At 36.9% G+C, this 235,880-nt stretch overlaps 10 protein-coding genes across 18 annotated transcripts; 6 read left to right on the forward strand and 4 right to left on the reverse strand.

Annotated features, from left to right (window-relative positions):
* Positions 1-1,602: 1,602 nt before the first annotated feature.
* On the reverse strand, positions 1,603-39,005 carry itpkb (inositol-trisphosphate 3-kinase B). Of its 2 annotated transcripts, none has more exons than XM_067417904.1 (8): positions 38,749-39,005; positions 35,411-36,669; positions 12,668-12,767; positions 12,023-12,236; positions 10,519-10,723; positions 7,694-7,795; positions 6,001-6,072; positions 1,603-5,429 (listed from the first exon to the last, which is right to left on the reverse strand). In XM_067417904.1, the coding sequence occupies exons 2-8, from the start codon at positions 36,479-36,481 to the stop codon at positions 5,217-5,219; spliced, it is 1,977 nt and encodes a 658-aa protein (XP_067274005.1). In that variant the 5' UTR covers positions 36,482-36,669; positions 38,749-39,005; the 3' UTR covers positions 1,603-5,216. The 2 variants fall into 2 exon arrangements, with proteins under 2 accessions (XP_067274005.1, XP_067274006.1); XM_067417905.1 differs by lacking the exon at positions 38,749-39,005 and adding an exon at positions 37,660-37,773.
* Positions 39,006-44,526: 5,521 nt separating this feature from the next.
* coq8aa (coenzyme Q8A, genome duplicate a) lies at positions 44,527-84,605 on the forward strand. Its single transcript, XM_067417906.1, has 15 exons — positions 44,527-44,684; positions 50,256-50,438; positions 55,143-55,481; positions 58,149-58,215; positions 64,878-64,952; positions 67,601-67,726; positions 72,984-73,069; positions 73,178-73,318; positions 74,730-74,811; positions 77,383-77,476; positions 79,872-80,013; positions 81,209-81,316; positions 82,991-83,056; positions 83,287-83,373; positions 83,457-84,605. The coding sequence occupies exons 2-15, from the start codon at positions 50,274-50,276 to the stop codon at positions 83,748-83,750; spliced, it is 1,872 nt and encodes a 623-aa protein (XP_067274007.1). The 5' UTR covers positions 44,527-44,684; positions 50,256-50,273; the 3' UTR covers positions 83,751-84,605.
* si:ch211-245h14.1 (uncharacterized protein LOC563420 homolog) lies at positions 84,076-92,296 on the reverse strand. The gene is made up of 7 exons (XM_067417907.1): positions 92,205-92,296; positions 91,988-92,045; positions 91,723-91,847; positions 89,843-89,909; positions 89,512-89,736; positions 86,906-87,079; positions 84,076-84,921 (listed from the first exon to the last, which is right to left on the reverse strand). The coding sequence occupies exons 1-7, from the start codon at positions 92,283-92,285 to the stop codon at positions 84,707-84,709; spliced, it is 945 nt and encodes a 314-aa protein (XP_067274008.1). The 5' UTR covers positions 92,286-92,296; the 3' UTR covers positions 84,076-84,706.
* A 196-nt stretch (positions 92,297-92,492) lies between these two features.
* znf512 (zinc finger protein 512) lies at positions 92,493-100,856 on the forward strand. 3 transcript variants are annotated; one of them, XM_067418663.1, is made up of 16 exons: positions 92,493-92,561; positions 93,035-93,117; positions 93,954-94,009; positions 95,654-95,703; positions 95,810-95,994; positions 96,474-96,554; positions 96,638-96,751; positions 96,844-96,968; positions 97,050-97,136; positions 97,254-97,352; positions 98,226-98,393; positions 98,523-98,717; positions 98,859-98,960; positions 99,147-99,209; positions 100,007-100,105; positions 100,270-100,856. In XM_067418663.1, the coding sequence occupies exons 2-16, from the start codon at positions 93,036-93,038 to the stop codon at positions 100,681-100,683; spliced, it is 1,920 nt and encodes a 639-aa protein (XP_067274764.1). In that variant the 5' UTR covers positions 92,493-92,561; position 93,035; the 3' UTR covers positions 100,684-100,856. The 3 variants fall into 3 exon arrangements, with proteins under 3 accessions (XP_067274764.1, XP_067274765.1, XP_067274763.1); XM_067418664.1 differs by lacking the exon at positions 92,493-92,561 and adding an exon at positions 92,562-92,603; XM_067418662.1 differs by lacking the exon at positions 92,493-92,561 and adding an exon at positions 92,568-92,820.
* Positions 100,857-103,242: 2,386 nt separating this feature from the next.
* On the forward strand, positions 103,243-135,288 carry gtf3c2 (general transcription factor IIIC, polypeptide 2, beta). Of its 2 annotated transcripts, XR_010898112.1 has the most exons (20): positions 103,243-103,418; positions 104,051-104,221; positions 104,394-104,604; positions 105,218-105,494; positions 105,598-105,674; positions 105,790-105,867; positions 105,950-106,048; positions 109,102-109,329; positions 109,440-109,551; positions 110,938-111,049; positions 119,606-119,637; positions 120,558-120,687; positions 120,795-120,939; positions 125,680-125,841; positions 125,940-126,027; positions 126,107-126,226; positions 126,300-126,464; positions 129,355-129,462; positions 131,187-134,724; positions 134,824-135,288. XR_010898112.1 is itself a non-coding variant. In XM_067417908.1 (19 exons), exons 2-19 carry the CDS (start codon positions 104,080-104,082, stop codon positions 131,406-131,408), a joined length of 2,508 nt encoding a protein of 835 aa, XP_067274009.1. In that variant the 5' UTR covers positions 103,243-103,418; positions 104,051-104,079; the 3' UTR covers positions 131,409-135,288. The 2 variants fall into 2 exon arrangements, 1 of the variants encoding a protein (XP_067274009.1); XM_067417908.1 differs by having other exon boundaries at positions 131,187-135,288.
* Positions 135,289-138,723: 3,435 nt separating this feature from the next.
* slc30a2 (solute carrier family 30 member 2) lies at positions 138,724-150,650 on the reverse strand. The gene is made up of 8 exons (XM_067417911.1): positions 150,256-150,650; positions 146,357-146,565; positions 143,401-143,547; positions 142,986-143,139; positions 142,195-142,414; positions 141,092-141,197; positions 140,676-140,810; positions 138,724-138,880 (listed from the first exon to the last, which is right to left on the reverse strand). The coding sequence occupies exons 1-8, from the start codon at positions 150,333-150,335 to the stop codon at positions 138,735-138,737; spliced, it is 1,197 nt and encodes a 398-aa protein (XP_067274012.1). The 5' UTR covers positions 150,336-150,650; the 3' UTR covers positions 138,724-138,734.
* Positions 150,651-152,358: 1,708 nt separating this feature from the next.
* On the forward strand, positions 152,359-176,896 carry si:ch211-243j20.2 (uridine-cytidine kinase-like 1). 2 transcript variants are annotated; one of them, XM_067417910.1, is made up of 15 exons: positions 152,359-152,494; positions 154,444-154,646; positions 157,864-157,970; positions 158,668-158,838; positions 160,406-160,477; positions 163,270-163,459; positions 163,796-163,857; positions 166,491-166,507; positions 169,768-169,866; positions 170,891-170,984; positions 171,197-171,259; positions 172,578-172,700; positions 173,711-173,818; positions 174,872-175,028; positions 175,109-176,896. In XM_067417910.1, exons 1-15 carry the CDS (start codon positions 152,382-152,384, stop codon positions 175,183-175,185), a joined length of 1,656 nt encoding a protein of 551 aa, XP_067274011.1. In that variant the 5' UTR covers positions 152,359-152,381; the 3' UTR covers positions 175,186-176,896. The 2 variants fall into 2 exon arrangements, with proteins under 2 accessions (XP_067274011.1, XP_067274010.1); XM_067417909.1 differs by lacking the exon at positions 166,491-166,507 and adding an exon at positions 167,349-167,368.
* A 280-nt stretch (positions 176,897-177,176) lies between these two features.
* On the forward strand, positions 177,177-201,750 carry mpv17 (mitochondrial inner membrane protein MPV17). Of its 3 annotated transcripts, none has more exons than XM_067417915.1 (8): positions 177,177-177,436; positions 178,253-178,335; positions 189,974-190,089; positions 191,737-191,829; positions 194,542-194,637; positions 200,610-200,642; positions 200,724-200,776; positions 201,163-201,750. In XM_067417915.1, the coding sequence occupies exons 2-8, from the start codon at positions 178,263-178,265 to the stop codon at positions 201,191-201,193; spliced, it is 495 nt and encodes a 164-aa protein (XP_067274016.1). In that variant the 5' UTR covers positions 177,177-177,436; positions 178,253-178,262; the 3' UTR covers positions 201,194-201,750. The 3 variants fall into 3 exon arrangements, with proteins under 3 accessions (XP_067274016.1, XP_067274015.1, XP_067274013.1); XM_067417914.1 differs by having other exon boundaries at positions 201,189-201,750; XM_067417912.1 differs by lacking the exon at positions 201,163-201,750 and adding an exon at positions 200,857-201,156.
* Positions 201,751-203,226: 1,476 nt separating this feature from the next.
* On the forward strand, positions 203,227-206,179 carry uts1 (urotensin 1). The gene is made up of 2 exons (XM_067418665.1): positions 203,227-203,543; positions 204,361-206,179. Exon 2 carries the CDS (start codon positions 204,385-204,387, stop codon positions 204,820-204,822), a length of 438 nt encoding a protein of 145 aa, XP_067274766.1. The 5' UTR covers positions 203,227-203,543; positions 204,361-204,384; the 3' UTR covers positions 204,823-206,179.
* Positions 206,180-206,369: 190 nt separating this feature from the next.
* trim54 (tripartite motif containing 54) lies at positions 206,370-232,657 on the reverse strand. 2 transcript variants are annotated; one of them, XM_067418667.1, is made up of 9 exons: positions 232,342-232,657; positions 229,823-229,995; positions 226,485-226,659; positions 222,577-222,672; positions 220,726-220,959; positions 217,667-217,689; positions 213,419-213,543; positions 213,189-213,292; positions 206,370-206,652 (listed from the first exon to the last, which is right to left on the reverse strand). In XM_067418667.1, exons 1-8 carry the CDS (start codon positions 232,507-232,509, stop codon positions 213,207-213,209), a joined length of 1,080 nt encoding a protein of 359 aa, XP_067274768.1. In that variant the 5' UTR covers positions 232,510-232,657; the 3' UTR covers positions 206,370-206,652; positions 213,189-213,206. The 2 variants fall into 2 exon arrangements, 1 of the variants encoding a protein (XP_067274768.1); XR_010898193.1 differs by lacking the exons at positions 206,370-206,652; positions 217,667-217,689.
* Between the last annotated feature and the right edge of the window lie 3,223 nt (positions 232,658-235,880).

Genomic DNA, 235,880 nt, shown 5'->3' on the forward strand with positions numbered 1-235,880 from the left:
AGTATTTATAATGTGCAATAATTTGGATGTATATGCCACTTAAAGGGTTAGTTCACCCAAAAATGAAAAATTTGTCATGAATTACTTACTCTAATGTCGTTCGACACCCATTAGACCTCCGTTTATCTTCGGAACACAAATGAAGATATTTTTGTTGAAATCTGATGGCTCAGAAAGGCCATCATTGACACTAATGTCATTTCCTCTCTCAAGACCCATTAAAGGCGCTAAAGACGTCATTAAAAAGTCCATCTCACTACAGTGGCTCTATTTTCGTGACTTTGCCGATCTGAATCATGAATCCAGCCGAACAATCAGAGCACATTTCAGAACTAAACAGTGTTACGAACAAGCATTAAAACCTATGTAAGCGATGTAAGTCAGTGGGTCCCGTCAACTTTTTGGTCGTGACATTCTTCAAAATATCTTCTTAAAAAGAAATTCATATAGGTTTGGAAAAACTTAAGTAAATAATGACATATTGTTATGTTTGTTTGTTTGTTTTTTGGGGGGGGGGGGTGAACTATCCCTTTAAGTGTCATGTTTATTTTTTACAAATTGTTCATTTTCTCCAGTAAAATTGTACAACCAAGCATAATTATTTAATGGCTGCATTGACATAGCAAACATAGAGCACGGTAGAGGTGCAAGATCTAAATCACAGATATAGGTCCTCGACCACAGCACATATATTTAGATCACATTTGGTGTTGTGGTAAATGTTCCATGTGTCAAGTCCTTAAACAACATAAATGCAACAGGGTCAAAGTCACTGGTTTAAGAGATTTATTTTCTTAAAGAGACAGAGCACACTCTGAAGATGTTTGCACATTTTTTTTTTACACAGGAATGAGCTTAGCTTATATTACAGTGAACCACTACGTCACCAAGATATGGGAGGTAAAGCCAAACAAACGAGAAGAAAAAACAAAATGCAGCCACATTTAGTGTTCTTGTGCAAAATGTAACAAAACATTAAATATAAATATGAGTATGCTTATGACACCACTAGAAAATTCATACAATTTGTGACCTCACAAATATGGCATGAACATAAAATGTCAAGGGCAGGAATGAAGAAAGACTTGGTCAGTTTTGTTTGTTCTCTGTAATACAGCACCATAAACAGCAGGGGAAGCCCTACTTCCATGTTTTCGGGAGAAAGTATATGTGGCTTTAAGAGGCGAATAGACCTGATTAAAGCTGCTGTAAGCATTTCTTCAACGCCATCAAATCAAATGCAAAACTTATTTTAGTTTCTGAACAAGTCACCTTTTCTTTCATTTTTTTCAGGTTAGTTTTTATTTTCACTACACTATTCACTTATGATGGAAAGAAGAACGTTCCTGGACAGCATTTCAAACATAGCTGTGTATTCAAAAATTCTTAGCAATATATATATATATATATATATATATATATATATATATATATATATATATATATATATATATATATATATATATATATATATATATATATATATAGTACCAGTCAAAAGTTCGGAAATATTACGTAGCTCAAAAAAAAAAAACGGTAATATTGTGAAATATTACAATTTATATATATTATTTATATATATTATATATGAAATATTTTAAAATATAATTAATTTCTGAATTTTCATAAGCCATCACTCCAGTCTTCAGCATCACATGATCCTTCAGAAATTATTATAATATGCTGATTTATTATCAATGTTGGAAACAGTTGTGCTGCTTAATATATATATATTTTTTATAACCTGTGATACTTTCTTTCAGGATTATTTGATTAATAAAAACCTTTACAAGAATAGCATTTATTTAAAATAGAAATCTTTTGTAACTATATTCACTACTGTTCAAAAGTTTGGGGTCAGTATTGTTTTTTCTTCTTCTTTATTTGAAAGAAATGAATATTGTTATTTAGCAAAGATGAGTTAAATTTATCAGATGTGACAGTAAAGATTTATATTCATAGGAATACATTACATTTTAAAGTATAAACAATTATTTTATATTGTATAATATTACACAATATTACTGTTTTTTGATGAACATAAGAGACTTCTTTCAAAAATATTAAAAGTATAAAACTTTTATATAATATTTCTCTCTCTTGGCTAACTAGCCATTTATGCTCTTTACAGAACCAGAAGAGTAAAAAAAAAAAAATCGGACACCTATTTCACTGATATCTGACTGTCAGGTATAGTGAAGACCTGTAGCCCTTTTAGAAAATGACTTACAGCAGCTGTTTTGACCTTTTTCATTTTTCCTACCCATTTTGAGCGTGTTTAGGCAGGGATTGAAGAAGTTTCCACACTACTTTTAGTCCTCTCTGTTCTTTTCGCATTCGCATTTCGCATTCAAAGGTCATTTATTTAACAACAGCAAAATCTCGTCACAAATATATGACGGGTGACATTTGGTGGAGGCCTCTCAATAACCCATCTGCCTTTACTGTGCGACTGGAGTGCGTGGCGTTGACGTCCCGACCTGTAGGTCTGCCCTATAGGTGTTCCTGGCCCCGGGCTAAATCAACAATGACTAATCACTGCTTGCGTTTATTCTGGGGTCAGCACATGGTTTCCATACTGACCAACAAATTAGTTTTTATCTCCAGCGATATTTCGCTTTGAGCATTATCTCATTGTTTGGGGGTATGCAGGGATGGTTCGTTTGCATGGCAAATAGTCATGCAAACAACAATCACCTCTCTCAAACACGATGCGCTCCGAAAAGAGGCGAGTCAGCATTCAGAGGCACCGCATCAAGCAGCGCCCTCAGGCACTTTCAAAGGAAGAACAACATTTCTTAAGGCTCTCGTGACAATCTGCAATGTTTGAACTTGCATGGAATGCTTGACATTTTTGGTCAACAGATGTGTAGATTAAGATCACAGTCTGTAATTAAACCTTTTAAAAACATTGTAGCTCTTACGAAAGCTCTTATTTTACTCTTATTACAGTGACTCCAAGGACAGTTGCTGTTTACGGCCCTTTTTTTTCAAATACAAAAAGCATTGCAGACTGTGTGTTAACAGGGAACTTGAAAACATACCACAAGCCGGTATTGACAGATTAAGGCCCAGTTTCACAAACAGGGTTTAGATTAAGCCTTAGTTCAATAAGGACATTTAAGACATTTTTATAAATGTGCCATTAAAAAAACACATTACTGGTGTGACAAAACAATGGCACTGGATATGATTTCCCAGTGCAAGTTGCGTTCAGTTAAAACAGCTCAAACATCAGTTTTAGTCTAGAACTAGATTAAACCTTGAGTGTGAACCCATGTCATAATAGTCTCCTTGAACTGAGCCAATTCCTGAGAAAAACTTTGACACTCAATTCATTCTTTTGGGCATTCGGGCATAGGGCTGGGTAAAAATGTTGATTTTCCAATTAATTACGATCTTAAATTTAAGCAGTTTTGATGTGGATACCTAATGTCCCAACATATCGGTTAATAAACGCATTTGTTCAGTGGCTGTGTAGTAAAGTATTTGCACCGTGCTTCCCATCCTACAAATGGCACTGTGTTCGCTAAAAGTAGCTACTCACTCTAAATCAACTCCCTGCAGCTGTATCTTCTGACACAGAAAAATGAAAGAAAAAAAATCACATTCGTAGTTCAGGTAGTTTCAATATCGTAGTTGCTGTTAAGTTCTTACGGGTCAGTTCTTTCAGCCAACCAAAAACATAGTGTGACCAGTATAGTGCGATTTAGAGCTCTGTATTCACAGGGTACCTGGCATGTGGGACTCTAAAATTTCCAAAGAAATCCTGGAAAGTTTCTGTTTGGTCTGGAAAGTTCTAAAAAAGCAGGAGCGGAGCAGAATCTTGTTGGAAAAAGTTTATCCCGTGCAGATCTCTAGCCTCATTCATAAAACAAATGACTCAAGTCGATTCATTATAATAGACGGAATCAAACACACATATGTGACCCTGGACCCCAAAACCAGTCATAAGTCACACGGGTATATTTGTGGCAATAGCCAACAGTACATTGTATGGGTCAAAATTATATTTAAAAAAAAATCATGTTCCATGAAGATATTTAGTAACTTTTCTACCATATCACAAATGTGTTATTAGTAATGCATTGCTAAGGTCATCATTTGAACTTTAAAGGAGTTTTTTTTAATATTTTGATTTATTTTGCACCCTCAGATTCCTGGTTTTCAAATAGGTGTATCTCTGCCAAATATTAACCTATTCTAATTTCCCAAAACATGAACCTTTTGCCTGGGTTTGTGGTCCAGGGTCACATATCGCGAACACCAGTATAGCCTGATTCGTGAAACAAATCATTCTAATTATTTTTGAGAATAGATTAAAAGACGAGTTCTAGTTTCAATTAGTCTAAAACATCCTTGCATCATTTAAAGCATTAGCCGAAAGATACTGAAATGCATAGGCCTTGCCAAATGCATCAGAATCTGAATAAATCGGATTGAAGTCTGGACTGAATTGAGAGTTAAGTAACCGAATTGGAAAATCTGTATCAATACCCAGCCCTACTCAGGCACAAAAATGGCGATTGAATTTAAGGAATGTCAATATGAAGAATTTAAGTTTAAAAGCACAGCATAAGACCATCCACCAAATGGGATAAATTCATTTGTTCTACCATAAGCACTCGGTATAAATGACATATTTAACACTACTTATATTAGGGTAAAAAACTAATTAATATTAGAAGAATCCTACAAATATAAATATATCTAAAAAAAATCTGATTGTTAGGCTTTAACATTATATATATATCATTTGTTTCAAATAAGAAATGGTGCCTGGGTAAGAATAAAATAAAATAAAAATCTTTCTGCAGCATCTAAAAACACAATATTAAGACGATCATGAGTAAAACACAGCTGCAAGTGCTTTACACTTTTCCGTAACACAAGCATTTTTGAAAAGAATGCACATAAAGGGAGTGTGTCTTTAAGATTCACCTGTTTGTTAAAGCGCTAACTGCAAAGATCCTATTCACACATATTCGGAAACACTAAAACACTGGCATTTACACTATATGTACAGCATCTACAAGTTTACAAACATACACACTCGTTTAAAGGCCATTGCGGCTGGTATTCTGGTTTACAGTTTTCTTTTTTTGGTGAGACAGGGAGATCGGTTAGGATAGTTTTAAAGGGGGAACCCGGTGAGGTCTTGAGCTGTAGTGCGGGCGGCCCGCCCGAGGGCAGGGAGAAGACCGAGTCTTCTTACTCTAGTGGGGTTTAGAAGCTAGCATATGGGTAATAATGTCTATGAGGTGGTCTAGGCCGTAGAGGTAGCCATCTTCCCTGTTACCCTCCATCCAGGTGGCCCTGTGGCTCAGCTCCTGCCCCTCCGGCAAAGGTGTGGTCTTCCCAAAGTCTATCATCCACACTTTTGCCTGCTCCCGTTTGTCATGGACGAATAATAGAGAACTGCCAATCACCTGAGCACGAGAGAGGGGAAGAGTTACACATGCACGACACTGGTACGCGATCAATATCAGTCTGTTCCTTGCGTGCCACGACCTTTAAATGTTTCATCACAAATACATTGGTAAACATGCCAAAACAGACACAAATATCCTGTCTCCATTATATTTGTGCAGCAAACATACGCTCGCTTATTGATCAGATGTACAAAATGTGTTTTTCCATCTAATAATGTGAATAAACAAGGCTCAGCATTTGCATAGCCTGTTCTACCTCTTTTTATTAAAACAAAGTTCTGACACTGGCGCTGCATGAAGTGTCTATTTGTCTTTAAAGTCGATTAAAAGAGGTTGTGTAATGCTTTGCATACAACCAAGCTCCTCTTCTGGCTTCAAGCATCCAGTGTAATCAGATCATTACTTCAGAGCTGGTCTTTACATAGATGCTATTGTGTATTATACATTTTGCACATTTCCACATGCCCCTATCACATGGGTGCGTAAAAGGTCGCATTTATTAATTCCTCTATGGTCGTAAGTGTAGCTAATGTGTCTTAAGATGATGAACAAAAGAGCGTCTGTTTACCTCGTGCGTTTTAAAAAACGGTGAAGTTTCCAAAGTGTCCCTGATCTCTTTCAGCCGGTTCAGATAGGAATGCTTTGGGAAAAGAGACAAAATGTAAGTAACAATAAATCTATCTACCCACAAATGTAGCATCACAAATACTTATTCAGTATATTGTTTGCATATATATAAAAAAAAAGCTATAATGTAATGAGAAAATACGCCTTTTCTCTTTAAATCGGTATATCATTTCCATCACTTTAAAGTTATGTAGTTTATTTTGTAAAAAAAAAAAAAAAATAGATGAATTAAGACATCTAGATATGTTTAATCCTATTTTTAAAGTTATTTAAATATGGCAACTCTTTACAATAATGTTCTATATTAACATTAATTAATTGCTATAGAGTTATATTGAAAATACATTTCCAGTATTTATTAATAATGGTTAATGTTCTATACATTCTAATACATTTTTAATAATACAATTTTTTAAATGAGTATTATTTAATGTAAGCAACAGACATTGGTTAAGAAAGAGCAATATTATTTATAAATTAACATGAACATAGAATAATAAATTGCAATAAAATGATGTTGTTCATTTATATTATACCTTAATCAAGTCTGGAAACATGACTATTTTAATGTTTTTGTAAAGAACATGCAAGGCAACCCTACATTTATTTGATAAAAAATATAATAATAAAAAGATTTATTTCTGTGATAAAGCTGCATTTTCATCAGCCATTGCTCCAGTCTTCAGTGTCAAAGAAAGAAAAAAAAATGACTGACCCCAAACATTTGTATGGTATTGCATATTAATACTAATGATTTCTATTTAAAATAAATACAATATGCAATCAATTGAGAAAAAAAAAAATACATTTAAAGGGTGAATTTTTTTATATCCCTGATTTCTTCAAGTATATATTTGGATACTAAACAGAGATTTAAACCAGCATTTTAAATGTCTCCTGAGTCAACATTTATTAGAATTATAGTGTCCTATAATCAGATCATACAGTACCACGCCCTGTTCTATTTCATATCAAAATAATTACATTCATTCAGCATTTAAATGGGGTTGTTAATTATACATTCAGTGTAGAAATAAGAGCACATTTATCGGACCATTCTCAGTACATTTATCAGATGAATCACATAGCATATTTGAATCAATATGCACATCAACTTTGAACGCTGTGGACAAACAAGGGTTCATTAATGGCTCCACAAGAAGCCAAGTTCTTTGGAACTGTTTGTTTATAAGGCTTAACTTCAAGGAAACACCCCTGTTACAACATGGGAATCCTGCCATGCATTATAACTTATTTGTTGTAGGTGCAAACATCCTATTAATATTTAAACCAGTGATGAATTTACAGTACAGATTACACAGTTGTGTGTCAACAACTGCATTATGCAAAGTGCTGTGTATTTGCAGGTGTATTTCTCTGTAATATAATCAAGCTTGTGTGCATCATAAAGAGTGGTTTTCCCCGACAGCAGGTGAGCTTTCGCTGGTTTCAAACATCTATATCTCTGAAGGAGCTGCACCACACAAAGGAAACCCTAAGGTTCATAAACCACCCTGGGGGATAAATGAGAGAGTTAAGCTCCAACTGTCACTCGCTTCCCCTCTGTGTGCCACAGGAGACTTTAAAACTGGCTTATGGCCCTAAAGCACATAAACACATGAGCACAGACTTACCAGGATGTTCTCGTTTCCTTTGACGAAGTCCTGGAAGGCCTCAGTCACTTGTTCTCGCGTCTTAGTCTTTTTAAAGTCCCTGTTTACTGTTCCGTCCTCATTCTGTCGAAGGGGAAGGGAAAATAAATTCATTGCGCCGGTTAAAAACACAGAAATATAAAATCACAAAGTCAATGCTGTTTCTACATTAGGACACGTTTCACCACGTTGATACATTTGTGCCAAAATTGACAAACTTTTTTGCAAAACAATATTTTAAAGTTTAAGTCCTGTTTTTGTCATGTACAATTGTGGTCTATACATGAAGAAAACATATCATGACCATATATGGAAACACAACAGAGTCAGTTCTTCATAATAGATTTTTACATTTTTGAAAAAAATAGCTTGTGCCTGTGCAAAACTCACCGCCACAATGACAGATTGTTCTAAATGGTTTGCTACTGCATTGCTATCCAGTTCCTAAGGTCCTCTGGGTGATTTTAAGTGTGTTGCTAGGGTGTTTTAGACAGTTGCTGGGGTATTACAGTGCAATTGCTAAGGTGTTCTGAGCGGTTTGTAGGGGGAGAACCTGCCCTTTGTGCTAATGGAAAGTGCCAAAGGAGAACCTATCCTTCCCCATTCATGCAGGACATCTGCAGAGCGCTCATTAACGAAGATTTGTTTTGGAAAATCATGACAGAGACCAAACATAAGCTTTCTAATCTCCTCGCGCTTGTCTTAATGCAATCACGGCTGCCTGGTTCGGCTTATTAGCTGACGGTTTTCAACTCTTTTGGACATTTTCCGTGAGGGTGTATTTACATTATTAGGACCGAGTGCTGTAGGCCGGAATTACAGAACTGAAATCATGTTGTGAGAGCTGCAGCCTGTCACTGACTGATGTTGAGCTCAAAGAACGTGCCACAAACAGGCTGTGTGTGTGACAGAAACATTCAGTCACAATCAACCTCTTGAAAAAGGCCAACCCTACCCCCTCACTGAGTATGAAGTTCGGCATAATTAAAACACGTGGGTTCAAGGCCACATGATTTCCCAGATAAAACAACAATGTGCTTCCAGGAATCCATTTTTATCAACTCATGATTAAAGTTAAGCTCAATCGACAGCTTTGTTGTGGCAAAATTTCATCTTGTCCCTATTTTTATATATATTTAAAAAATGCAAATATCAAGGTTGCAGTGAGAAACTAATGAATGGGGCCAGTTTTTGAAGGATTTCTAAGGAGAAATGGAAAGCTTATCATTTTATAAAAATACATATTTCAGTAATTCTCGTGTGAAAGCTTTTTGTATTATTTAACCTGTAAATTTGTTTAAATAATCAGTTTTACAGTAATTTTAGGAATTATAATGTTTCATTAATAAAGTAAAATATTATATAACTACATAAAGGTTAGTAAGCGATAATAATTCATGTGTGGAAGCTTGTGTATTATTTGAGCTGTAAAGTTGCTTTTTTCAGAAATTTTAAAGTCATTTTATGATGTATTGTTTTCAATGCAAATAAGTAAATAGCATGTCTATTATGTCTCTTGGCTATACTTTTAAACAGTGAGTATTTTAGCATTGTATCCTTTACTCACATTGTAACTGCCTCCCTCTAACCCAGATTTGTGCTTCTTCTTCCATTATGCTTTTTTGAATATTCCCTTTCATGTAATGTAGCTGTCTGTGAATTTAAAGGATCTGCAAAGTTGTAAAGCCGAAGTGCATGATAAATAAAGTTATTGTCTCTAAAAAGAAAGAATTGCCTCTGAACCGCCTAAAACAAATTGTCAGATATTCTAATCCCACTTTGTTGTGGCTACAATTCACTGGGTAACACATTTGCATAATGGGTCTAAATGGGATTTACAAAAAGCTTATCCCTTAAAAATGGGACAGTACCCAATTTCTATGGACCAACTTGCTACTCAGAATCATAACCTGTAAGTATGATTAATTGTTGATGCATATTTTTAATTGTCTAGCTATCCCCAGACCAATCTCAAATTAAAATTGAACATTGGTCTTGGGTGTCTGCTCTGTATTTTCTACTGCACAAGAGGTGTGATAAATGAGAAAATAACCAAAATAAATCTGTATGCAATTGGATAGTCCTTCAACCAATCAGACCACAAGAGGTGTGATCAACAAGCAACGACCCATTGTTTCTCTATCCGTCATCGCGTTTAACCCGCCAACAGCGTGCCAGGTGGATAAGTTTGCGATTGGTTGCGAAAAGTGTAACAGAAGCAGTAGAAATTAATGTGCAGGTTTTCAGACTGAGTTCACAACAATTTAACTTCAACCTTTCAGTTGATTGTGTGATGATGAAAACATGTCAAAGTTCCTTCAAAGCAACCTGCCCTTAGAGATTAGAATGGCTAATACCCTGACAGCGTTTAAGTCTCTGTTAAAAACTTTCCTCTTTTCACAAGCTTTCTGACTACTTTGACTGTTTTGCACTGTCTGTGGTGTTATGTTATCCCTTAACTTGACACTTTTAATTTATCACATCCCCCTTATTATCTGATACTGAGTTTGTTACTCTTTGTCTGGTTGCTGTATTATGTTACTGCCTAATTTGCTCTGCATTTATCTCTTTAGTTTGCTATTGTTCTGCCTATGATACTTTTCTAATTATTATTATTATTATTTTCATTTAACTGTTAATGCTATTTGATTTTATTACTGCTTCTGTCTTTATATTTTATTTGTAATTTTTGTTTAGTTTTCTTTGGATTTTTATCTGGCTTTTTGTAAAGCACTTTGGTTATTCGAGTGGCTGTTGTAAACGTGCTATATAAATAAATTGACTTATTGACCTCAAAGCTTTCTCACCTTTATGCCCTCGATACGGAAGCCTAACGTGGCGGTGGAACTGATAGTTTCCCTCCACTGCATGTAACGCGGCTTAGTGACCGCTTTCTGTTCGTTTTCCTTTTCTGTGGGAGCATTGGGATCCACCTCGATCATCTTCTGGTACATGTCAGCCCTCAAGCTAGGCTTCTTCCTGGCTTTCGTCAACTCCTCTTCCAGATACGTCCTGTAAGAGAGGGGGAAAAAAAATGACCCACTGGCTCAGTTTCTGTCATTTCACTTGTTGCTTGTGTTGCATCATCAATTCTATTCTGTTGAAATTTGTAGTGCATACTAAAGTGTACTTTATCTTATTAGCTAAAGGCATGATAGCTAAATATTTACTCTGACTTAATTCTCCAGCTTGACTTTTCTTGGAAAACACTTCTGTAGAAACTGAGAAGTGCATGAATGTGCGTGAATCTGAAAGTATTGCATTGTTTTGTTTGGACAGGCCAGCAAGGGTTCTGTTAATATCCTGACCATCTGGTTATCTCTATATTTGTCCATGGCCGCTGCCGTGATTCAGTCAGGCTTGCAACAGTCCCGGGGACAACAGAGATGAGAAAGTCGAGATGTGAGCGTAAGAAAAAAAGTGATGAGCGATGGCCGATGTGTATCAAGGTCTCCCTGCACCAGCCGCAAACAAGCACAGCTATCTTTCACTGGATTAGATGACACGGAGCTTCTGCGCTGCTTAATCTCTAGGGAGTGAGGTCCTTGAGTTCTCTGATGCTTGGAATGTATAACATCTGTACAAATAATGGGTCAATGGAACTATTCGTTTTAAAATAACATGCAAGATATTCAGCAGCGGACATGCTGTTGCATAAGTGGAAGATAAGAAAAGATGAAGATTCAGTTTTTGCAAGGAGGGCGTACTTTTTTTATTAGTGAATTATAGATGAATCTCTCTCTCTCTCTCTCTATTTCTTTTATATTATACACAAGAGACAAGAAATGTTTTTGATTTGAACTCTTTCAAACATAATAGAGGAATGTAAAAAAAACAATAGAGTAGCTTCTAAGCACAGTAAAGTATTATTTATTTATATACTATTATAAACTGGGCTCGTGTGTTTATATATACGCTTTTTTAATGTTCAGTTTTCATTTTTCAGTAATTATTAGTTTTATACATTTTAGTTTGTTTGAATCATTTTGTACTTATTTCAGTAAGTTACCAACGCAGCATTCAAATTTTCATGCAAGTTTTTGAAGTTTTTTATAATAGCTTTAGTTATAATTCAATATACTGTCTCTAAACTTACTTTTTATAGTTTAGATAAAATAAACAAAATTTGAATCACTTAAGTTTCAAGGTTATACAGTCAAAGAGCATTTCTGAGTGGTTGCTAAGACGTTGCTGGGCAGTTGCCAAGGTGTTCTGGGGAGGTGCTAAAGGTGTTGGGTAGATTTGTTTTTGTAAAGTAAAAGGTCAGATGAGGCAATGTAGCAGCATAGTGGTCAAATCTCAGAAACTGACCTGACGCCCATCTTGCAGTCCATGACACAGGGTAGGTCAAAGTCTGCCAGCAAGTCCTCCATCTGATTGTACCTCTCTCCATCCTTCTCTACATCTCCATGGTAGGCAGGAACATAGGGCTTAAGCACATCTCTCATTAGCCTATCGAGACATTGCTGCTCACACTCGCAGTGTTTCTTCAGGATGCGACCATTAGCTCCAGCCTTGAAATTGCCTGAGAGCAGAGAGAGACAAATGGCATAGCATTTCATTCTCAGCATTACCACAAGGGATATGTAGCGAGCATTAGCATGAACTGTTTTTCTTTTGTCGAAATCAAAGCAATTCACTATTTCAAATAAAATACGATTTCCCTCAATTTAAACCCTCAAGTTGTTCCAAACCTGTTTCTTTTTTTTTCAGCTGAATGCAAAGGAAATATTTTGAGGAATGTTGGAAACCAGAAAGTTGACTAGCCATTGACTTCCGTAGTATTTTTTTTTTTCCTGTCTGGTTACCAACACTCTTCAAAATATTTCCTTTGCGTTCAACAGAACAGTGTTCATGAAAGAAACTCGTACAGATTTGAAGGTTAAGAAAATGATGACAGAATTTTCATTTTTGGGTGAATTATCCCTTCAACTGGCTTTGATCTTTGAGACCTACCTGCATGGCCAGCCAGCTGGATCCAAGGGTACTTCTTCTTGAAGGACATCACAAATGGTGACCAGTGAACCATGTTCTTGATCTTCTTCCATGATTTATGCTGTTCAATGACAAAAAGAGAGCAAGATAAGTCCACATTTAAAGTCACCATACAAATCTAAATTGGCATTCTTGTTTTTTTTAATGGAATATTGCAGTATTTATTCTAAATAATTTATTTGTGCACTAAATGAATGTGCTCTCTTAATCTTTAATCAAAATAACTCTTCCTTCTTGGAATGACATCTCTTCCCTGATGACATGTTTACTAGCATGAGGCCGGGGAAACCTGTCACTCAAATGACATAGCAATAGCAAACCAAAATTATCCAAATCTTTCTCTATGGAAAAAGTCCCATCCTGCATTTTTTATTTATATTTTTTCTTGTTCAAGAAGCTTTATCACTCGGATACACCTCACAACAGGGAAGAAAAGACTATTAACCTCCCGTTTCATGTTGACTTTGTTTTAAAACTAAAACAGGATATTTTAAACAACATTTTCAGGCTCTTTTATAATTATAATATATTTTCAGTTTTAACAGAATTGTGTTTTTTGAGAGTGTAACAAAAAAGTTGGGACAATGTACAAACTGTGAATAAAAAGGAATGCAATAATTTACAAATCTCATAAACTTATTCACAATAGAATATAGATAACATATTAAATGTTGAAAGTGAGACATTTTGAAATGTCATGCCAAATATTGGTTCATTTTGGATTTCATGAGAGCTACACATTCCAAAAAAGTTGGGACAGGTAGCAATAAGAGACCAGAAATGTTAAGTGCACATATGGAACAGCTGGAGGACCAATTGGCAATGTATTAGGTCAATTGGCAACATGATTGGGTATAAAAAGAGCCTCTCAGAGTGCCAGTGTCTCTCAGAGGTCAAGATGGGCAGAGGATCACCAATTCCCCCAATGCTGCAGCGAAAAATAGTGGAGCAATATCAGAAAGGAGTTTCTCAGAGAAAAACTGCAAAGAGTTTGACGTTATCATCATCTACAGTGCATATTATCATCCAAAGATTCAGAGAATCTGGTACAATCTCTTTGCATAAGGGTCAAGGCCGGAAAACCATACTGGATGCCCGTGATCTTCAGGCCCTTAGACGGCACTGCATCACATACAGGAATGCTACTGTAATGGAAATCACAACATGGGCTTGAATACTTCCAGAAAACATTCTTGGGGAACACAATCCACCGTGCCATTCACCGTTTCTGGCTGAAACTCTATAAGTCAAAAAATAAGCCCTATCTAAACATGACCCAGAAGTACAGGCTTTTTTGGGGGGGCCAAGGCTCATTTAAAATGGACCGTGGCAACGTTGGAAACTGTTCTGTGGTCAGACAAATCAAAATTTGTAGTTCTTTTTGCGAAAATGGGACACCAAGTCATCTGGACTAAAGAGCACAAGGACAGTTGTTATCAACGTTCAGTTCAGAAGCTTGCATCTCTGATGGTATGGGGTTGCATGAGTGTGTGTGGCATGGGCAGCTTACACATCTGGAAAGGCACCATCAATGCTGAAAGGTATATCCAAGTTCTAGAACAACATATGCTCCCATCCAGATGTCGTCTCTTTCAGGGAAGACCTTGCATTTTCCAACATGACAATGCCAGACCACATACTTCATCAATAACAACATCATGGTAACAACAACGAAATGGCCAGCCTGCAGTCCAGCTCTTTCACCAGTAGAAAACATTTGGTGCATCATTAAGAGGAAGATGCAACAAAGAAGACTTTAGACCGTTGAGCAACTAGAAGCCTGTATTAGACAAGAATGGGACAATATTCCTATTCCTAAACTTGAGCAACTTGTCTCCTCAGTCCCCAGACGTTTGCAGACTGTTATAAAAAGAAGAGGGGATCCCACACAGTGGTAAACATGGCCTCGTCCCAACTTTTTTTAAATTGTGTTGAAATTTAAAATCTTAACAAATTTTTCCCTTAAAATTATACATTTTCTCAATTTTAACGTTTGATGTCATCTATGTTGTATTCTGAATAAAATATTGAAATTTGAAACTTCCACATAATTGCATTCTGTTTTTATTCACAATTTGTACAGTGAATCTTTTGATAATATTGTTAATATAGTTAATATTGTTAAAATTCTGAAATAAAACATGCCTGGAGGAATATGAGTAATTACTTGTATAATGAGATTTGGCAGGTGGGGCTCATTTCCCTACAACAAAACCCAGACTAGAACAATATGCAGGAAAATAAACAAACAGGTACTTTGCATGTATTTACATATACGTTTGCTGGCACTCCTACAGTGGTAAGTGCTGATATCATTGTTTACACAGCATAGCAAATTGCTTTTTGTAAAGGATTTATATATAAACATACATTCGGATATTGCACATAAATGGATAAGAAATGTGACTTTTTTTCAAGGTGAACCATTTCACCTGGAACCATTTCAAAATGTTCTTGCTCTATTTGGACATACTCACTCCCTGCAAAAGAGTCTTTTGAGAAGAGCTGCTCTGCTGAGCCATTACACTGTTATTCCACTTCACTACATGTCCTTGAGTGAGAACTCTTTAACTCTCCATGTTGGCATGGTAAACACATTCTTTATTCCGCTCTCAATGATAGATGAGGGGTTTCCTCGGGTGACCAGGGAAGCCTCTCTCCCCCCCAGCCCATTTTGAGCCAGCTCTCCCAGGACAAGCAGTTCATTGCTGGACGCACTATGACCACAAATCAGGCCCTTCCAAATCTAGAGAACCTGTCCAGCCAACAAACACAAGCCACAGAGTGCATTCAGAATCTGTTGAGAGGTGCTTTGTCATGCATTGAACGAGAAAAATGGGGTAAACTGTCAATAGATTCAACCATAAAATATCCCTTATTAAACCAAGGGTTATAAATCAGAATTACATTACAGTGATTTGGCAGTTGAGTTGAGTTGCTATGACATTATTAAAGGAAAACAAATCTGTTATTATTTATTCAGCTACATGTGGTTTCAAACCTTTATGACAGAGCATGGAATTCTTATATCCTGGCCTTTTTCTCAGTATAATGAAAGTGAATGTGCAGGTTGTAAAGCTCTAAAATGACAACAACAAAAAACACACTTATCTTTGAAAACCAAGTTATCCAAATATCTGCATTATATTTTTGGTCTTCTAAAGCCATATGATACCTTTATGATTCAAATTTAAAATGCCTCTATTATGGTATTTTAAAGGCTCCTAAATTTGTTTTGGAGGTCTCCTTCATCAGGTTTACATGCATCAAATGTCAAAAAACGCTTTCTCATTATATACATTGCACACCAACATCACGTTTTTCAGTTTTTCTCAAACGACTCGATGAACCAGTCTCTCTAAATCTCTTCTTTCCACAAGCCTACTGTGCTCTGATTGGCTAGATGGCCCAGTCTGTTTTGATTGGTCTACCGCATAAATCACATGTCAGAAACGAAACACCTATTGCCATGATTGAACTTCAGCTCCGGAGGCTTCCTCAATCCTCAGCAATTGTACACACTGTAAAGACAGTAACGATGGCGCTGATTTTACCATATCAATCCAAGCGTGAGTCAGATGATAAAACTTTGGAATAACTAGTTATTCAACCCAAACCTCCATCTCAAGGACGTCTTAAGCAGGACGTTTCTCCGTAAAACACTACTCAGTTTGAGGTACATTATGAGATGTTGCAACTGTAATTCCTCACCATCAGCATTAACAAGTGTATGTCCATCAACAAACCAATGTGTATATTTCTCATTTATTGTGGTCCGTGTGCACATAACTATTTTAATGACAGTGCATACGCTAGCCCAGCACTAACGTGAATGAGTGATGTAACATTAAAATTTTTCAAACAAATCTGGCTCCATGCTTTATCTTTACTCAAAGTAGTAAGAACGACAGACAATCTGCATGAATAGACACAGTTTGAGGTAATAGTGGGCACACATCTCCTTAGCTGAAGTATTTCAGTAAGACAGGGATAACATGAGTTAGCCAATTTTTAAGTTTGCCAAAGTTTAGGCAGGTTAGAGTCAATTCTTTTGGAAGACAATAACTTTATTTACCATACACTTTCGACTTAACAACTTTTCACATTTGACATTACACACTGCATGAAAGGGAATAGTTGAAAAACCATAATAGGGGCACTTTAAGCCATTTTTTACTGAAAATCTTCAGTATTACCTACAGTATAACTGCTGTGGATTAGACTGATTTTTTTTTAATTAAATAATTTAGATCAGTTTTGTGACGTGAATCAAATAATTAATTGAAAAGATTTGACTAAAGGAATGTTGAATGATTTGTTTACAAAGTGAATGTCAAGATTTTTATGGGTCCTGCACACTAGTCAAGGAGCGCTAAAAACGTATGTACGTAAGAACTCATCAGGTGTTTTATATCATCAATGAATGACGCGTTTGGTGGCGGTAAGCTGCATCACATGCAGAACTAAAATGGTGGCTACATAGAAATCTCTAGCTCTCGTCATAGTTTGTCTTGAAAAACCGAGATATTTGACGATCGTCGTAGGAAAAGTCACACTGCAGGATTGTGCACCAAATCTTCTGACACTGCCAGAATTTCGTCTTAGGTCAAATTTTATCGCAGCGGTCATTAATCGGCTGCCGGTGAACATGTCAAACTAACGATCAAAGACGTCAGATTTTAGCCTAGGATCAGAGGAATCTTTTAGGATTTGCTTAATTTGTCTCAGACGGCCAAATCGTGGGAATAATCGCAGTGTGCACCCGGCTTTAGTGAATACATTTTAATCTGTTGGCCTCATAAGGCTTTTATGATACTTTTATGGGGATTTTTCTCATTTTGGATTGGACACCTTAAGCCAAATTCACACTGCCCGATTTTAGCCCAGACAGATTTTGACTTGCCGATAGGTTTTGCGAAATGCAAAGGCAAATCGGTGCTTGTGCGCGTGAGTGACAATCACGCAGTGTGAATGATCAAAGACGCGATCATAGAGAATCGCAGACGAGTCTAACTGTGAAATGAGTTCTGACTGAAAATTACACCGGCGATGACCGACAGCCAATGAAAGAGTGAGTTTGCGCACCGGAGAGATAGTTGCCGGCGATTATTCCTCCTGTATTGTCATGCAGTGTGAACCCCTCTGTCGCCGATCCATCGTGCAGTGTGAACACAGCAGTGACCTGACGAGTTTGAAAATCGTGCAGTCTGAACCAGGCCTAAAGGGTTAGCTTGCCCAAAAATAAAATTTATGTCATTAATGACTCACCCTAATGTTGTTCCTTACCCGTAAGACCTCAGTTCATCTTCAGAACACAGTTTAAGATATTTTATATTTAGTCTGAGAGCGTATGCAAGTGTAGTCATACTATAGTGTCCATATACAGAAAGGGAATTAAAAACATCATCACAGTAGTCCATCTGTGACATCAATTAGTTCATTAGAATCTCTTGAAGCTACGGAAATACATTTTGGTCCAAAAATAACAAAAGCTATGACTTTATTCAGCATTGTCTTCTCTTCCGCGTTTATTTTCAAACCTCAAATAAAGATTCAAACGGTCATGAATCAGCTTATTAATTCATGATTTGTAAATATATATATATATATATATATATATATATATATATATATATATATATATATATATATATATATATATATATATATAAAATATCTTTGTGTTCCGAAGAAGTCTTACGGGTGTGGAACGACATTAGGGTGACATCAATTTCATTTGTGGGCATATGCACAAGAGTATGGCCAGTATGAAACAACATGAGGGTAAGTAAATGAAGACAGAATTTTCATTTTTGCATGAGCTAATTCTGTAAGCTTGACATTTCTCCCTGTAAGCCTATGCCAAAAAGGTCTGATTTCATTTAGTCTAAAAAGAGGCCCATAAAAGGTATAAACCATCATCTGACAACAGCGAGAGTTTTATCTGTCACATGAAGGTTGTCCTGTTCTGCTCCAATGGAGGAAAACCGTTCCTCCCGCCCTTAAGATGCTGTTAGAGAGGGGCCGGTGGCGTGTGTTTCATATGTCCCCGCCATGTCCCTTATCCTCCCTCTACTAGGGTCACCCCTAGAGACAACTCTGGAAACTCAGTGATCCAGGGGTCGACTCCATTGCTTGAGAAAGTAGAGGACTGATGTTAATAATATTGTAGCTATAAGTGTGTGAAGGTTCCCTATGGGCCATTTCATAAATGGCAAAAAAGCGAAAACAATAATTGACTTGCCATATTTGAATATTGTGCTTTGATACAAACATTTTAAACTTTCTATTATTACTATAATATATTATAATATATTCTTAATATGATTATTACTATCATTATTTTTATATTTTTTCCTCCAATTTAGAGTGGGTTTTTTTGTAAAATCTGGAATTGCTTATTGTTCTGCTGACTAGAAGGAACATTGTGCAACAGTGGAATGGATATTGATGTAGAGGCTATGCATGCCATAGATGCAACAATATTGCAGGTGTCATGTTACTTTTTTTTAACCACATGGATATGGATGTAGAGAAAATGCATGCAATGAATGCAGTCGCTATAAAGAATATTACATTAAAAAAATTAAAAAATTAAATTAAATGCACTTCAATATATACATTATTAAATATTTTAGTATTTACAGCTTTTAGGTTTAAGTAAACATTTAATAAAAAGTCTAAATTCATTTCTGTCATTAAGCATTTTTTTCAGTATTCTGAATCAGCTAAATCTTTGATTCATTTAATTCCGGCGCATAGTTTTGCATTCAGAAAACACCAAAAATGGACACCATAAATATTATTTTTCAAAATGTTCTTTTGTGTATGAGATTTTAATAATCATTTAATCATTAATAATCAATCACTAGTTATTATTATTAAATCATAGAACCAAATAGCTATCGTATGCATAGGTTCTGGGTAATATTGAAGCATTCGACGTTAAACAGATGCTGCCGGTGTGCTGTGTATGGTTTGGGCCACTGCAGAAAGCACTTAAAAACCCAAGGATTGAAGGACAGGTCATGTTTTCCAGACATTAAGATCTGAAGACCACAGGGTCCTACCTCCCGATGACTACCCAAATGTAAGTTCAGTGGAAAGGCAAAGTGGATCTGAGAGAAATTTCTAAAGTGAGAAAAATATTCAGGATGTGGGAAAACAAAACAAGTGGAAAACTTGCAGGAAGAGATGGGAGCTGTAGACTGAATGCCCACTGTGTAAAACAACAGCTCTAGATCATACAGACTGACACAGTTGTTTACTTTCACAGCTTATTTGCTTCCATGAACAATTGTGATATTTCTGGTTGTAAAAACATCTAAATCTCATGTGGCTTCAAGCCAGTAAGCAGGGTGTTTTAAACATTATCTGCTGTGATTATTGGGGGAAATATGCTAAAATGTCTAAAACTGAGCTAAGAGTACTCCACTCTTATTTCTAGATGAAAGCATAGTCAAAAAAATATTTATTAACTGAACACTCAAAGGGCCAGAATGTGATTTTAAAGCCCAACTAAGGAGAAATTGAAGCAAACCAGAATCTATTACCTGTAAAGCTTTGACCACCAGGATGATTGACGTGGCAAAAAAACCCAACACGGGGGCGATAAAATTCCAGATGTGCGTGATAAAAGATGACATGGTAAAAATCGGTAAAATCATGCACTAGTGTGCTGCGTGCAATCACAACGTAAGCTGGAATTTGAGTGAAGGAAAGTGCCTGGCAATGTGAATTTCTCATTTGTTTCCATACAAAGCATTCAAAAGCACAATTGGCCCATGCAAATATGCTGGTAGGCCAAGCTCAATGTGCAGAGACCACATTAAAACTCTATGGCATGCCTGCGAGAGCCATGTGCAATGCAAATGTTCATTGTTCTTCAAACTCTGTAATTCTAAGAGTTTGGTACAGCAGAGGAATAGCTTATATAACACCTGCCGCCTATGAGTTTGGTCCAAATATTATATCTGAAACCCTTTGTCACATCGGCACTGTAACATTTTGTACAGAACTAAAAAGTTTTAGTTGTTAAAAAAGGGTGCAGTTTAATTATTTTAAGTCAATAGCCCCTTTCACACAGCAATATAGGTAAATTACCGTAAAATTACAAGAATTACTTTACGGTAAAAACTCGAATATGCTGTTCACACAAGCAACAGCATTTTGGCTTTTAACCGGTAAGAGACCATTCACACATCAACAGCAAAATACGGGTACATTTTGTGATGTCAGTCAATGGAAATTATCTTTAAGCGCTGCGCCATTGTCTTTATTCTCCCGCATGAGAAGAAGCGCTTTCATTTGACTATCTGTTCAATTTGACAGCATCATTTTGATGTCTGAGTGACAAGCATAACGGATAATCAAACAGAACACATGTTTGCTCTTAAAAACACAACACTCGTGTATCAAACTGAAGTGCCGCGGCACTGATGAATGGCGCAACAGTCAAAGATGATCATCTAGCACATGTTTAAATTGAAAAACTATTCAAAAACCTTACTGTAAACAGAGTCATCACGATATCTTTATAAGTCTCTATGATTGGCCCAAAGCAGACTACGTCAATGCGTTCTGACGTGACTATACCGGTAATAATTACACGTTGACAAAGAGCACATAACCGGTAGTGTTACAACTTCTCTTACTGGTAAATTGCCGGAACCAATTTACCGTTTTTTCATGATCATGATCTGTTACTGGTAAATTACCAATAATTTTCCAGTAAAGACAGTATGTGAGAAAGGTGCTTATGTTTTAAGTAAAAACCACTTTATGCAGTAACTGTGTTTTTTCTTTCTACTGTATGCCACTAGTAAATCGGTTTCATGTGTAGGTGTTTATAATGGGTCTGTTATAATGGATCTGAATGTTCAAATAATCTTTAAATAACTTAAGGACATTGTCAGCAGTGTTTTAAGACTGGGATGAGGTCAGAAGCGTGTTTTGACATCACTAAGGTGATTTGTGAGAAACTGACTTCCTTTTCCCGAAACATGATGATGAATTAAATATTTTTGTAACTGTTGCAGAACGAAGAATGAGAAAGATTTTCGAAGCATGCCTTTGATTACAGGTAAGTCTTTACAGGAAATGACAGAAATCTATTCATAATTTTAAAGGAATAGTTCCCCCAAACAGTACTGTCATTTACTCACCTCTGACATTTTAAACGTATATAACTTTCAATCAACAGTGATATATATATATATATATATATATATATATATATATATATATATATATATATATATATATATATATATATATATCATTAAACAGTAGGTTTAAAATGTAGTATCATTATTACATAAGGGATTAGATCATCACAATGTATTTTAGGAGCTAAATGTTACCGCTTGGAGTTATTTGTTTCTAGATTATGAATTGTGCTATAGTTGGATGCAAAATATGAATCTACGAATCCGGTAAACAAGCCACTCTAGACAGGGTAGCTTGCATTCAGATTAGACAGGGTCTGATATTTGCATGCAGAAACACATTTGCATGGTTTGGTTTGTGGTTGGAGAAATACTTGAAGGGTTAGTTCAACCCAAAAAAATAAAAATTATCTCATTTACTAATCCCTTTTCCATGCAATTACAATGAATGACTGAAACCTTTGAATATCGAAAAGGATGCAAAAACATGGCCAGCATAAATGTGGTCCATATGATGTGTGTTATATTAAAATGCTTTTTTGATAGTAGTGAATACGTTATTTATCTTTCCCTTGAATCAATTACTTCAATAAAACTCTTTAAACTAAATCAGTCTGATAGCTGAAAGAATATTTCAGACCAGTTTTGTGAACTATATGACCTGATTCACTGAAATAATCAGATTCAAAAGAATGATTTATTAATAAATTGGACATTGCTGCTTCCCACATGATGACTGCAGAGAGATAGAAGTCTAGATTTGCAGTGAAAACTATTTACATTTCACACAAAGCTATTGTACCATCATACGGCTTCAGAAGATTTGGAATATACTTCAGTTTTATGATATTTTTATGGTGCTTTTTATGGTCAAATCAAGAACAAAAGTCATGAGGGTGAGTAAATGATGGCAGAGTTATCCTTTTTGGGTGAACGGTTCTGTTCTTGTTTCTGTAAGAATGTTAAAATCAACTCCAGGTGTAATGAACAGATGTGAAATTTATAGCACTATGGGGGGAAAAAATGAGGTTAAAATTCAGGTGTACTTTTGTACGCACATTCTTTAGAGCATAATACATTACAATATTTGTTTTCCAATGGAAAGTATTAGGCTGCAATTAAACAAACCCTTGTATGTTATTTATATCAGTTTGCAGTGAATTTAACAGTTTTTGAAGTGCATTTAAATTCAACTAAATTTTATATTACATTCATAAGTGTGTAAAATAAAATCCTGAATATTTCAATGAGTTAAACTATTTTAAGTTTGTGCGATGAGAGCATATCATATTTAATAGTTTTTGATGGCATGCACAACAGGGTCAAAAGGAGAACTAAAGGTGAGCGACCTCCCCTCTGATGATAAGTGCAACATCATCTCAAAACCACAAAAGTTTCCGACAGCAATGCACTATGGGAAACACCAGACACCTATGAGTTCAAATAGATGCTTGCATGCACTGCAGCACCAGAAGACTATCAAGTTGTGCTTATTTTGCTGAAGACCACAAATTGTTACTCTGTAAACATCAACCCGCAATAACAATCAAAGCAAAGCCTCGGAGCAAAGAAGACATAATACTGTGTAATCTCACAGTGAGCCTAATAAGAGTTTTGCAGTATTGCCTTTGGAATACCAGAAAAATAAACTGTCCCGTTGAGGACATAAATGCGACTGCAGCTCTCCATTACTCATTCAGGGCCCCCCTCCCATCTCCAACTCTTCTCCTTTTGCTATTGTATAAAACCACTATCAATAGTTCAGGGTTTTGTTAATTTGGGCAGCGGAAGCGTCAGCGCCGTATCACGAGGGGAGCACTCCGTGGCGCTGGGTCGTGCCATTGTTCTGATAAGGGCAGGGAGAGCTATATCAGGCACAAGGAAAGGGATGCCGCTCTTTACAGCGTCTCCTTGACCTCACGGGTGTTGTTAAAGTTTCCACTGAGCACTGAGGGAGGAAGTGGCTTTTAACCCCTCGAGAGGAACCTCTCTACAAGACAGGAAAGCGCAAAGGGCTCTGAGACAGTATTTTCCACATCTGCTAGCAATACTGCTAGAAACATGGCCAAAGACTGGGGTGTTATTTTCTGGAGGCTAGGCGGCCACCATTTAGCCCCTTACCACAAGCTTTAACACGTTTTCTGCGTGGAAAGACCCAAACAAGGCAAATTATTATTGAATTATGTATATAGAAATAAATAAATATATATTGGATAATGATATATATATATATATATATATATATATTTATATATATATATATATATATATAAAATTATTTAGAATGTCTTTTTGAGAAACATTACAATATACATGCATGCATAAATGCTTTTATATATATTTTCTTTCATATTTACATATACACTATATTGCCAAAGGTTTTGGGATGCCTGTTTTTACATGCACATGATTTAGAGACATCCCATTCTTAATCCGTAGGGTTTAATATGGAGTTGGCCCACCCTTTGCAGCTATAACAGCTTCAACTCTTCTGGGAAGGCTTTCCACAACGTTTTAGAGTGTATTTATGGGAATATTTGGCCATTCTTCTAGAAGTGCATTTGTTAGGTTAGGCACTGATGTTGGACGAGAAGGCCTGGCTCGCAGTCTTTGCTCTAATTAATTCCAAAAGTGATCTATATCGGGTTGAGGTCAGGACTCTGTGCAGGCCAGTCAAGTCCCTCCACACCAGACTCGCTCATCCATGTCTTTATGGACCTTGCTTTGTGCACTGCAGTCATGTTGGAACAGGAAGGGGCCATCCCAAAACTGTTACCACAAAGTTGGGAGCATATAATTGTCCGAAATGTCTTGGTATGCTGAATAATTAAGAGTACCTGTCACTCCTGAAAAACAACCCCACACCCTAATCCCCCCCACCATTCAATTATACACTTGGCACAATGCAGCCAGGCAAGTACAATTTTCCTGGCAACCATCAAACTCAGTTGTCCATTGGATTGCCAGACAGAGGAGTGTGATTGGTCACTCCAGAGAACATGTCTCCACTGCTCTAGAGTCCAGTGGTGGCGTGTTTTACACTGCATCCGACACTTTGCATTGCACTTAGTGATGTAAGGCTTGGATGCAGCTGCTCGGCCATGGAAACCCATTCCATGAAGCTCTCTACACACTGTTCTTGAGCTAATCTGAAGGACACACAAAGTTGTCAGGTCTGTAGCTATTGACTCTGCAGAAAGTTGATGACTTCTGCGCACTGTGCACCTCAGCATGCGCTGAACTTGCTCTGTAATTTTACATGACCTACCACCTCGTGAGTGAGTTGCTGTTGTACCCAATTGCTTCCACTTTGTTATAATAGCACTAACAGTTGACCATGGAAAATGTAGTAGTGAGGACATTTCACAAATGGACCTATTGCACAGGTGGCAACCTATTACAGTGCCATGCCTGAATTCACTGAGCTCCTGAGAGTGACCCATTCTTTCACAAATGTTTGTAGAAGCAGTCTGTATGCCTAGGTGCTTGATTTTATACACCTGTGGCCATGGAAGTGATGGAAACACTGAATTCAATGAATTGGAAGGATGTCCCAGTACTTTTGGCAATATAGTGTATGTGTGGATGTGCAGTGTAGGAGTAAAGCATTACAAGTAACTCCAGTTACATAATCAGATTACTTTTTTTAAAGTACTGCATTAATTTTACAATTACAACAAAATATCTATTGTTTTTTCAAATAAGTAACGCACGTTTTTTTGTTTTCCCATGTACTGAATGACAGCAATTCTGTCACCATGTTAAGAAAACTGAGAGTAAATGCTATGCAACATTGTGTGCACTGTGTGAACATGACGGTTATTGTAGCTCTAGACTAAATGTGAATATGCATTTATTTACTAATCTTACTTGCACACAAAAGATTTATTTAAATGTAAATAAGTTGTGAAAAGATTTAAAAGAGTTTCAAATTTTGTTTGCTCAATTGAACAATTAAATAATATTTTCACAATGAAATTCCAATGAGAATTAGTTTTGTGACCTTGAGCCTGACAAATACGTAAAGTTGGTTATTTTGCTTTAGGCTAGACAAATTATCTTCTAGTATGTATTGTTCATTTATATTTGAGTGTCACATGTCAGCTAGAGTAAATGGCACTTGAATTGGTGACATGATAAAGCGTAGTGCTTTCTTACGGGAAAAGGTATGACATTTAAGATCAGCATCAATATCCTGAAATTCCTGAGCTACAAGTTTCCATTGGCAAGTCAGTTACATGTCTAAATTCCAGCCAGCCATGTCTGTTCAGAAAAACATGCATTAGAAATAGGTCAAAAAACTGGGTACAGCTAGACTCTCTAGTACTTTCAGAGGATATTAGGAGGATATGCAGCTCAACAGATGTGAGAGTATCATTTAGCATAAATTCCTCTTTGACAGTTAAGAACAAGACCGTCACTTTCCTTGACACTCCCGCCCTTTCAAACTATGTCATAGCTGTTCCTGCTTGTCCTAAAACCGGTCTTTTCCCATCAATGACAGGAGAGTTCTTTTACAGAAGCGAGACCTCCCATTAAACTGCCGTTTTACTGCACCCTAATGTACACAAAGGTGCAAAGCTGCTGTAAGACGCTAAGCAGAAAGTAGTATCCCTGTAGGATTTACTGAAATAAAATACACCCTCTCTTAATATATTTCCTTGTTTGATAATGACGTAAAATGAACTAGGGGTTGGTCTACTGTGCAAGGGAAAATGTGCAAACATAGGCTACTACATAATAGCTCTGCTACAAAACATAGTGAGCTGTCTACTGCCTACATGGGGAGCTACCTAAATAGGCAGCGTCATAATTGTCATGAATCATGAAACATTCTACATATGCTGCAACCACACAAACAGACTTGAATGTTGCTGAGCTTATATTGTGATTCCCTAATAATCTTAAAAACACATCATTTGAATTTGACATTATTAGAATAATTCATTTTTTACAGGAAGAGCTTAGACTAAGCCAGGCTTATGCCTTAGTTCAACATTAGGACATTTAAGTATAGCTTTTATAAATGTGCCTTAGGAAAAAAAAAAAAAACATTATTGGTGCACTGTAAAAAAATTATTTAGAAAAAAAGTTACCTAGGGTGCCTTAATTTTGAGTTCATTGAAATTTAATTTTTGAGTTTTGAGTCTCATTTTTTGAGATTTGACAACCTTTATTAAAATATTATTAAAAGATTTTGGAGGAAGAAGGGCAATTTTGTGTTTTATTTCTGATAACGCAGTGAAACATGCCAAATTGTCCTATATTCATGATTTATCAAAAATTGTATGTGGTTTAGATACATTCATATGTTGAGTTTCTATTTATTAAACAAATGTCCTTCATTGTATCAACTCAAATTTTAAATTTCAATAAACTCTAAATTTTAAGGCAACCAGGTTACTTACTTTTTAGTCTAACCAACAAAGTTAAACCAACAAAAACCAACTATATTTTTTACAGTGTGAATCCTGAGACAAAACAATGACACTTAGATGTTTTAAGATATGTCAGTGCAAGTTGCGTTCCGTTAATCAAACATGCATCTTCATCTGAGACTAGCTTAAACCTTATCTGTGAAACCGGGGTTTTTTCTGAGCCACTTCTAAATATAGTTTTTAATCGGATACATATTCGACATCTGACCTATGTCTAAACACGTATATCTGATTCCCCCTGGAATTCCAAGCCACTACAAGGCAAGTATGACATGTTTGCCCACAAAGATAGCTTATTTATTTTTTTGTCGTATTATGAAGCAAATGTTCCTGTATGCAGTTTTCAACATCTGCCTGTGAATTGTATACATTTTTCTGCTTAATATGAATTGTAAATAATTTTAATAGCACGGCCATTCAAAACCCAAAGGTCAGCATGCTGCATAGTAAAGAGATCAACAGAATCATTCTGGTCTGGGATTAATGTAAACAGATATTGGATACCATTTTAAATTGAATGTAGACGGGACAAGAAATCGGATATGGTCAAGAGATTAGATCTGCATTAAGACTTGCAGTGTAAACACAGCAATGAGTCGGCTGTCAGTTATTCAGTTTATTGGCGCAAAATGCCACGACTGACCAATTGGAAGCAGGTATTCCACTGAGCCATGCAATAAGGATAGGCATGCCGGTTTTAACGAGTGGAGGGAGTTTCAGGCCATGGGTTACGCCTGTGAATCAAAGTCACCACTTCAAGAGACTCTAGCGAAGTGCAGGGGGCATCAAAGAAGTAGCTCACTGCTCATTTCCAGGAGTAAACCATTACACACATCTGTTTTTCAGAAAGGCAGTCACAGAAACATTCTTTATCTCAGCCAGCTGTGAAAAGAATGGCTTGTGTCATTCTGCCTCTCTTTTTGTTTTTGCTAAATTAGTAGAGGTAAATGGTAAACCATGCAAAAAAAAAAAAAAAAAAATACTTCAAAACAAGCTTTTTCCTTCCATATTAAGTGTATACAACCACACATTAATAGTAGTAGGGTAGGGTGGTTTCCCCAAATCGTGTTCTACGTTGCATACAAATTAGGCCTACTACGTTTTAAAAAGTGGCCAGCACAAAAAAGGCCGGTGCACTTCCTCTCTGTTGCATATGAAACGGCTCCCTCCAGCAGCACTGCTGCAGCAAAGAACCCCAGCTGTTTGAACCAGGCATGCCTTGACGTCAGCTGGTCGCCAGGCAACCGTCAACCACAGGGGTGTTACATTTTCCATTGCTCGTAGCCTTCAGATCCTCCAGTGTATCATGCTACATCACTTGTATGCTCACAGTTGGGGCGATAGAATCAACCTCACACAAAAACTGTTTGTGCTGGGTTGGCTCACACAGCGTTGCAGGAGTGTAAGAGTTCAGTGCAAAGCCACGCTAAGACTGAACAAATACTCTGTGCTTGGTTTGTCAGTCTATAGCTGGTTGCTGAACATTTATACAATCCACACATTAAAAAAAGTTTGTTTTTCACTTAAAACACTTTCTCCTGTCCTTGTTTCATTGTTCAAACATGTCAGCTTTTGGCTCAACCAGTGGCATGAGTTTGGGGGCGGGACCTGTTAGTTTGACTAATGAAAGATTGGGGCAAGGTAAAAAAGTTTTTGGGAAACCTGTTAGAAACTTTTTTTTTTTTTTTGCAGTTCCATGTGGTCCCACTAGTTTGTATCAACACGTAGAAGACAATACACACAACAGCATAAAAAGAAGTCAATCTATGTAATTTTTTAGTGTTTTAGTTCAAATAGTTTCAAATTTTTGAATTCACATTCGTTTATTTTACATTAACTAGGTTTTAAAATGTACAACTGCACGTATGCTGCTGCTAAACATTTGGTCCAATTTTCATATTGGTCTGAAGAAAAATAGCAGACGGGGTGAATGAAAATGCAAATGACAATAGGTGGTGCATATGGAAAAGTAGAAAAACAGTGGTTATGTTACAACAATTATGGCTGCAACAAGTACTTAAAAGTCAATGATATGTGATGAAAAAATGAAATGTGTTATAAGGAATTTATAAAAGCATACAGTTTAACATGGCTTTTGTTATACATTAAATGTACAATTCATGCATTTATTTCTTATATGAGGGCAGTGACAGTAAAAGGACTATGGTAATGGAGTATAAATATTGTGTTGCAATGCTGATGTTACAAGTTAACATCGGTACTAAAATATATTTATATTTAATATGATTTTATGGTCCTAAATTATATTTATGGGATAGTTATGATCCATTTATTAAACCACTTTTTGAGCATAGTGAAATGAAATTACATTTCCAACTTAAACAACTTAACTTACGCAATTTCCAACTGTTGCACATCTTGAATGCTTTGAAGCAGAGACTTAAGTTGTCTCTTTTTAAAGACACAAAGTTGAAAAAAAGTTATTTTTTAAATGTATATGAAATATTTATTTTCCAAAACAAGTTGTGCAAATCAAAGGTTGATTTCTCAAAAAAATAGCTTGCAGTAAAATGTGTTTGGGTGCAGTACCAAACGTTTTCACTAGATGAAATTCGCTTCCCATTAATTTCCAATGTTGTTGTTTTTTTTCCTTTTTTGGAGGGCCCTGAAAAATATATGACTATTTTTAGGACCATTTAACCTTTTTGAATACCTATTGAGTAATAGTTTTTGCAAAGACTCCCTTTCAGTTTATAATGCTCCCTTTTCACTATCCAGTCAATTCACCATCTCTCAAATGGTAACTTATTAGAAATAAATAAATGATTTAATGCAATCTATGATACTGCTTTAAGAATAACAACATTTCCCAACAAAGCGGCACTCATGCAAGTGTGTTCATTCAGTTTTAGCACAGCATGACATGAACATGTGTGTGCCACACACACACATACTATCTCTAGAAAGCTGTCCGCCCACATTCTGTTGCCTGCCACCTACAGCAATCCACGGGCCTAGACATGTTTCATCATATCTTATTCAAATGATCACATAAACTTTAAAACCTGTTGGGCTTAGAGTTAAAACAACCATTACATGCCAGATCTTATTAAACTGCCAATCATTTAAATGTAACGTAACATCATTCCAATATTTACCTAATACAGTCAACATCAAGGCAGAACAAACAGCACACAATTTTTGAGCTTGACATAGATCAAATAAATAATACTCTCTCTCTCTCTCTCTCTCTCTCTCTCTCTCTCTCTCTCTCTCTCTCTCTCTCTCTCTCTCTCTCTTTATTTTACATTGTTCTTTCACCTTCTGACTCTATTAGAACAGACCTGTGAGTAACATTGCACTGTAAACTAACCGGATTTATGCAATATAATGCAGCTCCATGCTTTGGTAAATAAACAAAGAAAGTGCAATGTAAATGTTCACAGCTTCGCTCACAGCCAGGCTTGGTTAGGCTACACTTGCTGTTGGGTTTGCTAGAGCAAGTAACCACAAGCCTCTGTGCAGAGACAGACAGACAAACACACACATGCACAAGGGTTCTTCCCTCATCTGATTGACACAGGAAAAGGAGACACCATATCAGGGGAGCTACTGAGCATGCAGAAAAGTGAACCACACTTCTGACTTGCACTGGGACAGTGTTCTCTTGCATATCTTCCTTATTAATAGAACTTGCCGGAAAATCAACAACAGTGCTTTGAGACCACAAGTTAAAGCAGAAGGAAGAATATGTTTAAAACATTTTTCAAAGATTTTTAAATGATAATTATTCTTAACAGTGAGAATTTTTTTTGCAAATGGTGCTTTTTTTACACACTTAAACAACCAGTCCAGGTGCATTCCCCAAAGCTCCTGGTGATACACCTTTAACCTGGTTGCAAGGAGGAAGTGCACATACAATTTCATCTTGAGAAACTCGTCTGTGGTATAGTTTCACTTTCTGTGCTATTCGAAAACATTTGGGGATCCAAAAAATGTATGAGTTTGCAGACTCGCTAAAATGAAATGTGCAACAGCTGTCAAAGGAACTGTGCTTGAGGGATCCCCTCTGCTGAACACATGGGACGTAATTAGCAGCACTAAACCACAACACACCGCTATTAGCGCTTAAAAGGCAAGCCCACTGGAAACTTTTCTGGGTCCCTTGTTTGACTAAAAGCAGTGATAACAAGTTTGTGGTTTTTATCACTGTTCAATTTTTCCGAAGGCCCAGTGCAGCCCACAAAACAAAAACCACGCTGCAAATGTTTGTAGAGTAAAATGAACACAGATATATGTTTATTGCTCATGAATTTCACCCCAGACCGTGTTACTGTGAGTGGTGAGAGGCTAAGCAGAACCATGAAATGTGAGATAAACCTGTTTTGGAAGAAAGAATGAGATCATTAAAAGCATCTGTCTTGCCATTTTAAGGAGTGATAACCCTTTGGAAAATGTTCTTGTGATACACTTGTGATCCCTCAGAGCCTGGAAACAACCGAGTGAATAACAACTTAAAACCACCATGGAATATTTCAACAGTCTAAGAACACAGTGTGTGCCAAAGGGCTTTCCTACAAGGTTGTCTAAAGAAAATAAATGAGCCCCTAAAGTAAAGAACACAGGGGTCTGAGCCAAGCCAATTTGTGTGTGTGTGTGTGTGTGTGTGTGTGTGTGTGTGTGTGTGTGTGTGTGTGTGTGTGTGTGTGTGTGTGTGTGTGTGCGTGCGTGCGTGCGTGCGTGCGTGCGTGCGTGCGTGCGTGCGTGCGTGCGTGCGTGCGTGCGTGCGTGCGTGCGTGCGTGCGTGCGTGCGTGCGTGCGTGCGTGCGTGCGTGCGTGCGTGCGTGCGTGTATATATATATATATCTTAAAAAAATGTTTTAAACCTGACCAATGTTGTCAGTGCCATAAGCTTTGGGCAGCACATAGCGCTGTACGGCTCAGGCAATCCAGTCCTGGCTTATAGTCTTTTCCTGCCCTTTCTCTCTTCACCAATTGTTTGCTATCTATCTCTATAGTGTCCCATAAAATAATTTTAAAAATATCAAAAAATAATAACATCACTAATCAAGTAAACTAGAAGACTTTTTAGCAGCAATGCTTTAATTAGCATTCTGACATAATGCTTATCGACTAGTCAATTAGTCAACAAGTGTGACCCATCCATCCCTAATGTAAGCTGGCCAGGACTCCCTTGAAAAAGATATTTTGAATCTCAATGGGATTACTTCCTGGTAAAATAAAGGATAATAAATAAATAAATAAAGGTAAATATGAAGCTCAAATCCTTATGCTCCATTTTTCATGACCCCCTGTTGTGAGTTTTTAATGTTGTTTGTATGTCTGTGTGTGTGGTGTTTTTAATATGCCTTCAGTCAAACCATGTGCTAATTCACAAGTCAACTGAACTCAACACCATTGCTGAATATTTTCTCTTAAAACTGACAGTCTCAAATACGCGGTTTGAAATTGCTGATGTTTCTTACATCACAAACTGCCTTGTATCCAAAAATGTCAACGTGCGGGCGGGCTTTAGCATATCATTATATATTCTCTGAAACAGGGGAGCCTCAAGAAGAAAAGCCACGAGTTTGCTTAAAATTATTACATTATGAATATGTTATTATAATAATTATGTAATACTTTTAATATAATAGCATTACATCTACATGTGCAATTATTACATTATTGGGTGCTACAATATGTTTGTGTAACATTAGCAACACAATATTAGCTCTTTGATAACGTAGTCAAGCAAAAGGCTAATCATATTAATTACTGTTATGTGTCCGAAGTTATAAAGAGTGATATCTTTGTGCAGCGTTTACTACAGTAACTTGAGTAAAAGTTGACAGAGTGGGTCTCTGAGCTGGTGCAAGTGTGTGGAGGCGGGGCTCATTTGCATATTTAGGAATCTGCATATAGTAAATGAAGCAAGGGTGTAGAGTTACAGTCATGCTATTTTAAAGATACACTGTGTAACTTTTTTAGTTTATTCTTAGCTAAAAACACTTAGTTCTTTCAAAAATAGATGTGCTCATTAATGTATATTTACTTATTTCAAGTAATAAAGTATTTTCGCTAGTTTATAATATGCCATTGTAAATACATACGGGTGAGGGGTTTGAATGCCGGTCGCCATGTTGCCCCACCATCTTGACAGTACATTAGCCAAAGAGGGACATACCCGTAAATTCAAGCTTCGCTTTTTGCGTTTTAACACTCGATGACAGTCATGAACGAAGTCGAACTGGAAACCATGTTAATCTTGGACTAAATCGGCCACCGTAGGAGTTAAAACGAAATCGGAATTGAGAGGAACAGAAACTAATATTCACTGGATGGTCATATACCTTTACACCGCTAGATGGGGAAAAATATCACACAGTGTAGATTTAAGGCATAAACAAAAAAATTATAGGGGGAAAAAAACATTTTAATATGTTATTTTGGTGATCAAAGTATACAGGGGGACTTTTAAAAAGCTCATTTTAACTGACTGCTCTTTTAATCCCAACCACAACCCCGAAAACCAAAACCATTCCATTTTAAATGCACATGTCTGGAAACAGCAAAGATTTCATCACAGAAGTTCAAGGTTATCAAGTAATCTCACCCTTGTGATCACTGTGAATAGTTAAACAATCTTTTATGAGTGCTATCATTCCTCCAGATGGTACAATAGAATGTTTGCTCTTCTCCACTGTGTGTTTACAAGAAATAGACGTCACATAAAAGGGACCTACGGCATAGATCCTGTGTGGCGAGAAGAACCACATTATTCTCCAACTTAGTGTGAGGCTGGAGGACTGTGAGACATCCATGTCTAAACAATGAGCTTCTCTGTAACAGCATGCTAGCTGAAGGGTCTCTTGATGCGCCTGTGAATGTGACATGCCTAAATAGGCGGGACCACACATTCTCATGAGGGCAAACATGTCGCAGAGACAAGCGGAAACCCTAGAGAATGCGTCACACATCATGTCTACGGGACATGATCGTATAAGCCAATGAGTTTTCTATAGCTGCTAATGCAATTTATTATCAGGGCTCCATGTCTCAATAACTTATAATGATTGTTTTTGCTTAAAAGGCTAATAAAAATCCCTAACATACTGGTAAAGTATTTATTCCCATGAAACCACTTAATTTAATGATAAATCATGAATAAAATGAAGTTTTGAAACGGTGGAATAGTTAACTTTATACACCACTATTTGTTCTTTGCTCTGTTTTTGTACTTTGTTTAAAGGGCGGCCAACTAAAGTCAGAGAAAAAAGTCCATCTGACAGCAGGACACAGAAGTACCTTTGTATGTGAGAATGTCAACAGTTACTCTGGGTGAATACAGACGAGCACTGAGCAGGAAAACGCAAGGACAGTGTAAATGCACTGGAGGAAGTCGAGAATACACAAGATGAATTGTGGGACTGACCCGTATGTGTATCTCCTCAAGGTAAAATCTATGTCCCTGAAATCAGTTCTGCCAAAGTAACTGAATGAATCTGACCATAGCAATTATGCCACATTTCATTCCATTCGTGTAGCTCTAACAGTAAAGCAATGCACTACAACACCAAGGTCATGGGCTCGATTCCCAGGAAAAGCTTGAACGGATTAAATGTATACCTTGACTGCAATGTAAGTCACATTCCAGTGTCTTTTAAATACATAAAAGTAAGCTATATTTGCTGCCTCAAATTGAAAACCCATCAAACCACTATCTTACAGGATCAGACTGCTTGTATTAAAAGTGGTATTGGTGTGTTACTCGAGACGTAAAGAACTGTTGTGATCATGTGGAACTGGGTTCAAGTCCCGGTCCACTCTGACTTCTTTTCTGACCTCCTAGACTCCCACAAAAAAGTTCATAAAAATGTACTTTTAGGGGTACAAAAAAAGGACAGTCCCCTAAAAGGACTATAGTAGTACTTTAAGGATACATATTACTACTCTAAGGTACTAATATCCACCATATAAGATACAAAGTTCTCTCTTTAAAGATACTAGGTTTGATGAACACTTAAAGGTTTAATTTATTTAAAAACTTTGACAATGTACTTTTCTGTCCATCATCCACTAACCTGTCTACTAAAGCCAACAAATTAAATAAAAGAGGACATAACAGGTTGACTTACCGCTTTCTGTTGTGTCTGTAGGAAAGCTGGGGAACGCTCTGTGTCACTGGAGATGTCGTCCTCTGATTCCTCCCAGGATGAGGAGAATCCCGTAGAGGAGGCAGAAGAAGAGGAAAGCTTCCTCACGGCTCTGCAAGGTTGAGGACTAACCTGTGGCTCCGTGCCCTCCCCACTGACCTCCATGCCGTGGTCCGTAATAATGACCGCGGGGATGGAGCCCAGCTCTGAACTGACCGCGTCAGACTGCGCCTGGGTTTCTGTTGGCTCAGCCCCCGGCTTTGTCAAACATGTCTCGGTCCAAGATGCTGAGCACTCGTTGGCCTGTGGTGAAGTCCTGGAGTGATTGTCGGTAGGGCTGTCGGCTTTGCTCTTAATTCCTGCTGATGTGCTCTCAAGTGGGCCGCCCTCTTCTTTATTTGGATCAGCACTGTCCTTCTCTTTACTGCTGACCTGCAGCCCCTCCTCCATGCAGGAGAAGCGCTTTCCATTTTGCAGTTCTTTGGGGATCCCTGTTAAGTGATCCTTGTTCTGTGTCGCAAGTGTTTCCTCTGGATTCAAACAGAGGTTGGAAAGTTGGACAGGGACAAAGTTCGGGGAAGTTTTCCTGGATATCCGTGGGCTTCGTTGAGCTTCTAGGCTGTGAGCCTGAGCAGATATTTGGGCCTCAAACAGATCCACCTTCTTGTTCACCTCCACGTTCTGCAGTTCCTTGTGCCGCTCAAGTTGCTGAGCGGCACGTCGCTCTTCGTTCTCCTGTTCTTCATCTAGGCCTGACCCGCTGAGTCTGCGCACACGACTTCCAACATGTATGCCCAGTGATTCTGGCCGCCGACATGGAGAAAGTGCCCTTTGATAACTGGAACCGGTACCTGTTGGGAAGACAAAGGTTTTGCCTGCAGACCCAGGGCTCAGGCTGCCTGGACAATAGGAACCTCCACTGCCCCCCGGCACCGGGCTAAATGTAGAGCGACTGGGCACTGGGAGCACAGGCCTTCCTGTTCGAGGGCTGCTCTTATTGGTCAGGTTGTTGGGGTTCATCATTATAAGGCTGTTCAGAGCATAAGCTGCCATAGTGGCAGGCTGACTCTGTCCTTTTTTGCTCCCATTTAGGTCTATTCATCCAAGGTCCACTGGCCTTTGGAGCCAACCATCACTAGGAGGGACCGAATGAAAAGATGACACGTAGAAAAAAAAACAATCCTTGATTCCTTTCCTCATTCATATATTATGTCCACTAATGGTTCATCCTTAGCAGAGCGCTGAAAAGAAGCACAAGTTTTTTTAATTTGCAAATATCAAGTGGTAATGTTTACTACGCAAAAATACTGGTTGTAATGGCTGATTTAACAAACAAGACTGCCTGAATAAATTCAATAAATATGTGAGCATTTAAACAAATAAAAAAGTGCCTTAGGCAGATTATTGTGGTCACTCTCTTCATATTCATTTGCATTAAACACTTCTGCTGAAATACAGATAAAACAAATGTGTCTCGTCTAAATACTTTATGTACAAAGATTTTTATAATTGTGTTGGTTTTGATTGCTATCAAGATGTTTCCGTTGGCCTCTGTGGTGAGACATTGGCATATTTTTTGCAGGTTTTGCTTGTCTCTTGTACTTATTTGTCAGAGTAATCTTTACTAAATCACACTGCTTATTCAGTTAAATGAGTCTGCGTATTATGAATATGAACCACAGTTCTTAGTGTGTAACGTATTTCCATTTGTAGAAATATACTAAAATAATACGGTCAACATAACCTTTTATGTCTTCGTCTGGAAAAATGTATGAGTGAGGGTGTAATATAATACAACGTCATGTAAAAATAATATTCCACATATCAGATTTAGTTTGTCCAGCATTATGAAAATACCAAAAAAGTACCTGTCTTTTCTAACAGCGATGGTTGTGAGGCCTCAACCCTGCTGATGTTAAACATACAAAAATCTTAAGGAAAGACAGTCTGTGAGGTATGAATTAGCTGCTTCCATTTATAGCAAAAGCTACAACATGGGAAACAAGTTTTGTTTAACTGGTTGCAGTGAAATTCAATTAACTCAAAGGCTGAAGCAAATTAATTTATAATGAACCAGAACAATTTCCTGCAAGTTTTCCAAGTGAGACTAATTATTTTTGCAGTTGAGGCATGTGATCCGAGGATCAACACACCCAAGAAAGAAGCTAAATATATTTGTATAGAAGCGGTTTGGTTGATCATTTTCCTAAATATTCTGTCAAGATGCTTACCGTCCAACAACTGTATGCGAATTAAAACATCCATGATCCACCTCTTCGGTATGAATTCGGTTGGTCGATTAAATGGCTATGTCTTTCGCAGAGTCAAGATTAATATGATTTGACTAAGAAGTTAGGTGTAGGATGGACAAGATTGTGCTCTGCATTTTAACTCAAGGGGAGAGGTCAAGGTTGGAATGCACCTCCTCTCTCTGAACCCAACCACCACCCTTTTAAATGATTTTAACGGTCCATTATTGCTCTGACATTTCAAATGCGTCTTGAGGCATCCCACGTCACTGGTGAAACACTACCACCACAGTGTGTTTCAAAGCAAGTGTAATGTCTAAAATCATCACAGAGGATCATAAAGCAGCAGAGGGCTAATATGAACTAAAATGACTCAAAGAAAATGACTCTCTTTGATCGGTTTAAAGCGTCTCAATAAAAGCCCTTCACTGAACTGCCCACTCTTTGGCATTCACTGAATTTGAATGAGCTGGAAAACACGTGGTGACTCTTATGAACCCAGTAGAAGCATTTGCCACATTCTTATTCCAAGCAATATATAGCCTATATATATATATATATATATATATATATATATATATATATATATATATATATATATATATATATATATATTCCATTGGGATTATATAGGCTACTAGTGTATATCACAGGAATAATAGAAAAATTAATCGGGGGCTGCTTCTCTGGGATACGAATAAAACGTAATCAAGTTTCTTGTAGAGGTGGAACACATTCGTATACATTCACGCCTTGCATTGAATGTATTCTGGCCGATTTTCCTATATTTCCATAGTATTTAAATGTCAGAACAGCGGTGCCGATAACATAAACTTTCTATTGTCATCACTACTTGAGCTCAGCAACCCCTTGTTAATGAACTCTGAATAGAAAACGCTTACATTAGCCTATTACAGTGCTATAAACTGAACTAAACATATCTCTGCTGCTCTATCTATTCACTTTGTGAAGTCAGATAGTTGAGTTTAGCTGTTTAAGTCTCCTTCGTGTAGCTATTTCGAAATAAAAAGTGAACTTTTGCAGCATGCCACACCAAAGTCGGATGCTTACCTACAAGTCTCCTTGTTGCAGACGCTGTTGTTTCAATTGTCGGAGAAGCGCGTATTGGCGAATTCGGGACACGTAGCAGAATAATAACTTGAGCTGCTCCGCTGCTGCTGCTACATTCCAGGAGTTCTTTCGCCAGTTTAAATCAATGTAACTGTGTTACTGTGTATCGCATGAGCTGTTCGACACCTCGCGTCAGAGCCGTATGTTTGTTTAATGTACAAAAGGCAGGAAGGAAGTTAAAATGACAGTGAGTCTGAATTCAACGGAACAGGCAGAGCCTCCCTGAGCTCGTTCACACATTGAGCACAAGGGGAAGAACAAGGCTTGATGTCTAAGACTTCAGCTCAGAGGAGAATAACTTTTTTGATTTATTGCTTTATTTATTGGGCTGCTGGACATATGAACTTCTGTGTGTGTGTGTGTGTGTGTGTGTGTGTGTGTGTGTGTGTGTGTGTGTGTGTGTGTGTGTGTGTGTGTGTGTGTGTGTGTGTGTGTGTGTGTTTGTTTGGTTTCTTGCTTTGTATACACGTATTTTACAAATATGCCAGTTCATAGTTTGGAACCACTTCACTGACTGTATGTTTTTAAGTCGTGGCGATTTAAAGGTTATACGCACACACACAGACACACACGCGCGCGCGCGCACACACGTCTGGTTCACTATCTTTGTGCGGACTCCATAGTAGACGTAATGGTTTTTATACCATACAAACCGTATTTTCTACCCTCTACACTGCCCCTGCTCCTAAACCTACCCATCACAGGAAAGATTCTGCATTTTTACTTTCTCAAAAAAAAAAAAAAAAAAAAAACTCATCCTGTATGATTTATAAGCCTTTTGAAATCTCAGGTAATCTCAGGTTTTACTATCCTTATGGGGACATTTGGTCCCCATAATGTAATATAAACAAGGGCACACATACACATACACACACACACACACACACACACTTGCTGAATTCAATTTTTCATTTAATAAATTATATTTATACTAACAATCCTACAACATAACAAAATATTTGGAATAGCAGTTGACTGTTAAGGTTTTTACAATATTTGATTCTTTATTTAGCCTATTTCATTTAGTCATCCGTCCATGATATACTTCCATCCTTGATGTTAAGCATTATATTATAGGGTGACATTTTATTTTACAGTGTTCTTGTTTCACGTGTTGTAGTTACTGTAATAATAATTAGATGATGCATAATTACATGCAATTGACCCTAAACCAACCCCTATTCTTAATCCTAACCCTATAGTAAGTCCTAGACACTTAATATAACTCAGACCATAATTACACAATAACACTGACACATATTGTAGTTATATGTACTGATACCTTAAAGAATATTGGGTTACACTTTATTTTACGGTGTCATTGTTACAGTGTAATTATAGATTTAAGTACTGGGTAATATTAACTACACTTACTATGTAGTTAATTAATGTTATGTAGGGTAGTTAATGTAGGGTTATCGTAGGATTTGGGTTTGGCATAATTTACTGTTATTACTATGGCAAATTCATTTAACATATATGTAACAAGGACACTGTAGAATAACGTGTGACAGAATATTGTTATTAAGTAGTTTGAATGACTCACCATTAAGTAGAAAAGAGGTCTTAGTAGCTCAGTGGGAATTTCTTCTCTGATGTATGGTTATGAAAACCATAAAAAACAGGCCTAGACGCTGTCAAAGGTCAAAAAGGAAGATTTGAAGTATAAGTTCATCAACCGGGCAGACCTGCTAATATAAAATTCACCCACCGCAACAATTCCTGTTACTGCTCACAATGTACAGTATGATGATAACATGGCTCTGATTTTCTTTCTTTCTCTCTTATGCACTAATGACCAGCCCCATCAAACAAAGGAAAGTGTGTCATATGCACAAGTAAAATGGATGGAAAATATAATGCTTCAGTGGTCACTCTGATTTGAATGAGACGGGCTTGCTGATAGGTGGTATGAAAATTAATTTTCCGTCCTCTATAATGGAGACATGGTTCATGACCATGTTCAGCAATACGATTAATTTCTTCAAAGTATATAGCTGTCTCTGAGATCTTTCGAAGTTTCAGGATATGTGAGCCCTCAAGCCAACCAAGTTCATTTCCACCAACATTTCCCTATCAACTGCAGCGACTGTAAAGTCATGTCCATGCAATCGTAGAGCTCATATATATGCATTTCAAATGAGTTAGGGAGAAATCAGATACCCACATTAAACTAAATAACCATTAGGACAAAGTTGCACAATGATGCTCTTGCATTAAAATGTTTTTTAAAATTGAGAATCTTTAAGTATTGCATGGGTTGATGATTGCAGAAGCAGAAGTTGAGAAATTCTCTATAAAGCTTCACATAGGCTACTATGAATGTTGTTGCACCGATGCAAACCTTTTGCTCTGTTTATGTGTTTTTCATCATTTGTATGCTTACCGAATGTGTCAAGTTATAGCTTACTGTACATCAACATCATGCACATCATGTTTGAGTATGTTTGTTTGATTAATTTTAGTGTCCAGCTTTATCCAATAAAGCAAGGCTTCTTTAATACGCAGGCCAGTCAGCCACAATAAGCAACATGGAACACTAGACTAAACTGGGGAAAGTAGTTTTAGTTTTAACATGTTAAACATGTTTAAATTGTCTTAATTCAATTTAATAAGGAAACAAATGAAAGTTAATGATTATCATCTAATAGTGAGGTCATTACTCTCAATCACAGAATCCCAGTGTATAAGACACGTATTCCACCTAGTGGTACAAAACAGGAAATGCACCAATATTTTCTTTTTTTAAATATATATTAAATTCATATAATATAAACATATAATATCATATAATTCATATAATAATTTGTTAGTTATATTATAAACCTGAATAAGTTGGTAAAACACAATCCATTGCCTGAAACTGTAATAATAAATGTAAAGTTTAAGCAGAACTTGCATATTTTTATCATTCAAGAAACTCTTCTCAACTAGCATAACACAACATTAAACACTACTAAACCTCACACTTAACATTAACCTTGCACAAAAAAAGAAAAAGAACAACAAAAACATATAACACCTAATTTTGGTATTTACTCTATTTTGAGTGTCATGGCAAAGCATGCTGGGAAATAGAAATCTCAGCCCAGTTTCGGTTACATTTGAATTAGTCTAAATTAGATGAAACAAGTTCATAAAACTCAAAACAACGAAACAATTCAGATCACTTAAAATGTGTCCGTTTTGAGAACTCAAACGAAAAAATAAAGTTCTAAATACTCATAAAAGCTCATTTGTTTGAACTAATTTGTGTAATTTGAGTTGGCTCTACTCAAACCGATTAGTTATTTTTAGCATAGGGTTATCATACAGTGTATAGCTACTTTAGAGAGAGAAACGTTTTAAATATCACAAATACTCTGCATTGCAGGTTGGGTTATATAGTCCTCTGTCAGCCAGTATAAATAAAAGCAAAATGCATTCAGTTACTGTGAATAGTTTTTGGATCAATCGCTGGTTTTGGGACACCGTACAATGGACCTTAATCACATCAGCGCCATATTTGTAACGGTAATGAAAGCGAGGCTGTGAGTGATAGACATGTCTTTTCTTCAGTGGGTCACTGTCGAAACTACCTTTCTAAGAAATGTAAGTAGACACAAAAACAAAAAAACACAGACAACATGAGCTAATTATAAGTAATCGGGGAGCTTTATACAGCGGATGACATGGAAAGCATGGCAAGTCTATCCCTCGGCTCACAGCCTCACTTTCATACCTGTCATCTCGCTGCTATGAATAATGACTTTAGAAGATTCCTCTAATATTAACCAACTGCAGTTGCTGGGGATTTTGAACCACTAGAGGGCAGTAAAGGCTCAAGCATGGGCATGATGTTGTTTTGAAATTGAATTATGCGTAATTTCAATATTATGATTTGTTAAAACTGCAGTAGGAATCAGTTTAATACTTGTTTTACAACTGCTCATCAATAAATAATAAGACTGATTAATTAATTAATTGCACTGCCGTTCAAAAGTTTTTTATTTTATTATCATTATTTTAAAATATTTGTTATAGCCTAAGTATCTTATGCTCACCAAGGCTTCATTAATTTTATTAAAAATACATTAAAAACAGTAATATTGTTAAATATTATTAAAATATATTATTTTAATATATTTTAAAATGTAGGCTAATTTATTGTCTGTGATGCAAAGCTGAATTTTCATGAAAATTCAAGCCAGTTTAAGAAATTAAAGTCTTCAGTTACACATGATCCTTCAGAAATCATTCTAATATGATGATACGTTGCTTAAAAACATTTATGAATATACATATTTTCATGATTTATTAGATTTATGATCAAAAAGACATCTTATGATTTATGACAAAAAATATAGAATCTTTTGTAACATAAAAATGTATTTATTGTCAGTTTTGATCAATTTAATGCATCCTTGCTAAATAAATGTATTAATGTAGGCTACACTGTAAAAAAAAAAAATGTTGGTTTTTGTTGGTTTAACTTAAAAAAGTAAGTAACCTGGTTGCCTTAAAATTATGAGTTCATTTAAATTAAAAACTTGAGTTGATACAATGAAGGAAATTTGTTTAATATATATAAACTCAAAATTTTATTGTATCTGAAATGCATAAAACATTTGATAAATCATGAAAATAGCACTATTTAGCACGTTTCACTGCGTTACCAGAAATAAAACAGACACAATTACCCAATATGCTTACAAAATCTTTTAATAATATTTTAATAAAGGTTGTCGAATCTCTAAAAATGTTCATTGTATTAACTCAAAATGTTAATTTCAATTAAAATTTTCAACTCAAAATTTTAAGGCAACCAGGTAACTTTTTTTCTAAATAATTTTTTACAGTTCTTTCCCCAAAAAATAAAAATAACAAAAATTCTTACTTTTGAACGCTAGTAGCCTACAATTTTGCAAAAACATATTTTTGCAAAATATTTCATATACGGTTCTTTAGAACTTTCTATTCATCAAAGATGTTTTCAACATTGATAATAATAATAATGCATGTTTCTTGAGCAGCAAATCAGCATATTATAATGATTTCTGAAGGATCATGCGACACTTAAAACTGGAGTAATGATGATTTCTTTGCATCACAGAAATTACATTTTAAAATATAGGCCTATTCAAATAGAATTAGAATTAGAATTTTGTTTTTGTTTTTAATAAAATAAAATGTAATAAAAATAAATGCAGTCTTTGTGAGCATAAGAGACTTTTTCTAAAAACATTACAAATCTTACTGATCAAAAACGTTTGAATGTCTTTAAGAGCATTACACACTAATTTAGTATTGCATAATATTACGGTTAAAAATGTAAGATGTTCTTTGTAATTTAGAAGTTTATATCAAATGTTTGTCTTTTATCAGAATATAAACATAGCCTACACTGTAAAAACAATTCAGGCCTCTCTAATTGAACATTTTCTAGTAATTGGTCACATCTAAATTTTACAATCTAAATTGATACAAATTAATTTAATTTAATTAAATGAATTCACAGAAATTCAATCCAACTAAAAAAAATTAGATGTGACCAGTCACTAGAAAATGTTCAATTGTAGACCTGTTTTGTTGGTTTGTTTGTTTTGTTTTTTCGTATATATTTTTTTTTTTACAGTGTAGCATATAAAGCATAGATATCCATGATATAAAGGGTCAACTTTCGTTGACGGCAGAACAAAAGAGCCAATAAAATCGCACATAAAGTTTCCGGCGTCGCTTCTCCTGAAGTAACCAATAGCAGCCGACTGGAGGCGGAGCCAAACGGCTCTGACAAACACACTTGAGAAGGGTAAACAGCTATCACCTCATGGAAGCAGATCCAGCGTACACAGAGACCTGGAGCATTGAAAACAGCTACGTATTTGCCAATTCTGGAGGTAAGTACTAACACATCCTATTTCTTATGCTGCATAAACTTATAGATTTGCATTGGAGTCATTGAATGAAAATCTGGAATGTAAACCGCGCAGATTGTTTTTAAGCAACGTGGACTTCAAATTGCTTCCTAGCAGACGTGCAGAACACACGTGTCGTGTGTTGCATGGTACCATATTTGATCTGAATTCGCATAGTGTTTAATACTTCATATTTCTGTGCTTCTAGATTGGGAAGGTTACACGTATACATTGCGCATGTTTTTTATACTGTACACGTGTTCCTGGGAACATGTATGTAGTGCTATTGTAATATCCCCTTTACCAAAGAAATATACGTAATATGCTTAGTCCATATGCTGTTCATTGGATTGCAAAACTCTGTCAAAGCACAAGGCCTGTGTACATTACACTTTAACTCCTCTAGGATTGCTGGTGTTGTTATGTGCCAGAAACCTTGCAAAACAGTAAGGGTTGGCACTTGGCACACACAGGTAGATAAATGGTATGCATGTAGAAAAAAAATGCATGTAGTTTTAATCGGTTATTGCCTTGTATTCATGTAAGGTCATCTCTAAAACATGCTGCATTTAATAAAAAAAAACAATAGCATATACATCTTGAATTAAGTTTATTTGAAATGTATTTTAGCTAGCCAGTATTATTTTTTATTTTTTTTGCATATTTCCCAGTGTTTATTTTCACGAAATAAACAATATGCATTAATATGTATTTGAACTTGAATGACCCGACTCAAGGGCACAACTAATATGCCTTGTTTTGATTTTGCTTGATTGCTTCACTGCAAATGTAAGTGATGCACCCGTCAGATGCCAGTTAAATCATAAAATACACATTTGGGAAAATATGCTTTTTTGGGGGAAAAGGTTCTTTATGTATGTTTTTTTTTTTACATAGATTTTTTTGAGTCTTTCACTCATAAAAAATGCTTCTCAAGTACATTTATCTAATTTTAAGGATGTTTCGATGTTTTTAAAGGAAAACCAGATCGTAATACGGATTGAAATAAATGACTTATTTAGCAGGCCAATTTGTACAGTTAGACATAGCAAACTCAGAGATGTGTTAATGTGTTAAGTGAGTGAAATAAAGGCAGCTGTTGTGAAGATCACCTCTGTAAGCCTTAAGCCAAATATAACTTAATAATCTTTTTTTTTTTTTCAGAGCTGCTTCGACGCTAAATTCCAGCATCGGCCTAGACTCTGGGTGCGTCCCAGTTTGCGCATTTATGCACTATTCTACACCGTTTTAGTACAAGTAGTGTGTTCGCACTGAAAACTTCAAAAGAAAAAATGCACTCAAAATACCGGCATGATGCGCTTAATTAAAGGGATAATTCACCCAAAAATAAATTCTGTTATTAATAACTCACCCTCATGTTGTTCCAAATCCCCTCGCATTGATCAGCAAACGTAAACAGATGCTCAACTCAATATGCTTGACGGACAACAGGGGGAGTAAATGACAGAATTTTTTTTTATTTAACTGAAAAAAGGTGTAGAATGGACACTTAATGCACTTTACTGTCGCAGCGTTAATTGCGTAGAGGAGGGGGAGGGGCTATCAGACGGTTCAATGACAAAATAACCTTATAGAATTTATACACTACACGGTTGAGTAGTAGATGCATATGTAAATAGTGTAGAAGTGTATAGTGTGTCATTTGAGGCACAAATTTTAACTCGGATGACCTGACTTAAAGGTGAACTATGTATTTTTGCAGAATAAAATTTAGTATTTTTGCAGTAAAATATCCGAAAAACACTAGGCCAGTGTTATTTGTTCAGTTGAGTTCTTACAATATCCCAAATAATTGCAACTATTTGTAAATTTTGAGAAAATTGCTATTTTAACCAAGGAGCCGAGACGTCTGAGGGAGCCGCCTGCCAATTGCGTCATATCTGTGTTATCCTCGGTTTTATTTGGCAGAAACGCTTTATTCTTAGCAGTGTGAACAAGTGTCACATCAGCCGTTGAGCGAACGCACAGAGTAACGTCATAACATCATTGTAAACACACTTTAATGTATCTAATATGTTAAACAGAGCTGCGTTACCTCATACTCATGACCAGGAAAAGCGGAAATAGCGGCAACGACTGTGTCCCGTCATAATAAAAGTCCCAGTGCTCACGAGGCATGTTGCTCAACAATCGCTCCAGCGGCCTTGCTCAGCTCCACAATACTCTGTCCTGCTCTGCTTTATACTACAGTAACGTTAATAATCGCATCCATGACCAATATTTCTGCCAGACTCCTATCCTGCTTCTTTTCCACTTGCTTTGAGGTGAAGACCAAACTACCATCAAACTAGTCCATTGTTTTGAATAGGCGCCTTCTAGCAGACGGGAAAATTACATAGTGCAGATTTAAGGGCACAATTAATGTGGTTTGTTTTGATTTTGCATTATTGGTTCACTGAACTCTGACGCATCAGTCAGTTGCCAGTTAAATCACGAAAATAAAATTTTGGGAAAATTCCATTACCTTATTTATGTTCATTTTAATGTATATATTAATGCAGTATTTTAAATGTGCTTATTGGTGCATTTTAGTATATAATATACATATTTTTAATATGGTTATTGATGTATTTATAGATGCAATGTAAGTCATACATTTATGTATCATTACCAGCCATGATTGAGTCAACAATCCTGTTAGCATATTAAACAAGAACCATGCGCCACAGTTTTTCATTCAGCAACTCATGACCTGACCTCCTGCAAACAGAAAGAAATGGGTGTTTTCCCTAACTAACTCTCTGATTGGATGTGATTTTTATTTTGTTTGGGTTTCACTTACTAGCGTGGCCTCTTTCCTGACTTATTTCCTGCCACAAGGTCTGCGTCACAAAGCATATTTCTCAGACTGTCATCACACAAGTTTCCTTTCTATATGGCATATCAGCTGCGATTGCCTGGCAATGCACCGTGCCTTCAGAAGGGTTGTCCTAAAATGGCAGACGTTTGTTGCTTGTTTTGTGGTTATCTGTCTGACACCTCAGTGTGTGTGGCGTATTAGGAGATCTGTCCTGTTTTCTGGGAGGAGTAGTCATTGTTTTAGCTGTAAAGGAAATGAGAGGGCATTTAAAAAAAAGAGAGAGAGAGATTGTCTGATGTTTTCTTTGAAGAACTTTATGCATAGTCATCTATGTTTGTACAAGTCCAATTTTTTATGCCTACATTTTATTCTTACTACAAAACCATATCAGTATGCATGATACATTTCAGTCATTTGTGTCGTCTTCCTAACATGGTAATATCATTTTTTGGAGACTCCTACAAAAAACAAAAAAAATTATTATTAGAATTGTGTCTGCTATTATATGTGCACTTTTGAAAGGATTTAATACTTTTACTCTGCAAGAATGCATTAAATTGATCAAAAGTGAGAATTATAACGCTACTAAAGGTCTGTAACGTTATTCATCAAAGACCCCTTAAAGACCACAAAAATATTAGGCTGCACAACTGTTTTCAACTGATGATGATAATAATCATAAATGTTTCTTGTGCACTGAGTTGGTACATTGGAATGATTTCTGAAGGTGCATGTGACACTAAAGACTAGAGTAATTCACATGAAAATAGAACATTTTAAAATAGAAAATTATTTTAAATCATCTTACAATATTATGCATTAATAAGACTTGTCTTTGCATAAGCAACACGTTCTTCTGTTAACCAACCGAGCGTTTATTGTTCGCAATAAGAGTAGTCAGTTTGACATGCTAAATGTCTCAGTAGCAAATATGCAGATATGTCCGGGCATGTGCGACCTTACTCAGGTGTAACAGTACAGACAGACTCCAGTTAGAATGCTTTTGTATATCCAGACCACACCTTTCACTAGATTAGGATAAAAAAAATTGGATCACCACATATGTTTGTAGTATGTTAATTTATGCTGAGGGCCAAAATCAGTGAGACTGATTGTAACTAAATGAAAAGTCACTTAGAATGTATTGTTTATAATGACTGTTGCTGTATATTGCTGTTGTTAATCATAAACGGCTTCCAAAGGAAACATCTGGTTAGTTGCTGTAGCGATGCAAGACGACGACTGAATTTTTGAGGTGTGTTTATATCCTGACGGGTTGCTCAAGGTCTATTTGAGAGCTTTTTCCTTGTAGACAAAGCTTTACCTTAGGAAAGAGGCCAAGTTTAAAGCCCATTTATTTACAGGATAGTCAGGCTCTCATTCAGCTCCTCCCCTCAGTTAAGCTCATTTGTGCCTGTGCTCTGAAGAGTTTACTGGTGCAAAACCGCCTGTTTTCCACCTTGCTGTGTGAGTAAAGAGCCTTTTATAAATGACATGTTCATCATGAAGTTTTACAGTAGTGCTTGCCTTGTGCTGAATCGCACGTTCACAGCTCCTCATATGCTTCTTGTGTTGTGATTGACTCAGTGTCTGCAGCAACTAAGACAGTTAGTCATTGGCTAAAGGATTTTGAGACTTGTCATCGTAAAAATGTTTAACCTTTGATAGAGCTGCCAAGAATGGTGATAACAGCTGTTTTCTTGGTGCCCCATGACACTTTGTGTTGATTTTTAAAGACCTTGTTTACCTATTAACCCCCCCCCACACACACACTTACACACACACACACACACACACACACACACACACACACACACACACACACACATCTTGTCAACCACCTATGTTGCTTTGATGAAATGTACACACACACACACATCTTGTCAACCATCTATGTTGCTTTGATGTCTCTGTACTAACAATAAATATTAGGGGTGTAACGATACCCTCCCAATTTGATGCATATCACGATACTGAACTCATGATACGATATTATTGCGATACACCAAGAATTATGGTAAACGGTTAACAAAAATGTACTGTTGAATAAAATGCTAAATATGTTATTACATTGGGGTGGAAAATTAATAGGCGTGGACTTGGTTCTGGTAACCCAACGCACAGGAAAATGGTGACGACAGAATAAAATATTCATGATTCTGAAGCTGAAAATACACAAATATTTTAGACGTATATGCTTGCACTCTGTCGCTGATTAGATACATTTAAAATAATGTGGGCCAATTTTTACTGGTAACAAGATAATTCCCCTCAAATAGACTTCCACTCAAAGGTTGAGTGGAAGTCTATTATTATTATTTTTTTTAATTAATGAGGGGTGTAACAATATATTGTAATTATTTTTTTAAGAATTCTTTAATGCATACCAAGGCTGCCTTTATTTGATTAAACTGTAATATTGTGAAATCATTTAAATGTAAAATGTAATTTATTCCTGTGATGTCAAAGCTGAATGTTGTCAGCGTCACATGATTTTTCAGAAATCATTCTAATATGCTAGTTTACTTCTCAATAAATATTTCTTCTCAATGTTTATATTAATCATTCCGTAACATGGCCAGTGATATATTTGTAGAGTTTTATTTTTCTTTCTTGAATTTTATTTTCAACTACATAAACCAAATTGGTGTGACTGATTTCCACAATCATTGTTGGCTTAAAACGGTTAAGGTTGAGGCTATTGAATCACTTCCTTCTCTTTGGTACATTAGGTGTAAAGAGGAACCATCATGGCAGGCGACATGTTGTTGCTGATGAGGGGCTTAGCCAAGCTAAGCCAGGCCGTGATCGAGACCCAGGCCAGCCCTCTGCGCATTGGAGGGGTACAAGCTGTGAGTCGCAGCATACAAATGACGGCTGAAGAGGGCATGAGCGTGGCCATGCAGAAAATCCAGGTGGGTTTCCACTATGAAAGCTTTTAGTTTAAATTATAAAATGGATAGTTCTGGCTATGATTTTAGATTGGATGAGCCATGTTTGATGCCATTGTAAAATAGGCAATGTACCTGCTCCTGTGACCATGCATCAGTAACGATTCTATTTAGATTATTATGCAATTAAGGCAAGTTGCTGCAGACCATTGCAAATGTAAACAGTCTACTACTACTTATGAAGTTTTTTAATAATATAAATAATAAAGTAATATAAATTATTTACACTACCATTCAAAAGTTAGGGGTCAAAATTGAATTTGCAAACTAGCCCCGCCTCTACTCACTCACATGTCAAGGCTTGAAATCATAAACAGGCATCGATTATTGTTTTGATTATTTTATAGTAATAAACGTAATTTAGTTCAGTTAGAGAACAGACACTACAATTAAAAACTGAACTCAGCACAGAGGCAGGAGTCCGATTTCATTTAAATCACGAGTGAGAAGCTGACAATACCTCGGTGGAAGATTCCGTTTCAAAGCGGTAAATGTAAAAGCGGCCATTTAAACGAGCTTGTCATTGTACTGTTCTGTTATTATGTTTTTCATTAAGAATAGTATTGATGTTAATACTAAACACAACATTCAAGCTAGCCTGACAAGCCAGACCCACATCAAGATGTTTGGTCTGGAAACTCACCATTGACAGGGCTCAATCCGAGGGGCGGGATAAACGGTTGTCTTTTTAAACTCCCTCTGCACGGCGTGCACGCAATTGGATAGCGCTACAACCAACCAGAGCAACAAAGGTGAAGCAGAGCTCATTGACAGATAAAACTTTCGCCGTATCCGATCGGCAAAACTCAGAACACATCTTCCCGTCTTCAGTGGCGTTCTTTTCTCAGAGAAAAGCTTAACTCCAAGTCTTTCAGAGTCGCGGTCAAAGCTGATTCGAAAGATCGCCGTTCGCCAGTTTCTGTGTTTACATGAAGCACGTGAACGCTCAAGTCGCGCGTCATTATATTAAGCCCCGACTCTAGACACGATGTGATTGGCCCGACCAGAGTTTGGCGTTTACAGCTCAAAAGTGAATTGAGCGTTGCTAGACGACACTTGCGGCAAATTAGATTTGCTGCCGCTAGGGTGCGTCTACATTTCTTGGCTACATTCAAGCAACTTTGCTCCCAAATTGGTACTCCTTCTAAAGTGAAAGTACAATCCGTGCGGGAATTCATAACTGTGCGCATTATGAATGTAGCCTCCATTCTTTGTGAAAGATAAAGATAGAAATGCGCACAGAAACAAAAACCTTGCAAAAATTATATACGATCCACCTAATCCTGGCTAAGTCACAGAGATGCCGATTCGCACAGGACTACTATATCACAGGACCTCGGTGTTCGGCGAAATATGGTAGGTAATTTGCGGGGGAATTTTTACTTTACAAATTACAGACATGGCCGATTCGCACGGGATTAAGATCGCAGACATTCTCTGCAATTATTGCAAATCACCAGAGGTCCCTAGATAATACTAGTCTACACGTTCCTAGATAATACTACACGTTCGTATGACGCTGCTCATTATGCTCAACAGAAGCTCTTACTCTATTCATGTCGATGTCGTGTTTGCTGTTAGCTGTGGTGAAAGCATTTTGTGAGAGAAATAACGTTGCAAAGTTCACTCGTGTTTATTCGGAGCTCTGAGATACAAACAAAATAAACTTGCGCTCTCAAAAACTCTGTACAAAAAACACTTCCTCAACAATCCTTCCCCAGCTCTGTTTCTCTCCGTCTCTCTCTCGACTGGCAGCGCTGCAGCTGCTCTGCTCGCCTGACTAAACCACGCCCCCATCCCCAAGTTATCTAATTTTAAATGCAAAAATGTCAGCCAATCACAACAGTGGGTGTTTTCACTGAAGACTCACAGCAGACACGCCTCTTGAAACAGAGCATTCTAAACAGAGGGCTAATATCAGTATAGAAAAAATGCCTTTTATTTCTAAATTATGAAATTTTTTTGATGTAAAAACCATACTATCAATATAAGTACACCCCAGGAAACATTATAAAACAATAAAACAACCCATGCCATGGGACCTTTAGCAGTTCTGCTGTTGTTGTTCATATATACCAGTAGGGATGTTGTACAATGAGAATGTTGTCATGTCGCAGGAAATAGTCACGGTGTCCCAATGTGGTGAGCCAGGGTCCTTACCAGTGCCTGAAATTCATGTATACCGTATACTGATTCACAACCTAGGAAGCTAGGGAGCTGATTGAGGTGCACCCTTTATATTAAATACTGGGTCAATAACGAAATTATAATTTTAAGTAAAAAAAAAAGTGTATAGATAGTAGGGGTGTCAACAATAATTGATTCGGCAATGCATCGCGATGCGGGGCATGAACGATTCAGCATCGATGCAGCAAAGTGCCATAATCGATTATGTCACTGTTTATTTTCTGGCGGACGATAAAGTTGTGAAGTTTCAAATACTTCCGGTTCAGGGAGAATAACAACAACAACAAGGAAGATGGCTGAGGCGGAGTGAGATGACTGCGATAGACGGGTTATTAAAAACGCGCTAACGACCCGAGGTGTGTAGGATTGTACGTATAAATTTTTTGCACAATAATAAATTAATCTATAATGACGAAATACGGCGCAATTCACCTTTATTCCACAAGGTGGCAATGTCTGATACCCAATGATGAAGTGACGTTTCACTCATAGTTAACGTTACCTCTGACAGAAAACGAAACAATAATTATAATCTGCAAAACTTGAAATGGGTTAGTGATTTACTTCAGAGAGCAAGTACTAAACACAATCATATGTTAGTGTCACTGTCTCTTGATGATGGATGTGGTCAAGAAGCTGTCAGTGATCAAAATATTGATTTTGAAGACGTTGAAAATGAGTTTGGAGAATATGCTGGAGATCGCGAATATGAGGCAGATGCTGAATATACTGGTAAACGAGCTCTGACGAGGTCATATGATGGTATTAAACATCTGCTCAAACTGAATCCTTCCAAGCTCCAAAAGGTAACGAAATAGGTTTTATTTTATTCTTCTGTAGCTGTTACTCTAAAATCAGGAGTTTTATATATTATCACGACAGGTAGAGGTCTATCCATGTTAAATATAGATCTGGGTCGCTAACGACCTGAATATGTAAGAATGTTTGGTGAAACAGTCATGCATATAAGTCATGCATTCAGTCATGCATTTTATTTAATTTTATTTAATTACATTTTATTTTATTTAATAACTTTTATGTCAAAGATATTGGAGACACATAGCAGCCAATACAATCTGTTGTTTAATATCTGCTTGTATTGCCTCATGACTGATGAAAAATTTGCTTTGTGTGCAGTAGAATTTTGATGCATCACAATGCATCGTAGAATCGAATTGAATCGAATCGTTACCTGGTCAATCGTAATCGAATCGTGAAGGCAGTGCCAATGCACACCCCTAATAGATAGGCCTATATTAAAATAAAAAGTGACATGCAATATATGAAATTCATGTATACGATATACTAATTCACAACCTAGGAAGCTAGGGAGCTGATTGAGATGCACCCTTTATATTATATATATATATATATATATATATATATATATATATATATATATATATATATATATATATATATATATATATATATATATATATATATATATAATATCACTACTTCAGACCTTTGTGCCCTTCAGAAAAGTCACAAAGTCACTTTCACTGACCTTTACCTTGACTTTTCCAAGCTGGTGGAATGGCCTGCCTATCTCAACCTGAGCTGTTGAGTTTTTAGCCATTTTCAAGCAACGTTTTCTTAATACACTTACTATTCCATACATCAATTTACAAAAAAACCGTGCTATGTGTACGGTGCTTGACTAACTGGGACTAGTCCCAGCACATGCATATGTGTTGCCCTATTGTTGGCTTCATTGCTTCTATTGTTCTCCTCATTTAAAAAGTCACTTTGGATAAATGATAAATGTAAATTCTCCTCTTTTGAGCTTTTCTATTTATCAAAGAGTACTGAAAGGACTATATCAAAGTTTGTACTAAATATTTAGTAGCATAACTGTTTTCAATATTGATAACAAGAAATGTTTCTTGAGCATCGAGTCTGCATATTAGAATGACACTAAAGACTGCAGTAATGATGCTGAAAATGTATAATTGTAATAATTAATTTTGCTGTAAATTAATTTAGTTTTTACCAAAGCTTATCATGGCTCGATGTAATAGAGACGTGTATGAGTTATTTCCTAATTGTAGTATGGCTTTGTGTATTTCAAAGCGTTTTGATAATGGTGTTTGGTTGCACCTCTGTTGTTCTCGGGTTTATATTCTCCGCAACACATCTAGGGTATAATGACCCAACAATACTGTTATGCAAATTAAATTTAGGCCTACCTGGAGATTGGATTACCACCTTGGTTTCTAGAGCATAGGAGCGTGGTGTGTGCTGCCAAGCTATTTGTGCTATCAAAGTCTCTGGTACTGATTGTGCATATCATATTGTTTTGAAAGTTCCTTATCAGACATACTTATTATCGCTTATTATAAAATGCATTACATTGTATCTAACAACACCCTTTTATCATGACTATTCACAATAAAGCTTTAATTATAACATTTATTTATTTCCGCTGTGGGACAGCGCATGAAATCCACTAATGATGTTCATCTACTTTATTTTTAGGAATTCACAGGAGGCCAGCAGAGCGTTTCTGATTTCAGTGCAGACGTGGACTCCAAGTATGACTTCACCGCTTCAGAGGAGAACTTTGAGAGTGCTGCCCATGGTGGTTTGGACAATGATTCAGTTTTCAGGGACGCTAACACAGGTGCTGCGCACACATACCACCCGGCTTCAGGGAAGTCAAAGCTGTTCGAAGGCTACAAGGACCCTACCAGCCAGTTCACCGGACAGACGCGGTCATATCACCAGGATCACTCTTCTGTGGGAGGCATCACAGCTGAGGACATTGAGAAAGCCAGGCAGGCAAAAAGAGACGGCTCCAAACCACATAAACAAATGGTACAGGCAACCTTTTCCAATCCCTCATCACCCATGAGTAACTAGCCATTTGACCCCCCTGTATATGTCGTGCATTACAGAGGATAATAATAGTTACTATGCAACTTGTTTGTTCCTCTAAAGTTAGTAGTTGGTTGCAGATAAAGACCCCTAAGCCATAAAATAAATAACTTCATTGGATTCTGTTGAAGACTCCATGAAATGTTTTGATTAGTGCAGTTTGCTGCAAAAAGAACAAAAACTGATTGACTGGACAGTGGATATCAGTGGACTTTTTCATTCCTACATATTTTCTTACAATCAATTGCTTGATTGGGAAAGAAAGCTAACAAACATCTAGTAAAATCCACAAAATGCCATTTTGAAACATTTTGAGTTAAAGGCACAATATGTATGATTTTTTAAATTTAAAATATCCAAAGACCACTAAAACAATGTTATATTTTGTTGACTTGTGTACCAAGAATGTCCAGAGAAATAAGCTATTTTATCCAGGACGTGGACTATGTTTGTGCATCGCCTATCAATGACATCATGCTCACTTTACCCTCAATTTCTGGTTTTATTTTGTGGAAACCCTGCAAACGCCAAAGACACTTTAATATATTAGGGGCGGCAGTGGCTCAGTGGTTCATGTAGGTTGTCTACAAACCAGAAGGTTGGTGGTTCAATCCCCGGTTCCACCTGACCAAGTGTCCATGAGCAAGACACCTAACCCCAGCTGCTCCCGACGAGCTGGATGGCGCCTTACATGGCTGACATCGCCGTCGGTGTATGAATGGGTAAATGTGAGGCAAAAATGTAAAGCGCTTTGGATAAAAGCGCTATATAAATGCAGTCCATTCATATTAAGTGTTTTATTAGACAGATGAGCAAATGTTTGAATACATACGTTGACAAAAAACGAATCATTATTATGTAGCTTAACACAGTTAGTCTTATTGTTTAAATCTTGTTTTCTTAATTTGATGCGAGTACCATGTTTTACCATGCCTAATATCGAGCTAGCTTACTGCATTGTGCAGTAAGTATTGTGCAGTATTGTTCTCAAGTGTCTCATAATAGCCGCCGAGCGAACCCACAGAGTAGCATTATAACTTAACTTTCAACACACTTTAATGTATCTAATATGATAAAACAGCGCTGCGTTTATGGAGTTACTGTTCTGCCACAATTCTGCGCGCAAGATCATATTTTGAGCGCGCAAAAGGTATTTTGCACCCAAACGTTATTTATACCCAAAAGGACAATATTTCCTTGGCTGCTGTAATGCAGGGAGTTTTGTGATAGGTTGTTAAGCCAGCTGATCAGAATTTAGCAGTCTCATCTGTGATTTGGCTGTATTTGGACCAATTGGAACAACGTTGAGTTGTGTTGAGCAAGCGAACCGCCGAGCAGTCAGAGCGGGTTCAGAGCGCAAGAAACCGAGAAATTGCACATGCGAAAGAGGACGTCAGCGCACATCTAAATAAACGTATTTTAAATGCAAAGAATTTGATTTTCCTTGGCTCGAAATACTTTATTTGCAAGACAAACATTCCTCAGCAAAACTCAGGTCACACATGTGCGAAATGCCCTTTTGCTCGCTCAAAATATGAGCTTGCGCGTGCATAATTGTGGCAGAATCGTAATCCCATATGTGTTACCCCACATATGCATGAGCGGAAAAAGCGGCTGAGGCATTATATAAGCTCCGCGCAATCAAGGTGTCATCAAGCTACGCCATTGTTTTGAATAAGTGACCTTTAGAAAACTACATATTGTGGCTTTTATGAACCACAAACAGAACAAAACAATTTAGCTGGACATATCAGTTGGCCTGTCGAAACTGTCACGTCACTTGCCCAATCAGGCAAATGGCATTGTCACAAAGGTTTGTCATTTGCACATGTTTTTAATAAGCCATCCCAATTTAAATGATAATAAATAATAATAGATTTGATTTATAACACACTTATAAGAATCTCAAAGTGCAACAAAGGGCAAAAAATTATATTCAATCACAAGACACAAAAGAGTCTTGAATGGACGTATTCTCACAGAATTACATTAAAATGCCCATATTGGCAAGTATCCTCTTAATAAGCGCAGACGGTTATGTCTTAAGTGAACTAAACAGTTCAGTAAAACAAATAAAATGCATGTTACACTATATTGGATCTAGGCATTCATTCTTAAAGTGACAGCAGTCTAATATCCCTGCTGTTGTCTGTGGGACGATGAAAAAAAATCACTTACTGATCTTGAACTTCTGCAACTTTAATAAGAATATTCTAGATTTGATTTATTCCCCCCTTCTAAATGTAAAGCACTTTGAGGACCCAAAGACATGTAACAAAGTAATATTATTTAATTTATACAGTGAAGACTGTGCAGTGTTGTTTTACATTTGATTACTGCAGAAAACTGCTGTTAGACCAACCTGAAAAAACATTGAAAAAGCAAATGTTTATGTTTGATCTATTGTGTTTATTTGAGCTGTTGCAATAATGCAATAACTAGGCCTATTTTATTTAATAAATTTTTTGTGGTGCCCGATCAGGCTAATAGTAAAAATACTTAGCATTGAGCCCTGAAATTTAGTCTAGTAGTTTTAAAAAGGACATTTTGAACTGGAAGCACATAACACAGTGACACAATCTAAATGCTTGCTCTTTCCTGCTGTAGCTTAGTGAAAGAGCGAGAGAGCGGAAGGTACCGGTCACACGGCTGGGGAGACTTGCAAATTTTGGAGGTAAGGTTATTGATATTATGATGTATGTATGTGTATGTACACTACCTTTCAAAACTTTTCAATACTTTAAAAAAAAAATCTGTTTAAAATGATGTACTAATGATGTAACCTATTATCAGTAGCCTATAAAATGGCTTTTTATTATACGTGATTGCCTTGTGGGCAGACCTATTATAGCCAGCTGAATATTTTACACTTGGTAATTCTCCTGTTACTGGACTCTTTCCTTGAAGGAATAAATGAAGCATGGATGACAGCAATTAGGGCATTTCTACAATGCCCATGGTAACTGAAAACCTTCGCTTTTGCACGGTACATCCAAACCAGAGCGTGAATAGCACTTCAGATATACTGTTTGCACAGAGACTATTGAATATATTTAGTATATAGTCTAAGTCATCATTACGTTAGTTATGGATTCTGAAAGGCATTTTTTGGACCGGCATATTTGGCTTTCCAGGTTGCTGTCTTTTCTGGTTATTCGTGCTCTGATCTAGGGCATGTTTAAGTTAGCTGCTTCTCTATCCTCATACAACATGTCAGAGCCAGATTGAAGGCTCAAGGTTAATCTGCATTTTGACCAGTAATATCGAAGACTGCGGCTGCCGCTGATTTGGATTATGGGACAGAGCTTAACCAGTCTGGGAATGCGCATCACCTGTTCCTCCTGAGATAGAGCTTCCCATTCTGCTCTGGTGGTGTGTAACTGTACCCGCTTTTGTTCTTTAAATGGCACTGCATTGGTTATTTCTCAGAGGACTAGTGCTGAATACAGTTACAGGGAGTGAATGGCTGGATGTAGACGAGGGTTTGAGCGAAAAGTGCTGTCACATGGGAAAATTAAACGCTAGCGGTCACAGTAGCTCTCTTTCACAGGTTCACTGTATGCTAGTTTTCCACTGACGTACACTATTGAAAATGTATATCTACTCTCATCTGCTGTTGGTGCGTGTGTATGCTGGGTGATATGCTCCAATGTCAGATTGAACTCTTATCCACCACCATTACAAGAAAACATCTTTGGGCACCTGTTTACTACAAGCCATTTGCATATACTGGGAGTGACCTATGCTACTTGGATTCAACATTCTCTGAACCACCAAAGCATCATGGGATGTTGTGAATTTATAAGGGGAATGTGTTGACAAGTCTTTATGTCCTCTATAAGGATCAAAGCTACCGAGTCTGTTCAAGATGACTTTGGAGTTTCGTGTTGCATCCAGTTTGCAAGACTGCATGCATGGGTATATTATTATCATATAGTTTGTAAGCAAATAATTGTTGAATTATTATTTGTATTATTAGTATTATTATTAATATCAATATTATCATTAGCAGTAATGTAGTAATAATAGTCTATCTGTTGTTATCATCATTTGTTATTTTTATTATTAAATTCATTTCAAAACTGATTTGTAAAAGTGTCTCAGGCCGAGTACCAAAACAAACTTGTAGCCAATCATCAGTTAGGGGCGTGTCTACTAATGATGGTGAGAAGAGAGCACTCGGTGTATGTCATTATTCAAAAGACTCGACACACAGGACGGATATTAGCCGAGCGATGACAGAAATAGAGAGATGGCAGATAAAAATCAAATGTGGAAAATGTCTATTAAACAAAGGAAGGCTTGCATTCAGGAAAGAAGTATCAGCTTTCCAGTGCTGGAGAGAACTCAGTGAGCACTAAGGCCTGCAATCTGACACAGAGGTTGCTTTATTTCTTCTCGATAGGCGAGTAACATTGGTTTGGTTTTGTTTCACAGAACTAATATATGCTGGCTTTTGCTTGAATATGCTCGTGTGTCATGTTCGCTTGTTTGTCCATTTGCAGTCGTAACGTCGTTCATTTCAGCGATGGTAAAGACCCAATCGTTTCCACATCTTATAAACCACTGTCTGTTTCAAGCGTCAGCTAGCAGTGTGTCTGAAAAGTAATAAACTCCTAATATATGTTTGTTTCCTTTGGTTCCTATTTTAGTGATCCAAATAACCCTCTAATCTTGTCACAACCGCAATATGTTCGTTAGTTGGACTATCATGCTTGTGCTATTGAGTTGTTCATGAGAATGAACACTGGAAACACAGTGTGTGTTTGTGGAATGTAAGGGATGTACATTTGACCTGGATTACCATAGTAAAACAAATTGCTTTCATTTATTGATGACATCGTACCCCTCGGCCAGCTGGTGCAGCAGATTCCGCCATAGTCGTTGCCTGCGTTGCATATGTATCAGTGATGCGCAGGTCAATGTATAAACAACCCGCACCGACCAACATTTTCAACTAACCCGCCCGTATATATACACTCACCTAAAGGATTATTAGGAACACCTGTTCATTTTCTCATTATTGCAATATTCTAATCAAACAATCACGTGGCAGTTGCTTCAATGCAATTAGGGGTATGGTCCTGGTCAAGACAATCTCCTGAACTCCAAACTGAATGTCAGAATGGGAAAGAAAGGTGTTTTAAGCAATTTTGAGCATGGCATGGTTGCTGGTGCCAGACGGGCCGGTCTGAGTATTTCACAATCTGCTCAGTTACTGGGATCTTCACGCACAACCATTTCTAGGGTTTACAAAGAATAGTGTGAAAAGGGGAAAAAATGCCTTGTTGATGCTAGAGATCAGAGGAGAATGGCCCGACTGATTCAAGCTGATAGAAGAGCAACTTTGACTGAAATAACCACTCGTTACAACCGAGGTATGGAGCAAAGCATTTGTGAGGCCACAACACGCACAACCTTGAGGCGGGTGAGCTACAACAGCAGAATACCCCACCGGGTACCACTCATCTCCACTACAAATAGGAAAAAGAAGCTACAATTTGCACAAGCTCACCAAAATTGGACAGTTGAAGACTGAAAAAATGTTGCCTGGTCTGATGAGTCTCGATTTCTGTTGAGACATTCAGATGGTAGAGTCAGAATTTGGCGTAAACAGAATGAGAACATGGATCCATCATTACCACTGTGCAGGCTGGTGGTGGTGGTGTAATAGTGTGGGGGATGTTTTCTTGGCACACTTTAGGCCCCTTAGTGCCCATTTGTCATCTTTTAAATGCCAAAGCCTACCTGAGCATTGTTTTTGACCATGTCCATCCCTTTATGACCACCATGTACCTATCCTCTGATGGCTACTTCCAGAAGGATAATGCACCATGTCACAAAACTCGAATCATTTCAAATTGGTTTCTTGAACATGACAATGAGTTGACTGTACTAAAATGGCCCCCACAGTCACCAGATCTCAACCCAATAGAGCATCTTTGGGATGTGGTGGAACGGGAGCTTCGTGCCCACAAATCCCAAATCCCACAAATCTCCATCAACTGCAAGATGCCATCCTATCAATATGGGCCAACATTTCTAAAGAATGCTTTCAGCACCTTGTTGAATTAATACCACGTAGAAATAAGGCAGTTCTGAAGGCGAAAGGGGGTCAAACACAGTAATAGTATGGTGTTCCTAATAATCCTGTGTGTGTGTGTGTGTGTGTGTGTGTGTGTGTGTGTGTGTGTGTGTGTGTGTGTGTGTGTGTGTGTGTGTGTGTGTGTGTGTGTGTGTGTGTGTGTGTGTGTGTGTGTGTGTGTGTGTGTGTGTGTGAGAGACCCTTCACCTACTTCTGGGGTGTATGTATGTATGTATTATTAGATATTCTGATACAGTTGTTGTTGTTAATAATAATAAACAACAATAGATAGATTATTATTATAATGTTTTATGTTTGTAGTATTGTGAATGAAATGTTGGTGTACATTGTTCTAAATAATATTAATAAATAAACAATTAGTTTGGTCCTTAATAGATATTTGGTTTCCCCTAAAAGTGTCATATATTACATTACAGAATTTAATTTAATTTTGTTACTCATACTGAAATTAGATCACTTAGAGAAAACATTGTTTGTATGTTTGAATGTGGTTTGTCATGTAGTTGTCACTGTTAAAGTAGTTTTATGTGATGTGTGTCTGACCTCTGTCCTCACCTTGACCTCGCTCCTGGACATGAGCTATCCAGTTCAACCATTCTCTGGCTCTCTTCCTCTAGCTCTCGTTGGATAGTTAAAGATAGTGATTAGTTGCATCTAAGAATAGCATCCGTTACTTTGGCAGGCGTCCGTGTGGTTCTTGATCTCAATTTTAGTGACTGTAGGTGGCCCTTAAATCAGTGCTCTAACAACTATTTTTAAGCAGCATGCATGTTAATATTGTTTTCCTTGTGTTTATGTTCAGAAACATATCTCTGTTTTTGTAACATGAGATTGGGACCCGTTGTGTCCTTGGTCATGCTATCAGGCAATCTGAGAGCGATCTAAACCACTCTGTGCCATCATGCAAAAGAATGTGCGTTGGACAATATGTGCAAATATTACTCTGATGTTTATGAATTTCAAATAAGTAGCAAATACACTACTGTTCAAAAGTTTTGGGGTGGGTGTGTTTTTTTTAAAGTTTTTTTTTTAAAGAAGTCTCGTATGCTCACCGAGGCTGTAATATTGTGAAATATTATCACAATTTCAAAGAGCTATTTTAAAGCTTCATTAATAATTTTCATCAGCATCATTACTCCAGTTTTGAGTCACATGATCCTTCAGAAATCATTCTCATAATGCTGATTTAATGCTCAAGAAGCATTTATGATTACTTTCAGTATTGTGTTTTTGTGGAAACCATGATGCATTTAAAAATAAAGAAATTTATGTTACATTATGCATCTCCTCCTTTCTGTCACTTTTCATCAATTATATGCATCCTTTCTGAATAAAAAAAAAAATCTGCCCCAAACTTAGATGATTTTTTACCCTGTACATTTATTTTCCCTGAATTGTGTAGCCACATGGATTAGTCTGTATGTGCACAACAGAATGCATGTTAAGTGTTTCAAAAGAGCAAATGCAGTACACTGCATCAGATGTTGCATGTTTGAATACCCTGGCGTGGCCCCTTGTGTTTTACTCAAGTCTTTAAACTCCTGCAGGCATAAAGAGACATAAAAACAGGAACCTGCTTAATCATCAGCCTAGAACTTCCCCAGCAGGCTTGGTAAAAAAAAAATACAAAATAAACTTTACCAGGATAAGAGTCAGCATCAAAATGTGTGTTGATATACATTAGAATTAAAAAAATTATTGACAGCTTACACTGATGTTTTTGGTTTCACTGCTTGATTTACAACCGACTCGAGACCCCTCCTAAATTTCTCAAAAGCGAGATGATTGCATAATCAGAAAGTTACATAACTATTGAAGAAGGCTGCACCAAAACTCGGCATTGATTCTCAGCTCTACCACAGAAAATGTGCTGACCACAGTGGTTTGGCGCTGCTATTTTTGACGTTTCGTTTTTGTCAGGTTTACATTATGCAGCATCAGTGTTGTTGTGGGTATTTTTTTGAAGCAATTCAAAAGGCAGATGTAAATACAGCTCTTTTTTGTTTTCAGGGTGGAAGTGCTGTTTGAGGTGTGAGATAAAGATGGTTTCACTATATTTAACTTCTGTTCATTTATGAACATTTCCTATTTTCATTTTTTTTAATAAATTGTGTTTGGGGTTTTTTAGACTAATTGCTTGGTCGGCATGAAACGGAAGTTGTCAGTCTCTTCCCTATTGTGATGTATGTCTGAGTTAAGCTAGCCTGGATGTCAGCCGAACTTAGCCCTGCCCCCACAACATTTTTAGGTCGGGCAGTTCGGTCTGGCCAGAAACTGTTCGGACCAATAAAATCATCAAGTGCGGGCTTTAGACGATGACGGACAGATGATAAACAGTAACGTAATCATGCACGTCATCAAAGGGGCTTGGATTATATTTGTTTGAATCCTAACTAATCCTAAGCTTGTTTGTATATGCATTCACCATCACAATTTCTCTCAGAAATGATGATCATGTTGGGTAAGTACTCTGTGTATCATTAAATTATTTTACAACACTGGCAAAGATCGTGTATTCCAGCGCGCGTGCAGACAGGGTTGCCAAGTTTTTACAACAAAACGCGGCAACTACTAGGGGGGTTCTCCGGTGAAAAAATGGTGTTTGGGGGGTAAAATGTGTGTTATTTTGGCAAGGTTACCTGCTAAAATTCGCACTCCAGGGTCTATATATCACATAATAGTCGCTTCAACCCGCAGACATAGAAAAGAACCCACGGAAGAAACGCGGACTTGGCATCAAAGTGCAGTTGAGCTCTGTTGACATTTGACAAGTAACGTTATGCGTCCCTTCGTTGCTCTGATTGGTTGTAGGTCTGTCCAATTGATGTCTTTCCTAGTTCGGTTGAAACACGCCTCATAATCACAGCCCAATGGAGCAGTTTCAGACTCATATTCTGACTAGAATTGAGTATGACCACGTCAGGCTAGAGTTAAGCAGCTTTTTGATCAAAAACAAATGATTTTGTCCATTGGGAATTGATTGGATGCTTGTGGTTTGATGTTGCTGTGATGTCATGCGAGTGACAGGTTGTCCTGCCCTGGTGCCAGTAAACATAACATCAGAGAAAAGAGGAGATGTTGCTGCAAGAGGAAGGGGAAGTTATTTTGATTAAAGATTACACAGGCTCATGAATGTGACTGGATAGATCATTTAGAATATTGCAATAGTCCATTAAAAAAAACAAAATAGTAATTTTTGATTTCATGGTGACCTTAATAATCTCTTGCAGGTCTTGCTGTGGGTTTGGGAATTGGAGCTTTGGCAGAAGTGGCAAAGAAAACCCTAAGATCAGAGGAGAAGAATGGTAAGACAATTGTATTATCTACTAGGTTTAAATCACTACACTATTAGTCAGTCCATTTTATTGAAAGTTACTGACTAATCAGACATGGCATGATTACAAGTGATAAATAACATGGTCAGAGTTTTTTTGCTTTGTTTGTTTTTGGACTTTAAACCATTTCATTAACAGCAAGATAGTGAGTGAGGAGACTCTGAATAGGAAGGAGATTGTGGGTATTTAAAGTCACACACACACATAAACACTTATGCACTACTCACCAGGGCCCACACCAACCTAGATCATAATCAATGTGCATCATTTGTAGCAGTGAATAGATCTTTCCCTCTTTCGTCCGTCATTTCAATACAACCAGCCCTGAAAATCGAGCATGCGTATGGAATTATTTAGACAGGTGAGCGCTATTGCTCTTGACTGTCTGTGTTTGCTTTAACTAGACCGCATGTATAATAATATACGCACATAATAAAATTAATAGAGTTGTCTGTTCTAAAGTGCTCCTAAATTAGTCTGAGAGGCAGTTTAAATGTATAGACAAGCTGTTTTTACAGCACCGACCATAAAATATTTATATGTATCTGTGTAATTGGAATGAAAAGAATGCCAGTATATTATTGAAATGTATACTGCTCTTAAGTTTGTCCTTCATTATTGTAATGTTTAACTTCTTTCACCGCTGATGCATGTAAATATGTGCACCCCTCCCATCATCAAGGATCTCTCAGCTCAACTTCAAATCTTCTTACGCCACAGAAAGAGCTTTAGTCAGACACACACATTGCCACTGTTGTGTTTGCCATGTTTAAAGACAACCTGAAACAGAATTCGCCACGCGACATCATTGTGAATGTGTAGAGCGTTATTACATTTAATGAAAGACTTATTATACATTTATGCATCTGCCAGGCACTTTTATCCAGAGTGACTTGCATTAAATTCAAGGTATATATTTTATCAGAGGAATATTCTCTTTCAATGCAGTACATTTCTTATGCTCTAAATTAACCACTGTTTAGTTTTTATTTATTATTAAAGTAAAAAAATCAGAGTCTTCAATATTACTGTTTTCAGATTAGTAGATCAGTGCAAGTTTGATTCCTTTAGTTGTACCCTAATCTTGACAATTGGGTTACAACATTAAAACATTTTGGTGTTTGGATCTACACGCTCATCTTTTGACTAAATAGGCATTAACGGCTCAAAATGTCATTGAAAAATGCTATAAGAAAAAAATCTATACTTGCAATTATTAAAGGCTCAAACTTTGTTCATTACATTGAGAGGTTCTTGTTACACCAGTTATTTGCAGATATTTCATGGTTTCGCTGTCTACAGAGTTGCATATGTCAGTTTGGCTGTGTATCAGAATAAGAATGCACTTTATTCTCCAAGTGTGCACAAGCACACAAGGAAGTTGATATGGTTTCCTGGAGCTTAAGACGCTTGCATATATAACAATAGAATAGAGAGAAATCATTAAAAAACAAAAAATTGAAATAGTGTCTGTGATGTCAAGATTCTGGTTACGGGGGGGTTCTCTGTAAATAAATGGCGTTTGTGGGGTAAAATGTGTTATTTTGGCTTTTGCTAAAATTCGCATCCCTGGGTATATATTTCCTATAATTTCCTATAATTAAACTTCAACCTGTGGACATGATAAAAACAACCAGCGGGAAAAAACGCACACTTGGCAAAACAGTGCCGTTGAGTTCTGTTGACATTTGACAACTAACGCTATGCGCCGCTTCGTTGCTCTGATTGGCTGTAGGTCTATCCAATTGAGGTCTTTCCTGGATCAGTTGAAACACGCCCCATAAATAATCACAGCCCAATGGAGCAGTATCAGTCTCATATTCTGACTAGAATTGAATATGACCACGTCAGGCTAGTCAAGAAGGGCAAAACTAGCTATATAGACCAAAACCACGATTTGTACCAGGCTGTAAACATGTTTTTTTTCTGCTGTAAAGTTGGGCATTTTAACATGGGGCTCAATGAGATTCTGCTCTCTTCTGGAGCCTGTCCCTAGTGGCCAGTCGTTGAATTGCAGTTTAAGTCCCTTCCGTATGGGCTTCAAGAGAGACCACGGGAGGTTTCTGCTTGTTAAAAATATGGAATTAAAGAACGAACAACTTAATATAAATCTAGAACAATTAAATAAGTTGGAAAAAATGAATCTACATTTTAAATAGCAAGTATAAGGCCCATGTACACGTTTATACTGTGTATACAACTGTATAAATATGAATGTGTATTACGTGAGTTGTTATTGCCTAATGCCTGTGTGGCATCAACACCATATGGGAAGTGAGAGAATGTGTTCTAAGAACAGCAGTCTGTAACTAGATCTTATCTGTGTAGACTCGGTATTATTATTACCTTTGATCTCATCATCACATTCAGGAATAGCTCTAATGTTCTCGCAGAGATAATGAACACCCTGATCTAACAGTTTGTGTGTTTTTGTTTACATGGACTAATGGTTTTCAGCGGCGCAGATTACCTTTGTGTCAAATGGCATGGACAGTGTTTGCTTGAGACTTTTGGACCTCTCTGTATAAAAATGTGTCCCGTTAGGCATTACTGTGCTCAGTGTTCTTGTTTGTAAGTTGTTTTATGTCCATAATGTTAACAGACTTGTAATTTCACAGGTGAAAAGAAGGCAGTTCTGGACCAGAGCCCCTTCCTTTCGGAGGCCAATGCGGAGCGTATCGTCAGGACACTGTGTAAAGTTCGTGGGGCGGCCCTCAAGCTCGGTCAGATGCTCAGTATCCAGGGTAAGAGAATGCTGTTTGTATAACAAGCTGCCACTTTAGAATAGGTCACTCCTCAAAGATTTGTTAGGACCAGTAAGGCGTCCTCCATAACTGACAAAAGCTTATATCCCACGGCTGCTTCCAGCGTTATAAGTCATGGCCGCTCTCAAGTTAGGCTGGTATGTGATCGAGGCCTGTCGGTTTTACAACCTGGTGATGTGTGTGACTGTGAAACGCTTACAGAAAGGTGCAGAGAAATTGGAGACATAGTTTATTTCTTCTCTGATATGCAAATGTCTAAAGATAAAATAACCTCAGATAAACTTACAGCGTTATTTTCCACACAGTAGTGGAAAATGGATGCTAGTTTTACTGCATGCTGACAGTTTCGGGTCCTCGGACACTACCAGTTTAGACATACTTGAATAGTTTATAGTTGTCGTGATCTTTTAAAATCTTTTCATCTAAAGGTTACTCTGTCCTCTAACCAGTAAAGACGTAACAAGATAACAAGCAATTAGTCAATCCACACATGACTAAAAGTGTAAAAAAGAAGGGAAAAATGCTTAATACATATTATAATACATAATAATAATAATAATACATATAGCTCTGGGAAAAATTAAAAGACCACTTAACTTAGATTTCTCAATGTAAGGTATAATATTTGAGTCATGCTTAAATTCTTGAATTTAGGCAAATATAAATTGTACAAATGCACAATTTAAACTAAAATGAGTTTGGGCGCAAAAATCCTGAAATAAAAATCAATTATATAGAAACATTTTAGACTTAACTACTGTTGTAAATAGAAACAAGAATACACTAATATAAAACAAAAAAATAATTATATTAAAACGTTTGTTCAGAAAAGCAACTTTAAATTGACTAAAAGTGTCTGTAAAGATATATTTATAATTTCACAAAAAATAAGTGTTGTTCTTTTGAAAAATCACAGATTCCACATAGATATTAAAGAGAGAGTTTGCCCAAAAATGAAAATTATCCCATAACTTTCTCACCCTCAAGCCATCCTAGGTGTATATGACATTTAACTTATGAAGAAAGTGTAAGGCCTCTCACAGTTCAAAATGCTTGCACTACGTCTGACGTCATCGCCTCACCAGTTAAGTTTTTTTCTCTAGTTGATAATGGAAGGCAGTCAAACGGAAGCAAGATATTTTACTTTATAACGTGTTAAATATGGATATTTTTCTTACAAAGACCCATCGATTCACTTCAAAACCGTTATTATCCCCCCGGAGTTGTGTGGATTACTTTTATAATGGATGGGTGTCAGAATTCTAGCTGATAGACGGGTGTTCAAATACTATTAACATTATTATATATATATAATGTTCATAACTTTTCAAAAGTTTTGTCATTTCCTCTCGCTCTTGAATCCTCTTCTGTCTGTATTGACCAGCAGCTCAAACATTGTCTTACTTCTTCTGTGGCACACATGCCCCTCTTATCTGTGCAAATATGTTGCTTGTTTCTGGTAGGCATGTGAGGTCATTCTCCCCGGTCTGTGTGCATTAACGTGTATTGGAAATCAAAATGAAAGCATCTCTGTCACCCACTCAAGAATGCAGTGCATAGATCATAGCAGCACGGCCTCCCTGCATGACATTTCCAAACCTCGAGCGCTGCTCATGCTCTGGCCTCATGCTGCTCGTCGTTCTCATCAAGATAGGCAGGTTTTGTAAGCTGCAGATCGCACAACTGGCAGTGAAGGACAGCGACAGCACTGGCATCGGCAGAGCTCAAAATAAGCCTGCAGCTATGCCAGAAACGTGACCTTTACGCTACACCCCAGGAAGTTCTGAAAGAAAGGACTGGCACACACAATCGCCCATCTAGACATGGCTAAACTACAGTGTGCGGGATCTGTTTTTACAGCTGGAATGGAGAGAGACCTCTAATGTATTTATTACTTATTACAAAATCCATATTTAATAGTTTTATTTATTTATTTATTTACTATTATCCTAAAATGTGGAAAAAAGAAATACACTACCATTCAAAAGTTTGGAGACAGACAGCGGTTTTGTTTTTATTCAACACATTAAATTGTTTTAAAGTTGAGATTGAAGAAATGTATAATGTTACAGAATATTTCTATTTCTATTTAACTTTCTATTCATCAAAAAAAGATTCATGGTTTTAACAGAAATATTAAGTGCATTGATCAGCATTGATAATAGTAAGAAATGTTTTTTTTTTATTTGCATATTAGAATGATTTCTGAAGGACACTGTAGACTGGATAATGATGCTTTGCCATCACAGAAATGCCATTTTGAAATATAATCAAAAATAGAAAACTGTAACTTTAAACAAATACACTGATCAGGCATAACATTATGACTTATAATATTGTTTTGGTCCCTCTTTTGCTGCCAAAACAGCCCTGACCCTTCAAGGCATGGACTCCACTAGACCCTTGAAGGTGTGCTGTGGTATCTGGCTTCAATATGTTAGCAGCAGATCCTTCAAGTCCTCTAAATTGCGAGGTGGGGCCTCCGTGGATTTGACTTGTTTGTCCAACACCTCAAACTCATTGTGCTCCTCAAACCATTCCTGAACCATTTTTATTTTGTGGTAGGGCGCATTATCCTAATGAAAGAGGCCACAGCTACTAGGGAATACCATTTCCATGAAAGGGTGTACATGCTCTTCAACAATGCTTAAGTATCCTTAAAACTTTCTATGAGAACCAGCATTAACTTCTTAGGCAATTTGAGATCGGTCCACACTGGCCAGCCTTCGCTCCCAGCGTGCATCAATGAGCCTTGGCCACCCATGACCCTGTCGTCGGTTCACCATTGTTCCTTCCTTGGACCACTTTTGATGGAACACCCACAAGAGATGCTGTTTTGGAGATGCTCTGACCCAGTCGTCTAGCTATCACAATTTGTCAAACTCACTTAAATCCTTACACTTGGCCATTTTTCCTGCTTCTAAGACATCAACTTTGAGGACAAAATGTTAATTTGCTGCCTAATATATCCCACCCACTAACAGGTGCCGTGATGGAGGTAATCAGTGTTATTCACTTCACCTGTTATAATGTTGTGCCTGATTGGTGTATATCACAATATTGTGTACAGGATCTTTTTCTACAGCTGGAGTGAAGAGAGACCCCTAATGTTTTTATTACTCACAAAAGTAATGGATATTACTGTAAAATAAACCTAGACAGGGTGACCGTCAAACTGAAAGTGTTTATTTGTGCAAAAATGTGTACATTTATACTGCTCATTATGTGGTTGCTTCCCAAATAAATGAACATGTGCGCATGGGATACTGATTTGAGGTCAAAATATTTAATGTAGTCAATGCAGTATTACAAGAGTCATACACACAACTATGCAGAAAATTGCTTGGATGTGACAAAGGGCAATTGTGTATGTGTAGTGGGCAAACCAAAATATGAATGCTGCAGAGTTTTTCTAATGTTTGTTATTGAACAGATAGGAATTACTGACACTATGTAGCCCACATTCTTCAGCCATATTATCAGCTCAGAAAATGTGAGCTCAGCATACTAATCTGGGTCAAACAAATGAACCAGGATAAAAACCATGGCAACTGTAAAGCTTTCCTTTTTAAAGTTAGTTATGCTTTACACAGAGGCAGCTATGGAAAATCTTTTGACTTTCTCGCAGTCCTGCATTCTAAACGTGTCACTGGGTTCGGATCGAGATGGTTATTTAGCTAGCGCTCGCTCGCTCGCTCTCGCTCTCTCTCTCTCGCTCGCTTGCTCTCTGTCTCCTTGAGACTTGTTTACAGTGGCGTACATCTGTCGCACAGTTCCTTATCGTGAAACCATCTGTAAAATCCTGTTTACATGTATAGATTGACTGCACTGTAACTGAGACAACCTATAACATGACAACAGATTTGATAAGAATTAAGAAACATGAAATGCAATACTGTTTAGTATTATAAATCTGTATAGTATTTGCAACTCCATTTTTATATGAGCTTGATGTTATGAAGTCAAACGCAGGTGCCCTTTATACTTGGTATTGACATCTGCCTGAAGTGATCCAATCATAAGCGGGCAGCACGGAATACAGAGTGATCCAAAAATGTAAACCTCATTCAAATGTGACCACATCACATTTTGTTGTGTAAAGATGAAAAATTCCCCTCTTTTTTTTATTCGTTTATTCAGGAAGGACACTTGTAAAGTAAAGGCAGTAAATTGTTACAAAAACTTCTAGTTCAAATAAATGCTGTTCTTTAGAACTTTTTGCTCTAGAATCCTCAGAAACAATGCATCAATGTTTCAACAATAATGTTTTCAATAGTGGCGCAACGAATCACTAAACTCACGGTTCGCATGATATAGCGGCTTTTGACTCATGAATCAAATCTTTTTTTGGATCAGCAAAAAAAGTGGGTAGAGGGGTGTAATGTAACCTTTCTTTAATTACTTTTAAGCCCACGTTGAGTACCCCGATATCACAGCATAAACTCTAGCTTTTCATAATTAAACTTTAAGTGAACAGTCAGTAATAAAATAAGAACAAACACAAATTACAAGCATAGATAAATATATGCATAGATAATATAAAGTTACAAATAAAATAACTGTAGAACTCAGTCATGGAAATATAAAAACACTAGTGTTATTCTGTATAAATTAATCTTTGTTAAAGATTTTTTTGTTTTTTGCTTAACATTTAATTACATAGAAATCAGTAGGTTTTTATAGGCTGCTGTCTCTTTAAGACCTAATGACCGTATCCAATATAATGATACACATCCAGTTTCTTTGATTTCTGATGTGTATAATTTATATTTTTTGACACATTGATTTCTGAAGGATCATAATGGCAGCCAAAAATGCAGCTTTGCCATCACATGAAGGAATTACTTTTTAAAATGTATTAAAATAGAAAACTTATTTTAAATAGTAATAATATTTCCCAAATATTATCGTTGTTTGATTACAATAAATATATTGTCTTGATGAGCATAAACCGACATCTTACCGACCCTAAACTTCTGAACAATAATGTATCTATACACTGTGTACATTTGATAAGCAACATAGCATCTTTCTGCATTAATAATAATTTTCATCTGTCACAGGAAACACATTTGATTTGTTAGTAATTCATGTAAGTGGTTCTCTGTCTCTGCTGAGCACTTGTGATCGGATCACCCAAGAGGGATGTTAATACCAGTTATAAACAGGACCATTGTTTTCATTTGGGAATAGCATTTGTATTAAACCAACATTAAATATGTGTTTAATGTTTCAGATGATGCATTCATCAACCCACAACTGGCCAAGATCTTCGAACGCGTGCGTCAGAGTGCTGACTTCATGCCCATCAAACAGATGACGGTACCATCTACTTAAGTTACACAATATTTGAATGTTTCCCATCAGAAATTCTTATTTTAAATAAATGTATAAATAAACTGCATGTGTGTTGCTGGTTGATATGTGCAGAAAGCCCTGAGCAATGATCTTGGCCCAAACTGGAGGGATAAACTGGAGTTGTTTGAGGACAGACCCTTTGCTGCTGCTTCCATCGGTCAGGTCCATCTGGCCAAGATGAAAGATGGTCGAGAGGTCGCCATGAAAATCCAGGTTGGTTGTAGGCAGAAAGTGTTTTTAACATGCTCCCAATCAATAATGCTTTATGCTCATTAAAGGTGAGTTTACAGTTCATTTTCAATGGGACTAGCCTGGTCCTACCAGACTCTCGTACATTTCATTTGTACAGAGTGTGTGGCCACTCTCCATTGGAGCTCTGTTGAAGATTAAAACTTTTCCTTATAAGCAGAAATCAAGAGACTGGTTTATTTTACCTCATCTGGTTTAATGATGTATTATAGGCTATTTATTATATAGGCCTAGTGGAAAAATACGATTTTTCTTTAAAAGTTTAAAACAGTGAAATTCCACATTACTTTTAAGAGTTTTCTATTAAAACAACAGCAAAAAACACTGTGATTTGTGGTTGCTGAATAACTGCACTTAACCTCTGTGTGTCAACACAATTTTTCAAGAGATCCATGCTTGGATTTATTACAGTTCATAACTGAGAAGTTTTGATGGCAGATTTATTCGCACAAACAGCACAATAGACAGAACACAGACAGACTGAATGACACTTTAGTTTAAGCAGCAGATTACTTATTTATTGTTTTTTTTCAGATCATGAGAGAAAGGGAGGGAGAGAGAGGACACATGGTTGCCAGATTGCACATTTTAAGTAAAACACAGATTAGGATACGTGTTCTTTTAACCGAATAGGGAAAATTTAAATGATTGGAATCTGGCAACCGCAAGCATGAACACTCGTCCCGCTGACAAAGTCAGTGATTTATTTATTTTTTATTTTTTTTTCTCGTCAACGATATTGCATGTTGATATAGTCGTAGTCATGGAAAAAAGGGTCATCAACGAACATTAACACTATTTTGTTAAAAACCCATTTGTAGATTTAAAAAAAAAAAAAAAATGCATTTTGTTAAATGTGTTCATATTATTAGCTATCACTTACAAGCAACATCCACATATTTATATTAATAGACTAATTTCGAGGAGCATGTTGTAGTATATTGTGTTCAAAATCACAAACAGAGCTTGACACCTATTGCACACCACATAAAATGCCCTTTAAAGGTGCGATAAAAGTCTCCTAACAGGTTATTTTCGAGCACCAACTGCTTGAAGTCCAAAGAGCGATTACCACTACCTGCTTTTGCAAACAGATGAGACCTGGATGTTTATGATTAGATAACATAAATCTATCTGAATGTCACCTCTCAACTTTTTTTAGTAAAACAAACAGTTTTGAAATGTTACAAGTGTTGCAATGTTGTTATATCCCCCACAAAAGGTCAGGGCTGTCTTGCTGGAGGCCACTTGTGTTGAAGTTTTTTTCAGCAGCTCAGGTGTTGCTTCCCCTGGATGCTCTTACGGCGCTTTGAACGTGTTTTGGTTTAATGAACTGTTTTCTGAGCCCAGTGTAACATACTTTTGGTTCCTGCAGTACCCTGGAGTCGCACAGAGCATCAACAGCGACGTGAATAACCTGATGACAGTCCTGAGCATGAGCAACGCCCTTCCTGAAGGTGATGACCTCCGATGACATTAGATTTTTAGGATTTTGGATAGTGCACATGCGTTGACATGGCCTGCTCAGGTCATTTCCCCATCCCCAACTTCTATATTCTATAACTAAAAACAAAAAAATTAATGTTTAGGGTCGCTAAGAATTATTATTATTATTATTTAGTTTATTTAATTTTTTGCACTCAACAAGGCTGCATTTATTTGATCAGAAATACAGTAAAAACAAGTTTTTAAAAAACAGCAATACTTTAAAATAATATTATAATAATAAAAAACATTCTATTTTAATATATTTTACCAAATAAATGTAATACATTTTGTCACTTGATCCTTCAGAAACCATTCTAATATGCTGATTTGGAGCTCAAGAAACATTTCTTATTTTCAATGTTGAAAATGGTTGTGCAGCTTAATATTTTTGCAGAAACCATTATTCTTTTTTTCATCATTTTTGAATAAGTAAAAGAAAATAAATAGAAATAGAAACCTTTTGTAACATTATACATTTATTTTCTGCCACTTATGATCAGTTGAATCAATCTTTGCTCATTAAAATAATTCATTTCAAAAGAATGAATGAAGTGTGTATTTGTGTATAATATAATATCATATAATTTAATATAATATATAAACCCTAGTTCTAAAATATTTGGCTAGGAATATTTTATGCCGAAATAATAAACTGAAGAAATGTTATTGATTTTGAATCTCTTTCATTGACCCAATTCTGTCCAAGAACTCGGTGTCAGTGCACTCAGATCTATGTTTAGTGTGTTTCAAACTGAGAACTGAGAGCTTAAGGCCTGTTGGGTCTTAGTGGGCTGATAGATCTCAGACTGCATGACTGACCAATCAGAGCCCAGGAGCGGCGCGCATGTGCTGTGTCATTGTTACAACAGTGTCCGCTACTCTGCCTGATCAGTGCCTGTTAAATATTCAGCTGTCAGGGAAGCCTAATCCTCCAAATATAGTCTGAACTTTCATTTGAGCTCGTAAATATCACCACAGCGTTGCCGATCTTTCTTTTTGCCAAACGAGAGACATGACACATAGCAGATACCCGAAATATGTTTCAATGTCATGCCAATCCTTGTGAGAAGTACACTTCAGCATAGGTTTAAGAAGAGTGCTTATTATGGAAATCTCTTTTAAAAGATCTTTTCTTTTCTAAGAAATCTAAGTCTAAGATCTAAAGCATTTACTGAATAGCATATGTTCGCAGATATTTAGGATGCTTTGTCTGCGTATTTGTTTCTCCAAAGGTCAATGCTACAATTACTTATTCTACTTTGAAATGTGTGTTCGTGTCGTAATGTCTGTTTTTGTATTAGTCCGTCTGATCCCTTCCGTTGCCAATTTATCCAATGGTATTCCGACACCCAGGTTGGCAGCTGGCGGAAAACGCAGTGTATTGCAGTCGTGGAAGCCAGAAAGCAAACTGGTAACCCACATTCTAACCCACTAGAATGTGGGTTCGAGATCTCACATTCTACCCGACCTAAAAAGCCACCTAACGTCCACCTAAAAGCCCTGTGACCAGAGGCATTTAAAACGTGGATAAATCAACTGACAAATCACAAATTACAGTGTAAGGCGCGTGCGTCCCCTTCTGTTGTTAAGTGCACCTGTTCCTGTTGCGTTTCCTCAATCTAGCAACCCGCGTGAGTCTGAGGAGGAAGGGACAGGGAAACAACGCTTTCCAATATTTAGAATTTGGACTGATATATGTCAATATTACATACTGCACCTTTAAGTGCGAACTGAATGTAATGATTTTTGCAAATAAAAAAAAATGTTTTACAGTTCAAATTTTTATTAAATGCAATTAATTTAATGCTTTTTTGACCCACTTAAGTGTATCTATATTTATAATTTCATAAATACTTTGAAATATGGATAAAGTGTATTGCCAAATATACTGGAAAATGTTTTATGATGTGTGTGTGTGTGTGTGTGCATGCGTGCGTGCGTGCGTGCGTGCGTGTGTGTGTTCCTTGTTTGGCAATACTTGTGAGGACTTATATAGTAAAACATGAAAATGACCCACTAGTGAGGACATTGGACTGGTCCTCACTAGTTAAAAAGGCTTATAAATCGGCCATAACATGTTTTTATTTAAATCTGTTGATCTGCACATGTTTCTGTGATGGGTAGGTTTAGGGATAGGGGTTGGGTTAGGGGATAGAAAATATAATTGACCTGATATAAAATCAATGGAAGTCTATGTAATGTCCTCACTAATATAGTGAAACAAACCTGTGTGTGTGTGTGTGTGTGTGTGTGTGTGTGTGTGTGTGTGTGTGTGTGTGTGTGTGTGTGTGTGTGTGTGTGTGTGTGTGTGTGTGTGTGTGTGTGTGTATGTATATATGTATATATGTATATATGTATGTATGTATGTACACAAACACACACACAAAGGTAGTGTTAAAAGAATTGTTTTCCACAAGGGAAGTATACACAAAAACCCTTGAAAGCATTGTGAATTCAACCTCTTGGTGAATCAAATATATGTTTTTCAAAATACAAACTAACCTATCGACTCATCTCTGACTCTGTTTCTGAACATGCAGGTCTGTTTCCGGAGCATTTGATAGAAGTGATGCGACGTGAGCTGGCACTGGAGTGTGATTACATAAGGGAAGCCCAGTGTGCTCGAAAATTCAAGTGAGTGAAAGCAAGCAGGAGACATTTATTCTTACTGCCAAATCGGAGCATCCCGTCATTGTATTGGTTAATCTACCCCTCTCTAAAATCACCGGCGGTCCGAGGGATCACAGACGGCCTGCCGGCTCTTACAAGACTTTTCAGGCTGCTGTGTAACTGATATTTTAGCTAAGTTTATCCTGTGCCATAACACCCTTTGAAATAAAGGTTTACGCACACATAAATAACACTACACCGGCTCAGAATGATTGTGGACGTCTGTATCCTCAGATAACAGCTTCTCTGGAGCGTTGTGGTCTTATTTTGAGCCTAGCTTGAAGGCCAGGGTTTGACTTTGATTTGATTTTAAGGAACTGCTGACCTATTTTAAATATAGCACAAATGTAAATAATAAGTATTGACAAGCGGCCTGTACCCTGCGTCCTGTCCTCTACTTTGCAGAGAGGGGGACGAAACGCATGTTCCAAGAGGGAGATCTAGTTATGTAATCCCTTCAGGGTGGGATCTGTGTCTTTTACCTTTGAGCAAATCAATGAGAGTGTCAGTGTTCAGTAGATTAGCCCCGTTTTAAAATAAAGTAGCACGTTTGCTTCCTGCGAGTATTGACGTAGTTTACAAACATTGCACACACAGCCTTACATCCAGAAGAGCTGAGGATATACCGGTAATCTAGCGCATTCTTCTAGAATATCTTCCCTTTGTCAGGTAGTCGAATTGATTTTATTGAATTGGTTCATTTGGACAATTTACCTTTTCACCTCTGTTGTCACTGTTGCTAATTGTACATAATATATATTTTCATATATTTAAGTTGCGTTTGAATCTACCCAACTCAACAATTAGACTTGCATTAGAAAAGAGCAAAAGCTCGTCTGACAACAGTTGCTTATTGGTCAGGATGTTATTAGGGAAGTAAATCTTTATTTAAAGCTTTATTAAAACAGTGTTTACAATGCAGCTTTACAGAAAACATAATGTATTAGAATAATATAAACAGTAAAAAGACTTAGTTGAACCAGTTCCATTCACCGAGTCATCACTCAGTAGTGTTTATACATTGCAAAATTCACTTTCTTATTATTTTTGTCTTGACTTGATTTCTAGTCCAAATACATATCAAGATACATTTACTAGAATATGGCATGTTACGTGAGAAATTGTTCATGGGTTATGCTTAAAACAAAACAAAAACATCTGCAGATAGACTAAGAAAATAACACTTTTTTTATCCTTTAAATTGCCCATTGGCAGAAATATTTTCCTGATTGATTTTTGTTTTGTTTTTTATTTTTAGAAGAATTTTTTTTTATCGCAAATAAATATACTATTGATTTAAGAATGTTCTGGAAAACAATGCCAAGAAACTAAGGAGGAAAATTACTTTTTGATGTGCACAAGTATCAAATAGGCAGCATTTTTTTATAAATGTATTAATTTACTGCCTTTTGATTCAGTTGCATGTTTTCAAAGAATCTGTTGTCAACATTTACACAACAGTTTATTTACAAGCTAAATATGGCTCTAATTTAACAAAAAAGTATAATCTGATACTTCTATATTACCTTGTTAAGTAGCCTCAGTATAGTTAGTATACAGTTAAACCAAAAATTCAAACACCAGATATCATTTTTTACTAGTGGGTGCAGGACACTATGGTTAATTTATGTACATGAGGATAGCAAAATAAAGTAAACTGTGACATATTATACCCATAAAATTCTTCATACTACCAGTACAACTGATAATAATTTGGGACCAGAATTATTCAGACGCTTTGACCTGACTTTTTTCTTTAATTGCTAATGCAAACTTTCACACCACAGACTAAAAAAAATTAAGCATTGTTTGACCTAAATTGGTTAGTTGTGTACTTAACTTTAACAGCTGATCGGTTGATTGTAATCCATTACAAACCTTTCTATCAGTTATGACATTATCAAGATGAATTTATGACAGTTTAACTTTGTCATATTTTATTACCATTTTCTAAACTAGAGCAAATAAACTGTGATAATGTGAGAATTTTGAAGATGTCTGAATACATTTGGTTTGACTGTTCCTACTTCTAACATTAACTTTTAGTGTAGCTACATATGTTCAAAAATTGCTAGTTTGACTATAATCTAGTGCTGCTATACACTCTAAATCAAAGCTTATGTACCTGTTATTGCTTAAAAAGCTGTCATTTCAAGCTGATGTAACACATTTTAGTATCCATTTTGGGAATTCCTCACTTCCAGAGAACAGCATCACAGCTTTCCCCACATCCCTCAGAACCAGACGTGCGCGCATGTTCATCAGCACGTCCTGTCTGTGGTGCACGTGCCGGGTGGCATGCTTTTACAGGGTGGCTTGCTTGTGTTTAGTGACTCAGAAGCTTTGTGGTTTTTGGCAGGGAACTTCTGAAAGATCACCCCTTCTTCTACGTGCCGGAGGTAATCGACGAATTCAGCAGCCAGCACGTCCTCACCACAGAACTGGTGCCTGGGTTTCCTTTGGATCAGGCTGAAGGACTGTCACAAGAGCTGAAAAATGAGGTATTCACTGGTACTGTTAAACCACTGTAAACCCTGTATAGACCATATAAATGATTGAACCTTTAGACAAAATGCATTAGAAAATAAATGCATTTGAAGAACGTTGTTGATTATATTTGTTGATTATATTTGATACATCAGGCTTGTGTGGCATAGACAAAAATATGGAGCTTATCCTTGAGAGGAAAAAAGGTCCAAAATGAGCAATTTGGTGCATTTGCTGATATTTATATGGATAGGATGTAAGATAAAATCATCGCTTGTAATGTAAACCAATGATTTACATTGTAAATCAATGTTCTTTATAATGGTATAGCAGACTACTTGCATAAAATTTTAAATATAAGTTGTCACTTTGTATCTCCCAATAATGTGTCTTAGTAAGATGATATTTAAATGGTTAGTTTTAGGCAAGGCAATAATTCAATTCAACACTGATGATTGAGGGATGTACAATAAACCTTCCTTAAAAGCCTGATGTATCATATATTTGATGCATTTTTAAATTATTTTTCTTAAAAAGTATGTATGTATTATCAAGTTAACCTAAGTTGCTTCAGTATGTGGTACATTATAATCTTTTAAAAATATATATATAATAAATATTAACAATATTGCATTTTGAATGGAATTTTTTTAGTTTACTTTCTAGCACTTTTAGTTCTCCGGTGATTTACAGTAAGTAACGTAGATATATCATACTGTTTAGCGAGTTGTATAAGGAAAGGCACTTATATAAGTTAAAATGTGGTGTGGTATCAGGCCACTTTATATTATGATGGGAGGGTCACATGGTCTCAAATGTGCCCAGTATGGAAGTCAGTGGGCTTCCTGGAACATTATCACCACCTGGTGGTGGAAGTGTTTTGTTGCATTAGTAGGGCAAAGTTGAAACAAGGTCATTTCCATAGAAAACAAATTTAAGGAATGAAGTTTAAAATAAATAAATGTGTTGACCAAACCCTGAACAGAGAAAATGGAGTACACTGACATAAATGAAGGCAATAAATGTGATTGAATGTTTTAAACAGACCGTATGAGTATGATTTGAGCCTGCATCAGTTATGTAGTTTGTAAACAGTGGGTGTTTTGTTTTGAGATAGAACTGATCTATTACTTCACACTAAGTACTACATATGATTTAAAGCAGTCCAGTACAGGTGTCGTAAACCACACTTTTTTTATCGATGCTCAGATCTGCGAGAATATCCTGACCCTGTGTCTGAGGGAGCTCTTCGAGTTCAGATACATGCAGACGGATCCCAACTGGTCCAATTTCTTTTATGATCCACAAACCCACAGGGTAAGTAAGAGTGTCATGACCATTCGTTGATCTTTCCAAGTTACTTGCACAACCTGTCTAAAGTGTAGATGAAACTGAAATATAAGAATAATTTGTTTAGTTCGCTGTTATTCCTGTATTTTCACTTTTTAATATGTAAAGGTTTTATGACATGCATTACTCCAGTCTTCAGTGTCACATGATCTTTCAGAAAGCATTCTAATATGCTGTTTCTCAAGAAAGTGTTGAAAACTATTGCTGCTTAATATTTTTGTGGAAAGTGATGCGGTTTTTTCATGATACTTTGATGAATAGAAAGTTCAAAAGCATTTATTTGAAATACTTTATATATATATATATATATAAGGAATTTGTAAGGCTTTACTGTAAATATTTATTAAAATGTTTATTGCTTTAATGCATACTTATTAATACATATGAATAATTATATCATTAGTAGTGCTGTCAAGTGATTAATCACGATTAATCACATCCAAAATAAAAACATGCACAAAATATGCGTGTGTAATAATTATCTATATATAAATACACACACACACGCATCAATTATCTATAAAGAAAAAAGTTGATTTATTTCACTAATTACAATAAAAAAGTGAAACTTGTATAATATATTAATTCATTACACACAGACTGATATATTTCAAATGTTATTTCTTTTTAATTTTGATGATTATTACAGACAACTAATGAAAATCCCAAATTCAGTATCTCAGAAAATTTGAATATTACTTAAGACCAATACAAAGAAAGGGTCCAAACGAAAATGTAAAATTTACTTTCATCAGAGAACATAACTTTGCACCACTCGGCAGCAGTCCAGTCCTTTTTGTTTTAAGCCCAGGTGAGACGCATCTGACGCTGTCTGTTGTTCCAGAGTGGCTTGACACAAGGAATGCGGCAGCTGAAACCCGTGTTTTGCATACATCTGTGCGCAGTGGTTTTTGAAGTACAGACTCCAGCTGCAGTCCACTCTGTGTGAATCTCCCCCACATTTTTGAAAGGGTTGTGTTTCACAATCCTCTCCAGGGTGCGGTTATCCCTATTGCTTGTACACTTTTTTTCTACCACATCTTTTCCTTCTCTTCTCCTCTCTATTAATGTGCTTCGACACAGTTCTGTGAACAGCCAGCCTCTTTTGAAATGACCTTTTGTGTCTTGCCTTCCGTGTGCAAGGTGTCAATGGTAATCTTTTGGACAACTGTCACGTCAGCAGTCTTCCCCATGATTGTGTGACCTACAGAACTAGACTGAGAGACTATTTAAAGGCCTTTTGCATGTGTTTTAAGTTAATTAAAGTGTGGCACTAGGTGTCTTCAATATTGAACCTTTTCACAATATTCTAATTTTCTGAGATACTGAATTTGAGATTCTTAGTTGTGAGTTGTCAGTTATAATCATACAAATGAAAAAAAATAAACATTTGAAATATATCAGTCTGTGTGTAATGAATAAATATAATATACACGTTTCACTTTTTGAATGTAATTAGTGAAATAAATCAACCTTTTGATGATATTCTAATGATATGATCAGATATATATAAATATATGCGTGTGTGTGTATATATATTTACTTATTATATAAGCATTCAATTGAGCATTTTTTACAGTAAATCAAAAATATGTACGTCTTTCTTTAAACTTTTTTTAATAGTCAATCTTTAATCCACAGGTTGCTTTGCTGGATTTTGGTGCAACAAGAGGATTTGATGAGAGTTTTACTGATCTTTATATTGAGGTAAACCTACAGTTTAAAAGTGAATTGTACATGTTCAGACCTTTTTTTTCTCAAATTTAATGGATTTAATGGTTATCTTAAATATGAATCCTACAGATCGTAAAATTTCAAATGATATATAGTTTGTCAAAATTAGTGTAGGTTTAGTATGGGATATTACTGTTTTTAAAATGTAATGATTCTGTGCCCGCCGGTGACACTTACTAGCTGTATCTTGCTCTTTAAAACAGATCATCAAGGCTGCAGCAGAGGGTGATCGAGAAGGAGTGCTGAAGCAATCCATAGAAATGAAGTTCTTGACTGGTTATGAGACTAAGGTGTGAAAATACCATCATGGTATTTTGTGTTTGGGGCTGCACATACGACCGTCATGTTAACACAACCTTTTCTCCTCATACAGGCCATGGTGAACGCCCACGTCGATGCGGTGATGATCCTGGGTGAGGCTTTTGCCTCCGTGGAGCCCTTTGACTTTGGGGCACAGAGCACAACAGAGCGCATCCACAACCTCATCCCCGTCATGCTGAAACAGCGGCTCATCCCTCCACCAGAGGAAACCTACTCCCTGCATCGCAAAATGGGCGGCTCCTTCCTCATCTGCTCCCGCCTGAATGCTAAGCTCTGCTGCAAGAACATGTTTAACAAGGCCTACAATAATTACTGGAGCAATCGGAAGAAAGGACCGACCAAGTGACGGGGCTTTTCAAACTAAAGAAACTTGGATTATCACAAAATGCTCTGGCCAATCACTCGAATGTAAACGAATGGCACTTTTGTCTCGACTGACCCATCCATACCATCATACATGTTTGTTTTTGGCTTTTGTTTTTCCTTCTGAGTGTGTTAATGGGAAATAATATCCATGATTATCCATGGCCGTGTGGCGCAAAGACTGCTATTCAGACGGATGTATCTATGTGCCTACGGAAATTCCTATAACCTGGAAAGCTGGTTACTGGTCATCAAGAATTGCGATTGGCTGTAGAACATTTTATAATCATGCCAACGTTTTTTTTCCCCGGGTTGCCGGACTACGTTTGTGAGGACCGTCTCCTCCAAATCAGTATATTAACTCTGATGCATATATTGTTTGAGAAAGCATTACAATGGTATTTTTCTTTTTTCGGTTTGTGATTTGTGAATGATGCGCACAATATAGGCCAAAGTATGATAAAGAGAAGTTCCTAAAGAAGAAGAATAGAGTTCCGTGCAGGTTTTGATACACCTGCAACAGCCACGTACGTGTTATCTATGTAGGTTGGCTACAGGCTTGCTTGTTTTTAGCCTGTAAAACGCGCAACTTCTCATAATGCATTTTTAAAAAGCCAGGATATTAATCATGATGGCATGAGGTATCACCTCTCTGATGTGTGAGATGTACATGAATTTAAATGTGCCTACAGGAAGGTGAGAACTAGAGGAAAGCATTATGTAATGATATCAGAGCATTGGTGGAAAAGGCTTTTTTCTAATCTTCCTGCTGTTGGCGTTCTTACTCAAAATTGTAATGAAATCGTCTGAATATTAAATTTTTGGAATCAACAAACCAGTTCTAAATGTTTATTAGCAGGCTTGATTTTGTCCATTCATATGACCATATAACTGACATGCATTGAATCATCATTTTTAATAATCGGCAGCTAAAGCGTTTCAAGGCGTGACCTTGTACTGGTATATGACAGACTGAAGTTTGTCGATTGCATGTTGATTTGCTGCACACTTCAGAAGACCATACATTGAGTCATGGAAGAGCACGTTGACATGTTCCACAATGTTCACTTGAGAAGATGTTATATTACAGCTGGGACACGCATAGTTAGGGTTGAAGGTATGGTGCATCATCACCAGGACAGCTGGTTTATCCACTGTGGAGAAAAACAAAAGAAGAATGTAAAACAGAATGTCTATGAAGGACTTAAAGCTACACTGTGTAACTTTTTTAGTTTATTCTTAGCTAAAAACACTTAGTTCTTTCAAAAATATATTTGCTCATTAATGTATATTTACTTCTTTTAAGTAATAAAGTATTCTCGTGAGTTTATAATATGCTATTGAAAATATATTTGAGGGGTTCGAATCATAGACGGTAAAAGAAATAGACACAGCGATCCCATAGACTTCAACGGCGGAAAATGAAGTCAATTAGAAGCACTCACTTCCTGATGGCTGAGCGAACTGCCCAGGCTCAGACTGAGCTTGACGACGTAGATGTAATGTGAGCAACCTGTCTGACAGTTGTTAGTCTTCTAATAGTTGTGGAAAGTGAAATCTGAATCACATTGTTTAAATGTTTTGTCCCGTTGCTTTTGGCTCACTATGGGCTTCTCCCCATTCTAGGGCTGCACGTTTTCAAGTTTTTCATTAACCGTAAACCGAGGCCCTTAGCGGTTAATAGTTGGTTAACCATAGTGTGCGTCAGAGTTATTATTTTTAGTTTATTAATTTGACGATCGCCATCTCCGTAGTGAACGCGCCTATAGAGAGAAATGCACATCATGGATTACCTAATCAGAGAGTAGCCTATTTCTTTTCGTTTTAAATTGTTAAAAAACATTTCAAGCTTTCTTAAGATATATTTTATGTCTGTGAGGCCTACGCTGAGTATCGTTGAATTAGGATGAGATGCGCGCTCCAGTTCACGAGCAATGCAAGTGGCCGCGAGGGCGCCTGCATGATTAGGGCATGTAGTAAAATATGCAGCCGAGAATGATTCACACAGCGTTTGACTCGCGCGGCTGAGCCTCTCCCGGCAGAGAGTTCAAGCATCTGTGGACTCGTTCCTTCAGCTCTGGCCATCTTGCTTTCAGTCCGCGATTAGCATTTTTTGTTTTCTTCATTACAGTTAAAGTAACCTCTGCTTTTCGCTAGTCCCTCACAAGTTTCTCACTTCAAACTTTCTTTCTTCTGATCTGTTATGCACAGCTCCCGCTCTGCTTCTGCCCTAATGCGACTTAAGTTATTTTCCTCTACATGACGCATATTTTGACTGATGCGACTTATACTCCGGAGCGACTTATAGCCTGAAAAATGCGGTAAGCACTGCATTGCAATACTTGCATTTTGCCCTGTCACTCTCAATTTTAAAGTGCTCCCACACTTGTACTTTTCTTTGCCCGCTTCATGTTAGAAAGCTGGTCATGACTTCTTCTTGTGGATATTACAAATGTCTGGGAGCACTCTGGCAGTCTCTAGTGGTGCAAAAATATATCACAACTAAATTCAAAACACGCCATTGACGCCACTTAACCGAGCAAAATGTTTCACTCGGCTACGCAAAACGGTTAATCGGTTAACCATGGACACCCCTACCCCATTCTTTTCCCTTGAGTTTATTGGACTTTATGTCTCCACGTCCCCCCGACTGTCTGATAGACAGTAAAAGATTGCCTACAAGCGTCTCCTCCTGTCTATACGGTAATTTCTCAACTGTGCGACAGAGTCGCGTTTGTTATGACTCAATCGTTAGCCTATTTTTAAAAAAACAGCTGCTACGGGGCGATAGTGTAGATACAAGGTAATGGAGCCTTTTATACATTGTTGTGTTTCTTTATAAATAAACTGATGCAACTGGATAGTCCTTTAAACAATAAGACCACAAGAGGCGTGATCAACGGGCAACGACCCGTCGCTTCTCTATCAGTCATCGTGTTAAACCCGTCAGTAGCATGCCAGGTGGATAAGCCAGTCTGTGAATAGTTCCCGCAAAAGTGTAACAGAAGCATTAGAAATGAATGTACAGGTTTCTCGACTGAGTTACAGGGCGAAATCAAATCAGGCTGAGTTTATCCAGTCTAAGATTCCATACAAATATGATGTGAAAATTAGTTAAACACTGTAATGAATGATTACCTGAAACTCTCTTCAATGCATCTTCAGTGTCAGTTCCAGATCGTGATACAACGGGACAGAAGATCAGGATCAACTGACAGTCCCACAGTTCACTCTCTGTAGCTCCCTTGAGCTGAGCAAGAATTTGCTTGTCAACTCCCAAGGTTCGGCCACAAATAAATGGATGCACTCTGACTGAAGGATTGCAAAAGAGAAAGAAACATTAGGGTGGAATGAAAAGTGGGAAATTTATTTTACTTTTTACAGTTTTTATTATTGGAAAATTAGCAAATGTGATGTTAATTGAAAGTGCAGAATCTTAAAGAATTTTGTTTTTTTTAATTAATATTTCAGTGTTGATAGAAACAGACGTCTTTTGTACAGACGGTCAGATGTTCTTGTTTCTATTGTAGCTAAAAAATGCTCTTTGGCTCATTTTCAGATCATGCTGGTTTTATACAAACTAGTAGAGTCCCTTAAATTCAACAATTCTGTTTTTTCATGTAGTATTTATTTTAGGGCCGGGACTCGATTAAAAAAATTAATCTAATTAATTAGAGGCTTTGTAATTAATTAATCGAAATTAATCGCATTTTAATTGCATATAAATATTTGACCTGAGAACAATGAGAAGTAATTTTTCACATGTATTTTTAGTATACCATTGAATAATGACTGAATACATAAGCTTAATCAACAAAATATTGTTTATTTATTTCAGTCCAGCAGACCAGCGCAATGTTTGCCATTAAGTTTAGTAGTGTTGTCACGATACCAAATTTTTGACTTCGATACGATACCAGACTAAAATACCTCGATACCGATACTAAATCGATACCACAGTAAAAACAAACAAAAACCAGGTAAAATGAATAATATGACAACATAACATTTCAAACAATTATTCATTGTTTAATTTTTTTACTAAAAATTCACTTGGCCAGCATGTTCCTGCCCTGGTTTTTGACCATTCCCTCCTCTTATTGCTATAACTACATGCCAGTGTGAAGATCTTTACAGAGATCATCATTATCAATCATGTTATCATTCACTAACCTTTCACTTCTCGACAGGTTGGGATGACCAAAATCTTATTTTATTATACGAGTAATTTAATATTTTTTAAATGTGATCTTATAATTATAATATAGATTTTTAATAGTATCTGTTTTTAAAAATAAGCAAAAAATGCAAATTACAAACAATATGACAAACAAAAATATATTGCAATATATTGGAAAATATCATATAATACATTAGACAATATATTCACATATATGGGATTTAATATTTATATTCTCCAATATATTGCAATATATGAAAGCGGCAATCATTTGTATATTTTGCAATATATAACAGGAATATATAATATATTGTAAAATACCATCAATATATTATTCCATGCATTTACAATATATTATAATATTGGTAATATAAGTAATATATTGGTAAATATATTTTCCTTTCGTAAGTGAGTGCTTTAGGCCTATTTCTCAGCTACATTAGGTCCATCCTAACAGTAGCAAGTCAAGATAGAAATTTAAAAATCAAATATAAAACTGCTTACTTAGTCTACAATCTGTAATTTAACTCTACACTAATTCTTAATAAATATATATTTAGTTATTCAGCCAAGCATGTGGTGGTTTTCTATTGTTTGCTTAACATTAATCACAGAATATATGGTCTGGCTTAAGACCTACACGGATCTAATTACCTCAGCTGTAGGCTACACCTTCACTAAAGACACATCCGACTGTGTTTACCTGAATACTCGCCAGACCACGCATTTTTACATATGTTTGACCATTCAACACCAAATAATAATCCGCGAAAGAACTGAATGGCAATCGCATTTTGTTGTCTTAAAGGCGCGTGGGCGCGGCGCGCTTCAGGTCAGAGTCCGACAGCGCGAGCACGTCCCGCGCAGCGCTTTTCTCCTCATGCGCGCATATTTCTGTTGCTTTCTCTGTCATGCGCTGCGTGTATGTATTTAACTCTTCTACTAGCCTACTTCCAATGTTTAGTGAACGGTGTTCCGCGGTGCAAAAATAGGTGTGGTTAATTTTTTTTTTTTTTTGCATAATTAATTAACGCGTTAAAGTCACGTAATTAATTAATCTTAATTAACGCGTTAAAGTCCCGGCCCTAATTTATTTTAAACAATGTATTCATGCACATTATTGCAAAATTCACATGCCTTTTGTAATCTTTAATCAAAAAAACTTCACCTCCCTCTTGCAACAACATATCTTCTCTGAGGGTGTGTTTACTGGAGCGAGGGCGGGGCAACCTGTCACTCACATGAGTTCAACCAATAGCAAACCACAGTTCCAGATGCACAAAATCAATCCTGCCCTACATTTTTTCACTTGGATATATGTAAAGATAGGGAAAAAAGACTTTCATGCCGGCTTTAAATTATTACTTAGACTTTTCACTAAAATAAATGGTTACACTGATCATTTTTTCAATTTTCACTAGTGCTCTCAGATTTTAGGACCCCGCTGTTTTCAATAAGGCAAAATACATATTTTTAAACCTTTAATTTACCTTCTTAAAAAATATGGTTTGATCACTTGAATGAAAAGGCATGTACTCACAAGAGACTTTTTATTGTTACTCACCAAAAGGAGTCATTATGGATGGAGATTTCAAATCAGCTTGTGATGGAAATCTTCTGCTTGAAGTTTCTTCTGTATCCCAGTGCTCTTTTTTAGCTGATGCCTCGGCGAGGCTGTTCAAGACCTCAATGTATGGTTTCAAAGATGCTTGTGCTGCTTTGAGCTGCTCCTCCATTTCTCTAAAAGCTCGAAGAGACTCCTTCAAAACTTCCTGAATGGCAGCGTCATCTGGGACAAAATTGTAAGGCCGCTATGAAACGTGTCTTTCACAAAGAAAAGTCCCTTGGTTCTCTGCTACGACTTAAAAAAATTGTGGGGGTTATAAGTTACTCACTGCTGTTTTTCTGCATTAAATGCTTCAGTGCTCCGGAAAATGTTTCTGGGCCAGATTGAAGTGAATCCTTTTAGGAATCAAAAAAATCATGAATGAATACAATTATATGAACAAATGCTTGCTGGTAAGCAGACAGTTGATGATAGCCACTGGCTTACATAGAAGAAGAAAAAAATACCATTGAAGCGGAAGGGTGATTCTAGGGTTTCAGTATACGGAGGGCTCCGCCCCCAATGAAGGTATGATTTAAAAATAATACTAATAATATTATGTATAATATGTATAAAATTATGTATAAAAATAATGTGTGTATACTATGATAGGCATGAACAAGACAATAAGTTCTACACCTATTTTTTTTTAAATCATTTTAAATAACCTATATATTACAGTAATTTTCTATATTGGCAACATTTGAATGATTTATTATTATTTGTATATATATATATATATATATATATATATATATATATATATATATATATATATATATATAATTTTTTTATATTTTTTATTATTATTATTATTATTATTTTTAATAGTCAATCTTCAATCCACAGGTTGCTTTGCTGGATTTTGGTGCAACAAGAGGATTTGATGAGAGTTTTACTGATCTTTATATTGAGGTAAACCTACAGTTTAAAAGTGAATTGTATATTTTCAGACCTTTTTTTCTCAAATTTAATGGATTTAATGGTTATCTTAAATATGAATCCTACAGATCGTAAAATTTCCACAAAAAACATTTTTTTTTTTTTTTTAACACATGTAGTGCTTTAAATGCTACTATTTTAACTACATTTTTGCAGTAAATAATCTTCAAAGAAGAAAATGTGTCATGCTTTTGTGGAAGATTTCTGTCAAACATTTTAAACATGAAATGACCTCTATAACCAGTAGATGGCAGAAGATGAGCACTAATTAGCTCATTTGCCATCACTTCCTTATATAGTTCTTTTAGCATGTTTTGCTTTCAATTTATATTATAAAATGAAAATTATAACACATTTTAGCAATAATTTGTGTTGAAATTTAGTAAGAGTATAGGAAAAGTCTCAAGCCATTTAGATGAAAGAAATTTGTTCAAATAGTAAATAAGGCCACATTTTACAGTGAATGGGAAACCTTCTTGTATTGCTCCCTTCCACATCATATTATTTATGTAAAAACTGCATTTATGACAAATAACTACACAGATGCAGACATTATAACAATCTATCAATATATGCACACATGTCCTCTGCTTTTGATGAACATGCTAGATAACGCAGACTAAAATACTGGAGCTAGCTTAAACCTGCTGCCGGTTTCATGTGAGTTTTAAAGGGAATGACCATTTATCAATTAGTGTACATATTACAGAGGTAATTCCAAATGTTTAGGGGGGCTGGGTAGAAATTTAGGGGGGATAAAGCCTTCCTAAAATGGATCTAGTGATGCCCCTGCATGGAGGTCAATGGCTACCGTCAACTGTCTGGTTACCAACATTCTTCAAAATATATATTTTGTGTTCAATAGAAGAAAGAAACTCTTTGGTTTGAAACAACTTGATGGTGAGTAAATGTAAATGATGATAGAATGTTAATTTTTATGGTTAACTATTCCTTTAAGTACCGGTATATACATTTAGACACCTTCTGGTTGTCAAACACGGGTGTGTTCCAATTTAATGAAATTAACTGCACCTTAGCAACTTTGCAAAGACGCCTCTGTGTACTTTAATTCAGAGGACGTGACCTAAAACATCTATCCAAAATAGACTTTGTTGTTGGGTAAAAGTTATTGTGAAAAAGCTCTAGGATCATTTGTTTGCCACTAATAAAATTCCTACATTTTTAGGAGTGTGTGAATATTTTGGGGGGCACTTATGAAGACATTACCTTCACTGCGTCTGTGATGAGTGACATTATCGTCCTTCGGAGCTGAAAGTTCCTGATACCTGGAAAAAGCTCATTCACATCCTCTCTTGTCAAAGTAAGGACTTGAGCATCATCAATGCCTGCATCTGTAAACAGGTGGAAATAATGTTGCATGTCACACAGCAGAAACTTCGGTTTAATGCGTTTATTTTTACATTTGCCATGGGGGTGTGATAAAAACAAATGTCATTATAAAAATGATCATCAGATGAGGTGACACACATACCATCTAGGGCAGAAGACCCTGATATTGCCTTGATTTGTTCTCGGAGAACTCTGCCCTTCTATAACATAGGGAAATAAAGATTATTATTAGACACATATTAACCCTGACACAAGCACTCTTTAATATGGATTTTCTTGCTAGCACCATTGGAGCAACAAAAGCGTATTTTGGATTATTAATATTACTTAGTACATTTTGAATGTTGTTGTAACGTTACCTTTTCTTTGGTTTTGCCCCATGTGTTCGGATTAATCCACGATAATCTAGTGGGAAACCAAGAAGACCCTGCGCTGTACATTTCTCCTGTAGTGAAACTGAAAGTTGATGATGATAAAAGTTAATTGCATAAATTCAGTATGCAGAACTGACTCCGATTCAGTCAAGGCGTATCAACCGCAGGAAAATATAACAACATAGGCGTGCCAAAATCTGATCTGGAGCCTGTAGTCTCTAGCGATTGGTTGTTTTGGGATGAGACCCGCCCTTTTTGGTGTGTGTATGGGAAGGGCGCGTTCTCATTGGCTGGTGAGAAAAGGAGGCGTGCCGTGCATCATCTGATCTCGCCGAGAGGACGGTAATGCTACAGCTACTCTTGGTTGCTTTGTCAACATTGAGCGTAGGATATGTCCTTTGTAAATGTAAAGTTTATTGTATGTCGATGTCATATGAATTGTTTGACGGTGGGATGCAGCAATGGAGGGTTTATTTGACGTAGTGCCGTCATGTGTCCTTTTCTGGCTGGAAATTTTGGTGGGCAGTGAATGTGATGGTGGCATTGGTCTTGAAGACTACATGCAGTAAAGGGGCATGCAGCTTCTGTGTGCAAATGCAGGGTTAGTTCATGCATGCAAATGTTTTTCAGATACTCAGTACAACCAGTATCTGCCTGTGATTGACATAGGACATTGGATTAATAATGCAATTCCACATGAGCTTGCCTATATGTGACTGTTTCTTATTTGTTTTTGATAATGATAAAATAACATAGGCTAGAGACTAGTAGATCCATCATGCCTCTCTGTATCTGTCAATGTTAATGTGTAATAGGATGGATCAGACCCAAGGTAACATGTCTGCCATATGTGTGCCCAGCAAGAGGAAAAGACCAAAACTAAACCCCCAAACACCAGGTAATTCTCAATTTATCTGAGATTTATTAAATACTAATTTTTGTAAAGCCTAAAGGGCTTATTCTGAAGTGATTGAATTTCCAGATTATAGTTACGTGATTGTGAAGTCTGCTTTGATTACATAAATGTACATTTATGTATTTGGCAGACATTTTATCCAAAGTGACTTGCATTGCAATCAAAGTACACATTTTAATCAGTTCTTTCTTGGAAATCAAACCCATGACCTTGTCGTTGCTAGCACCACCATGCTCTGCAGTTTAACCTACAGGAACAGGGCTGGTGATTTATTAGTTTTTGAGATGTAAAGACAATCAATTACAGTTATATTATTTAGAAAGTTTATTTGGTTTAAATATATTATAAATCAATACAGTGTAGGGTGTAATTCATTACTAAGTATTTAATTAATACATTTTCCTTGAAAAAGTAAAGTATGGGATTCCTCTTACTTTTGTTTGTAATTTAATTACAGTTATTTCTGATGTAAATGCATTAAATACTATGTATAAAACTATTCTATAGCAAACAATAGTGGTCTCTTTAAATACTTTGGTTAGTTCAGAATTAATATATGCAATTTTATATTATTTATTTGAAAGAATTAAAAGAGTCTTTTCATGTCTATCCTTGTATTCAACTGGTCAAGGTTGAAATGGGGTTTAGAAAGTAATCAGTAATAATAAGTAGTTCAATACTTTTTGGAGAGAGAGTAAATAGTACAGTAATCTAATTACACGTTTAAAGATGTACTTAGTAGCTAGTAATTCATTACTTTAATTAGTAACTTACCCAACACTGAATCGATTCAATACAGTTGGTTGTGCCTTCAACAGATGTTACAAAGGATTTGGGAAAAGAGGCTGAAGCTAGTGGAATGAAACCATCAAAAGTAAGACCAAGCATCCTCACCTTGAGCTATGCATCAGTATGCCAGTATACAGTATTAAATAGTATGTATGATGACCACTAGGTTTAGTTTACTATTAGAATGGCTCCATTTATTATTGTGTTTGTGGTTCTGGTTGTTTTTTCTCTTTTTGTGGGCTTGATTGGGATGGTAAACTACATTTTCTGATTAAATAAACTCATTTTTGAGCTTATTCCGCTGTGTTGTCTCCCCATAATGTTGCATCTTTGAACCAGGTGTTTTACATATTTTTTACTTTATTACATCAGCAAATTACATTTACATTTATGCATTTAGCAGACGTTTTTATCCAAAGCGACTTACAACTCAGGAGTACAGGAAGCGATCTGTCAAGAAGAGGCAAAGAAACACAAAAAGTGCCCTAAATACCAATATTTGTATACTACTCAGATAAGCAAAAACCAGAAATGGGGAGAAGAAAAATAGAGGAGGAAGAGTTTAGAGGGATTTATTTATTTTATTTTATTTTATGATAAGATTAAGTGCTCATTGAAGAGATGAATTTTTACCTGTCTTTTGAATGAAGCGAGTGATTCTGTCGTGCGTATGGAGGACGGGAGATCGTTCCACCAACCAGGAACAGTGAAAGAAAAAGTTGTGGAGAGGGATTTCATGCCTCTCTGTGATGGTACCACAAGGCTTCCGGTGGGGGTGTAGACTCGTAGGAGTGAATCGAAGTATGCGGGTGCTGAGCTTGTGGAAGATCCATAAGCAAGAGTCAGGGCTTTGAATTTGATCCGGGCAGCGAGTGGTAGCCAATGCAGAGAGATGAATAGAGGTGTGACATGAGCCATTTTGGGCTCATTGAAGACCAGACGTGCCGCAGCGTTCTGGACAATTTGCAGCGGTTTGATTGCACAAGATGGAAGTCCAGCCAGAAGCGCATTGCAATAGTCAAGTCTAGAGATTACCAGGGCTTGGACAAGAAGCTGTGTTGCATGCTCTGTAAGGAACAGTCTGATTTTCCTGATGTTGTGCAACGCAAACCTGCATGACCGAGCTGTCTTTGAGATGTGGTCTTTGAAGGACAGCTGGTCATCAAAGATTACTCCAAGATTTCTGACAGACCCTGAAGGAGTAATCAAAGATGAACCTAGCTGGATGGTGAAATCGTGTCGTATGGTCGGATTAGCAGAGAAGACGAGCAGCTCAGTCTTTGCTAAGTTGAGCTGCAGGTGATGGTTTTTCATCCATGCCGAGATGTCAGCCAGACAGCTTGAGATTAGTGCAGCTACTGTGGGATCAACTGGTTGAAATGAGAGCTGTGTGTGATCAGCATAACAGTGATATGAGAGGCCATGTGCCTGAATGATGGGTCCCAGTGATGTAGTGTAAATGGAGAAGAGGAGAGGTCCAAGCACTGAGCCCTGAGGAACCCCCGTGGTCAGTTGATGTGTTTTGGATACCTCTCCTCTCCAGGCAACCTTATAAGACCTACCTGTGAGATAGGACTCAAACCATTCGAGTGGAGTCCCTGTGATGCCAAGTGTAGTCTAAATTAATTAGACAACATAATCAACGGTCATAACATTAGGCAATGAATAAAATGAAACATGAGCCCATCAGAACAAATTTTATTAGTGCATTTGTGTTATTACATTTCAGAATAAGCGGATGAGCTCTCAGAAAATAAAGAGAACTTACTCCAGAAAAAAGTGAGTTTTCATGCATGGAAGTTAGTAGAAAATACCCTGCATTGCAGCAGTAAATGTCATGCATAATCTACATAATGGATTAATAAAGGTGTCTTCATGTCCAAAGGTATCATGATCTCCAGCCTGTGATTATGAGACCTACAGAGGATTCAGACCATGGGTCATCTTGCAGTTCAGTTATCACATCCAGTCTGATCAATGGTTTGGAAAGTCAACATATGCACGCTGACCACACCAGCAGAATGATGGGGGAAATTGATGGATCCAGTTCAGATACTTTAATAGAAGCAGGTTAGTACAGACTTCCAGAAATTTAAAGGGAACATTCTGTTATCACTTACTCACCCTCTTGCTGTTTCAAACCCGTAAGACTTTCATTCATCTTCGGAACACAATTGAAGATATTTTTAAATGAATCTGAGCCAGTTCTGTAACTATGTACACTGACCGTCTAACTACCACTTCTTTGACACATCAAAAAGTTCTTGAAGAGATCGTAAAACAAATTCATATTAGTTTAGAGTTGAGTGGTTTAGTCCAAATTTTGTTCATGAACTTTTTGACCCATCAAAAGGGGAATTGTGTAGTTGTCAATGGAGTGACAGAAAGCTCCCAGATTTTAATCATGAACAAATGAAAGTCTTACGGTTTAGGAACAACATGAGGGTGAGTAAATGATGACAGAGGTTTTCTTTCTGGGTGAACTAACCCTTAAAGTATGACGGTCTGGATAATGTCCAAAAGTTGTACAAGTAGCATTTATACCACAGATTTTAAATCAAAGAAGCAGAAGATAGGAGAAGCTCACCAGCCCTCCTTAAAAAAGTACATTGAGGAAGTAAAGCAAACGGGTATGAAATGATTCTGATTTTTCCTCAATAATCCACATGATAAATTCTGAAAAGTGCTGACTGTATCTTTTTTTCTTCAACAGTTCCTGTTATAGTTCCTGTTGCTCAGTTCACTCACAAGAATCAGGTAACTGATAGCATGCAGGAGCAGAAGTCATCTCAGTTCACCAAGAAAGAGTCACCCGTTTATCTGCCAGGTAAATATGCCAGTTGTTCAGGCTAAATGAAAGCCACACAAACCCGTTTTTGAATAGTCAGATTGTATTTTTTGTGGCGCCTTTATTCACAGGAAGTCAGGAGGAGAAATGGCAGCTGCAGATTTTTGCAAAGGGAAGAGTAACCTGCCCAAAATGCAAAAGTGTTGGAAGAAAAACTGTGGATGGGTTAAAGAAGCACCTGGAAACCTGCAAACTTGTATGTGCATCTAGTAACAACATTTAAAAATATATCATTGTTTTTTAAGCAGTTGTTTGAGCTCTGAACCTGATTTTGTAGAATCCTTTTACTTGTCCACACTGTGAGAAACAACTGAAAACTTCAACTGGAATGAAGTACCACCTCATGGCTGACCACAACAACTTGGTTAGTTTTTTGTTGTGATAAATAGCAATGAAACAATTAAATTAAATTGTCAGTGAAATGGCAATGAAAATGGTGGATAGTGTTGATTCAAAAATAATTTTCTTATTGTTTTTTCAGCCCATTCCAGATACTGGGAATGACCTAGTTGACCAAGCAGTAAAGGAGAAACTACGGAAAGTGCTAAAGAGGATGGGCAAATTAAAATGTTCAAAAGAGGTGTGGTCACATTTTACAAGTAAAATTACTTTACAATTTTTTTTTATAAATGATTTAGTTCCAGTTATAAAGTAATTTGATAGTGATACAATGCTGCTTAACTTTTTGAGGTTGAAATATATGGTGAATATGGATTATTATAGCATTAGTAACATCATTTTTATAGTATTTAAATAGTATATAAACAGCATAAGATACTATACATGTACAGCGACCTTGAGCTTGGGAAAGGCACTTAATAAATACAAATTACAGGTTACATGTTACAGGTAAGCATATATAAAAAGGGAAGTTAGTAATAAACAAGAAAGTGAAAATAAAGTACACTACCATTCAGAAATAAAATCAGATTAATACTTTTATTAAACAAGGATGCATTAAATTAATGAAAGTAGACATTTATAATGTTATATATAATATAAATGCTGTTCTTTTGAACTTTATATTCCTCAAATAATCCTGGAGAAAAAAATGAATGATGGTTTGCACAAAAATATTAAGCAGCATAATTGTTTTCAACATTGATAATAATCATAAATGTTTCTTGAGCACCAAATCATCATATCAGAATGATTTCTGAATGATCATGTGACACTGAAGACTGAAGTTATTTTCTCTATGATGCTGAAAAATCAGCTTCGCCTTCATAGGAATAAATTACATTTTAAAATATATTCAATATAGAAAAGTTATTTAAATTTGTAACGATTTTCACAAAATTACAATTTTTGCTGTATATATTATTAAATAAATGCAGCCTTGGTAAGCACAATCGAATTCTTACGAAAATATAAAACATCTTTTGAACAGTAGAGTTAAAGTGAAAAATATTTGCTGTTGTACTGATCCTAATGAATGTTTTTTTTTTTTTAGGGTTGCACAGGAAGTTTTACTAGTATAATGGGTTACGTGTACCATATGAAGAAATGTGGCAAAGAGGCGTCAGAACTGGAGAAACTCTTAATGAACTGTAAACACTGTGGAAAAGCGTATCGTTCCAGAGCGGGTCTGGAGTATCACCTCAAGAACGAACACAGTCCTGTGAGTCCTCCTACCCATTGTTCAGTTCCAGCTTCTATAAATAAAAAATGTTTCTGTTCTGATATCATTGATTCTCATTCAGGCGGTTGAAGTTTCTGCCAATAAACGGACATAATTATCTGTTATCAGACAGTCCAAGAAATTGAAGTAGAGGAGGTAAAGACGCAGAAAGATCCCATCCCAGAGCGTACGCCGAGCGGACGGGCCAAACGCTTGTCGGCGCAGGTGGCCGTGTTCCACCTGAGGGAGATCGCCAGTGAGGAGCTGCTGAAGGAATGGCCCAAAAGGAAAGTCCAGCGTGACCTGGTACCAGACGACAGGAAGGTGCTCTTTAACATATATACAGTATATGAACTTTTAGAATGTTGTAATTTAAAACGTTTTAGTTTCCCTGTCACAGAATGAATGACAACTGCCAATTAATAATTTTTTATAGGCATTTATGGTATTTTTGTGTTCATGTAGCTGAAGTATTCTCGTCCAGGGTTGCCCACCTTTAGCCAAGAGACTCTTCGGAAGTGGAAGAATGAAGTCAAACTGCATAAAAAAGTGCAGTGTCCCAACAAGGTATGAACATCCTGCATAAACTGTTATTGTTCCACGAGTTTTCACCATTATGTTGGAACTTAAACGTGCATTCTTTAAAGTTTTGCATTGGCGGCATGACTGTAGCGTTATTAGGAACGATTTTCAGTGAATAAATGGTTTGCTGAACCAAATATGAAATTATCATTTGTGCTGTCATCATTTTAGGGATGTGACTGCTTCTATACCAGCGTATCTGGTCTAAAGGCTCATCTTGGATTATGTACCTTGGTAAGGAATGGCTTGGCTTTCTTTTTAAGACATATACTATACAGTACAGGATATTTGGTAAATTAGATTGAATAAATTCGTATATACTGCTGCAATTCTACTATACACTGCCATTTAAAAAATGTGATGTTGGTAAGTGTTTTTTGTTGTTTTTCTAAGGCTCACCAAGCCTGTATTTATTTGATAAAAAATACAGTAAAAAAATATATTATGAAATATTACAACTTAAAATAACACCTTTTTTTATTTGAATATATTTTAAAATGCAATTTTTCCCGTGATGTCAAAGCTGAATTTGGTGTCACATGATCCTTTAGAAATCATTCTAATATACTGATTTTCTCTTAAAGCAACATTTATCAAAGTATCAAACAAGAAAACAAGCATTATTAGTATAATATATAATTATCATTAAATAGATACTTATGTAATTATAAGTATCCATGCTTTTTTTCTTTCAAAAGAACAGCATTTATTTGAAACCAAAATATTTCACATTATTAATGTCTTTAATGTCACTTTTTATCAATTTAACGAATCCCTGCTGAACAAAAGTATTAATTTCTTTTTAAAAACATCTTACTTACCCAAAAAAAATTGAATTGTATTTTTTTTTTTACCAGAAAAGAAATCCATCTGCACAGTTTAAATGGACTGACTTTTTATTTATTACCCAAATCAATATACGTTTATGGTTTTCTTATAATAATTTTTCTTGTTTGATTATTTGTCTTGTTATTTGGGTTTGTTTTGGAACAGGATTCATTTATGAAGAGATTACTTTTTCTTCTCTGCAGGGTGAATTTGAGACTGGGAAGTATAAATGCTTGATATGTAAGAAAGAATTCAACTCTGAAAGCGGAGTCAAGTACCACATCAATTCCATTCATTCTCAGGTGACAAAATTGCTCAAAATTAAACTAAAAACTGAAAATAAATAAATAAAAGCCAATAAAAACTAATAATATATTTTAAAAAATGCTAAAATAGCACATTTTATGCTCCTTAATATCATACGCATTTTTATAAACAATATTTTCACTGTTATTAATTTACACAGGACTGGTTTGTTGTTCGTTCCAAGTCGAAGAGTTCGAAGTTAGACAAACTGCAAAAGACTCAGCCAAAGGAAGATTCCATAAAGCCTGCAGACCTTCCCTCACCAAATCCAGCCCTCAGTTTTCCTGAGGTATCCAGCACCTGGCCGGATAGACAGTCGTCGGCAATGCCCATGTCAAGTGGAACAGCAACCCCTGGAAGAGTGGAAATAAAGAGGAAGGAGGGGCGAAACAGATGCAAAGAGAAAGATGGCAGACAGGAGAAAGACTGCTATGAGTTCAGCGGCAGCGACAGTCCGAGCAGTAGCAGCAGTAGCGAGAGCTCCAGCAGCGAGTCGGAGGCAGACGACGAATGGGCCCTCAGCAGGCCCCTCACAAAGCCTGTGTCCAGCCAGAGACCTGGAAGTCAATCATGAATCATTCCTGCTCCTTTTCCAAAATAACATTTTTCCTATGTTTACCTCCAAAGAATAAAGAGATACACTACTGTTCAAAAGTTTGGGGTCAGTCAGATTTTTTATGCTATTGCTTTTATGCTCACTAAGCCTGTATTTATTTGATCAAAGATACAGTAAAAAAATAAAAATAAAAAAAAAACTGTTTTCTATTTAATATAATTTAAATGTCATTTATTTCAGTGATGTCAAAGCTGCAGTTTCAGCATCATTACTCCACTGTTACTTGTTCCTTCAAAAATCATTCTAATATGCTGATTTGCTGCTCAAGAATCATTTCTTATCATCGACTTTGAAAACAGCTCAGTCGTTTTGTGGAAAGCATTTTCAGGGTTATGTGATGATTAGGAAGTTCAGCACATTATAAATGTCTTTACTGTCACTTTTAACCATTGTAATGCATCCTTAATGAATAAAAGTATTAATCTCTTCTTTTTTAATCGTATTAACTCCAACTAATGCAAACGGTAGTGTTTGACGTAGAATTGAATTTCCTTTTTATTGACAGGAAGAGCTGAATATATTGAAAGGGCACAGCAAACATTTTTGGAACTTCTCTGAAAGTAATATCACAATTTGACTTTATTATGCATTTCATTTTTGGAATAAAATATTTTATATATGTATTTATATCTATGTATATTGAATGTAGTAGACCATTGTTTATTTTTATGTAAGCTCCATCTCCACATCTTTACAGTAGATAAAGTTGCATGTTACAATGTTCATGAATGCTGCAGATTTTTTGTGATATGATTGTGTTTCTGACACCACAGACATGATGCTCTGTAAAAGTTGGATTTGTGATGGTGATCTATGCTGCTTTAGAAAGGTGTTTCAGGATGTCAGGTGAAACATTCAAAAGCTGTTGTGTTCAAATGACACAAAATTAGTTGGTCTACTGAGATACATCATTATTTTTCATAAGACACAAATCTCTTGAAAGTTTAAAAAAACACATCGGTCTTTATGAAAACAGATAGGCCTACTTTTAAATAAACATGCAAAGTAAAAATGGCTTAAGTGCAAAATAGATAGGATCAGTCCTCCTTAACAGTGTAAATGTGATTACCGTTTCACTTATCAAGTCAATAAATGTTTATATGTTAGCTTGTGACAATTTTTGTTCTGTGTTCGGCAATGTCATATTAAAATTGAATATTAAATATATTATCAATAATATTAAACTAACAGTTTTATATATACTATATTGACAAAAATATTAGGTCGCTCCTCCAAATTATGGAATTCAGCTGTTCCAATAACTTCCATGGACACAGATGTATAAAATCAAGCACCTAGCATGCAGACGCTTACAAACATTTGTAAAAGAATGGGTCGCTCTCGGGAGCTCATTGAATTCAAGCAAGGTACTGTGATAGGTTGGCACCTGTTCAATAAGTCCATTCGTGAAATGTCCTTACTTCTAAATATTCCACGGTCAACTGTTAGTGGTATTATAACAAAGTGGAAGCAATTGGAAACAACAGCCACGAAGTGGTAGGCCACGTAAACTTACAGAGCGGGGTCAGTGCATGCTGAGGCACACACAATGCGCAGTAGTCGACAACTTTCTGCAGATTTTATAGCTACAAACCTCCAAACTTCACATGACCTTCAGATTAGCTCAAGAACAGTGTGTAGAGAGCTTCATGGAATGGGTTTCCATGACTGAGCAGCTTCATCTAAGCCTTACATCACAATGTGCAATGCAAAGCATCAGATGATTGTTTTTTTATTATTCAAAAAAATGCCAAAGGTTTTCTGTGATGGATATTTTTAGAGGATTAGTGTAAGGGGATAGTAGATTATATGGTTTGAACTTTGTACTATGCCTATGAAGCAGAGCCGGCCTTTCCATTAGGCAATATAGGCAGTCCTAGGGCCCCACCTTATCTTGGGGGGCCCCTCAATGCCTCAATATTAAGATTTTTTTTTTTTTTTTTTACTCCAATGGGGCCACTTTTTATGATTGTGCCTAGGACCCCACAACCTCATGGGCCGGCACTGCTATGGAGAGTCCCTGTAAACCACATACATAGTGTGTAGGGCAATATAATATACAGTTTTACGTCTATGGAATATCCCCATCAAACATTAAATCACAAAAAGTGTGTGTGCGTGTGTATAGTAAAGGCAGCCTCAAAAAAGAAACAAAAAATACTCTATTGCCTGTATGACTTTCAAAAGGCCTCAGTAAACAAAATAACACTTACAACATATCAGCAAAACCATTTTTGCACAGAAATGTTAATCATCTAAATAGCCTACACCTCAAACACAGTTATATTGTTATAGGTAGGCCTATGTTTTGAAAAAGACCAATGGCAGCTAAAGGAATGGACTATATGGTTTTGTAAGTGCGTGCACTTGTACCAGCGACTTGTACATAACATATGGCAATAAAGTACTGTACTGTGCTTCTTAACCACATTGATACCACCTCGTGGTCAGGCGGGATCATGCACATATTTAAAACCTCTCTGGTGTCAGTGTTGGATAGGGGGCGGTAATGAGCAAACGAGGTCATGGGAGACACTCAAACATGGCGGCGACGGCAAGCTGATGTGTCAAAAATGCTTTAGCCAAAGGAGTGTAGTAGAAAAGCAGCATATTTTTGTACAGCAGAATTGAATACTAGTGTTTTAATTTAAGTAGGGGTCAGGCACATTCTATCCAGCGGGCTTCTGACGGCGGTAAGTCTTTCATTGTGCCCAGTGAGTTGGATTCGAACCCGCGCGAATCGAAGACCGTGTGGTTGAAGGAAATAGTGGACGATCACCCTGAGCCACTGTTAAAAGCCGTCAATGCTGAGAAAATGCCCATGTCTTTCCTGTGCTTTATAGAAGCAAGTCTTTTGAGCGTTTCTTATAACGTTATTTTTTAGAATATAATAGACTTCTGAAGGAGAAGGACCATCTGTCAACTTAAGGAAGTGTACTTGTTTTAAAAAGACGTGCTATTTTTTTTACAACGTAATATCAAATGTATTTCTTTTTTATTGTTCTGTATGAGATTCAAAATAACGAGTAATTATTTTTTGGCGTAACTGAGTAAGCTCAAAGTGGTGGAGGCAAGTCGCCTGTCAGTGCGACATTGCGCATGCGTGTATTATTACTACTGAACAATTTCACCACTAAAAAAGCATCAGAAAAGAGTCATGAAAATACCATGGTTTTTTGGGGATATGCATGTTTTTTGTATTATCATGGTAATTCGTGAAATGTTGCTTGTACGTGCTTTTTTTTAATGTATTTTTTATTTGATATTCCATGTAGATGGATGTTAAACCATTGTACATAAAATCAACACATTTCTTTACTTCTAGACTGTGCTGGAAGCTGGTGTTCAGTATTAATGGCAGCAGCTGCCCTGAAGTTGGGTGAACAGAAAGGTGAAAAAATGGGTTTGCCGTGTGAAAAAAATACAGATAACCAACCAGGACAGATTAACCATGAGAGTAAAGGAGAGACCAAGGAGTCAGAGATACAAGCGTCTGGTAAGTGTGTTATTTCATATGACTAGTTTGTTATTAGAGAAGAGCCAAGTACTGCAAAAGGACATGTTTTACCTTCATGATTTGGTTTAAATTGCTTTTGTTTTTTATGCCTAATGATGTGATCTAATGGATCTAATTCCCATGAATCTTTTATTGTGTCTGTCTTTTCTAGGACTGACCTCCCAGGTTCCCCCAGGTGTGGCCCAAGAAAGCCCAGTTAATACTGAGGGAACCCCAAAAAAAGGTTCTAAGGCAAAGACCCCTGTCAAAAGGAGGAAAAAGGAGATCATTCCACAGACTCCAATACAACATGACAATTCAGCAGTCTCTGATACTTCTGAACTCACTTCAAGTGGTCGGCCCAAGAGGAGAGCTGCTAAAGTGTATGCTCTCCAGTTTTATGCAGTTTCCCAACTATGCATACAGCATGTCTAGATGATATGATTGTATAGTATACTATATATATTGCAGGATTAAATATATTTTGATCTAGAAAAATTCTGAACTCACTTCTAGTGGTCACTCCAAGAGGAGAACTGCTAAAGTCTATGCTTGCCAGTTTTATGCAGTTTCCCTAAATATATACTGCATCTATAGATTATATGTTTGTGTATTACACTATATATTGCATGATTAAATATATCTTTTAGCTCTAGAAAAATCAATGGTCAGATGAAGTGTTCTGATCAGGACTTGAACTTGGATATTCCGCATTGCGTAACCAACACTCTTACCATTGAGCTATTCACAGTGTCTTTAAATTTGCAGAATCAAAAACATAGATGGAAATAAACTGAAGTTATCTAAGTACACAGAAAAACCTGCTTGCTAACCATCCACAGTCTAGTTTAACCTGGCACTCAGTGTGTGAAAATATTGTGATTATTCAAATATTTAAATGATGTTGTCATTTTGAAGGCACAAACCTTGATGATCAGTTGATCATTTTGTAATGATGGTCTTGTTAATTCATCTCATTTTGTTCACCTTGATTAGTGCTTTAGATTATCTTCACAACCTGGCCAAGGATCTCGGTATCCCATCAGCAAAAGATAGGCCCAAATCTGGTGAAGCGGACAGTGCCTCCCAGAAAAAGAACGCAGCAAGGGGAAGGGTGACGAAAAGGAAAACTCCAGATTATGACAGCGACTTTGATGATGAGGATTTTTCCCCAGGAAAGGATGAAGAGGCAGAGAGTGAAGAGGAAGAAGATTCAGAGCCAGACTTCAGCTTGAACATTGAGCGCCGAAGCAGAACACCCAGAGGAAATTATGTGAGTTTATCGTCCGATACTCCGTAACCTTTTTGCGCTGTGATTCACATTTGATTTGCATATTTGTGTGGTCTAATTTTTTGAATGATATTCTGCTCAACAGCACTGTCTGCTTCCAAACGGCTTAGCTAACAATGTCATGGAGCCTGTCTGGAACTGTTTTAGTAGGACCAAAACATTGTAAGCTATTCACTTTTATACAAGATTATGTAAGAATTACCATTTTAGCAATTCATATGATCTGTATCGGTTGTATCTTGAAATACACTTGTATCCTTTTTTCACTAAATGCTAGTCGGGATGAAAACTTCTCCCCCTGGGTATTTCCAGAGTGGATTCCTTCTGCCAAAGATTGGCATTTCCTATCTAGCAGGTATTAGTATAGCTAAATGCCACATAACATCCATGAAAACAAGGAATTGGCCATTTTAACAGGTGTTTGTTTTGATTAACAGTGAAGCTGAAAAATATTTACCCCAGGAGAAAGAATCTGCCTCTTTTACTTTTACGCGGGAAAAAATCAAGGGACAGACCAAACTGCAAACTGTGAGAAGGTAAGATATCCTTTGTAAGTTTCCACTAATTGGCTTTAGTTCTTTAAAATGGCGTTCACTGCAGCTGTTTCCATCCAACTATTTTATGCACATTTTGGGACACTGTATGGAAATGCCAAAAGTGCCTTAAAAAAACATTTGCTCGATTGAAGCGGATAAAAAAAATGTATCCCATAAGAAGACCTTTTTACTAAATAACCCAAAAGTCAAACATCTGTCATCAAAATCATTTGATAATTCAATTTCGATTTTGAGTTCAGTGCCGATTTTGTTCTCTTGGACACATAGAATGGAAAGAGTGCATTATTCGCAAGTGTTTATACAATTATTCTGTTTTGCACAGTGAAATTTTGCGACTTTGGATGAAAACATTGATTAAATGGTGATTTAAATCATCACTAGTGTGCAATCTACCAGTACACAAATGAATGACACTTGACAGTTGCTGTCATGGTCTCTTTCAAAAAAAAAAACAATTTTTTACATGATGTGATTGTTTCCATTATTGATATATGAGATAAGTTAAAAATAATTTCAGCTAGTAGTTCAGGGATTCCCCAACTTTTTTCTCTGTCAGTCCCTTTGACCGAAATATTTACTTGAAGTATCTCCTGAGAGTTAACTTTTAAATAATCTAACTGCTACACATTCACATGTTCACATTTCTCTGATGTTTGTTATTGTTTGGTAAATTAAACAAATCAAATATTTAATCTTTTTTTGTATGTTTTTTTGTGTTTTATAATTCAATATCAATATTGTTTTTATCCGTTACATGGAAATATCATACAAAACACAGATTACGAGTTAGATTTATTGTGTCACATGGACAGACAACATCAAAGACCAAAAATCTTCCCAGACAGGGATACACACGTTCTTATTACTGTATGTAGTTTGTAAGGCAAACATTCAAACAAGGAAGTCTTTGTCATTATGTTGACCCATTTTTTTTAACTCTGTGGTTTTGAGTTTTCCAGTGTTTCAAAAGGACTGTAGCCATATGTTAGGGGTTAAAAGTTTATGACCCAAGTAGTGAAAATTGGAAGAACAAGAGTCAGGAGTAAGTCAGGAGTGCAAATAATTAAAGAAAAATGTACTAAAGAATAGTTTGCAGTTTCAACAGCAGAAGCCAGCTTCAAGTCTCCCAAGGAGTTTTGTAGGCCGTGCTCCCTCTCCCCATCTCGTCAGCCCGCCGATCGTACATACAATTTTCCCAACAGTTATACTGTTTTCAAGGTCTATCCATGTCATTACTGTAATGTAGATGATTTTGATTGGTTCAGAAAACAGTTAATCTGATGCACGTCTCCATAGACGTGTCACTTGTTGACTCTTTTACCCCGGAATTAGCCCCGTAGTGAGCTTCCAGGTCTGGAGCAGGCACTAGCTTGCCCAGAACAACAAGTCCACCCATCTCTTAGGATGTCCATTCTCAACACTGATCTGTAACACAGAATATTGCGCACATGCAAAGATACACAGTCTCTCCAAGGTTGGAGCTGATTTTAGCTCCGGTTTTAACTAGAATGTTCCCCAAAACATGCTGATAACAAGTGCTTTCTCTCAGTGAGAGTACAGATAATGGTACAGGCAATATTTATCTTGATTCTTTAGTGTTTCAGTAAAAGGAAATAGACCCTCAGTCATTCCTTCGAGACCAAATACACACTTGGAAACGAGAAACAATCAGTGGTTCTCTTAAGCAAAATCATAACTAGAAAGAATCATAATAATATAGGAATATAAATATTGATTAACGCTTTGATTATTATTTTAATTGATATATATATATATATATATATATATATATATATATATATATATATATATTATATTATATTATACAGTGGATTTCAGAATCCCCCTTTCACATCACAGAGACCCTCACCATGATTACTCCATTTGAAATATCTGACATCTGCTTCCTGTCTGCCAATAGACATAAAATTGGTGATAATTGGAGCACATTTTGTACTGTGTAAATGGCCTTTAGCTTCTCTTATGTATTTACCTGTATTTTGATACAATTCTTTTCCACTCTTCGTCCCTGATTACAGCCCCGATGTCCTTTTTCCATATTGTCTTTAAAGTTGTACAGTCATTGCTGAGCACATGGTTGGTTGTCCTGTAGATTACAGAGGCTTTTTGTTAGGAATGAGGCAGTGTTAGGGTGTTCAAGATATGGTTACCGTCCGTGTACTGGATTTTTTTAGAAGCACAATTTCTAATTTGTTGGTGTTTCCAAAAATGTTCTTTGCCCTTTAGATTATACTTCTGTACAAGGTTATTATAAGACATAAATACACCCTGTTCAAAAAAGTCTGCCACAGTACACAAACCATTCATATGCCATTTCGTCCAGTAAATAGGTGATTTCCCAATACAAATAGCACAGTTATGCCATAGGGAAGATTATGGTTGTTTACAGTGTGATATTTTATGCATCTTGTGAACCTTTGCCTATACCTCTCTGGAATGCGTCGTGATAGCATTTGGGGTCATGTCTAAACATTGAGGCAAGTCAATAGGGCTGTATGCCCAAGACAGATTTTCTCAATAGTAACCCAATCTTATTGAGTATTATTGTTTCAATGTTTGGTCAACCAAAAGATACCTGATAGAGCCAAGGGTCTTGTTGTCCCAACCCTCCGTTATCCCGAGAGGCATATCATTTGTTAAGCTTTATCCTGGGCCTTTTCCCATATAGGAAACATTTAACCATTATATTGATTGAAAATCAGCTGTGGTGTTGTAAGTGGTAGCATCAGAAGCATATAATTAAGCTGAAGCGAGACCATCATTTTAATTATATTCACCTTCCCCCATAAAGTTATTTTTATTTTTAATTAATTTGTAATAAATAAATAAAAAACGTTTAAATCTTCTCTCCAGTGTTCGTTAATTGAATAGAAAGTTTAAAAGATCAGTAGAGTAATGCAGAATACAAGTTTTACTTTTTTGTAAAAAAACAAAAGAAAAATCATACTGACCATAGACGTTTAAACGGTAGTATATATATGCTCTCATGTAAAATATCTGCTGATCTGAAGGTTTGAATCCTTGCCACATCATTCTGAGCGCTGGGACGCTCTGTTCTTTGTGGGGGGTCCTGTACGGTCAATGGAGTGGTGCCCATGTCCTGACGGAGCAGCAAAAAGACAGTATGCTTCCATCTACTGCCACAAAGGCATGGACGACACACACAAAATCCACAAGCTGCACTCAGGTCCTGTCTTACTGCAGCTGTGGGACATCGGAGACCTTCAGTGTAAAAGCAGGTGAAGACAAGAAAGATAGGACACATACAGACTGTCTTTAAGAGGAAATGTGTACCCTGTCTTGGGCTTAAAGTAAAATAGTAATTTATGATTTATTTATTTCAATTCAGGCCCTCTACTGCTCCTCATCTAACATACGCTCTGGCGATAGATGATGGATGCATCTGGAATATAAGGTGGTGTCCTGCAGGAGTGTGGGAGCTGCCCTCCACCAGCAGAAAGGTAAGAAATTACATTAAAGGAATTTAAAGGTACATTATGTAACTTTTTTTGGTTCAAAGTACACAAAATTTAAGTCAATACATTAATCCTTCTTCCAAAATGTCTATGGATAAATGCCTTACCTTAGTTCAATATGGTTACTTTAAAGGTGCACTATGGAACTTTCCGTCCACTGGGGGGCGCCTATTCAAAACAAATGCGTAGTTTGATGACGCAACGTGTGAGCGCAGCATCTTGGGAGATGTGGTCTTCTCATCACAGCCGGAAAATAGGACTCGGGCAGAAATCACGTTCATGCATGTGGTTATTAACATTACTGTAGTCTAAAGCAGAGCAGGACCGAGTGTTGTAGACCTGAGCACAGCTGCTGGAGCGATTGTTAAACAAATACCCGCCTCGCGAATACCGGGACTTTTATTATGAAGGGACGGGAGACAGTCGCCGTTCGCCTGCACTGATCAGCTCTTCCGGTTATGATTTTGAGGTAATGGAGCTCTGTTTATCATATTAGATACATTTAAGTGGGTTTAAAACGATGTTATGACGTTACTCCGTGCGTTCACTTGTTCACACTGCTAAGAGTAAAGCGCTCCTGCCAAATAAAAGCCGAAACCGAGGGTAACGCAGATATGACGCGATTGACAGGCGACTCTGTCAAATGCAATGCTGAAACGTCCTGGTCCTTAGTTAAAATGGCAATTTTCTCTCAATTTACAAATAGTTGGAAACATCTGGGATATTGTAGGTACTCAACTGAACAAAATATATAACACTGGCCTAGTGGTTTTTGGATATTTTACTGCAAAAATACTACATAGTTCACCTTCAATTGACTATTATAAGTGTTTATATTTTAGACCTGTTGGGATTGTTTTCGCAGGAAATTGTGTACATGCATCTCTTGCCCTTGTGTGTCTCATCATATGCGTAAAATAATAGAGAAGTTGCTCTGGCTACTTTGACACGTGTATGGTGTGAGAGTGGGATAGATTAGTTGTCACAACGAGCAAGAATGGAATCACACGTTTTAAACAAACGCCAAACAAAGGAGAGTCTGCTGGTAAAAAGAGTCAACATTGGCGTGGCTTTTCAGAGATGGCAATGAGGGATTTGAGATGTTGTGAAGCGACGCAAAAATTGCATTTTTTATTACTCAACAGGTGCGTAAGATATTTTATTTAACAGGTAAATTGCCACATGTAGCTCTATCACAGAGTTTATTGTAGTTCATTATCTTTTGTGATGGGTCATAATTATCCGCACAAAAGTTACATAGTGAAAACTGCAAAAGTTACATAGTGTACCTTTAAAAATCTTCTTCAAAAGATCTTTTTTTGATTTTGATTGTACTGTACATTGATGTAAATGTGGTTTTGTTCTTGTCAGGCTCCACAAATGCCTAGATTAGGTCTTTTAGCGGCAGCTTTCTCTAACGGAACCATCGGTGTCTACAGTATTCCACACCCAGAAGCCCTTGCAGCACACCATCAAAGTAAAGGTGAGAGAATGGTGACGCATTCATTTGCCTGCGCTTCTCATTTCTTTAAAGGGGTCATATTAGGTCCACTTAATATACTTGTGCCAAGGACTACTTAAACATTCTGTGTGACGCGTGTCTAATCCTTCCCTGGGAGGGCCAACTTCCTGCAGCATTTAGCTCTAACAAATCTGCCTGAAAGTTTCTAGTAATTCCAAAGACAATGATTAGCTCGTAAAGATGTTTAATTTAGGTTGAGGCTAGACTCTGAGAGTATGAGGTGTCCTCAAAACAAAAGGGGGTGTTTCTAAATGTTGTGGGTGTCTAATTCACGCAATGAAAATGATCTCCTTCACCGACCCCACCCCTAAACTCTTCCCACACTGTGACGTGGCAAATCAGGTAACGCAGTGGAAAATGACCCTCTGTTGATGGCCCACTGATCTGGTCATTTCTATTACCATCCTGCAGAGACCTATACTTGGGCCCTGTCCCAAATGCTGCACTTTGGGTCTTGTGTGTAGGGACCGTAGGGAGTCTCATTCGTCATTTAAGCTTAAAGAAGGGTGTTCATGAGCGTCCCCTTTGCGACTGCTATGCGCCCTCAATGCACACTTCAGCTGAGCCCGCAAGTTTGCAAGCTACACAGAGGACTTCTACCAAAGCGGCATTACGCCGTGAAAGTGCGGATTCGGAGGAAGACCGGGTGGGTTTGGGCATTTGGCCATTTGGGACAGGGCCTTGGACTCTGATGGAAGGTGGCCACTCCTTTTGGGACACGCGTGATTTAGAAACACCTGGTGAATTCACGTGCAATGGGTTGATCCTTCCAGAAGAGGGCAGCACAAGACAGAAGTGCCATAATGCATTTTTCTTATTAGCACAGCACTAAACAAACTAATCAGGCATGATTCACACGCCTTTTCCTATTTTTTAAAAACATTTGGAAACGGATAAAGAACAGAACAAACTGAATTTCCTGAAATTGTTTGGAATATTTATTAATTTATTTAATAATAATAATAATGATGATTATAATTATTATTATTTTACCCTGGCTGGAAGTCTAATTACAATTTTAGTCATGGTGAAGTATTTTATAAAAGGCTTTCAAACTAATATTTTATGAAGCACATTTCAGATTTAAAATGTGGATATGGGGATTTTATTGTATTTCATTGTACATCTTAAGGCCACATGCACTGATAAAATGGCCAGCGTAGGCTGATTGTCCCATGGGAGCTCATAATGCCCTCTCCTCAGGGAGTGCTAGGAACAGACTGATGACCTGCCATCCACTGCATCATTCCCTGTTTTCCTCTTTTCTTTTATTCTCTGAAACTCACATTATCTGCACTGTTTGTGTGTGTTTGCAAAAGATTACCCACCCAGGGCTTCTCATTTATCACGATCGCAGTGAGAAAGCTAGAAAAAAAGAGGGAGGGTCTACTCTAGTGCCTATATGAGTTTAACTGCCTTGAGCCGTTTGATTAGAGTCCCTTCTTTTCACAGCAGTGAAATGTTGCTTATCTACAGTTATACTGATCGCTCCTCATAGCTGAGTCTGTTTTATTAGCTATTGACCATTCTGCTAGCAAAACACATTTTTCCAATAGCCATTCAAATATGTCAGTATTTCTGATTTAAATTCAAATCTTTGCAGGAAACATGTATAGCAAGCATTTTATATATTATGCTGTTTTGATGTCACAGAATTCAGTTTGCACACACTGAATGGGATTGAGCTTTCTTTTGGTATATATATATATATATATATATATATATATATATATATATATATATATATATATATATATATATATATATATATATATATATATATATATATATATATATATATATATATATATATATATATATGATTACAGAAATACAAAAGATCCTTTTGACTATCATTAATGGTGTCAACAAATAACAAGAAACAGAGAGAAAGTGTGTGTGTGTATGTGTAGGTTGTTCCTGTTCCTGCACTTGTTTCCTGTTATGGTTAGGTTAAGGAATAGCGGTTGGGTTAGAAAATATAATTAACCTGATATAAAATAATTGAAAGTGTATGTAATGTCATCTTCTTCACTAATATAGTGAAACATAAATGTGTGTGTGGGTGGGTGGTCCTGGTATTCCCTACGTTATGGGGACCAAATGTCCCCACAAGGATATTAATACCAGTTGTTAATTATTATTATTATTTTTAATTAGTTTTGTTTTTATCCGTCATGAGAACAGCATTGTGTGTGTTCTCACTCTAGCACTGATTTGCTGGTACTATGTTTACCCACTATATCCAGATGCCAGCCATTGGTTAACATGATGAATGCATATCATATTTAGTTATGTAGCGTACTTGTTAAAGATCAAGGCTGCTAGTTAAAAAGGTTGCAGGTTTGAACCTGGTATTAAGCAAAGCATTAACTGTTTCCATATCACTGTGATTTTAATTTATAACTTCAAATTGTAATATTTCAGAATATGTTGTACAGACCCCCAGATTTTGAACATTAGTGAACATAATAAAAAAATATGTATTTTTTGTAAAATTTAATAATACAAATTATTATTTAATGTTTTATCAAGAAAAACAATATTCACAGAGGATTTCTCCTGGCCATTGAAATCCTGGAAATATAATGGTGTGGGGTCTTTTTTCAGGTCTGGACAATTAACACTTTTAAATACATTTTATGCACATCCTCATTCCCATTACTTTAATACACTAGTAAACAAGGCTAATTTCATGGCTATCCTCACTATTCATCATTCAGACAGTCAGCTTTTGTACTAGGTTTCTCCAGTTATCGAGTAGTGATGTGGTCCATCCTTCTGGTCCCTCAGGGGCCCTCTGTGTGGTATACTAGGGCCCTGCTCCAGTAGAGATAAGGAGCCAACTGCCCACGTTCATTAATGAACCGTCTCTGTTTCTTCAATTCCTTATTCTCCCTGTTTGCAAGCTTCTAATTCATTGATCCTACTCTAAGCTTTAATGCTTTCTTAATTACACTTTCCTGAGGCCAGAAGAACTGGTTGGATGTGTAACAAATGCTTTATTTAAAGACGTCTTTCTCTCAAAGGACTAAAACTGTTAGTGTTAGTGAGCGTCAATTGTTCTTCAAGTTGAGTCTTGAATTTAAAAGGGAATTTGAGAAAAAGAAATCCTGGTTGAATGCATATGTTTTTGAATGATGTTGAAAGATGTTCGCTATCTTGACTGAAATTGGTTGTGAACTTGACTGTGTTGTGAATTCTGAAGGAATGGCTGGATATTGTTAGACTTAAAGGGGTGATGATGAATTGAGCCAGCAGCAAGAAACATGCCGAAGAAGACGGCAAGATATTGTGAAAGAACACAGTCGCTGCATAAGCTTACTTCAGATCCTAATATTTGGAATGTGTGATACTTCATTTATTTTTAATGAAGTTCCAGCTCAAGTGGGGAAGACATTTACGTGTGTTCGTAATGGCTTCATTTCACTGTAGAATCGTTTGTAAACAAAGTCTTAGGTCGTGCTGTATTTGCAGACACAATGTTATGCCTTCTATATTGGATCCAACAGGAATGGTGCAACAAATTTATGGGAGCAAAATATTTTTTTTTTATTTGTAATAGTCCCGGGGCTGTGTTTTCCAGGCGGACTACCAAAATGAAAGCCTGTCGGCAGGCCGGTGAATCTGAAATAGTGAAATAATATTGCTTTCTTTATGTGTGTATGTGTGGGCTGGTAATCCCTATGTTATGAGGACAAAATGTCCCCACAAAGATGGCAATATCTAAAATCCTTGTGGGGACATTTTAGGTCCCCATGAGGAAAACATCTTATAAATCATACAGAAGGAGTTTTTTGAGAAAGTAAAAATGCAGAATGTTTCCTGTGATGGGTAGGTTTACGGGCAGGGGCAGTGTAGGGGGATAGAAAATACGGTTTGTACAGTATAAAAACCTTTACGCCTATGGAAAGTCCCCATAAAACATGGAAACACTACGTACGTGTGTGTGTGTGTGTGTGCATGTGCGTGTGTGGTTCGCGCTTATATCCACCGATACTGCAGGCCAAGTAATACAGAAATAATATTCCAATCAATCGTGGGTGGATGAGAAATAAATCATTGTGTTTGTTTGATAAAGACGTTTACGAGCCCTGTGATCGAGAGAATCATTCCGGTGCCGCTTTCAAAACAATCCCTCTCTCATGTGAACTGAACTGATGGCAGCTGAAGCTCATTAAATAGGCATCTTCTCCAATTCTAGCTGTGGGGGTTTAGTCTCCAGTGCGGCACTCCCATCAAAACCCAGCCTCAAAACCAGTGTAGAAAATAGCCTATTACTTATTAGTCATGATGTTTTTGAATGTAAAAACCACACAAACGTCATTAGTTGACCTCAGACAACAGTATAAAACATTTTAAAAAGCCAGTTCATGACACCTTTAAAAAAATGCTTCATGACCTTTATAAAGCTAATCCTTCTCTCGCTGCTTTTTGTATTCCTCTTGTATTTTCTATTTAATACTACAGAAATTGCTTCTCATACTCCACCAGTTATGCGTCTCCACACTGCTTTTGAGATGGCCTTGGTAACCGTTTTCTGTTGAAAGGCTGTTCATGGCCCTGTTTGTGACTCTTACTGGTCTTGCTTTCCTGGAGTCTTTTGTCACTGACCCGGCAATGAGCTCTGGCCAAGAATTTATTTGCTCCCTCAGGGAATTAAACTTCATTACTGGACGACGTACAATCCCTCTGACAGACCTCAGACCTGTGTGTGTGTGTGTGTGTGTGTGTGTGTTGGACATTGCATATAAATGAAAATCAAAATGTTTTTTAATTTAGTTTTTAGTTTTTATATTTTATAGGTTTTATTTAGTTTTTGTTCAGTTTTTTTTTTTGTGGGGGGTTTTGTTTTTGATTTCTTTATTTTTGGGTAATTTTATTCATATTTTATCAGTGTTAACTGGTATATTTAAAATAATTGTTTTATATTTAAAGCTTTTTTAAATATTTGTTTTTATATTGTTTTTTTTACCTTTTTATTGTTTATTGGTTGCTTTTTACTTTTTTTGTTTTAGTCGGGTTTGTTTTATTTTGTTATTGTTTTTTTTTTGTTTTATTTTCATATTATTCATTTTTTTATATTTTCTTTTTATTGTAATCTTAAATTATTTTTTATTGTCATTTTATTTTTTATTTTTAATATTTTTATTTGTTCGTTTTTTTTTATTGCTTTTCATTGGTTTTATTTAAAAAAACAATTGTACAGTCCCTGACAAAAGTCTTGTCGCTTGTGTACAAATTGACCTAAAGTGCCGCTGAAATATATTTCTAATCAAGATTTTTTTTACAAGAAATGGCTCATTTTAATCCCACCAGCTTTTGTGGGATTACGCTAGACCTTCACATCAACTGCAACTAGACCTCTGCAAACATGAGACTAAAGTTTTGATTATCAAGAGGCTGAAGACCAGATCCACTGCTGATGTGGCAGACACCTTCAATGTGTCTCAGCGCCAAGTACCGTTTGTTGGCTCGAAAATCCAAGGCCAGCCCATTTTCCACTGCAGCAGAGCTCCACGAGACCTGGTCACCTGAAGTCCCTGTGTCAACCAGAACAGTTTGTCGGATTCTGTCTCGAAATGGCCTCCATGATCGAATCAGTGCCCAGAAGCCAGCACTAAACAAAAGACAATTGAAAAACCGTGTGGCATTTGCCAAGGCCCACAGCCTGCTAAAAGGATGGATGCTGGAAAAGTGGCAGAAGGTGGATTTTTCAGATTAATCTTCTGTTGAATTACACCACAGTCACCGCAAATATTGCAGGAGACCTACTGGTGCCCGAATGGATCCGAGATTCACCCAGAAAACAGTGAAGTTTGGTGGCGGAAAAATCATGGTCTGGGGTTACATCCAGTATGGGGGTGTGCGAGAGATCTGCAGGGTGGAAGGCAACATCAATAGTCTAAAATACCAAGAAATCTTAGCTACCTCTTATTCCCAACCATAAAAGGGGCCAAATTCTGCACCAGGACGGTGCTCCATCGCATACTTCCATCTCCACATCAAAGTTCCTCAAGGCGAAGAAGATCAAGATGCTCCAGGATTGGCCAGCCCAGTCACCAGACATGAACATCATTGAGCATATGTGGGGTAGGATGCCAAAATTAGACCTTTCTGTCTTGATTAAATGATAAATATTTTTTCTATGAAAATTATTTATTTCAGTGCATTAAACATCATTTGGGAAGGTTTTAGCTTTTCATATGAGCTATTTCTAACACCAATTCATTAATTAAAAGTCAGGTTAATATCAGGTATTTCTAGAAAATAGATAAGCGACAAGACTTTTTTTCAGGGACTGTATATTATATACATTTTTTATTACATAGATCACATGAACATTCATTTGAAAATGTTCGTACTGTAGATTGATTTTATTGCTTTGTCTATTGATTTGAAAATGACTTGCAGTAGCAATTATAGCAAACGTTTAAAAAAGCTAGTGATAAAATTTTCCATTATTGTATATATTATATATATTTTCTGGTTCGGAAGGGTTATGGTAGATAATTATAAATAGGTTTTCTCTGGAGTGAAAGGGTGTCCCGCAAAATGTGATGAGATAGACGCTGACTCCTCCCTTCTCAATGGAGATAATTTACTGGCTTGTTTTCATCCGACAAGGATCTATAATTGAAATGACAAAAAAGATGCATCGCTACACAGTTGTTAGTTTTTGAGGCCATGAATTTGAGCCGAAGACCTGACACCAGTTTCCTCCTGGCCTGTCAATCAAAAAGACCTTAGTCAGCCTGGAGAAAGGGCCGATGGTCAGGGCTGTCTGCCACGCTGCCAGAATGAGTGGATCAGAGGTGCGTTGCTTTATCGACCTGATCGACCCGTCACTGCTCTGTACGGCTGCGACCTAAAGCCATACAGCAATTTTTCACTTCTGCCCTCTACCCACATCTGTCTCCATGCATGCAGTGTCTGTCCATAGACACACACACAGTTTCATACATGCGGCTCCATTCACCACCTCTTGCACTTTTCTTTTGATTTATATTCTCGTCTTGAGTATATATGACTCACTCGTCTTGAATGACTCACTGTTTAAAGAACTTTTTTTGTTCAAGAAACACTAGCCACGTTTACATTCACACTTTTTTTGTCATTCCGATTAAAATAAATCAGATTGAAAGATTCAGTGGACTGTTTACATGAGACGTTATCTAAACCGATCTGGGGTTTAACTTGCAGGTGCTCACTTTCAATCGCAATCATCACAGAGTTAGCCTAGAAATCTGAACACACCCTAGCAGCAGCAAATCTAATCTCCCGCGAGTATAGTCTAGCAACTCTCAATACACTGAGCTGTAAAAACCAAACTCTGGTCAGGCCAATCACATCGTGTATAGACTCTGTGGGAGGGGCTTAACATAACGCCAGAGTTGCGCTTGCGCGCTACTAGTAAACACAGAAGCTGGAGAACGGCGGTCTTTCAAATCATCTTTGACTGCGACTCTGGAAGACTTGGAGTTTAGCTTTTCTCTGAGAAAAGAACGGCACTGAAGTCATTCTTAAAAAGGGAAGATGTGTTCTGAGTTTTGCCGACCGGATACAGCAAAAGTTTAATCTTTCAACTATCTCCGCTTCACCTTCGTTGCTCTGGTTGTAGCCAGGCTATGTCTGTGTCATTATGCCAACATTTATCTTCATAACTTCTTACGAAATAAGTTTACCCCTCAGAAAAATTAACTTTCCTCTGAACATTATAGCCTGCGTGTGAGCAGCGCGCACTCTTAAGTAGTAAGGGCGCGCGCTGTATATCACGTCATATAAGGACGCACACTGAAAAGTAATCGGGTCAGCTCGTTTACATGGTTACATTTTTGTTTGTTTGGTACATGAAAAGGTTTATCCCACCCCTCTCAAATCGATTACAATATAATTCGGTTTGGGCATTTTTATTCTGATTAAGGTGTTTATATGGAGGATTTTCATTTGGATTGGACTTTTAAACCGATTACAGTCAACGCACCTGCTGATTGCATAAGATTAACGCAGATTTACCTGTAGATTTTGTACGACTGGCTAGTTTGCAGAATAGAGATGGTCTTTATGTATAGAAAAAATGTATTAATTTGTTTTGTTATTTGACATTTTAGTATTATTTATTTATTTATTTATTTATTTATTAGTGTGTTGCTATATGTAGCAATCCGAATTGTAAAATCCTCTTCTAAGGGTTTTTTAGTTTATGTAAATTCATCCCATTAAAAACATAACAGCCCATTTGATTCTAATAGTCCAAGGGAGCAAGTGGAAAATGGTGATTGTGTTTTTACACACAACAAACCCCATCAGGTATAAGTTAAAATGCACTGTATTTGACCCCTTTAAATTATGACATTAAACTGCTGCTTGTTTATACTTTACATTATTTCAGTTAAGCACATGTCATTTGATCTTTGTTCCTTTGATTGTTTTTCTTGATAAATGCAGTCGTGTTGAATATTAATGCTCCGATCTATAAGTTCACAGCATTGAACACATTTATGTGTTTTCCAATAGGAGAAACCAGCCAAGCACCACTGATATGCCGGGTACGTCTCTATCTATTTTGCCAGCATGCTTCTTATTTTCACAGATAAGACCTCAGTCTTTGTTTCATTCCACACATTAAGTGACATATTACACATTTATTGCATCATATCTAAAGGTAAAATGGCAAGAGATCATGGGAGTGTTTTCTTGAATCTGACGTGTCATTTTCACTGTAGCTCAATTTCACAGTTGAAGTGGCTTTTCACTAAAAACTGTTCTGGTATGGCTCCTCTGGGCCATTTTATGGGCTGCCTAGTTTCTATGTAACATTTTCAAGCATCCAAGAGATGATCTTCTGGAAATTAGCTGTCATGGTAGAAGGACCTCCTTAAACGAAATGGAGAGTGTAGAGTGGAGGATAAATCCAAACTTTTTTGGATAATGGCAAAAGAAAATAGATTCATAGAAATGATGACTATTGAACCAATTTTAAACCATTATTTAACTAGAAATATCAGAGGTATTTCTATAGTGCATTTACATGTACATACACGTATTAGTGCTGTCAAATCTATTAATCGCATCCCAAAAAAAAGTTTGTGTATAATTATTATGTATATATAAAATACACATGCATTCATGCACATATTTCAGAAAAATATTCAATATTTATATATAAATAAGTGTGTGTGTGTGTGTGTGTGTAAATATATATATTATATATACTCATCCATACTATGTAAAAAATATCTATGTATATTATATTAATTTGTATTTAATTTATATTTTTTTACTTTATATAAATAAATTGAAAAAAGCAATTTAAATGTGGTAATCATGGAAAAGTCATGACATTCATTGGTCAAAAGCTGTGGGAACCCTGAATTATGTATACCATAGATTTTGTAATTATTGCAGATGGATGAAGTGTTCTAGATCAGTGTTATGTGACCTGTTTTATGGCGTTGTGTTTTTGCAGGTGAAGAAGGTTCTTTCTTTGAAGATGGGCTCCAACCAGGCAGATCATAAAGGTCAAAGTGGCCTGTGCTTTGCGATGGACTGGCTCCATGTCAAGCCACATAACCTCCTGGCAGCTGGCTTCTATGATGGTGATGTCATGTTTTGTTTATACGTCTATTTTTTTCTTCTAAAGAGAATTGCAGAATATATATATCTTGCAGTATTGTGGTGTTTCACTTCACCTTCTTTTTTCCAGGTCTGGTTGGTTTGTGGGATCTTGCTAGTAAGTCTACACTGCTGAGAGTCAGGTCCCCAGATGGAGTTGTGTCTCTCTTCCCTTACCATTGTTTTCATGCTCACGACGAGAACATCCGAACCCTGAGCTGGTGCAAAGCCTCGAGGTGAGAATCATCTGTAGTGTAGTCTGAGGTTTTGGGGGTGGACTTTATTTGATCGGTAAAGATTTTTTCTGAACATGGCTGCCAATAATTTTTTGAACAATCCTTTTGAAATAAATTATTTAGCATTAAAACGCATTATTTGGCATTTATAATGTCACAAAAATACTATTTCAAATATTCATCAAAGACTCCTGAAAAATGTATCCACAAAAGTATTATGGAGCACAACTGATTTCATCATTGATAAGAAATGTTTCATGAGCACCAAATCAGCATGAGCATAATAGAATGATTTCCGAAGATTCACGTGACACTGAAGACTGGAGTAATGATGCTTAAATGTTTTCCTACCACAGATGTAAATTACATGTTAAAATATATTAAAGGGGTGATGAATTGAGAAATCAACTTTCTATTGAGCTTTTGATATATAAAAGGTCATGATAATATAAGAATATCCTGTAAGTTTCAGAACTGAAAACTTCCTTTTTAGTCAAAGAAAAGCTTTTATAGACACCAGGCCCAGAAAACGATCGTGAGCTTTATTCTTACGTCATAGCGGTACGAAACACACCTCTACAGCACGTCTAATTCAGTAGCCCTGCCCACTGACTCAGAGCTGTTCGGTCGATCACGTTGCCAGCAGCAATAAACGTGGAAGAAGATAAGATATTGTGAAAGAACACAGTCGCTGCATAAGCTTCCTTTGGATCATAATATTACGAATGGGTGATACTACATTTATTTTTTATGAAGTTCCAGTCACTCACGTGGGGAAGACCGTTTGTGTGTTCTCTTCATTTCACTGTGGAATTGTTTGTAAACAAGCCTCAAGTGCTGAATTTGCAGACATAATGTTGTGCCTTCTTCATTTGATCTGACAGGAATGGTGCAACAAACTTATGTGAGTAAAACATATTTTTTTAAATGTAATAGTACTAGTCCTGGGGCTGTACCAGACCAAAACATATGCCTGTCGGCAGAAATTCTTTCTTGATTTGGGCGCGCAGGTGTGTGTGTGAGCACGCGAGCATGCGGTTCATGCTTATAATATCAACCGATCGTGCGGGTGCGGGCCATGTAATACAATCGCGGGTGGATGAGAAATAAATCATTGTATTTGTTTGATAAAGACAAGTTGCAGTTGCCGCTTTCAAAATAATCTCTCCCTCATGTGAACTGAACTAACAGGGGCTTGATATGACAGCGGAGCTGAGGCTCATTAAATATGCAAATCTTATCCAATCCCAGCCGTGGGCGTTTACTTCTAAGTCTCCAGTGCGTCACGCCCGTCAAAACCCAGCGTTCAGAAGACAGCCTCAAAACCAGTGTAGAAAATAGCCTATTACTTATTAGTTATGATGTTTTTGAATGTAAAAACCACAAAAACATCATTAGTTGACCTCAGACAGTAGAAAAAAAGCCAGTTCATGACACCTTTAAAGGGGTGGTAAAACACATTCTTTCGAAGGCTTGATTGTGTTTGTGGGGTGCACTGTAATGTGTTCATGCTTCGTTTTTAAAGGTGTCATGAACTGGATTTTTTTTATTATTATACTGTTGTCTGAGGTCAACTAAGGATGTTCGTGTGAATTTTTTTAAATTTATTTTTTCAATACATTTTTTTATACACATTCAAAAACATATGTAATAGGCTATTTTCTACACTGGTTTTGAGGCTCTTTCCAAAACACTGGGTTTGGATGGGCGTGCCACATTGGAGACTTGGAAGTAAACGCCCACGGCTAGGATTGGATAAGATTTGCCTATTTAATGAGAGATTGAGGGAGAAGCGGCAACCGGAATGATTTTCTCAATCACAGGGCTCATAAACGTCTTTATCAAACAAACACAATGATTTATTTCTCATCCACCCGTGATTGATTGGACTATTATTTTTATATTACACATAGCCCGCTAGATCAGTCGATATAAGCTCGAACCGCCCTTCAAAAGTCGAGACTTGAGAGACAACAACATCTACAACGGAATACTAAGAGATTCATCGTTCTGCTGGGCTTTGCGAGCCCTGGCCCATACGTGTCTGAGTCCAGCGTGCTAAAATAGTATGTTCTGTTAGACACGTACACATAAGCAAAACGATCTATAACAATGCAATACTATTACATATAAAACACGTTTTACTCACATAAGTGTGTTGCACCATTCCTGTCGGATCCAAATCCAGCATCGACCGGAGATTTGAGTCGGTGGGCGGGGCTACTGGATTAGAGGCGATGTAGAGGTGTATGTTTCGTCGCGCAATGATGTAACTATGAAGCACAAGATCGTTTGCTGGGCCTGGTGTCTATAAAAGCTTTTCTTTGACTAAAAAGGAAATTTTCAGTTCTGAAACTTACAGGATAATCTTATATTACCATGACTTTTTATATATCAAAAGCTCAAGGGAAAGTTGTTTTCTCAATTCATCACCCCTTTAAAAAATTGCATTATTTTTCATACATTTTACCTTTATTGTACACTGCTGTAAAAACAGTCTGATAGTTTCCTGGTTCTAAGAAGCCAGTCCCTCAAAAATACACAATGGGCTCACATTGGTTAGCTGGCCCAGCTGTGTTGTGATTCGCTAACCGCCTAGCACACTCCAGCCTACTCTTATGCACAGCAATAAAAAAATGGCATCACCCCCCCTTATTTAAAATTCTTGGAGGAGGGGTTTATGTAAATATTGAACCCGCTGATGTCAGCAAGTCTGGAGGAAAAGGCTGTAGTTCCCAACCGGCCGTTTGGTGTAGTCTTTAGAAATGAATTTCTTTAAAAGCAAATATCTCCCTTTGCTTTAAACATTGAGCGTTGTAACTTTGCAGATGTTGTTTAGGCTCAAACAGCAACATTACACACTAGCTAAAGTTAGAAAAGTGAAATTGTTTTACCACCCCTTTAAAATAAAATTTAAAAAATCATATTTTAAATGTTGAAATAATATTTCACAGTATTGCTGCATTACTTACAGCCCCCATACTTTTGAACGGTTGTGTCTGTCTAAAAAAACTCTTTTTGACAAAAAAAATTTGTCACGCTAACCTAGTATTTTTCATTGTTATTCATGGTGTATTTAAATATTCATGTATGCCATTAGCTGTATGGTATTCATGCTGTCAAACAGCCCACCCATGGAGTTTTCTCATTTAGCAAAAGAGAATCAGTCTATATCAAATATATTTTAGCACCACACAATGTTTCAGCATCAGTAGCTTCAATAGCCTGTTCTTAGCATTTAGTTTTAAAGAGCTGTGACCTTATAAGAGACTGCTGTAAGTGGTATTAGAGAAGTTCATTTGGAAAATGACACCCTATCCCACTGCCCCACGGGGGGCTAGTGAAACCAAGTGGAGATTTCTTCTGTTTTGATTTGTTTTTTCTTTTTGTGCTTTAGGCTCTTAAAATGTGACTGCTCATGTAGAATTCAGATACACATAAACTTCAGAAAAAGCTTAAAGGTCTCATCGTGTATCGTTGCTCTGAAGGGTTGCACTTTGTATGCGTGCACTAGGGCTGTGCGATTAAACTATTTATTTCAAATTTGGTTTTCACCGATTATGAAAACAAGATAATTGAGGTAAAACGATTAGTGTGCCACTGCCGCATTCCCCCCAGCGCACCTTACTTTACTTCACTCCCTATAAAGGCGGGCGTACACTGTGCGTTTTTTACTCGCAAACTTTTTTTTTTTTTTCTCGGGAGAAATCGTGTGGACATAGTGGATGCTTGTATGGTCGTGGCTCGCAGCGTGTGACAGGAAATCCGAAACGAGACGAGCACGTTAGGAGCACCTCCCAACCGTACGATAATTTTTAAGCATGTTTAAAAAATTCGGGGAGTCGGCCTGATTTTCACCAGCATGTCTGTCCCCTATTGCCAAATCATGCATAACTACGTCACATAGACTTGATCTATGAGTATTATTAGGCTATAGCTCAGTGGATGCAGTGCAAACATACAGCCTACATACACAAACACTCTTTCTCTCTCTCTCACCAGCTGATTTGATGCGATTTATCGATTAGGATCTGCAATATCCCACGACCTCCCGAGTGTCCGAATTTGCATTGTGTACGTCCGCCTTAAGCCCAAACTTAACACTCAAATTGGCCAAATAAGTGAGTGTTGTAAAATTCAATCAGCTGTTGTTAAACAGCTAGATGTGTTTATATTAAAAGCATATTAAGCTGCAAAAGAGAGGCTGTTCCCTAGGCTGTTCCCTACACCGGTACACACAAAAATGTCAAAATGCCTTTTTGGAGACTATTCGCGTATACACAGTGGGTAAGCTGTCTCATCTGCCCTTTTACTGTCCAGATGCTCAGAGGAGCGCATCTGGGGTCAGTAGGATTCTTTTTCAATTAAATTGCATTGAATTGATCAAAAGTGATTGTAAAGACTTTTATAATGTTAAAAAAAAGATTTATATTTCAAATAAATGTGGTTCTTTTAAACTTCTATTCAACAAAGAATCCTGAGACAAATGTATCAGTTTCCACAAAAAATATTATGCTTACAACTTTTTTCAACATTTATTTAGTTAGCACTAAATTGGCATGTTAGAATGATGTCTAAAGGATAATGTGACATGAAAAATCAGCATTGCCACAACAGGAAATTATATTTTAACATATATTAAAATAGAAAATGTTTTAATATTCACTTTAACTTTTGAACGTGAATATCATCTTGTGATTGTGATGAGGTATGAAAACATGTTTTTATCTACTTGGGCAGTAACTTGTTGGTGACGGTCGGAGATGATCGGATGGCTAAAATGTGGGACTTGAGGAAAACCTACGTGCCTCTTTTGGCAGTAAAGCGCTGCCTGGCCCCTGAAGTGTACTGGCCCCTCTTTTGGAGTGGCTTCCTGATGGCTCAAGAGTGTTGCTTTGCCACGTGAGTCCACAAATTTTTGCTCTTCTGAATATATGATATTAAGTCAGGCATAATATTTAGGTTTTTATTAAAACATAATTTTCCTTTGCTTTGTGTAGGTTTGGGCAACATGGAATCCATTATTTCGATTCAGGTTATCTTGGAATTAAGCCTCACTTTGTATGTCCTAGAAAAGCCACTATTTGGGTATGTGGATGTTTCACAAGATTGTCTCTACATGGTTTAATATAGTCAAAATTGTCTAATAATAAAACGACTCTTTCAGAGCCTGTCTATGTCTGATTGGATGAATGCTTTTGCTGTTGCGGACAATGGAGGAGATTGTTTATTTAGCTTGCTTCCTGAAATGGATATGGACCCCAGCACTATCAGACGACGGAGATTTGTACATGTCTTTATCATTAATTGAATCCAACATATCAGTCTTGAATTAGCACTGACCATTTTAATCCCCACAGTCAGTGTACAGGACTGACACGGTCCAGTTTGAACCTGGACAGAGGCCTGGAGATGAGGAACAGGAGGATGAAATGGAAAACCCTACAAATAATCCAGGGAAGGAGCCATTGACCTACAAAGGAGCAGTCAGAAAGTACTATCTCCACTTTCACGACTTGGACCTGGTGAGAAACTCAAAAACATGATTTTTGTGCAATCAATGTTTAGTTTCATCATCGCCGCACAGTTGTGCGGTTTTCTTCATGACATCTCTCTGCTTGGGAGATGATGTAGGAAATTAGATTTTGAGAGTATTGATCTTTTGTTGACACAGGCTATGTTCTCTCACTTTCACCAGAGCTCTGCACCAATCTAAATATTAAGTTTACCTTATTGTCCTCGCTCATGAAAATTAATTAGGTGGTGTATTGTTAATATTCATAATTGATTTGCTGAAAAGCAGGTGGGCGCTAGCCATATTAATGTTAGCTGAAGCTGACGTTTTATTTGGCTGGATACATTTTTCTCTTTACACTGCGACCAAACAAAATTATGCTTGTGAAAAAAAAAAAAAAAAATGGAAGGAACGTGTCCACCCCAGTTTTAATAATAGATACGCCCCTGATTTTCCTGTATTTTTTTCTGTGTGCGAAGTTGACTAGTTATGTATGTGTTTGCATTTGCAAGACCATGTAAAAATCCATTTGGGGCCTCACTAAAGTGTGTCTATATGATCTTGGCAGTGTGTGTATGTATGATCTGTGTGTGATAGCTACTGTGTACCGCTGCCTATTCCACAGATCATTACACACAGATCATTACATGCAGGGGCCATGGTCGGACTGGATTTATTGGCTTAGTTATTTCCCAGCACACCTGAGCGAGTGCAGGAGACAAAAGTCGAGAGCCCGGGAGTGCTGTCTGCGTGTTAGCATTGTGGCACCCCTCTCTCAAATCCCTTTGAGACTCATCCCGCATCTCATGGGTTATATGTTGATTAAGTTCTGCACCCTTCATTAATTTAAAGTCATACCCGCCTGGAGGCCTACCCCCCTTTACAGAGATGCTCCATCTGTTCTGCTGTCTCCCGCTCCGGCGCTCCACCCCCATCCGTCCGTCTATTCATGGCATGCTGCACATGTCCGCTTTGAGGCCAGAGTCTGGAGCAGGCAAGAGCTGTTTGAACTGGGTTAATTTAACTCTCCTCAGTCATCCTTGCAAATACACACACATTCAGGCAGCAAAAGAACAATGGTCTGAATGATAGCATTGCTCTTTGACCACTGTTAGATAAACTGCAGTAGTTGGATTTTAGAGAATTAAGTAAATTCTCTCAAAAGTTAAGAGAATTTTCTAATTAGAGTTAGACCACATTGACATGCATTATACGTAAAACAGTTGGAGTTAAAAATCTGAATTTTTAACTCCAATTCAAGGTTGGCGCTTGAATAAAACCCATGACCTTTTTGTTGCTATCAATCTGCTTTACCAGTAAGGCAATAAAAAAGAAAAGTATCTTCCCACCTGGATGCCTGGATGCCTGGATGGTGAACTATCCCTTTAAAAGCCAGTACAGAACTGAATTAAACTACAAATTTGGTATCGATCCGATACCAAATACATATAGGGTCAGTATTGCCGATACTGATACTAATACGATTCTTTTTACTTAAAAAAAAAAAAAAAACTACTTTTGTGTAGGGAAGAGCCGTATGTCATTATTTCTGAGGTGAATGAATAAATTCTTCAAGCGATATTTTTTTTATTAATGTATTGAAGAAAGAAAGAAAGAGAAAAAGAAAGAAAGAATAACAAAAATGCTCTTTTTGCACATATCACAAGTTGCAGTATTATCTTTTAGTGCTGTAAAATAGCTCTACACAACACTTCTCTTCCTCTCGGCCATCCTGATCTCTCATTCAATGTGCTATCAGCTTTGCTCACTCAATTCGCTGCTCCTTGGCGCTTTGTGTCAGTGAGTCACGTGATAGCACAACAGCGAATCACAGCAGAGCAGCAGGAGGGGGAGGAGTAGCAAAGTGGGCCAGGATGTAAAAGCAGCGTTTTTTTCTCAGGATTGTAGAGGTAGAAGACTCAAGCAAAGTATAATGAACGTAGAGGAGAGATCTTTAAATTAAAATATTGATTCAATTACCACTGTATCGATCTGATACCAATACCAGTGTTGGCATCGATACTATTGATATTTAGATCGATCCGCCCACCCCAGGTTTACAGTCTGGTACAAATTGTGGTTTTGGTCTATATAGATAATTTTGCCCTTCATGACAACTGTAAGGGGGGTGGATTTTTTTTATTCGTTTACATTATATAAAGTTCTGCATAACTAAGGGCATGGCCATTTTGAGTGACCGGTAGATTGCCGTTTGTCTGCTGTCTGTAAGTGCTAACTTTAAGTCATTATATTTATATTTACTGTCATAGTCACTTCATTTCTAGAATGAATTTGTCATTTTCCTTTTATACCCAAATAGTGTATAAACAGTAATATTTAGCGTTACAAACCTGAGTGACCTTTTTTTTGATGCTGTGTAAAAATTGCCAATAATGCACTGTACTGTACAAAAGTAATTCAGACTGAGAGACGGATTGAAACTAAACACACTGGGTTTCAGTTGCGATCTAATTATGATATTGTAAAGTTTTAAACGTGACATAGATTGTAATGTGAAGTAGTTGATGCTATGGTGGTAACCTTATATTCCATCTAGTGCTCTCCTAAAGTTCCAGTGGGTAGTATTTATGAGGATCTATTGACAGAAATGGAATATAATATACGTAACTGTTTTCAGTGGTGTATAAAGATCTTACATAATGAACAATTATGTTTTTATTACCTTATTATGAGCCATTTCTATCTACACCCCGGTCCCCTTAAAGTGAATTCACCATTTTGTCTCAAACGACAACATCTTTGTCCTGTGTCAGCCACCATGCTTTGAAAGGGAGGGGCGAGTGGTTGCAATTCACAACCTCGCCACTAGACGCTAACATTTACCTAGTGCACCTTTACCTTTGGAGTTGGTGTTTACACCTTGTTTTTCTCTCTCTCAGGGGAATTTTTCTAAGTGTGAAAATCGCCCCTTGATGAAGCACCTCCATCAACATGAGGTCAAAGGTGTTGCTAAAGTGGACCAGATGCCATTGAGTGCACTCTACAAGGTGAGATCACATTTATCTATAAAACGGCAAACAAGCCCAGCCGAGGCCTTTGCTGACACCTATTAGTGTAGAGCTGTGAAATACCCTGAAGAACTGGATGCCAGTTGCACCAGATGCTTGTTTTATGCCAGGATAACCTTGTGAAATCCCAGCAGAATGTTTAGTACTAGTTGACCACCTACTAGAGCACACATACAGATTCTAATATCAGAATACTTACCATGCGATATAAGATTTTGACCCTAAATGTGTTCCACATAAGGTGATCCATCAGCACTAACCTTGCTATATCGTTACCCGCTTTGGACAAGCTATAGTTGTATGTAGCAGTGGCAATGCACTGCTCCAGAGAGAGCGAGAGCGAGAGAGAGAGCTAGTGGTTTGCTGAGAGTTAAGCAAGAAGATGGACAGAAGCTAATGGCCTGTAAAATTAGGAAAATGTCACTCTAGATCTAGAGTGGATGATGGGAGGAGAACAGGAAGTGCTGCCTCTGTAGATTGAGATGGTGGGTTTTTCTGAAGAACACACTGCGCAATGGAACATTTATGGTTATAATAAGGATTGTAAGATGTGTATTGATGTAATGATTTAGAGTACATTTCTTAATATAATATTTTGTAAAATATGAAAATAAAATAATGTAAAATTGAAAAATGTTTATATAATAAAATATTAGTTTAATATTAAATGTGTATGCATATAAACATACATGCACCAATCAGCCATATCATTGTGACCACTGACAGGGCTGTCACTAACCAGCGACGGAGTCATGGGCGGCCAAGGCCCATTGATGCACGTGTGGGAGTGAAGGCTGGACCGTGTGGTCCAATCAAACAGACAAGCTGCTGTAGCTCAAATTGCTTAAGAAGTTAATGCTGGTTCTGATAGAAATATCAAAATACACAGTGCATCGCAGTTTCTTGCATATTGAGCTGCATAGCCGCAAACCAGTCAGGGTACCCTTGTATTTGTTCATGTAAAATAATAAAATATAACTGTTCATTGGTAGTTTATGGAAGCCCATTTCTGCCACTTAATAAAACAATATGAGTAATTGGGAATTTGTGACTTTTATCTAAGAATTCTGACTCTTTTCTCACAATTGCAAGTGTTAAAATCAGAATTCTAAAATATAAATTCTGACTTTATATCACGCAATTGCGAGTTTATATCTCTGAATTCTGACTTTAACACTTGCAATTGTGAGGGAAAAAAGTCACAATTACTCTTTTTATTTTTTTATTAAGTGGCAGAAACAGCTTCCATAGTAGTTCATACATAAAATAGTGTAAAAAAAAAATTTAAAGTTATATATTAAAAGATTAAAAGAATATATTCCATTTAATCCCATTTTGGAAATAACTGTGGCTAAGGAGCAAGCGTCAAACAGAACTGGATGTCTTCCAGCAGGAGAAGGGTTTATTGTTCAGCAGAGCCACATGCACAGAGCGATTAGAGCTGTGTTAAAATGCTTTATTGCTGGCAGTATAGTGCAGTGACCCACAGAGGACATGCTGAACAGAAGGTTACAGACCTTTGGAATTACTAATTAATCTGAGGAGAGATTCAGAACATTATGGGGAAAATGAACAATAACCAAGAGCCAAATGCAAGCTACTTACCACTTAAGTGATGTGAATGATACAAATCATTGATATGCAAACTATCTACTTAATAAATGTTTACTCTCTCTCTCTCTCTCTCTCTCTCTCTCTCTAAGGTCCGTTTTAACCCAAACATGGATGCATACAACTGGGTGTTGTCGGGCGGTCAGTCGGGTTTGGTGCGTGTGAACTGTGCGCGTGGACTGAGCTGCTCTGTCATGCTCAAGGAGTTACGTGAGGCTCAAGCCCAGTTCAGCTCCATGTTCCAGTGTCAGGAGCCTGATGACTCCGCGACAGCTGTGCGTCACAGCACAGCAGATACCGTACAAGTGCGCTAGTCTCAGCTCTATCTTAAAATGGATTGTAATGTCATAATAGGCTGAGACTTTGGACTTTTTATTTTTTAAATAACTGATACACCCACTTTTTATCGTTAACTTATAATGAAAGAAGCAAAAAATATTTTGATACCAGCTACTGTATATTCACGTTTTTATATTTTTTGTTCGTTTTTAGCGCTGTACAGAAGAAAATCTTTTGAACTTCTTTGCACTGGTGTGAAGCTCAGACAGGACGTTTGTGATGGTTTTAGGTTTTAGGCTAGTATCATTATGTCAAAGTCTTTTTCTTTCCGAGGTTTGTGTTGACCATGAAATCATCAGCACTTCTAAATACCCGTTTCATTTATGAGGAGCTATATTCTCCATTAGGCTACCTACTGTTCCAGTTCAGTGTTTTATTGTGATCAAACGTAACAGTCTTGAAATGTAGTGCGGTATTGGACTGTATCTTTGCTATTTGCTAGCCTGTTCATATCACGATCTGTTGGTTTTACTTTTACAATTTCTTACCCTGAATCTCAATTTTAAATGAATAGTTAACCCAAAAAATGAACGCTGTCATGTCCTTCCAAACCTGTATGACTTTATTTCTTCTGTGAAACGGAAATGTTAATGGCTGTATTTGCATATTTTTCCATTTAATGAAAATGTAAGTGCACCCAAGCTCCAAAGTGACAACAAAAATCAGCAAAATGTCATTATTCATACATCTTCAGAAGCCACTTTAATTGTGTGATCTTGCCATTCGCTGTCCACATCTACTTGTATTCAAATACGTTAGTTCTGACATCAATGCAAGGTGACCAATCATTGATGATTACTTGTCCAATCACAGTGCAGCATTGTAACTGAGATGAGAGCTACAGTTAAGGAGATTATATGTGAATAACTTAAATTTGGGTCTAATTCATGTGTCTGTTTTTGTTCATATTAATTTTCAGTTGTATGGACATTTCTTTTGTTGTAACTTTTTTTGACAGCCCAGATCCCCATTTACTATATGAAAAAGAGTCGCCATTACAATTGTGAACATTTCTCTTTGTGTTTCACAGAAGGAATATAGTCATCCGGTTTTGAAACGGCATGATGGATTGTCAAAAATTATAATTTTTTGGCAGAACTATTCCTTTAAGATTGAATCTTGAGCTTTCTTGTCTTTTGTTATGCTGCTATTTCCCCACCCCCATTTAAAGACTCTTTTCCAGCTTGTGCATTGTTCTTACTCAGGTTGAGTCAGAGTTGTACAGGCCGTCATTCTGTTGATAGTCTGCGTGTGAGTTAATGTTGTCCCTGAACCAATAGCACATGTTTCGTTAGTCATTAAGATCAGATGCATAATTCATGACCTCAATTATGTGTGAGGGAATCTGGAGAGGTGCCAGTCAGATTAATGCTGCTGTGGTCACTCAGATGAGATTAAATAAAGAAGTTTGTTATATGCTGTTAATGTCTGTAGTTGATTTCAATATAGTGTGTTGATTTACATATCTAAGTCTCACTGTGAAGTTCTGGATATGGTAGATTTGGGATGTTTATTAGTGAATAGTTATACTTTGTAAACTATATTTCTTTTGTACTGTTTACTTGATTGTTTACAGCTACCAAAAAGTGTAATTTTATTGTTTCATCAGCATCATCATTTCAGATGAATTAGCTTGTTTGCATATTTACAGTACGTCTAATTATCAACTCATGATGTAATTATTAATTTGGGAAGACCATGCGAGTTTGTTTGGTTTACATTAATTTATTACAGCATACAAAAATCATACACATTGTGTGACACATATAAAATTAAAAGCATGTAAAAATTAAATATCCATCATTAATTTCTATTATATAGTGGTTTTATGTGGTCACATACAGGATAACTGTAAAACATTTACACACAGTAGACAGATACGTTTATACAAGAAGCAAGTTTATATACACATCCACAAATCTGAGGCACGACGAAAATAATCATGTCGATTATTTAGTTTCCACAGAACAGCATTAATGTCTTTCAATTCATGATACAAAATGCAGAACATGTCAAAAACATGACCGATGATGTCGCGCTCCACTATCCGTTTCAAAGCTTTCATTAGGTTGAGTGCACCTGCATCTGAAATTGATTTTGAATTTATAATGTTCATCTTATCTTGAGTTGTGGTGCTACGTGTGCTATATTCAAACTTTTCCCAATTCTAGCAAATAATATCAGGAGGGTGTTTTCCACTCATTTTTTTGTCCTATAAGATATATTTTATGAATGTTTCTTGAGATTTAGCTTGCATCAACCATAGATGCCAAAAATACAAATAGGAAGAGATGTTCTCACATCAACATTTGTTGGTCTTGGAACTTGAAACAAGCCTTCCTGTTAAAACGTCTTAAAATCAGAGGAAATGTGAACATACCCTGGTCATTCCTGTTATGCAGTACATTTTCATGTGACCTGCTTTTTAATTATATTGAATAAACTATATGATGGAATATTTTATCATTTTAATATGAAAAAAGGCAATTAAGATATATTCATGGTGTGTCCTGAACTGTTTTAATAATCCATTTCTAGGTTTTACTAAAATCCCTTTAACAACATGACATCGTCAGGGGATTAGAGGTTCCTTTCAACAACAAAAAAACAACAAAAATACAGTGGTGAGAAAACAAAAGTTAAGAAAACATCAGATCATAGTGATGTGGATATGTTTAGCAATTCAGCACTGCAGTAAAGTCACGTCACGTTATAAATATGAACAAACAGTCAGTGTCTTTCGATTAAAATTACAACTTCAATTTTTGCTATAAAGCGGCTGAGAAAGTCTGACCTTGACTGATTTAACAGAAGAAATTAACTGGAGAAGAATTCCACTTCAAAGAAGGCAGAGCCTCAGAGCCACACTTAGCTATTATGCAATTACCACAGACCAATGATAGCTTGAAGGTCTTTACCAGCCAGAGCGAATGAGCTTAATTCTCGTGTTACGCAGCACATATGAGCTTCCGCAAGAACCAATGAGGTTCATTCTCGTGTTACGCATCACGTTTGAGCTTCCGCAAGAACCAATGAGGTTCATTCTCGTGTTACGCATCACGTTTGAGCTTCCGCAAGAACCAATGAGGTTCATTCTCGTGTTCGCATCACGTTTGAGCTTCCGCAAGAACAAATGAGGTTCATTCTCGTGTTACGCATCACGTTTGAGCTTCCGCAAGAACCAATGAGGTTCATTCTCGTGTTACGCATCACGTTTGAGCTTCTGCAAGAACCAATGAGGTTCATTCTCGTGTTACGCATCACGTTTGAGCTTCTGCAAGAACCAATGAGGTTCATTCTCGTGTTCACATCATATTTGAGCTTCCGCAAGAACCAATGAAATTCATTCTTGTCACGCATCACGTTTGAGCTTCTGCAAGAACCAATGAGGTTCATTCTCGTGTTACACATCACGTTTGAGCTTCTGCAAGAACCAATGAGGTTCATTCTCGTGTTCACATCATATTTGAGCTTCCGCAAGAACCAATGAGGTTCATTCTTGTCACGCATCACGTTTGAGCTTCTGCAAGAACCAATGAGGTTCATTCTTGTCACGCATCATATTTGAGCTTCTGCAAGAACCAATGAGGTTGGTTCTTGTGCGTCAAGCATCTTCAGTTGAGCTTCTGTTTATATTTGCTGATCAATGTTTATTTGTGAATAAAATAAATCTGTTCATCATATAAAGCGATTGAGTCTCTTCAGAAAATTTGGACTAACCGCTCAATTCATAATGATTTTTTTTTTTTTACCTTTTATCGTTTTATGAACTTTTTGAAGCATCAAAGTGGTTGTTGCATAGCTTAATTTGTGTTCCGAAGATCAACGAAGGTTTTACAGGTTTTGAACAACATGAGGGTGTTTCACTTTAAAATGTTATGCTGTTTGATAACATTTCCAAATAGATCTAATAACATTTCAAAATAGATAGAAAAAGTTCAGCATAACAGGAACGATCCACTTTCTAATCACAGTAAATTGTCTTTTAATTCACTGTAGGGCACTGTGATTATCCTAAATGTTCAGTTTTTCATGTTGAACTTTGGCACACCAACCCACCAACATTATCAAAAAATATACTTCTTATGCATTGGTCCTTTCATATTATAATTTGTTCGCACTCTCATATAAATTTTGTGATTGAGATTTAAAATATACATATTCATTTTATCAAAAGAAAATAGACAAAATATAGAATTTAATGAAGGTCTTTCAGTGAGATTGCGAGGTCCTTGGGTTGATCAGTTATGATTACTGGCCATCTAAATCGCAGACACATACAAAACAAAGCAACCATGCAAGCAAACCCTTTAAACTTTCACAACGCCACAACAGATTACAATGGCTACATTTTATCAGTACACGCAAGCTTTAAAACACAACGATTATCTGTCAAGTGTCTTTTATCATTCTCAAATTATATTCAGTGATTTATTTATATAAAATCTTCACATATAATGTAAATTAACATTAGTGCACATTTAGGGGCTCTGAAAATTGTTATCAAAATAATAATTATCTAAATCCTTTTAAACGAAAACTGCAATGAAAATGGAAACCATGTGCTTTGTTATTGTATGTTACTGAAACGTGTTGCACCACTTGCTGGAATGTCTTAGAGTCATTGCGGCAGTGTGGCGGCACCGAGATCAGAGATGGAAATCCTGTGCAAAAAGTGTGTCTAGACTAGAAGCTATTCTGTTTCCCCTATACCTCAGCACAGACCACAGCTGGACAGAGCCTGAAGACATGTGCATATGGAAGATGTAGCATGATTGACCTTGACAAACCAGAGTGACCCACAACCGAATCCTAGCAAGGCAAAGTGTGTAATTTTGGTAACACTATTAGTGCCACCCAATGCAAAATGATTGATTTCGAACAGGTTTCCCCTTTCTTATCTATCATTTTTTCAATTAGTCACTTGCTATGTATGGAATAGCAACTTATTGAATACTGTGTGTGCCATGTGTACTGAATATACCTTGTTTTCCTTTTCAATCAAATTATGTGTGAAAATGCCTTCACTTTTGAAAGAATTGGGGTAGGACTCAGGCAGAAATCATGCTTATGACTGTGATTATTAACGTAACTGTAGTACGAAGCAGAGCAGGACCGAATGTTGAAGGAGCTGAGCAAGGCCGCTGGAGTGATTGTTACGCAAACACCGCTCACGAGCAGTGGGACTTTTATTATGACGGGACAGTCGCCGGTTCTATTTCCACTTTTCCGGTCCTGAATTTGAGGTAACGCAGCTCTGTTTATCATATTAGATACATTTAAGTGTGTTTAAAATGATGTTATGAAGTTACTCTGTGTGTTCGCTCAGCGGCTGCTGTCACACTTGTTCACACTGCTAAGAGTAAAGCTTTTCTGCCAAATAAAACCGAGGGTAACGCAGATATGAGACAATAATCAGGCGACTCCCTCAGATGTCTCGGCTCCTTGGTTAAAATAGCAATTTTCTCACAATTGACAAATAGTTGGAAACATTTGGGATATTGTAAGAACTCAACTGAACAAAATATATAACACTGCCCTAGTGGTTTTTGGATATTTTACTGCAAAAATACTACATATTGCACCTTTAAGCACATAATAATGCCTTATTCTGCATGACAATATTCTACATCCCTTAATCCTACCCAATACCTAAATTTTACAACTACCTTGATAACTATTAGTTAAGCAGTAATTAGGATTTTATTTAAGCACAAGTCATAGTTAATAGTAAGAAGTGGATCCTAATCTAGTATGCTATTCCAAACATAGCCAAATCTCCCGCCCCAAAGTCACACCATTGGTTAATTCAGAAATTCACTCAAAATAATTTTTAGCAATATTAATACTAGTATTGTGACCTCATTTATAAAATGTTGAGTAGAAATTGTCCTACATACAAAGGAAATGTTTAAGAACAAACATGCTGAAGATTAACCAATGGTCTTTCGAATCATTACATATAATAATACTATATACATAATATAATACACATAATACTATTTCCTCACAAAAGTGGTTTATTCAGCGTAGTAAAGCCTCACCTCCATTGACATCCACTAAAAAAATGGCCTTGTCTTTAGCAGGCAGGGGCGTGGGACTGGGGGGATAAAGGGTACTGAGTAACCAGGGCCCGAGGCAGGGGGGGGCCTTAGAAGTCAGTTTTCTATACATACACATACATGATACAGGGGCCCAGCAAGATGGTTTGTACCCAGGGCCCAAAATTTGGTGCTACGCCCCTGTTAGCAGGCGTTACGCTTTTTTCGGGTAAGTTTGCATGCTTGCTTTCTAGTGGCTTTGGTTCCGCCTTGTAAACGCCACCTAAAATATAAAAGAGCACCATTCAACATCCAAATCCTTAAGTTGAGAATGGCGAGCTGCGGCAGCAAGAATTGCTTAGATTGACGTGGATATTAGCGCACACTCAAATCTGTGCTCATGTACATTTTATAAATTAAAAAATTCTGCTCATGAAACTGGGATAGAGAAAGAAATTTAAATTACACACTTCACCTTTACTGTCATTCTTAGTGAATTCAATCGTGTCATTTTGTCTCTACTGTTCTTTCAAAGCTCAACAACGGGTCCTTATCGCAGCCAGTGAGGAAGAACAGCGTTAATCACCCACTTGCTTTTGCAAATAGTATTGTTCCGTGAGACGAGACATTAGTGAGACATCTCCAACAAAATCCATAATTACACTTGAGCAGAATCTTTTTTTAAGCCCCTACAACACCATGCTGCAGTTTGGCGAACATTCACATTGATTACAGAACCGTGTTGACAGCGGACGCAAGGCTGGCTGGGGCATAATAAACCCCATTCTAATTGTTTTTAAGGAAGTCACGTCAATACCCATCTTTTACCCTCCCAAGACCACGGACAGGCAATTACAGTACACTCCTGCAATAATGTACGATGCCAGCCATCCAAGCAAACCTTTGCGAAGTCACAATAAAAAGGCTCACAGTGATGCCTCCAGGCCTCCTATTTATGTTCTGCCGTTCGATTCACTTTATCTTTCCATCCAGTATGTGAAGGTAAACCTCACCACTTCATTTTAAAGCTATTCCTCCCATAAACCGATATACTTTTAAGATGGCACAGTGTGAAATCTCTTGTTTTTATTTCCTTGGTTTCTCAATAGAAATGCATTTGGCATGTGCATATTCGTAATGATATGTAGATGATGTATTTGCACAGTGTTTCCATTTCTGGCTTGGACCCTCAATGAAGCTTAATATGTGTGCATACATTTTATACAGGCAGCCTTCCCTCACCCAGTACGCTCTGAGAGCTTAGTCCATAGGGTCTTGGCACTGGACGCAGTGGATCATGTCCTCGCAATAAGGCTCCACTTGAATGGTTGTGCTGTAAAAGCCAAATTTGGTCTGAAGGAGATCAGTCGCTTCCTTTAAGACACTTTGAGGGTCAGCATTCTCCTCTAAAATGAGAGGGGGAGAGAAAGATTTGTTTAGCCTATTATGATCCAATCAAGCATAACATTATGTCCACCTTCCTAATATTGTGTTGGTTTCCCTTTTGCTGCCAAAACAGCACTGACCCATTGAGCCATGGACTCCACTAGACCCCTGTAGGTGTGCTGTGGTATTTGGTACCAAGATGTTAGCAGCAGATCCTTTAAGCCCTGTAAGTTGCGAGGTGGGGCCTCCATGGATCAGACTTGTTTGTTCAGCACATCCACCACAGATGCTTGATTGGATTGAGATCTAGAGAATTTTGCTCAAACCATTCATGGGCAATTTTTGCTTTGTGGCAGGGCGCACAATGCTTAGGTAGGTGGTACGTGTCAAAGTAACATCCACATGGATGGCAGGACCCAAGGTTTCCCAGCAGAACATTGCTCAAAGCATCACACTGCCTCCGCCGGCTTGCCTTCTTCCCATCGTGCATCCTGGTGCCATGTGTTCCCCGGGTTAGCGACACACATGCACCAGCCATCCAAGTGATGTAAAAGAAAATGTGATTCTTCAGACCAGGCCACCTTCTTCCATTGCTCTGAGGTCCAGTTCTGATCGTCACATGCCCACTGTAGGCGCTTTCGGTGGTCAGTATTGACACCCTGACTGGTTTGCAGCTATGCAGCCCCATACACAACAAACTATGAAGCACTGTGTATTCTGACTCCTTTCCGTCAGAACCAGTATTCACTTCAATTTGAGCTACAGTATAGCTTGTCTGTTTGATCGGACCACACGGGCCAGCCTTCACTCCCCACGTGCATCAATCCTTGGTTCACCACTGTTCCTTCCTTGGACCACTTTTGATAACTGTGACTTTAAACAGTTAAAATACTTACCTTGAGTCCAATATAAGTGTAAAAAATAATCCTATTAAAACAGATAAAGTTTAAAGGGTTAGTTCACCCAAAAAATCTGTCATTAATTACTTACTCGTGTCGTTCCAAACCCATAAGACCTTTAATGATCCGCGGAACACAATATTTTTTTTGATGAAATCCGAGAGTTCTCAGGCCCCTTCATAGACTGCAATGTTATTACCAATTTTAAGGTCCAGAAAGTTAGGAAAGACATCGTTAAAATAGTCCTCATGACTACAGTGTTTTAACCTTAATGTTATGAACGACGAGAATACTTTTTGTGTGATGAGAACCTGAAGCACTGCACTGGGTTTACTATACATGAGTAGCGTAGCAATGACATGCTCAAAAAATATTCTTGTCAATTCATAACATTAAGATTGAACCACTATAGTCACATGGACTATTTAAACAATGGCTTTACTACCTCAGATATCATCCAAAATATCTTCATTTGTGTTCCAAAGATGAACGGTCTTACGGGTTTTGAAAGACATGAGCGTGAGTAATTAATGATAGGATTTTCATTTTCAGGTGAACTATCCCTTTCATTTCCATTTGAACAACATTTTCAAAAAGACCTATAAGTTGTATTATAAATAAATATGACTGTAAAAGCATATTTTCATTTTAATAACAGCCCAATTTAGTTTAAATTCAGAAAGATAAATGGCTCCATGCAGATTGATATTTGACTAATATTCTTATAAAAACAATCTTATATACTTAATAACGTTGGATCCCGCATTACAATAAAATAAAGCAATTGATGTACCAAATAACATGTTTAATACATTTAGATATAATAATAATATGAATAATTTTCATAAACAACAAGACAAATGAACATTGAAATAATAACAATATAATAGAGCTGTGAAACAAGTAATGAACGTACCAATAGCTATGTGAACAGACAGCAGACTCTGGCCTATGGTGAGAGCCCACAGGTGCAGGCTATGCATGGCCTTCACTGCCTTCAGAGACAGCAGCACCTCCTTCACTGAATTAAACTCGATTCCTTTGGGTGCCCCTGAACACAGACACATGGCACTGAGTTTACAAGGATAGAGAGAGAGACCTTCTGGGGGATTCAAAGTTTGCATTTAAAGGTGATGTGTGTGATTGGATTGTGTTTGGGAAACTTGTTTGGAAACGGTCATGATTTCTGCAATTTCGTTTGATGTCACTAGGAGTGAAGACATTGCACACCTCACTTTTAAATACAATATTAAAGCATAAGAAATATGCTGACATTGCATGCATATTTTAAGTCAGAATAAAGCAATTGTTATTTAATTGAGTGAAAATTACCCTCCATGAGAATGCGGAAGACATCTCTTAGAATGGTAGTGGTGGTGCCCAGGACGAACACAGAGAAGAGGAAAGTGCAAATGGGATCAGCTATTTTGTATTCTGGCTGCGTTAGAAGTTGGATAGAGAACAGGAGGTACTGATGCATTAAAGAACAAAATCAGATGGTTCTTTGCAAAGTGTCAAGTTGAATTAGACCACAGATGTCAGAAAAAACAGTCTGCACTGAGGAGCTTTCAAGAGTCAGGGAAAAAAATCAGTGTCCAATTTCTTATCAAGGTAATTTAATTACTTTTTTTTTTTAAATTGGTCAGTAAGATTTTTCCTTCTTTTTTTTTTTTTGCTTTGTTTTGTTTTGTTTTTTTATAGGTATCAAAAAAATGGAAATATTATAACAATATAAAATCGTTTTCTATTGGAATATATTTTAAAATGTTATTTATTCCTGAATTTCCAGTAATACCTTCAGTTCTGCTTTTTAATATTTTTTTGGGAAAAAATTATTAGGATTCTTTGGTGAATAAAAAGTTCAAATAAATAACAAATAAATATTTTGTAATATTATATGTATATTATTTGTTCAATTTAATACATCCTTGCTGAATAAAGAGTCTCCTATTAATATCTTTTATAAAAATCTTACTGACCCCAAACTTTTAAAGGGTAGTGTAAATAATTTGTTCATAATTGCTTTCTTAAAATAATGAGTAAATATATATACAGTTGCAAGAAAAAGTATTTGAACCGCTTGAATCTTGGAAATTAGAATTCTGAATTAGATATTTTACATACAAGATTTTTACATATAGTCCACAAGACAAAAAAAATTGCTGAATTTATTAAAATAACCAAAAGTTTATGAACCAACCTCACTTATTTTTTTTAAATTATTCACATTTTCACAGATTACGTAAGCGGTTCACATATTTCTTGCAAATATATATATATATATATATATATATATATATATATATATATATATATATATATATATATATATATAATATTAATGAGTGTATTTATCATTTATAAGACATATGTAAGTATATAATGTTCACAGTTTAGACATTTTAAGGCGATTCTTTGTGTTAGTGTTCATTTACCCTGAAGTAGATGATAATGGCAGCCACCAACACTCCAAAGCTCTGTAAGAGATCCCCCAAAACATGAATAAATGCTGCTCTGACACTGGTGTTCCCATGATTACCCAGGAGGCTGTGGGAGTGGCCATGGCCCACGGGGCTCATCCCATTATCATCAATCTTGTGGTAGCCTGAACCGTGACTGTGGAAGGTCGTGGAATGGTGTAGAATATAGGCCATTCTGAAATATAATTTTTTTATTTATTTATCGAAATAACCGGAAAATTTGCCAGAAAATTCCAATGATAAAGTCACCATAAAATCAAAATGGACTATTCTTGTTTTTTATGGCATATTGCAGTATTTATTATAAATATATATTGAAATTTATTAATAGGATTAACTCCTTGAGATGTACCATCTCACTTTCGAGGGGGTCCTAATGTACAATCAAAACATAGTTACAAAACAATTACAAATAAATGTATCAGTGCTCAGCATTATTATTATTATTTTTGTTCATGTGCTCTCATAATCTGTTATAAAAATAAACTCTATCTTGCAGGGACATCTCTTTTCTTTATGATGTATTTACTGGCGCGAGGGCGGGACAGACTGCCACTCACATGACATCATAGCAACAGCAAACCACAACCATCCAATCAATTACCGATGGACAAAATCAAGTCCCACCCTAATTTTTTCTTGTTTGAGAAGCTGTTTCACTTGGATAGATGTCACAATAGGGAAGAAAAGACTATCGCAACTTCTGTTTCATGCCAACTTTAACTCATTCATAGGACTCTACTCACATGATGTTGACCACGACTGCACAACCTGAGGTGACAAGCATCACACTGCCTTCAATTTCATAATCATTTTTTACTATCCTCTCAATGGCAAGGTACACCAACACCCCAGTCACGATCCAGATGGACATTACAGATACCAGGGCTCCCAGAATCTCTGTGAAATGTTCATTTGACACAAATATGGTTTGGCATCATATACTGTTGCTGGATATTGCAAAGTCTTAAAATCTGCATATAGTTCACAGAAAAAGTTCTTCAACATTTCTCCTTAGTTACATGCATAGGAGAGACTGCATACGGGTTTGGAACATTAAGTAACATTTTCTTCATTTTTATTTTTGTATGAAATATTTCTTTTTCAACATCAACAATGTTTGTAAATTCATTTGACAGGATTGAGATGGGATGGACTCACCTGATCTGTGCCAGCCAAAGGTCATTCTCTTGGTGGGTGGTCTTGAGGAGATCCACAAGGAAAAAAGACTGACCATCATACTGCCAAAATCCGTCAGAAGGTGGGCTGCATCGGTCATAATGGCCAGACTGTGTGCTAGATAACCACCTGCAAGGACAGAAGAGAATAAGAATAACCTATAAGAGAGGTACATAAAAAAAAAAAAAAACATTTTTATGTCATAGAAGATTCATTTTTGTCTCCCCAAAGAACATTTCTGTGAACAGTTCCTAAAAGAACATTTAAAAAAACTAAAGAGCCCTTTTCACTATAAAAGAGCTTTTGTGAAATGGAAAGATTCCACGTGTGTAGGGTTCTTTATGGGACCATAGATCTGCCATAATAGACCATAAATGTTATTCATTCTTCCTGACACATCTTTAATTGTTTTATATAACATTACAGAACACTTTGTAAAGTGATTAAGGTGCAATATGTTTGGAGAAAGTTTACACATCGGCATATTTTTTGTTGTTTAAAAGAAAGAACAACTCCTATTTTAAAGTATTGCACAAAATATGCTGACAAAAAAGTGCTGTACAAGCTGAACAAAACACAGGAAAGCCTGCTTAGTCAATGAAATCAAGTAATTATGTGCTACAATGACAAATTGCTTCATCCATCATTTACTTAGTTTTGAAATGCAATAAGAACATTACTTGTAAAAAGAACAACTTTGCACTAAAAGACAAAGCAAAATAGCTGATGTGTTTTAATATACAGTAGTTAAACTCAGTCGTAATTCTTTGCCTCAACTTAAAATGTGAATTTATTAGCCTATAAAGTAGCCTATTGTGCCGATCAGGCATAACATTATGACTTAGAATATGGATCAGTCCTCATTGCAAAGTACACATGTTAACAGAATTTTTTGTGGTATGCAGGTGCTTTAAGAACATAAGCAATCAGACTAAGATATCTATAAGTTTAAGAGAATATAAATAAAATAAATAAAAAATAGGCCTATAATATACATACCCATTAATTTAAATAAAATTGTTCCAAGTGTAACATACAGTCAGAGTAGTGTGCATTAATGTAATTCATAGGAATCAGCGTTAATAAGGCTAATAGCAGATGGGTAAAACCTTTTTTGTGGCGTGAGGTTTTTGTCTTTATGGATCTCAGTCTTCTACCCGAAGGGAGAACTTAACTGCCCTCTTAAATGGAAGTATACAAGTCCTGAAGAGATGGCAAATGACATCCAATCACTTTCTCTGCCGAGTGAATAACACGCTGCAGTCTGCTTTTTTCCTTGGCAGTGGCTGCAGTGTACCAGATGGCGATAGACGAGGTTAGTATCGACTCAATAGGTTATCATTGCCCTCGGTGGGTTAAACTTCCTCAACTGCCGCAGGAAGTACATCCGTCGGTGATCTTTTTTTTTAATCAGGGAATTAATGTTTAAGTCCCACTTGAGATCTTGTGTAATGGTGGTTCCCAGAAAGCAGAAAGAGACCACAATCTGAACTGGGAAGTCATCATGCACTGTGACGGGGGTGGATGGGGCTGGATTCTTCTTAAAATCCACCACCATTTCCATTGTTTTCACCATATTGACGTTAGTTCTAGGTTGTTCGGACTACACCAGGATACCAGATGGTCAGTCTCCCACCTAGTATCATCTGCAAAATGTAAATGTTTGACAGACTGGTCACTGGAGGTGCAGCTGTTTGCATACAGGGAAAAAAAGTAGAGGAGAAAGTACATAGCCTTGAGGGGAGCCAGTACTGATGGTCCGGTAGTTAGAAATCTGTTTTCCCACTCTCACTTGCTGCCGTCTGTCAGTCAGTTTCTGACCGGTGACGTGAATAACACTGATTATCTTTCATCACGGCACCTGTTAGTAAGTGGGATATATTAGGCAGCAAGTGAACATTTTGTCCTCAAAGTTGATCGGTTCGCAGCAGGAAAAATGACCAAGTGTAAGGATTTGAGCGAGTTTGAGAAGGGCCAAATTGGGATGGCTAGACGACTGGATCAGAGCAGCTCTGAAACTGCAGCTCTTGTGGGTGTTCTCAGCAGCTCATTGATGTCCGTGGGGAGCAAAGGCTGGCACGCATGGTCCGATCAAACAGACGAGCTCCTGTAGCTCAAATTGCTCATGAAGTTGATGCTGGTTCTGATTGAAAGGTGTTAGAATATACAGTGCAACAGTTTGTTGTGTAAGGGGCTGCATGGTCACACACTAGCCAGGCAAGTTCTAACAGTGGGCATGTGAGCATTAGAACTGAACCATGGAGCAATGGAGCAATTTTACATCACTTGGATGGTCGGGTGCGCGTGTCGCTAATCTGGAGAACACATGGCACCAGGATGCACTATGTGAAGGAGGCAAGCCGGCGGAACCAGTGTGATGCTTTGAGTAATGTTCTGATAGGAAACATTGGGTCCTGCCATCCATGTGGATGTTACTTCGACACGTACTGCCTACCTAAGCATTGTTGCAGACCATGTTTACACTTTCATGGAAACAGTATTCCCTGGTGGCTGTGGCCTCATTCAGCAGGATAATTCGCCCAGCCATAAAGCAAAAATGGTTCAGGAATGGTTTGAGGAGCACGAGTTTGAGGTGTTGATTTGGATTCCAAATTCCCCAGATCTCAATCCAATCGAGCATCTGTGGGATGTGCTGAATAAACAAGTCTGATCCATGGAGACCCCACCTCGCAATCTACAGCATTTAAAGGATATGCTGCTAATATCTTGATGCTAGATACCACAGCACACCTTCAAAGGTCTAGTGGAGTCCATGCCTAAACAGGTCAGTGCTGTTTTGGCAGCAAAAGGGGGACCAACACAATATTAGGACAGGATAATGTTATGCCTGAGAAGTACGGTATATGAGATGTATTAATGCCAGTTCTTAAAAAAAAATCAGAAAACCATACTTTTTTCTAAGACACAGTGTTCCTACCTATAACTTCTCCAACCATGAAAACCAAACAGACTATGGAGGCGATGTACAGTTTCTTCTTTGCTATGAGTTTCTCACGGCTCTCATCGCAGGCTGCTTTTTTTCCATGGCAGTGAGTTCCAACGGGCCTCTTCAGCTCGATGGCACCAGCCATATCCCCATTTCCCAAAGGCAGGTCTGGACAACTTTCTTTAGAACCTGAGAATTCACTATAAGAAGAAAGCATGATGTGCACTGACACCATTTCAATGACTTCACACACAATAACCCTTCCTGGTTACTAGCCTATATAAGGGAGTTATGCAAAGAATATAATACGCAAATTTGACAGCATCATAACATGTAAATCGCCTGTGGCCTGAGAGACTGGGATAAGCTCTAGGTCTAGGATCTATTAGTTAAAAATAAATTAAACTATCCCTTTTATTATAAATAAATAATAATTAATAAATAGTTAAAAAATCATACATTGTGATTTCTGGATTTATTCATTTTTTTAGATTATGTCTCTTACAGTGACATACAATTTCAGACCCCTCCATGAGTTCCAAGTGGGAGAACTGTGTTCTCACTGGGTGTTCAAATACTTATTTTCCTCACTGTACATCACGCATGTGTATGTGTAAGTATAAGGAAAAGTGCTTTGCGGGAGGGGAAAACTGTACAGCGCATGCATGAACACCCAGCTCGGTCTGAGTTGAAATCTGCTGACATGGTCGTTTTGGCTCTTCTGTCTCATGTGTTGATGAGAGAGACGCCGTGATGGGCTAATGGGGCGGAAAGCGCAATCTCGGTGCGCATGAGATAACCAGAGAGAAGCATCACTGCGCGCGCGCGCGAACGCACACACACACACACACACACACACACACACACACACACGCGCTGCTGCTGAAAGGAGGCAGTCGAGTGGAACACGGCGTCTGTTTAATCACCCCACCGGGACACGGACATGATACACCGGATTTTTTTATTTCTATTCTTTTTTTTGGCCCAACTTAGTCTATAAATCTAGTCCAACAATATACAGAAAACATAAATAATTTTCTGATCTCCTGTTTGAAATGTGGCCTGCATTCTACTTATTGACTAATAATTATTATTATTAAAATATATAAGTGTGCTAAAATTAGAATGTGCAGTTTGGCTCGGATTATTTTTATTTAAATATGCATGCAAACGCAAATTCCAATATTTGGTTAATTTTAGCTTAAGTAAAATATAGCTATAGAATGTGTAAATACAAATATGAATTACGTTTACAGTAAATTATTATTAAAATCATGTTTTTAAGTAAAAATGCAAGGCACCTGACCTTATCATTTACGGTGCAAACGTTTGTTCTCATAAGCATCACGTTTGATAGGTTATACTTTATTCGTATTGTGTAATCGCATGTATTCGTTTGTTTTATGTTGTTTGGTTAATGTTTAAAGCATTGTTTTAGTTTAGTTTACCATTGTGATGTTTTGGGTATATCGGTTGGCATTAATCAGTTATTATTAACTGTTAGTTATCATGTGGATTTATTTGATAATTTATGAAGTTATAGCATAAGAGTTCAGTTAAAGTAGATTAGTAGCCTGTATAAATGTATACAATATCGGTGACTGACATGTATAGCCACCAAAAATGTCTCTTGTAATGCCTGAAACGTCAGTGCCACTTGAATTTTTGCCACTGGTTCAACAGCATTCGTATAGGCTGTTTTGAAGAGGCAATTCACATTCCTCCTAACACTATCACCACTGTTCGTATTATTAAATGCACAGAATATCCTCTTTTGTGGAGAGGTCCATGAGTTAGTTTAGCAGGAGGTGGCTGAAGCATGCTGTCGGTCCTGTGGCAATGCAGTAGAGCATGACATCAGGGCTGCTTCTGAGCACTTTCATATTATTAGCCTACGCCACTGGATCAAGAGACTGCAATGTGTTGTGCTGTGATTGTAAATGACGAGCATTTTGATGTTTAAATATCAAAATACGGTTTTCTTTAATAACACGTTTACAATATTCAATGCATTCGAGTTTTTAACTTTATAGTGACAAATGAAAAAATTATAGGCTAATAGCGTTTTTTTTAAAAAGAGCAAACCTTTATTACCGAAAGCACGTGTATGCATTCCCCCTTTCTTCTCTCGGAAAGCTCAGCTGGGCAGATTTCCGATTTAAGAAAATTTAGAGTTATAGCTAACAGAATAGCCTACCATCCAAATAGGCCTATAACAGCATCCGATTCAACAGAACATCTAGGCTACTTCGCGGCTGAGTTGTTTCTTCGACATTTGTTCAGGTGACCTGTTGATGTACAGTTTTACCAATATGCCATGGTGTAGGATACCATTCTCTGAAATAACGGTTTTGTTAATGTAATGCCACCAAACTAAATCTGTGAAAATGCATCGGCTATATCTAAATCTAAATTTTTCCCCGTTAACATTCTAATGCAAACAGCAGGATATTCATTGCAATCTACGGCAAACAACTGGAAATCGACTTCCAAGGCAATGCTGGCACAATCGTTTGTGGTAGCTATCTGCTGGGCTTTTACTCATTTGGTCGCATTGGCAGATTTCTAAATATGTGCGCGGTTTCAATCATTGTTCTGTTCCTCGGCATCTTCCGCAATGTCACAAAAATGAACTAGCCTATAGACCGCTTTGGTTTGTAAAAATTCTCGGTTATGCTTTAACAGGAGTAATTCTAGCCATGCATTGTATTTAAATATTTTAAAAAGATGTTCAATTTCTATTTAAAACTCACCATTGTGTGGTTTTATGTCCGGCGCAAATTGTGACGTTTTCGTAATGATACGCTGACGAATTTTTATGTTATGTAGGCCTAACATTTCATGGTGAAAATACCTACCAGGTATTCTCTTATAATCAGGAGTATAGGCTAAATGAACCAATATTTCTATATAATTTTTTTTTATTGATAATGATGGGCTATCATTTCTAAACAAAGGATGTTGGGTTGTTTTAATTCAAGTTTGGGTCAAATATGGACAAACTCAACCGTTGGTTTACATTTTTTACTTCATTTTTAAAACCGACAGTTGGGTTTGTCCATACTTAACAAAAACAACAACAAAAAAAACTGTTTTTTAGAGTGCACGTTTAATTTGATTGCTCTTTTTTCATATCGACAACTCAAGCGCGTCTGTCCATGGTGCTGAAACTCTTCTCTCACCTGCTTGCGTTATATGATCATTTGGATAGGGTGTGCAGAGGAAGACAAGGGAAGATTTTGATGCAATATGGTTTTATCTGATTTTTATTGCTTTAAAGAAACATAATGAAAAGCTCATATCGTGTGTAATTTCCATATGGAAGTCACGCTCATTTTGCTCACTAAAGTTCCCTGAGGCCATTGCTCAAAAAGGCAACTGTCAAAAATCAACTCAAGCATATGAACCTCTTAATTAAAACTATAAGCATCGCACTCGCTGCATGCTTAGCACATGTAAATTATGGACTGTGTTCAGAATTAACGTGAATTGCTTTAATACTGGCGCATATTGTTTTCGAATAACTGTCACAATGTGGACATATCTCCCTCGGGTCAAGTTGTTAGGGATTTGGGGAATCATTAAGTGAGAAAATATTAAAAAGATTTATTTGTTCTCAATAAGAACTATATATATATATATATATATATATATATATATATATATATATATATATATATATATATATATATATATATATATATCTTTTATATATATATATCTTTTTTTAATGTTCAGTTTTCTATATAGGCAAATTGTGCACATTTCTAGATCGTTTTTTTTTATTTATTTTTAAAAAAAAAAATTTTTATCGTAACAATAGGCGTTAATAACCCATCTCCAATGCAAATTGACGATAATAATAAGAATAGCCTTATAATACGTTTTACCTGTTAAGTTTTAAGGAGTATATTTTGGCATTTCTTTCGTTGATGAGATGCGATTTCTCTGAAGTCGGTTGAGGATCCATGGTCCTGTGCAGCTTAGTGACCAGGGAGAAAAAGAAAAAAAAACGCGCCGAAAATTAAAATATGCGTTTTAGATTAGACGGCAAAATAAAAATTCTTCCATGCCATTTTCAAAGGATTCAAAAAAATTATTGAAAGCACTCATTGCAGGTCCACATTAAGGAGGAACCAGGGCGGTCAGTAATTCCGATGCTGAATGCGGACTCGGAGCCGGTAAACTTGGCTGTGGGTGAGATCGGAGGGATGTGTGGTGCAGAAGATTCAGCCGTCCAGTGAACTCAGTTACGAATCTTACTATGGCGACGGCATGGTTATTATTATTCATGAGCTAAAGGAAGGCCTGTAAGAGCAATGTCGTCATTATATTCACAAGCCAGTCGTTCGCCATTGGAAAGCTAAAGCAACGTCACCAGGACAATTAGTTTCGCGCGCTGAGCTGAGGATATCCGTAAAAGGTGGCAGCGTTTGCGTTTAACGTTACCTGAATGAAAGTTTGCGTCTGTTGGGAATGAATGAGTCTGGCTCGTGTTTGGAACAAATCAATCATGTGCTGCGCAATTCTGGCTGCAGTGCAACGGGGTGTGTGTAGCCTACAGAAATTAACAAGTAATTTTCAGTCGTTTCTATTTAAAAAAAAACTCATGACGAAACCAATGCTCACAAAACGTCTCGCATAGGCATATTAAAAAAATAATAATAAATAAAAACGGCAGATTTTTTCTCCAACTTGCCTCAACATACCTGGAAGTTTCTGGAAGTTTCTGGAAGTTTCTGGTTCAGGTGTTTTTATTTTATTTAAAAAAACATTGTTTTTAATATTATTATTTTTTTATTGCAAGAAAAGAAACAGCACTGGATACATTAACATAAAATTAAAAGGAAAATACTATAGTCAATGTGTGCCGAGATCTGCTTGGTTACAAACATTCGTCCAAATATCTTTCTTTGTGTTCAGCAGAAAAAAATACATTTATACAGGTTTGGATAATTTTGTATAAATGATGACAGAATTTTCATTTTTGGGTGAACTACACATATTGTTCGTATTGTTATCATCAATAAGTTGAAGAGATTTTACAATAAGGGAAATCTCAACAACAAAGACAATACTTATTGGCAAAGTTGAGAAATTTGTCTTTTATTGTGAATAAAAAATTTACACTGCAACACAAACAAATGAACAACAAAATCATCATAGTCACTCCTAGAAATATATTTTTCAAATAAAAAGTTTGTCAAATTTTATAAAAGGAGAAAGATAAACACCCACATTTTCCTAAAGAGATATAACCTGATTGCAATGGTAAAATAAATTAAGCAAAGTTTCTTCCTCAACTCAGCAAAATACACATAAGTTATTATATAGATAAAAGTAGCAAAGTAGCAAAAGTAGCAGTCTGTGAGTTGGTTGGATAGACATCATGTATAGAATCTTAAAGTGTAGCCTAGCCTTTACCTCTCTTTTATAGGAGATACAAAAAAACAAAAAACAAAATGTCTCCATGCTCTCTTTGAGTGAATAGCCTGGTCAAAAATTGTTCCAGAAAATTGTTCCAGAAAAATAAATCTAGGGGGTGTGAAAATTATGTAATGTAACAATAGCTTTAAGTTTACAATAACTTTTTTTTTTTTAATCAAGAAAACAAACGTTTTTAAAAGTTTGGGCATAAATGTTGTGCCCTCATTAAAGCAAAGATGTGTTTTAAATAAGTGCACACATTGAATTAGAATTGAAAGTCCTAGCAGGCAGAGGAATTCAGGTGTGTTTCATTGGGGTTGCAGCTAAACATTGCAGGACAGTGGACAGAATTTGACACCCGTGTGTGCTATTTTTTTACAGTCTATGGTGCACGTGCACATAGACCTAGTTGAAATGTTGTTGTTTTTTTTTTACGAATTGTTCAAACAATAAACACATACTAATATGACAGTAATCTATATTATTATATATAAAGTAATAAAATAAAAGTAAGTCAAATAAAACACAATCACTGCTGAAGCGTTAACTATGCGTCACCGCGAGCGTGACGCAAAACGCACTTCCGGACATGCGTTATCGCGCGTTCGCGGCACAAAACATGGCGATGACAATGAGCCAAAATGATGTTCAGGTGCAACAGAAAGAAGAAGAGGATGATTCGTCGATGTCCAGATCTGACAGGTGAGTAGATCAGTTGCCTGTCGAGCTCAGCTAATGCGATCAGTAACTTATCTGGCAGACAAATAAAAGAGTGTTGTGTGTGTTGATCAGTGGCAACAACAGTAACGTTACATCAAGCGACACAAGTAATTCATTGTACCTGATTCGTTTGGTCTTGTTTTTTGTGTCTAGTTAAGTAATCTAGAATCAGACTTGAGTAGCTTCTTTTTCCGGAGCTGCTGGCGTGGCAGATCTTCCGTCAATGGAAAAATCAGTCGAATGAAGAGTTAAATTTAAAGAAACATGCAGAGTTATTAAGATATGTACACGCAAACATTACATTTATTTTGGATGCTAACAGTCGTTATTATTCTCTTTTGTTTGTCCAAAGGGAAAAGGTTATTTGGGGTGTGTTTACAATAAGGGTTATTGAACATGTCCGTTAGCGTGGTATGTGTATATTTAACCTGATATCGACAAAATATGCATACGTATAACCTTTGGCCTTCTTTGTATACACCAGAACCTAATGTGACACGTTCCTTGCATTCCGTCCACTTCCACAAAACAACATGCCAAATATGTTGTTTTGTTGTTGTTGCAAAAAAATCACTTAATTTAGATTGTTTTTCCCAAAAATCTTATGTCATTTTACTTATCTAGTAAAAGCATATTGATTCAAGAAACTTTAGATATTTGAACTGGAAACCCGACAAGCTTTTTTTGCAGTGTCACAGCACAGACAATAGAATTTGATATCAACTGCCCTTAATCCACATAAGCCTAGTGTGTGTGTGTGTGTGTGTTAAAGCAAACATCCTGACCTTTTAAGCACTACCATTGTGTAATGGACTGTATTTTAATTTGATGATTCATCATTAGCACCAGTGTGTGTCCAGTGTCTGTCCATATGATGAAAGTCTTACTCAAATGAGGCTCCAGTTTTGGCTGAGCAGATGTGTGGTTTCCTGGACAGGATATGAAGAAAGGTTCTAGTCCCTCTACCACACTAACAGAAATTATCATGTGAGCAGCTCTTTCTGAGGCCATCATAAAGACCACGATTTCCTCAAGCTCTCTATGAAACAGTGTTCAAAAGCTATGCTCAGGTCAGATGGGGCCGTTTCTTGATTATAAAGGCATGTCTGATGGCGACTTGGACACACTTCTTTGCTTTGTTCAATGATAATTGATCAGTTATCGATAATTGTTAAAGGGATAGTTTACCCAAAAAAGAAAATTACCCCATGGTTTACTCACCCTCAAGCCATCCTAGGTGTTTGACATTCTTTTTCAGATGAATACAGTTATATTAATAAATATCCTGGCTAATTCAAGCATTATAATGAAAGCCCAAAAAAGTGCATCCATTCATTATAAAAGTAATCCACATGGCTCCGGGGTGGTAATGAAGACCGTCTGAAGCTAAGCGATGTGTTTGTGTAAGTAAAATATCTAGATTCCGCCGGACCGCCTTCCGTATCCAACAAAAAGATTTGCGAAAGGCGTTGTGTTTCTGTGGAAGTTGAATATGGAAGGGGGTCTGACGGTAGCTAGATATTTTACTTTATAAAGTTTCAAATATGGATATTTTTCTTACACAAACCCATAAACCCATTGATTCACTTCAGAAGGTCTTTATTAAACCTCTGGAGCTGTGTGAATTACTTTTATAATGGATGGATGCACTTTTTTGGGCTTCAAAATTTGAGCTGCTGTTCACTGCCATTATAATGCTTGGATTAGCAGGAGTTTTTTAATACAACTCCGATTGTATTCGTCTGAAAGAATGTCATACACACCTAGGACGGCTTGAGTAAATCATGGGGTAATTGTCATTTTTGGGTGAACTATCCCTTTAAGTGACACATCATGAAAAATGTTTAGCTAAAGCAAATCCCATTGCTTTATAAAACAAAGGCCCTTATGTTGCATATGTTTGTTTGTTTTTTGTCCTTATTTTGTGGTAGTGGTGAGGATTCCCTCGATGGCCTTATGAGACACAGATGTCCCCTTACCCCTTCGCTTACCCCTTCCCCACGGAAACGGACCACCAGCCAAAGCAAAACGGAGCCTCCACTTTTAAGGACAAATAAGAGGACAATCTACACCGCAGGACGACCACCCTGGTACAACGTTACTGGGACCACCTTTAAAGAAGCCTTTGTCATAGGTGCGACACACATGCATACCTTTACTACATTTGATTATGGTCACCTTTGCTGCATTTATTTGAACAAAATACATAAAACACTGATGTTTGTGGGGGGTTTTGCCATTAATAAAAAACTGTTCTATTCTGTTATATTCTATAATATATTTTAAAATATTATTTATTCATGTGATTGAATTTTTAGCATCATTACTCCATTCTTCAGTGACGCATGATCCTTCAGAAATCATTCTAATATGCTGACTTGCTGCTTAATAATTTTTGTGGAAGCTGTGAAGCATTGATTCCAGGATTCTTTGATAGATTTCTAAAGAACTTGGATTTCTGAAATATAAATCTTTTATGACAATACAAAAGCCTTTTCTGCCCACTTTGTTTAAGTAAATGCATCCTTTCTGAATAAAAATATCAATTTCTTGGGAATCAAAATTACCCCAAACTTTTGAATGGTAGTGCATATATCTTAAGGCATGGTTTACATTTCTCTTAAGTTGACCAGAAGACATTAGTATTGCAGAGTTTACACGTTTGTCGAGTGAATCTGAGCTCTGAGGTCATTAGTATGCAATCCATTACTCACAAAGTGCCTGTCGTACGGGCTACAATTTCACACTTGAATGTGCTCCAGTCAATTATTCTTGTAAAAAAAAAGTCTGGTGTGACTGTCATCCATGCTCAGTCGGTCTGAGAGAAACTAATAAATCCACCCAAGTGGAATGATCTTCCCTTAGCAAAGGTCAGAGAAACAGGGAGACGAGAGAGGACATAAGAACACTAAAGCAGTTTTAAGTAACTTTAGTCTATAGAACAAGAAGCAGATTTTTGTTATTCCCACTGGTGGTGTATCTTATTTTTTGTAGTGTTTTCTTTATGGCCTTTATTCTAGAGATCTGATACTTTAGTATCGTAAAATGTAGTGGTCAGCATGTCTTACATGACTGGCTTTTGTATAATGCACAGTCAGATGAGTTGTCTAATCCAAGCTACATTTTTAGTTTTTGTTATTAAGGTTGGACAGATACTAGCAATTTATTATTATTAAATATTATATTATTAGCACAGTGACTCTAAAACCATGTTATTATTATTATTTTAAATATTTTTGGGGATTTACTTCACATCCATTTTTTAATTGTTACCTTGATAAAATAGCTGTGTTTGTAACATAGTGGATGTGGACAATAGCCAGGTTTTGCAATTGAAACTTATAAAAAAAAAAAGTAAAGCTGGGTGATATTTATTTTCATTGTGGCACAATATTAATATAATAAAAAAATTACACACACTTGCAGTGCATCTGGAAAGTGTTCACAGCGCTTCATTTTTTCCACATTTTATGTTACAGTCTTATTCCATAATGGATTTAAATCATTATTTTCCTAAATTCTGCCCCATAATAACAATGTGCACGAATTTTGTTTGAAATCTTTGGAAATTTATAAATATTTTAAAAAAATCACAGCCTTTGCTCAATACTTTGTTGAAGCACCTTTGGCACCAATTACAGCCTCAAGTCTTTTTGAGTATAATGCTACAAGCTTGACATGCCTATTTTTGGGCAGTTTCTCCCATTCTTCTTTCCAGGACCTCTAAGCTCTATCAGGTTGAATGGGGAGTGTCAGTGCACAGACGTTTTCAGAGCTCTACAGAGATGTTCAATGCTGCTTTCCACTCCACTATTAGACACGCACTTGCGAACTTCCCTAAGCACTTCCCCTCGGGGCAATCCCATCTGCTATTTTGAAGTGCGTTCCACTTTGTGAAGTGGACAAGGGAAGTTTATATGGACAGACCCTTGCTCCCTTGACCGAGGTAGCGAGTCTACTTCATATGTACACTTCAGGCAGCTTCATAAACCACAATGCAATGTGATTGGGACGTCACTGCATATAACGTTTAATTTACCCCACCACAAACAACTCTGATATTTTAATTTTTTTTTTAAACATTTAAAACAACCCAAGCACACCTATATGGAATGCTGCATTAATCAATTTCGTAAAGGAAAAATAATAATAAAATACACTCCATAGTGGATTCCAGGTGATTAAGGGCTTAGGATGTTCCAGTTCAACTCATTGCGAAGGGTCCACCAGTAGTGGGCACTCATGCAACGTAAGCAATGATGCACATTTGAGTAAACGAGACAAAGGGAAGTTAGCGAGTGGAATGCCACACAAGTCTGGGCTCTCTGCCTGGGCCATTTAAGGACATTACTGCCACCACCATGCTTCACTGTAGGGATGATATTGGTCAGGTGATGAGCAGTGCCTGGTTTCCTTCAAACATGATGCTTGCCATTCAGGCCAAAGATTTCAATCTTTGTTTCATCAGACCAGAGACTTTTGTTTCTCATGGTCTGAGAGTTTTTCAGACGGTCTGTCATGTGTCTTTTACTGACGTCTGACGAGTGGCTTCCGTCCGGCCTCTCTACTATACAGGCCTGATTGGTGGAGTTCTGCAGACAAGGTTGTTCTTCTGGAAGATTCTCCCCTTTCCACAGAGAAACTCTGGGTCTTTATCAGAGTGATCGGGTTCTTGGTCACCCCCCTGACTAAGGCCCTTCTCAACCGAATGCTCAGTTTGACTGGATGGCCAGCTCTAGGAATAGTCCTGGTTGTTCTAAACTTCTTCCATTTATAGATGATGGAGGCCACTGTGCTCATTGGGACCTTCAATGCTGCAGAAATTTTCCTGTACCCTTCCCCAGATCTGTGCCTCGATACAATCATGGCTCTGAGGTCTACAGACCATTCTTTGGTTTTTGCACTGTTAACTGTAGGACCTTATATAGAAAGTTGTGCCTTTCCAAATCATGTCCAATCAACTGAATTTACCACAGGTGGACTCCAATCAAGTTGTAGAAACATCTCTAGGATGATCAGTGGAAACAGGAGTACCTGATCTCAATTTTGAGTGTCACGGCAAAGGCTCTGAAAACGTATGTACATGAGAATTAAAAAAAATAAACTCCATTTTTTATTTTTAATACATTTGCTAGACTTCAAACAAACTTCTTTCACGTTGTCATAATGGTGTATTGTTTTACAGTTTTAAGGAAAATACTGAATTAAGTCAATTTTGGCTGTAACAACAAAATGAGGAAAAAGTGTAGCGCTGTGAATACTTTCTGGATGTGTGTGTGTGTGTAATGTTTGCATGAAATATTTTCTCTTTGTGCATTTAAACAAACTGCCACTTTTGGTGTGTCCTGCAGGTCTGTGTGGAGGGAGTGCCTCTGGGAAAACCACCGTGGCCAATAAGATCATAGAGGCTCTTGATGTTCCCTGGGTTGTCCTGCTTTCTATGGACTCTTTCTACAAGGTACTTTCTTAATCGAGTTAAAGAAAACCCGGAATACATCTGGTTTGGACTTCCTTTTAAATGAACATCAGTGGGGTTATTGCTTCTAGTTGCATTTGCAGACTGCTGTGCCATTAAAGTGCTCCAAATGGAACTTCTTCATGTGTTGAAACTATTGAAGCATTAATATAATTTGCTCCTGCCCTTGTTGGATGTGCTGAAACCCTATGAAGTCTACTCATCAATCCTTTTTTGATTTAATGGCACATTCTTCAGCCTATTATTGGTCTAATTAAGTGGTTCAATCAATCAATTAGTTTTTCTCGGTGGAGGGAATTCTACTTGGCACTAGTACCCTAAAAATGTAATCTTTAAGGCCTGGGAATACTTCATTTTCTGCGTTCCGCTCCATCACTCCACTGTGAGCCAAGCGTTTTGTAGTATACACCTTTGGCCATGAACGCGAAAAGAAGCTTTCGGCACGTGCGCATCTAGTGAGCTTTGTTTTCAAGTGCTCCAGTCACTCGCACATGCACTGTTGTACACGCACCATCCACGTGGACACAAACATTGACAGACAGTGTCTACAGATGTCTGCAGACTTTCCTCCTGATGACAAAAATTGTCATGTGGACTGTTTAAGAAAGCAGGCAGTCGAAGTGTGCTTTGGGCTTTAGTGTTAGTGTATTTTTATCTTCCTTTTCTTGCTGACTTGCAGGTTTTGAGTAAAGAGGAGCAGGAGTTGGCAGCCAGAAACGAGTACAACTTTGATCATCCTGATGCCTTTGATTTTGAGCTGCTGGTAACTGTGTTGAGGAAACTGAAAAAGGGCAAGAGCATCAAAGTGCCAGTGTACGACTTCACCACCCACAACCGTCGCAAGGAGTGGGTAAGCAGTGTGTGATTGCCTGGTTAAGTATGCATGAGACTATATAGACTCATCCATACTACTGATGACCGTTTTCCCCTACAAAATAAAACTAGTTTCTGCATCACCAAGTAAAATTGCACTTGGGTTACAAGCATTTGTCTTACATTTTGTCTTTGCATATTAAGCTGGGATAGAAGAATGTTTTTTAGCAATTCAATAAATTACTTGTGCTTTATTGCTTTATATTATGCAACAATGCAATATAATTGTTCAATTAGTATATGTTCTAGTTCCTTGATGCCACATTGTGGCAGAAGAACATTACTGTAACGTAAATAACATCAAATATTTTTCCTGCATATTTATGCTAATTTAGATGGATTTACTGTGTAAAACCGATTGTTATATGGTTATCTCTGTATCGATTTAATTTACCTCGTATATTATAGGGGTTCTAACAATAATATATATTATCTCTCTCTCTCTCTCTCTCTCTCTCTCTCTCTCTCTCCCCCTCTCTCTCCCCCTCTCCCCCTCTTCCCCCCCCCCCCCCCCCCCCCCCAACCCAAATAGACTGTAGTCAATCACTGATTACAACTTTGTACAATGTTTGCATTTATTTTTTAGGCAACTTGCAAGTGCATGCCTGATAGAAATAAAGCAGTACCAGTTAAACCACTGCACTTTAATTACTCAGTTCAGAACTGCAGACATGATTATTTAGGGACTGTGCTGCTTTTATCGTCTTTCTAAAATTAAGGTTTAATTTCTCCATAAATGGGTCGTAATGTTTATGAGCGATAAAGGGAGATTTCTGCCTCTGTGGCATATACAGGTTGCGTGTGCTGATCAATACAGACTGAGTGACCATTGACGAGAAGCCTCGTGGTAGTGCATCTGTCTTAATGGGATCATGACACCATCAGGGTTCCCCTCATTCTGAAGCAGGGGAGCATGGAGGAAATGCATCACTGCACACTTCCACAGTCTGTCCCAGCACTGCCTCTATTTATTAACATCATTTAAAGTAAAAAATAAATAAATATATAGTTGTAGTCCAGATCAAGCACTCCAAGGCATTTTCTGGGTGTTTTGTTTACATTATACCATATATAGTTTTGGATCATTTGATCAGTTAGGGGTATAAACCAGGTTTTATATTAAAAAAAGCTCAGTATAATTGATTAATTATATACCATAATTGAAAAATGTATCAATGCATTTTTACATTTCATTATATTATAATCATAATTAGGGCTGTCAAATGTTTAATTGTGATTAATCACATCCAAAATGAAATTGTGTTCACATATGTGTGTGTATGGTGTATAATTATGTATATTTGAATACACACACATACATATATACATGCACATGCATGCATATTTTTGAGAAATATTTGCATGTGTGTATACGGTTCTCTATAAAAAAATGTAACTTGAACTTGATTTAATTTGATGTAATTAATGATTTATTAGCATTTAATTTGATTAATTAATTGCCATATCGTGTGATTGATTAGATTACAAATTTATGTTATTTTATTCCTGGTCATTTAATATTCTGTTTATGATCCTCTGTGCAGAAAACCGTCTATGGGGCCAACGTTGTGATATTCGAGGGAATCTTGGCTTTTGCCAACAAGGAGCTTTTAAAGGTAAGCCACATATTAAACTTGTCACCCTGGACATTATATGAAAGTGTCCGATATAATCTTTAAGTGTGGTTTGTGATATCACAAAGGGACTTGATTCTTGAAGATGGAAAGAGGGGAAGAATAATGGAAAGCGTCATAGCCTGATATATAGAAGAGCATCATGGGAGTCATAAAGCAGAGAGGGAAAAATGGATGTGTAGAAGGTCAAATGAAAAGAGATGTATAATGATAGGAAGAGATGAGGGAGTATTAGGGTATTATATATTCCCACAGGTTAGTGATGGATGCTGAATGACCAAAGTTTTTTCATTAAACATATTTAAAAGGCTGTATTGATCTGATCAAAAATATAGAGTTTTTTTTTTTCAGGATTCTTTGATGAATAGAAAGTTCAAAGGACATCAGTTATTTGAAAAAGTAATCTTTTTGCAACGTAATATTATTTACTGACTCCAAACTTAAATGGTAGTGTATAACATTTATGTAGTTAAAGGGTTAGTTCACCCACAAATGAAATTAATGTCATTAATGACTCACCCTAATGTCATTCCACACGCGTAAGACCTATAAAGTAGGCTTCATTATCATTATGTTACGGGACTGAGTAATCAACAATTGGGTTTACTGTATGTGTGTTGCATGAATGTGGCTTTCTGCTGCTTGCAAATGGAGACAGCGGATTGCCATTTATTTGCCGTCCTGATTGTACTCACTGTGCACAATTACACTTCTCGCTCGTATCCAATGTAAATCATCAACACTATCATCCCTTACATGTTTATTATTCGCATGCGCTGGTTACTTTCCTTCCTGAACAAGTGCGCAGCCGAGTGTGTTGCTTTCACAAGAACCATGCCACAGTTCGAGTGCAGCCACCTTCTTCAGGTAGTCTCGGGTTCGGTACCCCAGTGCACACCCGGGCATGACGGCTTTCACATTAGCAATTTTTCATATGAATCATGCCCTGTTTCGAACTAAACTGCCAGTGTGAAAGCACCCCAAATTATTTTTATTTTTTTTGTTTAATTCAGAGTGAAATGATCCTGTAAATTTCACACATTCTGGTGTGTCTTGTCTCTGAGTAATGGACCTCATTCCCACAAAACGGCCAGGAAGATGAGATTCCCTCTCCCTTCTACATTACCATCTCTGTCTCTCTACAGTCCTGAATATACATGAATACTGGTAAATGGTTAGATAATGAGTTTTAGTTGTCTCTTCTATCATTAAGGGGAGCAACTACACCTCTGGTTGAAGAAGATCAGGTTTATAAAATCGCATTCCTAATAAAACTGCACAAGGACTTTCCTCTCCTTGTGTCCTATTCCTCCTGCATCCGGTTGTTTTCCTCACACAATGAAGATGACTGATTCTTTTCTCTCTTTAATGGTGAAGGTACAGACTGGCTACAGGAAGTGAATAGGCGGCGTTTATTTACGGCAGCGTTGACGGTTCCCATTGCCGGGTTTCGATTCTTCCCTGTGCGACGTGTCCGGAAATCTATACAAATTAAAATAGGACTTATTGTGAACGTATTGGCAAAGCAGTTCATCCTGATGTGATTTATGAGCACCATGCAGCAGGCGTGCCGCAGAACGAATGAAACTCAACAAACGGTAGACCTTTTTGCATCTGTCGGCTAGAATAGGTCAGGGTTTTCATGGTAGATCTCTGTGAATACAGTGACCGCTCACATCCATTATTTAATTTGAGAGAACTTCGTTCAGGAAAGATGAGCAATGACTTCCTGTCCTTTACAACTTGATATACACTTGACCTTTTTCCAAATTCATATGTGTTTCTTGCATGCCTGCACACAGTCTTATAAGTTATACTTCGCCGTGCTGGCAGAGCTGCTGGCACCGCTGTTTTAGGGTGTTGGATTGTTTATCGTTATCTTGAAATTTAATGCCTTTGCCGTATCTTGTCGGCTCACTGAATGATATTCATTTTCAGCATCAGCACCAGCAGTACGTCTTGGCTAGTTGGCGTCACGCTCCACTACAGTGCTTTGATAGATCCTGACTTTTACTCTGCTGAGCCGCTTTTTAAAACATCCTATCACTTTGCTGCGTTGAAATATCTTATGCGTGTTTTCAGTAACAGAAACCGTTGAGGAGAGACAGTAGTAGGTCCTGGACAGATTTTGCCTGCCTTGCAAAATAATTTCACTTTGGACCAGAGGATAATAAGGTTTTACATGATGAGCCAGAACATTATGAAATTATGATACTTTTGGTCCTGACCCACCAAGGCATGGACTTTACAACACCTTTAAAGTTGTCTTGTGTATCTGGCAACAAGACGTTAGCAGCATATCCTTCAAGTCTTGCAGGTTGTAAGGTGGAGCCGCAGTGGGTCGAGCTTGTTGGTCCAGCACATCCCATAGATCAGGGTTATTCAGATAAATCTTCACCTGGAGGGCCAATGCGTTGCAGAGTTTAGCTCCACTCCTGATTACGTCCACATGAATGACCGGACACAGCAGAACATTGCCCAGAGCATCACACAGGCTCAAACCTGGACTCATAGGACCAAATAAAAGCTCTAGAAACCATCAATGAACTATGGTGGAAACATGTTTCCCTTTATCCGAAGCACAGGGACACTTTATATTAAACCCTTAAAAGTGCACCAGAATGCACATAGTCAAAAGCTGGTTTCATTTAGGATTATAATTATCGAAGTATTTGTTCTTTGCAGTCCTAACTTTTTTGTCCTTTTCGTTTTTTTGTAGCTGTCACACAGTTTTTAACATTTTTGTATTGTATTTCTGTCTGTGTGCTCTTCAGCTGCTAGACATGAAAGTGTTTGTAGACACCGACTCTGATATCCGGCTGGTCAGGCGTCTGAAAAGGGACATCACGGATCGAGGGCGTGACATTGGAGGAGTCATTAAACAGTACAACAAATTTGTCAAGCCAGCGTTCGAACAGTATATCGAACCCACTGTGCAGGTTGCAGATATTGTGGTCCCAAGAGGTAGGTGAATTTTGCAAATTTCCAAACAGCAAAACGCCCACCGGTCTTGACAATTGAGCATGTTTTAGTGGTATTTTATTCCGAAATTTTGATTAATACATAATTTGATGATTAAATTATTTTATTATTTATTTTTTACATAAAATGATCTTAGAAATATTTTTCTCATTATCACCATGTGTATAGCTTTTGGTGGTGATATAGCAATTAAATGCATAAACTATAAAATATCCCTAGTTTATAAATTCAACTTTTAAAGTACAACGTGCATTTGAATTAATTATTTAAGTCATTATATACATTGAAAAACTATACCATTAAAAAATGTTTCCCCAGGTGGAGAAAACTTTGTAGCCTTGGATCTGATTGTTCAGCATGTCCACAGTCAACTGGAAAAGGTACGTCAAAAATGGCTCCTCATTCTCATCTGTTGTTTGATCGACATTGAGTGAGTGGTTAGTTGGTCTGTGCTTATTAAAGTGCTGAGACTGGTCAACATGCATGTTATTATCCCTGCTAGATGATCCACATGCTCCTAATATATATACACTCAAATGTTGCATGCATGTGCATATAAATCCCATGCCATGGTATAAGTATAATGTGCTCATGGTATAAGTATAGTTTGCCCTCTGGTGGCCATACTGTACCGATGATACAAGATATATTGTTCTAAATTGCATGCCTGTTGGTTAAAATAAGAAACGGCCTGGCCAGTAATCTTGATCTTCATTTTACAAACCGCCTTCCCCTTACTTTCTGGACATTTAGAATCATTCGGATTCTTTCCTCATAGTTTATGACCGTCCACGAAACATCAACATGATTTCATTTGCAACCTGTACAATTCTGTAATGTCACTTCTAACATGTTGAAATTATGACCTTGTTATATCTAAAAGTGGACATTTTGTTCCAGAATAAAGCCTGGACCAGTTATGAATGTATTTAAATTGTACCTAAATAGCTGTTTGGTTGTTGGTTTGAGTCCCCCTGTAGCCAATAATTTTATCCCTTAAAACTCCTCTTTGATCACCAAAATGACACATTTAAAAGTTTTTTTTTCCTGTTAAAAAAAGTCTTCATTCCTTAAAAAAGCATGAATGTAACTCTAAACCCTTGCTTCATTTAGAATAGCAGCTCACTGAATATGCAAAATAGCCCCGCCTCCACTCACTCACACTAGCTCAGAGATTCACTCGGTCACCTTCACTGTATTGCTTGTGTAACGGTATAATTTACCGTTAAAAAATAACGGTGTAATTACATAACGGTAATTAATACAATTAGCCTTGGGCTTGACTACGTTATCCAACAGCTAATATTGTGTTGCTAATGTTACAAAAACCATGTTCCCGTTCGCCATCTGAGTCAGACAGCTGCCTTCTAAAAATCAACAGCTAAATGCTTTGAACAACTTAGAACATTAGTAGAGAAAGGCATGTAATTCATCGTAACATTGTAATATACATCATATACATAATTCACCAGCGATATTGCTAAATGTACATAATTTTGTACATACATGAATGTACACGAAAAATGTACCAGGATAACCTGGCGCTTCTCCTTGAGGCTCCCCTGCTTCGCAGTGGTTTATGATATGCTAAAGCCGGTCCGCCTGTTGACGTGATTGGTTACATGGTATTTTGTGATGTACGAAACACCGTTGTTTTCAAAAATGTCTTTAGGTTCACTGCCGTTTCAAGGTGAAAATACTCCACAACAGGCAATACTCAGCAATTAACTTGTGAATTTGCACATGGTTTGTCTTAAAGCATATTAAAACCACCACTGACAACATTTAAACAACATTTAAAAACTTGATTTTCACCACAGGGGGTCTTTAGCACTATCCACTTTTTACATGCTCTGATAAATCATTCAGACAATATTCAGCCAAACCAGCAGATGTGCGTTAGGAAGGCAAATGTAAAGTCAATTTTGATTTTGTGTTGACTTTAGGTGTCTAACAAGGTAATTATTAGCAAGACAAAGATGTTAACACTAATGAACGTTTGGTGAGTGATCACGTGCATGTACTGACTACAGATGTATTCCACAAAATGGGCTTAGAGCCTCTTTGAAATGTAATCCTTTTCTTGTCTGGCCTGCTAAATAAAGTCCTGAGTTGGAAAATGCTTTTCTCTTCTTCACTCGATCAGTCACAGTGAGGAATGATCTTTAAGACTAATGAACCATGTGCTTTTGTACAAAAGATATCGTGCTCTAAAGCCATGGGGCCCGCATTGTGTTTCTCATCCAATAGAGGTTAGATTAGAGGTCTGCGTTATTTTGAAAAAGCATTTTGATTTACATTCACAGTAGGAAAAAGAAAAGTTCTTTTAATTCAAAAAATACCCTTTTCAAAGTAAATTTGTAACCTCAAACCTATGGAAAATGTATTGTCTGTATATGTGGTATATGGTCAGTCTGCTGTACATGGCCGCGCTGATAAAGATTTGATTTGTGATGATGTACAGTGAGGAAAATAAGTATTTGAACACCCTGCTATTTTGCTCTCCCACTTGGAAATCATGGAGAAGTCTGAAATTGTCATCGTAGGTGCATGTCCACTGTGAGAGACATAATCTTAAAAAAAAAAAAAATCCAGAAATTACATTGTATGATTTTTTTTAACTATTTATTTGTATGATACAGCTGCAATAATATGCAAGTCTGCAATTTCAGACCCCTCCATGATTTCAAAGTGGGAGATCTTGCAAAATAGCAGGGTGTTTAAATACTTATTTTCCTCACTGTAAATACGAGAAACGTAAATGTATATTAAAACAGCAAGAATGTGATTTGTATCAGCTTAAGTGTAGGGTTCAAGTATAGCTGATATTGCCATGAAATATTTTCCAGTATACCATGGAGAGGCTGACTGTTTGGAATGGCTTTTTCTGAGTGAATATCTCATTTCATGAGTTTGTCTTTTTTTCTTTTCTTTTTGTATTCTTCTCCTCCTTGTGTGTGTTTGTAATGAAAATACTTGCTAAACCCTCAACCGATTGCTCTAACCATCCCAGCGTGAAATCACAGTGAGGTATGGCTGCTTTTCCCCTCATTCCCTTCCATCTATCTTTCCTTCATTCTTTAAACTTGTGCTTCATCTGTCCTTTCTTTCCCTCAAACCTTCAGAGATGCAAACAGAGACAAAAGGAAAAGCCTAGCTCAAGCAATGGTGTTGGATACACACGACTACACTGAACAAATGAAATGTTGTTGATACACAGCTCCGCCCACATTGTAATCTCATTGGTCTAAAGAAATCTATTATGCTGATGTGGTGCTGATAAAACATTTCTTATAATCTGTTTAAAAACAGTTGGGCTGCTTTAATATTTTTGTGATGCATATTTCAGGAATCTTTGATTAAATAGAAAATAAAAAAAATTGTTTAAAAAAAATAAAATAAAAAGCCTGTCACTTTTGAACAATTTGATGCATCCTTCCTGGACACAAAATGGACCTGTTAAGGAAAAAATTATGTGATGACAAAAAATAGTTTTGTGAGGAAAAACACCATAGCTTCGCGGTGCACCTTTTGTCTCCACCTCCACTGTTATTTTGATGCTGTTTCTAACACGGGATGGGCCTATTTCAGTGGTTTTTCTCTTTAGGTACTGTGCAGCTCGCAAATTCCATGATTACATAGTCTCTATTCAGACGTCTGCAGTCATTTTATCATTTTATTCAGGCCAGCAGCAGCATTTCAGCTGAAAACCACTGACATACTACCCAGACCTGAGCTCATCTTGGCTGTGATCTGTCCCATCTGTTCCGTATAGACTTTAATCAGGTCGTGTTCTTTTCTCCCCCTCCCTCTCTCTCTCTTTTCTCTGTCTTGTCATCATCTCCCAATGATCATTTATTCCCTTCTTCAGAGGAAACTCCGCTGGGATATGTGAGGATAAACTCTTGCATCCTCTCGCCTTTTCTTTTTTATGTTTCCTTCATTTTTTTTTCTTTAATCCGTCCTCTGCAATCCTTCCTCACTTTATAAAACCATGTTCTGCTCCTTTAGTAACAATTTTACTATTATTGTTTGAATTTTTTTTCAACTTGCTTGTGTATGTTTAACTCAACTTCATCTTTTCAGAATGTGCAAATAACATTCTCACTGTCAATCTATCACAGTGTCCTAACCAGTCTCAACAGCGACTGGACATTCTGCCTCTTGTTTTCTATTTTTGTGACATTTTGCCTAGATAGCCACACCCACAATGAAATTTAATTGGTCCAAAATCCTGCTCCTTAAAACTTCTGATTGGTTATCATTGTGTCAATCTGCTCAGCAGTTTTGTGTTCAGTGTAGATAATTTTTTGTTGCTGAACACACTTTATATCGCTTCTGGTTAGGACATGGTGGCTGCATCCGAAATCGCATACTTCCATACTATATATAGTAGGCGAAAAACAGTATGTGATAAAAGAAGTATGTCCGAATTCACATTACTCATAAAAGAGTGGGTAAAAAGTACCCGGGTGACCTATTCTTCCAGTGAGATTCTGAAATGTGCATGACACTTTACTATCCCAATTGGGACATTACTGACGCTAGTAGGTCACATTATAATGATAACATGGCGAATACAGTACGTCCAGATACATGATACATTTATACTATACACTAGGGATGGGCATTCGATTAAACGTTCTTAGTCGATCGTCGGGAGAATTAACGATCAATTAATCATTAATATTTTTTATAATAAAATGTATTATTTAACTTTTATAATTCAAAAATGCAATGAATACAAAAATGCAGCGTGTTTTTCCTCGATGAGACCTTTATTACAAGATCAACTTGTGGCAGATAGTAAACTACGTTCAGTTAGCCAAACCGAACATATCACGTGCCTATGCGTTTCTGCGTTGCGTTTTAATGTCTTTGCACATGAGAAGCGTGTCTGACGCGGTGTTGCTGCTGCTGCTGCTATTGATGTACAGGGAAGGCCTATACTTCATATTAAACATAAATATATAGACTACTGATACAGCAAAGAAGCCGAATATTTTGTTCTGTAACAGGTGCAATATTTCAAAATCGATAATTGTTTTTTTTATTATAATTATGCATATATCTGCATTTATGTTAACCTAGAGACTTTCAAACATCAAAATGTCATTTTTTTTAATGTGCGTTCGTGTCAAAATAACATTTTCTATTTTGCTTGGAAATGCTTTCAACACACGTGTCGCTTGAAAAATAGGCATCGGTTCTCCAGCATGCACGTGCTCTCGTATTCTTATTCTCGATTCTTAATTGCTTCAAGACTCGCACTAAAACCTGCATTTAAAAAAAATGCATTTGATTAATCGAGAGGAAATTAACGTGATTGACGAAATTCTTAGCGATCAACTATTGATCGTTGATTAATCATGCCCATCCCTGCTATACACATTCACATTATATAAAATACTTTTTTTGTGGTCTTGAAGTAATTACTTGGTCAAAATAAGTACCTACTCAAGAGATGATGTGATTTCGGGCACAGCTGAAAGTGGACTGTGGGCTGAGTTTTGGTGAAACTGGCAGCCACGATGATGGAAATTTAGCAGCTAAATATATTAATGAGTCATTTTTCTTTCTTATCTGATTATTGTAGCGGGCAGTGGTGGCTCTCTCAGTCCTTGATTAGTTTTTCCGCATTTACAATATTGTAATTTTAAACAAATCAATTGAACAAAGCAATTTATTGTAGGTTTAGCCCTAAACCATCTTGTTGGTTTTATTTCAGATCCCATTATTTCACTGCAAAAAGTAGTTTACCCTAAAATTATAACTGTCATTTACTCTCCCACGAGTATGACTTTCTTCTCTTTTGTGAAGAAAGTAAGTCATGTGTGTTTGGAAAGACATGTAGATGTAATTTTTAGGTGAACTGATCTTTTTGTACATTAGATCTTTGGTTGCAATATCCTCACTTCTGCCTGCTTCTAATTTAAAGGCCCATTCACACCAAGTCTGTCAGTTATATAGATGATGCACATACTTATCATACTGCTCCTTCTACTTAGAAACTAGCTATAATAAGCCAACACATAACCCTTGGTAATACCTTATTGGTTTAAAATGCATTTATTATTGAAATTCTGACTTGAAGTGAATTGGCCTTAACTCTACCTTGATCTGCTACCATAACACTTCAAGCTCGCTTTTCAAACCATTTTTACACTGGGAAAAAGTCAAATATGATTATATTTGTCTCTTTGCCATAAACGAAACGTGTGGTGTTACTTTTTGTTTGCAACACGTAAAAAAAAAGGAGTGTTTACATCTCTCATCCATGTGCCGTATAGATCAGCCCTGGCATCTGCCCATCAGGGTCAACCTCTACCCAAGACTCTGAGCGTCATGGAGAGCACCCCACAGGTCAGAGGAATGCACACTATTATCAGGTATGAGTTCACCGTTCTTGTGAATACTCCAGTACTTGTGTAATATTACATAAGTACTTCAATTTGGAGGTTTCTTTTTTTTAATATATTGTTTGTTTATTTACAGTTCCGTTCAAAAGTTTGAGTCCGTAATATTTCTTAAAGAAATTAATACTTTTATGAAATGTATTTTATTCAGTAAGGAAACTTTTGACATTTATAATATTAAAAAATATTTCTTGCACAAATAACTTTTCTATTAATCAAAGAAAAAAAAAAGAAAAAAACATGATTTCCATCAAAATTATTAATCAACACAACTTTTCAACATTTATAATTTTGTTTGGCGGGGTAAATTTATGGTTTGTTTTCTTTTTTTATTAACATATAATATGAAAAAAATAACTTGAAGATGTGTATCTTCACATATTGTCATGTGATATACAATTAGTACAAATTATACTAATTTATGTTTCACAAAACACAATTTAATGTCAAGTTAGACATCTTACTGAAAGTAAAAATGTGTAGTTCAGTAAGTGTGTCAGATGTTCATGTGTCAATGAGGATTCATGTGACTGATTCAAACTTTGAGTCTCATTAAAAGTGGTTTAAGTGATTCATTAAAAGAATCGGCTCATCAGTTTAATTTAGTTTGTGGCTCATTCTGCCCTAGTGTGCTACACCTAGCAAAGCCAACATAATAATAGAAAGACTTGTTGGCATTACTTCATGGTACACGTCTCATCACATTAACAAACTGATCACCACTGTACTCTTTAGTGTACACCTTTGGTTACTCTAGTAGAAGTGTAAATAGAGAGCAAAAAAATGTATCATTGTGAGATGGACTTGAGATTGAGTTGTATTTGTACATTTTAAGCAACTGATGATTTGTAACTGAGTAATTAAAATAAAATAAGGATAGTTTTCTCACTTTATCTGAACTCTCAGACCTGTAGTTCCTGTTTACAGTATCATCCTCTCCTCCAAAACTCACATCATCTCTGTTGTGTATTATTGACTGTGTCCCCTGTGCCCCCAGGAATAAAGAAACCAGTCGGGATGAATTTATTTTCTATTCAAAGAGATTAATGAGGCTTCTCATAGAGCACGCCCTGTCCTTTCTGCCGCTGAAGGTGAGTGGACCGCCATTAATGACCAACTACCGGCTTTTAAACCTGATATTACGAGCTCTGGAAATTGGTCATCATACAGTGATGCATACACGTGTCAGGTAGCACCCCCATGGACAAATAAAAATTTGATGGTGTGAAGTGATGCAAGTCTTCATTTAAGATTATAGTGCTAGTTAGTTCCATCATTGATTCTTATTTCCTCTTCTCTCTAGCCGGTGTCTGTTGAAACTCCTCAAGGAACTGTATATGAAGGGAAGAGGCTGAGCGGGAAAAGGGTTTGTTTATTTATATAAAAATGACTAGATCAAATCAAAGTTATTATTGTTAACTAACGGTATGTTCACACACTTGGTTCACACGTTTGCTCTGTTAATGCGGTTCATCTGAATAAGTGTGAACACTGGCATCTGCGCACCAAACAAACGGACCGAGACCAGATGATGGTCGAACTTTGGTGCAGTAGAGTGAAATATGAACGCAACACAGACATTTAAACAAAAAAAAAAGGACATGTCACAATATGCAGCCCTAAGAAGGACAGAATTGTCAAGCATACCTGTTTTTTTCACCTGTTCAGTTTGGTACAGGCATCATAACAGTCTCTTGGTAGCATATCTTCGTTTGTGTGTGGGACGGAGGGATTCCTGCCGCTGTTTTGACATCTTTGCACATTTTATAAGCTCTTCACGAGTTCTCAGCTGGTCAAAATACCATCATATGAAGGCTACGCACATACAACGAAAGCATTTAGGCCAGCGCATGGCATTGTTTTGTGTGTTCGACAAGTTCCGTCACAAAATATACATAAAAGCTGGCGGTTTTTTTTTCTTTTTTTTTCTAGGTTTGGTGTGAAATGGGACCGTAACAAAGTTCATAGATATGGGAAGATGAAGGCGGGAATCGGCGACCGTTCAACAAACTTTAATAAATAAACAAACTGAAAGTAAAAACGTCCTCCTCGCGGACAACTGCTGCGTATACACATGATAAGCCGTAAACAAAACAACATAAAATCCAGGCCTGGTCCTCTCTCGTCGTCCTTTCATGTCATCACTTCTCCTTTTATCCGTGAGAGGATTCGAGACCGGTGTGACTTGCAGATGACGCTCATCTGCAATCAAGCCACCGACCTCGCGCCACTCTCTTGCGGATCTCGCCCGCCCTGCTTGTCACAATGACAGTGAACGCTAAGCAAACCAGGACTATATCTATTGGTTTCTTTTTTTGGTCTGGACCAAAGTAACTAAGAGAACCAAACTACAAGTGTGAACACACCCTAAAGCTATTAAAAACTTTTCTGTTCATTGAAATAAAGCTGAAAAAAATATAAATATTAGTTACTGAATTTTTTTAGAAATGTTGCCTTGGCAATAAACGGAAATAATTTGAAAATTGAAGCACTAAAATGATTACCTAAAAATAAAAAAAATAAAAATTGTATTAAATAAAATAAAATAATTTTTAATTTAACTAAAAATCTAAAAATCAAAGATAATTAATAATATGAATTTAACTATTCATTAGTTGCTATCTGTATTCTCTAAATGGCAGTACTTTTATACCAGTGTTTGTTCTTGTGTATTTGTTTGATAGATCACTGGTGTGTCCATTCTACGGGCAGGAGAGACCATGGAACAGGCCTTGATGGCTGTTTGTAAGGACATTCGACTCGGAAAGATCCTCATCCAGACCAATCATGACACAGGAGAGCCTGAGGTATCACATCTTCACCCATCCAACTGACACACATGTCTATACACAAGCTCTGATCAAAAAATGTCTGCGTTATCATTTGCCCTTGTGTTCTCAGCCTTGGTAAGACAGAGCATGTGATTAACTCATAGCCTACTGTTCGGGTCACGGTCTGCTTCACTTCTGTGGTTTGTCAGATTTGGGATCTGCGCCTGTTGTATAATGTATTTAACCTGATTTGTAACGCGTCATGATATACATGATAAACTGTGCTGACGCTGATGGATTGTTTTGTAAATGTATGGCGTACTGCTCCCTCTAGCTGTATGTTCTCTTTAGATTTATATATTATGTTTAGGTTTCGGGTTTTAATTTTAGTTTTAGTCATTTTATGTGCTTGTCATATTTGTATGTGTTTATAAAAATATTTATTTTTTGTTTAAGTAATTTTAGTAAACTTAAAATAATTCTTATGTTCATTTTAGTGCAAAACATTATTTCAAGATTTTTACTGATACATTTGAGAGTACAACTTTTAGCCACACCAGCCAATGGCTGATGACTTCAGATAAATGTACCGACCATGAAACAAGCAAAAACAGGCAGTAAAGATACCAGTGAAAATTCATAATTCTCTATCCCAATTTCGATACCACATTTTGACACCATTTCATTTACTCGCTAACACCAATTTTTCAAAATAAATGTATTTTATTTTTTTAATCCCATTTGGCTTTGCTGTGTTCATTTTAGGCACCGAATATACAGATTCTATATTTACATGCTGCAAAAAGGCTTAAAAATATTCTTTTTTTCCCATTAACTTTTTAGCTATATCACCCATTTCCAAATATTTGATCTTCAAGTTCATCTCATGTCCTTTTTTAAATTTAGAAGGAAGTCTCAGTGCAAAAACCACTCTCAAATTACTTGACGTCTCAATCTGTTTTGCATGTTTAGTGTATTACCTAATGGCACATAAATCTCTGCTCAGTCTACAAATCTGTCTTATTATGGTCTAATTTCCTCCAAAGCTCCATTACCTGCGTCTGCCCAAGGAGCTCAGTGAGGACTACGTCATCCTGATGGACAGCACCGTGTCAACAGGGGCGGCAGCTCTCATGGCTGTCAGAGTCTTACTTGTAAGTCACTTTAGCAGACACAAAGGTCATAGTGCTTTTCATTGTATAAAAAAAAACAAAAAACCTTTTTTTGCATAGTAGAGGAGTGATGGCTATATAAAAGGATATATATATATATCCTTTTAAGCCCAGCTTTTAAGATGTCCAAGATAAATGTCAACAAGTCCTGTTGCTTTGTACTGTTCGGTTTAAATGGATACCCCACACAATCACTTTTCTGAATGATCTTTGACCGCTCTCTTGCATAAAAAGCAAACAATCCTGGCCAAATTGCTCCTTTTTGTGAGTACAAAGTTGACATAGGACATGGGTGTTTAAAAAGGTCTGTCTGGCCTTTGTTGAATACTTCTGTCATCAACATGGCTACTTGGGAATATATAGATATGTTGCACATTTATAAAAGATAGATAGGTAAGTAGGTAGGTAGGTAGATAGATGATATGTTGTACTAGGTAGCCACATATATATATAATATATAATATATAATATTCATCAGTCCAGGCCATCTTTTTCCATTGGTCTGAGGTTCAGTTCTGATGCCCACATGCCCACTGTTGGCACAGGGGTCAGCATGGGCACCCGTACTGGTCTATAGCTATGCAGCCCCATACGGAACAAACTTTGATGCACTGTGTATTCTAACACCTTTCTATCAGAAAAGGCATTAACTTGAGCAATTTGAGCTACAGTAGCTCGTCTGTTTGATCGGAACACATGGGCCAGCCTTTGCTCTCCGCGTGCATCAATGAGTCTTGGCGCCCATGACCCTGTCGACCACTTTTGATAGATATAGACAACTGCAGACTGGGAACAGCCATCACAATTTGGACCTTGTCAAACTCGCTCAAATCCTGACTCTTGCTCATTTTTCCTGCTTCTAACAGATCAACTTTGAGGACAAAATGTTCACTTGCTGCCTAATATATCCCACTTACTAACAGGTGCCGTGATGAAAGATAATCAGTGTTATTCACTTCACCTTCATAATGTTATGCCTGATATCGGTGTGTGTATGTATGTATATGTGTATATATGTAAACTCATCTGTTACAGGATCATGATGTCCAGGAGGATAAGATCTTCCTGCTCTCTCTGCTTATGGCGGAGATGGGCGTTCACTCAGTGGCCTACGCCTTTCCCAAAGTGCGCATCATCACCACTGCTGTGGACAAGAACGTCAATGATGAGTTTCACATCATTCCAGGGATTGGTAAGAGTTCTTGATTGGCAAAAACAAAGGGAGAAAGGGGAACATTCAGTATCTTGTAATCCAAAGCAATTATTTTGCAGGTAATTTTGGGGACCGTTACTTTGGCACTGATGCTCCATCAGACTGGTATGAAAGTGATGAGGGGATGGACTACTGAATTTCATCGAGACGTGTATGTGAGCAACTCTGTCTGCATGCATCGGAGAAGGGAACTTTTAAGCACTTAATCTCATGATTGTGGACCCAATGCCCTGCCCTATTTAAGCATAAGCCTTAGCTTTCTCTTGCTACTGGTTTTTGCAATACTGTGTGCTACATGTGTGCCCATGCTCAATACAGGTCAAAGCATCAACGGACCCCCAAACATTGGAGATTACTTCTCATTAGCTTTCCTTAGTGCGGACATGACCATCACAATAAGCAGATTTTCATTACTCTCTGAACAAAGAAATGGAGTGGTATATTAAAGACAAAACACAGTTTGTTCAATAATGTGTTTGAAATGGCATACTACCAAACTTGTACTATTTTTTAGTAGTATGAGTATACAGAATATTCTGTGTAGAACGCAGTATGTATAATTGATTGCAAACATTACAAACTCAACGTTTGTTAGCTGATTTCATGGTGTCTTGACATTCTTTTGTTTATGTGGCATACATGTGTATTTGAAGTGCTTGACCAAATTGACATTATCATAAGTGAAAGAAATATATTCATCCGTCTACGTTTTTTTCAGCTTTAGTTTAACCTGCCTTTAAATATTGCAGCTTTGCTAAAACCGTGCAGAGATGTTACTACCTTGAATAGTAGCCCTTGCTCAAAGTTGAAAATTTGAGGATTTGGTTCGGACATCATTGTTTACTACAATGATGCAATTCTACTCATAAACAATACGTCTATTGTTTAATCTGCATTTCTTTTGATTGGTATTTTGAAGGCTGATAATCAATATATCAGTTTACTTGGTGGTGCTTGTGTATGTAAACGTGGGGAAATGAATTTTGTTAATGGGAAATTTAAATTTACCACCAAATGAATAATTTTCATCTCATCATTGGTTTTACTATTTAGCACTATATTGTCACAGAGGGGAACAAAGTCAGGGTTATAGTTTATGTTGCAGCCATTTTCTGTTATATACTTGAATTGTAAAGTTAATGTAGATAAATGTATATTTATTTTTCATTAGTTGTCATGCCTGATTGATAAGAGGCAGTGACGGATTAATTTGCAATGACAAAAGTTCAGAGAAAATTATTTAAGAACATTTGGGAGGTCTTTTAGCAGCAATTAAACCAAGAGAGAGCAAAATGTGTGCTTCTGAACGTTCCCTGTTACATGTCGTTTTTTTTTTTTTTTTAAGCCTGATTATAGTTGTAGTGGTAGTGCCAATACTGCAACCGGTGAAGCACTTAGAATTTTAGTGTAGAATTTTACAAAAAAATTGTTTATTTGGTCCCACTTGACAAAATGTACTTGAAATTGACGTCTTTGTCTCAGGACCCTTCATGTAATGTTATTTTTTGTTGTGTTTGTGTTTTGGTGTGTTTCCTAATAGGAACTGCCTTTTGGTTTGTATACCGTGGTTTAATGGTTTGGTTATGTTATTCTAATAAATAACGCATAACCAAATATTATGGATTTCAGACTTTACCACATTAGCAACATTGTTATTAGGACACATTTTATGTCTCCCCTTTTCTCTCTCTAGAGATGTGTACTTAATGATTTTGTTGTGTATGTATGATTACCCTGGTTTATCTGTTTACAAGCTTCAAACTGACCTCCAGTGCTGCAAGCCATTCCACTTATGTTGAACATTTTTGTGTCTATATAAAAAGCGCAATAAAATATCTTGTGCCTCATTTTTTTATTTTATTCTTTATTCATTTAAAGTTTGCATGGCCCGTGTGCCTTGTCCGTAATTTTTCGGAAGCTCTTTATTTTTCAAAATAAAATATCAGTTTAAAAACTAAAAATGTATTTTTGCTGTACATCATGATTTTTAGATTAATTGTTCTGATTTTTATTGTAATTCAAGAATTAAACTCTTCGTTTTAAAACGGGAACAAACCCATTTTAATTTCACTACTAGACTTTTATTTTGAAACATGTTCCGTTTTAATTTGCTTGCTTCACGCTGCACACTCAAGCATCACGCTCATAGATCACGCTATATTGATTGCTTTGGGTTAAAATGAATTGTCAAACACCCATCAAGTTGTCCTGAAGAAAGACATACAAACGATACTTAATCAAGAGTGTGGGGTTAAACTTCAGCTACATCTTTTGAAGTCACTTTCCGTCCTCTTTGAACTATCTTGAAATAGCATCAGTCATACCGCTTTAATTTCGGCATCGTCAACATCTCTGACACTCACTGTACAACAGTTTTTCGTGACAAGGTAGGACTACACTTCTGTCTAACATAAGCCTTCGTACCGGTTAAAACTGTCTGTACAAGAGTCATAAATTAAATGCAATTACAAAAGATTCGTTATAATGCATTTGAGGGAAGACTGTTGGACGAAATTTAATGACACATAGGAAAATACATATGTACAGTGGATGAGACATTCTTAGTTGTGTATGTAAAAGTAAGAAACAGATTTGTCCTTATCCGTATGTGTAAACTTTTTCTTTCTTGATGTATGACGCGTACTGCACGCGACATTTTTCAGCCAAAGCGCGCGTCTCGCGCATAGGTCTCACATCACTGTCGGAATGCACCGGGACTTCATTAAATCATTGATGCTCAAGGCAGATTATTAAGGTTGGGAACAGTGTAAATCCAGTTCTCGTGAAAAACTGTTCCAGGGGTTGGAGTAACATGAATATTCATGATTTGGCCCCTATTGTAGGCGTGTCCTTGAGTCAAGGCAAAAGAGTGGGACTTAAAATATTAGTGCACGCTCCTCCAATCGGAACTTGCATTCTTAGATTTCTTAATAATTAGACTTTTCTCTTTTTTCCCACTGTTCTTAATTTGCAGTTTTAACTGGACGCAAGCAATCGCTGCAAATCCTTTGGTAATAGAAATGATAAAATATTTGTCATTTTATAAATAAAAAAAATAAAAATATTTGTTTGAATATTTTTCTTCCAATAATTGAGACACTGACATTTATATTACACATCCTAATTTAGCTATTGCTCAAGTTAGTTATTCAGTGTTTCTGCAGCAGTTTTCATTAATTTCAGTGGTCTTGTGTTTATCTTAGACTTTGTCCCATGGCGGGTCTTTGGAGATCTTATCAGGGGCTGATAGCCAAACGTCCATGGACAGTGCAGATTATAACTGCTGGTAAGAGGCGCTGTATTCTTCCCTACAAACTCTCCAACTTTTATGTCCTGACCACTCTTTCTTTTTGCCCTGTATTTGATGTTCCCAATTTCCTTTTAGGTCAACTCTGTCTCAGATGCTATTGGTTAAATATTTACCCTTCCTATTAGCACTATCACTTCTAAACAGCAGGATTGTTTCTGAGCATCAATAATAGATCAGCCATATAAACAACAGAAACCCTTCCCTGCAACAGTCTGCTTCGCTGTTTGCTTGAACTTTGTCATTGTGGTTTTTACAGGGGGAAGTATAGATTAAAGTGATAGCACACCCAAAAATGAAAATTACCCCATCATTAACTCACTCTTAAGCCATCCTTGGTTTATATGACATTCTTCTTTCAGATGAATAAAATCAGACTTGTATTAAAAAATCTCCTGCTAATCCAAGCGTTATAATGGCAGCCAAAAATTTGAGGCCCAAAAAAAGTACATCCATCAATTATAAAAGTAATCCACACAGCTCCTTCTGAAGCAAATCGATAGGTTTGTGTAAGAAATAAATCCATATTTAAAACTTTATAAAGTAAATATATAGCTTCCACCAGACTGTCTTCTGTATTCAACTCAACAAAGAAGGTGTAACACCTCTCGCATAAATTGAATATGGAAGGCGGTCTGGGAAAACCTATATAATTTACTTTATAACATATTAAATATTAATATTTTTCTTACACACACGCATTGCTTCGATTTAGAAGACTTTTATTAACCTCCCAGAGCTGTGTGGTTTATTTTATAATGGATGGATTCAGTTTTTTGGGCTTCAAATTTTAGGCTGCCTTTACAATGCTAAGGATTAGCACGACGTTTTTTAATATAGCTCCGATTGTATTCGTCTGACAGAAGAATGTTGTATACACCTAGGATTAGTTGAGGGTGAGTAAATCATGGGCTGATTTTTGTTTTTAACTGTCCCTTTAAGGGGATGTTGGTTTGGTTATTTTAACTATTGTTTTTAATTTAAATGCTATTAAATTTAAATGTATTTATTAATTTTGATTTAATAAAAAAAAAGCCCCGTCACTGGTTATTATTATTATCATTTATATATATATATATACTGCTGCAATTACATTATTGTACCAGAAGATGGCAGAACAAAACAACATATTAATGGTTGAAGTCCAGGTTGTTCTGGAGACTTTCTTTTTGTCTGAATGTTGATTAAAGCATTTCAGATGATGAAATCAAACTTTCTTTGCCCTTTGTGATCTGAGTTGTACAATGGAAACATACTAATCTTTTCAGAACTCGAGTTCAGTTCAAAAAGGCTGTTTTTTTATATTGAAACCAAGCAATAGGGAAATGTCTTGTTCTGGAAGTCTTCTGAAATATTTGACATGCTTTTTTTCACGTAAGACTTATTAATAAATGCATTTTGTTTGAATAGTTCATTTGAAAACAGTCACTGTTTTTACAGTTCCCTTTTGGTGTCGCTGTAGTTCTGAAATCACACACTTCAGCTTTAATTTCATGTGTGATTAACTAATCAGACACGTTTGACAGGAATCTCTTCACCTCGTTTTAACAAAATGAGGGTAATGACAGTACATTTTATTGTTATTGAATGAGCATGTTTAAACAAGCTGTTGGGTGTACTGAGTCATTCCAACTGTAGCATTAGGATGAATTAGTGCTTGGCTGCCATTAACAACTTGGCCAAAATGCTTAAAATCACCAGTGGCCTCGTGTCGCAGCGCGATTGAGGATGCAAGTTTATGTAATCAAGATTACAGACATAAGCTATGATTCATCGCCTTTGTTTTCCACAACAGGGAGGGATCTAATATTTATAGAAACTTTAGCCCTATGGGTATAGGTTTAATATTAGACAGCAAGATGCTTTAAATGAGAGGGAAGCGGGGTTATTTCAAAATTAAATAATATCTGGATGTTTTCTCAGTCGAGTGCCCCAGCGCTTATTCACAGACCAAGGGACGTGATCTTACCTTCCAATAAATCGAATGCAATAAAACTTGGCATTCTCGGGCAAGGTGAAAGACATGAGTGAGATGGAAGTTCAAGGTTAAGTTTTCATGTTAAAATAGGCGTAGTTTTGTTCATAAGCCAGTTTAATGTACAGAGTGTATTTGTTGGTTGTTTGAGTCCCAACCAGCCCAACCAATGACATGAGTTTAGGGCGAGGTTATATATATATATATATGATTAAAATAATGTCAAATATTGTAAACTAATATTATTATTATTATAATATTAATACACAAATATTTAACATAAAATAATGTAAAATAATATAGGGGGCCTATTCTTTATATATAATCTCTTATGTGCACCAAAGCTGCATTTGTCTGATCAAAAATACAGTAAAACAGCAATACTGTGAATTATTAAAATAAGAAATTTATTATTTGTTTTCTATTTTAATATATTTCTGTGATGGCAAAGATGAATTGTCAGCAGTCTTCAGTCACTTTCTGTGAAATGATGAATTGATGTTCGCTTAGACTAGGGGTGTCCAAACTCTGTCCTGGAGGGCCACAATCCTGCAGAGTTTAGCTCCAACTTATCTTAACACACCTGCCTAGAAGTTTCTAGTATCCCTAAAAACACCTTGATTAGCTGGTTCAGGTTTGTTTAACTGGGGTTAAAGCTAAACTTTACAGGACAGTGGCCCTCCAGGATCAGGATTGGACACCCCTGACTTAGACTGAACTTAAAGGTAGGGTAGGTGATTTTCGGAGAGGCTAGCAATATCAAGTTAGCTTTGAAAACAAAAGGTCCCCTCCCTTCTGAGCGTCTCCAAAGTCACGTCTCCTTCAAAACACACAAACGCACACAGCAGGGACCAAAGCATCACGCAATAAATGCAAACAGGGGCCCTATTCTGAAGCGCATGGCGCAGGTGCACCTTTGCTAGTTTAATGATGGAAAAAACTGTCAGCACGCCAGGCGCATGGTCCAAAAGGGTTGTACCTTAGGCCAGTGTTTCCTAAACCTGTCCTGGAGGACCCCCAGTACTGCACATTTTGTATGTCTCCCTAATCAGACACACCCACTTTAGGTCTTGCTATCTCTACTAATGAGCTGATGAGTTGGATCAGGTGTGTCTAATGAGGGAAACATGCAAAATGTGCAGTGCTGGGGGTCCTCCAGGACAGGTTTAGGAACCACTGCCTTAGGCCATGTCCACACTAATACGTTTTCATTTGAAAACGTATATTATCTCTCCGTTTTGGCCTCCCGTCCACACTGAGACAGCGTTTTAAGTCAATGAAAACGTATCGTTTTGAAAACGCTCTCCAGAGCGGATAAATTTGAAAATGCCGTCTTCGCGTAGTAGTGTGGACTGTGAAAACGGAGGCTTTTTAATACGATGACGCATTTTTAGTCATGTGATGCAGTCATATGACCAGTTCAGCCAAGATGGGGAACGACATTGTACAGCAGTTGTTTTGGATGCTTTCTGTTTTGACAGCCTTGTTAAATATTAATGTCAGTTTGTACATACTGTTAAAAAACTCAGTGCCTTTTCTCGACATTGTCGCAAAATGAGTATATAAACGAGTTGAGGAAATGACGCAAGTCGAAGCGTCTTGGAAATGATAGTGTGGACGCGCAGCATTTTTAGATGAAAACTCCGTTTTTAAATTTATCCGGATTAGTGTAGACGTAGCCTTAGTCTCTTAATGAGTCATGGGTGTGTTTTGGGCATAACGTGCAATAAACCAATCAGAGTCTCATCTCCCATTCCCTTTAAAAGACTGTTGCACTTGCACCATGGCAGATCCGCTATTTACAAGGCAGTTTTTCCCAGCGGGAAGACTGAAAGCTTCTCCAGAGAGGAATCTTTTATTTTTAAAATGAAAATGTTTGTGTACTGCTGCGTGTGTAATAAACAGAGTGTATGCGTGTTGTGAATTACTAACGTGTCCTTTAAATAATACAAAAAACACGCCGTTTTCGTTTTCAGTTCTTCGAAATAGCAACACACCAACAATGTGCCTAAACACACTCATTTTCAGACCAGCGTGCCCGAGGACGAACAGATGGGCGTGGGAGCATTTGCCATTTAAACAACGTGGTGCTGGAAGTGAAAATAAGGAAACTGCATCGGGCTGAAACTAGCAAAAAACACTTGTCACGCCTGACGTTGCACTACCCCGGGTGTATGATAGGGCCTAGGGTGTGTGAGGGTATGTAAAAACATTAATTGGCCCTGTCCCAAATGGCAAACTTCATATGCACTTTCGGTCTTGTTGACTTACAATGGCTGTTGTATGCAAGTTTTCTTTAAATCCAATAGACTATACCCATTGTTTATTTGCCACTAGTGGCTCAGAAATTACACACTTCAGCTTTAACCGATGCACTTGGTTGAAGTGATAGATGGATTTATTTATAACAGGTACAGATGTGAAGAGGAAGAGATTAATGAGCGAATGAATAAATGAATGAATGGAGGGGATGAAGGCGCTACATTTCCGTTTTCAAGTCATTAGCAATGCATTAACCCCATAATCTGTGCTAAATGTAGAACCGAAAAAAATCAATGTCATCCAAAGAGGGCAAATCTGAGCGAATAGGGCTTGAATGTGTTTACTGTAGCCCAAGTAAGCCATGTCACACCGGTCTCATCAGCTAAATGGGTAGAGTTGCCGTAGCCTGCCGCTGGTCCCCGCGGAGAACGTGCAGGTCCCTGCCAAATTGATCACAGATAATTTCACTAAGCACAAGATGCGTCAATCAGGGCTGTTCTTCCTCTGAGACTCTCCCTCAAGGACAGACGGTGGGAAGTGTTGTGCTGACATCAGCATATTTCGAGATGCATTTAGCATAGATGAGTGCCATACTCCAGTTGGCACGAGGTACAGGCCAGATTGCACCTGAGTGTGTGGTAAATTGCATTTTATTTGGCACAGCGTAGTGGCAAACAACCGTGTTTATGTTTGTCTGGGGTCGTCGTCTTTGCTAATATAGATAAATGGACATTGTTTCCCTATGAAATTGCTGTTTTCTTGTTGTTTTTTGTAATCAGAGACTTGGAATGTTTTTTTCAAGCACCTGTTTGCATGTTGCAAAGATGAACGCAAATGAGAAACGGTCTTCCCAGGACAGGCTGTTCTTAACAGATGTTTTAAGAGTTTACTCTTCTGTGCTTCTCAATCTGTTAACGTCAAGTTCAACCAAGAAATGGAAAACATAAGTGTTTATTATCGCCTCACAACATGCTGTTAGCTCTCACTCAACCCCTGCCCTCCTGTCTGCCTGGTTCTCTCTACCATGATCAATAAGCCGGTGCTGTTTTGATAAGATGACCCAGTAAAAGCATGGCAAAGGTTTCTGGCTCTTTTCAGTCTGCTATACTGGATTATTAGTCTTTCCTTGACATTTTATGAAAAGGTTAGGTCACTTAAAAGGGGATACGTTGCCTCGCTGGGCTCTGTCGTTAAGGCAGAATGTCCTTTGTAAACCATGATATTTGGGCAAGTGTGAGGAAGCAGCTGTCCTCTAAATTTAAAGGCAGTTGCAATTTTTTTTTTATGTGTTGTTGCTCCATTTCTCCTCCCTGGCAGTTCTGTATTTGGCTGCAGAGTCATTTTTTTTAAAGGATCCTGCAATTTAGCCAGTCAAGGTGAAGCGTAATGAGTGTTTAGAAATCAGGGGGTATTGATGTGGAAACATTGTTGTCATTGTAAACAGCTTGAATTTTTATAGTTGTGTTTTCATTAGGCACACATCAATATAGAGAGAAATTCTGGAAGATTTATGTTTTGTATTTTTGTTATGGATGATAATCGAGATAATGGTCAATGGTTTATATAAAGGTCTGTTTTATTTCTTTAAAACAGTCCTAATGCTTTCAATAGCAGTCAAATAACTGATACCTTTATATATATAATATTATATATATATATATATATATATATATATATATATATATATATATATATATATATATATATATATATATATATATATATATATATAATATATAAAAAAAAAAATTCAAATATTCCTGAACATTTTTTATCATTGCCACTAAAATCCACTAAAATATGCAGTGTAACTGTTTATAACATTGATAATAGCTTGAAAATAGCAAATCAGGTGTCATCACAGGAATAAATTACGTTTGAATTATACTAAACAGTTATTTTAATATTCACAAAATTTAGCATAAGCGATAACAAATAACAAAGATAAGAATTCTTTGAATGCTATATAGGTTTAGGTATAGATAGTTTATTCCCTAGCATATTTTCCCTGTTTTTGCTGTTAGGTATTGTTAGTATTGGGGAAAATAATTGCCAATATTATCTGCTTCAAATAGCAGTCTAATACTAATGCCTATAATAATAAAAAACCTGTTATAATGGCTGTTGTATATCTTTTTTATATTATTTTCTTCAGATAGTGTCCTAATCCATAGGTGGACAGTTACTAAGTACATTTACTTGAGTACTGTACTTAAGTACACTTTTTGAGTATCTGTACTTTACTTATTATTTTTTCCTGGCAACTTATGACTTAAACTTCACTACATTTGAAAGACAAATATCATACTTTTTACTCCTCTACATTTCTATCAAGGTCGAAAGACATTTCTGTAGCAGCTTTGAAAGTCAGTGGATGATTTTTTAGTTTGGGTTTTTGCAGAAAGCCTTTCAGAAATCACTCTTGTAGGGTCACGTGAAGTTCAATAATTTCACAGTATTTTTTGAACATTGATTTATAGTTTATAACAAAATGGAAGAAAACGGATGTCAAAATGTTCATTTTGGCGAGTATTCACATAAACTAAGTTGATTATGTCTTAAGTGAAGGTAAACAGTTGGAGAATATCAGATGTGTATCAGTGTACTGGATCCGTGCATTCAGCCTTAAAGTGACAGCAGCTTTATACGTTTTGTAACTATTTAAATGAGCTTAAGTTAGTCATATGCTAGTATGTAAGATGGAGCATCACTGACTGGCTTAAACCAGCTTACTCTGGGCTTTCTGTGAACTCAGTGGTAATTCTGAAGAAGCAGTGTTAGTGTCACAAACCCACTGCTGGTACCATCAGTCCAGTGCCTGTGTACTCTTAGTCATGTCATAACACTGAGTCACGGTGTTTGCGGTGGAGCACAAGGCCGGTGCTTGTAAAATGCAATCGGACAGTCCAGCGTGTTTCTCTCACTGATCAGAAAAGGCATCGTCTGCTGTGTTTGTGTGGGGTTGAGTGAGAGCATGACACAGTCTTTCTGTTGGTGGATCACCCCGCTGTGCCCGTTAACAACCTTCTGGAGCGAGACCAGAGTTCCCAGCATCCTCCTCTCCAAGGCATTTCATCTCACACCGCCCTCCTGCAATGGCATGCTGTGTACAAAAGCGGCTTCTCTCCAGCTCGCCACGTTTTGAACAGTGACCTCACTTATCAGAGGTCGATCCACCTCATTTAGGTTCTATTGCATCAGAGTTTATTTTTATATACTTTTGCATACTTTACCTTTTTCATTCAGGTACTGTAATATTTATGTTTTATACAATTCAGTACTATGATATGCCTGTAGAATATAACTATAGTACATCATATGCCATGCCAGTAATTTAAATAGCAAGTAACTTTCAAAATAAATTTTACCCAAAGGGTTTTATATTGCGTTGTTACAATTTGTGTTAAAATTGATTATAAATCATTTTCAGTTAACAAAAATTGAAATTGTTTATGCTTTCAAAAATAATTTCATAAATATATTTTATTGATCAAATAGCTTATATTAACTAAATCGAATAAGTATTTGATGACCACCCTTTGCATTTAAAGGTGCAATGCGTAGTATTTATAAAGATCTATTGACAGTAATGCAATATAATATACATAACTATGTTTTTAGTGGTGTATAAATAATCTACTAACGGTACTATTGCTATTTTGAGGCAAATGAAACCGACTGCGCCATTGACCAACAAAAACCTGGTCTAAAGTCAATAGTGCAATATTTTTGTGTATTATTTAAAATGCACGTTAGTAATATGTGCCTATAGACGGGTGCACAACGTGTTTACACTGCTTATTGCACAATATCTATAATTATTAAAAATAAAAGGATTCCTCTTTGGAGAAGTGTTCAGTCTTTTCGCTTGCAAATTCCACCATGTAAATAGCGAATCCAATATGAGACTCAGCGTTTATTGAACATTACGCCCAAAACACACCCGTGACTAATTATGAGTCTGGACCGTTTTTTCCATCGTTATACTAGCAAACGTGGATTTGGACATCCTGAATGCACCTGAGGCATGCACTTCAGACCATGTGCTCAGATCAGTAAAATAGGGCCCTCAGTCTGTCGCCATTTTTTTCATGTAATCACAGACGGATTTGATGATGGTGACATCAGATCTCCGTGTGGAGCATACCGGCTGTTGTCAGACTCATTGTGCATACAAAAATCTCCCTGGTTTATTACAATGAATGTCAAAAGGAATGTTTGGAAATTGATAAACTGATGTTTCCTACTGACACATTACAGCGAAATATATAAATAACTGGCTAAACACTTTTTGTGAGTGTGAAAATACTAACGTGCCTTAGACCTTTGCACAGTACTGTGTAAATATATACAGTTATATTAGTTACGTTATATTAGTTGAACTGAATGGTCTCAGAGTCACGATCCACACGGGCATGTGTGGGGGGAAAGAACAGAATTCTCTTTTGTGATGGGTTCTATTGGTTTTGTTTCTTTTATTGAGGTTTGTATTCATTTTGGGTTTGCGATACATGTCAATATCCAGTGAGGTCTCAGTTTATGCACTCATGCATAATGCATGGCTCTGCAGACGATCGAAGAGTGTGTGAAGAGAAAGGAGACCTGTGACATTTCCAGGAGTTAGAGGGAAACAGCTCTGTCAATGTGATTGGCACACAGTGTGTGTGAAAATGGGGAGAATGTGATGAGCTGCTGTCTATCTTAAGCTTTCCATCACTCATATTCAACAGCTTTTGTTCATTCAGTGTTTCCTCATGGATGAATGGATGAACACACACACACACACACACAAACACACACACAGAGAGTAGTGGCCAGTGTCCGGAGGGGATATGTGCTTTTACACTTCAGGTTCAACCAAACAATCAAAATATGAAAAGTGTTATATTGGAAAAAAAGAATACAATAAACTTGATTAATGAAAAAATTATTTGACAAAACAGGCAAACTCCATAATAATTAAATGGGCATATAAATACATAAACTGGCAATGATATAATCAGATTTTTAAAATATTTTACTGGTCCTTTCTTCCTTTTGATTACAGCTGACTCACTAAACTTTATACATTCCATGCTTGACTCCATTTCAATTCCAAAATCTTCCCAAAGTTAAGCTTCAATGGAAGACCTGCATGATTTTTCACAATTTATGTTTACAGTTTCCCAAAGATTTACAATGACTTTAAGGTCAGGGGAGGGGACTAAAGAAGCCACTTGAAGATATCAAAATGCTAAGCTTTAACACTTTTAATGTGCTCAACTTTTTTGCACTCGCTGTGTGTTTGGGATTATTTTCATGTTGGAAAATACACATTTGCTCTCTCAACAGATCCTCCATACTTCATTGTGTTCAGAAGGATTTCTACTGGTTGATTTGCAACTTTGTAGATCTTTCCAACACCTGCTGCAGACATGCATCCTCAGTACCAATATGTTTCCCCTTGCTGTTTCACTTAAGGGTTATCTGACACTATGCATTCATTTGGTATTAAAACACTCCGTTTGAATTCTGCGAACATATCTGACACCATCCAATGCTAGGTTGTTCAATTTCAACTTCTCGGGTTGCAGAATTCAGAATTCAATCTTTCACATTCCAGACCTTATTTTCTTTGGCAAATGTTTTTTGCAGTAGATAAAACTAGTGGGTTCATTACTGGTACACAACCTCTCAATCCAGCCTTGGTTACAGTTTGAGATTAACTTTGGGTTGGAGGTCTTATTCAAGTCTTTAGAAGCTGTTATAAGGTGGTCAGAAAAGGCATTCAGGCAATTTTGTTTTATTTTGATATTTTTTATATTTTATTTATTTATTTATTTATTTATTTATTTATTTATTTATTTATTTATTTATTTATTTATTTATTTATTTATTTATTTTCATCTTCCAGCTCCTTCCGTCTGGCTATTTTCTATAAAACCTGCAAAGTAACAATACCGGCCACATAGTGATTTATTGAATTATAGGCTGGGAATAATGAGTGCAAGCTTGTCTGGTCAAAATTACACAATATGCTATACTCACTATACAATTTGGTATGTTTTATTGCGACATTACAAATGATACAATAAGAACGTAGAACACGTGAATAATGTGGGAAGAAGCTAATTTTCCTATAGGTTGGGCATCACTTTTGGCCAATACTGTGCTTGAGATGAATTTATGCATGCATCATAGTGCAAATGGACAGCACTAAAGACTGAAGGCTTTTCCAGTTGGTTTGTAATAGGAAAAGGGTTTGCAAATATACCTTGCGTCAGGACACATTGTGGAACCTTTGAAACATTTTGATTAATAAATGTGGGTTTGGTATTAGTTTCTAAGTTTGCAGTGGATTAAAATGTTTCCAAAGTGATTTCAGAAATATGTTTCGTGGCTTATCTGACTAATCGTGTTTTACAGGATAACATCTGTCCCTGCTATTAGGAAACAACCTCCTGTGGGGTTCCTAAGGGGGTCTCGATGCAACGTGAAATTTACAATATGACATTTAAAGGTCATTGTGGAGTGACTGGATGGATTCTTTGCGTCTTCGTTTTACTATAGTTATGATCTCGGTTAATTTGAGTTCTCTATGGTTATATTTATATATTTATTAATGAATAATTGTAGAAGAATAAATGTATGTAATCAAGTCACTACATGGTAGAAACCCATATACTTAATGAGCTAAAGATTATTAAAGATTGTAATATTATGTACGCTATTAAACAAAGAGTGTGGTTTGCAAGAAGTCTCTTATGCTCACCTAGGCTGCAGTAATATCTTGAAGTTTTTTTTTTTACAATTTAAATAATTGTTTTCTATTTTTATATAATTTTAAAATGAAGTGTATTACTGTGGTGGGAAGGCTTATTTTTGTTTAGCATCATTACTCCAGTGTCACATGATCCTTCAGAAATCAGTCTTATACGCAGATTTGTTGATCTTCAATGTTGAAAAAAGTTGTGTAATCCATTTTTTTTCTGGATTCTTTATTTCTTTGATTCTTTGAAAGTTCAAAAGAACAGCATTTATTTCAGATAAAAAATATTTTGTAACATTATTAATGCCTTTCTTTACTGTCACTCTATCAGTTGAATTAATGCATCTTTTTCTGAATCATAATGCTAATTTCTTTTTTACTGACCCTAAACTTGGTGTAAATGATAGGCTAAAGGTCAAAAAGTCAGGATTTATTATCCTTTACAACTTCTTTCTGTTATCATTTAGCCTCTCTTCTCTCAGTCGGTATGGAGTGAATGGGGCAGCAAAAATCTGAAAGAGTCTTTCCTGTCACTTCTCTTTGGCGTAATTACCTGAGTGCAGGCCTTCACGCTGGGCAGTGGGGGCAAACAGATGCCTGACTGGCACCCTCTCTTTCTCCCTCTCTTCCAGGCTCTCTAGTGGGTGTGGGTGATGTCATCTCCCAGCAGCTGATTGAGCGCCGTGGACTGGCCAATCACAGCGTGAAACGCACAGCCAAGATGATGAGCATTGGCTTCTTCTTCGTCGTAAGTCTCCTGTGATTCTGTTTCATTTGCATGTGTTTCTCTTGAGATCCTCCTGCTTTGCAACTGTAGATTGGTGTTATTTAAACATTAGACCACAAGAGTTTTAAAAGCCTTTCATGGGTATCATTCTCTGAAGGTAAATAAAATATTCTGACATACCAAAAATGTCCTTATTGTGATAAGGACCCACAGATACATTTTCCCCCTGGAAAGTTCAAAAGAAATAGGCATCTTTTGAAACAGCATAAATGTCTTTGCTTAATGTTAACACATTTAAAAGTAAAAAGTTGGGGGAAAAACTGAACAAAATGTACACTTGATCTTTTTTTTTTTGCTATAAATGTTAAATGATGGTATGACTGTTAAAGATTTAAAGCCATACTATCCTTGCAAACAAAAAAAGGAACGTTTTTTGTTTCATTCTCAAGCACTCAATGTTTCAAACTAGAATTAAAAACAACTTCCAGATGTAGTCAGATGAGATTTTTACGTTAAATAATAATACAATTTCACAAAGACAAAAAAATAATGATGACACATTTGTTTCAAAATGTCAGTTGTGTTATGGCCATATTGTAATAATGTATTGTGTAGGGAGTCATTTGTTGGAACAGGTAATGGAGCTGCATAACTGCACACAGTGATTGACATATTGAGCATCCTGCTCTTCCCTTCCCCTCTCTCTCTCTCTCTCTCTCTCTCTCTCTCTCTCTCTCTCTCTCTCTCTCCTCTTACACTCTCTCTCACTCACACACACACACACACATACACACACACACACACACACACACAGCATTAATGCACTTGTTCTGTTCAAATGACTTGAGGATAATCTGCAAATGGCCTGTATGATTCAAAGCTTTTACAAGTCTGAGCCTTTTAAACATCAGACCTCAGTTGTTATTATTAGTGCAGTAAGAACTGCTGTTCGAATATAAGTGTGAACCATAGGTCAGAACTTAAGGTAAAACTTGTCCTGCATCTCCTGAAATGAAATCTGTGAAAGATTTTCTGTCCATTGACTGTAATTATATTGCATTTGTCATGGGCTTATTTTCTGTTGCCATTTTATGGTTGTAGGCTCTGTTCTTATTGCCAGATCCACCAAATTACGCACAAGCTTAGCATTAATCATTTTATGTGTCATATGGCGTCCTTTGTTTTGCTAAAAGGACAGGAAAGAATGCAGAAAGATAGCGTACAGCTGTTATATTCTCACTGGGCATAAAAAAAAAGCGCACAGATGTTTGTTAAAGACGCCCATATGCATAATTTAGCATTGATGGGTGATTTTACATCAATGCTGCTGAACCACAAATTATAATTGCATTAAAAGAGAGATTTACCGAAGAATTCAGTTGTCACCGTTGACTGAAACACCCCCGGTAGACGCTGTTTGACACATTTATTGATCAGTTTGCTAATCAGGCCCAGACTGAAACCACACTGGGAAATAAAAAAGTAAGCTCATTAATTCACAGAGGATTGGAGCTAATTACAGCCCGCTGTTTTCGTAATCACGTCATAAACAAATGAAACCACTGGCACGGTCTCAATGTTCTAAGCTTGTGTTCATGATTGTTTACTGACGTGTTTGAATTTTTTAATGTGCTACACATATTTAATGAAGTTTTCTGTGTTTTGAAGGGTCCAGTGGTCGGTGGATGGTACAAGGTGCTGGACAAATTTGTTACTGGTGGTACTAAGAGTGCAGCTCTGAAGAAAATGCTAGCTGACCAGGTGAGCAATGTTTTGCATGTGTGTAAGATCTAAATGGTATTAATATCTTGGGTATTAATAAACATTTGTGGCAGACATAACTAGACAACAACAACCGATTATTTACCACACCGATCGGGCATAACATTATGAAAGGTGACACTGTTTATCTCCATCACGGCACCTGTTAGTAGGTGGGATATATTAGGCAGCAAGTGAACATTTTGTCCTCAAAGTTGATGTATTAGAAGCAGGCAAAATGGGCAAGGGTAAGGCATAAAGCTTAACTGTGATGGTGACTTGGTCAGAGCATCTCCAAAACAGCTTCTCGTGTGGGGTGTTCCCGGTCTGCAGTGGTCAATATCGATCAAAAGTGGTCCAAAGAAGTGGGCCAAGACTCATTAATGCACGTAGGGAGAGAAGGCTGGCCTGTGTGGTCTGATCAAACAGACGAGCTCCTGTAGCTCAAATTGCTCAAGAAGTTAATGCTAGTTCTGATAAAAAAGTGTCAGAATACACAGTGCATCGCAGTTTGTTGTGTATGGTGCTGCATAGCTACACACCAGTCAGAGTGCCTATGCTGACCCCTGTCCGCTGCCGAAAGCGCCAACAGTGGGCATGCGACGTGAGCATCAGAACTGGACCACGGAGCAATGGAAGAAGGTGGCCTGGTCTGATGAATCACGTTTTCTTTACATCACGTGGATGGCTAGGTGCCTGAGGAACACACGGCAGCAGGGATGCACTTTTTTTTAAATCAATTTACATGTACAATAACGGCATAAATACTGTGTATATATAAAGTACCGGTCGATTTCTGAAGGATCGTGTGACATTGAAGAGTGGAGTAATGAAAATTCAGCTTTATCATCTTGGAATAAACTATATTTTAAAGTTTATTAAAATAGAAAACCATTATTTTAAATTGTAATAATATTTCACAATATTACAGTTTTTTTCTTCTGTATTTATGATCAAATAAAAGCAGTCTTAATGAGCATGTTTCCACATTCACACGGTACTGTAGAAATAATTTATTTGAAAGTGTTTTGTAATATATTATTATTAATATTAACAATAATAAAATATATAATACTTTTAAATGAGAGGTTCAGCAATTTCCATAACATTGTTGATGCTCATTCAGATGATCTGCAGTCATATATGACATGTCATTCCCCCATTTATTAATAATAAAATTAACACAGCAGACCAAAAGTAAAACAGATCTCCACATTCAGTATGTTACAAATTGTCTTTCCTCTCTTAGTTATAAATAGACCCGTGGAAAGTTGTCCTCAGAGCTGACTGTTGTGTCTCTTTTGGGGAGTCTGCAAACACATGTGAAGTGCTTAGGAGCTGCTATTTATTTTAAGATTTATTATAAGAGCTGCTTCGTGCTTTATCCCTTTTGGGTATCCCATCTGAGCTCTCCCTTCATGCATGTCAAGTAATCCATCCCCTGATAGGCAGTCAAACAAATGAGTGTTTGCATAAGTCATTGTTTACATGATTGGTGGAATGAATGTACAGGATGAAGCGGACAAAGGCACGCAAGACAGGCCCTCTCCCCATCACCGGATTACACCCAAACAACAGCGCTTACAACGCCAGCTTGCTCTCCCACATTTATTCAGAAAAGAGATTCTAGGGCTATTTTTAGAGACCCACTTTCTAAATTTCTAAAAGCCCATATGGCCAGCGAGAAGTTGTGTGTGTGTTTTTTTCCGTCTCTGGATATTAAATTGTGTTTTCTTGATGGTCTTACACTGGCTGCATAAACCTAAAAAAGTAAAAGATGTTTTTCAAAAAAGATCCTCAGATGTTGAAGTCATTTGGTTTATCAATTAGCTATCAGCCAAAGATTTCAACAGACAGTAGCAGGAAATGCCAGCATGTTCAATAGCTTATATCTATAAGCAAGTGTGAAAAATGTAATGTCGCTTCCAAATAAAATGTAGTACAATCACCATTTCAAATTATAACGTATTAGTGCACAATTACCATTGCACACCTGTAACTAATAGGTAGGTGCGTAGGACGAAGGATACCCAGATTCCAAAAATCTCAATAAACAAACAAAAGGAAATCCCACACACTAAAAATACTTGCAATAAATCAGAAACTTTTTATTAGCAACATTTCGGTCTCACGATATATGCATTTCGGACCGATATATATATGCCTGCTGACGGTCATGAGACCGAAACGTTGCTAATAAAAAGTTTCTGATTGTTGCAAGTATTTTTAGTGTGTGGGATTTCCTTTTGTTTGTTTATTGAAATTATAACATATAAAACATTGTGGAATTTATACCAAAGGTCAAAGGAAAAGCAAATGGGCTGGTTTTAGTCTTTTAGACTGGTTTAGAGTTTGACACATTTTTGGTGATCATTTCTGTCACACATCTACTTGGGATGTCCTTTGGAGACCACACATGAAGGTATTCCTGTGATCTAGTGTGCTAATAATAAATGGATTCATCAGTCTGTCATTGTCTCCTTGATAGCTTTCAACAAGTACATGCATATTTCATCAGATGTAAAAATTTGCGCCAGTAGTCTATAAATTAACAATTAGGCTGGATTAACGGTATAATGGTATTTGTTATGAACACTGAACTTGATTAAATATACATTTATGTGTCATGAACAAGAAGGTTTCCATTAACTTGATGGGAAAGGTGTTAAATTAGGTGCTCTCTGATCTAATCAGGTCTTTGCATATCCACAGGTGGCCTTTGCTCCGTGTTTCTTGGGTGCTTTCCTGGGAATATCTGGAGCACTCAATGGACTGACTGTGGAGGAGAATGTGGTCAAACTCAAGAGGGTCAGTTTTCATCACAAGCCTGGATTAAACATTAGCATTGTGACAGCACAGATGACTAGTGTTATTCAAAGATGAGTGCTTTTAGCTGAACCTGGAGTCAAAAAAATGTTTTTGATACACTGGAATGTTATCCAAAAATGATAATGATAATTTAGCGTTGTATTGGAATAACTAAAATGAATACATTTTATTTTAAATAATAAAATGTTATTACAAAATAATACTTTAAAAAATATCAGCATTTATATTAAACATATTAATTAAATTAACTTAAATTAATTAAAAATAATACAAATAAAATATAAACTTTCAAAGTTTCAAATTTCAATATTTTATTCAGAATACAACATAGATGACATAATAAAAGTTTAAACAGAAAGTTGGGACGAGGCCATGTTTACCACTGTGTGGCATCCCCTCTTCTTTTTATAACAGTCTGCAAACGTCTGGGGACTGAGGAGACAAGTTTAGGAATAGGAATGTTGTCCCATTCTTGTCTAATACAGGCTTCTAGTTGCTCAACGGTCTAAAGTCTTCTTTGTTGCATCTTCCTCTTAATGATGCACCAAATGTTTTCTACTGATTAAAGAGCTTGACTACAGTAGAGTGCGGATCGGGACGCATTTTTCTGTCCGAGCCCGGCCCGCGTCCGACAGAGCAGTAACCGAACCCGACCCGAGCAGACAGGCATTAAAATATTTATGTACGAGCCCGACAGTTAAAATCTTTTTTTTTTCCTCATAATGGATTATTTTACAGTACTTAAAATTTAAATAGTTAAAAAAAAAATATATTTATGATTTCTGGATGTCTCTTACAGTGGACACGCACCTACAATGACAAATTTAGACCCCTCCATGATTTCTAAGTGGGAGAACTTGCAAAATAGCAGGGTGTTCAGGGTGTTATTTTCCTCACTGTATCTCCTAAACTCCACACATATTTTCAGGTGTAATATAGTTCCTCACTGACAGTGTAAATATATTCCAACTCCATTGGCAGTCCTGAAAGTCTACTCTCTGTCCTGTGATCCTTATATTGGCACGGTACAATTCGAGATTATTTCTCCTGATGAAGGGACGGAGGGCTGGACGGAGGAGTGACTCATGGGCTAGGAACAACGGTTGACGCAGCAATTGATAATCATCTATTATTTATGTAGGAAAGGTGGCGGAGTTAAAATGAGACTGAAAGGTCAGTCACCTAAATGCCAGAAAAGACAGAAAGCTAATGATAAATGCGCTCATTAACCCAAACAGCCAATGTGAGCTGAAAGCCAATCACTAACTTTAGTGATGCTGCTCTGTGAATCGACTTAAGGAATATCCCTCCGATCCATTAAAACGCGATTTGTACTTGCTAGGTATTAGTAGGACTGTCTCTGATGCTGATTTAACCCATGGTTTGTTGTGGACGGTGTTTGTCTTTGTTTATAATGACTATAGGTCAGGCAATTCTGTGATAGAAGAGTGAGAAGATGGCGGTTGAGACGCAGCTCGCTGAAGTGCCCTTTAAACAGAAGCAAGCGGCAGTCATTATGTGCTTGTTTAGTGGTTAAGGTCCTGGTTGAGTAATGGAAAGGTCACTGGTTTGATCTGAGGTTGGATTGGACAGTTGATGTGTGAGCTGGTGTTCTGATGCTGTCCCAGGCACTTAACCCAGAGGGGGTCTCCAGGGACCCCTCCTTCAGTTAGTCAACCCAGCGTCGCTTTAGCTCAGATCAGCTGATAAATGAAAAGAATCATGAACCTGATCTGGATTTTTCACTGGGTGATGCTGATGCCGTTATGTAAAGCAGGGGTTTTCAAACGGGGGTCCTCCAGAAGGTTCTAAATTATCTAAAATTTCAGATAATTAAAAGACAAAGCAAAAATGGATTAAGTCTACCGAACAGTCTAACTGTTTAATTTCTAAACGTTTCTCTCCTTGTTTGCCATACACATACGTGTCAGAAGTGTGTGTGCTCTGTGTGTTTCCAGTGAGTTTGTCTCACTGTAGTCCCTTTATCTCGCTCACTGTGTTCTTAATGTGAGCTGCTCGCACATCTTTTGGGAAAGTCATTATTCATTAAAGTGTTCTTCTTCAGGTTTATATGTATAGCCAATTTAAAACTGGAAAAAATATGTTTTATTTATAATGTCACACTTACTATTTATCAGTTTAACAGTTTAAATGTTTTATCATACATAAATATCTCTGTTATTAAGGGAGTCCCTCATGACGGATCATCATATTTGGGGCTCCTTGGCATCATACAGTTTGAAAAACTAAAGACCAGTATCATCTCCTCTCCTCTCCTCTCCCTTTTTCTTTTGCCTTCCTTTCTTTCTTTCTTTGCATCCTCCCTCCTTTTTAATCTTTTTCTTTCCTTCTTTCTTTCTTTCTTTCTTTCTTTCTTTCTTTCTTTCTTTCTTTCTTTCTTTCTTTCTTTCCGCCTTTTTAATCTTCCTTCTTTCCTTCCTTCCTCCCTTCCTTTCTTCCTTCCTTCCTTTCTTTCTCCCTCCTTTTTAATATTCCTTCCTTCCTTCCTCCTTTTTAATCTTTTTTCCTTCATTCCTTCCCTCCTTCCTTCCTTAATTCCTTCCTCCTTTTTAATCTTTTTTCCTTCATTCCTTCCCTCCTTCCTTCCTTAATTCCTTCCTCCTTTTTAGTATTTTTTCCTTCCTTCCTCCCTAATTCCTTCCTCCTTTTTAATATTGTTCCTTTATTTCTTGTATTATTTTTCCTTCCTTCCTTCCTTCCTTCCTTCCTTCCTTCCTTCCTTCCTTCCTTCCTTCCTTCCTTCCTTCCTTCCTTACTTACTTACTTAAATTATGACTAAAATATTTGTCCTGGCTATATGATTTAAGAACAAACCAGGCACTGTTAATATAATTAATATTTATTGTATAATTACTTGTAATAACATATTAATCATTTTAATGTAATGGTTTTTCAGTTTCTTTTTAAAGGTAAAGTGTGTAATTTCTGTGCCAGTATTGGCACCACATTAAACTGCAAAAAATTGCACACTTCATTCTTATGAAAAGACTGAATGTAAGTCCTTTAAATATAACAATTTTATATAATTATATAAATTAAATATTTAATTAAATACATTTCTTATGCACTTCAAATCTTAATTCAATCAACTTTGGCAAAGACCTACAACTGCTAAAACAATTAATGTTGCCTACATAATCTGTGAAGTCAGGCTAAATGCCATCTCCCCGCTGACTACTTTCTCTAACTTTACCAGATGACACCAACTGCAGCATCATCATCAAGTGTGAGTCTAGAGAGTCGTGCAGCGTTTGATGTTGTTATATTGAAAGGTTAAGTGTGCATTAGCTCGCGGAAAAAAAACTAGATTAGAACAGAAAACTCATCCACTCGTTATTGTTCTCATCATGAGATGTCTGACGCTTTATAACCTGGTGCTATAATAGATCAACGTCATACTGAAGTGACAAGACCACCGCACATTCAAGTCTTCAGGGTTGTTCTGAACCTCTGGTTTGATCATTGTTAACAGTTGCTTACAGCTTTCTGCTTGTGGCCAGTTTCCAAGGTGTTCAGGATTTGGCTGGTCTCTGATGTTGCTCACTTCTGAAGATGAAGAATATTAGCCTCCCTGTTGAGTTCTCTGTCTTTGTGTGTTCAAAACGGTCCAAAAAAAATGAAAAGCTCTCTCTGTTCCTCAGGGGCTAAATTCCTGTGACGTCAAATTCAGTGGGAACAATATAATGACGCCTCAGCCCCGCGGTAGTTTCACCCCAGGTGGCCGGCGCCTTGTTCGTTCTTAATTAGAAACTGTTAAGGCAAAGAGTACAAACAGAAAGAGCACAAGTTTCTAACACAGGCTTCTTTTACACACTCGGTCTCACTAAGATGACCTTTCAAAAGATGACACTAGCAGAGGAAAGGGCCCTCGTGTTCCAGATGACTTTTTATATGCCGGGGATAGGAGGGTGTTGACTTGCAGTTGATGCAGAGTTGTGGAGCTTTTACACTTTAAGGGAATCTTAGTGGCGACCCTTAGGCTGGGTTTAGGAACCAGCGTCTTTAGTCATACCATGAGGACAGAGAACAAGGAAAAAAATGAAGAAAAACGTGCATGCACTCTGTTGCATATGGCCAGCTGCAGACCAATCAGAGTGCCTATGATGACCCCTGTACACTGTCAAAAGGGCCTACAAGGGGCACATAGAAGGTGGCCTGGTCCGATGATTTCCATTTTCTTTTTCATCATGTGAACGGCCGTGTATGTGTGTGTCTACCTGTGAAAGTGATTACACCAGGATGCACTGTGCGACGACGATAGGCTGGTGGAGGGAGTGTGATGCTCTGGGCAATGCTCTGCTGGGGAACCCTGGGACCAGCCATTCTTGTGCACCTATACATTGTACACAGCCCAGGTACACCCCTTCATCAATGGTGTTCCCTGATGGAAGTGGCCTCTTTCAGCAGGATAACGCACACTGCACACATTGTTCAGAAATGGTTTGTGGAACATGATGAAAATGTTGCTCTGGCCTCCAAATTCCCCAGATCTCAATCCAATGGAGCATCTGCGGGTCGTGCTGGATCAACAAGTTTGATCCACGCGACCTACAGGACCTGAAGGATCTGCTGCAAACGTTTTGTTGCCGTATACCACAGGACAACTTCAGTGGTCTTTAGAGCCCATGCCTCGGTGGGTCGGCGCTGTTTTGGCATCAATGGGAGGGACAATAATATATTAGTAGTGATGCCAGTAACTTAGTTACTTAGTAACGCGTCACTCTAATCGGACTACTTTTTTCCAGTAACAAGTAATCTAACACGTTACTATTTCCATACCAGTAATCAGATTAAAGTAATTTATCACAAGTCACTGTGAGTTACTATTTTAGTCATTGTCATTAGTAGAAAATTAAAAAAGATATATTTTTGCTTTCCTCTTGCATCTCGGGGAGAGTATTTTTTATTTCAATAAATATTTTTTAATTTCAGCTTAAAATGTCAGGAGATACATTGTTGACATTACTGTTAAAAATGCACTTCCAATAAAGTGAGTGTTGGCAAAAACGGTTGTCATTTCTATATTGAGGCCGCAGTGGTGTTGTCGGCAACTGCTGAATGTAACTAATAAAGTAACTTGTAATCTTATTTAGTTACTTTTAAAATCAAGTAATCTGTAAAGTAACTGTTACTTTTTAAATGAGTAATCAGTAATCAGATTACTTTTTCAAAGTAACTGGCAACACTGCACATTGGGTCATAATGTTTTGGCTCATCAGGGGCAGGCCGAATACTATTTAAATGTTATTGTGTATTCACTGCTGTTCTAGTAGTTTCCTTTGACAAATCTGTAAAAGCAGCTGCCATGGTTCTGATCGGATCTTTGCAACAGCATGATTCATTTTAATTACATGAAAATTGATATTAATCAAAAATTGGTATTAAGGTTCTTGCTTATGCCTGAAGAAATGTCAATTTGCTCAAAACATTGCAGGGAATATTAGACGGGAACAAGCAGCCGGGTCAGAAACGCTTCATATATTTCATTATATTAAATTCTAAGCCTAGTTATGATCCTTTGCCTGAAAATAATTCATTAAAACTAATAACCCCAGTTTTCTCAAAGAATGTGTGTGTGGTCTGCCACTGTGTGTCGTGGGCGGTTGCTAGAGCATTGCTCTGGTTGTTAAGATGTTCAAAGTGTCTTTTAGTATGACACTGTGGTGTTGGATAAGTGTTTTTACCTACTGACCCAAGTCAAAAGTGCCAATGACGTTTATGATGCCCTGATAATCTGCTCCTTCCTTTAATAGAATTTTGTTTTATTCAATTTTATCGCCCAGTAAGTAACTTTAATTTATCGTCCCACCAAAGTTGAATACTTCAAGTTTAGGGGTGGTTTGCATCCTTAACCTGAAGTATGAGGAATTATAATAAATAGCGTTTTTTTCATATCATATATTTACTCTGCATTTTCCATATCCCAATAGGACTACACGGATGCCTTGATCTCCAATTACTATGTAAGTGGTGTACTTGACACTCCTTTTTTCTTCTTCAATAAATTCTGTTCTGTTTAATACAACGTGTTTTTATTTCTCCAGCTTTGGCCTGCGGTGCAGATTGCCAATTTTTATTTCATCCCTCTCCACCACAGGTAAAGTTCTGTTTTGAAATACAACCCTTTTAGCCTCAAAAGTCAAGTGATCGTTGATAATGATAATTCGCCCATTGCAACAGGGCACTAATCCAGCAGTGCTGGGGAAAGAAAGAAAGAACGGATGGGACGGGAAAGTGCAGCATGTCATTATGCATTATGAAAGGACATTAAAGGGAAGGAAGCCGGGAAACTTTAATTATGCACTTATTTTTAGTGGGAAATGTGTCAAATATTTGTGTGTGTGCATTGTTTGATCTTTCTCTTTCTGGCACCTGAATTTCCCCAATGGGGTTAACAACTAGAGTCAGCTGGTCTGTTTCACCTGGATTTGTATTATTTTTTTATATGCATCACATTCATAACACATATGATTTCTACTACAGGGATTGTTCATGCTGGTGTTTTTCAGATTAGCGGTTGTTCAGATCGTGGCTGTTGCCTGGAACTCTTACCTCTCCTGGAAAGCCAATAAGATGTAAAGAGATGTTCCAGATCTTCAACTACCTCGCACACGGAACTTTTTTTTTGCTAGGAGTTTTTTTTTAACAGTTTAACAAATAAATATAATAACACTCATCTAGTTTACATAGTGCCATAAAGCTTACAGGTGTAGTTTACACTGCAAAGGTCAAAGTAGACAACAATGTAATTCATACCTCTGACTTTTTATTAAAATGATATAATGCTGTTGAAATATTTGTTATTATAGATTATGTAAAGAATGTACATTGATTCTATACAGTTGATTTGTCTATTTTACCAAAGTTTTGATGGTGAATTATGCTTTATCGAAGGTACAAGCAATAATACTAGCAGGGCTGTCTGTGTTTTAAAAATGTGACTCCAGTCATTTTTTGTCTTCATGTGAAGTTACAGATGTGACGACTTCTACTGAGGCATTTAGTAGCATGCTATGCATAATGTGTATAAAATGCATATTTTACAAATCTGCATAAAAAGCATCACTCATACCCTGAATTTCTTTGATTTCTTTTTTAACTGACAAATTCAGACAGCAAATGCAAAAGTTTCTTTTCCCCCCTTCAATTTATCTAGATCTGAACCTTGTTAACCCATTATTAACTCATCCTCACGTCATGTACTTTAAGGTGTTTATGAATTCTGGTGGAAATTGTGTTTTAGATGGTCCATATTTCAAAGGAAACAGCTGACACTGAAAACTTGGCCTGATTTGACTGTTTTCCTAGCACAATGTTGAGCTAATAGACCCTGTTCTTTGCTGTCCTTGCCAATAGGATGTAGGGCGGCTGTTCCTCAGCTTGACTGCAATTCACAGCTTCAGTCTGCAGATCAGATTTTTGAGTGGACGAAGCTGTCACTGGATAACTAGTGTATCTGCCAATTGTCACCCTTCCAAGTACATTAAATCACATTAAGAAATATATTGGCTGTATTATTCGTCCGTTCGCACTGATCAGGAAGGCAAAGCCATGTTTAGGAATTTCCTTAGAGAGCGTGTCAGGCTTATGTAATAAAAAAATATCTGTGTCCAGTTAATGCTGCGTCACTGGGGAATTGACGGCTAGCCAGAAACAATACTCAACAGTGACTAAACCTCCGCATCTGGCTGTTGAACAACATTTTCTCAGATACGCTTTAAAACGTTCTATTTTACAGTCACAAAGTGTTTTAATTCATGACCATGTGGTGTATTTTTACACTACTGAATGTCAGTATTATCATATAGAGCTTAACTTGATTATGTAGTGAAGTTCTCAAATCTAGGTTACTTATACTGGGAATTTGGCTCGGACTGTAACTCTAGAAAGCTTGTTTTAACAATGTGCTTCTAAATTTTCATAAAATTGTGTGCTGTTTGATAAATGAATAATGTAGTAGTCAACAATTTTCTATGTGTACTTACAGCAATGTAACGCATTGCAATGTAAGATGTGAAATATAAAAAATATCTAAATAATATCTATCATTATTGTGGCGGATAGATAGATAGATAGATAGATAGATAGATAGATGGATGGATGGATGGATGGATGGATGGATGGATGGATGGATGGATGGATGGATGGATGGATGGATGGATGGATAGATAGATAGATAGATAGATAGATAGATAGATAGATAGATAGATAGATAGATAGATAGATAGATAGATAGATAGATAGATAGATAGATAGATAGATAGATAGATAGATAGATAGATAGATAGATAGTCACCCAATATAGAAATATGCAAAGAAATGGTTTTATTGTAATATAAATGACCCAACGAGGTCTGGCTGCGTACTGAAGGATTTCAGCACCTTGGACAGAGTCAGAGTCAGCACCTTGGACTCTCGTGTCCCCGTCGCGCGCTTCTGCTCTCCTGACCACAAATGACCAGCCATGCAGAAATCCATCACGACAGCAGCTCCTCGGCTTCCTTTGCTCAGGTGCATTAAAAAAAAACATTCATTTAACACTCGAAGTGTCGCCATTCACTAATCACCCGCTCTCCAAACTCCGGATACATTCTCTTTTGAAACTAAGTTCATGACTTTGCTTCAATATCATCTTTTCTGAGTGAAAACTTTGGAGAGACAAAGAATCGCCGCACCTTGTCCTTCGGATCTACAGCACCTTTACTCCACTCTTCCCTCCTCATTTACAAGCAGTTTATGCAGCGCACTGACGTCAATAGAGCGGTGTGTGATGTATATAACCATTGAGCTACAGGAGCTCCACTCCAGTCTGTCTGCAAACACTCTTCCTTACAAGTACTTTTGAAGCAACAGAAGACGATCGGGTAAGTTACCTTATATGACTTCCATTCAACTTTTTGACTGAGGCCATTCAAGCTTAGTTTCGAGAATGTCATTATTATTGTTTATTCATTGAGATTATTGTTCACATTTCTTCAAGATTCGGTTTATCTGTCTATTAGAGTAGCCTACATTCGGTATTAATATAATATTAGTTTACGAGGTTTTTTTTACTCGTTTTTAATTAAAATTAATTTAATTTAATTTGTCCAAATATACATTTACCGTGATATGACGATCATCATATTAAACCGTGGACCAGCAATGCACTTTTATAAACGAGTTGCAAACTCTTTTAACTCTTCATGCTGTTGGATGTACGACTAATATTTTATATATTGGCATTATATTAATACTTTTATATTAGATAATACAAAAATCTATTTTAGATGTGAATATACATATTAGCCTAATCGTTCATTTAAAAAACTTATTTTGTAATTAACGAAAAAAAATGTGTAAGGTATCTGTTATATTTTTATAATCGATTGTAGTAGCCTACGTCTATTTACTAAACTTTTTTTCTACTGATAACTTGTTTTGGCCTAAAGCACTTTAATATTTATCCTACTAAAACTTTTAATTTAGTAATATTATACACATAGCCTAACTCGTTTACTAATCTCAGTTTTGTCATTTATGCTACCAATAGGTAGGCTACTTAAAACAGCTTAAACTATTTCATTGTATGCTACTAATAGGTACTTAAAACAGCTGAAACTATTTCATTGTCAGCATGCTGTAGTTGTGTATTGAAGTTTTGGTTTGATGTGAAGTAACACACCTGGGTGTTTTCCTCAGGAAGCGCGCGCGGCTGTGTCCAGCATGAAGCCCGTCCCTTTGGTCCTGCTCATTACTTCAGTCTTACTGACCACCCACATCCCGCAGAGCACCTGTCGACCCCGCGATCTGAGCTTCATGAGCAACCAGCTCGACGACGTGCTCCTAAACAGGGCTGGAGACGACGCCATGTCGTACCTGCTGAGCGAAAAACTCCTTCAGTATTTGCAAAGAAGCGTCGGGGCGCAGAAAACAGGTGGCGTCCTGCATCTCCAGCACTTCCCCACGGCGCAGCTGCGCTCCCCGCACGAGGACAACAGCTTAGAGGATCTCACGGAGTTTTCCAAACGGAACGACGACCCTCCGATCTCCATCGACCTCACCTTCCACCTGCTGAGAAACATGATCGAAATGGCGCGGAACGAGAATCAAAGGGAACAGGCGGGACTGAACCGCAAATATCTAGATGAGGTTGGGAAGTAGCTGTAGTTCAACGATGATGCTTTCAGTCGGCGAGTAAAGAACAAGCTCAATGCACTCTTTCACCCCCCCAAACTCTCGCTAAAGCATACGACATTCACCGATGCCTCCTGCTCGACCCACACTCTTAGAAATAAAGGTTCTTCAGTGGTTCTTTGGTTCAGCAAAGAACCTCCTTCTCGTTGTTGAGTTGGCGGTGGTTCTTTGGAGATGAAAAAAAAATTCTTCTTCAGATCAGGCTATTGGTTTCTGGGTTCTTTAAAGCACCCCGGCTTGAAGAACTACAGAATAAAACGTTCTTCTGTGGCATCAGGGTTATGTGGAACCTTTATTTTTAAGAGTGGCATCCATCTGTTATCCAGAAGAGTTTCTGGTGACCTGCTGCTGTTTCCATCACCTCTGGACCATTTCAGAACCGGAAATCACATGCAAAAGCCACAACAGACCTGTTCAGGACCTCTAAACGCTCCGCAGGGGTTCATATGTAACCAAATCCATTTACAATTGACTGGTACCCTTTTAGTGTTTACCTCCTAATTAGTGTTATAAATGGAAGAAGTACTACTAAACCATTAAAAATCCTATTATTGCTAATTCTATAGATGCTCACTGTTCACATGTAAATGGGCCACAGTCATGTTTGTATGGCTGGTTTGGTTGCAACCTCTCAACGTGAGTGTTCTCATGACATAATATGCTATACTTTGGTAATAATGCCAATATAATCCCAGTATAAGTGCAAAAACATGTTCTCCTCACACGGTGGGAAACAATGATCTTTGCACTTCAACCAAGAGGCTAACCCACGTTTGTGACAATAATGTTGGACAATATTACAAAGTGCTAGAGATATACTGTACATTGTATATTGCTTATCATTATGTAAATGACATCTTATATTGCACCTAAATGCATAAACACGACTTTGTATTTTGAACATGAATCTGCAGAAATAAATGAGACGACATGCCTTTTACAAGTAACTGCAAACATGTAAACCTCATTATCACCCATTAAAAGTGGTAATGATCACAGCAGAAGCCGGCATCACTGACATTTACACAGGCATTAGCATAAAAAACTCATAAAAAGGTGAGAAACAGGTGAGATGTCACTATGGAAATGATTCTTTTGAAATGTTAAATGACTGTAACTGTAATACTGTACTTCCAAAAGCCTTTTAACATGAGATACCAATAGTGACATTTGAACATTTGAACAGTGACATTGTTTCAATTCAAATGAATCATCATTGTTTTCAATTAAGGTTGGGTGTATTTGTAGATAATTATCAGCATGTTATACACATCATTCACAACTTTAAAATTTTTAAAAATATTTATATTAAACAATTTACTTTTTACCTACAACGTGGATATATATATATATATATATATATATATATATATATATATATATATATATATATATATATATATATATATATATATATATATATATATATATATATGTGTGTGTGTGTGTGTGTGGAACATATGATCCCAAAAACATTTGTGGGTTGTCCAAATAATATATATCTTTTCTTTTTTGGGATGTCCCACAAAAGTTTTTGGTATCATATCTCCTCCAATTTTAAGTGGTACCAACTCTGCTAAAGTTATGTGATAAAAAAAGACCAAAAACTGCATCATAAACACAGATTTTAACATCCAGAATGTAAAAGCTATGAATAAATGTGTAATTCCTCTTACTGAACTATAGCTCAGAGTCTTAGGGTCACAAAATGCCAGATGAAAGAAGCTCTTGCCGTGTTGAAAGGATTAAAGAAAACCTCCTCCTTAGAGTCTCTCTTAAGTCAGCACTGGAAATACACTGGAAATGAAAAATAAAATATATGAGTTAAATCTTCCATAATCTTCCACTTACACTCGGTCTATTTTAGTCATAAATGGGGCAAGTGGGAGAAGACGGTGTGTGCTTTGCATTGGCAAGAATATATGTTGACAGAAAACATTCATTGTTTTTAAGAAGTGTCATTGTGCACATTGTGTTACATAAACCGTTTTTAGCCATTTAGGCATAAAATAAAGGAAACTCTAAATGATATATAAAGCTCAAGTAACTGTTAAACAAGTCACATCTCATTCTGCAGATTGCCTCTCCATCCTGCTTCTGACACCCCAAAAAAACGTATTCTAGGAAGAATTATGGCCTTAAATTGCATGAAGGCCTGTACGTCAGCTGGTGACGCACCACGTCCTCAAAATAAGATCCATCCTCATTCTGAGTGGAAACTCTATGTGTGGAGCTGTTCTGCACATACAAACTGCTTCGCCAAATGACTCTCTCACTCTCCTTCCCTCCATGAATTGATCAGTGAGCTGACAGCACGAGCGACAAGGTCAGCGACCGTGAGCGCATATATCTCCACTGCCATATATCCTATCTGGTGGCACAGAGACCGAGCGGTTATTAAGTAATGGGTGGAAGTAGACTCACGGCTCCAGCACAGGTGGGGGCGGATGGACCATCGGAAGCCGAGAGGTAGGATTCGGAGTGCCTGCCACTGCGATTTAGCCCTGTACTCAACTCTGCACTTACTCAATGGACACGCGGTCCTCTTAGATCAGTAAAGGGCCAGAGAGAAAGCTGAACGCTGCCCGATTAACTGAGGTTTCTGACCTTTAAATGGAAGTTAAAGGAGTGGTTATTTAAAGAACACTTGCAGAGCTGGGGATGCCCCTGCATGACAGGATATCCTTGAAGAACAGAAAATGTATTTTGTGAAAATACTATTTTCCAAGTTGTATAAAGTATAAAGCTTATAAACAACTTGTACAGTTGTTTCTACATGGTTAGTAAGATTTTACTGTTTCCTCACTACACACCTTTAAAATAAAGGTTATTTACTGGTATCTGTGTTCTCAATAACTTGTATTTCCATTGCACACAAGGTTTTATTAGATTATTAAAATGTTCTTTACACTAAGAAAAAAATATATTTTAAGAAATGTTTATGAAAGGTCCTTGGGGAACCCGAAATAAGGCTTCACTGTAAAAAAAAACCCTTTTGAAAAATTAATTATTTTTAAGAGTGTATATGCTGTACAATAAAAAGATAAATTAAAGGATTAGTTCACCCAAAAATGAAAATGCTTTCATTAACTACTCACCCTCGTTCCAAAACCTGCAAGACATCTTTTCTTCTTCATAACACAAATTACGATTCAAGCGCTCAGCGATTTAATAACCACTTTCAAGGTCCAGAAAGGTAGTAAAGACATCTTTAAAATAGTCCATGTGTCTCCAGTGGTTCAACCTTAATGTTATGAAGTGACGAGAATACTATTTGTGAGCAACCCCCCCCCCCCCCCCCCCCCCCGACGTAGTAAATACAGTGCAACGCTTTCAAAGCACTACGTTAGACTGCCGGCTTAAGATTGGCTGACACTGCTCATACTGACGCGGGAGCCAGCCAATGGTGAGCGGCCGTTCTGCCGTAGAAGTGCTGCACTGTTTACATTACCTCAACACTGTTGAAGACTGGCACAGACGAGAAGAAATTGGAAGCAACCACTGGAGTCGCATGGACTCTTTTAACAATGTCTTTCTTACCTTTCTGGACCATGAAAATGCATGAATGTGAGTGGATGGATATTAATCTTAGGTGAAGTGAAGCAAAACAGCAAAGATGACGAACAAAGAAGAACAAACAGTGTGTAACCTTAGTGTCCTCAGCGTTTCTAATATTGACACAGATCCTAAAGCTCTTGCCTGAACATAACCCTTCTTTTCCCAGTGATATTCTGACCTTTTCTCTCAGCCATCTCACTTTCTACAGAAAATGTCCTTCTTGCTCACTCTCTCTCCTCCCCCATCATGAGTGTATACGCCCCCTACTGCTGACTGGCTATAAGTGTGTTGTGGTGCTCGGTTCAGTCAACTATATACAGATCTGCTTACCTTATCTGATTCACAATGGTAAGCTTGTAATAATGTGTTATAATTTGAGGGTACTGGTAGCTTTCTGCTGGAAATCGCGTATGAGGATGCTGCAGGTGGCGGATCATTTATAGCCTTTTCTCACAGCAGCTAGAATAATTAAAATAATAATTTAATGGCGGATTGTATTCCAGAAAGGACCAAACGACAGTCCTCAGTGACAACTGGAGATTCACCCGTACTCAAATTTACAGGTAAAGCTAAAACACACTAATTCACGCAATGCCGATGTTGCACAGTTTGATGTGATATGAGCTAAGCGATCATTAGATTTAAGCACTGTTGGTACTAGCATGATTTTTTTGTAATGCTTTTTTTCCGCAGTTGGTCAGATCAAAAGTGGCAGACATGTTACTTGTTTAGATTACATTTTCCGGTGAAAATTCTTATTTTGGTCATACTTCCAAGTTGCAGAATCTATGATTCTGAAGTACAGGGACTGACAGCCCCACAAACTCCTTAAAACATTAGATCAATCCACACTGAGGAGCCGTGCCGCTGCACAACCAATGTAAAGATGATAATTCCGCAAATAACTGCACTTCCAGGTTTCAAACAGAGATGGCGACAAAGGGGCAAAACTTATGGACTGCGGCTTATTTTACTTTAAGTAAAATGGTTACTTAAATGGTTCTTCTGTGGCATCTAGGGCTGCACGTTTTCAAGTTTTTCATTAACCGTTAACCGAGGCCCTTAGCGGTTTATACTCGGGTAACCAGAGTTATTATTTTTAGTTTATTAATTTGACGACCGCCATCTCCGTAGTGAACGCGCCTATAGAGAGAAATGCACATCATGCATGAGTTACATAATCAGAGAGTAGCCTATTTCTTTTCATTTTAAATTGTTAAAAGACATTTCAAGCTTTCTTAAGATATATTTCATGTCTGTGAGGCCTACGTTAAATTAGGATGAGATGCGCGCTCCAGTTCACGAGCAATGCAAGTGGCCGCGAGGGCGTCTGCATGATTAGGGCATTAGTAAAATATGCAGCCGAGAATGATTCACACAGCGTTTGACTCGCGCGGCTGAGCCTCTCCCGGCAGAGAGTTCAAGCATCTGTGGACTCGTTCCTTCAGCTCTGGCCATCTTGCTTTCTGTCCGCGATTAGCTTTTTTTGTTTTCTTCATTACAGTTTAAGTAACCTCTGCTTTTCGCTAGTCCCTCACAAGTTTCTCACTTCAAACTTTCTTTCTTCTGATCCGTTATGCACAGCGCGCGCGGCTCCCGCTCTGCTTCTGCCCTAATGCGACTTATAGTCCAGTGCGACTTATGTCATTTTCCTCTACATGACGCATATTTTGACTGATGCGACTTATACTCTGGAGCGACTTATAGCCTGAAAAATGCGGTAAGCACCGCATTGCAATACTTGCATTTTGCCCCGTCACTCTCAATTTTAAATTGCTCCCACACTTGTACTTTTCTTTGCCCACTTCATGTTAGAAAGCTGGTCATGACTTCTTGTGGATATTACAAATGTCTGGGAGCGCTCTGGCAGTCTCTAGTGGTGCAAAAATATATTACAACTAAATTCAAAGCACGCCATTGACGCCACTTAACCGAGCAAAATGTTTCACTCGGTTACGCAATTTTTAGCGGTTAATCGGTTAACCATGGACACCCCTAGTGGCATCACTGCGGCAAAAAAACTTTTGGAACCTTTCTCTTTAAGAGTGTATTCAAGAAAGAATGTGATGCAGGTTTGAAACAACAAGAGGTTGAGAGAGAAGAACATTAAACCAAGTGGCTTCTGCAAAAAAATTATACTAAACAATTTCCTTGAAATGTCAGCAAATTGCAATTTCATATTAACTGGTGTTAATGTGATTTTTCATTGATGTACAGGTGTATTTCATTACATCAACATTCACAAGATCCAAATTGTTATGTTGCCCTTTTAGTCAGCAATTTTTTTTATAGAGTTTGGTGGGAGATGACGAGTGTAGTGTACTCAATAACACAATGAGTGCCGCTGCTGCCAAGAATGATCACGTCACAGGATGGGACATCTGCATGATCTGACAGATTCACACTAATAAAAGAGAAACACTTTAGCCCTGTAAAGCCTGACATATGAAATAATAGTCCAATATTATTAATAATAGCTCTTTTTTCTCTCTTTTCTTTTTTAAATTAAACAAAATATTGTTTTTTTGTGCAAAAAAAAATTATATATATATATATATATATATATATATATATATATATATATATATATATATAATTTATTTATTTTTTGACAAAATGTTTGAATTTTTTTGTTTTTGTTTAGTTGAGTATCATATTTGAAACATTACGCTTTTATAGCTTATTTATTATTTACAAAATAATATTGATCAAAAATACACAATTCTGATAGCTTGTAATGTAAATCAATGAAATCTTTACAACAGTATAGCAGACTACTTACATAAAATACATATAAATATCAGTTGTCATTGTATATCTTCTGATAATGTGTCTTAGTAAAATTATATTTAAGTGTTTAGTTTTAAGATTAAAGCTCTTTTTTTGTTGGGGAAAAACATATAATTCAATGCAATACAATGATGATCGAGAGATGAACAAATGAACTTTCCTCAGAAGCCTGATGTATCATATTTGATACTCACATTTTAACATGTTTTTATTTATTATATGTGGATAATCAAGTAAACCCAAGTTGCTTCAGTCCAGTAAGTGTTTATCCTAATACACTATACAGTATTGCCAAAAGTTTTGGGATGCCTGCCTTTACATGTACACAAAATATGGAAATATGAATATGGAGTTGGCCTAACCTTTGCAGCTAACAACTTCAACTCTTCTGGGAAGGCTTTCCACAAGGTTTAAGAGTGTATTTTTGGGATTTTTGACCATTCTTCTAGAAGCGCATTTCTGAGGTCAGGCACTGATGTTGGACAAGAAGGCCTGGCTCGCAGACTTCGCTCTAATTCATCCCATCGGGTTGAGTCTGTGCAGGCCAGTCAAGTTCCTCCACACCAAACTCACTTTTTTAATGTCTTTATGGACCTTGCTGTGTGCACTGGTGCACAGTCATGTTGGAACAGGAAGGGGCCATCCCAAAACTGTTCCCACAAAGTTGGGAGCATGAAATTGTCCAAGATATCTTGGTATGCTGAGGTATTAAGAGTTCCTTTCACTGGAACTAAACCCCATTGGACCAAGCCCAACTCCTGAAAAACAACTCCAAACCATAATCCCCCTCCACCAAACTACACACTTGGCACAATCCAGTCAGGCAAGTACCGTTCTCCTGGCAACCACCAATCCCAGATTCGTCCATCAGATTGCCAGACAGGGAAAGCGTGATTGGTCACTCCAGAGAACACGTCTCCACTGCTCTAGAGTCCAGTGGTGATGTGCTTTACACTGCATCCGACACTTTGCATTGCACTTGGTGATATAAGGCTTGGATGCAGCTGCTCGGCCATGGAAACCCATTCGATGAAGCTCTCTACACACTGTTCTTGAGCTAATCTGAAGGACACACAAAGTTGTCAGGTCTGTAGCTATTGACTCTGCAGAAAGTTGGTGCCTTATGCACACTGTGCGCCTCTGCATGCGCTAACCCTGCTCTGTGATTTTACATGGCCTACCACTTTGTGACTGGGTTGCTGTTGTTCCCAATTGCTTCCACTTTATTATAATACCTCTAACAGTAGACCGTGGAATATTTAGTAGTGAAATTTCATAAATAATTATATTGCAAAGTTAACAACCTATCACGGCATCACTGAGCTCCTGAGAGTGACCCATTCTTTCACAAATGTTTGTAGAAGCGTCTGCATGCCTAGGTGCTTGATTTTATACACCTGTGGCCATGCAAGTGACTGGAACACCTAAATTCAAGGATTTTGAGGGGTGTCCAAATACTTTTGGCAATATAGTTTATATTACAACAAATATAAAAAAGACATGTACCACAACTTGAAAGTGGACATTTATAAAATTACACTACAAATTTACTTGCTAAATAAAATATACATAATCAATCAGATGAGAGAAGGCATGTAGTAGATTGTGTACAACAGGTTTTTCAGTAAAGTTTTGAACATATTGAACATATTGGGGGTAAAAATAGGCTTTATAGGGGTTAAATGGTTTTCAGAATATCAAGTACCTTTATAAGAATTTGAACATGGGAAAAAGTAAAAATACATTTTTCCATTACATTTGACTTGGATTCTTCTGTTTATATTTTGAAAAATGTTCTTTTTCCATTCAAGCAAATAGGTGCCAAAGTCATTTGAGTCCCAATGTTCTTCAAAATCTCTCCTTCCGCAGAAGAAAGAAACTCATAAAGGTTTGGAACCACATTAGGGTGAGCAAATGATAGCAGAATTTTCTTTTTTGGGTAAACTATCCCTTTAAGGCTCCATGATTTCACCTTTGAAACTAACCTTGGGTTTAAAAATAAGTTAGCATCTCCCTGATTCACCACTCTGACCAGGTGAGTTGGTCAGGTCTTCAGGAGTGTCCACACTGCCGTCTTCCCCATCTTCACCTGCAACAAAAGTATGTTTCATCAATACAAATACAAGACAATGCAACTTCAACTTGCCAACACAAATAATTTGCCATCAATGTACATGTGACAAAGATGATGTCATCACAACAGTGAAGGCTTTACCTGTTTGGAAGTCGATGCCTCTCAGCATGTCGGCCACATCCACGGTGTTGATGATGAAGTGGTCCATGCTCTCAAAGCCTGCCTCCGTCTGCTCAATGTTGGAGGCCTTGGCCATGTCTGTGATCCTGTCAAGGACAGAGCAGTGAAGGCGCTCGGACAAATATAAAAGTGACGGATAGCGTTAGGTCCCAGTTTCTTCGTCTCCCTGTGGCTGCTCGTGACGCAGGTGCACGAGGCACCACTCGCCGTCTCAGCAGGTGGAGGGTAGCATGAAACATAAGACACAGCTAGACAGTGTTGTAAGCGTAAGCATTTTTCTAAACAGTTAAGAGGTTTTGGGGAAAAACGTGATGAATGCTGATTCATGTGTTACTGCGCATGCTGCATAAAGTTTCATTTTGCAAACAAGAGCGCAGAAAATGTGCTTTTTAGAGGCAACTTACTTGTCTAACTAGCAGCATCAATGGAAGACTTGTATTTCCTGAAGGAAACACTTGGAAACCTCAGTGTTGAATGTTAATGCCTTTCAACTTGAAATCATATTATACTGACATCCGGATCACCATAATATTCAGATTTGTGCACAAAAAATAAAATAAAAATTCTTCAACTTTTACTGCCAATTGTAAATATGTGGTCACAGCCTTGTAAAGTACCAGTTATTTATCAGTATAAATTGAACAGATAACTGTGGCAGCTTTTTTCAGCTCCAGAATAAAATTATTTTTTGCTAAAATTGTGAATTTACATTGCAAATCTGACTTTTTTTTCCTCCGAATTGCGAGAAATAAACTCACACTTGCGATTTATAAAGTAAGAATTGTGATTTATAAAGTCAGAATTGTGATTTATAAAGTCAGAATTGCGTGATATAAAGTCATAATTGCGTGATATAAAGTCAGAATTACGTTATATAAAGTCAGAATTGTGAGATATAAAGTCAGAATTGCGTGATATAAAGTCAGAATCGCGTGATATAAAGTCAGAATTGCTTGATATATAGTCAGAATTGCGAGATATAAAGTCAGAATTGCGAGATATAAAGTCAGAATTGTGATATAAAGTCAGAATTTCGATTTATAAGGTCAGAATTGTGAGATATAAAGTCAGTATTGTGTGATATAAAGTCAGAATTTCGATTTATAAGGTCAGAATTGCTAGATATAAAGTCAGAATTGCGAGATATAAAGTCAGAATTGCGTGATATAAAGTCAGAATTGCGTGATATAAAGTCAGAATTGTGTGATATAAAGTCAGAATTGCGTGATATAAAGTCAGAATTGCGTGATATAAAGTCAGTATTGTGTGATATAAAGTCAGAATTGCGAGAGATAAAGTCAGAATTGCGTGATATAAAGTCAGAATCGCGTGATATAAAGTCAGAATTGCTTGATATATAGTCAGAATTGCGAGATATAAAGTCAGAATTGCGAGATATAAAGTCAGAATTGTGTGATATAAAGTCAGAATTGTGATATAAAGTCAGAATTTCGATTTATAAGGTCAGAATTGTGAGATATAAAGTCAGAATTGCGAGATATAAAGTCAGAATTGCGTGATATAAAGTCAGAATTGCGAGATATAAAGTCAGAATTGTGTGATATAAAGTCAGAATTGTGAGATATAAAGTCAGAATTGCGTGATATAAAGTCAGAATTGCGAGATATAAAGTCAGAATTGTGAGATATAAAGTCAGAATTGCGTGATATAAAGTCAGAATTGTGTGATATAAAGTCAGAATTGTGAGATATAAAGTCAGAATTTCGATTTATAAAGTCAGAATTGCGTGATATAAAGTCAGAATTGTGTGATATAAAGTCAGAATTGTGATTTATAAAGTCAGAATTGCGTGATATAAAGTCAGAATTGTGTGATATAAAGTCAGAATTGTGTGATATAAAGTCAGAATTTCGATTTATAAAGTCAGAATTGCGTGATATAAAGTCAGAATTGTGTGATATAAAGTCAGAATTGTGATTTATAAACTCACAATTGCGATTTATAAAGTCATAATTGCGTGATATAAAGTCACAATTGCGAGATATAAAGTCAGAATTGTGTGATATAAAGTCAGAATTGCGAGATATAAAGTCAGAATTGTGTGATATAAAGTCAGAATTGCGATTTATAAACTCACAATTGCGATTTATAAAGTCATAATTGCGTGATATAAAGTCACAATTGCGAGATACAAAGTCACAATTGCGTGATATAAAGTCAGAATTGCGAGATATAAAGTCAGAATTGCGAGATATAAAGTCAGAATTGCGAGATATGAACTTGCAATTCTGATTTTATAACTCGTAATTCTTTTTTTTCCCCGAATTGTAAGATATAAACTCGCAATTGCTAGTTATAAAGTCAGAATTGTGAGTTATAGAGGCCAATTTTGAGGGGAAAAAGTCAGAATTGTGCTGGGAACTAGAAATATATTGCCTAGTTGCGTCAACAACATTTAACAGAATTTAACCCAGAATTTAACAGAATTTTTTCAGAAAACACCAGCATGTTGCAATTTTTGTAAGTCTAGCATTTTGGCTAAATATTCAACCCTAAAACAAATTTCAATATTTTTCAACTTTGTGCAAAGAAAAAAATCTGCATTGTTTTCCGCCATAACAGAGTTGAAATATTATGCTTGCTTGACAATGAAATGATTAAAGTAATCATCATCTAGTAAACAATAAAATACTGATAAAGACTGTAAGAGAAAAATAGTTAGGTTGTAGTCTAAAATGCGTCAAATATGCCACAAATAACTGAGGGATTTTACATTTTAATATTACATTTATTTAAACACTACATTTCAAAAGTTTGGCGTTGTTATGGTCCACTTTAGACATTCTACTAACTATAAGTAACTTTGCAATTACATGTCAACTACCAGTCAGTTGAGTATTAGCAAACTGTTAGGTTAGGGTTAGATGTTGGGGTTCGGATCGGGTGAGTAGAATAAGTTAATGTTGTTGTAAAGTTACTTATAGTCAGTAGAATGCTGGGGGACCATTTAAAATAATGTATTAAAAGGTAAGAAATTTGCTTTTATTCAGCAAGCAGAGGTGGGCCGTAGTGGAGTATTTTTACTTTCTACTCATGTAAATTTTTAAGTATATAGTTTATCAGTGTTTTTCTTTAGAAAACTTTTACTTCACTGCATTCGAGAGCATAATAAAGTTGTTGTTTTCTTGCCTTTAATACTTAATTAAATTTTAAAAAAAATAATTTCTTACTTGTACACTGTAAAAAAACAAAAAACGTTCAGTTTCCAAATTCACATTTTCTAGTGACTGATCACATCTACATTTTTCAGTTGGCCAAATTGAATTTCTGTGAATTGATGCAATTTAATTTAAATTCAATTTGGCCAACTGAAAACTGTAGATGTATTCAATCACTAGAACATTTTCAATTGGAGATTTTTTCTTACAGTGTATTCAAGTAAAAACTAAAAGTTTACAAGAGTAAAAGTATACAGTACTACATTTTTAAAAATGTAATTAAGTATTCAATTATATTTAATATGAAATGTATTGATGTATAAAAGTACAATATTATGTTTTGGAAAGTTGTGAAGTAAAAGTTTTCCAAAAAAGAACACTGATAAAGTACATAATTGAAAAAAAATTACTTGGAAAGTAAAAATACTTCAATACTGTCCGCCTCAGCAAGGAAGCATTAAATAGCTCAAAAGTGATTAATGACATGTATGTTACAAAAACAACATAATACAGCACTGTTTTAACATTGATGATAATAAAAAAATATTCTTGAGCACTAAATCAGCTTATTAGAATGATTTCTGAAGGATACTGAAGACTGGCGTAATGATGCTGAAAATTCAGCTTTACCATCACAGGACTAAATTACAATTACATGCAGAAGTCAGCAGAAGATAAATAAGAAGTAGTAGTAGTAGTAGTAGTAGGGATTTCAATAAATCCCAAATCTTTCCCACAATATTGAGGCAGAAGAAATTTATGAGCCAAAACATAATACAGTGGGTTGTTAGGGGTGGGAGGCTGGATGAGTCAATGTCTGTGAGGTTATTAATCATGATTGTTAGTCTTTAGAAGGCATCAGATATTGATGAAGCACACATGCTGAATATGGTTTAATTTAAAGGGACAGTTTAACATAAAATGATAATTCGGCCATCAAGAAAGTCATACATGAATGAAACGATGACAGAATTTACATTTTTGGGTGACCTGTCCCTTTAAGACATGTCAAAACACATAGCTGACTTACTTCTTGAACACTTCCTTTGCACTCTGTGAACACAGCAAAGAAGAACACTTATTTAAGGACTATAGATTCTGCTGCAGATTAAAACATAAAATCCCCAGTCCTCTTTATCATAGTTTCACTGCGCACACACAAAAAAAGAGTACATACTAAATCACAGACACTTGTTAGGCAGCCTCCTTTGGCACTCTGTTTGCACTGAGAAGTGCTAGTTAAAAAGAGCAGTGCTGCACCTGAGGCTTTCACTTTATATTGAAAGCTGTTTCAAAAAACAATTACACCTCTCCATCACCTACATTTAAAGTCTATTTCTGCAAAGTGCAGTTCTCCGCCATGGTGAAGTATTGACCGCTTGAGCCACAGGGTTCTGGGTTCTCCATCCCCAGCAGTGGGAGGTTTGTTAATCAATGTCAGCACCCATCCATGGGCCTTGTCATGAAAGGATGCTTGAAATGTAGTGTCAATCAGCAAACAGCATATGCAAGGGCTGGATCATTTGCATGAAGCATCTCTAAGGGGCTCTGAAAGCAACCAGCTCTGCCACTAGCATCCCCGGAGAGGTGTTGCAGCATTAGCCCCACACAGCTCAATAAGTCCATGTCACATATTCACAAGCATCTGTACTGTCATTGATCACTGACGCCAGAGGTTTACCTAAGTAATGCCTGCTACAGTCTATAAGACCTATAAGATCATTACAAATCACACTGTACAACATGTACTGTATGTAGACTGTATGATGATGACACATATTGAATTGTAGGCAACAATGCAAGTTAGTATAGAAGAATAAGCTTTTATCAGCATGTGCTACTGGTACACAAACAGAACGAGATGAATTGTATGGGGGTATTATTGTTGCATTATTCCAAACAAATATATTGTTATCCACAAATAAACGTAAAGCGATTCACAAAAAAAAACAAATAATTTCACAAATCAATAGAATTAGATCCACAGATATATGCAGGAGTTTCACAAAAATGAATTAGATTCACAAATAAATACAATGACATTTGTGAATAACCAAAAAATCCACACAGATATTTTTATGTCACAAACACATAGTTGCATTTATTTGTGAATCGCTTCCTCTGCATTTGTGGATCTCTTCTTGCACATTTGTAAATCGTGTGGATTTTGAAACATTTCTAACGTCTTGACTCAAACAAATCCACAAATAGGTAAACTCCACCCACCGTCTACTTAAGCCAATCAGATAACATCTGGATATAATAATTTTAGGAGTGATCTCATGTCAACTAACTGCAGTTAGAGTCTGATGATCTATTATATAACATATACATCAACTCTAACGTGCTTCATAAAATACATCTTCTGTCAATATTCCTGACAGGCCAATAATGCCATAAAATCTCAAAATATGCATTTATTTCATCAATTTTCCAGCGAGTGCACTTGAGATAGTCTACACTGAAATTAATGGTGTTTAATGCTGGCTTTGCATTCCTCAGTTCCTATGGAAGTGTCCTAACCACTGATCTAAAACGTGATTGGTTGGAGCAAGAACATGCTACGATTGGTCAGCACGATAATAACCAAAAATAAGTAACCAAATCCCATGAAATCCCTCAGTTACAACCCAGTAGATCAAAATAAATAATTCCAGCAGGGTAGAAAAGTCAGCAGAGGGAGAGGAGGAGCAGGTGATCAGGTAAAGAAAAAATCCTGGCGCTATATATATATATATATATATATATATATATATATATATATATATATATATATATATATATATATATATATATATATATATATTTATATATTCCTCATTAGTGCCTGCGCCCGATCGAATGAGGAATCTATGTAAATATAACTATGATTGCACCGGCTCTCTCTGGTCTCGGTCTCGACTCGGACTCGACCCTTTTTGAACTCGGTCTCGACTCGGACTCGACCCTCTGAACTCGGACTCAACTCGGACTCGACCCTCTCTGAACTCGGACTCGAATGAGCTGGTCTCGACTACAACACTGCATGAAGGTAATGTTGTCTGTTGTAAAATACTTTGAGGCTGATGATCTAGAGACATTTAAGGGCCAGACACTACGGGAAAAACAAATCATGCAAACGTTTTTTTTTAAAAACCTTTTATCTATCTGGATTTCAAGTACAATACTATATTGCCAAAAGTTTTGGGACACCGCTCCAAATCATTGAATTCAGGTGTTCCAATCACTTCCATGGCCAAATGTGTATAAAATCAAGCTCCTAGGCATGCAGGCTGCTTCTACAAATATTTGTGAAGCAGAAGCATGGGGTGTGGAACGTCGTACTGTGATAAGTTGCCACCTGTGTAATAAGTCCATTTGTGAAATTTCCCCAATGCTAAATATTATATGTTTAACTGTTTGTGGTATTATAACAAGGTGCAACAGCAACTCACAGAGAATGAGTAAAATGAGTAAAATCACAGAGCAGGGTCAGCACATGCTGAGGCGCACAGTGCACATAAGTTGCCAACTTTCTGTAGAGTCAATAGCTACAGACCTAACAACTTTGTGTGGCCTTCAGATTAGCTCAAGAACAGTGTGTAGAGAGCTTCATGGAATGGTTTCCATGACCAAGCAGCTGCATCCAAGCCTTATATCACCAAGTGCAATGCAAAGTGTCGGATGCAGTGTAAAACACGCCACCACTGGACTCCAGAGCAGTGGAGGCATGTTCTCTAGAATAACAAATCCTGCTTCTCTGTTTGGCAATCCAATGGACTGGTGTAAAGTTTGTTGGAGGGGGATCATGATGTTGGGTTGTTTTTCAGAGGTTGGGCTTGGCTCTTTAGTTCCAGTTAAATGAACTCTTAAAGCTTCAGCATACCAATACATTTTGGACAAGTTCATGCTGCCAAATTTTTGTGAACAGTTTGGGTATGGCCTCATCCTGTAGCAACATGACAGAGCCCTCATCCCAATAGAACACCTTTGGGATGTGAGTGATAAAAAGAGATATCCAAAATACCCTTTGCTAAAATGTTTAGCTCTTAATATATTGATAAAACGTTTTGAACCTAGCTTTATCCAAGGTAAAGGTGCCTGTTGTACCTGCAGAAACACAGCCATCTGAGGTTCCTCCATTGACTGGATGGCTGTTTCCACCAGTTTGATGGACATCTCTAAGTGGTCTCCATGGCAACGGATAAGGGAGCGGACATGGCCCAGTTTTTGGTTTTGCTCACGGCCCACGGTCTCTATTAGTTCCCTTTTCCGCTCTTCTAGGATGGCAGAAAGTTCATCAAACTTATCAGAGATGTGCTGCATCTGTCGCCGACCATTTTCCTACAAAAGATTACCAGCGACTGTTTTAGTTTGAAGTAAAAGTAAAAGTTTAGTATAGTTTCTATAAAAAAAAGAAAAAAGAGACATCACATACTGTGAGTCTCAAACACCATTGCCTCCTCCTTCATATGTAAATCTCATGAAAAACACCACGGAAAATAAGTGATTCTTAACATAACGCCACCAGTGATGCATTCGCTGGGATCATTTATATGTACGCCCCCAACATTTGCATCTGTCTGAACATGTTCATTGTCAGGAAGAACTGACCGAGCCGAATCATCGGGACTGCAGGTAAACAAACGACACTCGAGGATAGCCAAAACGGCAGCTCTCATGGACACAAATGTCATGTTCCAGGCTTTGCAGGGGACGTGAGGACTTTTCATACCCTTCCCACAGATAAAAAATGTCAACAGTCATGGTTGAGGTTTAGTAAAATCAGATACCGCAACAATTAAATTCAAAATCGTTTGTTTGTTCGGCCCATTTCAAGCAAGCTTCGCTCAGCGTCTTAAACTGAAGAAAGAGGCAATTACAACTATATTCCTGCAAGCAGTAAGTAGTGATTTATCCCCTTATTGACTGTTTAAACAATTTCTGATTAAATTTAAAGTTTCTTAGAGAGACAGCATATCTAAATAGTGTGTCTAATCACAAAGGTTAATATTATTTTGTATTACAAAATACAACTGTATATACGTTGCTTACAGATCGTTCACTCGATCCTTCTAGCAAACGTCACCTTTTCCACCATATAAGTTAAAACAATAGTAGTTTAAAAAATAAAAATTTAAATCCCCCAAACAGAGCATTTCTGTGAAAAGAACACGTATAATATCAGGTGTTTTACCTAAACATGTACAATCTGGCAACCCTATGCAAGCGAGCTCTTTCTCTTTTGCGCGCAGATGATCTGACAACACCAATAAACAAGTAGGCTGTATTTTAGCAATGAATTTTAGCTTAAAGTGTCATTCAATCAGTCTGTGTTCTGTCAGGACGGTCAGGACAACAGGACAACTGAACTGTTGTGTGCTGTGAGCTGCTGAAATAAGCCAATCAGAGCAGAGCTCAACATTAATATTCATGAACCTTCCAAATAAGGCAAAAACAGAGCATTATATCCTAGGGACAATTTATAGGGTTGTAAATGGACCTGTAAAACTGTATCTGGACAATTTTTGCCCTTAAATAAGCCGCATACCCTCTATGTAGATATCAGAGAACAATTTAACATATTGTTAAACTCATTCTAGGGCACCTTTAAAAATCATCACTGGCTAGAAGATGGGCAGTATAACAAAAAAATCATCCATCTCGATGGATGGATGGATGAATGGATGGATGGATGGATGGATGGATGGATGGATGGATGGATGGATGGATGGATGAACTTTGATAAACTTTGATGAATAGAAAGTTCACATTTATTTAAAATATAACTCTTTTGCAACATTATAAATATTTGTTCTGAAATGGCTTCAAATGGTGATAATCAGAGAATCCATAATTTTAACTAAACATCATGAATATAGCTTGAATATTCATTATATCACCCAGACCTATCACACAATATCATAATTGTTGTGGTTTACAGTAACATTTCTTTCTCACCTTGACAGTCCTACAAATATCCTCCATCTGTGAGATCAGAGCCTGTATTCTGTCATTTCCTGCCTCCAAGATGGCTATGGCATCACTTAGCTCTGTCTGAGACAAAAAGGCAGAATATAATCAATTGTGACAGGTCTTCAAAAAAAGAGGGGGGGAAACACATGACCAATGCACTCAACGTGTCATCTTTCACAAGAAAGCCATGTCAGACTTGGCTATGCAACTTGTGATAACCACACTTACAGACAAGAGAACAGCATGTGAAATAAAGGACGAGATTGTAAGAATGTTACCCATCATGACTGATCAAACTTTGCTGATTTACATTTGAAATGAGTGATTCACTGTTTATAGTGGGCCATGACTAAAAGAGAAAATGTCATCATAGCCACCTGGCAAAAAGCATGGTTGTTTGGGAGCCAGTTTGGGCATTGACCACCCTATATGATCCTGCAGCGTTACGTCATTTTGTTCCAGTACCTCAAAACAAAGAGCCACAGATGATATACTTTAAGAAGAAAGAAACTATTTCCTACAATAAGAACTGACCTTCAGCATAAGAACACTGCAAATAACAGACCGACATATGGTGTCCTCCATGCACATGCTTTTCTATTGGGAAAGGCTGGTACGTTTAGTCATTGTTCATCTGGTAGCTGCTGAAGGGAGCGAGAGAGAGCTGAGAACAGGCACTTACATAGGACAAAACTGAGAGACAAATAAAGTAAAGACCAGAAGAAGCTGCTATGACTCAAACACAACAGGGAGGAGTGACTCATTTCTCAGGGCCAGTTGCACCCTGGTATGAAGACCTTCATTACTAGCCATTTCGCAAGAGGTGCAGGAGGTCAAGACCTCAATATCATGTCAAGAAAGGATCAGAAAGTGACAAAACTGCTGTGATGCTGCACGTTTTTGCGTGTGACATGTAACACATTTGTCCTGTATTTTAATCTAAATCTCATACGTATCTTCTGCGATGTGCTATTATTGGGTCTTGCTACAGATCATTGCAATTGCTTATACTGAAGTCACCTTTATTTATATAGCAGTTTCACAGTAACATACATAATTTATAATTTGCCCTTTTTCTAAATTTTTGAGAAAAAAATAGTTGCTCAACAGGTACATGCTCATCTAATAGAGAATAACTTGATTGAGCAGTTTTCTGCTTATCATTCATATCATAGCACGGAGATTGCGCTTATTTAAGTCACTAAGGATTTGTTGATGGTTGTGGATTTTGGAATTTTATCAAAACTAATTCTTGATTTAAGTGCAGCTTTTGACATCATTTTACATAATATTTTATTGGAGAGGATGATTTCCATTGGAATCACTAGTATTCCTCTTGATTGGTTTAGATCGTATTTATCAGGTCGTACTCAGTTTATTCAAATTATACATTTCAAATCACAAACATCTCAGATTACCGGTGGTATGCCTCAGGGCTCAGTTTTAGGCCCTCTTCTGTTTATTATTTATATTTTGCCTTTAGGAAAAATATCCCGCAAATGCGGTATAAACTTTCATTGTTATGCTGATGACACCCAGCTCTATATTCAACGTTACCACATTCCTCTCTTTTGCTTTGTTTACCTGAAATTAAATCACGGTTCGCATGTAATTTCCTTAAGGTTAACAGTGAAAAGTAAATTGTTAACGTTAGATGTCATCCTTAACAGCACTTTATCTTTTGAGGCAAAAAAATTACACTGGACAGTCATCTGATTATTTTCTGAGAAATATTAATCATCTTTGACCATCTCTTTCTGCTAATAGAACTGCTGTTCTTGTACATGCATAAGTTACATCTCGTATTGACTATTGCAATTCTCTTTTCAGTGATGTTTCACATAAATTTCTTTACAAACTTTAAATGGTCCAGAATTCAGCAGCCTAGATCATTACACAAACATTCTTTATTGAGCACATTACTCCAGTTTTAAGGCAACTTCAATTGGATTTTCCTTATTATTTGCTTATTGTTTGTTTATTATTTGCCATAATATATTTGATTGAACTTCTTCATGTGTAGTCACCTACCTTAGCTCTCAGGTCTTCTGCTTTTATGACACTGTACATTTGACTACCATAGGACATAGAGCTTTTTACTCTTTGGAATACCTTACCTCAAGACATGCGTAACAGTTCTAGTCTTTCAATTTTTAAATCACATCTTAAAACACATATTTTTAGCTGTGATATAACTTTTGTGTATTCATATTTTTTCCCCCATTTATTGTTCATGTATCTTATTATATCTTATTATTTGTAAGGAGTCCTTGAGTGTCTTGAAAGACAAACATAAATTAAATTACTTATTATTATTAAACAGGTCAATAACAGTATGCAAACTTCATTAAATATGTGACAAATTCCGATATTATATAGCCTATCTATATTCTATAGACTTAAAGAGATAATTCACCCAAAATTTAAATTTAGTCATTACTCACATTGTGGTAAACGTATGCATTTCTTTCTTCTGTTGAACACAAAAGAAGATGATTTAAAGAATGTTAGTAACCAGACAGTTGACATCAACCATTGACTTCCATAGTAGGAAAAAAAATACCATGGAAGTCAATGGCTACCATCAACTGCCTGGTTACTAACATTCTTTAAAATATTGTCTTTTGTGTTCAACAGAAGAAAGAAACTCACAATGCTGTTTAAAACAACATAAGGGTGAGTAAATAATGACAACATTTACATTTTTAGGTGAACTATCCCTTTAAAGTTACACTATGTAAATTTTGTCCCTCTAACAAAGCAGTATTTTGCGAAAGAACATTATTTTTGTGCTTTATGCAATTTAAACATTGTGCTTCAGTTCAGCATGACTGTGACGATGAATGTGGTTATCCTATTACTTGCCTTAAGAGACAGAGAGAACCAGTTTAGATGGATCTTAAGCTGACTAGCGGAAGATGTTACTGTAGCTATGTCCATTAATACACATGATACTCCCTTGCTAAAACAACCATAATGAAATTACCTTCGACAATAGACAACGCTTTACAATGAATCATTAGAGTGCTACATGTGGTAATTTATCTGTTAAAAAAAATTCTATAAAAACATTCTCGTTCTATAACGAGCTCTGTCAAGATTTCTTTTTGCCAGCAGACTCTCCTCTGTTCGGTGTTTGTTTAAAATGGGTGATTCCCTGGAGGTTTTGAGATTAGCATCCTCCATGTCAACCTTTCTTACTCATTGACACAACTAACCTACTCCCACACCATTCATGCATCAAAGTAGCCAGCCCGGGGAAACTTTTCTCTATTTATTAATATAACGAGACACGCAGGCAAGTGACGTATGTACGCAATTTCCTGTGAAAACCATCCCGCCAGTCAAGTAGTCTAAAATATAAACAAGGTCACAGTTTAGTTTAGGATCCAGTTCTGACTGTTTTAAATAAAATGAATATATTAATTAGTAAGTTAGTTGTTAGATTTAGGTATTGGTAGGATTAAGGGGTGTAGAATATGGTCAGGCAGAATAAGGCATTAATATATGCTTTATAAGTAATAATAAACAGCAATATTCTAGTAATATGATAAGTAATAGTGAGAAAAGTGGGGACAGTCTAGAGAAAGTAGTCATTGGTTGAGGCAGGAGTCAGGGCTGCTGGTGTTCTGTGTCCCGTGTGTGTGTTGTGTAATAAATGTGGGTGGGTGTTGATGCGAGTAAAGTTTGTTGAGATCGATACCCTTGCAATGCGTGAAACCTGCTGGTCAGCGTGTTATAAACACATCACAGTCTAGTTCTTAGTGTCGCACAGCCTAAAAAAAGCCTGTTTTTTCTGAGGTCATTCACACCACAACAAGCTAAGTAAAACAAACTTTAAAAAAAAACCTGATTGTCTAGTTGATCAATAATACTGTATGCAAATCCTCTACCTTCTGTCTCTTGTAGATGACAGGCAGTGGGGCCACATCACAGTCCTTGTGAGCCCCGAACACCTTGCACATGGAACATGTCGGTGTCTCACAGGTGAGGCAGTAGATGTTGATCTTCTCCTCCACATGCTGGTCACACATCAACTGCTGTTGGTCTGTTGTGGGCAGGAGTAACCTGTAGAGTCAAAACAGAGAGAGATTTAAGGTATAGTGTAAACTAAGGTGAAAGATATGTATTAGTAAATCAGAGGTTACAAATTTGAGCTGCGTCCTTTAGCAAGGCACTGACCCTAGGTTGCTTCAGAGGAAAAAGTAATTATGGTAATAATTATATCATAATAAAAATAATTATATAATAATATAATATTTAAACATTTTAATTCAATCGTTTCTATTTAATGACACCGCTACCATGCTACTTAGGGCATGTTGTCACAAAATGTGAATATTGAACTTTTTCATAATTTAATATTTCATCCATCCATTCATTATTATTTATTTCAGTCCTTACAGCCAGTTAATTATAATACTAAAAAATAAATAAATACATATTAAGCGAAAAAGGTGCAGGCTGAAGATTTTGCTTACTATGCTTATTATTATTTATTTTTATTCTGGGCAATACCAGTGTAAAACAATAGCTTTAGGTGTCGAAATTTACTTTCAAATACTGTATAAATATAAAAGAGCATTTTTCTTGACAGATACAGTATAAGTAGTTAACAATCTAAATTAATTTTAATTTTGCCATAGAGCACCACACATTATTTTAACATATCTTGATAAAAACAGGTATGTATAAGGGAGACTGAAATTCTGGAATTCTAAAACTACATTTATATTCTGCAGAATTCTAATTTAAAATTTAATTCTTACCTAAATTCAAATTTGAGTTCTATCTTAGAATTCTCCCTTGCAACCTCTATTGAAGTTTTAAAAGGTTTATTCTCAAATCAATTCTGAAACGCGAATGACACTGGTTCTTATATCAATCTAAATGTGCATGTAATGATAAACTACATACAACAACATGCATTCTGTCTTTGTGACGTTGGTACAATATCACTTCCCCTGAGGTGAATCACTATAACAGGAGCTGATGCGAAGATTTGACGTTAAAGGCATATGCAGCAGGTGCTGCGTTTAAATGTGATTGATGCAACTAATATGCTATTCTGTCCTAAAATGGGCACATTACTCACATAGGCCTTTTCAAAAAGCATCTGTCCTAATCTGTCTTGTCAAGTGGAAAGAGATGGTTTGTATGTGCAATGTGTTGGCAGCAGGACTGTTTAAACAGAAAACGTTTATGAAAGACTGCCATCCAGTGGATGTCTGCTGATAGGAGTCATATGAAATTCCATCAAATTGAATTGAATAATCTTTGCTTATTTTTTTCCATATGGATTATTCAATTCAATTTGATGGAATTGTACTATTATATTTTAATATGCAAATCTTAAGGCTTGGTTTTTGTGTAGGTTACAAATTTATTTATACCTATTATTTATGCTTTTACATTTGTCTGCTTGTAACTAGTGATCTCAAATCATATTCTCAAACTACAGAAAATATTTTAATAAGTTTACAGTATGTCTGAAAATATAGACATTCTCTGTTGACATTTTACTTTCATAATGTGATGTATTTCAGAGTGAAACAATATTCAACAAGAAATGTGAATGAACTGGCTCATGAAAAGCAGACATTTTTGTCTTGTTTTCTATTAAAAAATGTGAAAACAAAGCACATTTAAATTATCATTTTATACGTTAATTTTTCTTATTATTCTCACTGGACAATAATTTTCTTGTTTAAAAAAACAAACACTAATTTTTTTTTACTTTTTTTTTTTACATTAAACATTTTTACAACAAAACGCATTTGCTTCACATTTTATTCATAGTTTTTTCCTTATTATTCCCCGGAGCAATCATTTTCTTGTTTAAAAAAACTAAAACTATGGTAAATTTTAATTGAAATCATTATTAAGAAAAGTATTAAGAGAGAAGATAGGGTCAATTTTAAATAATTTGTAATTTTGCCAAATGTGTGTGTGTGAGTGTGAGTGTGTGTGTGTGTGTGTGTGTGTGTGTGTGTGTGTGTGTGTGTGTGTGTGTGTGTGTGTGTCTAGGGGGGGGCTGGTAATCCCTACGTTATGGGGACAAAATGTCACTTCAAAGATGGCAATATCCGAAATCCTTTTCCTTGTGGGGACATTTTTTGGTCATTTTTTTGGACATTTTTCCCCCCAGAGGGAAACATCTTATAAATCATACAGAAGGTGTTTTTTTGAGAAAGTAAAAATGCAGAATGTTTCCTGTGATGGGTAGGTTTAGGGGCAGGGGCAGTGTAGGGGGATAGAAAATACGGTTTGTACGGTATAAAATCCATTACGCCTATGGAAAGTCCCCATAAAACATGGAAACACTACATGTGTGTGTGGGCGCTCTTGTTTATATTACATTGTGGGGACCAAATGTCCCCATAAGTATAGTAAAACCTGAGATCACCTAGATTGTGGGGACCTCAAAAGGCTTATAAATCAAACAGGATGAGTTTTTTTTGAGAAAGTAAAAATGCAGAATGTTTCATGTGATGGGTAAGTTTACAGGCATGGGCAGTGTAGGGGATAGAATGTACAGTTTGTACAGTATAACAACCATTACGTCTATGGAGAGTCCCAACAAAGATAGTGAGCCAGACAATACATCTTTTGTGCCTTTGAAACAACCTCTACGTTCAGTTGACCTGCTTTCCATCAAAGACACTATTAACCATGTTACATTACGTATTTATGATAAGCACCTTAGCAATTGTTACAAAAGGCCTCAAAGTCTATCTGTCTTATTATATCCAATTACGCATATTTTTCACGCGAGGTCTCATGACACATTGTTTATTGCCACAGGGATAAAGCGTCCTAGTTATATTTAGTGTTTTGGCAAAGGACTGCAGCAGTCACCAGAGCCTCAGGTCCCATGTCTCTGTTGTGTTTACGTGACGTGGCAGAGAATCTCCCACATGTGGGTAAATCACATATTTGTGTCACTACACAGGGTTTAAGCCTCATTGATGAAAACGAACAAGTGTCGGATAGTGGCGTGTCACTAGACTTTTGAAACACAATTAAAATCTGTTGGCATACAGTGTATTTTTGCTACACAGCTCAGGGGGCTGTTGCTGAATCTCAATACAGAAAAGACTGCTTTGAAGTTTGTACAATAAATAGCTATCATTCATATCAGTGCTTCCAAAACAGATATGCTTGTTCTTTGTGCGTGGAACAGGTCCAGAAAAAGCCAGCGCTTTAGAGATGACTCCAAGTCAAAACTGACCTGGTAGACTCTGATTTGTAGATATCAATGATATTCTCAACTAGCAGGTTCCTCTGTAGGCCATATACACCATGCCGATCCAATATCACTTCATGGCGACAAGATGGGCAGCGGAAACGTCCCCCTGCAGACACAGTGGTAGAGCCCCGGTTTTGCCAAAAAGAGTTAGAGGCCTAAACCAGTAAAAGAATATTAGTTAAAACATTAGCTAATCAGCCATTGCACACATCAATGTAATTTCTTTAAGCTATAAATCAACATCTCAGGAAAATGTTATGGTGTTTCTAATCGAAATATGACTTTCTGTTACAAAACAGGGCATACATGTCCGCAGGACACCGGGACTTAAAGCATGTTTATCATGCATTTTGAGAGATACAAGTGAATGGGGAAAGAAATTACATACCAATGATCCTATAAAATATTAGATGTTATTATGAAAATGTTGACAACTATTACACTTCTTTTTCATTACGTTGTTCCAAGAACATTAATATGCCGATATTAGATACAGATACATTCCATTGAATGGGAAAACAATGAAACATACAAATCCCATTGGTTTTGCCTATACATGTAATTTTATTTTTTAAATAACATGAATAATACAATATCATTAAATAAAAAAGCTATTTGTTTCGTATGCTCTAAATGTGATTACAAAAATACTAAATTCAAAAAACTTTGTTTTCCTGGGTCTTAGGATGTTAAGACGGTTTCGAAATAAAGTAGGAATAACAAAAGAGGAGACCTGCTGTTTTACTCACATACTTGTAGCTAAATTAATAGTTGTTGAACGGATGCATTTGCCCAGCAGACAGTGTAATTTTTCTGTCAGTTATATTTGGGTAATTGTTAAACGTAAAAGATAATGATTAATATAGATAGCAGAGCTCAGTCATGTTAAGGTCTGGCCCAACAACGTCAGTCATTCCTCTGAGGGAATACTAATGGCTTGCCTGAAAGCTGAACCTTGGTGATAAGATGACTTACCTCAAAAACACAAAGTAAAGTATTTTTGCATAAATTAGACATGCTAAATGGATCATTAATCTATATTTGTCAATTGTATTGTTTCATTCTCACAGTACATTTTAACACTTGTTACTTACACCAGATTCTGACTAGATGGCGTGGCTGTTAAGGTTGTCCCTGTGCTGCGTGTCTTGATCTACGCAAACAGCGTATATTCTGACTATAAAACACTGTGTGGAACTTTTGTTTAGAAGTGCTATTATTCACATCATAAATGCTTTTCCAGATTAAACGCAGTGCAGTTGTTTGTAGAGTAGCTTTCTAGTGTTTTCTTAAACACCCCATTAACGATGTTCGCATCGGTGACAACCATCAAACATTTGCGCGAGCATGCCCGTGGCGCTCGTGCACGTTATCGCGAGTGCGCCTGGAGGAAAGCTATTTTTTGTCTCTTTTGCAATTCTGAATAATACTCTAAAAAATTATTTCTCGAAAAACAACATTATGCTAATACTACTAATAATAATAATAATAACAATCAATACAATTTTTATTAAAGTAATTAATATTACATTAGCTAAATCCACAGATTAGTAATAAGGACAATAATTTCACACAGAATGGCTGTAACAAAGCTGTTTGAAAGGTCATAGAAATTCTGTTACCCCTTCAATTTGACTTGAATGACTGTGATGTTCTCTAAATTCAGTCTGGTGATATCTGATCAGTAAATGATTTTGGGCTGACATGAATGGTGAACTAATACAGCAGGGTCACCAAATCTGATAAGGCTATTTTAAAGGTTGCCGAGATCTGTTATCTCTTTATTTTGCCCAGAATGACTGTGTTGTTCAGAAATCGGCTTTGTCAAAAGTAGGCTATCAACTGTTACATCATACACATTTTGATCTATTTAAATGTTTAAAACATTGTACGTCATGATCTTGTCATTTCAAAAAATAAATAGCTTAAATGTTACATGCAGTAGGTCTTACAAAGGTCTTGAATCCAGGTAGCCTACACGGTTCAGGTTGGGTCAAACAATCTTGGGTAGGCTATACAGACCAGATTGGGGTTTCAACTTAAGTTTAAAGCCAGTGCAGCCCTCTAGCTTGAATATGTGGTTGAATATGTTGTGGTCTGCATTGACCTGGAACTATTTACTTGGCGAAGCGAAAATAAAAAAGTTACTGGGTTGGCAATAATTTGACAGTTTCTACATTAAGACAGTCACCCAATTCATAAAACCTTAAACTTATAGTTATATAGCTGCAGTCATATATTTTAAGCAACTTTCATGTTGGCTAACTGGGTCATTTATGTCGTAGAACAAAAAAAAGGAAGTCATTTTAACCTTTAATTAAATCATAAATGCAAAATCACTTTTTCAAAATCCCGTAAGGAATTCCAAAGGGAATGCATGGTTTGGAAATGCCAAATCTTTTACAGGTTTTAAGACAGCTGTTAATGGAGTTTCTGGATGCAATGTGCATTACACCAGATAAATTGGACATTAGAACACTATAATAGGAACGAACCAATACCTGGTAAACATCATTGGCACACTTCCTACAGAGGTTGTGCTGGCAGGGTAGGATGACCACAGGCTTAGTGAATATCTCCAGACAGATGGGGCAAATGAGCTGCTTCTCTAAGTTCTCCATTGAACTTGAGTCTCCCATCCCTGCTTTGAAGCCCAAAGTGAAGTTCATCCCAGAAAGCTTTTGTTGGACACCTTTCAGTCACCAAAAGTAAGATCCCAAACTTTCTTTCCTTCTGTTATTCTTTTTGCCTCTACTCTAGTGCCAGTCTTCATCCAGATGCCCACTCAATCCCCAACTGCGGAGTGGCTGTGGATATATTTGGGCTGTGTTTGTTTTGGCTTGGGTTACTGTCCAAACTGCACACCCCCTGATATCACTAAGAGTCCCCGCTTAGCGCTCTATTATAGGGTCCCGGGCCAAGTGAGAGAGGGGTAGGAGGTGGTTATCTCTGGTAACTTGAGGAGAGAGTGGGCTGGGCTGGCAGGAGGAGACAGAGCAGCTGGCGTATGCAGCTCAAAGGCTAGCGAGACATCCGGGCCCATGAGCCTGAGCTGGCGCCAATGACATAAGACACTAAAACAAAATCAAAAGTGTATAATCACACACTGAATTCTTCCACTGGATAACATGGAAATTACATAGATACCTGCAAACCAAATATGTATGTATTCTAAATGACTGCAGTAAATACTATTATAAAATACATTTCGGATGTTGACAGTCGTGCGATGCATTATGCATCAAACAAACATTTTATTTCAATTCAAGCGAATTCAATTAAACGTTTACTCACGATTGTTAAATATCTAGAAAAATGATGTATGTTTCTTATTACTGTTGACTGATCATTTTCAGTTGGTTTCTTCAAAACAGAATAAAACTTTATTTAACTACGCAAAAAAAAAAAAATGCATAGAAAAGCATAACAATAATGGAATGCATTATCCATCCAATATTTTATTACTGTTGTTGTTGAAAGTTTATTTAATTCAAGTATGGGCCAGAAATTCTGTTTGGAAGGGATATTTGTTTTAATGACCCTACATGATTGTATTTTCTTTTAATATGAGGGAATAACAAAATAGTAAACAACAACTACAGGTTTTGTTTTACTATGGAGGAAAAATACATAGGAAAACAAACAAAAAAGCTTACAGGAAAAACATGGACTACAACATAATCAGTTTTTGATATTTTCTAAGTTCTCACATTTTTACATAATTTATTTCCTGGATAGCCTGGCCTAAAACTGTCTGCACAATTTGTATCACAAATAAAACAAATTACTCCAGGCTCATTAATATGCTTACATATTTATAAAAAAATAAAAATAAAATACAAGGGGTAATATTTGAATAGAGGGAGATGTCAATTTTCCAAGGGCGTACATCCTTTTTGGCCACTACTGTGTATGTGTATGTATATGTATATGTATATGTATATGTATATGTATATGTATATGTATATATATATATATATATATATATATATATATATATATATATATATATATATATATATATATATATATATATATATATATATATATATATATATATATATATAAATATATATATATATATAAATAAATAAAATTACAGTTCAGGTCCTGGATGCTAATCACACCCTTATGTCATTCCAAACATTTTCCTGTGAAACAAACTGTTTCTGTTGTTGTTTTTTGTCCATATAATGGAAGTCAATAACCAAAGCTTGGTTACCAGCATTCTTCAAAATAACTTCTAATCGAGAAATGCATAGAGGTTGATTGATTGTGATGAACAGAATTCTCATTTTAATAATGTCATAATGGCTTTTAGACATGGGTGTCGGAAACAAAAAAATAAAATAAATGTGGGTGGGTCCTCCGCAGAACCAGAGGTGGTAAAAGTACTCAAAAGTTATACTCGAGTGAAAGTATATATACCTAAATAAAAAAATACTCCAGTAAAAGTAGAAAGTCCTCCATTCAAACATCACTTGAGTAAAAGTACAAAAGTATCAGATTTAAAACGTACTCAAGTACTGAAAGTATAAAGTAAATATTCAAATTAACTTTAAATATCAATAATTAAGCAGATAAAATCTTTTGGGACTGGTATGCAATGCTTTAATTGAACAAATGATAAGATTAGATACTGCAATTAAGAATTTGTTAGATTTGCAATTAATAGGAGACAATGAAGCACCTTAACGCAGTATAGGGGTTAAACTTAACATGTTCCATAACATTTGCTCCATAAAACAGATGAGGAGCAAGATACTATTAACTAATTCAAAATTAATTCAAAAGCCATAACCACAGTGACATATTACGTAACAATACAGTGGAGGGAGAGTGAATAGTCATGTGCCTCAACAAGTAAAGTCATACTATAATTTTGCCAATTGTTATGATTAATGATGAATTAAACAGACAACTGAGAGTCGGAATGCATGGCTTTGAATACATTAATTTACATTATTAGTAAATGTAATATGTTATTAGGGAATTAATGATGTCAGTAGCAATTCATATATTACTTAATCTATTAATCATATAGAATGTTCATTAGTTGCTGATGCAGTAATCATTAATAAATGGTTTAGTTCTTCATTAGTAATACATTAACTCATGATTATCTGTGCATTAGTTAGGCATGAATTATAATAGTCCACCTGTATTGTAAAATGTTACTGATGTTTTCATAGTAAATTGTGTGCCGCAAAATAAAAAAGTTGGGGAAACACTGAGGTAACGTTAGTGTGGCAAACCTGACTTGTCAGCTTTTCCAAGTCTATACCCGACTGGATCATCCATGAATGACCAGACCGGTTTGGAAATCAAGTGTAATAAATACTTAATACTTGGAGCGGGCATGGGGAAATGTATTGGAGTAAAAAGTAAACTTTGCCTTTAATATTGTAGTGGAGTAAGAGTAAAAGTAGATGCAAATAAAATATACTCAAGTAAAGTACAGATCCCCGAAAAAAATACTTAAGTATCAAAGTATTTTTACTTGATTACTTACCACCCCTGCGCAGAACATTTTTATTGGAGTAGATATGCAAATACCTTGTTTCCGGTTGGGCCAGACAAAATGATAAAAGACAGTAAATTTGAATTTAATTTGCAGTGTCAGTTTGCGGTGTAGGGCTAAGGCACATGGCAAAGACTTGATAGAATGGAGCAGACATGAACAGACATGTGGTGAAGTAGAGACAGTAAAAGTGGGAGGGCCTTGTTCCACACACATACACGCTTTTAAAAAAGCATAAACACTACAGGCCATGCTGTATTGTAAAAATAGTCTTTGCTAAAAGGGCAGCACACAGACCGTGTTTGCTACTAAGCACAGGCTATGCCTTAAAATGGCAAACAGCCATATCACCCTGTAGTTCAAGACTGGTTTCCCACTGAAGCTACGCAGGACTGAGCCTGGTCAGTACCTGGATTGGAGACCACCTGGGAAAAACCAGGTAGCTGCTGGTAGAGGTATTAGTGAGGCCAGCAGGGGGTGCTCATCCTGTAGTCTGTGTGGGTCCTAACACCCCAGGAG

Source organism: Pseudorasbora parva, chromosome 15 (assembly GCF_024679245.1).
Source record: "Pseudorasbora parva isolate DD20220531a chromosome 15, ASM2467924v1, whole genome shotgun sequence".
Classification (NCBI taxonomy): Eukaryota; Metazoa; Chordata; class Actinopteri; order Cypriniformes; family Gobionidae; genus Pseudorasbora; species Pseudorasbora parva.

What these genes read in the sequence shown, in the direction of transcription:
- trim54 (XM_067418667.1), bottom strand. Translation starts at nt 232,509, where the DNA reads ATGAACTTCACTTTGGGCTTCAAAGCAGGGATGGGAGACTCAAGTTCA. An exon ending in GTGCCAATGATGTTTACCAG is followed by an intron (nt 229,996 to 232,341) that starts GTATTGGTTCGT and finishes TTACTGGTTTAG; the next exon opens with GCCTCTAACTCTTTTTGGCA. An exon ending in TCATCTACAAGAGACAGAAG is followed by an intron (nt 222,673 to 226,484) that starts GTAGAGGATTTG and finishes TTTTTGTCTCAG; the next exon opens with ACAGAGCTAAGTGATGCCAT.
- znf512 (XM_067418662.1), top strand. Translation starts at nt 92,795, where the DNA reads ATGCAGCTTCTGTGTGCAAATGCAGG. An exon ending in TGAGGAAGTAAAGCAAACGG is followed by an intron (nt 96,555 to 96,637) that starts GTATGAAATGAT and finishes TTTCTTCAACAG; the next exon opens with TTCCTGTTATAGTTCCTGTT. An exon ending in ATCTTGGATTATGTACCTTG is followed by an intron (nt 99,210 to 100,006) that starts GTAAGGAATGGC and finishes TCTTCTCTGCAG; the next exon opens with GGTGAATTTGAGACTGGGAA.
- si:ch211-245h14.1 (XM_067417907.1), bottom strand. Translation starts at nt 92,285, where the DNA reads ATGTACAGCGCAGGGTCTTCTTGGTTTCCCACTAGATTATCGTGGATT. An exon ending in AGGGTCTTCTGCCCTAGATG is followed by an intron (nt 91,848 to 91,987) that starts GTATGTGTGTCA and finishes ACCTGTTTACAG; the next exon opens with ATGCAGGCATTGATGATGCT. An exon ending in TGCATTGAAGAGAGTTTCAG is followed by an intron (nt 84,922 to 86,905) that starts GTAATCATTCAT and finishes TTTTCTCCACAG; the next exon opens with TGGATAAACCAGCTGTCCTG.
- si:ch211-243j20.2 (XM_067417909.1), top strand. Translation starts at nt 152,382, where the DNA reads ATGCGTTATCGCGCGTTCGCGGCACAAAACATGGCGATGACAATGAGC. An exon ending in TCGATGTCCAGATCTGACAG is followed by an intron (nt 152,495 to 154,443) that starts GTGAGTAGATCA and finishes ATTTTGTGGTAG; the next exon opens with TGGTGAGGATTCCCTCGATG. An exon ending in TGTCCTTTCTGCCGCTGAAG is followed by an intron (nt 170,985 to 171,196) that starts GTGAGTGGACCG and finishes TCTTCTCTCTAG; the next exon opens with CCGGTGTCTGTTGAAACTCC.
- gtf3c2 (XM_067417908.1), top strand. Translation starts at nt 104,080, where the DNA reads ATGGCAGCAGCTGCCCTGAAGTTGGGTGAACAGAAAGGTGAAAAAATG. An exon ending in TGCCCTCCACCAGCAGAAAG is followed by an intron (nt 109,552 to 110,937) that starts GTAAGAAATTAC and finishes TGTTCTTGTCAG; the next exon opens with GCTCCACAAATGCCTAGATT. An exon ending in CTAGAAAAGCCACTATTTGG is followed by an intron (nt 126,028 to 126,106) that starts GTATGTGGATGT and finishes CGACTCTTTCAG; the next exon opens with AGCCTGTCTATGTCTGATTG.
- uts1 (XM_067418665.1), top strand. Translation starts at nt 204,385, where the DNA reads ATGAAGCCCGTCCCTTTGGTCCTGCTCATTACTTCAGTCTTACTGACC.
- itpkb (XM_067417904.1), bottom strand. Translation starts at nt 36,481, where the DNA reads ATGGCAGCTTATGCTCTGAACAGCCTTATAATGATGAACCCCAACAAC. An exon ending in TACAGACACAACAGAAAGCG is followed by an intron (nt 12,768 to 35,410) that starts GTAAGTCAACCT and finishes GTCATTGAACAG; the next exon opens with CATAAATCATGGAAGAAGAT. An exon ending in GACTGCAAGATGGGCGTCAG is followed by an intron (nt 10,724 to 12,022) that starts GTCAGTTTCTGA and finishes CCTCTCTTACAG; the next exon opens with GACGTATCTGGAAGAGGAGT.
- coq8aa (XM_067417906.1), top strand. Translation starts at nt 50,274, where the DNA reads ATGGCAGGCGACATGTTGTTGCTGATGAGGGGCTTAGCCAAGCTAAGC. An exon ending in GAGACTTGCAAATTTTGGAG is followed by an intron (nt 58,216 to 64,877) that starts GTAAGGTTATTG and finishes AATCTCTTGCAG; the next exon opens with GTCTTGCTGTGGGTTTGGGA. An exon ending in AAGATCAGAGGAGAAGAATG is followed by an intron (nt 64,953 to 67,600) that starts GTAAGACAATTG and finishes GTAATTTCACAG; the next exon opens with GTGAAAAGAAGGCAGTTCTG.
- slc30a2 (XM_067417911.1), bottom strand. Translation starts at nt 150,335, where the DNA reads ATGGATCCTCAACCGACTTCAGAGAAATCGCATCTCATCAACGAAAGA. An exon ending in TACTCCTTAAAACTTAACAG is followed by an intron (nt 146,566 to 150,255) that starts GTAAAACGTATT and finishes TTCTTCTTATAG; the next exon opens with TGAATTCTCAGGTTCTAAAG. An exon ending in GCAGTCGTGGTCAACATCAT is followed by an intron (nt 142,415 to 142,985) that starts GTGAGTAGAGTC and finishes ATTATATTTCAG; the next exon opens with AATGGCCTATATTCTACACC.
- mpv17 (XM_067417912.1), top strand. Translation starts at nt 178,263, where the DNA reads ATGGCGGGTCTTTGGAGATCTTATCAGGGGCTGATAGCCAAACGTCCA. An exon ending in AGAAAATGCTAGCTGACCAG is followed by an intron (nt 191,830 to 194,541) that starts GTGAGCAATGTT and finishes GCATATCCACAG; the next exon opens with GTGGCCTTTGCTCCGTGTTT. An exon ending in CCTTGATCTCCAATTACTAT is followed by an intron (nt 200,643 to 200,723) that starts GTAAGTGGTGTA and finishes TTATTTCTCCAG; the next exon opens with CTTTGGCCTGCGGTGCAGAT.